Genomic DNA, 231,411 nt, shown 5'->3' with positions numbered 1-231,411 from the left:
TCCAAGTTAATGACCTGAATATACTGCCTTCCCCTGTCATTCTGTGATACTGGCATCCCGGTCGGGTAAGGATTCCAAAGCAACTCTGGCTGGGATGTCAGTCCCAGCAAGCCGTCTCTCACAAAATGAAAAATCGCTGGAAAATGTGACATAGCCCCCTAGTGCCCACTTGCCTGCCCTGCTAGTGCTCTATGGGAGCCTTGCACCCTGGTGGTACCCTTTTCCCCTCTCACTGCCAAGATGATGCACAGGCCTCCTTTCTGGCCCTGCCACTGTAGTGTGCCACCCACTCCTACTTGTGATCCCCCCGTGACTCTTTTCCTGCACAGTGAGGCAGGGCAACTGTTTGTAAAGGAAGGTTTTCGGCAGCTTCATCCATGAATGGCACTGCCAAGGCCGTATTGCTAAGTATGGTACACGGACAGTTGGGGGTGCCTGTCTGAGTGCGGAACATAAGAGGGGATTGTAACTCCACTGAGGTGGCCTGCTGATTTATTTATATCCCGGTCAGCTGATCGCTGTGAGAAAATATTAACCACAGGCACATAAAATGGATAACCAAGTTAAAGAGGGCAGTGATCTGGTGAGCGGGTGCAGTCTGGGCTCTGTTGCGTTGGAGACTCTGCTATTTAAAGGAGGCTCCGCTGCTTTAGGAGAGCTTCCCGCCAGGGGGTCAGGGCTGCATTCCGAAGTGTGGTTTTTGTGGGCTGAAATCTCTCAATCCGCGGTGTGTGGGGAATGCCAGCTATGCTGCAAAGTGTGTGCCGAGCCGGGTAGCGCACCCCGGGCAGCCAAGGGTTAACTCAGCTGGTATTCACTGCTGGCAGAAGTTTGGCCGGTGCTGGCACAGGACTTCCCAAAGGCTCCACGATCAGCTGTTCGGCGCGGAATAACAAACTCCTGACAAACACAGGAGCCGGGAGACGGAGCAGGGAAGACAGACAGAGAGAGGCTGAAAGAAAGAAAAAAAGAAAGAAAGAAAGAAAGAAAGACAGGCATCAGAGTGAGAGTGAAGAAGACTTTGAGAGATAGAGAGAGAGAGAGAGAGAGAGAGAGAGAGAGAGAGAGAGAGTGAGGGGAGCTGTCCGGCTGGAGCGGGACACAAGAGTGACCACCAGGGTGACCAAAAGACACAAAAAGGAAGAAGAGCAACTGAGGTGACTGCTTTCTATACACAGCAGATGGTCACCGGAGGGAAGTTTCAAACTGGAACAGGAAGAACATAAAACCGGTTTGGAAAGGAAGAGAGAGAGAGAGACAGCGAGGTGGTGCCGCTGCCTGCACTCACACCCTCGGGGTCTTGGGAGACTGCGGCAGGAAGGGGCAGCCCGGACAGGCATGGGACATCCTGAGCCGTGAGCCCTTCAGCTGAGCACAGTGGACTGGACAGCAGAGGCAGGCGAGGTGGGCGGGAGGAGAGATGTCTGCAGGGTCCCGTATGAAGAGACTGGAGGAGGTGGTCCTGCGAGATGGCAGTCCAGTAAACCTGGAGACCCTGCTGGACCTGCTGGTGTGTGTCTTTGAGGAGATCCGCAACTTCCATCTCGGCCAGGAGAGGCATGCCAGCGCCTTCCTGCAGTGGGGTCAGTCTGTCTTGTTCATTTTGTCTCCCTTCAGATTGAAAAGGCATTTTGTCTGCGGTGTTGTGTGCTTTAACTCATCTGCTGCACAACTGTAGGTTCCTTTTTCGGTCGTGACGATCCCGTTGTAAATCCTCTAATTGTCTGATCTGGCTTTTGAACACATGGTTCATACCAGCTGGCAGGGAATGGAGCGCTCAGAGGGTTGGTATCCAGCTGTAGAGTGACAGTTATGCAGACCTGACAAATGGGTGCCTTAATAGATTGTGTAACGTGACAGCGTAGTGTGATGAGGCTAATAACGAATAAAAGACATGGTGACAGTAATGAGGGGGCCAGTGCTGAAGGGAGCAAAAGAGGGGCAACACCAAAGTAGGCTGCAGTAGGGGGTTTAAGTGTTTTAAGAAACAGTGGCAAAGATCAGAATAAGGAGTGACATTACAGACTATGTGACATACCTGAAGGGACAATAGAGGGGTGACATGGCTACTAATATATAAACGGGGTGCTAAATTGAATTAAGTGACAATGCTTAAAAACCTGCAAAAGAACAGCCTACTGTTTTAAATGGTAATGCGTGACATGAGTACAAATGTGTAAATGGGACAGACAGGCACTATATAATGGATGGATTTATGGATACAGGGTGGTCCAGACCTAATTATGCAGATTCAGATTGTCTGGATGACTTTGATTTATGTGGGGATGATTCCAGTTCGGCACGAAGACGATTCTTCATGTTTTCACTTTGGACACTTCTTGATGGTCTGGGACTTTTCAGATGATTTTCTATGTAGTAAACTTAATAAGTTATAGCGTAATGAAAATTGCATAATTAGATCTGCACCATCCTATAGATAGATAGATAGAGTGGACAGGCACTATATAATAGATAGACAGATAAGAAAGGCACTTTATAATAGATAGATAGATAGATAGGAAAGGCACTATATAATAGATAGATAGGAAGGGCACTATTATAATAGATAGATAGATAGGAAAGGCACCATATAATAGATAGATAGATAGGAAAGGCACTATATAATAGATAGATAGATATTACAGGCATTATATAATGGATGGATAGACAGAGTAGGAGGAAAAAGCAGTATATAACAGACAGATGGATGGATCAGGAGAAAAGGCACTATATAATAGATAGATAGATAGATATGAAAGGCATTACATGACAGATAAATAGATAGATAGATAGATAGACAGACAGGCGCTATATAATAGATGGTACCCAAAACCATGGTGTGGTCCCCTTAAGTGTCAAGTCTCTTGTGTCACATTCACCTTTGTAACATATTATTAAATCTTCACTTAATTCAGAGGAAGTAGAAAGTTTGTGAACTCCTTTGAATTTGCTCTAGTTTTATGTAAATATGACCTAAAACTAGAGAAAGAGAACCCAATTAAACAAATGATATAAAAATATTAATCCAGTTTATTTAGGGAAATGTCCCAGTGTTATATATATGAAATTGATCCCTTGGTGAATTTTAGCAGGTTACACTCCCTCTGGGCGGAATGGTGACTCTGAGTTAGGGGTCTGGGCTGTTAATCAGAAAGTTGCCGGTTCGAATCCCATAAATGTCAGAAGTGACTCCACTCCATTGGACCCCTGAGTAAGGCCCTTAACCTAACATTGCTCTATCCTGGGTATGATATTAATCTGAATCCAGTTCCTCAAGCAGGTCCTCCAACTTGCAGGGAAAACTTGGGGGTTGGTGGCACGATTGGCACTCCAGCCACCATAAAAAAAACCTCACACTGTTCAGTGTGGTGCTGAGGTGTGGTGTCACCCGCTGCACTCGGGTCCCAATCTAGGTGGTTCATCGCGTGGTGGGTGTGGCGACGTGCTGTAATCAGCGTATACTCCCTACCTCCTCACTCCTTCTGCCTCAAGACATCTCACTTCAGCGTGTTGCTCACCAATGGTGCAATCCCGCAGCGGAGCATCCGTGTTCATTTGACTTTGGCTCCAAGTAGACTAAAACCCTGTGTGTGCTTGAACTACCCATAAGCCATTGCGAACAAGTTGTATTGTTTGAGGCTCTATCTGTTGTGCTTACTGCTTCATTTTTAAATTGCATTTCTTTTTTGATTTAGCCTGATCTTCCATGTGTCTATAGTTCGTCATATGAAGAAAGACGTTCCAACGTTGGTGTGAAATTTACTGTTAACAGGTTGCCATCAGTGCTCTCATGTTCTTGTGGAGGAATTCATTTTTAAGTCACAGCAGGGATTTCATTTTAGAGTCACAGTAGATATTGGCTCAGACACAGGAAGCAGAGGGTGATGGTGTGAGGAACCTCATCAGAATTGGCTGATGTTCAGAGTGGTGTCCACAGGGGGCAGTGCTGGGGCCGCTGCTATTTTTAATATTTATAAATGATTTGGATAGGAATATAAGTAACAAGCTGGTTAAGTTTGCAGATGAAACCAAAATAAGTGGATTGGCAGATAATCTGAAGAGTCACCAGAGAGGAACAGCATACAGGCTTGGGCTGATGTGTGGCAGATGAAATTTAATGTCAATAAATGTAAAGTATTACACATAGGAAGTAAAAATGTGAGGTTTGAATACACAATGGATGGTCAGAATATCGAGAGTATACCTTATGAGAAGGATTTAGGAGTCGTAGTGGACTTGATGCTATTAACTGTCAGACAGCCATTAAGAAGGCTAACAGAATGTCAGGTTATATAGCGCCTTGACGTGTAGAGTACAAATCATAGGATGTTCTGCTCAACCTTCATAACACACTGGTGAGGCCTCATCTAGGGTCCTGGGTGTAGTTTTGGTCTCCAGGCTACTAAAAGCCCCAGTGCGACCGCGAAGAGCAGAGGAGGTGATGGTCGATGAGTTTAAATACTTGGGTTCAACAGTCCAAACTAACGGAGAGTGCAGAAGAGATGTGAAGAAGAGAGTGCAGGCAATGCAGACTGGATGGAGAAGAGTGGCAGGAGTGATGTGTGACAGAAGAGTATCTGCAAGAGTGAAAGGCAAGGTCTATAAAACGGTAGTGAGACCAGCTGTGTTGTATGGTTTGGAGACGGTGACTCCGACAAAAAGACAGGAGGCAGAGCTGGAAGTGGCCGAGTTGAAGGTGCTACGATATTCACTCAGAGAGATGAGGGTAGACAGGATTAGGAATGAGTAGATTAGAGGGGCAACACAGGTACGACAATCTGGTGACCAAGTGAGAGGGGCTCAATTGAGATGGTTGGAACATGTGAAGAGGAGAGATCTGGAAAAGATGGTTGAGGATGGAACCACCAGGCAAGAGGAAAAGAGGAAGGCCAAAGAGGAGGTTTATGGATGTGGTGAGAGGGGACATGAAGGCAGTCGGTGTGAGAGATGGGGATAGATGGAGTCGGATGAGCTGCTGTGGCGACCCCTAAATGTGGAGCAGCCGAAAGAAGAAGGAGATTTCAAGAAAATAACCTTGCCAACAATCAAGTCAAACTTTTACAACAAATGACTGTGATAAGACGTCTGTAGCAAAGTGTGATATTAATAAATAATCCTAAGTCCACGAGGCAAGTGAGTACTCACCACTCCGAGGCTGATCACGTCTTCACACGCAGATGCGAGTGGGTCACTCTTTGGAGCAGGTGGAGGAGGACAGCACTTGCAGCCAGTTGTTTCCATAAAGAGAGGCTGCATGGCGGAATTGGGAGAAAGAGGAGAAAAGGAATCGAAAGAAAAAAGATAAAGAGTCCGAATTGAGGAGGAGGAGAAGTAGGAGCCTGTACGATGGAACACAAGCAGGCAGTCAGGCACTTGAAGGGCTGCAGAGCGATTTAGGGAAGCAGACGTGACCCACCGCTCCAGCAGTAGGAGTGGCAGCGGGAATCAGAGGAGCAAGGCACAGCGTGGCACCCTACCGGGAGCCTGGCACAGGCAGGGGACCTGAGTTGTGTTATAATTGACTGCATCTGTTGGTCTCCTCTGGCTGCACAAATCTTGTCTGGGGTCAGCAGGGAAAGACGTCATTTTTTTAGAAAGAAGTCGCTTTTAGAAAGCTCTTCTCCACTTTGTACCAACCCCTTGCTAGACTGTATGTGTCCTCATTTGCACGGGTATGTAATAATCAACAGTTCAAGAAGCTCCTGGAAGTAACCAGGGATCGTGGTGCTAACCCGGACTACTGTCTTGATGTTATTCACAGTCAAACTAAAAAAAAAAAATCAGAAAGTTAAAAAAGTAGAAACCAAAAGTCAAAAAACATAAAACAGAATTCAAACCCCCACCAAAGAGAAAGAGAGGAGCTCCAACAAATAATTAGGAAAAAGAAAGGGAAAAACAGCCTTGATCTCAAAAGGAATACATCCATCCATCCATTATCCAACCCGCTATATCCCAGGGTCACAGGGGTCAATTGCTGGAGCCAATCCCAGCCAGCACAGGGCACAAGGCATGAAACAAACCCCCGGGCAGGGAGCCAGCCCACCGCAGCTCAATAGGAATGCTTACTCTAAAATTGTATTCATTAGATCTTGTTGTATTTTTAAAAAGTTTTGAACAGATCCTCGAAGTAAGAATGTAAGGTTTTTTTTTTTCCACTTTCAAATAGTTTATAGGGGTGGCCAACTCTGACCCCATAGTGGCTGCAGGTTTTTGTTCCAACCCGTCAGCTTAATTAGAAGCCAATCCTCGCTAATAGAAGATCTTATTGAATTTCAAAGTGTTTCAATTCTGCCATGTCAGTTCATTTTTCTTTGTTAATGATGCCGGTGTCATCTAAGTGATCTGAAGCCTAAAACAGATGAATAATTTCCAGGTCTTCACTTCCTCTTCAGTTTCCTTGTGAGTACTTAATTAAACCAAACAGTGACTGATGAATACACACGGGTGGAAATGGACAGAAGCCAGATGCAGAACTGCTGGCTTCTTTGTCATTTATTGCTAATAAGGAGCCATTAAAAACAGGGAATGATTCTGTTTAAGACTGAAATAAGAAATTAAGGGTTCAGGCTTGCCACCCTGCCCAGGATTGGTTCCTGCCTTGTGCCCTGTGTTGGCTGGGATTGGCTCCAGCGGACCCCCGTGACCCTGTGTTCGGATTCAACGGGTTGGAAAATGGATAAATGGATGGATAGAAAATTATAACAAGCGAGACCACTAAAATGAAGTAGAAAAATGTCACTTGAGAAAGAAGTGTGTCATCAGCAATGAATGAATTCTCAGGGAGCAATTGGGTGGGAACAAAAACCTGAAGCCATAGCAGGGAAGGGTAGGTTGGAGTCAGGTCGGGTGAGGTGGGGCGTGGCGGAGTGGGTCAGCCCTTCCCCGCCCCTCCACAGGACCAGCCCTGATATAAAGGGTCTGAGTCTTAAATAGCAAATGAATTAAATGAAGTTTATTAGTAGCAAAAACTAGTCACTAATTGAGAAAATAGAGTGAATGAAAACCACTGTGGCTCTCCAGGATTGGAGTTGACCACCCCTGCTATAGAACATCAGTTAGCCACTGACTTACAACAGGTGGGCTGGGATTCTTCCAGATAAGTCTACATCAGTGGTCCTCAATCACGGTCCTGGAGGGCCGCAGTGGCTACGGGTTTTCATTCCAGCCGGTGTCCTAATCAGAACTCAGTCCTTGCTGATAATGATAGTTGGTGTTTGACTCCATGCCTTGTTGGTGCTTTCATTCATCAAATGCAAATTTTAGTTACCTTGTAGACCAGAGGTCCTCAGTTAAGTCCTGGAGGTCTGCTCTGGTTGCAGGTTTTCACTTTAGCCAGTTTCTTAATTAGAACCTTTTTATTTACTACTAAACCAATACGTTTTTTGGGCTTCATTTTAGTTCTCTTGCCTGTGACCATTCAGAACCCTTAATTGCCTATTTTAGATCTTAGCAGCTGCCTTTAAGTTTTAATTGTTGCCTGTTTTCTTAATTAGACATGAGTTAATAAAGAGATGCAGATAACCAGTAAACCAGAAGCTCTCCAGCTCACGTGCTTACCATGAAGTATCTGTGATAAAAATGTTTAGAAATGAATGAGAGGGGAATCGGAAGGACCGTTAAGTTTAAATCTATTCTGGTCCACAAAACACTTGGATAATGTTCTCACAGAAGGAAACTCTACGGTGCAATTGAAAGTCAAAGTGAAAGTGAGCTTCAGATAGATAGATAGATAGATGTGAAAGACACTATATGATAGACAGACAGACAGATAGACACTTTATTAACCCCAAGGGGAAATTCACATACTCCAAAAGCAGCATACTGATAAAAAACAATATTAAATTAAAGAGTGATAAAAACGCAGGTAAAACAGACAATAACTTTATATAATGTTAACGTTTACCCCCCCGGGTGGAACTGAAGAGTCGCATAGCGTGGGGGAGGAACGATCACCTCAGTCTGTCAGTGGAGCAGGATGGTGTCAGCAGTCTGTCACTGAAGCTGCTCCTCTGTCTGGAGATGATCCTGTTTAGTGGATGCAGTGGATTCTCCATGACTGACAGGAGTCTGCTCAGCGCCCGTCGCTCTGCCACGGATGTCAAACTGTCCAGCTCCATTTCTACAATAGAGCCTGCCTTCCTCACCAGTTTGTCCAGGCATGAGGCATCCTTGTTCTTTATGCAGCCTCCCTAGCACACTACCATGTAGAAGAGGGCGATCGCCACAACCATCTGATAGAATATCTGCAGCATCTTATTACAGATGGTGAAGGACGCCAACCTTCTAAGGAAGTATAGTCGGCTTTGTCCTTTCTTACACAGAGCATTAGCATTGGCAGTCCAGTCCAATTTATCATCCAGATGCACTCCCAGGTATTTATAGGTCTGTACCCTCTGCACAGTCACCTCTGATGATCACGGGGTCCATGAGTGGCCTGGGCCTCCTAAAATCCACCACTAGTTCCTTGGTCTTGCTGGTGTTAAGGTTTAGGTGGTTTGAGTCGCACCATTTAACAAAGTCCTTGATCAGGTTCCCATACTCCTCCTCCTGCCCACTCCTGATGCAGCCCACGATAGCAGTGTCGTCAGCGAAATTTTGCACATGGCAGGACTCCGAGTTGTATTGGAAGTCCGATGTATGTTGGCTGAACAGGACTGGAGAAAGTACAGGCCCCTGCGGCGCTCCTGTGTTGCTGACCACAATGTCAGACCTGCAGTTACCGAGACACACATACTGAGGTCTGTCTGTAAGATAGTCCATGATCCATGCCACCAGGTGTGAATCTACTCCCATCTCTGTCAGCTTGTCCCTAAGGAGCAGAGGTTGGATGGTATTGAAGGTGCTAGAGAAGTCCAGAAACATAATTCTTACTGCACCACTGCTTCTGTCCAAGTGGTCATTTCAATCATATACAAGTATACAGATAGACGAAATTGCGAAGCTCAGGGTCCACATTGTAACAACATGACATGATAATAATAAATTAAAAATAAAATTTTAATTTAAAATTAAAACACAAACAAGACACTGTGCAAAGACAAGACAAAGAAGTAGTACCAATATTGACGTGTAGTTAGCAATATGAATATTGATGTAATGTATGGTATTTGCAATCTAGATACATAAATATAGTAAATAGATATGTAATATAATAAATAAATAATAAATAATAGATACAGACAATACAGAAATTATTAGTGTATGATAATAGTTGTTTAAGACGTGTGTAAACAATGACAGGTCAGAATGTTTTACAGCAGAAGGATATCAAGAGTGTCCAAATCCTTAAAGGTCAGTATGAGATTTTCAGTTATTTTCTACCTGTACACTTGCCTTTGCAGGACGGTGGCTGGCATGTATAAAAGTTCTGTTTTTAGAGGTGGTTGATGCAGTGTAGCAGATCCCAGGGGGCAGCCTGGTGTTAAGGTGTCTGACAGCTTTGGGGTAAAAACTCTCCTGCAGCCTGGCACATCTGGCTTTGATGCTACAGTATCTTCTCTTGGATGGCAGAAGTGTGAAAAGTCCATGTGAGGGGAGTAAGGGGTCCTGCACAATGCGGCAGGCCTTGTGGACACTGCGTTTATAAAATATGTCCTGTAGTGAAGGGAGAGGCACCCCAATAATGTTTTCTGCTGTCTTCACTATCCTTTACAGGCGCTTGCGGTCGGATATGTTGCAGTTGCCATACCAGACAGTGATGCAGCTGGTCAGAACACTCTCAATGGTGCCTCTGTAGAACATGATGAGGATGGAAGGGAGAAGACATGCTCGCTTCAGCTGCCTCAGGAAGTGTAGTCTCTGCTGGGCTTTCTTGATTAGTGATGAGGTATTATGTGTCCACGTAAGTTCCTAAGTTATGTGCACACCAAGGAACTTGGTACTCCTAACAGTCTCCACATCTACACCATTGATGCTGAGTGGGATGTGTGCAGGATGTGATTTTCTGAAGTCCACGATTATCTCTTTTATCTTGTCAACATTGTTGTCTTCACACCATGCTGACAGCTGTTACACCTCATCTCTGTATGCTGTTTCATTATCCCTGCTTATCAGACCCAGCACCGTCGTATCATCCACAAACTTGATGATGTGGTTGGTGTTGTGCGTGGCTGTGCAGTCATGAGTCAGCAGGGTGAACAGCAGTGGACTAAGCACACAGCCCCGCGGCGCTCCAGTGCTCAGTGTGATGTTCCTGGAAGTGTTGCAGCCCATCCGAACTGACTGGGGCCTCTCTGTCAAGAAGTCCAGGATCCAATTGCAGAGGGTGATGTTCAGGCCCAATCTGCTCAGTTTTACAACCAGATTTTGAGGGATGATTGCGTTGAAGGCAGAGCAAAAGTCTATGAATAGCATATGGCATTTTCAGTTGACCTGTTTGAGAGGTATGCAAACAGAAGAGGGTCAAGGGAGGCAGGGAGATTAGTCTTTATGTGTGACATGACTAGCCTTTCAAAGCATTTCATCATCATTGGCGAGAGTGCAACAGGTCGGTAGTCATTCAAGCATGTCACTGATGACTTCTTCGATACTGGTATGATGGTGGTCGACTTGAAGCATGCTGGGACTGACGATTGGCTCAGAGATGTGTTGATGATGTCTGTGAGGACAGCAGCCAGTTGACTGGCACATTCTTTGACCACAGGACCAGGTATGTTGTCAGGTCCTCAGCCTTGCGTGGATTGACTCTGGATAGAGTCTTCTTCATGTCAGTTATGGAGAAACAGAGTACCTAGTCAGTGGAGGGAGGTGTTGCTTTTCTCGCAGGCTCTTTGTTCTGTGCCTCAAACCGTGCAAAGAAGTTGTTCAGCTCATCCAGAAGGGAGGCATCACCATCGCTGTTGTGTGGGTTGAGCTTGTAGTTTGTAATTGTCTGAATGCCCTGCCACACTGTTGGATGAATGTAAGCATTAACAAGCCAAACAGTTCAATACCAAGTTTCATTATCAGCATGGACTGTCTTCTTATTAGGAAACTAGTTGGAATAAAAACGTGCAGTCACTGCAGCCCTCCAGGACTGTGATTGAGGACCCCTGGTCTACATGCTAGTAGTGGGGTGTCGGCCATTACCATCAATTTGTCCTTCTTCACTTTAAGCCCATCTGGGAGTCCATCAAATACAGCTGTGGGTTAGAAGTGATTGAGACCCCAATGCTGTCTGATCAGCATCCAAAGGTGGTCCAGGTGGTCCAGTCAGGGTGAAGCTAAACAGGCAGCAACCACAGGTTGGATCTTACTCTGAATACATTTTGAGCAATTTTAAACAAGAGAAGTGTGATCAATGAAAGATTTTAAGTTGAATTAATGAATGCTTTGCACACATAGAGCTAGAGTGTAAATTGCCCACCACGACCTAGTCATTCTAGACCCCTAGTCATCCTCTGTCTCTAAAGCCGCTTTTCCACTGCATAGTACGGCACGACACGGTTCAGTTCAGCTCACTTTTGCGGGGCTTTCCACTGGGAACAGTACCTGGTACCTGGTCCTTTTTTTAGTACCACCTCAGCCGAGGTTCCAAGCGTGCCGAACCGTTACCAAAATGTGACGTGTAAACTCTGCTGGTCACTGATTGGCCGGAGAAAATCGTCATTACTGCGTCACTGGCTATTCTTTTCTTTAAAGGTACACACACGCGGAAGTTTCGAAAGTTCTCCAGCCACTGAGTGTTTGTAAAACCGGGAGCAATCACATCCCACCACTTTGAAGCACGGTTAAATGTCCAAACAGATGGTCTGTTGCGGCGACTTTTTTGCAAAATGTGGAAGATCTGTAATATACAGAATCAGCATTTTAATGTTACACTGGCAGTTAAGTTCATTTTATGCTTTGCAACAGTGATAAAAGTTAGCTAGTGATGTGCTTTTTTTAGATGCTTAACCTTGCGCGTCGTCGAGCTAAAGTGTTGTCGTTGTCTGCGTGTTGTTGTAAAAGTTCCACGGTGTCACTGCAGTAGAGGCGGGGCAACTCTAACGACCCGTGAATAATCCGCCCACTCTAAAGCGGTACTAAACTGCAGTCGAAACGCAAACCGAGCCGAACTGAGCCGAACCAAGGTGAGCTGTACTGAACCGTGTCGTGCCGTATTATGCAGTGGAAAAGCGGCTTAATTGGCTCTTCTTTCATCACCTAATAGCTCATGTGCAATGAGTGTACTGGCTCAATCATAGCTACCGTCACATCATCCAGGTGGAGGCTGCACATTAGTGGTGATTGAAGTGGCTCTCCACTCATTAAAGTGCTTTAAATAGTAAGAAAAGTGTTATATAAATGTACAGAATTATTATTTTTTCTTTTACTATTAGAGTGTATTCTATGCGTGGTTGCCTTCCACTCCTTTTCTAAAATGTTAAGTGAAAGATCCTTTCCCCACCGTACCCTGGGATCTTTGACGAGGAGATTCTTTGAGATGTTTTTCTATATCGTTGGGATGTCGTCTGAGCCTTTCAGGACTGATCGGTATTTCTTCTGGGATGTGAGGAAAACTGGGCAGGGTCCTTTTAGCAAAGCTTTCTGATTTGCAAGTAGTGGAAAAACTGTTTTGATGGGAAGTTAAATTTGAAGCGTAATTGTTCATAAGATGCAAAAAGATAATTGATATACAAAGAGTTTTAATCCCAGACGTTTTCCAAACCTTAAGTACTGTGTTACTGAAAGAATATGCGTTTTATGGATTACAGTTTTTAATATCGTGTACACATTTGTATATCAATGATATAAAAAATTTGGATGGTTGTTAAAATGAAATACTACTTCTAGCTGAATAAGTTTTCTTAAATTTCATATCTCTTTGCTTTTTATCATTACAAATATCTATACAAAATTTGAATAATTTGTCTGTAAATATAACCATAGTTTACTTAAAATTTGCAAAATTATTCAATTAAAGTACCACTTGCGGTCGCCAGAAGAGGCCCCAAAAGTTGATAGGATTCTTTATTTTTGATATAAAGCAGGTGTACAAAGTCTCATTGAGCGAGGGCAAAGTGTTTTCGAGTTTTTGTGTTCACACACAGAGACACACACAGACATAATTTCAAAAATAGTATTTTCAAACTCAGGAAGATCTAAAACGTTGAGATTCATCAAAATCTCCAGGTCGAATTTTTTCACGATTCCTATACTATGCATACGAGAAAGTAAAAATGAAGCTGTCAAAGAAAAGAACACCACAGCTACTGTGAAACATGGAGGCGGCTCGGTGATGTTTTGGGGCTACTTGCTGTGTATGGCATGGGGTGCATTGAGTATGTGCAAGAAACAATGAAATCTCAAGACTATCAAGACATTCTGGAATAAAATGTACTGCCCGGTGTCAGAGAGCTCTGTCTCAGTCGCAGGTCATGGACCCTCCAACGGGATAAGGAGCCAAAACATACAGCGAAAAACACCAAGAATGGCTGACAACAAAACAGTGGACTATTCTGAAGTGGCCTTCTCTGAGCTCTGATTTGAATCCCATCAAACATCTATGAAAAGAACTGAGACATGCGGTGTGACGAAGACCCCCTTCAAACCTGACACAGCCGGAGCAGTTTGCTCAGAACGAGTGGGCCGCACGACCTGTGGACCGGTGCAGACGTCTCATGGAGAGCTCCAGAAATCACTTATTTGCAATGATTTACAAACTCTAAAGGTTGTACAACAAAATAGTAGGTGAAGGGTCCCATCATTTTTCTCCATGCCATTTTAATTTGTGTGATTATTTGAAATATTCGGTTAAATCAAAACTCTAAAGCACAGTCTGATTTTTGTTAAATACGGAATCAGCACTGATGGGTGGCAGTTATTTTTGTTATTTTCAGGTTATTTCAGAGACACTTGTGGGTTCTTCTTTTTTCGTGGAGGGGTTCCTGGAAGATGGTCCATACCGGTATCATTTAAGTATAACCTACATTGCCTTGTACTCCACTCATTAGGCTGCTGTATGACGTAACATCCCGTTAGCTTCTTGATCGCTTCTGTCCTCTTGCCTGGATGCTGATAGTGACAACTCCACTGTGAACTCCCAGGTCCTTCTCAAAAAGGGTACTTTGAAGTTTCAAACCTCCCGTTGTGTATTCAGATCTAGCATTTTTGCTTCCTGCATGTAATACTTTACATTTATTTATATTAAATTTCATCTTCTTCTAAATTCTGATCAGAATTATCTGTAGTGATTCTGCGTGACTTTAGATTATCGTCATAATTTGGTATAATCTGCAAACATAACCAGTATGATTTTTATATTATTATTCAGATTATTTATTTATATTAAAAAGATCATTTTTCTTTGTACATATTACACTTAGATGTATTCAGTTTCACCTGCCTCAAATCTGTCCCAGCCTGTATTTTGTCCAAGTTTCTCTGCAATAATTCGACTGATTCTACATTACCTGCCCATCCACCAAGCTCGGTACCATCTAGAAACGTAACCAGCTTGTAATTTATGTTCTTATTCTGGTCATTTATATGTAATAAAAAAAGCAATTGCAGCAGCACTGATCCCTGAGGTGCACCACTTTTAACAGCACCTGATTTTGGTGAGGTCGGTTCCACCACAACACGTTCTTTTAGATTGATGCCCAGTCCCTCATGTGGGACTTTATCAAAAGTGTTCAGTAAAGGAATAACATATCATGTACTTTTGTTACTTCCTCATAGAATTCCAACTATTATTGAAACACAATCTCCCGGTCCTAACGCCATGTTGACTGCTCACTAGCACACTACATGTCACTCAGTCTTTTCTATTCATTTCCCGGTGATGCAGGTGAAGCTTACTGGCTTATGGGTATTTGGATTGGCATGATGACCTCTTCTATACAATGGAACAGCATTTGCCAGCTTTCAGGCTTTGGGAATTTCCACAGTGCACAACATTTTCTTAACATTACGCATTTAGGTGTTGTAAATGTGATCACTGACTTCCTCAAACACTTTCAGGTATTCAGTCTTGGCAGTTAATTTGATGTTTGACATGTAAGCAGCCCTTCTCTCTTTGTTATCTCTGTGATCTTCTTCTGAGCTCTAAATTCTCGGTGTTCCAGTCTTGAGTTTCTGGCATTTTGACCGCCTGATGATGTCACCATTTGGATTCTTGGTGATGACCTCACATGCTGATTGTGACATATGCCAAATAGTTTCTGATAGAATAGAATAGAATAGAACTTTATTTCTCCCCAGTGGGAAATGTGGCTTTTTGCAGAATTATTTTAAACAGGTCTTAAGAACCTGACGACTAACTCCATCTGGTCCTGCAGCTTCCCCAGTTGCCTCCTTACTTGGTCTTCAGTTAAGGACACCCTACGAGGTGTGGCAGAAAAGTAATGAGACTGGCAACACTGCAAGCGATCTGGCAACGCTGCGCTGTTGTCCTTGATAGAGCTCGTGTATCAGTACCCTCCCGTAGCTCAGTGCGAGTTTCAACTCCTTCCGTTAACTACGTGATTTTTGTGACTGCTATTAGCGAAGTTGTGTTTTTGGTTGTGCGTCACGCAAAATGGAACAGCAGAATTTGGAGCAACGTTGTGCCATTAAATTTTGTGTTAAGCTTGGAGAATTTTTATAAAGACGTCCTTGAAAGGCTCAGAAAAAGGGTCATTCGTGTGAGACCAGACATTGCAGACAAATGGATGCTCCATCATGACAACGCCCCATGTCACACTGCCCTCTCCATAACAGAATTTTTGACCTCAAAAGGCATTCCTGTGGTTCCCTAGCCCCCTTATTCACCTGACCTCAGTCCGTGTGACTTTTTCCTTTTTCCTAAACTGAAAAATATCCTCAAAGGACGTCATTTCGTCACTTTAGAAAACATCCCAAAGAGTGTAACGGACATGCTGAAGACCATACCGGTTGAAGACTTCCAGCGCTGCTACCAACAGTGGGAACAACGTCTCCATTGGTGTGTAGCTGCCCAAGGGAACTACTTTGAAGGGGATAACATTGATGTTTGAAAAAAAATAAAAACTTTGGTAAATAAAAAATCAGTTTCATTACTTTTCTGCCACACCTCATACACTGATGGCCAGAGGTGGGCTTGTCACTGGCCATTCCAGTTAATTTGGTAGGAGTTGTTGATGTAGTAGGGATGGTTTGGTGGAACTGGTCATCGGAAGAAGGTGGTGGGGGGAAATTGATTAAAAAATGGATTCAGGTTCATCAGCTTTGTCTACATCCCTTTCTAGCACCTGAGCCCTGGATACCCAGTCCAATTCCAGATATCCTTCATTTTCTAGTTTTGCTTTGTAAGCTTCCTTTCCTTCATTCATCATCTTCTTTAGCACACGCTGTATGTCCTTCAGAGCCTCTTTGATCATAGTTCGGTTGGAAGAATCCTACAGAGAAGTGAGATCTTCAGTTTCAGCACTTGCTCTTTTTACCTTCCCAAGCCCTGCAGTACCCTCCAAGCTAGTCATCCATGCACTTCGTACCCCTGATGGTCGCTGGTGCCCTCGATTTATTATTACACCACGGGACACAAGACAGGAATCAGCCGAGGCTTGGCATTCCAGTCCATTGCAAGGTACCTTCATGACCCAACTGCTTACACTGGGCAGATTTAAAGATTTGGCCAGTTAACTTGACCAACAAATGTATGGGCAAAAAAAATATGAAGAAGAACTACAAGGCTCAGTGGCCAGACAGGCATGGCATGTAGTGGAAGTGGACATCCTGGGTAAATCAAAGACAAAGTGAACTTGTCATCTCAGCCATAACGAAGCCAATGCGAAACTCAGGATCCACAGTGTAACAACATGAAGTGCAAATAAAAAATTGAAATTAAATTAAAAACAGAATAAAACTCAAAATTTAAAATTAAAACACAAACAAGACAAGACATTGTGCAAAGACAAGACAAAGAAGTAGCAGCAATATTGATGTGTAGTAAGCAATATGAACATTGATGCAGTGTATGGTATTATGCAATCTAGATACCTGAATATAGTAAATAAATATGTAATATAATAAATAATCCATCCATCCATTATCCAACCCGCTATATCCAAACTACAGGGTCACGGGAGTCTGCTGGAGCCAATCCCAGCCATCACAGGGCGTAAGGCAGGAAACAAACCTCGGGCAGGGTGCCAGCCCACCGCATAAATAAATGATAGATATAGATAATACAGAAATTATCAGTGTATGTTAATAGTTGTTTAAGACGTGTAAACAATGACAGGTCAGAATTTTTCACAGCAGAAGGATATCAAAGAATGTCAAAGTGCAGTGTGCAAAATACTTAAAGGTCAGTAGGAATCAAAAAGTGAAAAGAATTGAAAATGATGCAAATTACCTACCACAGATAGAAACTGATGGCTCATGGGTAGTCTGAACACATAAAACAGCACTTTGCCGTTAGTCTAGACCAGGGGTGTCGAACTCCAGTCCTGGTGGGCCGCAGTGGCTGCAGGTTTTCATTCTAACCATCTTCTTAATTAGTGATCCGTTTTTGATGCCAATTAACTTCTTTAGCCTTAGATTTAATTAACTTGACTCAGGCCCCTTAATTAGCAGCCGGACAGCAATGAGAAATAAAACAAGCAGGACATGACCAGCTCACCTGTACCCATCAAACAAAATCTGAAAATAAAGATGAAGGTCTCAGTAAGGTTGATCCCTCAGGTTACCAAAACATTTTAGGAGTTCTTAGAAAAAACAGAATATCAACAGTTTTGGAAATGTCTGCTGTGGCAAAAAGAGAGCAGCAACAAGCCATGGGATTAAATAGTGGGTTTAATTAACAGCAAGAATCAGCTTCTCATTAAGGAACTGGTTGGAGTTTGAAGCCCCAATTTAATTGGTCATCTGTTGGCTCGTTTCATGTCTCATATCTGGCTGTCATTTAATGAAGAAAAGAATCAATTCAGAGGACTTAATCCTTAAAAAACAGGGCTATTAAAATAGAGGGAAAAGAAGTTAATTAGCAGTGAAAACTGGACACTGATTAGGAAAAGGGTTAGAAAGAAAACCTGCCTGGAGTTTGACACCCGTGGTCTAGACCAGGGGTCCTCAATCACGGTCCTGGAGGTCCGCAGTGGCTGCAGGTTTTTGCCCCAACCCAATTGCTTAATAAGAAACACTTATTGCTCAAGTAACAATTCTGCTTCACTTTACTTGTCTTGCTCGTTAAGATTTTGAACCCTTATTGCTTATTTTAATCTTAAATAGCTGTCTTTCAATTGTGCCTAATTACCAATAACATGCAAATGACAAAAGAGACCAGCATTTCTCCATTTAGCTTGTTACAATTTACAACTGTGTGTATTTATCATGCACTGTTGGGTTTAATTAAATACTTGGAAGGAAAGCAAAGAGAAAAAAGTAAAGGATTAGATTTCCTTATCCATTTTAGCCTTCAGATCATTCGGATGATATCCTTAGACCTTAGAAAGGGGAAGAAAATATAGGATATGAGAATTACCTGACATAGCAGAGTTAAAGCACTAATAAGCAATGAAATTAAATTATTGGCAAGAATTGCTTTCTAATTAAACAACCAGGTTAGAACAAAAACCTGCAGCCACTGTGGCCCTCCAGGACTGGGATTGAGGACTCCGGTCTAGACCAGGGGTCCTCAATCCCAGTCCTGGAGAGCCGCAGTGGCTGCAGATTTTTGTTCTGACCTGGTTGCTTAATTAGAAAGCAATTCTTGCCAATAACGCACTAACAAGCTATGCAATTAAATTAACTCTGCTATGTCAGGTCATTCTCATATCCTAGATTTTCTTTCCCTTTCTATCATGCAAATGATTTGAAGGCTAAAATGGACGAGTAATTCTCAGTCCTTCACTTTTTTCTCTTCATTTTTCTTCCAAGTATTTAATTAAACCCAATAGTGTAGATAAATACACACAGGTGTAAATGTAAATAAGCTAAATGGAGAAATGCTGCTCTCTCTTGTCATTTGCATGTTACTGATAATAAGGAGCAATTCAAATAGCTGTTTAAGACAAAATTAAGCAATAAGGGCTCAAAATCACTAAAGTGAAACAGAAGTGTTACTTTAGCAATAAGTGCTTTTTATTAAGCAACTGGGTTGGAATAAAAACCTGCAGCCACTGCGGCTCTCCAGGACCGCGATTGAGGACCCCTGGTCTAGGCCAGTAGTTCCCAAACTCGGTCTTGGGGACCCCCTGTGGCTAAAGGTTTTTATTCCAACCAGATTCACAATTGGAGATAATAATCGATAACAACTGGTCTCATTTAATTAGCTGCTCTTTTTTTATTCTTCTCTTATTCTACATTCAGAAAAACAACAGTATGGTTTTTGCCTTTATAAGACATTTACAAATATTTCAATTTTTTTCTAAAGCTATAATTGCTTAACTCTTTTCTCTTGTTTTACCGTTATTTTCCCCTTCTTCTGTGTAGTTTGCTTCCTTCATTTAACCCTTAATAGTGACCATTAACAACAAACATAGCAGACAACCAGAATAATGAAAGGAGCAACGACTTCAGTGTCAGACCCACTAATTAGTAAAATAATCAATTAAATAACCAGAACACCTGGAAAAGCAGAATGAAATTCTGGTTGACTTAAAAAAAAAAAAAAACATATTCCCATATAACTGCTTATTACATTTTAATAAAAATTTACCAGACTTAGTTTGTAATTTCTACATTGAGTCCAAAACAAAGAAACTGGGAAATAACGACTCACTTAATTAGGCTAAGAGGCCGCTGAAAAACAGAAGTTGGTTGGAACAAAAACCTGCAGCCACAGGGGGGTCCCCAGGATCGAGTTTGTCTAGACCAGGGGTGGGCAAAGTTCTTCCTAGAGGGCCACAGTGGCTGCAGGTTTTTAGTCCAACCCACAATTTCTTAATAAGAAGCCCTTATTGCTCAAGTAACACTTATGTTTCATTTTAGTGGTCTCGCTTGTTAACATTTTGAACCCTTATTGCTTATTTTAATCTTAAACAGCTGTATTCACAGGTTTTAATTGCTCCCTATTAGCAATAAGATGCAAATGACAAAAGAGACCAGCAGTTCACCATTTAGCTTGTTACCATTTACACCTGCGTGTATTTATCATGCACTGTGTGGTTTAAATAAATACTTGGAAAAAGAGAAAAAAGTGAAGGACTGAAAATTACTCATCCATTTTAGCCTTCAGATCATTATGATGATATCCTTAGAAAGAGGAAGAAAATTGGGGATATGGGAATGACCTGACATGGCAAAGTTAAAGCACTAACAAGCCATGGAATTAAATTATTGGTAAGGACTGTTTTCAAATGAAGCACCTGGGGCCTCATGCATAACGCCGTGCGTAGAATTCGCACTATAACATGACGTAAGCACAAAAGCCGAAATGTGCTTACGCACAGAAATATCCAGATGCAGGAATCTGTGCGTAATCCAACTTCCACGTTCTCCCGCACCATAAAAGTGAAAAGTAACACTCGTGCACGCTCCTTCTGTCCCACCCCAAACTCCTCCCAGAATTACACCTCTATGAATATGCAAATCAATATAAAACACCCTTAAGCTCAGCCTTCTGTGAAATGACAATGGAAAAAGCAAGAGGGAAAATGGAAGAATTTCAGCGAATACCAAGTGGAGGCAAAGAAAAACGTACTATTTGTTGGTTTAAACAGTGGAATAAACAGCAAAAGGAAGCTGATCGCCTGACATAGTCGCACAGTGCCCAAAATAGAAAAGAAGTTGTCACATATCAAAGTTGCTGTGAAAAGGCGAGTTGTAGCCCACCGTCTGAGTGTCCTATGAAAGCTTATTAGGGTACAGAGAAAAAAAAGGCACACAGTGGGGAAAAAGCACGAAATGTCAACTTCAATCTCGAAATTTCCACTTTAATTACGTAATTTATTTTGCCATTAAATTAGAACATCATAACCTTCATCTTAAAATAGTTTAATTAACCAGTTTCTCAAATCACATCGTAACTAAAGTAGCAGGTTAAATGCTTTGTTTCATGTACTCTGTGTGTGTGAATCACTACGTGCTTCCGCTTTCTTTTTCTCCGACAGGACACAGAATCAATTACATTCGTGATATTACAGCTCTCTGAATAACTAAAATACTGAGATGTATACGTGATATCTTTTTCATGATGATAGGAGTTAAAGCACGTTATTAAATAGGGGAATACGGTGCGTGATTGTGCGCGAAATTATAGTAGCAGTCCTGTCTCTTTCAGATGTACTAACCTCCAATTCCTGTCCTTACTTTTCTTTCTTCACATACCCAATCGCCACACAATCAGCTCTGTAATAGACGTTAAGCCATCTGTAAGCTTACAACGACGATTCTTGAAAACTTTTAAGGAACATTGAAATATCTTTGTAGTACAAGTTTAATTATTCTATCCATCTATCCTTCCAGTGTCGTGTCAGCCCCAGAAAGAATACAGCACAAGGTAGGATCAATCCCTGAACTAGCTAGCACTGTAGAACCGTGTCCCCACATGTTTAATTATTAACAATACAGATTATTTAAATAAAGTTTATCTATATAATATAATCAACAAATTTTGCTGCATTTCATCTTAAAAATAATATCGTCATTATATGTAAATACTCACTTTATAAAGTGGCGCAGGTTGTGCAATATTATAACTGTAGTGCAAGTTTACAGTGAGGTGATTGTACTTCTAAGTACAAATAGTTGTACAAGGAGCAATTGATTGAGTGCATTTAAAGTTCTTGGGATGAAACTGTTTCTGAACCCCGAGGTCCGTACAGGAAAGGCTTTGAAACGTTTTGCCGTGGCTGAGACAGCGTGTGCTTGATGCTGTATAACGATATTTCTCTTGGCGATCAGCTGCTGCTGTGATTCACACTCAGATACAGTGATATAAATACTCTGAGTGGTGCAGTGAGAGTAATATGGAAAAAGATGATCCGCTATGGCAACTCCTAACGGGAGCAGCTGAAAGAAGAAGAAGGTGCAATGAGAGTAACAACGCTAAAGCAGTTCTGGTATTTGGAATACTATGGCTATTCCCTGGACCATTTATTGTTACAAGTTAATTACAATCAGATGCTTCACACTAATAAACAATATGCGACTAATTTCAGTGTATTTATAAAGCCGCGTCAGGAAAATAAAGGATAACCACACAGGAACAGTAGCACTGCTTTGACGCTGGGTGCCGCCAGTCTGCAAAACCAAGTGGAGAACTTGCGTCCGACAAGGCATGAGGTACCGTGGAAAAGTGCGTGGCTTTACGCCAAGTGTAGGTTTTATACATCGCGATTTGAACGTGGAAAAGTTCTTACCCAACATTTCTGTGCGTAAGCACCGTTAATGCACGAGGCCCCTGGATTGGAACAAAAAACCTGCAGGCACTGCAGCCCTCCAGGACTGACTTTGCCCATCCCTGGTCTAGATGAAGCCAAAGTCAAATAAACATGGACGCTTTGCTGGGGGGGATACAACGACGTGCCATGGTGAGATTTCTTTGAGCAGAGAAAGTGAAACCTATAGAAATTCACAGAGGAGGATGTCAGCTTGTGTCATATCAGTATTCTGTTTGGGTAGCCATGTTGCCCAAATTCTATGGTACCCCAACTCATCCTGCACTATGACATGTGCAGATCCAAAGCTGATAGCCAAATGTGCTGTAACAGCTGACAATGTTATCTGTCGGCCTTCTCTGCCATGTCTACGTGGACTTGTGTGTGTGATGGGGATGTTCGACCACATTGAGCTTTATCAGTTACACTTCTTCTTTCTGCTTTAAGCCTTTCTACCTATTCATGATCTTTTTTTTGAGTCCTGCTATTCTCATTTCCATACTAAGCCGACATCCTCCTTCTACTCAAGCAATCTCACTGTGACAGCGCTTTGTTCCACAATGGTGCAATCATGCAGTGGGGCGTCCATGTTCATTTGACCTCAGCTAATGTAAGACTGCAGTGTGTATGTTTGAATTACCCATAAGCCATTGTGAATGCATTGTATTGTGTATGTTTCAATCTATTGACTTTACAGCATCATTTTCAAATTGCCTTTACTCATTCTTACAGATCTGAAGGACCTGACGCTATGCTACTTGAGGTGGTCCTCCAGCTGTATGGTGATACTAAGGGTTCATGACATATAACTAAACATAATAAGAGAAAATACAAAAGTAGTAAATTATAAAAACAACTAGTAATGACGTTCTGCATGATAACGTTCAGCCAATACACTTGACTTGAACATTCCTAGTTACTCTTCATCCTCTTTCTCTGTACGTTTACAATTCGTTTGCTCAGAGGTTGATGCGCTTGCTGTTTCCTGAGCAGCTCTTCATTTCTCCGCCCTAGCAGCCCGCTTCTTCTCGTCCTTCTTCCATCGGTATCTTTTCGCGTTAAAACTGATTAAGTCAGTGTTTGTGTTGCAGTTACTTAGTATGTTTTCCTTAAGCTGGCACTTAAGTCTTCGATCTGCCTCAAGAATGATTTAAGATATGAAAAGGTAGGAGAAGTGATGGTGAAGGTGGTAGGAATGAGAACGACGCCCGTACGCATGTGCCCACACGGCCACCCTGCTGGCCACTGCCGAGAGTTGATTCTACAATGAAATAAAAATAAAAAGAGGAATAACCTTGGAAGTCAATCATCACCCCGAAAGCAAATAGTAATGTAATGTAGTATTTGTGTACCAAATTTCAGGTCAATAGTTCAAACAGTTTGCGAGCTACAGGTGATTTAAAATCCTGGACAGACAAACGGGCAGCCACGGTAGCGTATTATATATACTGTAAAGATAGTCAGAAAAGGACAAAAAATACAAGTAGTAGCAATAAAGCCAAATAAACGCAGGTCCATTTAAGCCAGGAGGGTGTTATGTAACCCACAGTGTTGAAGGCCTTGGCAAAGTCAGCGTAAGCACTGAGCTCTTAACATCTGCGCCGTAACACACACCGTAAATACGTCAAAGTTGATCAACAGTACGTTCGTTGTAGGACGGCTCTGTTGACTTCCAAACTGAAAAGGCTCTAAATCAGCTTCAGTATTGCTCAAGTTTCAGTTTGCAGCAATGTCTGAATCATTGGAATGTGAATGAGATCAGCCTCAAATCCTCAATATTAGCATGGAAACTATAGGGCCAACTTTTCGTTGTCCAGGAACGCTTCCATTTTTTACATTAATTATTAATAATTGGACAAAAGCCCTTTTCGGACAGGGTTAGGTTTGTACAAGCAGGTGGCATTGTTGGATTTTACTTACATTTTTCATAGTCATTTCAAGTCCGCAAACAATTGGTATGGTGTCATATGTCATCAGTCGAGGGAAGGGCAGGAGTCAAAAAGAAATGTTAGGGTGCCAGCCGGGCCACCCTATTCATTTAGAAAATAAAGAAACTGAAAATAACAAGCACCTGATAGCACAATATCCTAACAAAGTAAATCTCTAGCCGTTGGCTTTGAATTTATAAGCTTTGTAGAGCGGTCCAGTCTCAGGGTTGGAGCGCCGTAATGCGGGTGACTTGTCTCCTGAATGATACGCCACACTTTTGTAGCTCCTGGACCAGAAGGGACAGAATCAGTGGTCCTCGATGGGGGTCTTCTCTGAGCTGTGGCTAATAAAAGATATACAGTGCATCCAGAAAGTATTCACAGCGCATCACTTTCTCCACATTTTGTTATGTTACAGCCTTATTCCAAAATGGATTAAATTCATTTTTTTCCTCAGAATTCTACATACAACACCCCATAATGACAACGTGAAAAAAGTTTACTTGAGGTTTTTGCAAATTTATTAAAAATAACAAAATTGAGAAATCACATGTACGTAAGTATTCACAGCCTTTGCCATGAAGCTCCAAATTGAGCTCAGGTGCATCCTGTTTCCCTGATCATCCTTGAGATGTTTCTGCAGCTTAATTGGAGTCCACCTGTGGTAAATTCACTTGATGTGACATGATTTGGAAAGGCACACACCTGTCTATAGAAGGTCCCACAGTTGACAGTTCATGTCAGAGCACAAACCAAGCATGAAGTCAAAGGAATTGTCTGTAGACCTCCAAGACAGGATTGTCTCGAGGCACAAATCTGGGGAAGGTTACAGAAAAATTTCTGCTGCTTTGAAGGTTCCAATGAGCACAGTGGCCTCCATCTTCCGTAAGTGGAAGAAGTTCGAAACCACCAGGACTCTTCCTAGAGCTGGCCGGCCATCTAAACTGAGCAATCAGGGGAGAAGGGCCTTAGTCAGGGTGGTGGCCAAAAACCTGATGGTCACTCTGTCAGAGCTCCAGAGGTCCTCTGTGAAGAGAGGAGAACCTTCCAGAAGGACAACCATCTCTGCAGCAATCCACCAATCAGGCCTGTATGGTAGAGTGGCCAGACGGAAGCCACTCCTTAGTAAAAGGCACATGGCAGCCCACCTGGAATTTGCCAAAAGGCACCTGAAGGACTCTCAGACCATAAGAAACAAAATTCTCTGGTCTGATGAGACAAAGATTGAACTCTTTGGTGTGAATGCCAGGCATCACGTTTGGAGGAAACCAGGCACCGCTCATCACCAGGCCAATACCATCCCTACAGTGAAGCATGGTGGTGGCAGCATCATGCTGTGGGCATGTTTTTTAGGAACTGGGAGACTAGTCAGGATAAAGGGAAAGATGACTGCAGCAATGTACAGAGACATCCTGGATGAAAACCTGCTCCAGAGCGCTCTTGACTTCAGACTGGGGCGACGGTTCATCTTTCAGCAGGACAACGACCCTAAGCACACAGCCAAGATATCAAAGGAGTGGCTTCAGGACAACTCTGTGAATGTCCTTGAGTGGCCCAGCCAGAGCCCAGACTTGAATTCGATTGAACATCTCTGGAGAGATCTTAAAATGGCTGTGCACTGACTCTTCCCATCCAACCTGATGGGGCTTGAGAGGTGCTGCAAAGAGGAATGGGCGAAACTGGCCAAGGATAGGTGTGCCAAGCTTGTGGCATCATATTCAAAAAGACTTGAGGCTGTAATTGCTGCCAAAGGTGCATCGACAAAGTATTGAGCAAAGGCCGTGAATACTTATGGACATGGGATTTCTCAGTTTTTTTATTTTTCATAAATTTACAAAAACCTCAAGTAAACTTTTTTCACATTGTCATTATGGGGTGTTGTGTGTAGAATTCTGAGGAAAAAAAAGAATTTAATCCATTTTGAAATAAGGCTGTAACATAACAAAATGTGGAAAAAGTGGATGCACTGTTTGCAACTCAGTGATTGTGCCCCCTGGTGTCCCGGGGTGGTAATGTTTACCACAGGCAAGCCCTAAAGGTGACCTTCAGACACCCCTATGTGACCCGTTCTAGAACAAGAACGTAGATTCAGTTTTCTTTTTCACAACTTACACAGATTTATCACTACTATGCTACTCTCTAGGGATTAAAATTTTCTGGTCCCTAATCCAAGCTGTGTAGGACATATTAGCTAGCCCTTCAAACCTCCAACTCTGGGGCAAGGCTGGTACACCTTCTGTCCACTCTGCACTGGGAAAGGGACACTCGAACATATCCTGAGCAACTGGCCAAAGGTCCTAGGGGAGGGTTGCTACTGGTGGCGTCATGACCAGGTGCTGAAGGTGGTTGCTAAGAGTGTCTCCTCGGCCACAATAATAATCAGGCCCCACTGTCTCTCCGAGGAAGAAGATAACATTTGTCAAGGCAGGAGAGCATATGGAAGAGCAGCCTAGTGCTACTGCGGGTCTACTTTCTACCGCACAGGACTGGCAGATGATGGTAGATCTGGGTAAATAATTTAAGTTTCCAGCACCTACCAGGTCAACTGCTTTGCAACCAGAAATTGTCATTCTGTCAGAGGCCTCAAAGCAGCTTGCCCTGATAAAACTGACTGTGCTCTGGGAAGATCGTATAGAGGAGGCTTTTGAGAGGAAGGTGGTCAAGTACCAGGGGTTTCTGGATTATTGCCGGAGACAGGGGTGGCAAGAACACTGTAGGCTGTAGAGGCTTTGCCCGCCGCTTTCTCTGCAGAGCCTACACCCTGCTGGGCTTGAGTGGGCCACTCAGAAGGACAGCCATCAGGACTACAATGGAGGGAGTAGAAAAGCCCTCCAGGTGGCTGTGGATTAGGAGGGGTGAGCCGTAGCCTAATGTTGCTGGGACGCAAATTGGGGCTTGATCAACCCCAGTTGGGTCACCTGGGTGAGGGTTTTTTGATGTTGTGAGACCATGAGAACCCTGAATACAATGAGGACTGATCATTTATGTTAGGTAGAATGCCTAGAGGGGGCTGGGTGGTCTTGTGGCCTCGGACCCCCTGCAGATTTTATTTTTTTTCTCCAGCCGTTGTTTTTTCTGTCCTCCCTGGCTATTGGACCTCACTTTTATTCTATGTTAATTAGTGTTCTCTTATTTTAATTCTTACTTTGTCTTTTGTTTTCTCTTTCTTCATCATGTAAAGCACTTTGAGCTCCATTATTTGTATGATAATGTGCTATATAAATAAATGTTGTTGTCTCAGTGTATTGTTCCCTTAAATCATCAATATTCATGAGTGGGGTGGAGCCGTCAACCTAAAACACAACACTGTATAAACAAAAAGCTGTGAGGCCAGTTTTAGAACAAACTAAGCATTAGCTGAATCAAGTCAGAGCGAAGACAAGGTGAATCGGTCATCACACATTGACACGGATAGTGGAGCTGATGCATACAGTGCGGTACGACTGGACCACCATGATATGCCCAAATGAATTCAGTCCCATGAAGGTTCAATGTTGTGGTAAAAAAGAACTTTGATCAATTAGAAAGACAAGGAAGACGTTAGCCCCTGAAAAACACTGATCAACTGAGTGCAGCAACTGTCTTTCGTGTTGGGGGAAATGTGAAAGTCACTTTGCGTTGTGCAATGGTAGCCTTCAGCAACATAAGGGGTACATTGATTATGAGGCATTGATATTCTACCCTCTCATGGACAAGCAATAGGAAAAAAATATTATATGAAAAATGCAAAAAGGAACATGCGAATACTGCACTGAAGGAGACGTCACACAAACCTGTGTCAGGACAGCAGTGGACACTTCATGTACCTCACCTACTGTATTTATGTTTTATTACTTACATACTTTTATCACACATAGTAACATTTTTTCTTGTTGAAAAAACTTCTACATTTTTTAATCATTACTGTGGCAGTGCACATAATGCTAACGAGGCTACCCCTTAAAGCAAGCCTTCATTTATCCAAAGTAAATAAAAGTAAGTAAAACAGTTTCTCTGGAAAATAAATACCAGTTGTGGCGGATGGCTGGCACCCTTACCCCGGCTGGGACACCTGGGGAGAAAGTGGGCTCAGGGCATTATCTCCCACCAGTTTGCTAGATGGAGTGCTGGGGTGCAACGGATTACTACAGGGCTTCATTCGAGTTGGAGGTGGGTGGCTCGGCCCTGTTGGCTTCTGGGATTTTTTTGTTCTCGGCGGGGGGAGGGGGGGGTTCTACTTCCTTGGGCTCCCACTTCAACCGGAAGTGCTTTTGGGCCACGTTTACAGGCCACCAGACGTTCTCCTGGGTGTAGCAGAAAAGGAGACAGCTGCCATTACTTCAGGAGCCAGAGTTGGGAGGGGGAGGACGATGCTTGCTGGAGGTGGACAGAAAAAGAGAGAGAGACAGAGGACAAAGACAGAAGGAGAAAGAAGACCAAGTGCTGTGGGTTTTGTTATTGTGCTTGTCTGTACTGTGCTTTGGGGGTGGGAAACAATAGGGAAGCATTTCCCACAACAGAATAAAGCTTGTGTGTTGTGCTGAACTTTTGTCTGCGTCTGTCTGTGTCGGGTTTGAGGAACTGGAGAGCCCCCTGCAGGCCACACAATTTAGGGTGAAATGGTATTAAAAAGGGTATTTGTTTTACTGTTGGTGGTGTACTGCTTGGACTGAAAAAAAAAAGATTAGAAAAGATGTTAAAGGCACCAGGAGAGGGACTAACCAAAAACGGTTTGTCTAAGAATCAGAGTCTGAAAACTTTATTAATCCTGAGGGAAACTGATTAATAGAACAGGATGATTTTGAATCCAAAAGACAAAAACTGTGTAAAGTTGTGTAAAAGGAATGTGTAAAAGGAATGCTGAGTAATAAAGCCAAAAGACACTACAATACCACTAAACAATGTGAAAAACTGTTTGCCGCTATCCTGAAAATCAGTCAGTGGGACTAATGGGACTAAACGTATTCAATGGGAGACGTGCGATGCTGACCTTTTCATTAAATATTTTGGAAGTGCTTAATGTCTGTTCTGCAGGACAGCCGCTGTGGTGATGACAGTTTAGGATACCCACGTGTGTGTCAATCAATCAATCAACATGTATTTATATAGCACATATTCATACAAAAAAAATGTAGCTCAAATGCTTTACAAAATGAATAGAAAAATAGAAGACACAATAAAAAATAAACATAAGTCAACATTGATTAACATAGAATAAGAGTAAGGTCCGATGGCCAGGGTGGACAGAAAAAACAAAAAAAAAAACTCCAAAAGCTGGAGAAAAAAAATAAAATCTGTAGGGGTTCCAGACCACGAGACCGTCCAGTCCCCTCTGGGCAATCTACCTAACATAAGTCAAACAGTCCTCTTTGTATTTAGGGTGTTCATGGAAGGACCTGATGATGATGGTCACGTAGACTCCTGGCTTTCAGTCCATCATTGTTGGAGCATCAGGATGCTTTGAGTAGGTGGAGGTGGCGCAGGCCGCCACCACAAAGAAACCGGAAAAAGAAACAGAAGAGAGAGTTGGGGTCTGTATGGATTTTAGAGCCACTGTGAATAATTATTATGAAGAATTGAACATACAGAGTATCAGGATTAAGTTAAAGTGAAGTTATAAAAAGGCCATGTTAAAGTAATGTGTTTTCAGCAGTGTCTGAGTCTACCTGCAGGTGTTGTTATGTAGCAGTATGAGGGCTGCATTTTTAGCTCAGTCTCAATTGCTTTTGATACTTGCACCCTCTAATCACATCTTGTGTATGTTATAACTTGCTTTGTAAGTTGCCTTGGATAAAGGTGTCTGCTAAAGTAATTAATTAATGAATCAATAATAATAATAATAATCTATTATAAAAGAAAATCCTGAGACGAGACAAGATGAGACTATTTCCAAGAGATTTTTTTTAAGTCCCGCTCTCCTCTCAACCATATTCAACCCCACACACGGCCCTCTCACCTCTCATTCGTGTGAATGCTTTTGACAGACAAAGTTCCTGCTCTCAGTTCTTATAAATTTTTACATTTTCCTCACTTTAAGTTCCCAATAAAAGAAGAGTTATTATGCCCAAATATAATTGAAGAATTTCATCACAAAGGGTTATCAACAGAAAAAATAAGCAGACGGGCAATCCTAGAACCGAAAAACGATGAAGTCAAACGAATCAACGCGAAATTTGTCAATCGGTTACACGGCAAATTGGTTAAATGTGTATCAATAGACTATGCTGAAATAGTAGGTGGTGATCATGAAGAAGATGAAAACATCAACTTACAATATCAAAAAGAATATCTGCAACCGTTAACACTGTCTAGTCTTCCATGGCACGAATTACTGTAGAAAGAAGGATGGTATCCAAGAAAGGTAATGTAGTACATCTTCAGGGGGTAACATTAGACAAAAGAGATCTTGATATGCCAATTATATTAAAACGTTAACAGTTTCCAGTTAGAATAACTTTTACAAAGACAATGAACAAATCACAGAGACAAACATTTTAGAAAGTCATTTTATTCATTAGAGAGAAAGAAACGATATTCACTTACGGGCAGTTATACGTTGCAACGTCACGATGTAAGTCCAAATACAGAATTAAATTTCAATGTGATATTGATGAAACTTTTATTAAAACAATTGATTTTACTGAAGTTTTACAGTAAATGTGTACATTTAAAAAGTGTTTGCGCGTTCATTTCAAAGCCAAACAGAATGAAATCGTATAACGCAAAGAATAACTCTAACACAACATGAAACATAATTTACTTTCAGATTATTACGTTTTACTATTTTTTACTATTGTTAATTTACTTGCTGTAATGTCAGTCAGTCATTATCCAACCCGCTCTATCCTAACACAGGGTCACTGGGGTCTGCTGGAGCTAATCCCAGCCAACATGGGGTGCAAGGCAGGAACAAACACTGGGCAGGGCGCCAGCCCACCGCAGGGCACACACACCAACACCAAGCACACTTGCTGTAATATAAAATAGTTAGTTCTATTATGCATATCTAACAATTCCCATGAAAATAACTATCTGTTTCAATTGTACATCCACACCCCCATACACGAGCTGTAGAACTTCAAAGTGGCTAGCACGTAGCGTTGGCCCGGCGGATGGCAAGCAAAGCGAGCAGGGGGCAAAGCCCCCTAGTGACAATAATAATAATCATAATCTTCATCTTCTTCTTCTTTCGTTTGCTACTATTAGGGGTTGTCACAGCAGATCATCTTGTTCCATGTCTTCCTGTCCTCGTCATCTTGCTCTGCCACACCCACCAACTGCATGCCCTCTCTCACCACATCCATAACCCTTCTCTTAGGCCTTCCTCTATAATAATACTAATAATAAAAGCTGTCATTTGAGCTCTTCTTGTGTTTTATGTTTCACTTGATAGCCTTTCAGATTTGCAATTTTTGTTACCCTGGTTTTGTCACTCAGTATTTGACCTCTGGCTGCTTTTCAATTTCTGCGTGCCCTTCCTTTGTGCTATTAGGATGCCTTCAGCTTAATAGTTTTCCTTATCATTTATGTAATTCTGGTTATTCTTATTGGCTGACAGATTTTGTCCCTGCAGCAATTTGTAATTTCGTTTTTTACCATGCCAGTTTTCAGGTCAACTCGTCCTGATCTGCATATCAACCAAGGTTCACTCTGGCAACGTTGCTTTACAAGGTGGCATGATGTGCAGCAGTCCCATAGCTTGGCTTTTTTTTGATTCTGTTGGTGCAACAGTCTGGCACAGCAGTGACTCCTTGTGACTAATGCTGTCAGGATTGGCTTCAGACCTTGTGACCCTGAACTGAATTACGGAGGCTTGATAAATCGCATTATGTGATATCATCTACTGTTGAATTCTGTACTTGTAATATTTTTATTTCACTATTATATTGTATTGAGGATTACTTGTATTGTGTTCTGTGTATTGTATTGTTATTACTTCTTTTTTTTGACACCCACTACACACCCACACTACCTGGAAAAGGGGGTCTCTCTTTGAACTGCCTTTTTCCAAGGTTTCTTCCATTATTTCCCTACAAGGTTTTATTTTGGGAGTTTTTCTTGTCTTCTTAGAGAGTCTGTTAAAGTGCATTGTGGCACTTCTTGTGCGATTTTGGGCTCCACAAAAATAAATTGTATTGTATAATGAATGGATGGATGGACATCCATATGCACACATCTTATTCGATAAGTGCATGTATTCTGAGCCACTGCCCCCCATATTCCTTTCAGCAAGTGAGGGTTACCCTAAATTTAGCCCTGCAAGCAGGTCCTCCATCTTGAAAGGGAAAATCTGAGTGTGGGTGGCAGGACAGGCACTCCAGCCTCTGTAAAAAAAAAAAAACTTCATGCTGTTCCAGTGTGGCTCTGAGGTGTCACCCACTGCATTCGGGTCCCAATCCGGGCGGTTCGTCGTGTAGTCAGTGCATGCTCCCAACCTCTTCCTCCTTCTAAATGAGGGTCCTCACTGATACCCAGAATGAAATTCTGACAAACTCTCAGTAACATAAGCAGCTGTGTGGAGATGACGGGCACAGCCAGTGCGGCACTGTGAAAAAGCTAAATGGCCTGGTGGAGAAGGATCAGTGATGCCATCGCCATTTTAGATCCTTTTAACGTCCTGTAAATATTTAGACAGCCCCAGAGCGCTAAGTGCATCTCAGCCTGTAGTGTTATTTATTTATTTTTTTTTTGGAAGGAGAAGAGGCCACCTATGGACCTCACGCCATATCTTTCAGGTAAACATCTGTTTCTCATTTCCCTGCTGGACAATGGCTGCTCTGAGCTCATGTGATGCTAAACACGCAGGACTGGGATTTAAAAGTGCTGGCAGTGGGCTTCAGGCCGACATGTGAAGAAACTGTTTGGCCCAGGACGCAAAGATCTAATATTAATACTCACCATCATGTCTTTAAAAAACACCACAGTGGGTACAGTTGGAACTTCTTCACCAATCTTTGCCTGAGGGAAAATTTGGACCTCACCTACCAAATGCTACCCATCAACGGGCCGTCTCTTGTCATAATCTGCTGTCACAGAGCCCTTCATAAGCCCTTCTGATAGCCTGTAATGGTGACTTTCTGTTCTTTCAATGAACACGCTGTCCATACTAATCAATGAATTGACCCTGACAAGGCAAACAGATGAGTTCCTCTCATCCACATGTTTGGCTGCCCATTGCACAGCTGTTTTGGTGGTCTTTTCTAGATGGTCCCATGGATCTGTCAAGGTGACTTTCCCTCATTCACTGTCCAGCTTTGAACTGCTATGGTGGCCTTGTCAGTTTCAGGAGACAGAGCGGTCATGTTGCAGGTTCAGCGCTCCATCACAAGGGGGATGTTGTGGTCACAGCTCCTCTTCACCCCCTACATAGGTGGGCAGCCCCCCAAGGTTGCCAACTCAAGTTATGGAGTGTGAAAAGCAGCGACCAGTGAAGCCAAAAGAGAACTCCATCAGCACCAGAGACTAATGTGACTTCCGACTAGGTGGGTGGTCTTGTGGTGGGTGCGGCAACACACTATCAGCGCATACTGCCAACCGCTCTCCTCTCACTCTAGGTGGGTGCTTCTTCTTCACAGTGTAGTTGTCATGGTTTGGCTCTCATTTTGTTATTTTTCTTAAGGGTTGCTGGGACAGTTTTTGGAGACCCAGGCAGGAATCCAATGGTTGTTTTTTGTTGCAGTTCATTTGTTAGTTACTTTTTTGCATTATCCCATGGCGCCATTTTCTCTTTTTTATGGGCAGTGCCATTTTAAGACATGAGGATTGATGGCTACTGTGGTTGTTGGGGCTGACATTGGGGTGGGTCACAGTTGGCATGGCATCACAGGTCAAGGGGTATAAAGATCGATCAGCTCCTTGGACTTGATGGGTTGTTCAAGTTGGGATTTACTAAAAGACTCAGCACTTTGTTTGTTTGTTTGTTCATTTGAATGAACAAGAGAGTCAAGACTTGGGGCTGTCAAAATGGTTAAAGCCCATTGTGGCACTTCTTGTGTGATTTTGGGCTATATAAAAATAAATTGTATTGTATTGTAATGTCCCTCTGCTTTCAGAAGTCATTCTCTCCCTGACTGTGATTTATGCCCCTTGTTTTAGCTCAGTCATTATGTAATACTCTGGCTTTTGATCTTCTCGTTCTTTCAGTGAGATGTTGTGTTTTACGCTCTGGTTTTAATTTATTCTCAGTGGCTCAGAGGCTATGGATCTGTGCTGCAGGTTGCTGCCCTCAAATCCTGGTACTGCTTGAGCAAGGCCATTCACCTGAAACTTGGGAGTGCTGTACAATGGCTGAGCCCCAAAGGTCACTTGAAAAGACAATTTGCCATTGGGGGCTTTGGCATATGGCCGGCCACTTATCCCGGCCAATACCCCCACACCGCCAGATGGAGCCCTCCCTGTGACGTGGAGAGGCCCCGGATTCCAGCAGGGCATCTTGGACCTTGGAGTTTTCCTTCACAGCCCTGCTGGATACCAAGGGGGCCACCAGAGGACTCTGCAGGGCGGATCAAGGACTCGTATGTTCGATATAGAAGTACTCTGTAGTCACGAGGACAGAAGAAATAAAATACTTCCGGGCTGAAGAAAAGAAGAGTTTAATCTGACCCGGAAGTGATAAGAATCACATGGACTGGGGGGATCGGAAGCACTTCCGGGTCAGGGAATATAAAAGGACTATGGGAGATCCCAGCAGTTGAGCTGAGTTGGGAGAAAGGGTGACTGAGCTGCTGGGTGGATTGGAGGAATTGTTATTTGTATTTAACGATTGTTTATTGAGTATTGTGGAGTGGAGGGTGCTTTGTGCACTGTATAATTATAATAAAGTCAATAGTTGGACTTTTATCTCGTGCCTGGCGTCTGATCCCCCTATCTGTCATGGGGCATAAACAAAAATGATCTGGTTATGACTTTAGCTTTTGTTTCCCCAACTTCTCTCCATCCCCTGATTCCATTATAAGAAACAACTGCTGCCATGAACAGTCGGAACAGTTGTGAAACACCACTGGGCTGACTTTGGGAACCGCTGGCTTTGCTGATGAAACCGTCATGTCAACATACAGAAGTTGCTTCCTGTAGCTCAGTGTCTTTCATCTTGTATTTACAATTGATGTTCCTTTTGCCCACGTGTAGCGCTTTGCACTTTTCCACATTGAACTTCATTTTTCAAGTGTTTGCCCAGGTCTGAAGCTTCTTGTCTTCTTGATGTTTCTTTTTCTCCATCTTCAGTGTTTGCCATTTATTCAGTTTTAATGTCATCTGTGAATTTCACGAGTTTACCAAGCATACCAGCATCAACATCATTAATATAAAGTAAGGGTCCAAGGACAGACCCCTGCGGGTCTGCTCCGCTGACGACCTCACTCCATTCTCCTCTTATCTGTACTCTTTGTCTCCTGCCGGTTAACCAACTTGAGATCCAGTTCTGTAAGTTACCTCTGATGCCTACAGCTTCTCGTTTCAGAATTCATCTTCCATGTCAGACAACTGAGTCAAAGGCTTTCTAAAAGTCCAAGTAAATTCTATGTTTTGTTTTTGCCAATTACTGCAGTTGCCAGTCCAAAATAATCTGAAGTTTGAGTTTGTAGGACTTTCCTCTTGTAAAGCCATGTTGCCTGTTACGCAATTTATTATTTTCATACGTGTATTTTTTCCAATTTATTTCTTATTACAGTTTCCGTAATTTTGCATGGTATAGAAGTAAGACTTATTGGTCTGTAATTGCCAGGATCCATTCTGTTTCCTTTCTTGATCACCGAAGTCACATTTGCAACTTTCCAGTCCTCAGGTACTTCTCCTTTGTCAAGTGATTACACAGATGACGTCTTTCATTTCCTTCAATACAATTGGTAAATTCCCCTCAGGTCTGGGGGTTTTCTTAGCCTTCAACATGTTGAGAGCTTGAAGCACATCTAACTCTTCTATTTTTAAAACCTTGAGCTTTTTTTTACTCCTACATGAGGCATGAGATTTGTTTCTTCCTTTACAGATACTTGGGTGAAGTATTCGTTTAATTCATTTGCTATTTCCTCATCATTTTCATTGATTTCTCCTTTTGCGTCTATGAGGTTTCTTAAATTCTATTTTATCTTCCTTTTACTGCAGTCGCATTCAAAAAAGTGCTTTCCTTTTTTAAATCATTTCTTATTATAGTTTCCATAATTTTGCATGGTACAGAAGTAAGACTTATTGGTCTGTAATGACTAGGATCCATTCTGTCTCCCTTCTTGAAGACTGAAGTCACGTTTGCAACTTTCTAGTCCTCAGGTACTTCTCCTTTCTCAGGTGACTGCTCAGATATGTCTAATCAGGGTTTATAGATGATGTCTTTCATTTCTTTCAATACAACTGGTAAAATCCCATCATGTCCAGTGGTTTTATTAGTCGTCAACGTGTTGAGGGCTTGAAACACATCTGACTCTTCTGTTTTTAAAACCTACAAGCTCAGAGCTCTTTATTTTTCTTTATTTCTACATCAGGCATTGCATTTGTTTCTTCCTTTACAGATACTTGGGTGAAATTTGTTTAGTTCGTTTGTTATTTCCTTTTCATTTTCAATGATTTCTCCTTTTGCGTCTCTGATGTTTCTTAAATGCTATTTTATCATCTTTTTACTTAATTATTTTGCATGGTACAAAAGTTAGACTTATTGGTCTGTAATAAACAGGATCCATTCTGTCTCCCTTCTTGAACGCTGAAGCCACCTTTGCAACTTTCCAGTCCTCAGGTATTTCTCCTTTCTGACGTGACTGCTCAGATATGCCTAATAACAGTTTAATGAGTGATGGCAAAGTGAGGATCCACCTCAGCTTTATTGCTGGTCACACTAAGAATGACCATTTAGTCCAACCTGTGCATTATTGGGATGTGGGAAGAAATCTGGCAACACCAGAATATGGAGAAAACATGCAAACTGCACACCGGCATTGACTGGGCTGGTTTATAAAGACCATGACATCCACATTTCAAGTTTATTTAAGTAAATATTTGTAAATTTTGGAACATTAGAAGTTTTGACATTTTTATATCTGCACCTGTAATCTGGAACTGGTTGACGATGGATGGATGGATTGGTGATGAAGTCAGGATCTGGTACTTTTTTATTTGAGCTCCTGATGGGTCTGCAATAAATGACCATGAGTCAGGCCTTTGCTCTACCCTGCTATGTGCATGCGGACCACTACTACAGGCCCTTCATATTCGAATTTTTTACTTTCAGAAGGAAGCCACACTTTTGTGTATTTGGAATGAGTCTGACTGTGGCTTTAATAACGTAACGTGCACATTAGAAAGCCCTTAAACCAGGGGTTCAGGGGATCCATGACGGTCAGATAAAAGCTAACATTTATGTTCACTATACAGCCTGATACTGTTAATTTAGAGTACATTTAGTAGTAGTAGTAGTAGAAATGGTAGTAGAAAACGTAGTAGTAGCAGATCTGTTTTAATTTGCACAAGAGGATTGTATTTCATAAATATAATGAGTGGCCATTACTTTTTGCATAAAAAAGAGTGTTTTTTTAGATTGTTTACCGTATATGCTCACTTGAAACCTGAAAAATCGATCATAAAATCAGACCCGACTTACACGCCCATTCAAAAATGCGACCCTTCTTCATCTTCTTGCCTCCTCCAATCTCACACCAGTTTCTCAGACACATCGAATTTTGCTGCAGCAGCGCAGTTGCCAATTTCTTTCGCCACTTCAATGATTTTTAATTCAAAACCAGCTTCATATTTTCTTCTGATCGAACGCACCATCATAGATAAGGGATGCTCTTATGATAAAGATGTGTGAGAGTGTGAGATACAAAAAAACACAAAACAGTGCAAACGTCACTTTAGAATAGTTTGGGTATTACCGTGTGGTCACGTAGGCACAATACATAGAAAACAAAAAGGCCCGCGTGCTCTGTGGTTACTCTCTCACGTGGGCGTTAGCATATCATACTCTCTTGGACCAATAGCGTGAGTTTTCTGCATTCGATGTATACAATCGACATTATAAAATACCAGAAATGATATGGTAAAATCAAGTCCTGACTTATCCGCAGTTGAACTTATCCGCGAGTATATACAGTGGTGTGAAAAACTATTTGCCCCCTTCCTGATTTCTTATTCTTTTGCATGTTAGTCACACAAAATGTTTCTGATCATCAAACACATTTAACCATTAGTCAAATATTACACAAGTAAACACAAAATGCAGTTTTTAAATGATGGTTTTTATTATTTAGGGAGAAAAAATCCAAACCTACATGGCCCTGTGTGAAAAAGTAATTGCCCCCTGAACCTAATAACTGGTTGGGCCACCCTTAGCAGCAATAACTGCAATCAAGCGTTTGCGATAACTTGCAATGAGTCTTTTACAGCGCTCTGGAGGAATTTTGGCCCACTCATCTTTGCAGAATTGTTGTAATTCAGCTTTATTTGAGGGTTTTCTAGCATGAACCGCCTTTTTAAGGTTATGCCATAGCATCTCAAGTGGATTCAGGTCAGGACTTTGACTAGGCCACTCCAAAGTCTTCATTTTGTTTTTCTTCAGCCATTCAGAGGTGGATTTGCTGGTGTGTTTTGGGTCATTGTCCTGTTGCAGCACCCAAGATCGCTTCAGCTTGAGTTGACGAACAGATGGCCGGACATTCTCCTTCAGGATTTTTTGGTAGACAGTAGAATTCATGGTTCCATCTATCACAGCAAGCCTTCCAGGTCCTGAAGCAGCAAAACAACCCCAGACCATCACACTACCACCACCATATTTTACTGTTGGTATGATGTTCTTTTTCTGAAATGCTGTGTTCCTTTTACGCCAGATGTAACGGGACATTTGCCTTCCAAAAAGTTCAACTTTTGTCTCATCAGTCCACAAGGTATTTTCCCAAAAGTCTTGGCAATCATTGAGATGTTTCTTAGCAAAATTGAGACGAGCCCTAATGTTCTTTTTGCTTAACAGTGGGTTGCGTCTTAGAAATCTGCCATGCAGGCCGTTTTGCCCAGTCTCTTTCTTATGGTGGAGTCGTGAACACTGACCTTAATTGAGGCAAGTGAGGCCTGCAGTTCTTTAGACGTTGTCCTGGGGTCTTTGTGACCTCTCGGATGAGTCGTCTCTGCGCTCTTGGGGTAATTTTGGTCGGCCGGCCACTCCTGGGAAGGTTCACCACTGTTCCATGTTTTTGCCATTTGTGGATAATGGCTCTCACTGTGGTTCACTGGAGTCCCAAAGCTTTAGAAATGGCTTTATAACCTTTACCAGACTGATCGATCTCAATTACTTCTGTTCTCATTTGTTCCTGAATTTCTTTGGATCTTGGCATGATGTCTAGCGTTTCAGGTGCTTTTGGTCTACTTCTCTGTGTCAGGCAGCTCCTATTTAAGTGATTTCTTGATTGAAACAGGTGTGGCAGTAATCAGGCCTGGGGGTGGCTACGGAAATTGAACTCAGGTGTGATACACCACAGTTAGGTGATTTTTAACAAGGGGCAATTACTTTTTCACACAGGGCCATGTAGGTTTGGATTTTTTTTCTCCCTAAATAATAAAAACCATCATTTAAAAACTGCATTTTGTGTTTACTTGTGTTATATTTGACTAATGGTTATATGTGTTTGATGATCAGAAACATTTTGTGTGACAAACATGCAAAAGAATAAGAAATCAGGAAGGGGGCAAATAGTTTTTCACACCACTGTATATAAATTTATACATGCCCCCTACACACCAAGACCAATATCTTCTTCTATAATACGCTACCATGGCTGTTCGTTTGTCAACACAAAAACTAACTTAATCAGTTTTAACATGAAAAGATGCTGACAAAAGAAGAGAAGCAGCGGGCCACTAGGGTGGAGAAAAAAAGAGCTGCTCAGGAAGTAGCAAGCGCATCAACCTCTGAGCAAACGAATGGTAAACGTATAGAGAAAGAGGAGGAAAACTAGGAATGCTCAAGTCAAGTGTATTCACTGCATGTTATCGTGCAGTACGCCATTACTGGTATCATATAAAAGTAGAGACATAAGTTAAAAACTTAAAAACATAAAGCAAGGATTTAATGGGTTATGAGGAAAACAAAAGAAAAATCATTTGAAAATTATTTAATACAAGCTAAAAAAATTCTGTAAAAGTGAAATCATTTGAAAATATTTATTTAATACAGACAACAGAGAAATATTATTATTATTTAATACAGGCAGTCAGAAAAAAAGTGGGCCATGGCAAGTAGTGAGAACACACTTTGCTGACAGTCACCGTCTGTGGCAATGCTGATCCAGAACTGCACAGCAGCGCGGCTGGAGAGCAAAACGCTAACAGTGTCGCCGTCCTCAGCCAACCAGAGCAACTGAACAAGCTGCAAACAGGCAGCAAACACTCGTTTTCTCATTACATTTGGGTTATTTTCATCAAGAGAATCTGAGAAAAGAAAGTAAAAATTACTTATAAAGTTACAACTAAGTTCCGTAAGAAGGTAGTAAAAATATATTTTTATTACGAAATTTGAAAATGAACTAAATATGGGACATTTGGGTGTCCCTGAAAGGTCAGTACGGGACAGGGGACAAAATGATCAAATATAGGACATGTCCCGTATATAAGGGACGTCTGGTAACCCTACCCTTAACCTAATATTTTGTTGCACCACCTTTACAGGCAATCACTAAAATCAAGCGATTCCTGGAGCTCTCCTTGTGGCCCACTCGTCCTGAGCAAACAGCCCCAGCTATGTCCGGTGTGAAGGGAGTCTTCTCCAGACTGCATGTCTCAGTTCTTTCCGTAGATGTTTGATGGGATTCAATTCAGGGCTCAGTCCCTCAGTCAGAATAGTCCACTGTTTTGTTCTCTGCCGTTCTTGGCTGCTTTTAGCTCTGTGTTGTGGCTCCTTATTCTGTAGGAGGGTCCATGACCTGTGATTGAGACAGAGTTTAGTGACGTTTCACTCCAAAATGTCTCGGTAGTCTTGAGATTTCATTGTTTCTTGCACAGACTCAATGCACCCTGTGACAGACGTAGTAAAGCAGCCCTAAAACTTCACCGAGCCTCCTCCATGTGTAACAGAAGCTATGGTGTTCTTTTCTTTAACAGCTTCATTTTTTCATCTGCAGACACAGAGCTGAGGCGACTTACCAGAAAGCTCCAGTCTTGTCTCCCAGAAGCACTGTGGTTTGTCAATATGAATTTTAGCAAATTCCAGTCTGGCTTTTTTTTATGTTTTTCTTTCAACAGTGGAGTCCTCCTGGATCTTCTTTCATTGAGCCCACTGTCACTAAACGGTTGGTGGGATCAGACACTGATGGACCTTGACCTTGGAGTTCAGCTTGTAGCTCTTTGGAGGTTGTCCTCGGCTTTTTGTCTACCATTCTCCCTGTTTATCTGCCCATTCTGGGGTTGCTTCTCTTGTTGTGGCCACAACCAAGGAGGTTGACTACAGTCCCGTGGATCTTAAACGTCTTTATAATACTTGCGACTGCTGTCACATGAACATCAAGCTGCTTGGAGATGGTCCTCTTTTAACATGCTTGGCTATTATTTTCTTTCTGATCTCCTCAGACAACTCTCTACTTTGTTTTCTCTGGTCCATGTTCGGTGTCGGTGATGACTTTTCTCCATTTAAATAGACTGAATGATTGATTGCACGATTAGAGACACGTGACATGAATTCAAGAAAACAGGTAGTTTGACTGAAATCCAAATATTTATGATCCTTTTTGGGGTTCCCACAGATATGCGCAGGCCATTTTAGAATATCTTTGTAGAATAAGTGACAATTGTTATCTTGTCACACTTGCTTTGCTTTACTCGATGACATATCAAAGGCACACAGGGGACAATCGCTTTTCATGTAATCACTTTTACGGAGGCAGACAGCACTTTTTCCTTGAGCTCTAAGGGGACCAACACATTTTTCCATGTTTATATAAAGTGGGATTTTCCCTCCTGAATTGTTTGAGGGTCCTTCTCTCACTAATACGAATCTTCCAGGTAGTTTATACTGTGTGCTGTTTCAGTTACAGGCCTCCCTTTATCTCCCCTCTTGATGACAATGAGGTGGTCTTCAGGCCCCATCTTTGATTCCTATCCTCTTTTACTTTGTCGGACATCTTTTCAAATCCTATTTGTGCCACAACTCGCTATTCTTCACAACACTTTCTGTCCTGACGCCCTTCCTCTCTGCCCTTGCAGCACATGTGTTTCTCATGACTAGCACATCAGAAGGCAGATTTAAGCGTGAGGTCTGGTGACTGAGACCCTAAGGGGCCTCTTAGTGAATTTGCTGAATGCCCACTGAAAGCTGTGAATCTATTCAGAGCCGTGTATTTATACCGGTGGCACCAAACACCGTGTTCCACATTCCCTGACAAAAAAAGACCTTCAGCTCTACAGTAGAGAAACTCGGGCGGCCAGGAACGCCATCAGTGACATTCTGGTTGTGTAACAGCTGGGGGCAACACAGCAGTCTCGAGGTTAAAAAAAAACATAATTCCAGCAAGGAGCCCCAAAATGAGTGATCTGGTGCTGAGTGAGGTTTTGTGTCATCTGCATGCCTACCTTGAGGTCAAGGAGAATACCGGGCCAGTCACGTTTGAGCTTGGCAGTGGTCAGCAAGTCAGTGATAAATGCAATGCCACCACGTGGTCCATTTCAAAACAGGCCTGGTGAACCTTCATAAAAAAAGCACTTTCTTCCTGTCTATTTGTCTACATGAGCCATCCAGGTTGCTGGTGCCAGCTTCGGTCTGTCTCTCTGTCCATGTGACACATACATGGTCTGTCTGTCTTTGTCTACCTCCATAACATAATGTAGCAGTATTAGCACTCTTTTTGACTGTAGCAAAGCTAACACTCTGTCTGTCTGTCTGTCCATGTGATATGTACATGGTCTGTCTTTCAGTCCACATATATAGCGTAATGTAGCAATAGTAAATTCTGTTCTTCATATTGACTACCACAAAGGCTGTGTGTCTGTCTGTCTGTCTGACCTGATCAGCAACTTAAAGCCACTGTCTTTCTGCCTGACTGCCTTCATGTTCTTCTGTTTCCTGTCTGACCACAGTGTCTGTCTGTCTGACTGATCTTGTCAGTTGTCAGTATCATCTGTGTATCTGTCTGTCTATCCAGATGTTTGTGTGACTGCAAGCATTGTCTGTCTGTCTGTCAGTCTGTCACACTTCAACAACAACATACAGTGCACCTGGAAAGTATTCACAGCGCATTACATTTTCCATATTTTGTTATGTTACCGCCTTATTCCAAAATGGACTAAATTCATTTTTTTCCGCAGAATTCTAAACACAACACCCCATAATGACATGAAAAAAGTTTACATGAGTTTTTGGCAAATTTATTAAAAATAAAAAAATTGAGAAATCACATGTACGTAAGTATTCACTGCCTTTGCCATGAAGCTCAAAATTGAGCTCAGGTCCATCCTGTTTCCCCTGATCATCCTTGAGATGTTTCTGCAGCTTAATTGGAGTCCACCTGTGGTAAATTCACTTGATGTGACATGATTTGGAAAGGCACACACCTGTCTATAGAAGGTCCCACAGTTGACAGTTCAGGTCAGAGCACAAACCAAGCATGAAGTCAAAGGAATTGTCTGTAGACCTCCAAGACAGGATTGTCTCGAGGCACAAATCTGGGGAAGGTTACAGAAACATTTCTGCTGCTTTGATGGTCCCAATGAGCACAGTGGCCTCCATTATCTGTAAGTTGGAGAAGTTCAAAACCACCAGGACTCTTCCTAGAGCTGGCCGGCCATCTAAACTGAGCAATTGGGGGAGAAGGGCCTTAGTCAGGGAGGTGACCAAGAACCCGATGGTCACTCTGTCAGAGCTCCAGAGGTCCTCTGTGGAGAGAGGAGAACCTTCCAGAAGGACAACCATCTCTGCAGCAATCCACCAATCAGCCCTGCATGGTAAAGTGGTCAGACGGAAGCCACTCCTTAGTAAAAGGCACATGGCAGCCCACCTGGAGTTTGCCAAAAGGCACCTGAAGGACTCTCAGACCATGAGAAACTAAATTCTCTGGTCTGATGAGACAAAGATTGAACTCTTTGGTGTGAATGCCAGGCGTCACGTTTGGAGGAAACCAGGCACTGCTCATCACCAGGCTAATACCATCCCTACAGTGAAGCATGGTGGTGGCAGCATCATGCTGTGGGGATGTTTTTCAGCGGCAGGAACTGAGAGACTAGTCAGGATAAAGGGAAAGATGACTGCAGCAATGTACAGAGACATCCTGGATGAAAACCTGCTCCAGAGCGCTCTTGACCTCAGACTGGGGCGACAGTTCATCTTTCAGCAGGACAACGACCCTAAGCACACAGCCAAGATATCAAAGGAGTGACTTCAGGACGACTCTGTGAATGTCCTCGAGTGGCCCAGCCAGAGCCCAGACTTGAATCCGATAGAACATCTCTGGAGAGATCTTAAAATGGCTGAGCACCGACGCTTCCCATCTAACCTGATGGAGCTTGAGAGGTGCTGCAAAGAGAAATGGGCGAAACTGGCCAAGGATAGGTGTGCCAAGCTTGTGGCATCATATTCAAAAAGACTTGAGGCTGTAATTGTTGCCAAAGGTGCATCAACAAAGTATTGAGCAAAGGCTGTGAGTACTTATGTACATGGGATTTCTCAGTTTTTTTATTTTGAATTTTGCAAAAACCTCAAGTAAACTTTTTTCATGTTGTCATTATGGGGTGTTGTGTGTAGAATTCTGAGGAAAAAAATGAATTTAATCCATTTTGGAATAAGGCTTTAACATAACATAATGTGGAAAAAGTGATACGCTGTGAGTACTTTCTGGATGCACTGTAAGTTTTCGATATCAGCATCTACAGATAGGTAGATAGATAGACCATATTGCCAAAAGTATTGGGACGTCTACCTTTACACACATGAACTTTAATGACTTTAGGCTTTATTATGGAGTTGGCGCACCCTGTGCAGCTCTAACAGCTTCATCTCTTCTGGTAAGGCTTTCCACAAGGTGTAGGAGTGAATGTGTTTATGGGGATTTGTGACCAGGAGAGCCTTTGTGAGTTCAGGCACTGATGTGGGACGAGAAGGCCTGGCTCGCTCGCAGTCTCCACTCTCATTCATCCCAAAGGTGTTCTATCAGGTTGAGGTCAGGGCTCTCTCTGTGCAGGTCAGTCAAGTTCCTCCACACCAAACTCGCTCCTCCTTTTCTTTATAGGCCTTGCTTTGTACACTGGTGTGCAGTCATGTTGCCATCCCCAAACTCTTCCCACAAAGTTGGGTCCGTCCTTTTCATTTTTCATCCCTCTTTTCTTTTTCTCGTTCTCTTTTTCTCCCAACCGACTCGCGCTTCTTTTAAACAGCGAGGGGCCATAGCAGCTGCAACACATTAGCCACGGGAGCAATCACGGATGTGGGCAGTTCCTCACCCTTGCACTCGATGAGAAACGCCCACACCGCAGATCGCCCCGTGGCTTGCTATGGTCCAACGCCCCCTCGCTAAGCCGCCGTGAAAGTGGTGATTGTTTAAAAAATGGCCTTTGCTCAGCGAGCTGTGGACTCATAACACCACAAGGAACCAGAGACTTTTTAGAAATTCAGAAACTTTTGTAGCATTCCCACTGCTGGAACAATTTGTAGTCCCAGGTACTTTTTGTAGCTCCTACTCCTACTTTTTGTTCATTAAGGAACTATGATGGCTTTGGCTCGGGCTAGTAATTCTGCTGATTGGTTGACCACAACCACCAGCAACATCTTAAAAATCTGTGAGTAGTTTGAAGTTAGGAGAGATGTATTTGGAAGATGGAGTGCCGTACTTCACACCGCATCACTCTTCATAGCTTCTTCCCTGGTGCGTCGCTCACTGCATCTCAACAGAGCAGTAACCTCCACGATAAAATCCAGAGCTGGCAAAGCAATAAATCCCCCCTGAACTCATGAGTGTGCCTTACTGTCTTGGTTCAGTCAGAATTTCCCCCCAGGCTGGTGTTCTCTTGTTTATTCTGTTTAATTTTATACCATTTATTTGTGTTAATGCTTATTTTATTTATTTTATTCATTTTTCTATGTGTGGGTTGTTAAAGGGGAGTGGCCTTTGCAATCTGCAGTCTGTGTTGTGACTTTCTTCACTGCCTTGCCTTTTCAGGCAGTTCTTTGTACTCTTCGGAGCGTTATGCTTGCACAGCCGTTGTGAAAATAAACCTTTTGATTTATAAAGATTTCTCTCAGCTCTTTGAGTCTCTAGCTGGGGTTTTTGACTGTGTTTCCCCCCCCCTCTACCGGGCAACTTTTGAGAAGTGCTTTTGGGACTCCTGTAGATCACAACACTTACTTTGCACTGCACCGCTCTTCTTCACGTGTCACATAATTTGCAAAGTAATGGTTCCTGTTGTGTGGTGGGAGCGCAACACACAAAAGTGTCCTATGGCTTCCATCATACAGGAACTAATTGGTTCCAGAAAACAAAATGCCTACGGCGGGGAGACACCTTATGAGGGCCCAGTTTCTGTCTGTTGCTTCGTGTGCCACTAACATAACTTGATCATGTTGACCACAAGTATAAGCAGAAGTGTCAATGGCGGCTTCTTTCAAACCATCTCACCAAGTCAATGCCTACTTCTCTATTTGAACAAATCAACACAGTAAGTTGTCTGCCCAACCATCGTCACTCAATAAGTGGATGTTTTAGGGTCTGGAGAAGCTGTGGAGAACATTATGCCGTCTGTACCATCGTTCATCACGACCAGTTTGGTGGTGGGTCAGTGATGGTCTGGGGAGGCATATTCATGGAGGGACACACAGACCTCTACAGGATAGACAACAGACCTTGACTGCCATTAGGTATCTGGATGAAGTCCTTGGACCCATTATCAGACCCTATGCTTCTGCTATGGCTCCTGGGTTCCTCCTAGTGCACGACAATGCCAGGCCTCATGTGGCGAGAGGATGAAAGAACTGATACCATTGACTGGCCCGCACACTCACTCTCCTGACCTCAATCTAGTAGAACACCTCTGGGTGGGACATTATGTTTCGGTCCATCCGATGCTGCCTGGTTGCACCTCAGACTGTCCAGGATCTTAGTGATGCCCTGGTCCAGATATGGGAGGATACCCCCAGGGCACCACCCGTTGTCTCATTAGGAGCATGACCCCCCCCGATGTTATCAGGCATGCAAACAAGCAATTGAATATACAAACTAGCGAGTACGATTTGGAGTTGCTGGAATGAAATTTCAGCACAATGGACTCATCTGCCTGCCACATCATTTTCCACTTTGATTTTCAGGTCTCTTTGAATTCAGCCCTCTGTAGGTTGATCAATTTCATTTCCTTCCTTTCGTTCTTAACACATCACCATATCAGTCCATATCAGTAGAGATAGCCAGCAGGATTTTTTTTCCCATTGAGATCTCATGTGTTTTCAAAGTGTTCCTTTAAATTTTTTAGAGCAGTTCCTAAATCCTGATGTCCTGTTACGTTCTGTTTTTCTACTGCCTGGATGAAGGTAATAACAAGCCCACGATGACTCCCAGGTCCTACTCATAAAGTTTCAAACCTCCCACTGGGTTTTCAAGTCTTACTTTTTTACTTTCTGTACTTTACATTTACTTACATTCAATTTTATTTAATAATCATAATAATTATTGTTTCCATTTATAAAGCACTTTTCTCACTACTCAATGTACTTTACATTTAACCACCACTAATGTGTAGCACCCACCTGGATGATGTGATGGCAGCCATCTTTGCATCAGTACGCTCACCGCATATTAGCTGGTGAAGGGGTGAGAGAGAGAGCCATTTAGAGACAGGAGACAATTAGGGGACCAGACTGGATGAGGATGAGGTGGGCAAATTAGCCAGGACATCAGGATACCCCCCTACTGTTTACAAAGGGCGCCCAGGGATCTTTAATGACCAGAGAGAGTCAGGACCTCAGTTTTACGTTTCATCGGAAGGACGGCACCATTTTTACAGCACATTGTCCTCGTCACTGCAGTGAGGTTTTGGGATCCACATGTTAAGGCTAAGCGCCCCCTGCTGGCCTCACCAACACCTTTTCCAGCAGCAACATAAGCTTTTCCTAGATCAGGGGTGGATTAATGTCAGTCCTGGAGGGCCGCAGTGGCTGCAGGTTTTCATTCCAACCCAATTGCTTAATTAGAAACCAATCCTTGCCAATGTCAGACCTCATTTAATTTTATGGCTTGTTAGTCTGCAATATTAGGTTCATATATCGCTTTAGATTTTTTACTCTCCAAGGGTATCATCTAAATGATTTGAAGCCTGAAATGGATCATTTTCAGTCTGTCACATTTTTCTCCTAAGTGTTTCATTATACCAAATAGTGTGTGAAGAATCCATAAAGGTGTAAATGGAAACAAGTTAGATGGAGAACTGCTGGCTGCTTTGTCATTTGCATCTTATTGTTAACTCTTTGAGGGCTGAATATTTTTTCCAAAACAATCAGTTTTCTGAAAAGCACACAAAGCAACGGTTTCACACATAAGTCAACATAAAACGTCTGTTGCTCTGTGCTGTGGCTGTTTGTTGGCGCATGTTTGGCATCTCTGGTGGTAGTGGCTGCGTGGGGGCACCTTGATGGTCAGCAGGAATGCATGGTGATCCAGCTGCCTGGCTGTCTTTGCACAGCAGGTGAGTGACGGTGGCAGTTGCAGTGTGACGCAATAGAGTTTGTACCTCTTGTCATCATAAGTGGTGGTCCTCCCAGGCAAATGCTGTTGTAGGCACATCAGTTACACGAAAGTGTTCAATAACCCGATCAGCCGGGGACCGATCAGATGATGTTGGTACCTCCATCTCCAGATCACTTGCATCAAACTCGGAGTCCGACAAGTCAGGGTCAAACGAAATTACACAAAACGTCCATGTAGTATTTTGTTTTGCACATTTGCTTTGGTCTTTATTGCCAGATGTCGGCGACATTTTAGAGGTTGTTTGCTCTCTGCTACTCATGCACACGTCGCGAATGAAGGTTCAATCAACAAAGCTATGTAACTTTCCTTCTAGCAAAGAGAGTCGACCTAAAACGTAAGGGTGAGTTTTGTTGCAGTTTACAGCTGATTTCCGTCCTTTACTCCTGGATTTTGACAAAAATCGATATCAGCCCTGAAAGAGTTAATAAAGAGCCATTAGAACAAACAGTGAATGCAGCTCTTTAAGACTGAAATAAGCAATTAAGGCTGGGAACCTTAAAAAGCAAGACCACTAAAATGAAGCATCAAAATGTCACTTAACCAATAAGTGCTTCATCTGCAATAACTGACTTCTTATTAAGAAACTGGGATGGAACAACAACCTGCAGCCTTCCAAGACCAACACTGCCCACCCCTGTCCAAGATGGTCTCCCACCCAAGTACTGGCCGGGCACAAACATGCTTAGTTTCAGGTGGATGACCTGTTCTGAAGTGGATGTGGAATGGCTGCCGTGTCCTCAGGAGCGTCTGTCTGTCTTTATGATCACACGAACGATCTCTAGTTCCTCATTCAGAGGGGACTGGGCGGTCTCATGGTCTGGAATCCCTACAGATTTTATTTTTTCTCCAGCCATCTGGAGTTTTTTAGTTTTTTTCTGTCCCCCCTGGCCATTTAACCTTACTCTTATTCGATGTTAATTAATGTTGATTTATTTTGTTTTATAATTGTGTCTTTCATTTTTCTATTCTTTAATATGTAAAGCACTTTGAGCTACTGTTTGTATGAAAATGTGCTATATAAATAAATGTTGTTGTTGTTGTTGTCTCATTCAGGCTTTCGCTCACTTCCTTCTTGGATTCTTTCCTTTCGTCCTTTTCCTGTTTTTCTTTACTCGACTTGCACCATAAAGCAGGAAATGAACTGAAAGTGATACGTGGAATGAGTACCGAGAGAGAGAGGAGGGCTGCATGTTTTTATAGTCTTTAAAGATGAAGGACCCCATATGAGCTGAGCTCTAGCGCTGCCTGCGCCCGACACTCACAGGGCCGACACAAGCGGTGAGAGGAACAGTGCAGAGAAATGAGGAAGGGCCAAAGAGGGGCCATAAATCTGAGCTGCCCCCACCATTTCACAAGATATCCACTGTATCAAAGTTTACAGGGCCTATAAAAAGCATTCGCTGCTTTGGATGTTTTCACATTTTATTGTTATACAACACTTAATGACATTGAACTTAATTTGCCTTTTCTCACACTGATCAACAGCAGAAGTTCCTTTCGTGTCAAAGTGAAAGCAGATCTCTGTAAAGTGTCATAAAATGCAATTACAAATATAACAAATGATTGCATAAGTTACTCAGTCCCTTCATGTCATTACTGAGTAGATGCACCTTTGGCAGCCATCGCAGCCTTCATTCTGTGTGCAAAGATCTCTCCCTGTCAGCTCAGCCATTTGTCTTCAGTCTGCTTTGTAAATCTGCTCAGCTCTGTCAGGTGTCACTCCACAAAGATCTGGACTCTGACTTGGCCACTCCAGAACATTCACCAAAGCTGCAAATCTTCTTCTTCTTCTTTTTCTTTTTCTTCTTCTTCTTCTTCTTCTTCCAGTCCCTAAATTAGGGGTTGCCACAGCAGATCATCTTCTTCCATATCTTTCTGTCCTCTGTATCTTGTTCTGTCACCCCCACCACCTGCATGTCCTCTCTCACCACATCCATAAACCTTCCTCTTTTCGTCTTCCCTGGCAGCTCTATCCTTAGCATCCTTCTCCCAATATACTCAGCATGTCTACTCTGCACATGTCCAAACCAACACAATCTCACCTCTCTGATTTTGTCTCCAAACCATCCAACCTGAGCTGACCCTCTAATGTCCTCATTTATAATCCTATCCATCCTCGTCACACCCAATGCAAACCTTAGCATCTTTAACTCTGTCACCTCCAGCTCCTGCTTTCTGCTCAGTGCCACTGTCTCAAAACATATAACATAGCTGGTCTCACTACCATCCTGTAGACCTTCCCTTTCACTCTTGCTGATACCCGTCTGTCACTCTCCTCCGCCCACTCCACCCTGCCTGCACTCTCTTCTTCACTTTTCTTCCACATTCCCCATTACTCTGTACTGTTGATCCCAAGTATTTAAACTCATCCACCTTTGCCAACTCTACTCCCTCATCCTCGCCATTCCTCTGACCTCCCTCTCATTCACACACGTATTCAGAGCTGATCCTTCATGTAATCTCACCTCCACCTTAAACGCATCCGTCACTCTTACTGCAGTCCTCACCTATTGTTGTTTTTTGTGTTTTGTTTTGACTTTTCGTTGACATTTTTTTTTTCATTTCTATTGCGCCTTTTCATTGTCATTTTTGTTTACTGACTGTTGCCGCCATTTGTTGACATGTTTCCATAGTAACTGCCCAAATTTGCATGGCGTGTGATGTCATCAACACAACAAGAGAGAAGGTCGCCACTTTGTTCTCAGCTTTATTGGAGTTTGCGCATGGCTCCACACATTCTTGTGATTGTAAATCCTGATTTTCTGGAGTGGAAACCAGGGACGCTTCAGCCACCCCAACCCTGACACAGACAGACACTGAGACAAGTCTTGCCACACAACACCCATTTATTTATTTAGAGTGGGGAAGCGCATTTCCCTCACTCCCCACAGCCCCTTTCTTCTTCTTGTCTCTCTCTTTCAGGTCACTTCCTCCTCCACGTTGTCCCTCTTCTTCCCGACTCTGTGAGGTGGCCCCTTTTATTAGGCACCCAGGTGTTCGCTGACCTTCTTCCAGCAGTATCTCTGGGTGTGAAGGAAACACTGCCATAAAAGGCTCCACAGTTTCTTCAGCACCCCCTGGTGGCACCCACCGAACCTTACAGGGCTTCTCCAAACTCCAAATCCCAGCATGCCCTGCGGGGATCTGTACTGCTGTAGCAACCCAGAGGGGGCTGCCCTCTACCATCCCGGGGAAGATAAGGTCTTTCCATCCAGCTGGCATTTAGGTAATGGCCCTGGTCATCCGTCACACAAGTTAACAGCTTTTTGGCCCGTCTATTTGATTTTGATTTTTCGTTCTCATTTAAAGGTTTTGATGTACACATATTTTTGAATTCCCTGCTACAATCTTGGCCTGATTCTCAAATGTGTATTTTCTTCTGAACCTTTTTACTTTCTCGTATACGAAGTATAGGGAAAGTATTATAATCGTCCAAAGATTAAACGGCAAGATTTTAATGAATCTCAATGTTTTAGACTTCCCTGACTTTCTTGTATATGAAGTATAGTGAAAGTACTAGAATCCTCCAAAAATTCAGTTTCGAGATTTTAATGAATCTCCACGTTTTAGACCTTCCTGAATCCAGAAATACAATTTTTGGAGTTGTGTCTGCGTGTATCTGTGTGTGTGTGTGTGTGTTTCACTTCGGTCAACCAAATTTTGCATACAAGTATTAGGTCCAAAGCGTAGATTTCTTTCAACTTTTGAGCTATTTCTGCCATACTGAAAGTGGTACTTTACCTCAGTGGTTCTCAAACCGTGGGGGATGCGAAATAACAAAAAGGCGGGCGCGAAGATGTGAAAAAAAGAAAACAAGAATAAAAAATATGAAAAAAAATCTGTTGAAACCAAAACAAATTAACTTAAACTACATTCTGATACTAGAACAATAAATCTAGAGTTAGATAAACGTCGCTAAAAGTTAAGTAGGTATAATAAAATATGCATCTACATTTCAAAAAAAATGTTAGGGGAGGCGCGATTAAAACTGTTGTGAAAACTCGGGTCGCAAATACTTAAAGGTTGAGAAACGCTGCTTTACCTTTTATTCATGCAGCTGCAGAGTCCAATTTATTCAGCTTTACTTTTATAATAACTGTTCAATATATTAGTAATTTCATTTGATTTGTTGTTGATAGTTCTTTATTGTACATAATATAATCATTGTCTTGCGGTTTACTCCTCAAATATCCATCCCCATATCTGACTATACGAGAAAGTCGAGGAGAGACCACTCCTGATTTTTTTTTTAAACTTACTTCTAGTTTCCTCTCCTAGCAGAACAATGGAGATTTGATCTTCCATTTTCCTCTGAAAGTCTCCTTCCTCTTTCCCAAATCCTCTTGAGGTTTATCGAAGGATGTGCTTCCCCTCCCTGCCACTCAAGCGTCTAACGCCGCCCAACCTGAAGCTCTGGCATCTTAATGTTTTTTTGTTTTTTACGGACGGTACCATTTTCTGAGAGGTTGCTACCGTGTTGCCAAGCTAATGCCCTGGAACTGCTCTACGGGTGACATCATCAACATGATGGTCTTGTAATAATTAGGAGTGTGACCAGTAGGGGGCGTTGCAACACCCCCAAACCCCAGACACAGCAGCAGGTGCAATTGCAAAGTTTATTAACCAAATATCTTACAAAGGGTTCCTTCTTAAAGTGGCACAATACAATTCTTTCTTTCTTTCTTTCTTTCTTTCTTTCTTTCTTTCTTTCTTTCTTTCTTTCTTCTCCTCTGCACCTCCCAGGTGAGCTTTGTCTGTCCTACACACCCGACTCCCCTGGGTCAGGTTGAGCAGATTCTTTTTTCTTTGACACGGGAATACTTCCAAGTGCTGGAGCATAGCACTTTTAGGTCAAACAGAAGTTTGACAAAATAGGAATTGCTAATCCATCAGCTTCCACTGACGGCCCCCACATAACTCAGTAGGTGTCAGCAACTCCCAGCATGTCCTGTAAGTGTCTGTGTGGGAATCCTAGCCCATTGATGGCCCCCTTTAGCATATTAGGGGAGATATTGATCCGAACAGATCATCTCCCCCTGTCCCTCCATTGCACTGGCTTGTCAACCAGGTAAGGGACTTCGCCCATCAATGCCAGAATAATCACTCAGAAGTTGCCACGTCCTGCCAACCTCCTGGTAAAAGCAGGGAATAACGTGCCTTTCTTCTCAGCTATTCAGTAGGGTAGCCACCCAGCCAGGTAATGAGGTAATCAACCCAGTCAGGACACCAACCCATGCCTGCCATCCATCACAGGAGTTACAAAGCGTTCTACATGAGGACAAGAACAGGAACAGGAGATGAAATGCAGTCAAAACCAGAATGAATCTTTGCAATTTAAAGGGTCGTATCAATGATGCAAGGTACAGTGACATCCAAAATATACCAACTTGGAAGCAGCGTGCCGGTAACGAGAATCATAACATAGTGGCGCCCAATTGCAAAAGGAGATAATCTGACAATACAACGAGTGAATGAATTATCATATTCAGGAAACACTATTACGCAAAGCCCTCACAAAGACAAGTTCTAGAGAAATACTGTAGCAATCCATATTTTCACGTTTTATTTTTTTGAAAAAAAGCATTTTTAGGAGAAATAAATTCTCAAAGTGAACAAATCCTTCTATATAAAAGCGTTTGGGATTGTCCTTCCGTCCCGTGAGTGCTACGCAGGCGCGGAGTTTCACACACGCCCCGTCCATTTTGCAATGCACAATGGGATTTGTAGTTTCGTTTTTCCAGGTAAAAGATGATTTTCTACTCCAGACTGTGCGATATCTTCTTCTTTCTTACTATATAAAAGCGGTCGGGATTGTCCTTCCGTCCCGTGAGTGGAAAGCGTAGCGGTATTCCGCTTATCACAGACTTACTACTTGCAGCTTGTGGTACGAAGCGACACGATGTGAGCAGAGTTCTGGTGCTCCCATCGTTCCCTTACTTTTGTGCGCGATGCGCTGGAAAAATAGACAAAATTATGTTTCTGGAAATAATTAATGTTGATGGAGTACAAATGCCTCACCGCGTAGTAAATATCAGGGGGGTTCAAAAGGGCGACCTCAATATAGAAAAAAAGTTTCAATTTCATCACAAAAATAACAGAAACTACGAGTATTAAAGTAATACCGCTCAAATGCAATATAACCAAATTAATGAGTTTGAATAAAATATCAAATTGATCTACATATTGAATTGCCTTAAGAAGTGGTCAACTTAAAAGGCAGTCATCTTAAAAGGCGGGTCAGCCTAGTTATAACACAAACTTGTGGGGTTGAGGCCACCAAAAAGACCACAAAGGCAGGCCAGGGCTTTCACTTGCCAGCCCGGGAGAGGCTCACCCAGTCCAGCTTAATCCAACTGCTAGAAGCAGGCTTTGGCCTGGCTATGTCATGATTAAGACTCTAAACTGGTGCTACGTAGCCTGTTTCATTAAGAGAAGCCATTTGTGTACCGTTGTCAGGGTCACATCCCTCATTTCTAGGGGCGGGGTCTCCAGGGTCGTGACCTTCACTTTTTCAACAACCAGCATAAAAGGTCAGCCTCTTGCTAGCCACCTTATCTGATCTGCAGATAGAATTCCTTACCTTCATTTTGATATTGTGTGCTTTCTTTTATTGTATTGCCTGCTTACGACTTATTGCCTGTTACAGTAAAACCTTGGATTGCAAGTAACTTAGTTTGCAAGCGTTTTGCAAGACGAGCTAAATCCATCCATCCATTTTCTAACCCGCTGAATCCGAACACAGGGTCACGGGGGTCTGCTGGAGCCAATCCCAGCCAACACAGGGCACAAGGCAGGAACCAATCCTTGGCAGGGTGCCAACCCACCGCAGGACACACACAAACACCAAGCACACACTAGGGCCAATGTAGAATCGCCAATCCACCTAACCTGCATGTCTTTGGATTGAGGGAGGAAACCAGAGCGCCTGGAGGAAACCCACACAGACACGGGGAGAACATGCAAACCCCACGCAGGGAGGACCCGGGAAGCAAATCCGGGTCTCCTAACTGCGAGGCAGCAGCACTACCACTGCGCCACCGTGCCGCCCAACGAGCTAAATTTTTAAATAAATTTTAACTTGATAAAAGAGCGAGGTCATGCAATACGAGAAGTCTGTATACGCTTTGTCTGCTGAGCATCACGTGATCACAACTGAGCCGATGGTTCTTCTCTCTCTCTTGCTGCCGGATTGTGGGTAATCGTCTCCCATGCTCGTTCTCAGTCGGCGTATCTCTCTCACATAGCGTATGATCGTATACTGTTTACTATAGCATGGTGACCACGTGTGTGTGCTGTAATATTTGAGTTCCTGTCATGCACCCCAAAACAAGAGGCTGAGTCTCGGTACTTTAGCAACACCAGCTTTATTCAGCTTGAAACAGGAACAGCACGGTTATTTATCGTACCGGGATCTACCGCTCTCCTATACACAGACACAGCAATCCGGCAGGGTCGGGGCCAGGTTAGTGGCCAAGTAATACTGTGCCCTTGCGTTTATAATGTTCCTGGTATCACCCATCGATGGCAGGCGCTTATAGAGCGGCCGCGAACTTTTCGGATTCACTTTTACAGTGAACTGGTACAGCTCTGGGAGCCTGCAGTTGCTTCGGGACGCTTTTCCGTGTGTCGTCCCATTGGGGGGGGTCCCAAAAGAGTTTAGAAACCTTACAGTGGGTAAAGCATTATTTTTAATTTTGTGTCCAAGTGCAGTGACTCTTCAGGCAAAAGCAACTGTCATTGGAGAGGATTCTTTATTAAAGTCCGTTAGTTAGGGTGAAAGTCGTCCTACACAATAACCCTCCTCCTCCTCCTCCTCCTCTCCTGTCTCTCGTCTCCCTCACACCAGCCACGATTCTTTTTAAAGGTAAAGTGCAGGTTAATTTGTCTTTATATTTTATATTAATCATTTTTATATAAATAATTTCGGGTTGTAGAACGAATCATCTGAGTTTCCATTATTTTTTATGGGGAAATTTGCTTTGATATACGAGTGTTTTGGATTACAAGCACATTTCTGGAACAAACTATGCTTGCAAACCAAGGCACACTGTATTTGACTTTGATTTTGCCTCTCGTCTGGGTTACGGTCGCCATGGTTTATTTTTATTTTCTTTTGTTTTGACCTTTTGCTGTTCCTCCTGGTTTGTTCACAAATTCAGCTCTCCTGTTTTCCTGCTCTGTCAGGCCCAAAAATAGAGAAATCAGGATTAAAGTTAAATAAATAAACAGTTATATCTCTGGCTGAGGTTCAAAGTTTTGCTTTATGTCTTTTTTTATTCAATTTTCAGTCATTGAGGTGTTTAATGCTACTTTTGTTTATTGTCTGCTTTGTTTTCTATGCCTGAGTTCTGTTCCATGTGCTTTGTGGGTGGTCCCCCAAGAGACCACCTGGGTCTGCCCTATAAACCCTGAAGGTCTCCCACAGTTCATGGTGGTTCACTTCGGACATGTTAAAGAGTGGCGAGTTTACTTATTTACTTATTGGGATTTTCTGGATCTTCAACTTTCTATTCTGTATTTTAATCTTTCTTTGGATTCTGTGTTTGCTTAGGATTTCCTTGCTGGCATCTCCTTTATGTCTTCTGTGCTCTTTGGAGCTTCAGAGCATTTTTTTTTTGTGGAAATGGACTCTTCATTTGACTAAGATCCTGTGTTTGCCCTCATTACTAGTTGAGGTTTGACAATATATCTGTCATGTCTCCGAAAGACTCCAGCTACGGACCTCCACTCCTTTGGAGATGTCAATGATAACACCTGGTTACACGGTGACTAAGATTAGGGATGGGGGAGGAGCTATCTGACTCAAGTCAAGTAAACCAGGTGACAAAAACTGACAATCCAATTGGCTGTCCAGCGGAGCTACCGAATCACAGAGCTATGGAGGTCTGCAGCTGGACACATCTCCATGTCTCAATCAGGGTTTCCTCCCTGTCTGGGGTTCAAATTCATGCTTTACATCTTGTGACAGATAGGGGGCGCTTGAACCCTCAGACCAAACGCCAGATAAAAGTCCAGATAATTATTTTATTTGTACAATAATGTGTACAAAGCACACTCCACTCCACAATACTCATAAACACTAATAATAAATCAATAATCACAATCCTCCACACCCAGACGCGTTGTCACCCTCCCTACCTCCCGACTCCCGACAATGCTCTGGTGTTTCTCTTAGTCTTTTATGGTCCGTGACCCGGAAGTGCTTCTGATACCTCAGTCCATGTGATTACCCCGCACTTCTGGGTCAAGTGAAAACTCTTCTTCTTCTTTAGCATGGAAGTACTTTATTTTTTCCGTCCTCATGACTGTGATGTACTTCTGGGCTATATGGAAAATACTCACTGCAGCATCCTCTAGCGGCCCCCATGATATCCAGCAGGGCTGTGGATAAAAACTCCATTGTCCAGGATTCCCTGCTGGCCTTCAGGGCACCTCCATACTGCAGGGAGGGCTCCATCTGGCAGCCTGGGGGTATTGGCCTGAATGAACGACCGGCCATATGCCACAATCTGTTTTTGATTCTTTTCCTTATTTGAATGCTGCTTTTGCTGGTTATGTGTAGTATTCCTTGTTTTTTGTTTATGTTCCATGTGTGTTGTGGGTGGTGCTCCAAGAGGCGGGGCCTCCTGCCAATCACCACCAGGAACTGCCCTCCGCCACAGAAATCAGGCGGGTCTCCCACAGTTCAAATTCAAACATAATAAGGAGTAAGGAGTTAACTTGGGTCTTTTTCTGTTGTTTTGTGAGTTACCGGGTCTTCAACCTTTTTGCTCTGTTTTTGATCGTGTTCTGGATTTCTTTATTGGGACTTTGTTTGTCTGGATTGCCTTTTAACGGTAAGCAGTTACATTCCATTAATGATCAAGTCATCGAAGATGTGACTGGCAAACATCACATCTCCGTGGCCTCAGTCAACGTGTGATTCATTTCATCTATACTAATAAAAGGCAAAGCCCTCACTGACTGACTGACTCACTCACTCATCACTAATTCTCCAACTTCCTGTGTAGGTAGAAGGCTGAAATTTGGCAGGCTCATTCCTTACAGCTTACTTACAAAAGTTGGGCAGGTTTCATTTCGAAATTCTATGCGTAACGGTCATAACTGAATCCTACTTACGTATGTACTTATTTCGGTGGTATGATGCCACTATTGGCCGCCAAATTGAACTTTTCAATAGTCTTTGTTACTTATGGGCACATCTTCAAGAAATTTGGTTGCGGGTTCCCAACGCTAACTGAATCCTACTTACGTACATATATACGTCGATAGCCTGCAGCTCGGTCACTGCGTGAGGCGGCGTTGGGTCCCCCATCCTAACTCCTCCCACGTTGTTGGCTGCCCGCCTATATAAGGCCGTCCGTCGCTCCAGTCTCTACATTCCCTTCCTTGCTTCGCCACGGGATTCATGTCTCCCTGCTGATAACTACAGCCTTTTTATTTGATCCACGGCTTCTCTGCTGTTTTATTGTTCGTTTATTACGATTATAGTTATTGTGTAGGTATTTTAGACTTACTTTACATTGTTCAGGTACCCATTTCCTTTATCATTCCAACCGTACCCCCATTAACATGTCTATCGAGGTGATCACCATCGATCAAAGAACTGTCACTTACCGAGTGGTTTCCATGCCCGGAGATGGCACCTACCTTTTCAATTCTCTGTGTTACATATTGCACGGCCATCTCAGGCTCACTCTTGATATCCGGAGGAACATTGTGTCTTATGTATTGAATGACTGGGACAGGTTCAAGGTGTGGACTGATGACGGTACAGGAGATAATTACACTACACAGGAGCACTAGAAGAGTGAAATGCTTAAGCCCTTCACCTGTGGTTCTGCATGTGAGTTGATGGCTGCCGCTGAATTGTTCGGTTGCCGCTTTCAAGTGTACCGAAATGGCCAAATATTTTACACCTTTCGACAACTGCCAGTGCCTCTTAAACATCTTAGACTCACAGGTAACGATTTCAGTAGTGGACACTTTGATGTTTATGAATGTTTCAACTCTCAAAGGCTGAATGTGATTTTATCGATGAAACCAGTTGTATGCTTACAACGCTTGACAGATGCCAAATGTCTCTTCAACACAACAAATCCTGCAAATACTGTCGTAATTGAAACAAACCATGAAACTCAAACCAATTATGACAGCAGCAATCCAAGCTGTGAGAAAACAGTAAAAAGGAGGCCTGTCAGACGTTGTGATACATTTTCTGATAGATGGAAACAACTTCGTGACGCTGCCGCCAAATACTCGCAGAAAAATCCACAAGCTAATAGACACGCTGTCACTAAATACTCGCTGGCAATTCCATAAGTTTATACCGGGAATGCCTGTTAAACATCTTAGATTCACGAGCACCGATTTGGGTAGTGAACACGTCGATGAATGAAACCTGTTATCTTTACAATGGTTGACAAACACGGAATGTAACTTGAACACAACACGTCCTCCAAATACGAACCTGAATGAAAGAAATAACGATAATCAAATCCTTGATGTCAGCAACACTCATAACACAAAACAATTACTGTATATTGGCAATCATGTTACATTATTTTTTAAATGTTTCCTTTTCTTCTTCATAACTTCTTTAACACACTACTTCTCCGCTGCGAAGCACAGGTATTTTGCTAGTTTGAGATAAAGTAGCTTTGGCAGACGTGACAGTGCTGTCTGGGATGGCTGGCTTGTTGGTGAGGTAACACCTCAGTGTTTCGTATGGCCTGTGCTCTTCATTGTAAGGACAATCACATCATTACGTGTGCCTCACTTGTATGGTGCCTTATACCACTCCCGGACCCTCAGTATGCAGAGGAGAGACGCTATACTGCCATGCATGACCCTGCACTCTCAGTTGTGGAGCACTGTGCCAGATACTCTTTATGTAACTCCATTGTGCGTTTTGTTGTCCACTGAGTTTGCTTTTGTTTCAGAGCATTTTTGTGGAATTAATCCTTTGCATTTTATAAAGTTACTAGCAGGAGTACCCGGCGTTGCCCAGGAATCTATAACTGGTGAATTTCCGAAATCAGAGAAACAGAATATAGAAATAGGACAAACAGTTTTCTGATTCACATTTTATTGTAATAGGTAATATAAGTGGTCATTCCAGAGCCTTTGGATACACTATATTTTTTGTTTTCCGTTGTGGTGAGAAAATGAACAAATGCCCACTCTAGAACATGCTATGTAGAGTTGTCTGTGTGAAAAGCATGGATTTTCTAAATTGATGCATGCAACTTGCAGTGATTGCCCTTGAGCCTTATTAATTGACATAGCAAAAGCCAAACGAACAGGAAATTGGAGTAGTTTGAAATCAAAGGGTAAATCATTCGGAATCAGCGGTATTCTTGGTATGAAAACATCTTTACGTCTTGTGCAACGTGTCATGATAGTTGCTTCAATAATATTTGGATAGAGAGTCTTGACACAAAGGCAAGTGGTATTACACAGTAAGGACCGTCTGTGTTGAACCGTGCTGCCATCTAACGGATGTTGGCGATGGCAACTACAGAGAGAAGTGACATACAACCGCTGCTGCATGTGTGGAAAATGGCAGGGGAAGGATGCTGTCTTTTTAAGGTAAGTCTCTGTTGAAATGTGCTGCCATATAATGGATGTTGGCGCATGAAATACAGCACTATCAGTGCGTGTGGGAGTGTGACCCACAGAAAAGTGGGTGTGTCAGCCGGTCACGCTTACTGGGTCGTTCACGTCTTATATCGATACAGCAGTCCTGCTTCACCCGATCAAAGCAGTCAGCCTTCTCATATTGGACACTTCCGCCATCTCTTGGCAATATAATGAAACATGGGTAAAGAGCGACGCAGAGGAACCAAAACTGCCGCTAGATGGCGCCACAGTGAAGTTCTGTTGCAACGTGCGGCCATCTTAATTACAATACAATACAATACAGTTTATTTTTGTATAGCCCAAAATCACACAGGAAGTGCCGCAATGGGCTTTAACAGGCCCTGCCTTTTGACAGCCCCCCAGCCTTGACTCTCTGAGAAGACAAGGAAAAACTCCCAATAAAACCTTGTAGGAAAATGGAAGAAACCTCGGAAAGGCAGTTCAAAGAGAGACCCCTTTCCAGGTAGGTTGGGCGTGCAGTGGGTGTCAAAAGTAGGGGGTCAATACAATACAATATACAGAACAGAACAATTCCTTAATACAGCATAATAATACAAATTTTAGAAGTACGGTTTAACAGTAGATGATATGACATAATTAGGTTTGGAAATTACAGGGACTTGTGCCAAAGGTTGTGTTAGTGAAAAGGTGTTCCATGACCATGACACACCCCATGACCTTCTCCTGGTCACAAAGGAGCCCCATGCCCAGTTTGGTGCCGAACAAACATACATACATTGACTCTGCTTTATATACTAGATGTGTTCGCCCCTTTTACTACTTGGGTTTGACGGTTTTCCTATCAGGTGGGCATTTTTGGAAGTGCATTTTTCGTGACTTACATGCTTTGGGGCACCTAAGTTACTCTAAAATCTCACCCTAGTGGGCATTCTTGGAAGTACTTTTTTGACATACACAGTCCTAGAATGTTCCAAGATGCTTCAAAAGATGGAAAACTGTGGCTGGTGTCCAAAAGGTAACAATAATTGTTTGCAAATAATTCTTTTCATTCATAAACAAAACAAAAAAAAATTAACAAAAGGGGCTTAAAAGAGCAGAAAGGAGTTGTTTAAAAACACAAACCAAAATGAACCAGTCTCAAAACACTAACCCTAAATCAGAATCCAGAGTCGAAAACTGAAAAAAAAACAAATAAATGGTAATACAAGTCGTAAACGTCTCCAAATTATTTCAATGAAACTGAGCGCCTTCCCTCGAGGTTTAAATAGGAGATGTGACATCTGGGAGTCACCCACAAAACACACGGAACGGAGGTATGTTTTAAATAGGCAGTACATAATTGCAAACATAACAGAACATACATAGATATATGAAAGATAATAATTTAAAAAGGATAAAAATAACTAAAGTTGATACCTACAGGTCACATGATGCACTTCTATATCATCCAAAGAGGTTGACGTGTTGTGTTGTGTTCTTGGCAAATGAAATCTTGACTGTGATTTAGAGTGCAGATTTTTGGATTGTCGATGGTTTGTTTAGCTTCCCACTTATGAATCTTTGCTTGTTTTCTGGTATGCGTCTTATCTTTCTTCCTCCTTCATTATATCCAAACACTTCCATCCTGCCTGTTAAGGGCTGTGCACCGACTGCTCCCCAGTATTTATAACATCTGTAAACACCATGGTGGAAGGACAGGTCCCCATTTGAGCTGTCGCCTGCACAATACAATATAATACAATTTATTTTTTTGTAGTCCAAAATCACACAAGAAGTGCCGGAATGGGCTTTAACAGGCCCTGCCTCTTGACAGCCCACCAGCCTTGAATCTCTAAGAAGACAAGGAAAACTCCCAAAACAAAACCCTTGTAGGGAAAAAAATGGAAGAAACCGTAGGAAAGGCAGTTCAAAGAGAGACAAAAAGATGGTCAATACAATACAATACAATACAGTAATCCCTCCTCGATCGCAGGGGGTTGTGTTCCAGAACCCCCCGTGATAGATGAAAATCCGCGAAGTAGAAACCACATGTTTGTATGGTTATTTTTATATATTTTAAGCCCTTATAAACTCTCCCACACTGTTAACATTATTAGAGCCCTCTAGACATGAAATAACACCCTTTAGTCAAAAGTTTAAACTGTGCTCCATGACAAGACAGAGATGACAAAACGTGCTTTTGGGCTTTTAAGTATGCTGAAGCACCGCGATAAAGCGGCGTTTTTTAGAGAAGCGTCCGTATCCTCTAGGCAAACAGCCCCTCTGCTCACATCTCCTCCATCAGGCGCAGAGAATGTCAGAGAGAGTGAGAGAGACAGAGAAAAGCAAACAATCAAGCACCGTGCGTGGAAGCATATCGCATATCATTGAGGAGTTTTAGTTAATATGTAATACATGCTCTGATTGGGTAGCTTCTAAGCCATCTGCCAATAGCGTCCCTTGTATGAAATCAACTGGGCAAACAAACTGAGGAAGCATGTACCATAAATTAAAAGACTCACTGTCTGCAGAAATCCGCGAACCAGCGAAAAATCCGTGATATATATTTAGATATGCTTACATTTAAAATCCACGATGGAGTGAAGCCGCAAAAGTCGAAGCGCGATATAGCGAGGGATCACTGTACACAGAACAGAACACAAGTAAAACCAATAGTGCAATAAAAATATTACAAGTATGGAGCAGAATTTAGCAGTAGATGATATCACATAATATGATTTGGATTTGTTCAGAGTCCTGGAGACCTCAGCTATCAAGCTGCCTCCCCCCATTTGGCCATTCCACAGCTGAGTCAGTGCTGGGCCAACCAATCCAGTGACAGGACCCCTCTACCTGAGAATTCCTGCGATCCTCCATCAGAGATGACTTTACCTAAGGAGGCAAAACAACTTGGCAGGTAGGCAGTGGCACCAAGTGCCACATTTGAGTACCGAGAAGAGAAACAGAATAGGTGAGGGTTAGTATCAAATTATAACTATCGTATTACTAATGTTTTAGTGCTAAAGACTAACAACAGAGATGCAGTCTGTACAGTAAATCAGCAGCTCTAGTCAGGGTGTGATAAACTGAAGTAGTGAGTCTTCAGCTGGGATTTAAAAGCTGAGACCGAAGGGCACCTCTTATAGTAGCAGGCAGACCAGTCCACAGTTTAAGAGCCCCCTTTAACTAAAAGCTCAACCTCCCACTGTTATTTTATTAATCCTTGGAGTCATAAGCAGATCGGCATCTTGAGATCTTAATGTACGTTCTGGTTTGTAAGTCTGTAAGTGGTGATCTGTTGCTGTTTGCTGCTCCTGTCAGGTCAGTAGGAAGCCACAGAAAGAAAAGACGACACAGAAGATGGTATGTGAGACATTTAAAATGTATTGTGTCCTTAAGATTGGGAATATGTGATGTTTGAATATAAAAGCACCATAATTGCATCTGTATGTCGGCATTTTGCTTCACCACATCGAACCATTCATCAAACATCGAAGTGCGCACATCGATCTCATAGGATCCACAAAGCGGCTTGCTGTCACATGTAGATAGTAACCAGAGACTCTGACATCACGTTCTGACTTTTAGCACACTGCGCCCATAACTTTTTGCTGGTACTGCAACTCACGCACGCGTCACGTTAATTTCTGAGGACCTTCTCAGAGGATGCGTCACATGAATGCTGGTGAACGCATGGCAGCCATGATGCGTTGCACGTACAAGTATAAATGAGCCCTAACGCATATTTACATGGTGATTGTGACTTCTAAATGGTAAATTGAGCAGAAAAGTGTACACTCTGCACTGCAAAAAATGAAATCTAAGCAAGTGCAAAGTACTTATATCAAGACAATAAATCTTGTTTTCCTTATTGTAAGATTTACTGACTTATCAAGAAATTTATATTTGCAATTAGGTAGCTTACTTCAAGAAATCTTGTCAGGAAAAATGTTGCTTATTCCTTATGGTAGATTTTTAGCTAATCAAAAGCAAAACAATGCCCATTTAAAATGTATTTTGTTTCGTTTTTATGTGGCATTATTTGCAGTGCAGGTTTTATAAATCAGATTTTTTTTGGTATACACATTTTCCTTTTTTTTTGGTGTGTGTATATTTGGTATTGTATGAAGAAGTCGGGAGTAGCAGAGAACTACGTAAGAGTGGTACAGGATATGTACGAGGGAAATGTGACTGGTGAGGTCTGCGGTGGGAGCGACAGATGCATTCAAGGTGGAGGTGGGATTACATCAGGGATCGGCTCTGAGCCCTTTCTTATTTGCAATGGTGATGGACAGGTTGACAGACGAGATCAGACAGGAGTCCCCATGGACTGTGATGTTTGCTGATGACATTGTGATCTGTAGCGATAGTAGGGAGCAGGTTGAGGAGACCCTGGAGAGGAGGAGATATGCACTAGAGAGGAGAGGAATGAAGGTCAGTAGGACCAAGACAGAATACATGTGTGTAAATGAGAGGGAGGTTAGTGGGATGGTGAGGATGAGGGAGTAGAGTTGGAGAAGGTGGATAAGTTTAAATACTTGGGATCAACATTACAGAGTAATGGGGAGTGTGGAAGAGAGGTGAAGAAGAGAGTGCAGGCAGGGTGGAGTGGGTGGAGAAGAGCGTCAGGAGTGATTTGTGACAGACGGATATCAGCAAGAGTGAAAGGGAAGGTCTTCAGGATGGCAGTGAGACCAGCTATGTTATATGGGCTGGAGACGGTGGCACAGATCAGAAAGCAGGAGACAGAGCTGGAGGTGGCAGAGTTAAAGATGTTAAGATTTGTGTGACGAGGGTGGACAGGATTAGAAGTGAGGACATTAGAGGGTCAGCTCAGGTTGGACGGTTGGAGACAAAGCCAGAGAGGTGAGAATGCGTTGGTTTGGACATGTGCAGAGGAGAGATGCTGAGTAAATTGGGAGAAGGATGTTAAACACAGAGCTGCCAGGCAAGAGGTAAAGAGGAAGGCCTAAGCAAAGGTTTATGGATGTGGTGAGAGAGGACATGCAGGTGATGGGTGTGACAGAACAAGATGACGAGGACAGGAAGATATGGAAGAAGATGATCCGCTGTGGCAACCCCTAACGGGAGCAGCCAAAAGAAGAAGAAGAAGAAGAAGGTGTGTGTATATTTTCACACTCAAATCCATGCAAAGTTTTATAAATGATGCTCCTGTAATGGTAGTGGAGGGAAGTAGCTGGCTGGTGGGGTCTGTAAGCTCAATTGTTGGTTTAGGATAAAAAGAAAAAAAAACTTTGGTAGCAACAGACGGTGCGTCTAAAGTACGGGGAAAAACAGTGAAGGGTGTAAAAATAGAAGGGAATGTTGTCAAGCAAACCGCGGAGTTTGATGTAAGTTGCCTGTAAGTGTTGTGAAAGCAGCGCGGGGAGCCACAGGATGAGAGCTGCAAATTTAAAAAACAGAAAAGTCTGCACAGAAATAATATTTCTTATTTTGCACCGTTCCACATTGACAATAAAAGAAATATATATGTTTTTATATTTGTAAGAAGAGAACAGTTGCATTTTTAGTATGTAAAATGTGGGCAACCTCATTATTTATTTATTTATTTATTTATATTCCTAGAAGAATAGCTAGAAGTGATTTTTATGTTAAAATATTTAGATAAATAGTAAATGAACCATAGGTTTTAAAAAAAAAAAAAGGCGTTTTATTTTAATGTCATGTCACCCAGCCCTATTTAAAAGCCAGTATAAGTAACACAGAGAACGGAGCTGTGACTGGCAGTGCCAAGACCACCATGGGTCCCACCTCAATTAAGGGCACACAAGGTGATGGTGACATGTGGCCATTAAAAGGAGGCCCAGGATGCACTTTTATTATATTTTGTTGCCTTCATTCTTTTTCTTTTCACTCCTGGTGGTCCCGTGTTGGTTTGCTGACTCATGTGGGGAGCCCCATTCCCAGAAATGCTTTCCTTTGAATGGAAATGTGCCTAGTCACCATGCGGGGGGGACGGGCACCCTGTCACCACATCCGCAGGCGCTCACGCTCTCACCCCGAAGCTGAATTTCCACTGGAAGCACTGCTGTCAGTTTAACGCCATCCAGATCTGTTTTCTTCTAAACAGCCAAACGACTGGCTTCCTGCCCGTCAAACCCCCACCCTACCCCCACCATACACCAGTCCCTCATCCTAATGTCCCTGTCCTTTTGTGGGCAAGCTGCTGCCGGTGGGTGCCTGCACCATTCTCTTCTGGCTGCTGGCCCACTTCAGGCTGAAGGGCAGCTATGAGGGGTAAACGGAGCAGGGGAGTCCTATCTGTCTGTCACCAACCTGAAGATGGGTACAGCAGAAAGAAAATAAGGAATGGGTGCCAGGTTTAGGAAAGCAAGAATCTACAGACCTGGAATCCAGCTGCCATTCTCAGTTACCCTAATAATACACATTGACAGCCATGCCATGTTCAGGAATAGAAAGCTTGTCTTGTATAACATAAAATAACTGAACTCAACTAGCAGCCCATGCTGGCACTCCATCAACACCCTTAATGCTTGTGTGGACCCTCACTAAGTTGCTAAAATACGATTTGTAGGTGCCAAGGTGGACAGACTGGCATCCTGACCAGGAAGGAGGATGGTTCCTTACCTGAAAGGGATGCCATAAGGGCAGGATACGGGTAGACAGGCATCCCGATGGGCATTGGCAGATACATGTCCTGGCCAGGAACATATAACAGAAGGACAGGGAAGAATTGTCTCTTGAGGCAACAAAGTCCCCCGATAAGTCATAAGGCAGCATCACTAGAGTAGAGCCTTCATCTGTCTATGCGCAGGGCACCTTGGGAACTGTAGTCCAGCCGGACAGCCCTGTCAGTGTACGTGACGTGGGTGGCAAAAAAAATTAAAAGCAAAAATCTCAATGTGTTTGTGAATGAACTGGGAGGACAACAACGCAGGGGCTTCTGAAAATGGTGGCTCAGAATAAGAGAAGAGTCCAGCTGTTAGACCTCTAGGGGAGAGCTCTGCTCAACAGCCAATCAGATTGCACGTTTATCTCTTATGGTGTACACAGTGGAAAATCTGATAAGCCCGCAGTACCACATGATAGTGTCTGCTACCTGAGAGACCCTCGTGCTGTGTGATATGGCCTCTGTAAGACATGCCAGACTGTCAGATGAAGCTCCCACTGCCATAATCTTAACCAAAGTGTAAGGATATTTCATGAGAACAAAGCACCAGGTACACCTTAAGGACCATTAAGGAAGGTGCAAACAACCGGGTGTATCGCATAACATCACTGACATTTGAGGGGCATTCAATAATTTATCTACCTCAGTAGGAAAGACAAGAGTTTTCCAAAAATTTTCGTTGTATTTTTTTCAATAGAGACCCCTGATAGCTCTGTACACATCATTTGCTTTCCCTGCAATGACTTTAACCCCTTTGGAAAAAAAAATATATTTTGTTCCACCTACAAACCAGGATGTCACAACTGCCTTGAAAAATTTCTTCAAAACTCGGAACAGGTAATAATCTGAGGGAGCCCGGTCAGGACTGTAGGATGGATTGTTCAGCTGCTGGAACCCACGTTCTTGGATGGCAGCCTGTGATTGACGTGACATGTGAACCGGTGGTCGTGAAGAAGCAGCACGCCTGCTGTGAGTTTTCCTCGTCTTTTCTCCTCGATTGACTCCTTCAAAGTGATCGTCGTGTTGGCATAACTCTCCCCGGTTAGGGTTGTCTTGTGTGGCATGAACTCCAGAAGCCTTTTATATCCAGAAAACAGTTGCCATGACTTTGTTTGCAGATTTTTTTGTCTTGAACTTTTTTGGGGTGAGGGAGGACTTCGACCATTGACCGCATTCTGGCACTGTGGGTTCTAATGGAGCGCAAATCAGAGTTTCTTTGCAGCCTTTGTCGATTTTCGATACGCGTTCGACTCAGTTGATCAAGCTGCCCTGTGGAACATCCTAAGGGTTCGCGGTTGCTGGATATCATGGCTCACCTGTACACCGGTACTGTGAGTGCTGTGCAGAGTGGAGGCAGGACCTTTGCATTTTTCCCAGTTGATTCTGGGGTTCGTCAGTGGTGTGTTCTGCTCCTACTCTGTTCAATGCTTGTATGGACTGGGTGTTGGGCATGGTCCTGGGGTCCAGCGGCTGTGGGGCATCTGTTGGTGAAGAAACATTCATGGATCTTGAGTTTGCTGACGATGTTATGATCTTCCCGGAGTCAATGGAGGCTCTGATCGGGGCACTCGAGAGACTGAGCAAGGAGTCTGAGTGTCTGGGCTTGCGAGTGTCCTGATAAAAATCAAAGATCCAGGCCTTTAATGACCTCTTGGGCACGGCCATCAGCAGTGTGTCTGTTTGCGGAGAGAGTGTTGACCTTGTTGAGAGGTTTACTTACCTTGGCAGTGACATTCATGTCTCTGGTGACTCTTCCTATGAAGTCATTAGACGGATTGGGAAAGCATGGAGGGTCATGAGGTCGCTGGTAAGGGGTGTGTGGCACTCCCGATATATCTATGCAAAAGGACGAAGGTCCAAGTGTTTAGAGTCCTGGTGCTTTCTGTCTTGCTATATGGTTGCGAGACATGAATGCTAACCAGTGACCTGAGATGAAGACTGGACTCCTTTGGTACTGTGTCTCTCTGGAAAATCCTTGGGTACCGTTGGTTTGACTTTGTGTTGCTCATGGAGTCCCGAATGAGGCACATTACCTACATTGTGAGCGAGCGTCAGTTACAGCACTACAGCCATGAGGCGTGTTTCCCTGAGGGTGATCCAGCTCGTAAGATCCTCATTGTTTGGGAGCCGAGTGGCTGGACCAGACCAAGGGGTCGCCCACGTAACACCTGGCTGCAGCAGAGAGAGGGTCATTTCCAGAGGGTGGGACAGGACCACGTGTCTGCCTGGGGGCTTGCCAACTGGGATCCCAAGTTGTTTCGCCGTGTAGTGGGTGCAGCAATGCACTGTACCAGTGTATGCTCCCCAACTTGACTTGGGATGACTTCAACTGCATTGACTGCGTTTTAAACTCAGGATCTCCATGATGGATCCATGTCGCATCTCCAGTCAGCATACGATGAAAGAAATTCACTTAGTCTTCATGGAGCATCACCTAACAGCACTGGAGCCTCGTGGCCTTCTAACATAGTATATGTCCTGTTTCAACATGAAAAATTTTGCTTGGTATACGACGCTACCCTTGTTTACCTCTCTCGAGACAAAGCCACAACTGCCCACGAGCATCAGTACACCAGTTGCTAGCATTCAGTGAACAACCCGCGTGCTACCTGCTGTATATGATTGCTCAATGATGCTTTATGTTCAGGTGTTGATTGCTATGGTCTGCGTCTTTTGAGACGTATGACTGCCGGAGGGAGGGGTGTGGTTTAGAAGGCACGCTGTATGGAGAGTTGGTTAAACAGGGCTCAAAATAAACAGCATTCGAAAGATTATTCTGAGTGTGTCGCTACTTCAGTCTAGAGAACACTACACTACCCTTGTTTACCTCTCTCGAGACAAAGCCACGACTGTCCACGAGCATCAGTACGCCAGTTGCTAGCATTCAGTGAACAACCTGCACTATAACTCTCTGTGAATTTTCACATGATTTTGTATTTTTTCACGTAAATTTTAATTGATTGTTGAAAAGTATGAAGGTGTCATGCGTATCTGTAATGTGGCTGCTGCATACCGTATGCCGAGAACGACGGTATCCACGATTGTGAAAAAAAAAGACACTATTAAAAAGTAAATTAAGGTTAAATTTTCATTTATTTCATCTAATTGCTTTTGTATTTATATATTTTAGTATTAAGCAGTGTTTAAATTATTTTATACGACCCCATCAATGTATAATATGCCAATAACAATAGGATTTTATTTCATGGGAATGGATTAATCATTTTCCCTTTATTTCTTATGGAAAAAATACGTCCTGTTTGGTATAAGTCCAAGGATCTGGAACAGATTAAGGACGTATACCAAGGTACCACTGTATATATATATATATATATATATATATATTGTGAGAACCAGCCTCGACGGGGACAGACACCAAGACAGCTTATGTCCAGAATACACGTTTTTATTTTCCAAGACAAGTAGAGTGCACCAATCACTCACAGTCCTTTGCTCTTTTAGTCATTTCTGTCCGCCTCCACTTCTCTCTCGTAAGCTTCGTCTCACTCCCTCCCAACTCCGGCTCCTTTTATGCAGTACCCGGATGTGCTCCAGATCTTCCTGCAGCACTTCCTGATGTGGCAGAACAGCTGCTATCCATATCTCAGGGAACGTCTGGGCGGACCCTGGTGGTGGTCACGTGCCCCAACCGGGTAGAACTTTCCAGCTCCGAACGTGTGGCCCACCTGCAAACCAGGGTGCTTGCCCTCTCATGTCCTTCCACGCTCCAGGCATCCCAGCTGCGCAGATGCCCCAGCCGTCTGTCACAATATATATATATATATATAATGTATGTATATATATATATATATATATATATATATATACAATATAAAAAACTGCTAAGGGTTATATCCATCTGTCAAGAGATTGCTCACAAACTAATAGGGCTGTTGGCTTGGTTTTAATCGAAAATTTAGGTCGTGATACCAGCTAATGAAGCAAACAAATGTGGCTAGCGGGAAAGTACACAGACTTATAAGGCTTTGTGTCTTCCCTTTGGCAAATTGCATTGGAAGACTGACTGAGAAGGTGACAAGGCAGAGACAAAGAGAAGAGCAGTGGCATCAGCTGAGCGTGAAACAAATTGCAGGTGAAGAAAAAAGAATGTGGTGTGGAACCTCCGCAAAATTATCAGGGTTCACATTTTCCTTTCGCTAAATTGCATAGGCAGAACAAATGATAGGAGGTGACATGGCAGAGAGAGAAAGAAAAGCAACAGCATCAGCTGAGCGTAAAGCAAGTGGCAGAGGATGATTGTGTGATAGGAAGAAGAAGAAAACTAACAGCTCTTGCTGGTACTCACAAACTACTGAGGCTTGAATCTCAATTTTGGGAGTTCTGGAGGTCCGTGTTTTTCTATTTTTTTTTTCTTTTTTATCTATTCTTCCATATAATCAGGCCAGGTGACACAATTCCATTCTGCTATGCCCTGCTGTGAATGGCTACGAATGACAAATCAAGTTGACCTTGAACCCTGAACAGGTCCGTCTGACCTGAAGCGCTTTGTTACGTGTTTCTCATATCCTCTCATTCTTTTTCATTCTGTTCATCTTGACTCATGACATCATTTTGCACTTTCCGTGACTGATGCACCTGCAATTCAGGCACCAGTTATTTGGACTTTTCTGGAAGTTGCCCACATGTTGCTTTGTGAACTGACATGGCTCGGCGGGCCTCTTTCAGAGCGGCCACAAATGACTTCTTGGCCATCGGCCTAGTAGGGCTGACCTTTAGAGCTGCATTTTGGAAATGGGATTTCATTACTTCAAAGCTCACTTTTCATGCACGGTTTCTGTTGTTCTCTCCACCCCGTGGTTGCTTTGAACGTGTCTGACGTTAGTAAAGTTAATTTTGTGACACGCCAGCTTGTGCCCCTCCACCTCCGGCCACCCATCCACACCCATGTGAACATTCCCATCTTGTGGTTGCCATGGCACCTGTAACTTTTTACTGCAATGGAAACAGCCCTGGTAATCAACAAAGGAGTCGTGATGAAGGAAGATCCCTGCCTTCTCCACCATCCACCCTCTGCCAGCCCTCCATGGCAGGGCCAATTCACAAAATTCCCTGGCCTGCTGTTTACCTTCAGCCTTATAGGATGTGAATGGAGGAAACGTTTGGAATTCATTCCAGCGCCCGGCTGTCGGCTCCGTTGCTCTGCTGTTTCTAAGCACTCTCCAAACATCGGCGAACATCATAAACACTTCCACAAAAGTAGAGCGTTGTAAACAGTCTTACATAAAGATAGGCATCTCAGGCTGGAAAATAAAATCTCACATCTGGAGCAGCTTGCGTTATGAAGAAATAAATTCTAAAGATAGAAACTCAGTGAAGCCAAGCAGGATCAAACTCTTCTGAGAGGAACGCCAAAGTGACTGGCTGCGGGTCACAGAGCAGCACCCGTTTAGTCAGCAGGCCACACCAAGGGGGACAGAGGCTGTGTCAACCGCTTAGGACACGTGGTGTCACCCTGAGGAGCTTTGGCATCTCTGCACTGCCAGAACTGGAATCAACCCAGACAGGTGCCATTTATGAACACATCCACACCTACTCATACCAGGGCTGATTTAAAGAGACCAGTCCACCCATTAAGTGTGGCACTAGGGTGATGGAAGAAAAGCATTAAAAAATGGCCAAGCTGGGAATTGAACCCACGGCTCTGGATCTGCAAGGCAGTAACTTTAAAAAGGTGTGCAGAGCTGGCCTGAAAACAGTGAGGCAAGATGGCACAGTGAATAGAGTTGCCACCTCAGTGCCCCTGGCTCTATTTTCACTATCAGTTGGGGTGACTTCTGCGTCAATGAGCAGGTCTCTCCATGTCCCTCTGAGGACTTTGGCTTCATTACATTGTGCAAAACATTCAGAATGTGACCTCAAAACTAGATAGATGGATAGATAGATAGATAGAGAAGGAGGAAAGGCACTATATGATAGATAGATAGATAGATAGATAGATAGATAGATAGATAGATAGATAGATAGATAGATAGATAGATAGATAGATAGATAGATAGATAGATAGATAGATAGATAGATAGATAGATAGAGAGGAGACTGTTGGGGGAGGACCTCCATACATTGTCTATGGCCAAGAAGTGCTTCCTAGAGGAGACAGAATGGCAACCGGAAACATTCCTGTATCTGGCATAAATAGAAGCCCGCTGCCACCTAGCACATGGAGGATGGAACTACTGCCAAGTTCCGTCTTCCACTGGTTCATCCATTATTTTATGCCAGCTGGGCACAGAGTTCTCTTTCCACCCAGCCGGCCAATCTGTCCAGCGTTCCTCTCAGGCCTGCCATCCAGATAGTAACCCATGCCCCACCCTGGCTGGGATGCCTGTACTTATCCAACATAGTGAATAATATAATATAAAAATGTATGGGCTGGGTTAATCCCTGCCACCCTTTTTAAAAGTCCACTATTTTTACCTGTCAAATTAGGACAGCCATCAGTTGTCACACCACCTAACTCTTCCAACTGCAGTCCTAACTTTTTTATACACGTATTAACTTCACTAAAGAAATCCTTACCGGCTGTTGTCCCTTTCACTGACTGCATAGAAATTTCAAAGTCTTTCGTTATTCCTTTCCCAAAAATCAGCAGCTGCACCGTGTCACGAACTTCACAGCTCTCATCCAAGGCTGAGGTAAAGAAGTCGACATTTTGCTCTGTGCATTTCAGCTGTAGGACCAGATTCTCTGTAATTTCCTCAATCCGTCTTGTAATGCAGCGGTGTGCTCTTTGCATACCCAACAGATTGCTTTACCGCTGCATGGAAAAATGCTTAGGAGTCTAGGATTTGTTGAATGATTCTCTTTTCCACATCAATGTTTTGTTTTTTTACTACTCATTTTGGTTGTGACTTTGCACAAAATACAGGATACAGCTTAACAGCAAGTATCTTCTTACTTTACTCAACAGTAGCTGTGTAAGCCCGTGCTGTAAAAAGCCCAGACTCCTAGAAACTATTGAAATTGTCAGGAAAAAAATTGAAATGCGGAGTCGTAGGTTTCGTTTTGCGGACCTGCTCAGAATCCAAACCCCCCGGTTAAGCCAGTTTCTCTCTTCTCAGAGGTTTCGTTTTGCCGATGTTCTCGGCTTGCTTGTCTAAGCAAGTTTGTCTTTCATCAGTGGCCTCACTTTGGCGATGGAGTCGCTTTCTTTCAGCTTCATGCTGTATCCTCGCACTTCTTTCTTCTTCCGACTTGTTAACTTGGGGCAACCTTGCCGACCCTTTGAGCTTCATGCCATAGCCTCGCACTTCCGGGCCGGACAGATAGACACACACGCTTCCTTGCATAGACATTTATATATAAGACTAGCCGTCCCCCGCAGCTTCACCCGCGTATTAGTGAAACAGGACAGTGAGGAGGGCCTCTCTCTTGACGTCACTTTTCCCCCTCCCCTCGGCCCGCAGTCTCTATCTCGGATTAGCACGAATATATCGCTCCTGCAAGCGAACTATAACTCTTAGCATAATGAGAGAAGTTGCAGCACGGTGGCGCAGTGGGCAGCGCTGCTCCCTCACAGTTAAGAGACTTGGGTTCACTTCCCGGGTCTTCACTGTGTGGAGTTTGCATGTTCTCCCTGTGTCTGCATGGGTTTCCTCCCACAGTCCAAAGACATGCAGGTTGGGTGCATTGGCGATTCTAAATTGTCCCTAGTGTGTGCTTGGTGTGTGTGTGTGTGCATGTGTGTGTGTGTTCCCTGTGGTGGGCTGGCGCCCTGCCCGGGGTTTGTTTCCTACCTTGCACCCTGTGTTGTCTGGGATTTACTCCAGCAGACTCCCGTGACCCTGTATTTAGGATACAGCGGGTTAGATAATGGGTGGATGGATGGATGAGAAAAGTCGCAAAATCAACCGGAATGTTCAACCAAATTATAGAAAAAAAATAAGACCTAAATCAGTTAAGCAGTTGTCTCATTCGCTAGGTAAGCGGTTGTTAACGTTACGTCCTGAGACAGACACGTGAGTGAGGAGGGCCCGGCCCCCTCCCCGCAACCCAATGAGTCTCTCTCGAATTTCGCTAATAAATCAGTACCGCAAGCCAACTTAGCGCGATGAGAAAGTTGAACAATCAACGGAATGTTCAAGCAAATTATAGAAAAAAACCCAATCTAAATCCGTTACGTAGTTCTCTCACGGAAAGCAGACAAACATATAAATGGGTCTAAAAAACTATAATAAATTTCGCACTTGGACCATGAAACTTTGAAAACCGTTTCTTATCGAGCACCTATGGGCCAAAGGGGTAACCTGCATTCCAAATTTAAAGTCCCAAGTCCTCATGGTTCGGGAGATTTCGTGATGAGTGAGTCAGTGGTATCTGGCTTTTATATACATAAACTAGCTGTGTAAGCTGTGTAAATCTGTGCTGTAAAAACCCCAGGGTCCTTGAAACTATTGAAATCGTCAGAAAAAAAGTTAAAATGTAGAGATGTCAGGTAATTGAAGGGAACTACTCTGGGTGTCTCTCTCCTAGGAGGTTTCATTTTGCTGATGCACTCACTTTGCTTCTGTATTAGTGGCTAAGTGAGTGACACTTTCTTCGGAGTTCATTTTGCAGACAAGCTTGCCAATCGCTTGTGTATCCTTGGAGGTGGAGCTCTTACCTCGACTCCGCCTCTCACTTCCAGGCCGGATAGACACACACACATATTTCCACGCGTAGACGTTTATATATAAGATAACATAAATACTTACCCCTTAAACTGTAATTTCCCATACATATCAAATGTGATCTGCGCTTGCATGCTGTGCACATCTAGTTGTGATGAAGACTGACAGACCCAGGCAAGAACTTACCGTCTGCACCTTCTACAGGCCTCTTTCAGACCACAGGCCTCAAAATACCCAGGGGCCTCATGTATAAACAGTGCGTATGCACAAAAATGTTACGTACAAACGTTTCCACGCTCAAATTGCGATGTATAAAACCTAAACTTGGCGTAAAGCGACGCACATTTTCACGGTAGCTCCAACCCTGGCGTACGCAAGTTTTCTGCTCGGTTTTGCAAACTGGCGGCACCCAGCGTCAGAGCAGTGCTACTGTTCCAGTGTGGTTTCCCTTTCTTTTTTAGATCCACATCCCTGACACGGCTTTATAAATACACTGAAATTAACCTCATATTGTTTATTAGTTTAATGCATCTTATTGTAATTAACGTGTAACAATATAATGGTCCACAGAATGGCCAAACTATTCTAAATACCATAACTGGTTTAACGTTATTACTCTCACTGCACCTTCTTCTTCTTCTTCTTTCAGCGGATCATCTTTTTCCATGTTACTCTCACTGCACCACTCAGAGTATTTATATCACTGTATCTGAGTGTTTATCACAGCTCTACAGCAGCTGATGAGAAAGTGAATTATCGGTATACAGCATCAAGCACACGCTGCCTCAGCCATGCTGTCTATTGAACTGCTCTCACACGACAAACGCCTCAGAGCCTTTCCTGTACAAACATCGTAGTTCAGAAAGAGTTTCATCCCAAGAGCTCTAAACGTACTCAATCAGTCCATCAAGTGCTCCTTGTAGAACTGTCTGTACTTAGAAGTACAATCACCACACTGTAAACCTGCACTACAGTTATAATATTACACAACCTGAGCCACTTTATAAAGCGCGTATTTACATATGATGATGATATCATTTTTAAGATGAAATGCAGCAAAATATGTTTATTATATTATATAGATAAAACTTCAACTTCATTTAAATAATCTATATTGTTAATAATTAAACATGTGAGGACACGGGGTCACTGTGCTAGCAAGGAGCTGGCGTTCTGTTCACGAATTGTTCCTGCCTCACGTTGTATTCTTGCTGGTGCTGGCGTGACACTAGAAGGATAGATGGATAGAATAATTAAACACGTACTACGCAGCTATTTCAATGTTCCTTAAAAGGTTTGAAGAATCGGCGTACTAAGCTTACAGATGGCTTAACGTCTATTACAGAGCTGATTGTGTGGCGATTGGTTATTTGGAGAACGAAAAGTAAGGACAGGAATTGGAGGTTAGTACGTTTGAAAGAGACAGGACTGGTAATTATTTCATCGAAGGTCGCGCACAGTGAAGCAAGCATGTTGCGTGAGACATGAACAATCACTGCACCACCGTGTTCCCGTGTTTAATAACCTGCTTTAACTCCTATCATCATGACAATGATATCACGTATACATCTCAGTATTTTAATTATTCAGAGAGCTGTAATATCACGAATGTAATGGATTCTCAGGAAGAGAAAGACCAGAAGCACGTAGTGATTCACACACATAGAGCACATTGAAGATCAAATACAAAACAAAGCATTTAACGTGCTAGTAAATTAAATGATTTAAAGATGAAGTTTATGATGTTCTACTTTAATGACAAAATAAACTACGTGATTAAAGTGGAAATTCTGAGATTAAAGTTGACATTTTGACCTTTTTTCCCACAGTGTCCCTATTTTTTTTTCTCTGTGTACCCTAATAAGCTTTCATATGACGCTCAGACGGTGGGCTACGACTCACCTTTTCATGCCGACTTTGATATCTGACTTCTTTTTTATTTCGGGCACTGTGCGACTTTGTGAACTTGAGCTTTCGACTTTCTCCGACACTCTATGTCACTCGATCAACTTCCTTTTCTTGTTTATACCACTGTCTAAACCCAAATAGTACGTTTTTATTTGCCTCCACTTGGTATTCGGTGAACTTCTTCTATTTTCCCTCTTGCTTTTGTCATTGTCTTTTCACAGAAGGCTGAGCTTAAGGACTATTTAGATTGAATTGAATGTTCAAAGGGGCGTAATTCTGGGAGGAGTTGGGGCAGGACAGCAGGCGCGTGCACGAGTGTTACTTTTCACGCTGACCAGGATTTATGTAGTGGAAGAACGTGGAAGTTGGCATTCGCACAGATTTATGCATCTGGATTTTTTTGTGCGTAAACACATTTCCACTTTTGTCCGTACGCCATGTTAGAGTGTGAATTCTATGCATGGCGTTATGCATGAGTCCCCAGGTCTGTGATAGATAGAGGAAATTGCAATGTTCCAGCAGTAGATACACAAAAAACACACAGAATACAATGATGATGCCACAGTAAGAAAAATATGTTCATCATGTACAGTAATTAAAATCAACATATTAAAATGACAGAAAAAATAAATTGAGAGATTGTATTACATTGCTTATAGCTCTCCAAGGAGCACAGCTGTTGCATTATTCTATAAATTTAGTATCGCCCTTCCTCAAATCTCCAGGATGTCCACTTCCACACTTCCTCAACATTCCAGTGGCAAACGGGACTACTAAGGAGGTACTGAGAGATTTGGAAATTGTGGAGGGAGAAGAGCTGTTCAGATTAAATAAGCTGAAATCAAACAAATCACCTGGACCAGATAATATTTATCCTCATGTTCTTAAGGAGGCTAGTGAGTACAGATATAAACCCTTGACACATATTTTTAGGAAGTCACTGTGCACTGGAAAGTTCCCAAAGGACTGGAAAATGGCAAATATCATCCCAGTATATAAAAAGGGTGACAGGGCAGATCCAAGCAACTAGAGGCCAGTAAGCTTATCGTGCATCACAGGAAAATTAATGGAAGGATTTATTAAGGATAAGATTGAGTAGCACCTGGCAAGGACAGGAGTTGTTAGGAACAGTCAGCATGGGTTCAGAAGAGGGAGGTCGTGTTTTACTAACATGCTGGAATTCTATGAGGAAACAACAAAAGGATACGATCAGAGTGGAGCTTATGATATTATTTATCTGGACTTTCAGAAAGCATTTGATAAGGTGCCACATGAGAGGTTGGGCATCAAATTAAAAGAAGTGGGAGTTCAGGGTGATGTTTTTAGATGGCTGCAGAATTGGCTCAGACACAGGAAGCAGAGGGTGATGGTGCGAGGAACCTCATCAGAACTGGCTGATGTTAAGAGTGGTGTCCACAGGGGTCAGTGCTAGGGCCGCTGCTATTTTTAACATATAGAAATGATTTGAATAGGAATATAAGTAACAAGCTGGTTAAGTTTGCAGATGATACCAAGATAGGTGGATTAGCACATAATTTGGAATCCGTTAAATCATTACAGAAGAACTTGGACAGCAGACAGGCTTGGGCAGATTTGTGGCAGATGAAATTTAATATCAGTAAATGTAAAGAATTACACGTAGGAAGTAAAAATGTAAGGTTTGAATACACAATGGGCGGTCGGAAAATCGAGAGTACACCTTATGAGAAGGATTTAGGAGTCGTAGTGGACTCTAAGCTATCAATGTCCAGACAGTGTTCAGAAGCAATTAATAAGGCAAACAGAATTTCAGGTTATATAGCGCCTTGATGTGTGGAGTACAAGTCACAGGAGGTTCTGCTCTACTTTATAACACACTGGTGAGGCCTCATCTGGAGTCCTGTGTGCAGTTTTGGTCTCCAGGCTACAAAAAGGACATAGCAGCGCTAGAAAAGGTCCAGAGAAGAGCGACTAGTCTGATTCAGGGCTACAGAGGTTGAACTATGAGAAAAGATTAAAAGAGCTGAGCCTTTACAGTTTAAACAAAAGAAGATTATGAGGTGACTTGACTGAAGCGTTTAAAATTATGAAGGGAATTAGTGCAGTGGATCGAGACGGTGACTTTAAGACGAGTTCATTAAGAACACGGGGGTACAACCTGAAACTTGTTAAGGGTAAATTTCACACAAACATTAGGACGTTTTTCTTCACACAGAGAACCATAGACACTTGGAATAAGTGACCAAGTCATGTGGTAGACAGTAGGACTTTAGGGACTTTCAAAACTCGACTTGAAAGTCTACAGGACTGGCGAGCTTTGTTGGGCTGAATGGCCTGTTCTCGTCCAGATTGTTCAAATGTTCTGATGTCCTTATGTACATGTCATGTCTGTCTGGCCACAGCTTCTTGTGGTTCTTCTTCATTTTTTTTGCCCATACATTTGCTGGTTAGGGTCGGTTTATATTTTATGTTCAGAACGCTTACACGCGCGCATCATAACTGCCACGCATTCCCAGCATTCTTTTGGGCTCATCGTCAGAAATTAACTCGTGCAAAAGTTACAGTACCAGCCAAAATATTGGTGGTGTGTACGTGACGTCAGCATCGTTGTTTACTATTAACATGTGACGTCAATTTGCATTGCAGCCCCAAAATGATCAATCTGCACGCTTCGATGTTTGATGAACAGTTCCATGCGATAAAGCAAATCATCAGACTTAAATCCTGACATACCAATGTCTTAATGGTGCTTTTCTTCTTCAATGTCTCAATACAAATATTGCATATTCCCCATCATAACATCTCAATACAATTAAAGATCACGCATTCCATCTTCTGTGTTGCTGCTGCAACTGCATCTGAATGTAAATCATTTTAATCTCTAACACCTCTATCACCGTGCTGATTTCTCGCACTGCCACCTGGTGGAATCCCCCAGATACGTGCGTAACTATAGACCATTAGCAGCAGCAGCAGCAGCGTCCTCAAGCGCACACATCGTGTAGTGTTAAGTATATGCGTCCTGCCTATGCGTCATTTGTAAATTCCCCAGTTGAGTCATAAGCGTGCCTTTCATTGGACTTGGAATCCCAGCCATGGCTGATTCCTGTCTTGTGCCTGGTGCTGTCGTGATAAATCCAGGAACTACCCCCACCCCATGATCGTGATTTAGATAACCAGGATACAAAAATGTGTGGCTGACTGGAGAAAGCGGAGGATAACTGCGGGCCTTGAGAAGGTCTGAACTTAAAGATCACACTTTTCTTTGTGATTCTTACAAGTGAAACATGATCAGGAAGTATGTCACAAGCAGCATGTGAGGTCGTCATCAGGAATCATCAACAGGCGGTGACAGATCAGAGGTCAAAATACCAGGAATTCAGAGCTCAGAAGATCACAGAGATAAATAACAAAGAGAGAAGAGCTGCTTACATGTCAAGCATCAACTAAACTGCCAAAACTGAATATCCAAAAGTGTTGAGGACGTTAGTGATCACATACTGTATTTAAGCCCTAAATGTGTACAGTGGAACCTCGGCTCACAACCGTAACTCGTTCCATAACTCTGGTCGCAACCTGATTTGGTCGTGATCCGAAGTCATTTCCCCCACAGGATTGTATGTAAATACAATTAATCCATTCCGGACTGTATGAACTATATGAAATTTTTTTTTTTAAAGATTTTTAAGCACAAAAATAGTTAATTATACCACAGAATGCAGGGTGTAATAGTAAGCTAAATGTAAACACATTGAATAACACTGAGAAAACCTTGAACAACAGAGAAAACTAACACTGCAAGAGTTCACGCTGCAGCCTTACGAACCGCTCGCTGTAAACACCATTTTTATGTGTTTTAAGCACAGGGAAAAACTTAAAGTTTAAAAAATCCTTAATTTATACAAAAACTAACCCTAAACAACCAAGAAAACTAACCTTGCATGAGTCGAGTTCTGGCGTGAAGGAAGTGAGCAGGAAGCTGGGTGGAGAGGAGGTTACAGTTTTGAGGTAAAGGCCCTCTGCGTGATGCACGTCTGACCAAGAACAATGTACTGTACAGGGAGAGACTGAACACGTGCGGAAATCACCGGCGCATACAAACCGGAAGGTAAACAAAACAGATCACAAAGAGTTCACAGCGAATGCACAGGGAGAGACTGAACACGTGCGGAAATCACAGGTGCATACCAACCGGAAGGGAAACTGGCTTGTTCGTCACCTGAGCGTGTGGTCGTGAACAGATGCAAAAGTTTGGAGAACTTTTTGGTCGTAACCCGATTTGTACGTGTTCAGAGACGTTCGTGACCCGAGGTTACACTGTAATTTATACAGTGCCTTTCCTATCTGTCAGTTTATCTCACCAAGAAATAGGAAGATAGGCAAAATATTAGACAGTGTGACCTGTAGGGGGCTTCCTGTTTGTTAATGGCTGATCTAACTGGATAGTTCCATTTACTTATTTGGTTTAGGCCTTTATCCAAGGCGACTTATGATGTAATTGGTTACAATTATTTTATCCCCAACTGGGGCACAGTGACTGGCTGAGGGTCACACGGTGTCACTAGCAGGATTTGAACCTTCAACCTCAGGGTTAGAAGTCCAAAGCCTTAACCACTACACCTGTGGCACATGGAGGGAAGAGCGCAGCCTTCACCGCTGAGATTCAAACTCAGGATCTCCTGTTTACAAGACAGGCACTTTAACCAGTGTGATGGGCGCCTGTGGCCATTACCTGACTGGAAGGACCAGGGTAGAGAGAGCATCTGCAAGGCACTACCTTCCCCGTGACACTAGAGGGCAGCCCTATCTGGGTGGCTGTGGCACCATGGATTCCCACAGGGCATGCACAGCCCTGTTGAGTTCCAAGGGGACCGCCAGGGGGAGCTGCAGAGCCCTACTTTGGGCTTTCACCACACCAGGTCTGATTAATGAGCCACCCGGAGCGCTCCCAGGGCCAACGTAAAAGGAGCCGCCTCATTCCATTCGAGGTGTCACCCATCGTATGGCTGCACTTGGGTCCTAATCTGGGATCCTTAGTTGGTTTGTCATGTTGTCATGAGTTGGTAGGTGAGGCAATGCGCTGTATCAGTGTGTGCTGCTGACCTCTCCCTATCTCTCTCACTCCATTCGGAGAGCCAGAGTCGGAAGGTGAAAGACAAAGTTGGCCAGTGAGGGAGCGGAGGCTGAAGGACTGAGACTGACCAACCAACTGAAGGAAGAAGAAAGGGAATGGAGTCCTGTATATTTTGGTGCTTGTATGGTGCTGTGCTCTGGGGAGCGAGGAGAAAGGCGAATATGCTGTGTTTGTAGCCGGCCTTGTCCACTGAAACTTTTAGTGGAAATTCAAAATGTGGTTGGCTTAGTTTTTCCCCGATGCCCCATAATTCTTTGCAAGAACAGCTTGATACCACAGAGCTGTAGCAGCCAATGCCGGGTGGGATACCCATGGGACAGCGCTCCTGAGTAATTAACGCTGATCCTATTAGTGGGCTAAAAATGAGCAGAAAACTTGTGAATCCATTTAAACACAAAACACGCGTACATAAGGAAACTGGGAATGTGACGGTGTGTCAATGTCTTTTTGTATGGACTTGTATGTCAAAATGGGCGCCTGCTCCTTTAATAGTATTACCCAGAGTGCTGTGCAGTTCATGCAGACAGGAAGGAGTGAAGGATCCTCGTGCTTTAGTGTTGCGCGTATTTAGTAGCAGCGGCAGTGAGCGAGTGAAAGCGCCAGGGGAAAAAAATCCAAGCTGTACCCTTCGGTTTGAGACGGGTGGGTACCTGCTATCGAATCTGTGGGGGCCAAACCTCAGTGATTTCATGCCACTGTCTGCATGACCTTTTACTGCTCTGATATTTCATGCTAGCAATTCTGTCTCAGGGTGGCATGGCGGTGCAGTGATTAGCACTTGCTGAGGTCACATTTCTGGCCACAATAATCAGCCCAGCATAGCTAGCAGATGCTCCCCCAGCAATCAAGGACACTTAAAAGACCACCGTACCATTAGAATCCACTGAAGACTGGCGCTGTTTCTCCTTTCCCATTTCCCACTAGGCTGATTCAAGGACTGCAGGGGATGAGTTATGAGGAAAGATTAAAAGAAGGAAAAGAAGACAAAAAGGAGACTACACTGAAGTGTTTAAAATTATGAAGGGAATTAGTCCAGTGGATCAAGACGGTGACTTTGAAATGAGTTCATCAAGAACACGGGGACACAGTTGGAAACTTAAGGGTAAATTTCACACAAACATTAAGAAGTTTTTCTTTACACAAAGAACGATAGACACTTGGAATAAGAAGTAGTGTGGTAGACAGTAAGACGTTAGAGCAGTGGTTCTCAACCTGTGTGGCGGGCCCCCCTAGGGGGGCGCGAAGATGTGAAAAAAAGAAAACAAGAATCAAAAATATATTAAAAAAAAAATCTGTGGAAACCAAAACAAATTAACTTAAACTACATTCTGATACTAGAATAGTAAATACAGAGTTAGATAAATGTCGATGAAAGTTATGTAGGTATAATAAAATATGCATCTACATTTCAAAAAAATGTTAGGGGGTGGTGCAATTAAAACTGTTATGAAAACTCGGGCCGCAAATACTTAAAAGTTGAGAAACGCTGCGTTAGGGACTTTCAAAACTTGACTTGATGTCTCTCTATGATATGAAAAAATCCTGGGACGAGACGTGACTTTTTCAGAGAGATAATTTCATGTCCCGCAAGACGAGACTTTGTACCAAGAGACTTAACCATGCCCGGGGCCGGAAATAAAAGACAAAGAGTAGATGACAAAGTAGAAAACGTCGTAAAGAATTCAAACACGTTGGCGCAATACACATGCAACGAAAGTCTCAAAAAAATAACAGTAAAGATCACATTAGCACAAACAATAGGAAATTATTACTCGCAGAAATAATGGAACAGCGAAAAGAGATTGAATATATGGATATAGGTGATATGATAGAAGTACAGTATGTAGATATTGTTTGGCTTTAAACTTTAATTCAGGGACTTGCAGATGTCTAATTCGTGTTGCCATCAGGGAAAAGTAGTAAAGAGGCGTATCCACGAGAATTAAAAGATTTGTTATTTGGTGAAAGTGAAATCCACATACACGAGCGGCAGAGACGTGAAGTGGCTGGCGTGTAGTGCATGATGGAGGGTTGGCAAGCAAAGTGAACAGGGGGTGAAGCCCCCTAGTCATTTTAGAAGAATTAGGTGAATAAGACTGGTGAAGACTTTGTGGGGCTGAACGGCCTGTTCTCCTCCAAAATTGTTCTAATGTTTCCAAAGGGCCTCTATGTCTGGTCACTGTTCAAGGAGTGGATATTTAGTTGCTGAACTCCTACGATTACTTGGGGGTCCACATTAATAACAGGTTGGCCTGGTCTCAGAACACAGGGGTGCAAGGGCAGAGCAGGCTCTTCATCCTTAGGAGACTGTGTTTCTTTAATGTGGGAAGTGATATCTTTGACATCTTCTATAACTCTGTGATGGCCAGGGTGATTTTTTGTGCTGTGGTGTGCTGGGCTGGTAACATCACTTTAGGAGAAGTCCACTGAATCAACAAGCTAATTAAGAGGGCAGACTCAGTCATGGGACACACTCTGGACCCCCTGGAGGCCGTAGCTAATACATAGAATTAAAACAAAACTGAGTGCCGTTATGAACAACGCTGCACATCCTCTGTCTAAAACACAAACACTGAGGACTTTCATCCATCCATCCATCCATTATTCAACCCACTATATCCTAACTACAGGGTCACGGGGGTCTGCTGGAGCCAATCCCAGTCAACACAGGGCGCAAGGCAGGAAACAAACCCTGGGCAGGGTGACAGCCCACCGCAGTGAGGACTTTCAGCCAATGAATAATTCAGCAGAAGTGTGTGACTGGGGGTCCTTTATGTCAACAGCAATACCTGACTGCCAAGAAAGAAGTTTTCTTACTTTTTCGCTTTTATGGTGTGTTTTCAGAGCACAGTGCATATATATCTATATATTTATTTATCTATTTTTATTTGTTTATTTAAAGAGCTTCTGTACAAAGCCAAATGTAGCCCTGGGGACAAATAAGGTTCTGTCTTTCCTGCCTACAGAAATGTGCCAGCAGGGCAGGATAGAGGAGTGCAAATAACAGGTAACAGTTTAGGGCCTCGCAGTCTGAAGGGGCCTCTCAAAGTTTAGGATTTGTTATATAAAATACTTTTGTGTAAGAAAGTCTCCCTAAATGAACGAAAGTCTGCCTGACAGGCCTGGATTAAGATAATGTGACGCAGATGCAGTGTCACTTGGCTAGGCCGCTGTACTTCTCATATTGTTCTGGTTATTTCCTTGGTGCAGGGTGAGAGTTTTTTCTCGTGTTTCATGTGAATCGTGCATTTCGCTCCCGTGTTTTTTCCATTACTGGACACAGAGTGTTCTTCCGAGCCTTCTGCATCCTGTCTGCGTCTCACTGATTTAGAATTCCTGTTGAAGGGGTGGCCGGAGAGAGGAGCTCCACTCTGGCTTGTTTCGACTGAAGTGCCGTTTGCCTGTTGCAATGCCCGATTCTTCCCATTTGGTTGCAATCTGCATTCACACCTTCTGTGCAAACAAATGAGTGTCATAGTACTCAGTTAGCGCTCGTGTTAATTGATAACAAGTCCTGTTTGGTGTCATGGCAGATAATCTCGTATCCCTTGAATCACTACAGAGGGACTTAGACAGCATGCAGACTGAAAGTTAATGTAAATAAGTGTAATACTAGGGTGTTGTACTGTGTTAGCCATTATGACTGTAACAAGGAGTCAAGCAAAAATGACACCTTTTATTAACATCTTGCCTGAAGAATGGGGCCTGAGTTGCCTCGAAAGCTTGCATATTGTAATTTTTTTAGTTAGCCAATAAAAGGGGTCATTTTGTTTGACTTTTCACTACATGTACATAAGTGTAAAGTATTGCATGTATTGGATAAAATATCCCGACCAGTGGATTTTTGCCATTATTAACGTATTTAAACTGTAATGTGCAATCAGTGACACCGCTCTGCTTCCAAACTGCTTCCCTGACACTGGGAGCCTTGCAATCATCAAATTGAAAGTTTCTGTTTCCAAATTAAACGGGCCGACCCGGCCCAGCACAGACCACTCCATAGAATGCTCAACAGGGGCCGTGTCTGACTTTGTGGTATATAGCTGACTGCAGAACCCCAACTCAGAGGTTTATTTTCTCCAGGGATGTTGCTGACTGGAGTTTTTAAGTTTTCCTCTCCTCTGCTGTATCTCAAGGATGCCATTCATGGACAGATATTATCAGGCCGGGTTTATACTTCACGTGACGCGACGCATGCTGCATCGGACGCTTCTGTTACACAAGCGTTGTAGTGTTTATACTTACGTGCGTACTTTACGTAAATCTGGAGGAATCCACCAGGTGGCAGTGTGAGATATTATCACGGTGAGAACATGTTCGGCTTCTCTGTATTGAACACCCATTAAATTCCGATGACACCTTACCACAATATCTCTGAAAATGTTGTTTATTGATTAAATCCATCAATCCAGGGATGTGTCCATTCCAGCAAGCGTTGGGCACGAGTGAGAAACAATCCCTGGACAAGGCATCAGCTCATCGCTAGGTGAATACAAGGACACACATACACTAGCGTCATTTTAGCAGCACCAAATTCCCAAATCTGCATATCTTTGGAAGGAAACCGGAGCACAGTGTGGAATACAAGCAGAAAATACCAGCGACGTGACTCCCTGCGAGACAGCAGTGCTACCGCTCCGCCACCGTGACACCCCCATGTGTGTAATTATTAACAGTATTCAAATTTAATATTTTCAAATTTTCAGTATTTAAATGAAATTAACGATTTATCTGTAAAATGTAACATACACACTTTAATGCATTTCATCATGAAAGTGATATCAAGTATAAATCTAAAGCTTCTAAATGTGCAGAGAGTTGGCATATCATACATTTAATGTGTTCTGTGTGGTGATCTATTGCTGCTTCCCGTAGCGATTAAAAACTGGGATGACGTTTACGACCGTCTGCTTTAATGATAAACCACGAGGTTAAAGTGGACATTTCGAGATTAAAGGCGAAATTTCCACTTTAATCACAAAATACACATTTTCACCGTGTCCTTAATCTTTTTTCTCAGTGGCTCAAATACAGCGCTGTACATTATGTCGCTGTTTTGAAATTGCAAAAAAAAAAAAAAAGACGGCACAGAAGACGGTATGTGAGACTTTTAAAATGTATCGTGTCATTACGATCGGGAATATGCAACGCGTGAATATTAAAGCACCACGAATACATCTGAATGTCGGCAATTTGCTTCACCACATCGAACCATTCATCAAACATCGAAGCGCGCACATCGATCTCGTAGGATCCGCAAAGCGGCTTTCTGTCACATGTAGATAGTACAGTAATCCCTCGCTATATCGCGCTTCGACTTTCACGGCTTCACTCTATCGCGGATTTTAAATGTAAGCACATCTAAATATATATCACGGATTTTTCGCTGGTTCGCCGCTTTCTGAGGACAATGGGTCTTTTAATTTAAAGTACGTGCTTCCTCAGTTTGATTGCCCAGTTGATTTCATACAAGGGACGCTATTGGCGGATGGCTTAGAAGCTACCCAATCAGAGCATGTATTACATATTAACTAAAACTCCTCAATGCTATAAGATATGCTTCCCGCGTGGCGCTTGTTTTGTTTGCTTCTCTCTATCTCTCTCTGCCTGACGGAGGGGGTGTGAGCAGAGGGGGCTGTTTGCCTAGAAGATAGGACGCTCCTCTACAAAATGCCGCTTTATCGCGGTGCTTCTGTATACTTAAAAGTACGTATTGATTTTTGATTGTTTGCTTTTCTTAGCGAGCGCTCTCTCTGACATTCTCTGCTCCTGACGGTGCTCCTTTGAAGATAAGATATATTTGCTTTCTTTTAATTGTGAGAAAGAACTGTCATCTCTGTCTTGTAATGGAGCACAGTTTAAACGTTTGACTAAAGGGTGTTATTTCATGTCTAGAGGGCTCTAATAATGTTAACAGGGTGGGAGAGTTTATAAGGGCTTAAAATATATAAAAATAACCATACAAACATATGGTTTCTACTTCGTGGATTTTCACCTATCGCGGGGGGGTCTGGAACGCAACCCCCGTGATCGAGGAGGATTACTGTATTTAGAAGGTCGTAAACAGGTTTTCTATGCTCTAACTGCGAAAATATTCGATTTATAAATAAAGAATCCTACTTCGCGGAAATTCATTTATCGCGGCAGAGTCTGGAACGGATTAACCGCGATAAACGAGGGTTGACTGTAAACAGAGACTCGGACGTCACATTCCAACTTTTATCACACTGCGGCCTCCGACTTTTTGCTGGTAATGCAACTCGCGCACGTGTCGCGTTAATTCCTGAGGACCTGCTTGGAGGACGCGCCAAGTGAATGCTGAGAATGCGTGGCAGCCATGATGTGGGTGCGTACGCCTTTTGAGTGTGAAGTATGCACGAGCCCTTAGTATCCTTTCATGTGATTCACTTAGTAATTATTTTCTTTTCCTGTGTAATGCGGTGGTCTCAAACTCCAGTCCTGGAGGGCCGCAGTGGCTGCAGGTTTTCATTCTAACCTTTTTCTTAATTAGTGGCCTGCTAATGCTGCTAATTAACTTATTTTGAATTCATTTGAATTGACTTGCTCTTGAAGACTCGGCCCCTTTAAGTGTTTCTTTTTCCCTTAATTAGTAGCCAAACAATAATGAGATACAAAATGAGCCAAAACAGGACTAGCAGACTGTGTCCATCATACAATATCTGAAAATAGAGAAAGATGAAGGACTCAGGAATGCTCATCTGCTCAGGTCCACAAAACATTCTACCAGAGCTTTTAGAAAAGAGAAAATCAATAATTTAGGAAATGTCTGCAATTGCACAATGAGAGCAGCGACAAGCCATGGAAATAAAGAACGAGTTTAATTAACGACAAGAATCAGAGCCTAATGAAGCAACTGGTTGGAGTTTGAGGCCCTGACCATGTGAGATTGGTCTTCTGTCAGCTCCCTCACTTCACATTTCATTTCTGTTTGGGTGCCATTTAAGGAAAGAAATGAAGCAAATCAGAGGAACGAATTTAAAAAACAAGTCAATTAAAATGAAAGGATAAGGAGTTAATTAGCAGCGAAAACTGGTCACCAATTAAGAAAAGGGTTAGAATGAAAACCTGCAGCCACTGCGGCCCTCCAGGACTGGAGTTGGGGACCCCAGTGTAATGTGTGTTATGTCATTAGCAGTTTGTAAAGTTTGTAAATGCCGTACAAGAGCGCTCTACAAGAACAAACGGAAGTGATTAATGTACAACAAGAATGCCATTTAAGAGTTTGCTCGTGATTATCGTATGTTCTACCTAGTCAATTTTATTGTGAACTAGCTGTCCCCTGCGGCTCCGCCTGTGTAGCAGTGAAACAGGACAAACTTTAAAAATCGATAAATAAAAAGGTATCACTAGCTAAGCAGAGGCGAGGTACAATGGCTCCCCACTCCTGACGTCATGCTTCTCCCTCCCCTCGGCCCACAGCCTCTGTCTCGGGTTAGCGCGAGTATATCCTGCAAGCGAAATATGATTCGTAGCGTGATGAGAGAAGTGGCAAAATCAACCGGAATGTTCTAGCAAAATCTAATCTAAATCCGCTAAGTAGTTCTCTTGTGAAAAGCAGACAGACAGACAGACAGACAGATGGACAAGCGTTGGATTTTAAATATATAGAGATGAAGCCACCTCCTGTATTCACCCAATGATTCGTTTGGGTGAATACAGGAAGTGCAAGTTTTCATTTTTGATTTTGAGGAACAGCTGCGTGAAGCAGTAGAATGAAAACTTAACTAAACGATACTGAAGTTAATCTCACTGGAGAACTAAAGAACTTCCATCAAGGGAACCATTCGGGAAGTGACTGTTGCTGCCAGCAAGATCTGCATCAGCTCATTTCACCAGATAAGATTAGTTTTGCTTTTCGTAACGTTAAACCAGAACGGTGGCTACTTTTAGGTCTAATGGTAGCAAATGGCTGAGGGAAAACATCAGAGCTCAGAGCAACAGGAACAGAAGACAGGCGGTCAGCACTCAGCATCATGTGATGGGAAAGCGAGGAGCTGCGTGACTTATCTAATTCAAGACACCGTGACTTATCATCTAGACAAAAAATAAATCAAAGAGGAAAGTTACTGAAAACAAAGTGATTTCTGGGCTTTATCTGTGTTAATCACATTACAATTTGCAAATTACACTTCAGTTTCTGGCCTTTACAAGTTTACGACAAGATTTTACTTCTAGGAATTAAACACATTCAGTTCCTGGGAAAGAACTTGTTGAATGATGCTCCTATTAATAAATTCCTCAAATTTATAATCAAAGGTGTATTTTTAAAGTTCAGCTCTCGTCTTCACCCTCATGCTGGTTTGTTATCCATTTTGGTGGCATTCTTGCCAAGTTCAGTCATTAGACGGCTTCATCCTGGGTTAACTCTTTCCAGAGGGCCTCGGCAGCCTCCCAGAGCTTTTAGGGCCTCACCATCTGTAAATCCAGACCTGGGTGCTACAGAAAAAAAGGAGACTTGTTGCTTAGTTAGTATGAAGTAGAGCACATGGCCTCCATCCTTTGTTTATTAGTAGAATCTCATATTTCGTGAAGAGCACATTCCATGGCACCAAGTGGAGCTGGAAATCATGTGTAGTGAAATGTCCCTAAATAATCCTTACTGTGAGCATGGTGTGTGTGTGTGCGTGTGTGTGTGTGTGTGTGTGTGTGTGTGTGTGTGCGTGTGTGTGTGTGTGTGTGTGTGTGTGTGCGTGTGTGCGTGTGTGTGTGTGTGTGTGTGTGTGTGTGTGTGTGTGTGTATACCACTCTGCATGTCCGACAGGCTTCAGATAGGTGGATGGCTAGGTGAGGAAAGGCACTATATACCAGATAGATAGATAGACAGACTATACCTATTTTTTCCAGGTGGTGAACATAAGCTGAGGACTAAAGATAATGGTGGCAGAAACTAGACGCTGTCTGTACATTGCTTGTAAACACTAATTGTTGATGTCTTCTGAATTTAGATGTCGTATTTCCAACTCTTTCTCCATGCCTTTACTCCATTAGAAGCCCACTATAATAAAAGTTTCAATAAATGCCATGACTTGCAATCTTAACTGGGAACTGTCAAGTAAGAACATGAGAAGTTTGACAAAGGAGAGAAGCCCACCATTGAGTCCATCAGCCTCATTTGGTTAACTGATGTTGTGGCTCAAAGAAGGCACTCAAAGACCTCAGGATGTGAGGTGTGATGTACACACGGTGTCAGTTCAGATCAGTTGAGCAATTAGCAACACAGCTACCTTTCATTTATGACAGTCCTTATCAAAAGTTTACCTCACACACAATCTGACTCCAACAACCCGTTGCCTTGGTCCTGCCTCTAATTAGTTCCACCAACATTTCCCAGCCTAACAAACATAGCACTCTATCTAATCCATCATGGCCACCTGACAGGCCCTCTTCCCACCTTGAGCCTGTCCAGTTCCTGCCACCATTATCTCTAGTCCTCAGCTCATGTTCATCACCTGGAAAAAATAGGTATTGGGGGGCTTTCTATCTATCTATCTATCTATCTATCTATCTATCTATCTATCTATCTATCTATCTATCTATCTATCTATCTATCTATCTATCTATCTATTATATAGTGCCTTTCACATTATCTATCTATCTATCTATCATATAGTGCCTTTCACATTATCTATCTATCTATCTATCTATCTATCTATCTATCATATAGTGCCTTTCACATTATCTATCTATCTATCTATCTATCTATCTATCTATCTATCTATCTATCTATCTATCTATCTATCTATCATAAAGTGCCTTTCTCATCAATCTATCTATCTATCTATCTATCTATCTATCTATCTATCTATCTATCTATCTATCATATAGTGCCTTTCACATTATCTATCTATCTATCTATCTATCTATCTATCTATCTATCTATCTATCTATCTATCTATCTATCTCTCTATCTATCTATCTCTCTGACCTTGACTCATGACATAGAAGTGGTTTCCAGCTTGCTAAGAAAAATAAAAAATCTACAGGCACAGGCCTCTTTGTGATTTAACCCTTACTATACTAACGTGCACTATGATATAATGCTTATTTTCATATATGCTCCTGATTCTCTTTGAACATATGCAAATCATCAACTTTAACAATATACTTTTCTTTACTAACAGCTCAGTTGTCTCACAGAGCAGTGAGCTCCGAATGGCAGCGTTGGCACAGCCAGCACGTCACACATCAGAAGCCAGTTCTTGTGGCCGATGCCATTCAGCTCAGCATTGTGCTTGTTGTTCCCTGTTTTCTTTGTTGCTCTTCATTTAAATACAAAAGGGCTGTGCGCTTGCTATGTGTGTGCACTTCAGTACGTATTCAGCCCCTTCACTTTTTCACATTTTATTTTGCCTCAGCACTGTGCTAAAATCATTTGTAAGAAAGTAGAAAGTAGAAAGTAATGCTGTAAGTTAAATTCAATTCATATTAGTGTTCGCTTAGTCAGTGGTATAGCCCTTAACCCCCTGTAAGTTCATAAGAGATAGAACTTTCTTGCTATAACTACAGTAAGACACAGTGTGTGATAATGGAGTCAGTTGATGGTCAGAATGGGTCCCAGTGCACAGCCTCTTAAAAGACCCATTTTCAGGTTAGGAATGTGATAGACAGACAGTTTTCTGACCGTTCTTAAATGGTTCAGAAACGTTTAGAAGTGATTTGTAAGGATTAGAAATGAAACACGATTTAAGCTTTGAACTTTTATTAACAAGAACTTCCTTTATTTGCTATATCAATTTTCTCTTTTTTTGTGTGAACTATTTTACTTTGAATTTTTACTAAAGCTTTTAAAAGTGAAGCTATTTCTTCTGTGGAATCATTTCAACACATCAAGCTTTTGCTGAATCCCATTTACAAGCTGGAGCTGCTGAACTTTGGTAATTTTTGATAAACGCAGCTACTGTTTGTCATTTCAGTTCATTTCAAGTGACACTCAATACCAATAGAATGACAAAGCGAGTTTAGGAATTTTTGCAAATTAATAAAACACGAAAAACTGAAATATCCCACTGACATGCGTACTTTGCTCAGCACTTCATTGAAGCCCCTTTGGCTGCAAGTCCAGCCTTTTGTCTTCTTTGCTTTGATGTGGCAGACCAGGATTTGGGGACTTTGTGCCATTCTTCTCTGCGGACCCTTTCAAGTTTTGTTAGGTTGGATGGAGACCATCAGTGGACGGCTGCTATCAGGTCTCTCCAGAGATGTTTGATTGGTTTAATGTCTCAACTCTGGCTGGGCTACTCAAGGACAATCCTGGTTGTCTTGCTTTGCACGTGGGGTCATCGTCCTCTTGCAAAGTAAACCTTCTTTCCAGTCTGAGGTCCAGAGCATTTTGAAGCAGGTTTTCATTAAGGGTACATCTCTGTATGTCACTCTGTTCAGGTTTTACCCACCTGTGTCAAGTCTCTTGATCCCCAACCCCACAGCCTGATGCTGCCACCACTGCGCTCCACTGTTGGATTGGCATTGCACAGGTGATGGGCAGTGACTGGTTTCCTCCAGACATAGTGCTTAAAATTCAGGCCAAAACAGTTCAGTCTTAATTTAATCTGAAACAATCTTGTTTCTCAATATCTGAGAGTCCTTCAGGAAGGCCTTCATGTGCTGTTCACTAAGATGAACGTTCCACCTGGCCACTCTGCCATAAACGCCATATTGACAGTGATGATTGTCCTTCTGGAAGTTTCTCCCCTCTCCACACAGGTTCTCAGGAGCTCAGCCAGAGTGACCGTTTGGTTGTTGGTCTCCTCTCTTACCAAGTCTCTTCTCCCCCTGACTGCTCGTTTGGCCAGTTTGGCAGCTTCTCTACCCTGAGTTGTGCTTGTTCGAAATATCTTCCATTAAAGAATTTTGGAGACCTCTGTACTCTTGGGACCCTTCGATGCTGCAGGAATTTTTTGTAACCTTCCTCAGATCAGTGCCTCAATTCAGTTTTGTCCTGTAGCTCTTCTGATAGAACCGGGGATGCCAGCGAGCCCCCAACCCCAACACGATCACACAAATACAGTCCCGGGTTCAAATAAAGGATAACCTCCCGATTAACCAAAGCACAAGTTATCTCTCTCTCCCAATCTCCTCACAATTCACCTGTCCTCCACCAGTTGAGTGTTGTCTTCCTTCCTCCCAGCTCCAACTCGCCTGGACAAGGGAGTGCGGCCCCTTTTATTGAAGACCCGGGAGTACTTCCAGTGCCTGAGCTGCTGCCCATCGGAAGCTCTTCCGGGACATATAGAAGTCCAATACAGTGAGGAGTGTATGTCCCTGCAGCACCCCCTTCCAGTACCAACGGACCCCACAACTCCCAGCATTCCCTGCTGGTTCTTGAATAAGCACAGATATGGAGGCTGCTGCCATCTAGTGCCTGGGGGGAATAAACACCACTTGGAGACAGTCCTTCCCTATCCTTCTCTTTTCTCCCATTTAGGGAAGGTACTGGAATCAAGTCCATTTGGGACACCTGTCCATTTGCCAAGGCCTCCTGTCTGGGTAGGAAATCTTCTCTGGCTGGGATATCCATTCATTCCTTAGGACAGCCTTGTCCAGGTGTGCCATCCTTCCCTCTCTTGGCCAGGATGCCTTTCTGTTCACCTGGGGCATCCCATCCGGGCAAAGGTTCTTCCTGACTCCTTGCTGGGATGCCTGTCCAACCCGTGTGCCACCTACACTCTGCAGGCAATTCTTCTGATCTCAAGGCTTGGTTTTTGCCCAACTGTTGAACCCACTATAGACAACTGAGTCAGGTCAGGTCAGGTGGAGGAGCATGCACTTGTACAGTGTGTTGCCATACCAACCACACAACAAAACGACTCAGGATCCCGGTTGGCAACCCCCCAGGCTGATGCGCGGTCCACTCCCACCCCCCCCACCCCTAGAAATGACCATCTATCTGCAAGAGCCAGGTGTTAAGTGGGCGTCCCCTTGGCCTGGTCCAGCCACTCGGGTCCTCAACAATGAGGATCCTGTGAGTCAGATCACCCTCGGGGAATTGCGTCACATGGCCATAGTGCCTTTTCCAAATCATGTCCAGTCAAATGAATTGACCACAGGCGAGTTACAAACACATTGTGGGAACATCTCTACAATGACAACAATGACATTACAAGAACAAGAAAATACGAACACCTAACTCCAGTTCTTAAATCTTTACACTGGCTCAAAATCTTCCTTTTAACATTTAAAGCCTTAAATGACCAAGGGCCATCTTACTTGTCTGAACTTATTATGACTTACAAACCAGAGCGCACATTAAGATCTCAAGATGCCGGTCTGCTTAGGATTCCAAGGATTAATAAAATAACAGTGGGAGGTCGAGCTTTTAGTTACAGGACCCCTAAACTGTGGAGTGGTCTGTCTGCTACTATAAAAGGTGCCCCTTCGGTCTCAGCTTTCAAATCCCGGCTGAAGACCCACTACTTCAGTTTAGCACACCCTGACTAGAGCTGCTGATTAACTGTACAGACTGCATCTCTGTTGTTAGTCAGTAGCACTAAAACATAAGTAACAGGATAATTATAATGTGTTACTAACCCTCACCTGCCAAGTTGTTTTGCCTGCCTAAGGTAAAGTCATCCCTGATGGAGAATCGCAGGAATCATCGGGTAGAGGGGTCCTGTCATCGGGTTGGCTGTCCCTGTGCTGACTCAGCAGTGGAGTGGCCAATAGTGGGAGGCAGTTTGATGGCCGAGATCTCCAGGACTTTAAACAAATTCAAATCCTATTCTGTGATATCATCTGCTGTTAAATTTTGCTCTGTACTTGTAATATTTCTATTGCACTGTTATGTTGTATTGAGGATTACTTGTGTTCTGTTCTATGTATTGTATTTTCACCCTCTTTTTGACACCCACTGCATGACCAACCTACCTGGAAAGGGGTCTCTTTTTGAACTGCCTTTCCTGAGGTTTCTTCCATTTTTTTCCCTACAAGGGTTTTTTTGGTAGTTTTTCCTTGTCTTCTTAGAGAGTCAAGGTTGGGGGGCTGTCAAGAGGCAGGGCTTGTTAAAGCCCATCGCGGCACTTCCTGTGTGATTTTGGGCTATACAAAAATAAATTGTATTGTATTGTATTGTAATGAGCTACAGAATGGGTTGCACCTGAGCCAAAAGTGTGATACAATGTAACTCTATGACGAAGTACTTGTACTTGTAATTGTAATTCCATTTCAATTGTTATAAATATGTATGTATATAAATTGTGGAATAATAATTACAGTTGTGTACTTGGTCATAGCATTACACTGTATTACACAGTAAGTACAAGGTAATAACACCTAGTTACTCCAGCATTTCTCAACCTTTACGTATTTGCGACCTGATTTTTCATAACAGTTTTAATCGTGCCCCCCTAACGTTTATTTGAAACCCTAGTAAAATGTATTCCTAGATTTTTTGCTGCCGATACATCTGTACAAGTTTTATTATACCTACTTAACCTTTATCAACATTTACCTAACTTTGTATTTATTTTTCTAGTATGTAGTTTAAGTTAATTTGTTTTGGTTTCAATAGATGTATTTTTCATATTTTCGATTCTTGTTTTCGTTTTTTCACATCTTCGCACCCCCTTTTTAGTTTCTTCGCGCCACACAGGTTGAGAACCGCCGAGTTACTCTGTAATTATACAGCTAATTACGTGGTAAGTATAGCGTATTTGGGACATATAATCTAAAGTGATACCGATCTTTCCACATGATATGTCACTAAACCTAAAATCCAAAATTTGTAGTAGGAAAACAAAACTCCAGATCATCAACAGATACTATAAATCAGAGAAACGGACACTAAGCTGCTAACTATGTGAGAGATGTTTGTTTACATTGTTGGACATGTGACACCAACTTTCACATTATCGTGCTAATGAGATCACAGCATGTGACTCCTGGTGGCCACGCCTCCCTGGTAACATTTAGCAAAGGCTCGGACAAAATGACAGAACCCACTAACCAAAAACAAAACAAGATCATCAGAACTTAAAACAAAAAATCCAATAACAAGAATATATTTAAATTCTCCATTAATAAAAACCATCCTGAAAAATTAGCAGATCATAATTAAAAAAATTTCTATTGTTGAAAAAAATGAAACAACATATTAGATTCATGACAGATCCAGCTTACTACGCTAGTTTCCGAATAACATTGAAGTGTTCTGTTAGGAGAGGAAAATAGCAGTGAGTAAAAAATAGGGATCAGCAGAAAGAAAATGCAGTCATGAGGTAAGCAAGGATCATAACCAGGACATCAAAAATTTTAGCATTTCTAAATCTTTAAACAAGTACCCAAAATTGAAGTCAACAGGACGTGCTAAAAAATGACTTTGCAAGAAGTTGTGGAGCTATCTGCAAACACAGATAAAGACGGCATCAAAGTGATGACTTCGTGTTAACGTGACGCATCACACAAATCCGGGTCGTTCCTAGGGAAACGTGGAAATAAATGGCGGTGAAGTCAGTAGGCATAAATGGCAGCAAAAGAGCACATTCTACTGTATGTAGAGAAAATCGTAAGCTGTTTGGATGTCTGTTTGTCTGTTAATCCCACAAAAACCACAGAATTTTGCAGGTTGCCTTGCCATTGGTCCAGTAGGCTGCTCATCAAAGTACCCAGCATTACCCAGGAATATTTTTAAAATGTGTTAAGGAAAGAAAGCAAAGGTCTATATGTTTTTGAAATGGTGACCCTGTTGTATCTGTCATCCACCCTCCCTCTCTGTCAGTGGCTCTGCTCTCGTGAGTCGTTCATTTGTTCTTTTTGGGTCCAGAATTGTGGTTACTCCATGTTGGGTTGTATCCATGAATTCTGTCGTGTCATGACGTTAATCTGCTCCCAGCCCTACAAGCAGGTCCTCCAACCTACAGGGTAAACTTTGGGGATGGTGGCAGGATTGGCACTCCAGCCATCGCAAAAAGCCTCACTCTGTTCCAGTGTGGTGCTGAAGTGTCACCCGCTGAACTCGGGTTCCAATCTAGGTGGTTCGATGTATGGTGGGTGCGACAATAAGCTAGCAGCACAAGCTCCTGACCTCTCTTTCTCCCTCTAATGTGTCCTCTTATTTCAAGGTGTACAATTTGTAATGTTTAAATTATGAAAAAGAAAAAAATGACAAAGTAGCAGTTAAAGAGTAACCCCTCTGAGACTCCTTTGTGTTGTGCTGCTCTGTCCCTCTCGATCAGGCCTCACCCAACACGCCCCTTCAGAAGCACACGATACTCTTATTTGTGTTACGGCAGATAGAAGCAGCACGTGGTGTTGGCCGGGTAAGTCATGTTCAGCTCTGGTCCATTTGTCTGCTTGTGTGGCTTCAGTCTGTTTGGATGTTTCACTTGCTTTCAGCCAGCAGGTGACGCTGGTGTGCAGGAAAAAAAAAAATCCACTGAGACCCACAGGGTCAACAGTTTGGGCTCCAAAGTAGCTTGTCTTGGCCGTATGATCCTACAGAACAACTATGGAAAATTTGGTCCCGGATGTTCATAGGATGTAGGTTGTGTTGGAAAAAACTGACAACCAGATGGACAGATATTTAACTTTAATATATAGTGTGAGGGAACCAAGGGCCGTCAGTGAGCCCCAAACATGAACACACAGTGAGTCCTGGGTTCAAATAATGGAAGGTTTATTAAAGTACTTCTTCCACAAAGACACCAGTTATCTCTCTCCACAATACCTTTCTCTCACTACCACCATACTGCCCACCTTTAGTTGAGTGTTGCCCTCCTTCCTCCCACCTCAGACTCATCTGGGTAAGGGAGTGCGGCCCCTTTTATTAAGGACCCGGGAGTTGTTCCGGTGCAAGGGCCACTGCCTGATGGAAGCACTTCCGGGTCATGTGAAAGTCCATTATAACAGGGAGCTTGTCTCTTTGCAGTGTCCTCTTGTGGCACCCATTGACCCCAGCAGGGCTGCTCTACAGACAGGCTGGCTTCCCACTGGGCACTGATATCCAGGGCCGTTGCCATCTAGCATGCTGGAGGAGTAAAAATCCACCAGCGACATCTTCTCTTTTCAGTGGGTTGTCCATCCATCCTTTCTGGTCCTTCCTTCCTTCCCTTTCTCCCCCTCGGCTGGGAATCCTATCTGTCTGTTATTAGCCTCCCGTCCTAGTATGGAACCGTCCCCTCTTCTGGCTGGGATGCCCTTCCAGCCCATGTGGCATCCACAATAGATATAGTGTATTGGGAAGAGAGGTTGAAATGTGAAGGAGGAAACTAAGAAAAAATGATGATGTGAGGACCACAATTCCCATCAAGCATCAGGAGTGCATTGGGGCTGATGTAAGGATATCGTCCTTAGTAGGCACAAAATTTTGAAGGAATCAAAGTGGAATCTCATCTAAGACCAAAGGTCCAGTGTTTTCTTTCCAATTAATTAGGATAATTATTTGTTTGTCTTGTAGGATTACAGCTTTCCTCTAATAGTTTTGTGTCATGGTGGGGTGCATTTAGCCATATTGAATTTCTAACAGACAGCATTTTCGCCCTTTTTACTTCTACCCAGGCAACATCGGGTACTTTGGCTAGTATAAATATTAGAAAAAGCCAAAGAGGAGTTAGTACCTCATCCTAGTTCATCACAGGGCCAAATTGGAATATGCATTATGGTTGTTCGAGAGAATAACAGGCTTGCAACTGAAGAATTTTTGGGGTGCCAACCCGGCCATTCATGTTTAATTTAAATCTCAACAGAAAACAAACCTACAGGTGTGTAAAAAAAATCGTCGCCTTGCAAAGTAAGTGTCTGCCATTAATCAGGCTCTCTAGTCAGCATTAGCGAATTTGTGGAGCTCTCTAGAAGAAGTGACGCCTCCTTCTGGCCGTAGAACTGGAATAGGCGGAGTCAGTTGCTCTCACTGGGCAGTTCCTGGGCACTGTGGAGGAAAAAAAAGACAAGACGAACAAGACAGTCCCCCCTCTAAGCACAGGGTGGTATCACATGGCTGGGAAGAGCTTGGAGGGTTATCCTCAGACACACATGCATGACAGCGGTTTAAACACACATATGCATCTTTGAGGATGTGGTAGAAGACCCTCACAGACACAGGAAGAACTAGCAGACTCCACACAGGATTCAAGCCCATGGAGCTGGACATGGACCTGGAAGGCTTCAGCGCTCTTTTTACAAAGGCCTTGCGATAATCGGACTATTTGTACTCGTCCAGCACTGGACACACATATGCTTCTGGATTATAACTTCTTGATTTCCATTGTGGTAAATCAATCCAGCAATCCTTTTTCTGAACCTCCCCATTCCTCTACAAGAGCTGCATGGGTCTGCATGTTTCCTGGCATGAAGGATTTAAGGAAACAGCCACCTTTGGAGAGGATTGCACTGAATTCATGAGTCATGCAGCTTTCAATGAAATCTGTCTTATGGTCTTAATCACAGAACGTAATCCATACATTGGTTTGGCTCAGGTCTTTAGCTGTTACTGGTGAAGGTGGGCACAATCCAGTAAAATGTTTTCCTGGGAAGCAGTAGTGTGGCATAACACAATGCCCAAGCCATACTCTGTCCAAATTAAACAAAGGTGATGACATTGTAAAGCCATTTCCAAGAAAATGGAAGCCATGTGTTGTTAAAGGGCACTTGGCCTTCTTAACTTGAAAGGTTGCGCATGCTGGGATGGCAGGATCTCCTCAATCGTATTGGAAACTCAAAAGTCAATGTCATCCCCCCTTACCATTATCTGAGTCATCTCATCAATGATAATGCAGTGGTCATCAGCAGCGTGAGTGAGGTGAGACCCGTCAGTGAAGACAAAAGATGACCGTGTAGAAGTCCAGCATCTTATCTCCAGTCACTTACAGTATGTACAGAATAGAATGGGGCCCCTTCAAAATAATCACATTGGGTTGTTTTGCTGCCTGAAATGAAGACACGCACAGTGAAAAATCTTTCAATGTGTATTTACTCAATGCAACTTATAACAGCCAAGTGAAAGATACCATAGCAGAAAAAAAAATATAAATTCAAAAATCAGAAGTGGTCTCCCCTCAACTTTCTCGTATACTCAGATATGGGGATGGATATTTGAGAAGTAAACCGCATGACAATAATTATATGTTTATATTATGTACATTAAAGAACCATCAACAACAAATCAAATCACATTAACAATATATTGAACAATTATTATAAAAGTATAGTTGAATAAATCGGATGGTTAACGGAAATAGCTCAGAAGTTGATAGAAATCTATATTTTGTACCTAATACTTGTATGCAAAATTTGGTTGACCGAAGTGAAGGCGTACTCAGGTTATTGTGTTTACATACACACACAAACAGAGACATAATTCCACAAATGGTATTTTCGGATTCAGGGAGGTCTAAAACATCGAGATTCATCAGAATCTCGACATCGAATCTTTGGACGATTACAATACTTTCCCTATACTTTGTATGCGAAAAAGTAAAAAGGTTCAGAAGAAAATACACGATCGAGAATCATGCAGAGATTATAGCTTGGAATTCAAAAATATGTGTACATCAAAACCTTTAAATGAGAACAAAAATTAAAATCAAATAGACTGGCCAAAAATTTATTAACTGGTGTCCTGGGCCATTACCTGAATGCCAGTAGGGTGGAAGGACTGAGGGAGAGAGCTCGTTTGGGGCCTTATCTTCTCCAGGATGGTAGAGGAAAGCCTTCTCTGGGTTGCTACAGCAGTATGGATCCCCGCAGGGCATGCTGGGAGTTGGAGTTTGGTAGAGCAAAATTTGGTTGATCTAAGTGAAAGTGTATTCAAGTAATCATGTTAATCACACACACACACACACAGACACACACAGACATACAGATATAATTCCAAAAATGCTATTTTGGACTCAGGGAGGTCTAAAACATTGAGATTCTGATCCAATTTCTGGAGGATTGCAATACTTTCTCTACAAGAAAGTAAAAACAGAATCACTGAGATGGTTAAAGGATCACCCACTAAACTCAGTCAAGTGTTACTAATCACCTTCTCCATTGCACACCAAGCTCATTGGCTTCGTCCTGTGCTCAGTTGTAATCCTTCTGATCTCTTCAGCTATATTTGCAGCATTCCAGCACTCAAAGGTGCAACTGAAAGCAAACAATCAACGATAGTTGACGAGGCACTGTCAGAAGATCTCTCTCAGGGATAAGCTGTGGTCGGGCACAAGTCAGGAGATGGAGATAAAATATCTCAAAGGCTTCATCAGTCCCTTAGGAGTACACAGTGAAGTCCATAATCAAAGAAATGGAGAGTGTTTGGTACCACTAGGACCCTCAATGGATCACACTGAATGAAAGAGCGAGGAGGAAACTGGTGAGAGAGGCAACCAAGAGGCCTACGGCAACTTTGAAGTAGTTACAGGAACTATTGTCAAATAGTGGTCACAAAATGCTCCTCAAATATGGCTATAATGGGTGGGCTGCAAGAAAAAAGCCGCTCGTCAAGAAACACCACATTAAGGCTCGACTGAGCTTTGCCAAAACACATCTTGAAGATTCTGAGGCCCAAAGGAATGAGGTGTTATGATCAGATGAGACCACAATCAAACTACTTGACCTCAACGCCAAACAGTATATCTAGCAGAAAGCTTACAGTAAAGCATGGAGGGGGTAGCATCCTGTTGTGGCACGTTACTCTGCATTTATCAAGGGAGAGGAGGTTAGGAGCACATGGTGATACAGTGCATTGCTGCACCCACCACATGACTCCAGATTAGGACCCGAGTGCAGCCATGCAACAGGTGACACCTCAGTACCACAGCAGTTCAGATGGAATGGAACAGTGTGAGGTTTTTTATGGTGGCTGGAGTGCCAATTCTGCCACCAACCTCCATGTTTTCCCTGAGGTTGGAGGGCCTACATGCAGATTAACGTCATAACCAAGATGGAGCAATTGCAGGATAAAGGCCATGCTCAGGGGCCCAACGGAGTAGAGTCACTTTTGGCGTTTACGGGATTTGAACCTTCCAATTGCCAGTGCAGACCCCTAGCCTTAGAGCCACCACTCCACCTGCTTATCAAGACAGAAGGAAAAGTGGATGGAGCAAAGCACCTTCAGATTCTAGAGGTAAACCTGCTGCCCTTTGAAAGTTGTTAAACGCAAGAAGGTTCATCTTCCAACATGTCAATGTCCTGAAGCACACAGCAAAGGTGACCACACAGTAGCTGAAGGAGAGAAAGGTGAACGTCGTTGCCTGGCCAAGTAACAGCCCAGATGTAAACCCCACTGAAAATCTGTGGAATGACGTGAAGATTGTAGTCCACCAGCGGTCACCATCCAGTTTTCCTGAGCTTGAACAGTTCTGTAAAGACGAGACGATTATTCATGGGGGTCCTAAAACTTTATTGTATTCCTGTGGTTGGTGGAATTTCAAAGGACGGAGAGGAATTCATGTGGGCTGCCAAAGCAAACCAGTCTGAAGCTTTCAATGTCCTACTGGCTTTGCCCACCACCCCAGAAACGGTGGTCAGCGTGAGGCTGATTCATGCGTGAGCCGCAGCTTCATGAGTCTTCTGAGATGTTGACTCTCACTCTCTTCACTTCTGATTTCTGACAGACTCCAGGGGTGCGGCGATGGTGGGCCAGAGGGCTTTGACTTTGTGGAGTCTGACTGACTGAGGAGGAGGTGCAGGTGGCGCTGTATAGAGGAGTTTGATCAAACACATCAACCCCACATGGAAGTGGGAAAGGATGAAGAGGAGGAAGAAGAAAAATAAGCTACATAAGATGTTAGTAGTTGTGAAAAAGATTAAGGGGGTTGAAAGAATGATGACACCATTTACCTTCAAGTAGCGAAGCATGTTAACAAGAAAGCCTCGTGAGTCATGTTGTTCACCCACCACCTTATGGGCCCCAGTGCAGCTGACTAACGTTGTGCCACTCTCTTAGTTTAATTTACCCACCCATGTACCAGTCCATCCATTCATCCATTCATCAGTCATTAAACCTGAGATTAATATATTACTAGGGGGCTTCACCACCTGTCAAAAGGCAGGGCCTGTTAAAGCCCATTGCGGCACTACCTGTGTGATTTTGGGCTATACAAAAATAAAATAAACTGTACCTGCTCGCTTCGCTCGCCAACCCCCCGGCCTGCACTACACTTCTCACGTATGTGGATTTCACTTTCACCAAACAACAAATCTTTTAATTCTCACAGATACGCCTCACAGATAGTGATACAGCATTGAGTGTCCATCATAGGGACCAGAATGGACCACTTAATCTAACAGGAACAACTTTGGGATACAAAAGGAATAAACAAAACAGACAGGGTGGGTGGAGCATTAACCTTTAAGTACTGTCATCCCCCCTTGTAATTTATCGTGTAGTGAATGATCTGGTATTTTATTTTTGCCTGCTTATGAAAGTGCCTTGAGATGATGCATTCTGGGAAGTATTGTTATATAAAATAAAGATAAAGATATTGATTGGCTGATTGACTAACCTGAATTATTGGTTAGATAGATAGATAGATAGATAGATAGATAGATAGATAGATAGATAGATAGATAGATAGACTGACTTTATACAACAGAGAGTGTCATTGAAAACACAGGTTGGCTGTTAGTGGTACCTTACCTGGTCAGGAGGCCATTATGAGATAAGGACCTAGGGAGCTATGTGTTCCCCCCATTCACTGGGTGGCAGTATCAATCTCGTACAGCTGCTGTTTGGACACCCACAGGGCTGCACAGGACTTGTGCTTTTGCTCTGTTGAGGTTTTCAGGTGCCATTAGGGGGAGCTGCTGGGAGCAGGCTTCCCTGTTATAGAGAGGTTTCACCGGATTCAGAAGTGCCAGTCATGCTGCACTGGAAGCATTCCAGGGTTTAGGGTCGGGATTAAGGGGCTCAGAGTCGGGAGGCTTGCTTGCAGGAGATTTGAGGTGAAAAAGGAAAAAAAGGAAATGTCACTGATTTCTCAGGTGATAAAAATCTATTAAAGGTATTTTATAAAATCAAAAATATCTTTCTTTGAATCTGAGACTGTGTATTGTGGTTGTGTCTGGGTATTTTGGGGTGCTGGTGTGCCCCCGACACGGCACAATTAATTTATATTGCAGCTTCCTGCTGCACAGATGGCCAACTATGCCAGTCGTGACTATAAGGGTTAGGCTCCAAACACAAATGCACCTACATAGCCAGGGATACAAATAAAGTCACTTGTATTACACAACAGTTCCTTCCTTCGATTCTTTCTTCAAAGTACATAATGATCTCTCAATAAACACCCTCCACACTCCTCCAGGAAACCCAACTCCAGCTTCCCTGGATGAGATCAAGCGGCCTGTGTAATATTGGACCCGTGAGTACTTCAGGTGCCATAGCATGCAGAAACCCCACAAAACAAGGAGTTCTTCTCGTTACAGTGCCCTCTCGCCGCACTCAAGGACCACGATGGGGTTGTCCTTCAGGTCTGCAGATCTCATGAATCCCTACGGGTGTCCTGTCATCTGTAGCACTGGGGAAGAAATTTCCCTTAACAGAGAATCTCCCCCGGTCCATCCGTTAATCTTACACCCATCTGGGATACCAATCAAGCAAGATCCCAGCCAGGCTATGCCTCCAAATATAGTGTCCATCCATTATGGCCTCCTGTTTTAGTCATGAATCTCCCCTCATCCTAGTCAGGGTGCTTATCCATCCCTTAGGGCACTTACAAGAGATACATTATTTGTCCAAAGAGATATTTTAAACTTTTACAAAACTTCAAGAAATTAAGAAATATTGTAAGAAACTACTGTACAACAACACACATAAGAATTACTATAAAGAGAAAAAACATCTGGCTTGGGTAACGATAAGAATCATAGTGAAGCATTATAATGGCATATTGCCATACCTCTGAAGGAGCCCTTGTAGCGTTTCTTGACACACTTAAACTCCTAAATACCAGAGTGCCACAGAGAGGATGTGCAGCATTGTTATTAATGGCTGTCAGTCCATTACTACCTCCAGCGGGTCCAGAAGGTGTCCCATAACTGAGCCTATGTCCTTAATCAGGTTGTCGAGTTTACAAGCCCAGCACACCAAAGTAGAAGAAATCGCACTAATTTCTTAAAGATTGATTGCTTGATTGATATTGTCCCACTGTTGTCTTGAACGCTTTAATCAACATCTGCCTGTGTGTCGTTCCAGCTGAACCCCTGGTGCGTCAGGTGAAGGAGACGAGACTCCAAAGAGACGACTTTGACATTCTCAAGGTCATCGGACGTGGGACCTTCAGTGAGGTGAGGGCACTGAAGGGGCTGAAAAAGTGGGGTATTCTTTATGAAGCTCTTGACTTGTATAGCAGGACTAGGCTGGCATGATTTTACATGACAGGGAGCAGGATGGAGTGTTCAACATCTCATCCCATAAAATTTCAAAATAAGTCCAGTTTGTCATGTGATTTATTCTTCTAGGTGGCAGTGGCAAAGATGAGGAGGACTGATCAGGTGTATGCCATGAAGATCATGAACAAGTGGGACATGGTCAAGAGGGGAGAGGTACGTTCAATTCACCTTCTTCAGAGGAAGAATTCAATACATCCTGAATTGTAGCACCTTTCTTGGTCCATGAAGGGATATGCCGCACCCAGACATAACAGGTTGTGGTGGGCAGTCAACCATGAGTCAGTTGTTTTTTGGAACATTGTCACCCTTGAAAACTGTGAGGTTCAGTCCACACAGACAGAAAATGGGCTTTGATTTATTTGTATTAGTATTATAACATATTTTGCTGACATTTTTACCCAAAGTGATTTATAAGAACAGTAACAACATACTGTGACTTGTTTATAGTCACACCTGAGATAAAGGCATGTGGCTTAAAGTCCAGGGCCACCGTGCTGCCACTCGGGATTAGTGAGTCACTTGTGGTCACCACCATGCCTTTTGGCTCATCTGCTACATTTCTTAATTAGTGGCCTGCTGGCATGAAGCCACCCCACAATGTCACTGCTCTTTTCCAATTATTGTCACATGGTGAGTCACCACTGTCCCAATAAAAGCTGCACTTGCCACACACACAGTGTCACATACCACCACCCATAAGCTTCCAGTGCGCACAGAAGGGATGCTTACAGCCTAATCCATGCAAATCTGAACCCCAAGGTTGGCAGTGTGGACCGCTGCCACTCCATCCATCCATCCATCCATCCATTATCCAACCCACTATATCCTAACTACAGGGTCATGGGGGTCTGCTGGAGCCAATCCCAGCCAACACAGGGTGCAAGGCAGGAAACAAACCCATGCAGAGACAGGGAGAACATGCAAACTCCACGCACGGAGGATCCGGGAAGCGAACCCAGGTCTCCTTACTGTGAGGCAGCAGCGTTACCACTGCACCACCGTGCTGCCCTGTCACTATAATAATGTACTAAAATGCATTGCATTTGTCTTTCCAACAGATGGCACACATTAACATTCTGTTATTTTGACTTCCCTACCAAATGGCATATATAACGCATGACACAGAGACATCTGCATTGCATTTGTCTCTGGAGAAGCATTGGACCTTTGTGAAGGCCCGCACTAATCCAGTCTCGTCACATCCACAGGTTGCCTGCTTTCGAGAGGAGCGAGACGTGCTCGTCCGTGGAGACAGACGCTGGATCACCAAGCTTCACTTTGCTTTCCAGGATGACAACTATTTGGTAAGTCGTCGTCACCACCAATGCCATGCACCCCACCCCAAATATTCCTGCCAAAGGGGTGCACTGTTCACTTTAGAATTGAAGCCTGACCCCTTGGGTGTCTGAATATCAAGTGATGTTTTCTTAACATGGACATTAGGGGAAAAAATATATGAAAGAAACCAAAGGTAGGTGGCAGTACTGACCCGAAGTTAACATGCAGGGGGCAAGAAGTCAGCATACATCAAAGTCAACAGAACAAGGACAGGAAGGAAAGAGGGGACATGATAGAAAGTGTGCAGGGTGTTTCACCAGTTAATCGTTATTTTATATAGCGCCCTTCAAAGATCAAAATGTGCAATAGAGAGTAATTGCAATTAACAAAATAAAGTGGCCGTGATAATACAAAAATATTTCCAATACAGCATGAAGTCAAAGTGATGTACAAGCAAGCATAAGCAAAGTAAGGCCATTATTGAGAGTCTTTTATAGGCCTCTCAGGTAGCTACACACAAAACTGGACTCGGACCCCCCAGATGCTTTTTTACATTTTAGATTATTTTTGTAAAGCGCTCTTCATTGAGAGCGGGCACAGACTGCTGTGGCATGTTACCAAGTAAATGAAAATGCGAATTTACAAATGACTAATTACATAATGAGTACACATAACAATATACAGATAGATAGATAGATAGATAGGTGAAAGGCACTATATAATAGATAGACAGATAGATAGATAGATAACAGTCCCTGTCCCACTGATGTGCTTGCTATTCAGATTGGTATAAAGAAGCTCCCAGTCATGTTTCTTGACACACTTCTGCTGAATAATTCTTTGTCTGAAAGTCCTCAGTGTGTCAGACAGAGGATGTGCAGCATTGTTTTATTTTAATTCTCTCTTTCGCTACGACCTCCAGTGGGTTCAGAGTGCATCCTATAACTGAGCCTGTCCTTTTAATTAGCTTGTTGATTCATATGGCCTCTCTTGATTTGATGTTACCAGCCCAGCACACCACCCTGGCCATCACAGCATTATAGAAGATGTCAAGGATGTCACTTCCCACCTTAGAAGAACACTTTCTCCGAAGTAAGAAGAGCCTGCTCTGCCTTTTCTTGAATAGTTCATCTGTGTTTTGAGATCAGTCCATCCTGTCATTAATGTGAACCCCCAAGTACTTGTAGGAGTGGACCACCCAAATAGTGACCAGACATAGAGGGTCTTTGGTGCAGTGAAAGTCAATAAGCCATTCCTTGATTTTGCTGATGTTACGTTGCAGACAATTCTTTCTGCACCAAGAAACAAAGTTCTCCCCTGACTCCTCTCTGCTGTCTCGCCTCCTTTATCAATACACCTCACAAGTGCAGAATCATCTGAGAATTTCTATAGATGACCTGACCTGCTGTTATATTTGTAGTCTGAGGTTTACAGAGTGAAGAGAACAGCAGACAGGCCTGTACCCTTGTGGTGCTCCAGTGTTGCTCATGCAGTCAGTCCTCGAGTCTCACAAACTGCAGGTCTGTCTGACAGATAGTCCATTATCAGGACACCACAGGCTCACCCACCTGCACATCTCAGGGATGGCGAGATGGTATTGAAGGCACTTGAGAAATCAAAACACACAATCCTGATGGTGTGGCAGCTTTGTCACGGTGAGAACAAGCCTGGAGGTGGAGAAAGTTCAATAGGCAAACTTCGGTGGGTCCAGGTGGTCTACCACAAGAGGACTCATATAGGCCAGGACCGACCTCTCAAAAGGTCTTCATGATGTGAGACTTAAGAGCCACTGGTGTATAGTCATTAGGTGAAGAAGTGCTTGACTTCTTTAGAACTGGAACAATGCAGGATGTTTTTCACTGTAGTGACACTTTTGGAGCATTAGGTACAAACTGAACAGGTGACAGAGGACACCACAAAGTTGGTCAGCACAGGCCTTAAGGACTCGAGGACTGACTTTATCTGGTCCCGCAGCTTTTCCTGTGTGTTGCTTCCTTAGTCGTCTTCTTACTTGGTCTTCAATTATGGACAGTTCTCGGTGATGGCCAAAGGTGGGATTGTCACTAGCCATTCCAGCTGACATGGTAGGAGTCCTTGATGAATAAGAGATGGTGTGGGTGAGACTGGTAATTGGAAGAAGGAGGCAGTGGGAAGGAAAATCAATTAAAAAATTGGTTCAGGGCGTTAGCTTTGTCCATAGCCCCTTTGAGCTAATGAGCCCTGGATTGCTTGAGTCTAGTAATGATGCCGCAATCCTTTCCAGACGTCCTTCATGTTATTGTGAGTGAGTTTGTTGTCTTTTTTAGCTTTGGAAGCTTCCTTCCTGTCAACCAGCTTTTTGTTTAGAATTCAATGGGCACCCTTCTTCAGATTTGAATGCTCTCTCCTTCTCATTCAGGAGACATTTTAGTAATCCAGGATTTGTTTGGAATGCCATGTAGTATCTTTAAGGGTTCTCAGATATACATGACAGCACACATAATGACAACTAGTGGGAACCCTAGCACTTTGTATTGAATGTTTCAAACTAGGGTGGATGTTAGAAATTTACAACAGTCCAGACGAGAACAGGCCATTCAGCCCATCAAAGCTCGCCAGACCTGTCCGCTTAATTCCTCCAAAATAACATCAAGTCGTGTCTTGAAGTTTCCCTAAAGTCCTACTGTCTACCACACGACCTGGTCTCTTATTCCAGTTGTCTAAGGTCCTCTGTCTTTATTGTATTCTAAGCCAGTCTAGCCAGCAAGAGACCCCCTTAAACTCTGTTTCTAGACCATAGACAGGTGTGTGTGGACAATCCCAAACTGACCCAATGTGATGGGCTTGTCCACAGCTGATTTCTGCCTTGAGCTTGATGCTTCTTCAAGGTTGGCTTCACTTGGCTAAACTGGGAGTGGGTGTGCATGTGATGTTCTCTGCAACAGGCTGGCATCATCTCAGGGATTGGTCCCTGTGTTGCACACCATGATGCCAGGATAGACTTCATCTTCACACAAACTTTAACTGAAATCTCTGGGTTTAGAATATGGATGGATAACTGGCCTCTTCCCAACAAGCTTCATGAGAACGCAGGAAAAAGCATTTGTGGAAAGCAAGGGGGGCTCCAGCCGCCGCCGCCCCAACCCCGACACAGACAGGCAGAGACACGAGTTACAGCATAGCCCACGTGTATATACACTTAAAAAAAAAATGTGATGATTCACACTTAATATTTTCAATCTGAACCAATATAATTCTTTTTAGCTTATTGATCCCACAATTTTTAAGTTGAGGCAAATCATTTAGAGTTATTGGGTGCAATTCACTTGTTTTGTTTACTGAAGTAAATCTATTTTTTTAGTTGTTCTTCTTTTTTGGCAGTTGGAAAGCCATCAAACTGGAAAGTTCGACCGAAAGAATATACAAACGGCCCCCAAATAGGGAATCCAATCTGGATTCCCGGACATTTTTCATTCCCGCACTCCCAGCCAAGTTCGCATACAGTATAGCGTGTAAAAGTGTAAAAATCAATCAAGAAATAACAGTTATAGTTGAAAACTGAAGACTTCATTGACGTCTGTCAGACATCAGCTTTGAACAGCAACTTGAAATTGCAATGCGTCAGTCTGTTGCATCCGCATTATCTGTGCCAAGAAACTTGCCATCACAGAATGATGACAAGAAACTGGATGCATCAGTAAAACCTGAAATGGCAGAGCAACGGCAAGCGCGGGCGTTGTTTAGAACAAGTGTATCAGTATCTGATGACTGTGCTGCCTACTTCAGTGTAGGCACAGCGTGCTTTCTCAGCGGCTGCTGTACTCTGCACGAAGTACTCTCTCGCCTGGACGACCGCATGCTGGACAAGTTATGCTTTCTATGCTCTTATTACCGCAACTAACTAGATCAGGAGTGCCCACAGTTTTTTGGCTTGCGAGCAACTTTTATAATAACCGGGTCGAAATGATCTACCTACATTAAAAAGTATATATATTCACCTCCAGCGCTGACGTCCAAGGTTCGATTGCCGAGAGGGGGTGCAGTGAGTGTGTAAGCCTGATGAGCCCAGAATTAGGGCAAAACACGTGTCATGTACTCTTTGCATTATTTGACAGTAAAACTATTTCAACCATATATATATATATATATATATATATATATATATATATATACTGTCAGGGATGCCAGGGGCAACGACTCGTCCAGGTCGCCGTGAGGGACCGGAAGAGGATCAAAGCCCACCCTGGATCACGTGGGGGCTGCCTTCCTGGTTGCTCTGGGGGCCACGGGTACAGGGCATGGAAGCTCCACCCTGTAGGGGCCCGTGGTCACCGCCAGGAGGTGCCCCAATGCCTTGACCTGAAGATTTAGGACGACACCTGCAGAGCTGCCGGGAGGACAGCCGGCACTTCCGCCACACTGGGGCGTGGCCAAGGGAGGAATGCCGGGAACACCTGGGGCTCATCTGGGGACTGCATAAAAGGGGCCGTCTCCATTCATTCAGGTCTGGAGTCGGGAGGAGGAAGGACAAAGCACAGGAGAGGTGTGGAGGCGGCCCGAAGAGAGGCATTGTGGCCAGGACTGAGAGTATTGGGGTGTATTGTGCACTAACTTGGGTCTTAGTGAGCATTATTTGGGTCTGTGTGACCGTGTAAACAATTGTAAATAAACGTGTGGTGGTTGAGAAACAACATGTCCGCCTGTCTGTGTCCGGGTTGGCTCCACAATATATATATATATATATATATATATATATATATATATATATATATATATATATATATATATATATATATATGAGTATACTTTATACATACAATATATGTTGTCGTACATTGCATAACTGGATAACCTTTATGGCACAATAACAATTCAATACATTTATGGTCACTACAGTATTTGGATTTAATAACCTTCATGTGGGAAAAGGCTGACTCTCATAAATAAGTAGAGCCGAATGATGCAGTCAAGGAGCTTTTGAATTCAGCTGAGTGAAAAATGTCGGCTGTCCGATTAACGGCGATTTTAGTTCCCTGTCTTTTCTCTTTCTCTGATTGCTTTTCGGAAGGAAGTCAGTTTTGTAGTTTTTATGAACAGTTCGAAAGTGCCTTTCCACATTTTCCTTTTTTGGAATAGCAATGATAGATTGACAGATCAGACAAACGTACTTCGATTGTGACATTGTGAGAGAAAAAAATCCTCTTCTAATTACACATACAATCCATACCCTCCCTAAACAATTTTTTAAAAATCCCTTCTTTAGTCGATATAAATTGGAAGGCTAACGAGATCACAGCCGGAGTTTTGCAGTATCTCGTGCGTTTGATCGTGCGTGCAGGATGACCAGTGTGTTAGAAGAAAAGAGACCTCAGACTGGCCTGTATGTCAATCAAGTGGCAAATGCCATCGGGAGGATATATGATAGACTAACATTTAAAAAAAAATTTTTTTTGAATGTAACGTGATCTACCTGCACTACCTTTGCGATCTACCAGTCGATCGTGATTGACGCATTGGGCATCCCTGAACTAGATACATGTACTTATATGACAGCCTGAACTGCTTGTAGATAAGGTTAGTCTTTTATTGGTGTCAACATACTGCAGTAGTTTTATTAAAAATAAGTGTTGGTTGTTCTAAAACCGTTCACACGTGAGATGCCCGTGCACTGTGTCATCCCGGGAAGCCCGGGATACCCGGGAATGACATGCGGCATTCCCGAATTCCCGGGAATGGATTCCCTACCCCCAAACACAGCACATGAACAACCTAAAATATTAAGTTAAATGAAATAGGATTTTTACTTTTATTCCCACCACCATAACTTAATTTGGTACAAACAATTTTTTTTACTTTAATTGAAATCTGAAACCAAATATTTCAAGCTGCAACACTAAATGACTAATCTTAAGTTGCTTGAAAGAGAAAATTTACGTTGAATGAACAACATCAATGTTTTTCAGTATACCAGTGGGGAAGCACTTTTCCCTCGCACCCCGCAACTGCTCAGTAGAGTAGAGCACCACATACACAGTCCCTTCAGTGCACTTCTCCACTCCAAACTTCATCCCTCTTCCTCCCTCCCAACTCTGGCTCATCAAATGGAGTGAGGCAGCTCCTTTTAACATGATAGTTCTAATGTGTTTCTCTTCTCGGTACTCAAATGTGGCACTTGGTGCCACAGCCCACCTGCCAAGTTGTTTTGCCAGCCTAAGGTAAAGTCATCCCTGATGGGGGATCGCAGGAGTCATGGGGTAGAGGGGTCCTGTCATTGGATTGACTGGCCCAGCGCTGTTTCAGCTGTGGCATGGCCAAATGGGGAAGGCAGCTTGATGGCCGAGGTCTCCAGGACTCTGAACAAATCCAAATCCTCTTATGTGATATCATCTACTGTTGAATTTTGCTCTGTACTTGTAATATTTTGATTTTACTATTATATTGTATTGAGGATTACTTGTGTTCTGTTCTGTATATTGTATTGTATTGCATTGTATTGTCCCCCTTCTTTTTGACACCCACTGCACACCCAACCTACCTGGAAAGGGGTCTCTCTTTGAACTGCATTTCCCAAGGTTTCTTCCATTTTTTCCCTACAAGGTTTTATTTGGGAGTTTTTTCTTGTCTTCTGAGAGAGTCAAGGCTGGGGGGCTGTCAAGAGCAGGGCCTGTTAAAGTCCATCACGGCACTTCTTGTGTGATATTGGGCTATACAAAACTTGTATTGTCAGTCATTCATTCTCCAACCCACTATATCCTAACACAGGGTCACGGGAGTTTGCTGGCGCCAATCCCAGCCAACATAGGGCACAAGGCAGGAACAAACCCCGGGCAGGACACCAGCCCACCGCAGGGCACCCACACACACACATACCCACACACCAGGCACACACTAGGGACAATTCAGGATCGCCAATGCACCTAACCTGCATGTCTTTGGACTGTGGGAGGAAACCCACGCAGGTAGGACCCGGGAAGTGAACCCAGGTCTCCTTACTGCGAGGCAGCAGCGCTACCACCGCATCACCATGCTATCCCAGCTGGTATGATGCTGGACTGATTTTTATTTCATCTTGAACTTGTGTGCGGTGGAGTTATGTCTGGTGTTTGAGCTCTGGATGCCCCCTAGTGGTCACACTGTTCAATTATGTCCTGTCAGAGAGGGCAGAGAAGTGACATCTCAATCATCAGCTGCTAATGCAGCATTATCTGCGAGGCAGCAAGCGCTTTCACTGCGCCACCGTGCCACCCACTAAATTGTACTGTATTGTATTATATTTTACACCTGGGGGTGCTCACTCATCAGAATTAACTGGAATGACTCCCAGGAGTGATGGAAAACCAAAGTAGGGTTTCCACAGCTCCCCCTGGTGGCTCCCACAGAATCCAACAGGGCTGTGCCAAACTCCAACTCCCAGCATGCCCTGCAAGAATCCGACATGCCACAGCCACCTAGGAGGGCTGCCCTCTAGCATCTCGGGAAAGGCAGTGCCTTGTGGATGCCAGGTCCTTCCATCCATCTGACATCCCAGCCGGGTAATGGCCGTGGCCGCCCGTCACACATTTAATAAATGTCTCAACTGGAAGGGCGCTATATGGAAACAAACTGAATTCCATTTCAGTCGGTTCACAGCAGGCCAGAACTTCTCATGAATTCACTCTCCTTGTCTTTAACCATTAATTGTTGTAAACACTCATTTCCTACCTTAGCTCTTAGAGACTTTACTTCATTCCTCTGCAGCTCTCCCACCACGGCCATTTCAAAGCTTTTCTATTTTTTTTTTTTTATAGACTGTTGAAAATATGTACGGTTGCATACTTTCTATATTTGGCATCTGAACTCTCAGCCAGAGAACAAAAGCCAAAAAAAGCCTTGCTGACATTCAAAGCACATTGCCTTTCCTAGCAAACACTGGAGCTGCTCCAAGGCGTCTCCTTCAGATGCGGTGCGCTCTGATCGGTGTTTCAGGGACACTTCCATGCTGTCTCAGTGGACTGCGTCCTCTGAGAGCCTCTGCAGAGGACAGAGGAGCTCCCGCTTGAGATGGACTCGATGTGACCTCCTCCCTAAGCACCAAAGGTAAAACCTAAAGTCGGCCAGGACTCAGCACAGAGATACTGAGAGAGAAATGGACTGCTGCTCAAAACTGTGCCCTCTGCCTTTCTTGTTTTAGCGCACAGATTTGTGTTTTGTCTCTTCATTCCTCCTGCTGTGGCAGCTGTGGGCAAGTGCCCGACTGGATAGACGGGCATCCCACCTACACTTCAGAGCAGGTCATCCATCTGCAGCTAAGCCTGTTCAGGGCCAGCCAGTGATTGGATGGGAGACCATCTAGGAAAAGCTTGTGTTGTTGCTGGAAGAGGTGTTGGTGAGGCCAGCAGGGGGCGCCTTTACTTGGTGGTCTGTGTGTGGATCCCAATGCCGCAGTGCAATGACGCAGACACCGAGCTATAAAAATGGTGCCTTCCTTCGGATGAGATGTAAAACCGAGGTCCTGACTCTCTTGGTCATTAAAGATCCCCGGGCATTTGTCATAAAGAGTAGGGGGGTATCCCGATGTCCTGGCTAAATTGCCCATCATGGCCACTATCCATTCTGGCCCCCTAATCATCCCCTATCCCTGACTGGCTGTCTCTCTCTTCACCTTCACTACCTAATAGCTAATGTGTGGTGAGCGTACTGGAGCAGTAATGGCTGCTGTCACATCATCAAGATGGATGCTGCACATTAATGGTGGTAAAAGAAGCTCCACACTCACTGAAGTGCTTTGAGTAGTGAGAGAAGAGTTATCCATCCATCCATTATCCAACCTGCTATATCCTAACACAGGGTCATGGGGAGCCAATCCCAGCCAACACAGGGCGCAAGGCAGGAATCAAACCCCAGACAGGATGCCAGCCCACCGCAGGGCACACACACACCCACACACCAAGCACACACTAGGAACAATTTAAGATCGCCAATACACCTAACCTGCATGTCTTTGGACTGTGGGAGGAAACCCACGCAGACACGGGGAGAACATGCAAACTCCACGCAGGTAGGACCTGGGAAGCGAACCTGGGTTGAGAAGAGCTATATAAAATGTAAAGAATTATTATTATTATTATTAGAAATAAGGAACTCCTACCAGGCCGGGAGACCATATAGGATAAACACAAGAATGGAGGTGCAAGCCGGCCGGGGTGGTTATTCTGTTTCTGAGCCCAACAAAGCTCGCCAGTCCTGAACACTTAATTCTTCCAAAATAACATCAAGTCGAGTCTTGAAGGTCCCTAAAGTCCTACTGTAATGGATAGTTGAGGGATGAACACATATTTTGAACGGATCGTCCCCAAGCACAAGAGGTGACAGTGCTCCCTCAGCTGGAGCCCAGTCTGGACACCCACAGGGAATTCTAGTAGTTCTGTCCTCCCTGGCCATCGGACCTTACTTTTATTCTGTGTTAATTAGTGTTCCCTAATTTTATTTCTTATTGATTTTGTCTTTTTTCTCTTTCTTCATCATGTAAAAGCACTTTGAACTCCATCATTTGTATGAAAATGTGCTATCAAAATAAATGTTGTTGCAGTATGGTAGGGCCGGTCAGGGTCCTTGGGATGTGGCGGGTGGTGGTGGTGGGGTTTAGGGCACTGTAAACAACAGACCTTCTCTATGACCCAGAAATACGTCCAGCATGCAATGCGGTGGACTAGAAGTGCTCCGGAGTCCACCCTAAAAGGTGGCATGTGGCCTCATGCATCACAAAGGGTGATGGAGGTGCTTTATTGGTGGCTGGTATGGTGCTGGACTGATTTTTATTTCATCTTGAACTTGCGTGCTGCGGAGTTGTGTCTGGTGTTTGAGCTCTGGATGCCCCCTAGTGGCTACACTGTTCAATTATGTCCTGTCAGAGAGGGCAGTGAAGTGACATCTCAGTCATCAGCTGCTAATGTAAACAGAATGACTGACATTCCAAAATTATTTCTGGGAAATGTAGGAGGTCATCATCACAGAACATCAAATCTAATTCACAGGAGCATCATAAAAGGCATGCATTTATGTAATTCAGTAGAAACGCACAATTAGTATTACTGTTCACCATAACATATGCAGAAACAGGAGAACAAAGGGCCGAACTATGACGTGAAATTCTGGAAATAAGAAGCTAGTAGTGAGCAACGTAGTGGTTGGTCCAGAATACCTGACGAAAGTCTGCTTCCAGTCTGGATTTAGGGAAACTGTTTTACGGTGAAATGGACGACTGCTGTTCTGACAAGGATGAACGCCATTGCCTACCCTAAACAAGAGGCTGTCATAATGTGCCAGCACGAATGAACTGGCATCCCTAGGAGGATGGATGGAAGTTCCGAGTTGCCACAATATTGGAAGGTCTAGGGGAGATAACCTTTCCAAAGTACATACTCCCCTGGTATATTGGATGGCAGCACTCCTGTAGTACTGCTCTTCCCTTATATCCACCTGCAGGACATGCTGGGAATCTCTGTCTCATGGGACAGCCCTGCTGGGTTCCATTGGTGCCACCAGAGGGAGTTGCAGGGATGGACTGTCCCTACTATGGGAACCTTCTGTCTGGCCTGGAAGTGCTTCCTTCAGGAATTGTCCTGACACCGGAAGAATTCCCAGGTCCGGCTTATAAGGCATCCACTGCCTCTCCTCACTGAGTCAAGAGGATAAGGACAAGGAAGAGTTTACATTAATTTAGTCTGCTTTACTGTATTGTGCAAACATATTAAGATGGCCTCTAAAGGGACTTTAGCATAATAAAATACACAGCAGTAAAATAATCAATTATCAGAGCAGACATGTAATGCAAACAGGTTAGAAAGAAAGCCACCATCTTCTTTTCTTTACATTGCCATCTGGATGCATATTTAGGTTTCCAGCTGATTTAAGACCCTTCTATTCCTAGAACTGTAAGCATTTTAACTTCTGTTACTTGTAGGGATGCTGCTAAATGTTAAACTCTATTATTATTTTGTGTACAGCTGACAGTAATTCTTCTTTGTATTGATCTTGAGTGTGTGTTTATGCAATGACATCGGTTGTCACATTCGGTTTCTTCTGTTTTTGTCCTTTCCTGCTGCAAAAAGATTTCCCTCTGGGATAATAAAGTCCACCAAGCCTAACCTAACTAAGCCTTCATGTTGTCTCCCGAACGTACGTGTGTGACAACTGCTAAACTTGAGGAAGACTGCTGCTTGATACCTGAAGGGATCCACACCCTGATTTACGCCAATATGGCACACTGGCCTGAGTCTCTCACATGAGGTTTACACTAACCTGGCACATGTCAGTAACATGGGGTGCGTAATGGCAGTTAGGTCATCCTTTTGGTGAGTCAGCTCTCAGTCCTTTATTTATACTGTAGTTAAACATTAGGACGTACATGGAGTGCCATAGACACTTGGAATTAGTAATTAAGTAGTGTGGTAGATGGTAGAACTTTAGGGACCTTCACACCTCGACTTGATGTTGTTGTTAAGTGGACAGGACTGGCGAGTTCTGTTGGGCTGAGCGGCCTGTTCTCGTCCAGATTCTTCAATTTCCTAATGAGCTCATCGGCGGGCCTGACGTTGACGCAATTGCAGCCTTTCGGTGTCATCTTCTGGGTGTCTGATCTGCTCTTTGTAAATTGTCATTATTAGGATACAATTAAGGGGGCAAACTCTTCAGATTAAAGGCAAATTATTAGGAGAACAACAAAAGAGAGGCAAACATTTAAAGCTACAGCAAAAATACCAATACTTCAAAGAGTCCTGTAAATGTAAGAGTCACACTGCTCTGGTTTTCTGAAAACAGAAAAAGAAAAGAGAAAAACAACGAGCTGCTACTGAAACGATTACCAGTTAGAGCTAAAACGAGTCACTGGTTATGAAACTGCTGGGTCTCCCCAGGACTGAGTTGGTGAAGCTTTTTACAGTGACTCGTTTGAGCTCTAACTGGTAATGTTATCTATCTATCTATCTTATTATATAGTGCCTTTCACCTATCTACTGTATATATATCTTATTATATAGTGCCTTTCACCTATCTATCTATCTATCTATCTATCTATCTATCTATCTATCTATTATATAGTGCCTTTTATGTCTATCTATCTATCTATCTTACTATATAGTGCCTTTCACCTATCTATCTATCTATCTATCTATCTACCTAATTTCATAGTGCTTTTCACCTATCTATCTATCTATCTATCTATTATATAGTGCCTTTTATGTCTATCTATCTATCTTACTATATAGTGCTTTTCACCTATCTATCTATCTATCTATCTATCTATCTATCTATCTACCTAATTTCATAGTGCTTTTCACCTATCTATCTATCTATTTTATAGTGCTTTTTACGTCTATCTATCTATCTATCTATCTATCTATCTATCTATCTATCTATCTATCGTATATAGTGCCTTTCACCTATCTATCTATCTATCTATCTATCTATCTTACTATCTAGTGCTTTTCACCTATCTATCTATCTATCTATCTATCTATCTATCTATTATATAGTGCCTTTCACGTCTATCTATCAATCTATCTATCTATCTATCTATCTATCTATCTATCTATCTATCTATCTATTATATAGTGCCTTTTATGTCTATCTATCTATCTATCTTACTATATAGTGCCTTTCACCTATCTATCTATCTATCTATCTATCTATCTATCTATCTATCTATCTATCTATCTATCTATCTATCTATCTATCTAATATTCTGCTAGGCTTCCTAATGTCTGGTGTTAGTGTCGAGTCCACTACGACCCCTAAATCCTCCTCATAAGACGTATTTTTGATTTTAAAACCTCCCATTTTGTATTCGATTGAAGGATTAAATAGCCAGAAACTGGGATTAGCAGACTGAAAATCATCATGACAATTAAAACAGTACATTACTTTCATGTAACATCCATACTTTAAATGCCAGGTACATTCTAATAAAATATTAACCAAACTAGTTTGTTATATCTATTTGAGCATCACTCTTTAACTAATCGTATGCAATCAAAATACAGAAACTGGGAATTAACAACATGCTTATCTAATTAAAAACAGAAGTGGCTTTGGAACAAAGATTTGCAGACTGAAGGGGGTCTGTGAGCCACGGGTTTATCCAAAGCTGCGAATGAGATCAGGCCTGCCATAGTGGGCAGGAGTGGGTGGCACATGCTGTCCTCTCTGCCCTTGGTCTTTATGGCAGGGTGAAGCAAACAATCCTGGTGCTAACAGGTGTCATTCCATTGTGAACACGCTGTTCACTGAAGGTCACCCTGCCTCAGTGTGGACTGTTAATGCTCTCCAGATTCCAGGGGTCTTAGTAGGGCTATGGGGAGAGAGGCTGTGTTCCCTCTGCGGTTCATTCTAACTCCAATCTCGTTTTCCTCTCTTTCTCTCTCTCTCTCTCTCCTGTCAGTATTTGGTGATGGATTACTACAGCGGCGGAGACCTTCTTACCCTCCTCAGTAAGTTTGGCGACCGCATTCCCGAAGAGATGTGCCAGTTCTACTTGGCAGAGATGGTGATGGCCATCCATTCTGTCCACCAGTTGGGATACGTGCACAGGTCAGGTCTTCCAGCGGCCATAGTGTTTAAATGTGTGTGTGTGTGTGTTTGTATACAGCCATGTGAGCAGCTCACCATGCAGAAATCTTGCAGAATTGTATATAATGCAGTAGTGTTTACATATACAACTCCATGAAATTTGTTCTTAGCTTAAGCATAAGAAGTTAAAATGTCTTATAGAAGAGTCAGGGTGGAGGCTGAACCTGTGACTACAACACATCCAAAAAGACCACTTAATCTGAGTAGAATGAAGAAACTTAACTAGGGTAACACAGAGAGTCAGCGGCGTGTTTAAGTCACCTACCTTACTGTCATTTATAGTGCACTGTCATAGACAGCAACATTAACTCTTGTCTCTAAACTGGCACAGGGCGTGTAAGTGGCAGTGCTCTGAAATTGAACAGGCCCTGGCTCCCCTAGATTGGGTTATGGTTAGGGTTGTGGACAAATGGCTGTTCTTTAGAGCTCTGCTCTTGGATACGTCTTTAGGATTCTGATTATTTAACTTTGGAAAAGGGGGACATTACCTCCCACGGGGTGTAACCGTTCCCCCCTGGACCTGCCCGAAGGCTGGGTGATTGCACTCTTCTCCCAACATGTTAGTCTCTCTTCTGCTTACCTCTGTCTCTCACCATCCATTATGTATCGGACTGTAATTGGTATACTGGGCAGACTGGTGGCTTTGTGGCTATCAGTCTATGCTGGTATCTGCCAGTTCAAGCCCTGTTATATAGTGCCTTTCACATCTATCTGTCTTCATAAATGAAGGCTCATCTCCTTCGTCACAATCAACAGTTCACACCACGTCTATTGGATGCGCAGTACATGTTGAGGTGTCACCCGCTGCATTTGGGTCCCAGTCCAGATGGTTTGTCATGTGGTGGCTGCAGCAACGTGCTAATAGTGCATGATCCCAACCTCCTGATCCTTCTCCTCCTTTTGTCATCTTAATAAATCGAAGTATCGATGATGCACACCTGTGTGTGGTGATGTTCGTGAATGTGAATTCTGCTTTTGAAGTGACGTTTCTTTGCTCTCAGGTGTGCACTGCTGTGCTTGTCTCTGCTGACTCTCCATCTTTGTATGTGCTCACTCAGTTCTACCACAGCAGTTTTAGCATAAGGCACTATGTGACCATCCATGTGTGTGTCTTTGTGGTTGCTGCTCTGCCACCACTTTTAAATGTTCCACATGTGCCTTTATGTGTCTCTCCTCAACATAACCCTGAGTCAGGTCTTGTCGGCTCTTTACTCTTCCTCAGCCCTGTGCCTGCCATTTCACAGCCTGTCATTGCTCTTGCAGAGACATCAAACCAGACAACATTCTACTGGACGTCCACGGACATGTGCGTCTGGGGGACTTTGGCTCTTGCCTCAAACTCAGGGAGGACGGAATGGTAAGTTGATAAGAAGGGGTTCTTTTTTTATTTTTAATTTTATTTGTAGAAAATAACATTCTGTGGTATTGAATGAGGATGTCAGGAATGGCAAAGAAGTATGTAAGAGTGGTACAGGATATGTACGAGGGAAGTGTGACTGTGGTGAGGTCTGCAGTAGAAGTGGCAGATACATTCAAGGTGGAGGTGGGATTACATCAGGGATCGGCTCTGAGCCCTTTCTTATTTGCAATGGTGATGGACAGGTTGACAGACGAGATCAGACAGGAGTCCCCGTGGACTGTGATGTTTGCTGATGACATTGTGATCTGTAGTGAGAGTAGGGAGCAGGTTGAGGAGACCCTGGAGAGGTGAAGATATGCTCTAGAGAGGAGAGGAATGAAGGTCAGTAGGACCACCAAGACATAATACATGTGTGTAAATGAGAGGGCGGTCAGAGGAATGGTGAGGATGCAGGGAGTAGAGTTGGCGAAGATGGAGGAGTTTAAATACTTGGGATCAACAGTACAGAGTAATGGGGATTGTGGAAGAGAGGTGAAGAAGAGTGCAGGCAGGGTGGAATGGGTGGAGAAGAGTGTCAGGGGTGATCTGTGACAGATGGATATCAGCAAGAGTGAAAGGGAAGGTCTACAGGACAGTAGTGAGACCAGCTATGTTATATGGGTTGGAGACGGTGGCACTGACCAGAAAGCAGGAGACAGAGCTGGAGGTGGCAGAGTTAAAGATATTAAGATTTGCATTGGGTGTGACAAGGATGGACAAGATTAGAAATGAGGACATTAGAGGGTCAGTTATCACTTTTGCCTTATGGCCCGGTGCTCCATCATGCTGAAAAGGGCATTGTGGGTCACCTAACTGTTCTTGGATGGTTGGGAGAAGTTGCTGTCAGAGGATGTTTTGGTCCCGTGTAATGTGCTCCTCAGTATATGGAGCTTCGAACAAGCCATGATGCCCCTGCATCGGAGCGATGAGGTAGGCGCCAGACATCTGTTGCAACGTTTAACCTCCATTTGCAACTTCTGGGTACTGTGACGATGTGGGTTCCGGCTCCACGCTCCCATTGCTGTTTGGGAACCTTTGAACCCAACACCGTCGATAATGAAACCGAGTGAGCTAGTCAGTGAAGGCAATAATTGAGCATCTGAGCAAGGGGATGGTTAAAAGTGAAACAGTGCTTTTATTAAAAACAGTCCATCAAAACAAAAGTGTCCACAAATAAATAGTACAGTGCTTTCAAGTTCAAATAAATAAATAATCCTTAAAATGAAAATGTGGAGGTTAAAACACTAGAAAAAAAAAAACACAATCCTTTAAAACCAGAGGTAAAATCTTCTTTAGGAAGTAGCCTTTAAAAAAACCAACAAATCCGGTGCTCTTCTATGTTAGTGTCTCACCTGCTTCCCCCAATTGGGCTTTGCAGCAGGCGAGACGCTCTCTGCAGCTGCCCTCCTGTAACACTCACGAGACTGGAGACCTCCTGATCTCTGGCTTCAGTTGGCACTCATCCCAGTCTCGGAGAACTTGGTTTCCCACAACGGCCAGGTCGCCCACGTTGGGGATTCCAGCACCAAGTCTCCCGACTTCACTTGCCTTTCCCTGGCCTCTCTGCGGCCAGTCGCCTTCCCTTGGTCACTCCCGCTACCTGATCGCTCAGCGGGAGCGACATCCAACTCAACCGCCTGGGTGCAGGCCCAACACCCCAGGCCCTCGCAGCTGCCCATGAGCGCTCGTTCGCTCACTCGCCCTTCGCGGCTCTCTCTCTCTCCGACCTGCTCCCTCGATCGCTCCCTGTAACCTCCGTCCTCTTTCCTTTCGTTCTTTTCTTTTGATCTTCCCAAAACCGACTCGCGCTTCTTTTTTTATAACGCGAGGGGCCATCGCAGCTGCAGCATTAGCCACGGATATGGGCAGTTCCTCACCTGTGCACTCAGTGAGAAACGCCCACATCGCCAACTGACCTGTGGCTTGCTACAACAACGTCCCCCTCACGAAGCCACCTCGGGTGCGTTGATTATTTATTTAAAATGGCCTTTGCTCAACGAGCTGTGGACCCATAAGACCACAGGTACCCCTTCACTCAGTCACTTGACTTCTCATCAGGATGGTGGTGCACAGTATTGAGCAGCACGTCTTCATGGTGCAAACCTATTGGGTCACCAATTCGTTTAAGTGATGTCAGAATCAACTGGATGATTGTGAGTTAACGCAAGGATACTTCCAGCAAGATGGAGCAACGTGTCACACATTGGCAAGGAGCATGGCAAAAATGGAGCCTTATTCAGCAACCGGGTCATTTCAAAGAGGCTTTGGCCACCACGGTCACTGGATCTGACACCACCAGACTTCTTCCTTTGGGGTCTGCTCAAAGGGAAAGTCTATCGGAACAAGCCTCGCACTGTGGAAGATTTGAAGGAAACCATCCAAAGTGAAATTGCTGCTCTTCTCCCTGAGGCACTTGTCGATATGTTCAGGAACATGGAGCGCCGTGTCAAAATGTGTCTGGCAGAAAACAAAAACCACTTCCAGCATCGCATGTCATGCAATCGATTACACGTACGTCAAGGTGTAGAGCGTATTTATTTGGTTAAGATTGCTTCATCCTAACGGGGGTTACAACAGAATATTTGGGCCTCTGTTGAGTGAATCTCACTATGGAAGCTTTCAAAATGTGATGCTATGTCGTGAAAAGAACATCGCACTAACAGATGGGTTCTCAAGCAGCTGAATGAAACCTAAGAAGTACTTCATAAATAAAGTAAGGAAGTTAAAACTTGACTACCTTGGGCACATTACAAGTAAAGCTCACTGTATGGAGGAAGACAATGTTCAGGGATGCACAGCAGAGGACAAGATGGACCGAGGATATCTCCGACTGGACCAGAGTGGGAATCAATGAAGCAGTCCAAGCGACAGAAGCCCATTGAGGCTTGAAGACAGTCTCCACTCGCCGCCAACTCTTCCACAGAAGGACAGCATTGAACAACAACAACAACATTGAAAAAAATGGAAAGGATCTTGGAAAAGGGAGTTCAGAGAGACACCCCTTTCCAGGTAGGATGGGCGTGCAATGGGTTTTAACAAATGGGTGTGACACTAGAGGGCGTTGTCACTCCTCTAAACCGATAGATAAACATCCAGGACACCAGGTAAAATCACTAAAAAGGTATTTTAATTCTTTTTCTATCTTATCAATAGTGCCTCTAAGCACCCCAGTCACCATATACAGGCAAGTAATAATAGTAAACTACAATAATAATACACACCTCCCAGCAAGCTCTCTGTCATCTACCTCCTAACTCCGGCTCACTTTCTGGGTTCCCAGCAATACTTTATGTAGTCCATGACCTGGAAAAGCTTCCGTTCATTCTCCCACAATGACTTACCAGTACTTCTGGGTCAGATGGAGGGCTTGAGTTTTCTTCAGCCCGGAAGTACTTCAGGGCTTCTATCCCTTTGACTTGGGAGTACTTCCAGGCTATACGTAAAGTAAAAATGCCCCGGTCTCCCTGCTGCATCTCCTGGCAACACTCTCGGTGCCCAGCAGGTGAAGCCGAACTCCAGATCCCATGGTGCCCTACAGTTTTCCGGGGCACCACTATGCTGCAGGGAAATCGCTATCTAGTGTCCTGGGGGAGGCAGTGTTCCAAAGTAGCTGCCTTCCCCATCCTTTCCTTCTTTGGCCGTCCCGGCCAGGTTGGGCTGTCACATAGGGTAAATACAATATATATGTACAAGTATATACTATATTGTCAAAAGTATTGGGACATCTACCTTTACACACACATGAACTTTAATGACATCCCATTCTTAATACATCGGCTTTATTATGGAGTTGGCGCACCCTGTGCAGCTCTAACAGCTTCATCTCTTCTGGTAAGGCTTTCCACAAGGTGTAGGAGTGAATGTGTTTATGGGGATTTGTGACCAGGAGAGCCTTTGTGAGGTCAGGCACTGATGTGGGACGAGAAGGCCTGGCTCGCTCGCAGTCTCCACTCTCATTCATCCCAAAGGTGTTCTATCAGGTTGAGGTCAGGGCTATCTCTGTGCAGGCCAGTCAAGAAGTTTTCTCCACACCAAACTTGCTCCTCCTTTTCTTTATAGGCCTTGCTTTGTACACTGGTGTGTAGTCATGTTGTCATCCCCAAACAGTTCCCACAAAGCTGGGAGCATGAAATTGTCCAAAATGGCTTCATATGCTGAAGCATTAAGAGCTCCTTTCACTGGAACTAAGTTTGGTAAAAGTTTGTTTTTAATGATGGAAAATGTCAAAGTGAGTGATAAATGAAAAGTGATATATTATTGTGTTATTTCCCTCTACTTACCCTTTACCTAGGGGTAACTGTACTCATCAGATTCGTTACCAGGTTGGTCTACTGTTGCACCTTAAGATGAACACACACATACATAGCTATACGCATACACACAGACCCTAACCACAACAATGCCCTATGAATGACACACACAGCTGTTTAATCTCTGAGACTATAAACCACACAAGTGACTTAGGAATAACACAGCCTGTCACTCTCTCAGCACTTTAAGGGACTTACTTATTATCAGCACAAACAACATACGATGTTTTAATGATATCTCAGACCTAAATATTACTTTTGGTCTTCAAGAATACATTTAAACATACAATGGCTCAGCATCCTTGACTATAGGCTATTTATCAGCCAAGAATGCCTTACTTTGCATACTATTCCCTACTATTGGGTGGAGCTCTCACCCTCAGCCTTAATAAACCTCACAGCACAGAACGTATGGCAAACCTCCGGATGCACCAGGTGCTCAGAGAAATTTACCTTATTACTTCAATCATTCTAGACATGAAGACAAAGCATAGAAAGTTTAAAGCAGCATGGACAAGTGAAATAATAATACCAGTGGAACAAAGAATAATAGAAAATAGGACTGATAGTAAAGTCAGGATATAGTCTTTAGAAAGAGCTTACGAAAAATAAAAATGACAAGGATGAATGTAGAAGGCGGCTTGTGATCTAGCACTCACAGTTTTCTGACGATCAGATGGAAATGGCCACACATGGCCAACGCCCTCTTCTAACGTCGCTCTGTTCCCTTCTCCTGATGTCTTCGTCCCTTCTTCTTCCTCCCCCTATGTCACTCTTCAGACGAGGCATATTTATTATAAAATTTTACCAGTGCAGGTTTTGCAAGATGTGATGTCGTCATGTCTCCTCTTTTTGTCTGAACAGCTGTTTTAAAAGTGAGGTCCAACTGGGAAGAAGATATGCTTTGATGTGTCCTGAATTTAGTTCATCTGTTGTACTGTAAAATATAATGAAAATACAGAACAAAATTTACAGATTTTGTACCCCACAACAGTGATAAATGGTCCATGAGAGGAGAAATGAAGAACGATGACGCCGGTCACTCATGTGCGTCTGTGACTCATCATCCTCTGGACTATTCTGAGTTCTGTACTTCCACCTCTGGTTGGGAGGAGGCACTGGCGCTGACCTCATCTTCTGTTTTTCCACCAAGGGCAACTGACTCCACCCCTTCCAGTTTCCCAGCTACATTTTACCACAGTTTGTGGAAAGAAGCATCACTCAATATGAGAATGCAGCACAAGATGGAGTTCCTTCCCACTGTGACTATCCCAGGCTTACCTGCCAAGTGAAAATGTTCCTCACGAGGGCTGTGCTTTTTGTATGTTTAGCACCGCTAAACACTTGGTTTTGTTGGACTTGCACCTTATTAAAAGGGGACAACAGGGTTGGTGCCCAAATATTTTCTCTTTGTGGACTTGCAGTTCCTTCCAATGACCACCTGCCCTAATATGAACAACTTATGTGTACAGTGTACATCATTCAATTATGAGACCAGCGGATGTATTTCTGTGTTTCAGGATACAATGTATATATATATAGTTAAGAATTAACAGCACCCAGTACAATAATTGACAATAAATAATCCAATACTAGTAAACAGCTCCACATACAATGATTAACAATAAATAATTCAATAAAAGTAGAAGTAGGCCTCAACTAACACTGTCAACAGCCAAATCTGACACTGCCAAGTTGGACGTCTGTAAGGCGCCAACTGTCTGAAAGTATTTATAGCAGAGTGTGCTAAAAGGGAAGTAGCGTTTATCAAAATCTGAAACAAAACTACAAATCTTTTCATGGTGAACAGAAGGATAAGTCATGTTTTTTAAAAACAAAAATTGTTCAATCTTTCTACAGTGAGGCTAAAAATTCAAATATGGCATTTACCACATTCAGCAATAAGACTCTTCAGCCATTTTTGTTTTGTAGTTCACTCCGTTAGGAAATTCAGTTCTCTTGTTTAATGATTTTTTATATGTTTATGTTTTTGGTACTGGTTAAGTCGTTTTTACCTAAAAAATTAAATAATGAAATGATTAGCATTGCTGCTAATTGAGAACATTTAAGTGCTGATTTTTGCTGAAGGTTTGGGTGTTTTCTTCTTCTTATCTCAACGGATGTCCATTAAGTGGCACTGCTGACTCCAATTACATGATGAGTGCCCAATGCCCAGTGTGCAAAACATAAAAAAGTGAAAATGGACAAATAGACATTAAAACATCCGCAGGATGTGCACAGTAATGTGTTCACATGCGCAGGCATTACGAGGATGTCCACCAGGGAGGACACTTAGATATGTAGAGTGGACAAATAAAGGCCAAAATATGCTAATACTAGCAAAATACCCGTGCTTTGCAGCGGCGAATTACTGCCTTAAAATTTTTATTAGGAAGAAAATTAAACCTTTTTAAACTGAGGGAAAATATACCAATGATTATTTGTTATGGATCTCTTTGTATACCACATTGTGAGTTCGGCCCTCCGGTTGTAATATGACCAAGCTGTGCGCTGAGCTTACTCTTGAGCATGCAACGTACAGTTGTCCACGTGAACAGTAATCTTGTTTCAAATCTCACAGCTTGGATGGCTGCTGTCATAATCGGTTTGAGTTTCATGGTTTGTTTCAATTACGTTAGTATTTGCAGGACTTGTGACATTCGGCATCTGTCAAGCGTTGTGAGCACACAACCGGTTTCATCGATAATTTCACATCCAGCTTTTGAGAGTTTAAACATTCATAAACATCAAAGTGTCCACTACTGAAATTGTCACCTGTGAATCTATGATGTTTAAGAGGCATTGGTGGTTGTCAAAAGGTGTAAAATATTTGGCCATTTCGGTACACTTGAAAGCGACATCCGAACAATTCAGCGGCAGCCATCAACTCACATGCCCGACCATAGGTGAAGGGCTTAAGCATTATACTCTTCTAGTGCTCCTGTGTGTTCTAATTATCTCCTGTACCGTCATCAGTCCACACCTTGAACCTGTCCCAGTCATTCAATACATAAGACACAATGTTCCTCCGGATATCAAGAGTGAGCCTGATATGCAATATGTAACAAAGAGAATGGAAAAGGTAGGTGCCATCTCCGGGCATGGAAACCACTCGGTAAGTGACGGTTCTTTGATCGATAGTGATCACCTCGATAGACATGTTAATGGGGGTACGGTTGGAATGATAAAGGAAATGGGTACCTGAACAATGTAAAGTAAGTCTAAAATACCTACACAATAACTATAATCGTAATAAATGAACAATAAAACAGCGGAAAAGCCGTGGATTAAATAAAAAGGCTGTAGTTATCAGCAGGGAGACGTGAATCCCGTGGCGAAGCACGGAAGGGAATGTAGAGACTGGAGCGACGGACGGCCTTATATAGGCAGGCAGCCAACAACGTGGGAGGCGTTGGGATGGGGGACCCAACGCCACCTCACACGGTGACTGAGCTGCAGGCTATCGACGTATATATGTACATAAGTAGGATTCAGTTAGCGTTGGGAACCCGCAACCAAATTTCTTGAAGATGGGCCCATAAGTAACAAAGACCATTGAAAAGTTCAATTTGGCGGCCAATAGTGGCATCATACCACCGAAATAAGTACATACATTGGTTTCGGTTAGCGCAGGGAAGCCGCCTACCAAATTTCGTGAAGATGGGGCCATAAATAAGAAAGTTCAACATGGCGTACGTTGTCGACCGTTATGCGTAGATTTCGGAATGAAACCTGCTTAACTTTTGTAAGTAAGCTGTAAGGAATGAGCCTGCCAAATTTCAGCCTTCTACTTACATGGGAAGTTGGAGAATTAGTGATGTTGGAAAGTTCAATATGGCGGCCGACAGTGGCATCATACCATTGAAATAAGTACGTACATCGGTTTCGGTTAGCACAGGGAAGCCGCCTACCAAATTTCGTGAAGATGGGGCCATAAATAAGAAAGTTCAACATGGCGGACGTTGCCGACCGTTATCGACCATTATGACCATTACGTGTAGAATTTCGAAAAGAAACCTGCTTAACTTTTGTAAATATGCTGTAAGGAATGAGCCTGCCAAATTTCAGCCTTCTACCTACACAGGAAGTTGGAGAATTAGTGATGAGTGAGTGAGTCAGTGAGTGAGTGAGGGCTTTGCCTTTTATTAGTATAGATTTTATTTTTACTGTTTTTTATTTAAAATAGGTAGGCTGATAACTCACCCATTGTGATGCCATGTCCACCAATAGCAATGCACCCACCCACAAGAAATTTTGCTATTTCCTATTGTGACAGGTAGGGGGCTCTGTCATCCCCTTGAACCCTCGGACCAGTCGCCAGACACCAGATAAAAGTCCAAAAAATGGTTTTATTATAATAATAATGTGCACAAAGCACCCTCCACTCCACAATACTCATAAACAATACAATAATTCTCCATTACTACAAATCCTCCATTTCCAGACGCGTTGTTCCATTCCTCCCAACTCAGCTCACCCTTCTGGGATCTCTCTCAGTCTTTTATAGTCCTTGACCCAGAAGTGTTTCTCTCTCTCTGTTCATGTGACTGGTAACACTTCCAGATCAGATAAAAATCCTTTTCTTCAACCCAGAAGTACGTAATTTCTTCTGTCCACGTGAATGAGACGTACTTCCGAGCTGTAGGGTAAATATTCCTTGATCCTCCCTGCAGTGTCCTCTAGTGGCCCCCATGGTATCCAGCAGGGCTGTGAATAAACACTCCATTGTTCATGATTCCCTGCTGGCTGTCGGGGCACCTCCATGCTGTAAGGAGGGCTCCATCTGGCGGCCTGGGAGTATTGGCCAGGATGAATGGCCGGTCATATACCACACTATAAAAAGAAAGTTCAGGCAGTAAGAGGATGATTTTATAAGCGCTAAATACAAAATAGGCACCTTGACATTGAAGACTAAGAAAGTAGTGAACTGAAAAATGGGTGGGAGATGACCAGGAGACGAAATCCGTTGTAACAATCAACTATGCCCAAGTTGAGTTACTAACACACCAAGGCTGAATTAAAACTATACCCCTTTAATTTATGGTGTGAAACAACCAAAACATATTTAGAATTCAAGAATGAAAGCATCAATAAGTACAAACACTGGAACATACATAACTATGGATACAGAAGAACAACATTAAAATAAACTCAAGCAAAATGAGTCTTATTTTCTAGGGAATAGTCTCCATTTTCATTACAACATAGGACTGATCTCACCAGTTCCTTGTGGACCTTCTTGACTCCGTCCAGTGCTGGTTGTTATTTTTTTCCTTTGTCTAGAGTCAGGGAACATCCAGTAAGTGTAATCCGTGATATTAATTATCTGGAAGCTTCTCCATTCCACCTAGAATGCCACAACCACTTTGTAATACTTTTTAGTCCTCAGCAGTCCACACTCCAGGCCTGTTTTTCCAAGATGGAAGATTTTCTTTTTTTTTTCTTAAATAATAATAATAATAATTATAATAATAATAATAATACATTTTATTTATACAAGGTGCCTTTCTGAGAACTCAAGGACACTGAACAAACAATCCTTATATATAATTTGATACTATCCGTATGTATGGTGTTCGCGTCAATACCTCAACTCAATACAAGTTTGAACCATGCAATGGGACTCTTCCTCTGTAGTTAGAACACAACGTGGCAAACGCGGACGCAGTATTGAATGATTGGCTAAGAATGTTCAAATGCTACAGTGACGTCGCTGGACGGCCGAGTATAGAAAGTCGGTGTTGGTTCGAGCAGATAACAGTAAGTTCAGTTGGTTTTTGGAATGTTGGTTTGGTGGGGTGTACTTTCCAGGACTAACATCGTCGACTGACTTAAACCCTTCGTCAGCTCCAGAACTGTAAGTAATTTAGAACGTATCGCCATTTGCTTGGTACGTCGAAATCTATCTTTGGGCAGTTCAGTTTTGGCATCCGTCCTTCTGACATCTATTGTCAAACTGAGTAATGATGGCTGGGTATTAACAACGGCCATTGTTTAAATTTTAGCCGATCTCAGATCTAAAATGACCACGCCAACATAATTATTACTCCGACTCTGATTAGAGTCGTAAAATACGGTTTGTTTTGAAAATTTGTTAGCTGGAAAAAATCAAATGAGGTGCGCCGAAGAGCTGAGTTCACGTCTCGCAGTTTAAACAGGAAGCTCTTCATTACATCGGCCGAAAAGGTCAAATCAGTGCCATGATAACAAAATCATTTCAAGGACTTAACAAAACAAATAATTCTTTGCAGAGAAAGTATGGATTTTACAAATGTAGAATTTGTAGCCCGATTCGATCAGGCTCCCAGTCGCTAGTATTGTAAATAAATAAATAAAAAGACACATTATAAACAACTTAAAGAAGATATAAAAATTTAAACCAAACAAAGCCACTGTAATCGTAAAGAAAAAGCCATTTTAAACAGATGCGTTTTAAGTTTACATTTAAAGGTTGAAAATGATTCGATATTTCTGAGCTCAGCAGGTAATGAATTCCAGAGCTTGGGAGCAGAACGGCTGAATGCTCCGCTCCCCATGGAGGTTAGATGGGTGAGAGGGACGGTCAGGTGGATGGAGGAAGAGGATCTAAGGTTACGGGAGGGAATGGCAACATGAAGAAGGTCAGACAGATATGGAGGGGCGAGGTTATGAATGGCCTTAAATGTTAATAGCAGAATTTTAAAATCAATTCAAAACTTAATCGGGAGCCAATGAAGCTGCTGCGAGACCAGAGTAATATGGTGAACAGATGAGGGTTAGGGTTAGGGTTAATGATGTGAGCAGCAGAATACTGGACCAGCTGAAACTTATGAAGAGAGACCAAAGAGGAGTCCAGACGAGAAGTAACAAGACTATGTGTGTATGTATGTGCAGTGTATGGGGGTGAGGGGGGGCGGATGTGATTAATATTACGTAGGTGGAAATACGCAGACCGGGTGATGTTATTAATATGAGATTGGAAATATAGGATGACACCCAGACTCTTAACCTGAGGTGATGGGGAAACAACAGAGTTTTCAATAATAAGAGAAAGATTATCAGCTTTGGATAATGATGATTTTGAGCCAATGAGGAGAACCTCAGTTTTGTCGTCACTGTTTAATTTAAGAAAATTCAAAGAAAACCAGGATTTAATTTCAGCAATACAGACACTAAGCGAAGATGGTGGAAAGGAAGAGGTGGGTTTATTAGCAAGGTAGAGCAGGGTGTCATCAGCATAACAGTGACAATTAATGCTATGTTTATGAAAGATATTGCCAAGGGGAAGAAGGTAAATAATAAAAAGATGGATAACGAGCTGCCGGTTATACTTTCCATCAACATAAAAGTATTTCCTGTGTTCACCTTACCTCTGGCAGTCTTTTCAAAATAAAAGCTTAGAATGGCACTGAAGTTTCAGCAACACCCATGCTGCACAATCCGTTCCAAATGTAAAATTTTGGCTCACTGTGCCTTTGTCACACGTTCACCCCTTTGAGACTTTTAGGAAGCCCCACCATCTGCCAGGGCGTACCTTGGTATTTCTGTCAGTAAAGCAGTAATGTCTGACTCTGTCATCAAGTGTTTTATGTCCTCTGATTCTTCGCAAATTCAGCTTTCTATTCATGGCAGTTATGAACAGTGCTATAGAAAATAACGCTGGAAAATAGTGAGAAAAAAAGGGGAAAAAATGTACTTCTCTGTATTTTTATTTAGAAACAGAATCAGAAAATACTGAGGAAAACAAAAGTCAAATAAAAGTCTAAACAAGTCTCTGCCAAATTTTTGGCAACGGTAAAATATAAATATGAAATTGCTTAGCTTTAATAATGAAAAGCACTGATGAATAAACTCAAGCCAAACAGAGTTTCTTTGTAGCTCCAAGTCACAAATGATGAACATCTGAAGTATATCTTCTTCTTCTTTCCACTGCTTCCATTTAGGGGTCGTCGCAGCGAGTCGTCCGTCTCCATCTATCCCCGTCTATCACACCGACTGCCTTCATGTCCTCCCTCACCACATCCATAAACCTCCTCTTTGCCCTTCTTCTTTTCCTCTTGCCTGGTGGTTCCACGTCCAGCATTCTTTTCCTGATGTACCCTTCATCTCCCTTCTGCACGTATCCAAACCATCTCAATCGAGCCTCTCAAATGCGGTCACCAAACTGTTGTACCTGTCTTTTCCCTCTAATATACTCATTCCTAATCCTATTTACCGTCATTACTCCAAGCGAAAATCATCACATCTTCAACTCGGCCACTTCCAGCTCTGCTCCCTGTCTTTTCATCAGGGTCACCATCTCCAAACCATACAACACAGCTGGTCTCACCACCGTTTTATAGACCTTGCTGTTCACTCTTGCAGAATCTCTTCAATCACAAATCACCCATGGCCACTCTTCTCCACCCAGTCCACCCTCCCTGCACTCTCTTCTTCACCTCTCTGTCTCTTTGGACTGTTGAACCCAACTATTTAAATTTGTCTACCTTCACCACCTCTGCTCCTTGCAGTCGTACCCTTCCACCACCTTCCCTCTCATTCACACACATGTATTCTGCCTTACGTCTACTGACTCTCATTCCCCTTCTCTCCAGTATGTACCTCCAGCTTCGTCTAAACCTGCTGTCTACTCTCGGTACAGATCACAATGTCATCCATGATCATCATAGTTCACAGAGACTCCTGTCTGACCTCATACAATACAATACAATACAATACAATACAGTTTATTTTTGTATAGCCCAAAATCACACAGGAAGTGCCGCAATGGGCTTTAACAGGCCCTGCCTTTTGACAGCCCCCCAGCCTTGACTCTCTGAGAAGACAAGGAAAAACTCCCAAAAAACCTTGTAGGGAAAATGGAAGAAACCTGGGAAAGGCAGTTCAAAGAGAGACCCCTTTCCAGGTAGGTTGGGCGTGCAGTGGGTGTCAAAAGTAGGGGGTCAATACAATACAATACACAGAACAGAACAATTCCTTAATACAGCATAATAAAAATTTTAGAAGTACGGTTTAACAGTAGATGATATGACATAATTAGGTTTGGATATTTTTAGAGTCCTGGAGACCTCATCCATCTAGCTGCCTCCCCATTTGGCCATGCCACGGCTGAAACGTTGCTCCGATGAAAGGACCCCTCTTTCCCATGATTCCTGTGATCCTCCATCAGGGATGACTTTACCATAGGCAGGCAAACAACTTGGCAGGTGGGCGTGGCACCAATGCCACATTTGGGTACCGAGAAAAGAAACAGAATAGGTGAGGGTTAGTATTCAAATATAATTATCATGTTACTTATGTTATAGTGCTAATGACTAACAACAGAGATGCAGTATGTACAGTTAATCAGCAGCTCTAGTCAGGATATGCTAAACTGAAGTAGTGAGTCTTCAGCCGGGATTTAAAGGCTGAGACTGAAGGGGCATCTCTTATGGAAGCAGGAAGACCATTCCACAGTTTAGGGGCCCTGTAACTAAAAGCTCGACCTCCCACTGTTATTTTATTAATCCTTGGAATCCTAAGCAGACCGGCATCTTGAGATCTTAATGTGCTCAGGTTTGTAAGTCATGATAAGTTCAGACAAGTAAGCGGACCTTGGCCATTTAATGCTTTATATGTTAAAAGGAGGATTTTGAAATCTGCCCTAAACTTAACTGGGAGCCAGTGTAAAGATTTAAGAACTGGGGTTATGTGTTCATATTTTCTTGTTCTTGTAATAATTCTTGCAGCGCATTTTGGATTAACTGGAGGCTGTATAGAGAACAGTTTGAACAGCCAGTGAACACCGCATTGCAGTAGTCAATCCTACTAGAGATAAATGCATGAATTAATTTCTCACAATCCTGTTTATTTAGAAAGCGCCTTAATTTCCTAACATTTTTAAGATGGAAAAACATGTTTTGGACGACTTTGTAATATGCTTTAAATGACATGCTAGAGTCAAAGATAACTCCTAGATTGCGGGCTGATTCAGTAAAATTAATTGGGATTCCAACTGAGTTAAATGACGACAAAATATTGCTGTGATCAGCGTCATTCCCTCCAACAATTAACATCTCTGTTTTATCTGTATTTAAAGACAAGTAGTTCTCATTCATCCATTCCTTTAATTCACTAACACAACTAATTAAAGACAACATCGGAGAAACTTCATTTGATTTAAATGAAAGGTATAACTGGGTGTCATCTGCATACGAGTGAAAATTAACATTATGTTTCCTAATGAGAGATCCCAGTGGAAGCATGTAAAGTGAAAACAGTAAAGGTCCCAGTACTGAGCCCTGGGACACCATATTGAACTTCTGTGTATAATGATGGAGTACTGTCTGCACATTTCTGTACATACTGGAATCGATTTGATAAATAAGAACTGAACCAAGCGAGCACGGGCCTGTAAGCCCAACATCTTTTCTAGCCTGTGCAGTAAAATAGAATGGTCAATGGTGTCAAATGCTGCACTTAAGTCCAACAACATAATTACAGTGGAATTTCCTTCATCAGAGGATATCAGAATGTCATTTACAACCCGTGTTAGTGCGTTTCTGTACTATGACCAGTGAAAGCCAGACTGGAATTTCTCAAATAAATTGTAATGCGTAAGGTGTGACTGAAGCTGACTGGCGACTACTTTTCTAGTATTTTAGAGAGAAATGGTAAATTTGAAATAGGCCTATAGTTATTTAGTATGTGTGGGTCTAGGTCTGACTTTTTAAGTAAAGGTTTAATGACTGACACTTTTAGTGCATCAGGTACGGTGCCATGCAGTAATGAACTATTGATAATGGTTAAAATAGGCGCTGCAAGAACATCCATTGCACTTTTTACTAGTTTTGTTGGCACTGGATCTAGGGAACAAGTAGTGGGCTTCATTTTAGTAATTAAAGTTAAGACTTCCTGGTGAGTTACAGGATTAAAATTATTAAAGTGCTGAATGCAATGTGAGGAAGGGTCTGCTAAGCTAGTATTTGGTTTGTACTGTGATGCTGAGATCTGGGATCTTATATTTTTAATTTTCTCATTGAAGAAGTTCATAAAGTCTGTACTGCTAATATCTGTTGGTATTTTGCACTGTTGATCTGAATTCCCATTTGTTAATTTAGCCACTGCTCTAAAAAGTACCCTAGGATTTTTATTATTGCTATCTATTAATGTAGAATAGTATTCTGAGCGAGCTTTAAAGAGGGCTTTTTATATTTTTTACACTCTCTGTCCATGCAATTTGAAAGACATGTAGCTTTGTTGTTCTCCATCTGCGCTCCAGTTTTCGACACTCTAATTTAAGAGCTCGAGTGTTTTCATTAAACCAGGGAGAGTTTCTATGTGCTTTGATCACTTTTGTTTTAGGGGAGCCACTGTGTCCAGAGCATCTCTCAAGGTCACATTATAATGTGATATTAGCTGATCTAAATTGTTTTCCACGTTTACATTTGATGTTAACTGATCTAAATGGTTTTCCACAATTACACTCGACTTACTCAAGGTATCTATAAATTTTGAAGCAGAATTACAATCTAGATGTCGCACTGTCTTTGTTTTAATCTGCGAGTGCTGGCATGGGCAGAACTAAATCAAACGTAATTAAGAAGTGATCGGAAATAACTACATTTAATGGAGTAATATTTAAATTTTGAATTTCAACTTTGTAAGTTATAATTAAATCTAATGTATGGTTATGATTATGAGTTGGACCTTTGACAATGTGACAAAATCCTACTGAATTTAACAAATAAGTAAAACATTAGCTAAAAGTGTCAGTTTCCACATCAATGTGTACATTAAAATCCCCCATCAGAACTACGTGATCATAATTTATAGCCAAATCAGACAGAAGGTTGCTAAATTCAGTCATGAACAATGAATATGGCCCTGGTGGTCTGTAGACTAGCACTATAATTGTGTTGGAATCTGTTTTAATATTTAAAATTAATGCCTCAAAGGATGTAAAGTTGCCTAAATTTTTAGGAGTGATTTGCAATTTGTTACAATTTGTTACATTTGTTCTCATCTGTCCATCACCACTGCAAAAAGGAAAGGGCTCAGAGCCCATCCTTGATGTAATCCCACTCTCACCTGTGGGCTGTCATTCCTACCACACACCTCACCGCAGTCACACTGTCCTCACACATATCCTGCACCACCCTCACATACTTTTCTGCTACTCCCGACTTCCTCACACAGTACCGTAACTCCTCTCTTGATATCCTGTCATACGCTTTCTCTAAGTGAACAAACACACAATGCAATTTCCCCTGACCTTCTCTGTAGTTCTCCATCAACACTCCTAAAGTATGTTCATCTCTATTATTAAGAAATGTAATACCGGTTTGTTGATACCAGGATGGCACAGTAGCACAATGATTCGCACTACTGTTTCATGGATCCAGTGTTCAGGTTTTGGATTCTGCATCTGCTCTGTGGAGTCGGCATGTTTTTCCCCAGTGATGGTCTGATTTCATGCACATGTTGCTCCTCAGTCAGTTCATTAAGTGCAATTGATAACTCCAGAGAGTGGCAGCATGTTGCGTGATGAGCAGCACATGCAAGTAAAAATTTCACTGAACTCTGTACACTTGACAGTAAAGACCCACAGCTATAAACCCGTTAACCCGGTCTTTAGAAAGCAACACTTCATTGCTTTGACGTGAAAGCTACAGAACCTTCAGATCTTAATTCAGTCTTACAAGAATAGCATTTAAAAAAGGAGTATTGCGACGGTATCAGTGCCGATGCACTCACGCTCAACGGATTAAAGAGCAAGTAACTGAGGGGGCAGGCCAAGGCCAGAATGTGTGGAAATCAAAAGCCGAGCTAATCATCTGAACCCAAAAACATTCAAACAAAAAATGTCCTAGAGCCTAACTAGATATCACGTCCCTAACCAAATCACCACACAGCAAAGACTTGTTTAATTAGAAATTATCGATAAACTCTGAGAGAATGAATGTTATGTTGCCATCTTAACACTTTGAACATTAAGCAGTGGCGTAGCTGGGAGGCGGAGGGGGCGGTCCGCCCCGGGCGGCACATTTTTGGTGGCGGCATTATTAGCCACAAGGCTCAGTACAATTCGTGTGTAAGCCGCAGGGATCGGAAAAATATCACTCATGTATGAAAAAAGTCAAATTCTCTGATTTTTAACCACAAATGCTTGAAAAATAATGTTCAGACTGTCCTGCATCATACACATCAGTTGAAATGTATGAGGCAATGACAAAAATAAACATAAACGTTACACGATAATAATTTCTAGGAAGATAAACAACTAATTTACAATTTATAATTTTGTTTCGTTATTAATCCAAATGCATTCTTGCTCTGCACAGAAAACATCCCCACCTATTACTTTGGTTCTGGTTTTCGTAGAGTAATTATATTAAACTAATAATCAGAACACGGCTTATCAGTGCGTCTATACTATATTCTTGTCTAGTTGATGCTTATAAATGTATATAAAAAATTATTGCTGTTTCTTTATATATGAATAAATCGATGCAAAATGTATCTTAATTTTTCTCTATACGTCATTTTAATTTTCTCTTTAAATAGTTTAACATATTCAGATATGTTGGAGGGCAGCAAATTGAAGCCCCGCCCCACTCCGCCCCGAGCAGCACGAACTCGAGCTATGCCACTGGCGTTAAGGACGCGTTAAGTCGTGTTTCATTGAGTCTGTCATGGCAGAAAAGTGCCATCTAGTGGATAGACATGGAATTCTTTTTTTATATGCAACAGCTTGGGGAAAACAGTGCTATAAATCTGTAGTTAAGTCGTCATGAAAAAGCGGCTGATATTATGAAACAATTAGATTGCTGCAAGATGAATGTTTTGATGATAATGACAGTGACCAAGACTGTGGCAATCAATTGGATGATGTGAAACCTGTAGGCGCTGGGACTAATGCAGATGGCTGCCCTTCATCATGAGACGTCCGACTTGTCACGACTGTCAGGACAGAACTACATGGACATCCTGCCGCCAACTAGCAGATGTGTTGTGTGCAACAAGCATGGACAGCGCAAAGAAACGCATTATACAGGGTGCCCACAAAAACACTCTTCGATTTTAAATGGTTACAAAATCAAAACTTATTGGAATATTCTTTCACCTTTGAGGCTACAGTTCCTTCAACTCATCAAGTTTCAGATGGTATCTGTTGATTACATACACTCGATGTGCAGCCCACCTGTTACTCGGCAAACATCGATGCGATAATTGAGCTCAGACCAGACTCTCCGAAGCATATCCAGCGTGATCGTTTTTATAGCTTCAGTGATAACAACAACAACAACATTTATTTCTATAGCACATCTCTATATATAATCTTCATTTGGATCTTGATCTTTGTTTGTCCGCGAATGAATTAGAAGAAGAAGCACTAGATGGCAGTAGAGAGACAGCTAAAACATAGGCATTGCATTAAGAATCTCCTCCAGGCTTATACTACTGAAGACTGTAGTACGCCAGTCACACCTCAAAACACAGACATTCAAACTAAAGAAATTGTTGTGCTTTAAATTAACTAAAGAGATCTTCATTTAGATCTTGATCTTTGTTTGTCTGCGAATTCCACGCATGCGTAGACCACCTCCCAGTTTAGTACGTCGTTGTTACTCACGGATGTCAACAATGTGCCGGAATAACGAAAGGGGTGGTGGACAGTGTTACGCTGGTTAGCTCCTGAGGCCAGGTTAGAGAATGAGATAAAAGGTACGTGCCTACGTAACATATGAATGAAAGAAAGACAGTGGGTAAAATGAATGACAACGTAACAGCACGTTCTGGAAATTATTATTGTTACGTTGTAGCCGGCGAGTGCTGCGCGTCTCACAGTTGTACCGTGGCTTGCTCACATGTCAGTGAAGTGATCTCTATTTATGCTTTAAAGAGCCTGGATACCTATGTGTCCCCCTTTTATAACCATTGCTCCGTGTATATTGACTTACTCTTTGGATTGCCACAAAGCAACCTGCGAGATTGGAGAAAGGTTGAGAAGACATCGTGAGAGGAAACAACAGCATCGTGAAAACGAGACGGACTGTGAACGGACAGAAGCTGAAATGCTCCTACACCACCACATAATTACTATTCGGACAGTGATTCCGAGTGGGCCGTTCCTATCGAATCAATGTCCAAGGGTTTTCTTTTGTAATTTTGTTTCCCTTATAAAAAATCATAATGCTGTGCGACGAAGGGCCCAGTTCACGACTGGCATCCGTGTTTAAACAGGGAGCCCTTCACAGACAACTTTAACACGTGCAACGTAGTTGGGCGCACATGGCTAGTTTTCATATAAATGATGAGCTCAGAGTGCTTTACATGATGAAGAAAGAGAAAAAAATACAAAATAAATAAAAATTAGAATGAGGGAACACTAATTAACATAGAATAAAAGTAAGGTCCGATGGCCTGGGAGGACAGAAAAAACAAAAAAAAAACTCCAGACGGCTGGAGAAAAAAAAAAATCTGCAAGGGGTCCGAGGCCACGAGACCACCCAGCCCCCTCTAGGCATTCTACCTCACATCAATGACCTCAATCAGTCTTCATTGTATTTAGGGCTCACATAGAAGGACTTGATGATGACGGTCATGTGGACTTCTGGCCTTTAATCCATCATTGAAGGGACATCACGGTGCTTTGATCAGGTGGTGGTGGCGCAGACCACCATCTCAGAAAACCAGAAAAAGAACAGAAGAGAGAGTAGGGGTTAATATGGATTATGAAGCCACCATGAATTATAATGGTAATTAATTAAATATACAGAGCATTAGGATTAAACTAAAATGAAGTTATTAGAAGGCCATGTTCAAGTAATGTGTTTTCAGCAGTTTTTTAAAGTGCTCCACCGTATCAGCCTGGCGAATTCCTATCGGTCAGCTATTCCAGATTTTAGGTGCATAAGAGCAGAAGACCACCTGCCTCACCACTTCTTTTAAGTTTAGCTCTTGGAATTCTAAGCAGACACTCATCTAAAGATCTAAAGTTACGATTTGGAGTGTAAGGTGTCAGACATTCAGATTATTTAAGGCTTTGTAAACCATAAACAGCATTTTAAAGTCAATTCTAAATGACAGAGGTAACCAGTGTAGTGACATCAAAACTGGAGAAATGTGCTGGGATTTTCTTTTCCTACTTAAGATTCTAGCGGCTCCATTCTGCACTCGTTTCAATCGATTGATGTCTTTTTTGGGTGGTCCTGAGAGCAGAGCGTTACAGTAATCTAGTCAACTGAAAACAAAATCGTGGGTTAATTTCTCAGCATCTCGCAATGTTATAAGAGGTCTAACTTTTGCTATATTTCTTAAGTGGAAAAATGCTGTCCTAGTAATCTGATTAATATGTGATTTAAAATTAAATTCAGATCGGAGTCAATAGTTACCCATAAATTCCTTACCTCCGTTTTGAAGTGATACGTTCCTGCAGATCATCCATAGTTGCGGGTAGTGGAGGTGCGTACACTCTGTCTTTCACGTACCCCCTGTGAACCCGGCCCGGACACAGACAGGCGGACATGTTGTTATCAAACCACCACACGTTTATTTACACTATATACAATAATATGGTCACTAAGACCCCAGTCTATTGGTCACTCAGACCTCAGTCACGTGCACAAATACCCCAATCACACACAGTCCTGGCCACAATGCCTTTCTTCGGGCCGCCTCCACTCTCTTCTGCCTCGTCCTTCTTCCACCCGACTCTAGCCTCGAATGAATGGAGACGACCCCTTTTATATGGTTCCCGGATGAGCACCAGGTGTTCCCGGCATTCCTCCTCTGGCCATGCCCCAGAGTGGCGGAAGTGCCAGCTGTCCTCCGGGCGCTGTCCTAAATCTTCCCCCCAGCACTTCCGCCACACCAGGTCCCCAAGGCATTGGGGCACCTCCTGGCGGTGACCACGGGCCCCTACAGGGTGGAGCTTCCATGCCCTGTACCGGTGGCCCCCAGAGCAAACCGGAAGGCAACCCCCACGTGATCCAGGGTGGGCACAGACCCACATCCGGCCCCTCATGACGTCCCGGCCGGGTCATGGCCCCTGGCATCCCTGACACCCCCCAAAGGAAAAAGTCACAAACAGTAATGTCCGGTGATCTCGGGGCCACCTGAGGAACACCTTGTCCAGCGTGGCCAATTCATCTGTTTGGCAGGCGCTCATTGAGAAAATTACAGACAGCAAGATGCCAGTGCAGTGGTGCCCCATTTTTGTTGAACAGGTAGTCATCTACCTCAGTAAGTTGTGGAAAAGAAGAAATGTTTTGAGTTAAGGTATTTGCTGTCATCTTAATTATAAACTTATTCCAATAAGTTTTGATTTTGTAACCATTTAAAATCAAGGAGTGTTTTTGTGGGCACCCTGTATATCTGTGGCACATGTTCATCAAAGCCAGCACTTTGTGAGGTGCCATCATTCTAGGACTCTCATTAAAATGGCGACTTTTAATTATATTGATGGTCAAAATAAGGCAGTTAACAGTTGCTTTACATTTTTGACAGTCACTGTTGATAATAAAATTGCTTCTTTCTAAAACGTTTCTTTACATTTTTCACCAGTTTTGATTGAGTTCGTTATTGATCATAACATGCTGTCGCAGACCACCGGGGCCCTTACCCGGACCGACAGAGGGCAGTCCCCTTGGCTTCCAGCAAAAACCAGCGACTGTGTGCTGACGGACTGTTTAGGAGCCACAAAATGCAATAGTGGAGGCTGTAAGAGATGTGGCCAATGAACTAAGAAATATAAGGGCTGTACTGTGTGATATGGAACACAAATTAAATGAATAAATGCTGCATCGGATTACCTGTTTTTACATTCTGCTAATTACATTCAGACAAAGTTGCAACGCTGTCCAGTTTGGCTGATCATTTGGTGGGTCAGGGTCATCATAGTGCATCTCTTCAGGTCACGATTGTGTGCCACATCATGAATTACGCTACATGCCTGCACAATGCGACACACTTTCAGTGCACTACAGAGCAAGCAGCACATTGATGGGGTGGCAATGCTTTCTATTCAAATAATGTGGCAGACAACCGGGATGTCCCGACCATAGAAGGACCGGGGAGAGAGTATTTGAGTATTTTCAAGACCATTTCTCCCCCGGACTGGCAGAAGGCATCCCCCCTTTGGCTTCCAACGGGTCCGTGGGTCATGAGCATGGAAGCTCAACCCTGTTAGGGTCTGTGGCCACTGGACGCTTGCAGGGCCCAGTTTGGCAGCACCCGGAAGTGTGGCTGGATGAAGCTCATTGGGCACCTGGACTCCTAAAGGGAGCCAGTCACCGCCACACAATGGCCTGAATTGGGAGGAAGTGGATGAAGCTTGTGAAGGAGGAGTGGAGGCGGATGGACTGGTGACAAAGAAAGGACTGTGTTGGACTCGGTGAGCCTTCTGTCTTGGTGATTTGTGCACTGAACTGCAAATAAACTGTGTGTTGTGTGTGATAAAACGTGGGTCCTGCCAGTCTGTGTCGGGGTTCGCTTCACAATGCATAGACCTTTACTGCAGTGTTCTGGTAATTAAAGGTCCAGCGGTCAATGTGTTAAGCAGGCGTAACATATCACATGACTTCTAAGTCACATGACTAGCAATGGGTGGGCCACTAGCATGAAATGAAGGCCTCGTAATGTCAATGAAGTCAAAAAGAAATAAACCAGGGTGTGCAGAATACAGCTGCTAGCCTTCCTCTTAAACTCAGATGTTTTGAATGCCATCTTAAGTACACAATGGCACCGGTCCCACACATCCTGCAATGAACATGGCAGCAAACAGATAACATGGACACAGCCATTAACTGTCCCCTCAAGACAGAGCAGAATAGCTGAATAAGCAACAGAAGCAAACCAAAATATTTTAGAATTAATCCATAGATATGAAAAAAAAGAAACGGATCAGAAACAGTGGCCAACACCAAAGGGGAAAAGTAGGATTGATGAAGTCTTAACAGTGAAAACCTGAATAGCAAAACAAAACGTCCTAAGAAACTCGGCTTCTTGTGCCTGTGAGCGAAGACCAAGACAATGATTGTGGATTTCTGCAGGTCTAAGCCTATGAACATCTGAGGGGAGGACATTGACATGGTGCAGACTTATAAATGTCTAGGTGTCCACCTTGATGACAGACTGGGCTGGTGTGTGGACACAGATGCCATCTACAGGATGGGGCAGAGCAGGCTCTTCTACCTCAGAGGACTCAGATCATTCAATGTATGTAGCAGAATGTTGCCTTTATTCTATCAGACAGTCGTTGCAAGTCTCCTCTTATTTGTTGTCGTGTGTTGGGGAGACAGTAGGACAGATAAGAACATTAAGAGGCTGGACAAGCTGTTGAAGATGGCTGGCTCAGTGCTGGGCAGGACTGTGGACTCACTGGGAATTGTGGTGGAAAGTGTATGGGGAAGAAGGTACAGGCCATCCTTGACAATGGCAGTCACCATCTCCTCAGCATTTGGGTGGGTCAGAGAAGTAAAGGCAGCAGACACAATCTCTCACCGCACTGCAGAGCAGAACACTTTTGAGGTCATTCGTTCTGATTGTTGTGAGATTTTATAACACTGCTGTCACCACAAGTGATTCAGGACCTGCTCACCACCGTACCTTACAACACTGTAACAACTGACCCATCTGTACATTTTACTATTTATTTATTATATTTGTTCTTCTTGCTTTTATAATAATTTGCAATAGTTTTTACTGATGTGCTTGAGCTACTGGACAACTGAATTTCCCTGAGGGGATGAAAAAAGTATCTATCTATCTATCTATCTATCATATAGTGCCTTTCATATCTATCTATCTATCTATCATATAGTGCCTTTCATATCTATCAATCTATCTATCTGTCTATCATATAGTGCCTTTCGTATCTATCTATCTATCATATAGTGCCTTTCGTATCTATCAATCTATCATATAGTGCCTTTCGTATCTATCTATCTATCAATCTATCATATATTGTCTTTCCTATCTATCTATCTACCCTATCATATAGTGCCTTTCGTATCTATCTATCTATTTATCATATAATGCCTTTCGTATCTATCTATCATATAGTGCCTTTCATATCTATCAATCTATCATATAGTGTCTTTCCTATCTATCTATCTATCTACCCTATCATATAGTGCCTTTCATATCTATCAATCTATCATATAGTGTCTTTCCTATCTATCTATCTATCTACCCTATCATATAGTGCCTTTCACATCTATCAATCTATCATATAGTGCCTTTCATGTCTATCTATCATATAGTGCCCTTCCTATCTATCTATCTCTGAGGTGGGCTGTCTAAGCATGCAGTGACATGGCAGCTACCCCTGTTGGCGTTAATTCACCAGTGTTTTTCACAGTGTGTATGTGGTGTTTTCCGGAGACTTTGTTCACTGAATATTTTCCTGGACGTTCAACATGCAATTGTCTTAGACAAACATTTTTTTTTCCCTCAGCACCCCTTTACGCTTTCTGATGCCAGCGTGATATCACAAAGGTGTAGCCGCCATGCGCAGAACTTTAACATGTGCCTTCTGTTAAGCGCACTCCACCATGATCTGTTTCACACCTGTGTGATGTTACTGTCCAATCTGAACTCATTTGGCACCCTCTATGCATTAAACAAAAAAACCCACTTGCCGTATTTTCATTTAAGGGTTACATTAGCTGACTACAATGAGAATGTTAGGAGTACAGCCACCAAATCTATAGCTCTGATGCTCCGAGCTCACTCACTCACTCACTCAAATGCATGCATAACTGGCCAGACGCCTCAGCTATGTACGAGTCAAAACAAACCTTTTTTGCTGTTGTTGTAATGGTTATTTTTGAATATTTGTTAATCAAATCTCTAAATAAACGGTAACACTGATTTTGCTGTTTGCTCCAAGAGTTCTTTGAGCCTTTTCCTCTTCCCTAGAACACTTTTTTTTTTTAATACGATAAGCCTACCTGTTATTGTTGGACGTATGAAGTTTGGAAGCCTGCTTCTAGATTTTGGGGACAGGCTGCCCTTCACAGTAGGCCTCTGTGGACCTTTGAGGCCTACATCTGGAGGTAAAGCCTCAACTTTGAGTTTTGAAAGCCCAGCAGATCATGACGGTGTGGCGCTGCATGGTGGCCCAACAGTTATTGTTATTGTCTCATGGATCTCATTGTTATGTTTCAGCCAAGGTCTCTCCCCTTTTTTTGTTTATTGTATTCTTTTGTTTATGTTGATATTGTTACTTATGTTAATTATTTGCATCATGTGATTTTATTACTGTTGTGTATTATTTTTGCTCAGACTGTTATATTCCTTGTGTTTTATTGATGGTTCCTCAAGAGGTGGGGCCACCTTTAGTCCTATAAAGAATTAGGAAAACCCACAGTCCCTTGCGGTTCATTGTATTCACTGGGGTTATTGAGATTATTTATTCTACTCTTTGCTCTGTATTTTTATTTATGGATATTTTTATTGGACTTGTTTTCCACTGGATTTAGAAGGTCAGCTCCTTCTGTGTATTTTGTGCTCCATGGAGCTTTTGATAAGATCATTTTTGTGTAATACATATTATTTATAGAGAATCTGGATCTGCCCTTTATCTTTTTACGAGCTGATGTGTTACTGTTTTTGGGACTCTGTGCTGAAGTACTCTCATGTTCATGACATACTGGGTTTCTTCTTTTAGAGTTTCTCACATTTCCCTTCTGTCCATGTGAGGTTCCTGATGTATTCCCAAAGACCTGTGGGTTGGGTTAACTTGTCGATTTTAAATTAGCCCAGTGACAGCGTGTCCTGCAGTGATGTTAGATCCTGGGCTGATTCCCAGCTTGCACCCAATGCTTTAGCCCCTCAACAACAAATTAAAATAAGCAGACTGAAGAATGTCTCCTCATGTTACATTACCTGAAATGATTTGTTCCCGTTTTCATTTTAAAGTCCTCACAAAGCAGACGCAAACAGCTCTTCATCATTTTAATCTTATAATGAGCAGCACCTTAACCTTGTATTGTCTCTGGCAGGTGTGCTCTTCGATTGCAGTGGGAACCCCAGACTACCTTTCCCCAGAAATCCTACAGGCCGTGGAGGACAGTAGCCAGTGCTACGGCCCCGAGTGTGACTGGTGGTCAATGGGCATCTGCTCCTTCGAGATGTTCTTTGGTCAGGCACCCTTTTATGCCGACTCCATCACGGAAACATATGCCAAGATCATCAGCTTCCGGGTAAGTCTATGATCATTCAGACAGCATCAGCCTGTAAGCAGCTTCAGCAACATTCCAGTATTCTAGCATGCACAGGAACATTCAATTCAACAAGCCCCTCTTTCTGTTTTCCCACAGGAGCACTTTGAGTTTCCTAGGGGCTTCCCCGAAGTCTCAGAAGAGGCCCGAGACCTGATCTCAGGGCTGATCAGTGAACGTGAGCAGAGGATGGGGAGGAATGGGATTGAAGACTTCCAGAACCATTCCTTCTTCACTGGCATCGACTGGGAAAATCTGCATCACTGCCAGCCACCATTTCAGCCAGAGGTGGCCAACTCCACGGACACATCCAACTTTGACGTTGTGGAGGACAGCCTCAGCGAACAGGTGAGAAAGGTCTAAGCAGGACTTAACTGGTCAAGTGGGTGACATCACGGGGGAGTGTAGTGTGATATCATAGTGCCGCACCTATTTAAGATGGTGGTCTATGCTGCTGGTAGTGTACAACATCAATGTCTGCCGGTCTGCATTAGATATTGATATGGAGACAAATCCGTCTGTCTTTTTATCATATAATGAGTTAGCTATGTGTGCATGTACAGTATTTGTGTGTATGTTTCCATCACTCCTTACTCTATCTATCTATTATAAGGTGCCTTTCATCTATCTATCTATCTATCTATTATGAGGTACCTTTCATCCATCTATCTATTATATAGTGCCTTTCATCAATCTATCTATCTATCATGAGGTACCTTTCATCCATCTATCTATAATATAGTGTCTTTCATCTATCTATCTATCTATCTATCTATCTATCTATCTATCTATCTATCTATCTATCTATTATAAGGTGTCTTTCATCCATCTATCTATCTGTCTATCTATCTATTATAAGGTGCCTTTCATCTACCTATCTTTCAGTCTATCTATTATAAGCTGCCTTTCACCTACCTATCTATCTATTATATAGTGCCTTTCATCAATCTATCTATCTATCTTTTTATATAGTGCCTTTCCTCCCTGTCTGTTTATCTATTTATTTTTGTACCTTTCTTTTTTATCTACCATATAACATTTACAAAAAGATGATTTTTTTTCCTGAAAATCAGCGGAATACTCTTCTAAATCTTTGTTAGAAAGAAAAGCAGAAGAAGGTATGTAGTTGTTCTTAATGATTCCAGTATTTTTATGTCAGTTATAAATTTTCAAGAACCAGATTCTTGGCTAAGCATTCCCATTTAATTGTGCTGTAAATTACGAGTCCTTAAACGTCCTTCTTGGTTTGTCTCCAATGATGTTTGCTTCGGTGCTGTAACAGTTTAACAGAAAGTCCTTGGAGGACAGCATTTCAGGGCAGGAGTGAGCCATTTGTCCTCTCATTGTCCCGGTGTGGTGAGTTCACAGTGGACATCTGATAAATTAAACTGCACAGGATCAGGTTCTCTGGCCCAGGGGTGACAGCACTGACACTCTGGAGTCGCACCCGTGTCTACATTGTGACGCTCAGTGTGTGTATCTGATCTGTTGGTCCTTATGTCCTGTTTCTTCCATCAGTCTGATGACTTCAAAGTTTGCCTGCGATTATAAAACGCAGAGGAGATCAAACAATGAGCTGGCAGAATGCAGTGTTACTTGAATTTAGATGTCAGACAGAGAAACATGATGAGAAGAAAAAATTCTTGAATTCAGTTCACATTTCTTACTGCAGGGTCAGTGAAGGTGCCTTGTAAATTTACGGACCAAACGTAATGGATGTGAAGCAGAAAGTCGAAGTGAGCTTTGACTCTGAGGTACCAAATGTGAGGACTTTCCACAAAATGGACCTGCAGAAACTAAAGTGCCCAACACAAAGAGGCCCAACTTCTCATAATGGACCACCTCAGGCCCACTGTCATCACCAGCGTGTCTCATGTTCTGAAGACCGAGAGTGCTGACCTCGATCTCGCCACATTGTTCATTTTAACTTTATGACAGGACAGGAAATCATAACTTGCATTTCTAAGATGAAGTCCCCTCCAAACCACCGAGAAGCTCGACTGCAGCACCCACTCTTGACTCTGCCGAGACGTCTTTACTGACTGAGAGAGCCCCTCATGCACCAAAGTTGTCACTCATCAGACCGTCATTGAAAAAAAACAAAACAGATATGCATAACAAACACGGACTTGCTGTATTTCACATGGAACTTTTCTTTGTACAAAAATTTGAAAAAGTATCTGCCATGAAGCTTCAGTCTCATTTTATTCTCTCGAATAAACATTCTGGTTGATTTTGCGACTTCTCTCATCACGCTAAGTATCAGAGTTCACTTGTGGTATCGATTTATTGGAGCAGATCTGAGAGGGGAATTGTGGGCCGAGGGGAGGGTGGAGGCGGGGCCACAGGAGTAGGGAGGGGGCGGGACCCTCCTCACTCACACGCCAGCCTCCGTTTGAGTCACTGTACCTCTCGCCACGTGTTGGAGCGCACCTTGCCTCTGCATAGCTAGCAATACCTGTTTGTTTAGCAGACATTATCATCTGGAGACTGCTGAGGAGTAACGTTTGATGTTTTTGAGAGGGAGATCAGAGCTACGTGTGTTTCACAGGGTAGCTACTGATTGGCAGAGATATCACGCCCATCAGTGCTGAACACGATCAGACGCAGTGCCCACATTTGATGTTCGAGTGTACCAACCACCCGCTTGGCCAGAATGACATTTGTTTTATTGATTTTTAAGTTTGTCTCGTTTCACTTCTACATGGGTGGAGCCGCTGGGGACGGCTACTTTAGTATATTTAGGAATACAACTGGAATGGAGCTACGAGAAAACCAAATTAAAATAACGGGTTTTTAGCAGTTTCAGCCTGGCGTATTACAGATTTTGGCCGCCATGTCTTAAAGCTTATTCTGCATTAACACACAGGCATTGCTTCAAAGCAGACAACGTTCTAAATGTACGAATTATCTAAGAATTATTTTCGGAGAATATCACTTGCTTTTTGTGGTGGGGTATTTCATATCAGAGATCAGTTTTGGTTGTGAGTTTTCACTTTTGATAACTTTTAAATTGAACTACCTGTTTATTATCGAGTGACCCCCTCCCCCCCCACGTTTCTGTTATTGGACGCCACTGTGTTGATGGTCCCGTTGTCACAACGTGGCTCAGAGTTGCTAGGGGGTGTGGTCCTGTGAGTCACACCGTATGACATTTACTTTGCTGAGAAAGAAGACGAAAGAAGTGACTTCTGATTATGTTGCAGATAGTGAAAGGAGTTAGGGTTAGGGTTAGGGTTGAAGTTAACAGAGAGGGGACATCGAAGTATTGTAGGCCTTCTTAGCGGGATATTCATGTATGCATTGTGAAGAAACAACAAGAAAACCACAGCAAAAGCTGGGGAATCCACTACATATACTCTGAGAAACACACACAATGAGAGAGAGCAGTCACATAACTACTAATACACTAACAAAATGAAACCTTGGGCTTATATGGGAGGGAAACAGGAAGAGGTGAGATCTCAGGCGGAAGTGAGCTCTTCAGGAGGGCGTGGGAAAGAGGCAGAAGTAGGTGGAGTCTTAACTGGCCTTTCCTTCCGGGGGTCTGTGTTAATGCCGTTCATCCCCCCAGCTCTCTGTACGTTACTTCCCGTTAAGCCATTAGACTGCCTACCCAGCACACATGGGTGACAGCATTTATTAAGTATGTGTTTATGGTTATTATTGAAATAATTTTTTTCTTCAGCTTTAAAGTATAGGTTGACCATGCATATTTCTTAATCCGACAATTTATTCTGAATATTTCAAGATTACTTTTACTGTAAGTTATTTGTGCTTCCTGGATAATAGTTCACACGCCACCTCAGAGGCTAAGCGCTGTCCCTTAGTGTGTGTCTCAGAATGAAACCTCAGAGGCTCGGCAGCTTAACTTAACATGTGTCACGTGAAATTCGAAATGCAATTGTGAAGAGAATGCCCACCATTTGTGAATATTCAGACTGACAACCTCAGTCGCTGTGCGCCTACATGGAAAAAGTGCTTCACTTTGTGAAGAGAAAACCAGTAAGAATAGTTGGGGCGCCAGCCAGGCTACCCCATTATAATTGTAGCCTTTACCAGAAACAATGAATGAAACAAAAGTGTTGAAAACGATGAGCCGCTCTTGGGTTCTTACTGAGCGGGATCTGCTTCTTCTCCTGTGTCCTCTGAGTTGGGCGCCTCATCTGGGGCTTGTGCCAGCCTGGCACCCAATGCTGCCTGGGTAAGAAACTGAGACCATGAACTGAATGAATCATTTTAGGATGGATGAATGGATGCTCGTTATCTACCAGTTTCATTTTTTATTAGCCTTTTGATTTTTAAAATGTATATTTTATCATTTGATACCAAGTCCCGCTCTGATTTGAATTATTCTCTTTTATTTGTATATTTATTCTCTTTTTATTGTTGTTTGCACAGGAGATCTTCTCTGAGATGCTAGAAGACACACCTCTGGGGATTCATCTGGCGTTTGTGGGCTACTCCTACACGGCTACCAGGTAATAGTAATAGGACGTGTTACTTTATAGCGCCTTTCCTGTACTCAAAGTGTTTCATAAATACTGAAAGGGAAAATAGGAACCCGCCAGCCCACCTGATCTGTTTAGAGATGATACCCGTGGGCCCGGCCTATTTTCTTTTATTCTTTCCCCATTATTTAAAGATTTGCACAACGGTCAACAGCAACACAGCTACCTCACAGTCAGTCCTAGGGACTTGGGTTCAAATCTTGGCCTGGTGACTATGTGGAGTTTTCACGTTCTCCTTGTTTTCTGCTCCGATTTCCTTCCACATTCCAAAAAAAACCATGCAGGTTGGGTCAAATGGCAGCTGTAAGCTGGCCCAGTCTATGCACTGGTGGGCCCTGCAATAGAGTGGCACACCATCCAGGGTTGGCCCCTGCCTTCCTTTTGATGACTACAGTTGGGTTTCCTTTACCAATGCATTGAAAAACAAAAACAGAAAATAGATAGGTGGCTTAAAGATTAGCAGTTCATAGGACTTGGGGTCACATCTCAGGGTGATCTCCTTCTTCATTATGTGAATTTCCCCTTGGGATTAATAAAGTATCTATCTATCTATCTATCATTGCACTTTGTCCAGATATTTAGGGGGTGTGCACGAGTGTCAGCTGTAGCCCCCTAATGAAACTCTTATGTCATACAGTAGAATGCAGGATTGGTGTTTTACCCTTTGATCCGCACTATGCAGGTACAATGGAACCTCGGGTCACGAACGTCTCTGACCACATACAGATCGGGTTACGACCAAAAACTTCGACAAACTTTTGCATCTGTTCACGACCACACACTCGGGTGATGAACAAGCCAGTTTCCCTTCCGGTTTGTACGCGTCGATGATTTCCGCACGTGTTCAGTCTCTCCCTGTGCATTCCCTGTGAAGCAAGCGAGCGAGCGAGAGAAAGAGAAAGAGTGCGAGTGTGCGCAGGTGAGAAGGCAGTTAAAGAATGCACAGGGCTTGTTTTTAAAGAGACTGCTTCGAGCATTGTTTTAATCTCGTTGTATTTAATGAAGACTTTTTTTTTTATTGAATTTTAACCTCTACTTCACTTCTGTTTTTATGGGATCATTTATTTATTGAAGGATTCTGAAAGCACTGCACTTTAATTTGGACTTTGTATTTGATTGTTGTTTTGTTGATTTTAATAAAAGCACTTTTTGCACCATCTGATTGCTCCATTGTAGTGTAGTCCACAGTGAGTGTCGAGCTCATCGGTAACATTAGCGACAGTGACGGGCTAAGGGGCTCCCGGAAGCGAGATGGGAGTATGCAGCGAACCCACATCTTCACAGACGTTACCTCAAAACTGTAATCTCCTGTCCACCCAGTTCCTCCTCACTTCCTTCACGCCAGAACTCGACTCATTCAAGGTTAGTTTTCTTGGTTGTTTATGGTTAGTTTTTGTATAAATTACAGATTTCTCAAATGTTCATTTTTTTCCCTGTGCTTAAAATTCATTAAAAAAAAAGTGTTTACAGCGAGCAGTTCATAAGGTTTTTTAAGGTTCTGTTTAAGGTTTTCTTAGTGTTATTCAATGTTTTTACATTTAGTTTACTATTACACTGTGTATTCTATGATATACTTAACTATATTTGTGCTTAAAAACTTAACATATATTTACATACAGTTCATACGGTCTGGAACGGATTAATTATATTTACATACAATCTTATGGGGGAAATTACTTAGGGTCACGACCAAATCGGGTTACTAGAGCTTTGGAATGAATTACGGTTCTGACCCGAGGTTCGAGTTTTTAAGCACAAATATAGTTAATTAAACCATAGAATGCACTGCATAATAGTAAACTAAATGTAAAAACATTGAATAACACTGAGAAAACCTTGAACAACAGAGAAAACTAACACTGCAATAGTTTGCGCTATAGCGCTACCAACCGCCGGCTAAAAGCACTTTTTAAATGAGTTTTAAGCACGGGAAAAAAATGAACATTTGAAAAAATCCGTAATTTAATAAACCACCAAGAAAAATAATGTTGCAACAATGCACGCTACGAACAGATCGCTGGAAACAGAAGTGAAAACAAAATCAAGCCCAGTGCGTTCTTTAACTGCCTTCCTACCTTAATGCGTCCATCTCTCTCTCGGCTGCCTCTGTGTGTCTGCATCTCGGGCTGCCTCTGTGTGTGTGTGTGTGTGTGTGTGCGCGCGCGTCTCTCTCGCACTGCCTGTGTGTGCGCGCCTCTCTGCACTGCCTGTGTGTGTGTGTGTGTGTCACAATCTCTTGCGCGCTGCTCTCTCTGGCGCTACCTCTGCCTGTGTGTGTGTGCGCGCCTCTCTCTCTCTCTCTTGCTCGCTCGCTCGCTGCACAGGAAATGCACAGGGAGAGACTGAACGTGTACAAACCGAAAGGGAAACTGGCTTGTTGGTATACCGAGTGTGTGGTCGTGAACCGAGGGAAAAGTTTGGCGAACGTTTTGGTCGCAAACCAAGTTATGCGTGTACCGAGACGCTCGTGAACCGAGGTTCCACTGTACTGAGATTTTTAAGACTCGGGTAAAAACCCACTTGTTTCTCCTCCCCCTTTAATGGTGGGTGATTCCGTTCGGGGGGAGTGGATAGATTTTCAATAGTTTTTACTAACTGTTTTATTATTTTATTTTATTAATGGTTTTATTATTATTATTTAGAGTAGCTTTGGTTGTTTTTAAATATGCTTTATAAATTAATTTGATTGATTGATTAATTGACCACCACTGATTTATCAAACTCCCAGATCCCAGTAAACCCTCGGTATGCACTCTGGTGCCCCCTACCTGTCATCTTCTTGCAGTGTCTGCTAGTCACCTGTCCTTGTCTCTACTGCATTCTAAAGCTGATATAAGAGTATCTACAGTGATCCCCCACCTATCGCGGAAGTTACGTTCCAGACCCATCAGCGATAGGTGAAAATCCGCGATATAGAAAGACCTCATAAACTTTAAACACATGTAAACTTATTAAAACACACTTTGTAAACACATATGATATGTGGATGTCAGGCTAAGGATATGAGTAACATCTCTCTATTATAAAAAAAAAATCTTGGAAGAGAGATCAGGGAGACAAGGCGTGATCTTCTCAGAAAACAATTTGACATCCCGCGAGGGACATAAGGAAAATAAGGAAAGTAATAATCAGCCCAGACGTCCCGCGAGAGACACCTTAACGTCCCACAAAATAAGGCAGTGAGACAGAAGGACAGCTGCTGTACAGGCTTTTAAAACAACACGCAGCTTGGCAGAAGCAGCACAACGCCAGTCGTTGATCTGTCCGCTTCCCCTTAGCGTGCGTTCAGCTCACCACCATCACAATGTGAGCAGGAGAGACACGAAGTGGCAGGAGTGCAGCACACCTCTAGGGGCCGGTTAAGTGAAGCGATCGAGACCAGATCATCTCAGAGAGACACTTTGATGACATGCAAGACTAGACATTACAACCTTAGGAAGCAAAACCTGTGAGATAGTTACCCCAGAATGCTAGCAGCAAAGACGCACAGTGGCAGAAGGACAGCTGCTGTACAGGCTTTTAAGTGATTGACGCAAAGCGCGACAAGCACAACACACAGCTGGCCAGCAGCAGCAGAAAGACAGCAGCTGAACCGATCGCATCTCTTTAGCGTGCGTTCAGACCCCCCATTCACAATGCGAGTAGCGTTATAAGTCCCGCGAGAAAGAGATGTAACCATGCTCAGGGCAGGAAATAAAGGACAAATATTGTTTTTACAAAAGTTTTAAAGTAAAAATGAAAATAATGCATATGTAACAAGTCCCATGAAAATAACAATCTCTATAAATTGTTTATCCGGTAAAGCAAACCCGGGGGTGGGCGAGCAAAGCAAGCAGTGGGCAGATCCCCCCAAGTGATAATAATAATAATAATAATAATAATAAAAAAATCTGCGATGTAGCGGGGACACGATAGCTGAACCGCGATATAGTGGGGGATCACTATATTTATACCCTCACCTAAAGGATTATTAGGACCACCATACTAATATGGTGTTTGACCCCCTTTCGCCTTCAGAACTGCCTTAATTCTACGTGGCATTGATTCAACAAGGTGCTGAAAGCATTCTTTAGAAATGTTGGCCCATATTGATAGGATAGCATCTTGCAGTTGATGGAGATTTGTGGGATGCACATCCAGGGAACAAGCTCCGTTCCACCACATCCCAAAGATGCTCTATTGGGTTGAGATCTGGTGACTGTGGGGCCATTTTAGTACAGTGAACTCATTGTCATGTTCAAGAAACCAATTTGAAATGATTCGAGCTTTGTGACATGGTGCATTATCCTGCTGGAAGTAGCCATCAGAGGATGGGTACATGGTGGTCATGAAGGGATGGACATGGTCAGAAACAATTCTCAGGTAGCCCGTGGCATTTAAACAATGCCCAATTGGCACTAAGGGGCCTAAAGTGTGCCAAGAAAACATCCCCCACACCATTACACCACCACCACCAGCCTGCACAGTGGTAACAAGGCATGATGGATCCATGTTCTCATTCTGTTTACACCAAATTCTGACACTACCATTTGAATGTCTCAACAGAAATCGAGACTCATCAGACCAGGCAACATTTTTCCAGTCTTCAACTGTCCAATTTTGGTGAGCTCGTGCAAATTGTAGCCTCTTTTTCCTATTTGTAGTGGAGATGAGTGGTACCCGGTGGGGTCTTCTGCTGTTGTAGCCCATCCGCCTCAAGGTTGTGCGTGTTGTGGCTTCACAAATGCTTTGCTGCATACCTCGGTTGTAACGAGTGGTTATTTCAGTCAAAGTTGCTCTTCTATCAGCTTGAATCAGTCGGCCCATTCATTCTCCTCTGACCTCTAGCATCAACAAGGCATTTTCGCCCCCACAGGACTGCCGCATACTGGATGTTTTTCCCTTTTCACACCATTCGTTGTAAACCCTAGAAATGGTTGTGCATGAAAATCCCAGTAACTGAGCAGATTGTGAAATACTCAGAGCGGCCCGTCTGGCACCAACAACCATGCCACGCTCCAAATTGCTTAAATCCCCTTTCTTTCCCATTCTGACATTCAGTTTGGAGTTCAGGAGATTGTCTTGACCAGGACCACACCGCTAAATGCATTGAAGCAACTGCCATGTGATTGGTTGATTAGATAATTGCATTAATGAGCAATTCAACAGGTGTTCCTAATAATCCTTTAGGTGAGTGTATATATATGACATATACAGGGTGGTCCAGATCTAATTATGCAAATTCAGATCGTCTGGATGATTTTGATTTATGCGGGGACAATTCCAGTTCGGCACAAAGACGATTCTTCATGTTGTCAGTTTTCGGGTGATTTTCAATGTAATAAACTTAATAAGTTATAACATAATGAAAATTGCATAATTAGATCTGGACCACCCTATAGATAGAGTGAAGAAAACACAGACACACAGATTAAGGGTTGGGGATTCCATCCCTGTATACTGTAAACCACAGTAAAAGGTTGAGAGAATTCCCAATAACGGTCAGGAGTGTAAAGAATGGTGGTGACACGGATGAATTTATGAGATGGGGAATGAAAGTAGGAATGCTGGGAGGATGACATGGAGGATCTTGGGACAGTGGTGACGTCGTCTGTAAGTGACCGGAGGGGAATTAATAATATGACAAATTCAAGGTGCCGTGGGTTTTTGTTGTTCAGCTTTCCTGTTAAATTAAAGAGGGAGGTGTTAACACATTGTCTTAGTCCCCCGTCTTGTGGTTTCACGTCACTCGTCGGGTTCTTTAGCTGCCCCCTAATCACTTGTGTGTGAGAATATATATGACAGCATGGGATCCTCAAAGCAACTTTCAAAAGATCTGAAAACAAAGATTGTTCAGTCTCATGGTTTAGGGGAAGGCTACAAAAAGTCATCTCAGAGGTTTAAACTGTCAGTTTCAACTGTGAGGAATGTAATCGGGAAATGGAAGGCCACAGGCACAGTTGCTGTTAAACCCAGCAGGTCTGGCAGGCCAAGAAAAATACAGGAGCGGCATATGAGCAGGATTGTGAGAATGGTTACAGACAACCCACAGATCACCTCCAAAGACCTGCAAGAACATCTGTGGATGGTGTATCTGTACATCGTTCTACAATTCAGCACAATTTGCACAAAGAATATCAGTATGGCAGGGTGATGAGAAAGTAGTCCTTTCTGCACTCACGCCACAAACAGAGTCGCTTGTTGTGTACAAATGCTCATTTAGACAAGCCAGATTCATGTTGGAACAAAGTGCTTTGGACTGATGAGACACAAATGGAGTTATTTGGTCATAACAAAAAGCGCTTTGCATGGCAGAAGAAGAACACCGCATTCCAAGAAAAACACCTGCTACCTGCTGTCAAATTTGATGGAGGTTCCATCATGCTGTGGGGCTGTGTGGCCAGTGCAGCGACTATGGCCCTCGAGGGTCAGATGAATTCAACCCAATATCAACAAGTTCTTCAGGATAACGTTCAAGCATCAGTCACAAAGTTGAAGTTACGCAGGGGTTGGATATTCCAACAAGACAATGACCCAAAACACAGTTGGAAATCTACAAAGGCATTCATGCAGAGGGAGAAGTACAATGTTCTGGAATGGCCGTCACAGTCCCCTGACTTGAATATCATCGAAAATCTATGGGATGATTTGAAGCAGGCTGTCCATTAAATTGAAGTGAACTGGAGAGACTTTGTATGAAGAATAGTCAGAAATACCTCCATCCAGAATCCAGACACTCCTCAAAGGCTATAGGAGGCGTCTAGACGCTGTTAGATTTTCAAAAGGAGGCTCAACTAAGTATTGATGTCATATCTCTGTTTTGGTGCCCAAATTAATGCACCTGTCTAATTTTGTTATGATGCATATTGCGTATTTTCTGTAAATCCAATAAATTTAATGTCACTGCCGAAATCCTACTGTTTCCATAAGGCATGTCGTATATTAAAAGGAAGTTGCTACTTTGGATTTTTGTTTATCATTGGCTGAGTTTTCAAAGAATTAAGAGGGGTTCCCAAACTTTTTCATATGACTTTTTCATATACAGTATTTCTGCTATAATAAAAAATATCTTGGGAGACGAGACTTTTTATCCTGCAACGAGATTTTTCTCAGACAGATTTAACCACGGAAATAAAAGACAAAGAGTAGATGACAAAGTAGAATGTCATAAAGAATACAAAAACGTTGGCACAATACACATGCAGAGTAGGTTGGACATAATGTAAGTACAAAAATTCAAAAGTCTCAAAAAAAGGATGGTAAAGATCGCTATAGCGCAAACAAATGGAAATTAATTCTCGGTGAAATAACGGAACAGTGAAAAGAGATCAAATATATGGACATGATATGACAGAAGTACAGTATGTAGTGTGAACGGAACCCGGGCACAGACAGGCAGACATGTTTTCCACCACCACAAAGTTCAAAGTGCACCACAAACCCCCAAAGTCCTGGCCACACAATGCCTTCTTCAGACCGCCTCCACACTCTCTTCTCCTGATTAGTCCTTCTTCCACCCGACTCCAGCCTCGAATGAAGGGAGGCGGCCCCTTTTATTATCACCCGGATGTGCTCCAGGAGGGTTCCAGCAATCTTCAACGGACACACCCCCGTGTGGCGGAAGTGCCGGCTGCATCCCTGGAAGCACTCTGGGTGTCCCTGCTCCTCTTCCCTCCAGCCCTTCCTGGTGTGGCGGAAGTGCTGAGGTCCAGGGCTCCAAAAGCATGGGGGCGCCCCCTGGCGGTGACCATGGGCCCCTACTGGGTGGAGCTTCAAAGCTCTGTACCTGTGGCCCCCAAAGGAACCAGGGCAGTCGCCCCCAGATGGTCTGGGGAAGGCGCAAGCCCTCCTCCGGTCCTCCTGGGCGTCCCGGCCGGGTCGCCACCCCAGCCACCTCTGACAGTAGATATTGTTTGGCTTTAAACTTTAAGTCGGAGACTTGTAGATCGTCTACTTCGTGTTGCCATCAGGGAAAAGTAGTGTTTCTTCCCAATGAAGAGGCGTATCTGTGAGAATTAAAGGATTGGTTGTTTGGTGAAAGTGAAATCCTGCGAGAGAAAATTTCAAGCCCCACAAGACAAGACTTTATGCAAAGAGATTTGGAAAAGTCCCGATCACATCTAAAACATTTACAACCACACACACGGTTCAATCAGTTCTCATCTGTGTGAATGCCATTGTCAGACACATTTCGTGTAGAGAGGAAGAAACGATATTCACTCACGGGCAGTTATACGTTGCGTTGTCACGATGTAATTCAAAACACGGAATCAAAATTCAATGCGATATTCACGAAAAGGTAAAAGCGAAAAGAGATCGAATATATGGACATAAGTGATATGACAGACGTATGTAGATATTGTTTGGCTTTAAACTTTAAGTCGGAGACTTGTAGATCGTCTAATTCACGTTGCCATCGGGGAAAAGTAATGTTGCCACCCAATGAAGAGGCGTATCTGCGAGAATTAAAAGTTTTGTTGTTTGCGAGCAGCAGAGACGTGAAGGCAGGGGGGTTGGCGAGCAAAGCCATAAACACACACACATTTAGGGCGGAGTGGTGGCTCTGAGGCTAAGGATCTGCGCTGGTATCCTGAAGGTTGCTGGTTCGAATCTCCATCACTACCAAAAGAGATCCTACTCTGCTGGGCCCTTCAGCAAAACCTTCAATTGCTCCAGGGGCGCTGTACAATGGCTGACCCTGCGCTCTGACCTCAAGGGGTATGCGAAAACGAACAAATTCCTAATACAAGAAATTGTATACGGCAAAATAAAGAACAAAACAAAAACCCATACAATATATATATTATCCTGCCTTTGTATGCGTCTACATTTATTCTGCTCCTTATTTTTAGGGACACGGACAGCATGGACTGCGGACAGAGCCTCGTGATTGAGATCGACAAAGAGCTGTCCAAGGAGAAGGACCTGCTGCTGCAGGAGGCACTGGTAATGACTCCTGCCTTCTCCTGTGTAACTAGCATGCCCCCTGGTGGCTAAGATGTGAGACTGGCATTCAGGCCTCAGGCTCTGCCAAGGCTCCGAAGAAAAAAAAAAAAAAGAAATATTTGATACCAATGTGGTTTGTCGGCCATTTTGGATGAAAGCCCCAGCCAAATATTTAACATTCAAAGAGCTATCCACCTCAGCGTAGATTTTGGGAGACGTCTTCATCTGCATTAAAGTATCTGATTCTTTCAGATCCAGACATGGCCGGTTTCAGGAAGTCAGCCAGCTGGGGACTCGGAAATGCTGGAGAGCCCCCTGCCTTTGGAGGAGAAAACTGCAGAGCCAGCCTGCTGCCCGACGCTAGTGGAGAGAAGCGAGTTGGAGCGGTAAGGACGTGCTGATGCCATTAGGGGGTCCTTACGTCACAGACATGGTGGAATGGCATGAAAACGTTTGTGACGCCCCTTCCAGGAGCTCCATTTGTGTGGTTTGTTATTTTATAATCAAAATCTGATTACATTCAAATCACTATGCAGCTGTGTCTGGGCACCCCCTGGCGGTGGCCACGGGCCTCAACAGGGATGAGCTGCCAAGCTCTGTCAGGGTGACTGCCCTCTCGTGGCCCAGGGGAGGTATTCTTCTTATCCTGGTCCTTCCATGTGCCCTTAGTTGTCCACCACAGCTTCTATATCTTGTTTCTTTCTTTACATTTGCTCACACTGTTGAACCGTTTGTCTATCCCACTGACAAACTGCAGAAGTGTCCTTCAGTCCAGGCTTGCTGCCATGAGCCTAATCCAAAACGAACACACTGACGTCAGTAACACACTGCATTATGGGTATAGCCTCATATTAACTACAGGGAGTGACAGGCTCCACCCTCATCTATAGCTAGGAAAGGAAATGATATTCAATTCAAATGAAGCAAACACTAATATGAGTTTAACTTAAGGCATTAACTTTCTAAGATCGGCGCTTACACACGTTAAGAGAAAAAGGTGACACCAGCAGAAAAAGTCTAACTTTCAAAGAAAATCTTTTGACGTTTAAATTATAAAAAAGAGAATTCAATAATAAATCCTCAGTCAGCGGGTGGCTGCCATCTTAATAGCCTGCTTACCCAGGGCTGGGCCGCTCTGCAGTTAGAGCCCATGCCGCCAATCTCAGGGCACAACACAGGACATGGCAGCAGTCCATTGCTGGGTGAACACAAACACACACATCAAGGGGCCGATTTAACGACACCAGTTCACCTAACCTGCATGTCTGTGGGCAGTGGGAGGAAACTGGAGCTCCTGGAGGAGACCCACGGGAAGAACATGCAAACTCCACACATTGAACACCCGGAGGAACAAACCTCAGTGTCCTTACTGCCAAGCAGCAGCTCTCCCACGACGCCACCATGATCAAGACTGAAGAGTTTTATTCGTCAAATGGCGCATTGTCCTGCTGTTAGAGGCCATCGGGAGATGGGCACACTGCGGTCATAAACAGCAACAACATTTATTTCTATAGCAGGTTTTCATATAAATGATGAGCTCAAAGTGCTTTACATGATGAAGAAGGAGAAAAAGACAAAATTAATAAGAAAATAGAATTAGGGAACACTAATTAACACAGAATAAAAGTAAGGGCCGATGGCCAGGGAGGACAGAAAAAACAAAAAAAAACTCCAGACGGCTGGAGAAAAAAATAAAATCTGCAGGGGGTCCGAGGCCATGAGACCACCCAGCCCCCTCTGGACATCCTACTTCACATCAATGACCTCAATCAGTCCTCATGGTATTCAGGGTTCACATAGAAGAACTTGATGATGACGGTCATGTGGACCTCTGACCTTCAATCTATCAATGTAGGGACATCACAGTGCTTTGATCAGGTGGTGGTGGCGCAGATCAACACCACAGAAAACCAGAAAAAGAGCAGAAGAGAGAGTAGGGGTTATTAGGGACTGTGGAGCCACCATGAATAGTAATGATAATCCAATGCATATACAGAGTATCAGGGTTACACTAAAATGAAGCTATGAGAAAGCCATGTTACAATAACGGGTTGTCAGCAGTTTTTTAAAGTGCTCCACCATATCAGCCTGGTGAATTCCTATCAGTCTGCTATTCCAGATTTTAGGTGCATAACAGCAGAAGGCCACCCGCCTCACCACTCTTGGAATTCTAAGCAGACATTCATTTGAAGATCTAAGGTTAGGGTTTGGAGTTTAATGTGAAAGACGTTCTGAAATATAAGATGGAGCAGATTATTTAAGGCTTTGTAAACCATAAGCAGGATTTTAAAGTCAATTCTAAATGACAGAGGTAACCAGTGTAGTGACATCAGAACTGGGGTGATGTGCTGGGATTTTCTTTTCCTAGTTAGGATTCTGGCAAATCCATTCTGCACTCATTGCAGTCGATTAATGTCTTTTTTTTGGGTGGTCCTGAGAGGAGTGCGTTACAGTAATCTAGCCGACTGAAAACAAAAGCGTGGATTAATTTCTCAGCATCTTTCAATGTTATAAGAGGTCTATCCATCCATCCATTTTCCAACCTGTTGAATCCGAACACAGGGTCACGGGGGGTCTGCTGGAGCCAAACTTTTTCTATATTTCTTAAGTGAAAAAATGCTGTCCTAGTAATCTGATTAATATGTGATTTAAAATTCAGGTCAGAGTCAATAATTACCCCTAAATTCTTTACCTCCATCCTAATACATCAAGTTTATTTCTAATAACCTCATTATATCCATTTTTGCCAATCACTAAGATTTCAGTTTTCTCTTTATTTAGTTTGAGAAAATGACTACTCATCCACTCAGAAACACAAGTAAGACATTGGGGTCAGTGAATCAAGAGAGTCGGGGTCATCAGGCGCTACTGATAAATACAGTTGTGTGTCATCAGCGTAGCTATGGTAGCTCACATGCCTGAGATAATCTGACCTAACGGAAGCATGTAAATCGAAAAGAGCAGGGGACCCAGGATAGAGCCTTGTGGAACACCATACAGAATATCAGGGGTCTCCAAAGTATAATTACCACAACTAACAAAGAGTTGTCTACCTGCCAGGTAGGACTCAAACCAATTTAAGACCCTGCCAGAGAGGCCCACCCACTGATTAAGGCGTTTTCTAAGAATATCATGATCGATGGTATTAAATGTGTCACTCAGATCTAAAAGGATGAGAACAGATAAACGGCCTCTGTCTGCATTTACCTGCAAGTCATTGACTACTTTGAGTGCAGTTAAATTTGTTCTGAAACCCGACTGAAACTTATCAAGAATAGGGATGGACATGGTCAGCAACAATACTCGGGTAGGCTGTGGCATTTAAACGATGCTCAGTTTGTACTAAGGAGCTCAAAGTGTGCAAAGAAAATACCACCGCACCATTACAGCACCACCACCAGCAGCCTGAACCGTTGACACAAGGCAGGTTGGATCCCTGCTTTCATGTTGCTGTGGCCAAACCATCTGAATGTCGCAGCAGAAATCGAGACTCGAGACCAGGCGACATTTTTCCAGTCTTCAATTGTCCGATCGTGGTGAGCCCATGTGAACTGTGCATCATGTGTTAAATCACAAACCACCAGACTCGGACCAGTTGGCAGGGCTGAAATCGGAGAAATGTATCAAATGATTTTCACTCCTACAGACCCCCAACACTACCAGATGCCCTCTGCTGCACCCACGAGCCCACCCCATAATTAAAAGAGCCCACTCCATTGAACAGGCAGCAGAGTGCCACCCATTGGACTGATGGCACCTTGAGCATGGAGGTCACCGTCACCCACACTGGCACCCGCACCTTCTTTTCCCCCCTTTAGAAATTCTTCTCTCTTGTGCCATCTTAGTGCCCCTTCTGCCCTTGCCAATCTCTCCCACATCACACAGGCCATTTCACATTCTGTTTATTTGAGCTGTGACTTTAACAAGCTGGGACCGTTAAATGAGATCTTTAAGGAAGGAGCGGGCACGATGATGCGAAGCAGCGCCACAAACGCCAGCCAAGAAATGATGAAAAGCCCTCCAAATTTAGGCACTGTGCGCTCAAATATGTGCCGACCTGCTGACTTGATAGCCTGCCTGGCAGGGGCTTACAAGCTTGTAAAGTTGACAAAAGGCATCTCGAGACCGCCGGCACAATGGGCTCTGTAAACATGGCATAGTCGTACTGAGGGGCACATAATGTTTGGACGTGGGTCTCTCACATGTCAAGTAACTTAGCAAATAGTTGCAACAAATAGCAGCGTGATGCACTTCCTTAAGTATGTCGCAGCGGTGTAACTCGAGACCCCTGTAGTGAAAGAATGAGGTGGGGGTTTGTTTCAGCCGCTGGAGTCTTGCGATTTACTGCTAAAAATCCACCACACTAGCCGAGATGATGATGATGATGATGATGATGATGATGATGATATGGTCAGTGAAGAAAACCCAACTTGGGGGCTAAGCTCTCTAGCGCCTCCCTCTGGCAACAGTCGTAGACGGGGAGCCCCCCAGCATCACAGAAATTATCTCTATAGCTCAAAATGAATGTCTGCACACGCATGGAAATGACACAAAGTTGCCCACAAAGCTTCAAAAAAATGTTAACAGATAAACAAAAGACATAAAGATGACAGTGGCACAGCGGGTGCAGATGCCACCTTACAGCTCCAGACACCTGCCTTCAGATCCCAGCACAGGTAACGTTGTAGGCTTTCATCCATGACTTGAAATGCCCCATTATTAGTGAACATGGGTATATATGGACTGGCATGCCATCCCATGTTGGTCTCTGCCATGCACCTAATACTGGCAGCATAATGTTTCGTTCTCATTGATCATATAATATATGGACAGAAAAACACAGTAAAATAGCAATCAAATGCCAACAGAGGCTGGCACCACAACCATCGATACCTGGTCAGTCTTACCAGGAAAGGTGGCATAAAAGAAAAAAAAAATGAATTGACATGGAGGTCTCGCTTACCAGCAAGCAATGGGTGGGGTTGACACTTAAATCTCTACTTTTCTCTTAAAAGTCGGCTGCAGGAAGCAGAAAGGCACAACAGGCAGCTGGCTGGGGAGATCGAGCAGCTCAAGACGGAGATGGCGCACTTGAAATCATCGCAGGACAAAGGTAAGGTCCTCCATCAGCCTCCTCTACTCTCGTCCTGCACTCTTCTGTAATCAAAAAAATCAGTGTGGCCCCCTAGTGGCTGGCTGCTGAAATGCACATTCAGTTACTGAACGGGGTGGGACCCTAACCCCCCAGTTAATAGTTGTTGAGCTGCACATTGAATTCTGACTACTGAAGGCTATGTGGCCCCCTACAGTCTAGCTGTGGAGGTGCACATTCAGGTCCAAGTATTGAAGGTACTGGGACCACCCCCCATAAAACCCCAATTAATAATTAATAAACGTTGAGCTGCACATTTAATTCTTACTACTGAAGGCTGTTTGGCCCCCTAGGGTCTAGCTGTGGAGCTGCATATTCAATTCCATCTACTGAAAGTAGAGGGGCCTCCTATTCCCCCACCCCCATTAACCCCCCAGTTAATAGATGTTGAGTATATACTTTTTACTACTGAAGGCTGTTTGGCCCCCTAGGGTCTAGCTGTGGAACTGCACATTCAGGTCCAATTGTGAAGGTAGTGAGACCAAACCAACCCAATAAACCCCCCAGTTAATAAATGTTGAGCTACACATTGAATTCTGACTACTGAAGGCTGCGTGGCCCCCTAGAGTCTAGCTGTGGAGCTGCACATTCTTTTCTGACCAATGCAGGCAATGCAGTGGCCCTCTAGCAGCTATAAGATACCCCCTGGTGGTTAGGTATTGAACTGCAAGTACAAATTCAGCTACTGAAAACAGTGTGGTCACTCCTAACAAATGAAGGCAGTGGTCCCTTAGAAAAAAAGTTAGAATAGAACTTGCAGTTCACCACTTAACTCATGTAGGCAGCAACGGCCTCTTGTGGCCTCCCGCTGAACTGCAAGTTCACATCTAACAGGGTAAGGCAGTGTGGCCCCCTCTGGCTAGTTGTGGAACTGCAGAGTTGGTCTAACAAGTGAAGGGAGTGGAGCTCCTCATTGGTTAGGTGTTGAGCCACAAGTTCAGTCCTAATAAATCAAGACAATGTCAGACAAAGACAGGGGTCCCCAACTCCAGTCCTGGAGAGCAGCAGTGGCTGCAGGTTTTCATTTGAACCCTTTTCTTAATTAGTGACCCATTTTTCCTGCTAATTAACTTCTTTTGAATTAATCGTTATTTGACTTGCTCTTAAAGACTCAGACCCCTTGTCTCTTTTTTCCTTAATTAGCAGACAAACAATAATGAGATACATAATGAGCCAAAACACGACCAGCAAACTGTGTCCATCATATAATATCTGAAAATAAAGAAAGATGAAGGTCTCAGATATGTTGATCTGCTCAGGTCCACTAAACATTTTACCAGAGCTATTAGAAAAGAGAAAATCCACAATTTTGGAAATGTCTGCTATTGCACAATGAGAGCAGCGACAAGCCATGGAATTAAAGAACGAGTTTAATTAACAACAAGAATCCGAGCCTAATAAAGCAACTGGTTGGAGTTTGAGGCCCTGACTTAGCTGGTCTTCTCTTGGCTCCCTCACTTCACATTTCATTTCTGTTTGGGTGCCATTTAAAGAAAGAAATGAAGCAAATAAGAGGAATGATGAAAAAATTCAGGGGAACAAATCTTAAAAAACAAGGCAATTAAAATTCATTCAAAAGAAATTAATTAGCAGTAAAAACAGGTCACTAATTAAGAAAAGGGTTAGAATGAAAACCTGCAGCCACTGCGGCCCTCCAGGACCAGAGTTGGGGACCCCTGCCCTAGCAGCTAAGTGCTGAATTGCACATTCGTTTCCAGTAACTGAAGGCAGTGTGGGCTGCTAGTGGCCAAGTGGTGAACTGCAAGTTAACATCTAACCAAATATGGCTGTGTGCCCCAGTGGCTTGATGTTGAACTGCAAGTTTGGTTCAACAAGGGAGGGCACAATACACAGCCACAACGAATCCCCCCAACACCATGGATTTCAGTTCTAATTTCTGAAGGTTGTGTGGTCCCCTGGTGGCTAAATATTGAACTGCAAGTTCAGCGCTAAGAAATGAAAACAGTGTGGCCCCCTAGTGGCTTACTACTGAACTACAGCTTCAGTTCTAACAGCTGGAGGCAATGTGGCTCCTAGTGGCTGTGCTGAACTGCAAATTCAACTCTAAACAATAAGGACATTGTGGACCCCTTGTGGCTAGGTGTTGAACTGCAAGTGTGGCCCCTCATTGGTTTAATGTTGAACTGCAAGTATAAATCCAAAGAAGTGTGGCACCCTGTAGGTATTAAAACCTGAATCACCCTTTTGGTTTATTTGGACTCCAAGCTGCCGGTGCTTACATTCTAGAAGTACAGAAATGATCATATGGTGCAATTTACTTTGGATAACCATGCAGCCCACCCATCCTGTGGGGTGGCTCATCCACTTACCTCTTGTATGGTCACACTTTCCCTGCTCAATGCCCCCATTCCAGTCACACACACACACACACAATATGGCCTTCCTTCCAGTTGAACCCTTGTCCAGCTCTACCACCCAATGGCTGCAAGGCCAGTATGACCTTTTAAAGCCCAGCACGACTTACAGAGTGCTGGATAACAAAGTCATCCTCGGATGGCAAAACTTAAGGCTCCCCCTAGTGGTCTCAGGTGGTCCTGCATTGCCCCGACCCCATAGAGGTACGCTGACGACCAGATAGGCCATCTGGCTCTGTGCCATTGTGACACGTCACGGTGCTCTCCAGCGGTTTGGAAGACCCCATATCTAATAATATAAGTCACCGGTCATCTGTCCTTATTTAACTGAGGGTCTGTTAGCACCCCCGAGTGGACAGGAGTGGTGCTGCTCCTTTATAGCACTCAATAGATTCTCCCCAAACCCAGCGCCTGGTCTAAATATAAAGGAGCACATGTTTGTCACGCCGGGGTACAAACCTACTTTGTGAAGTCACCTACTGGCTCTGGTGGCCCCCGTGACCTGAAATGGCAGAGCGCAGGAAGTGTTGAGTGAAGCTGCCACTGATCTCCCACTGATGTTCATCTCTTATAATGATCGATTTTCATCGCCCATCTTGATGGCACTAATGTGGGCACTTCTCCCAGATTCTTCATTCCAGTGTGATTAGCCAGGAGCCTTCAAGAGACGCACGGCCCCCAAAATACCCCTAATGGCCCCCCATTGAACGGCTGCTTTCAGACGGAGTGACAGACCCGACAGCCTCTCCAATGGCTTGGTTGTTGATTTCTTGAAAGTTGTTGCTTCTTTCAAACCGATCAGGTCGCCGTCCAAAGCGGCCAGCCCACTAACCGTCCTGCTCCACGCTGCAGTGGCATTGGCTTCGCTGCCTGGGCGCATCGCCGAGAGCCACGGGACTTGACCCCCTAGGACACTAAAACGCACTTCTCTCTCCCCGCAGTCACAGAGCTGAGGGTCCTGCACTCTGGCCGTTCTCTGCCTGCCTGCGGCCCGGACCTCGCCTCACATGTAAGACACTTGCTTGCTTTCTCTGTGGGGCGCCTGGCGCTCACTGCTCCTCTTTTACTAAATGTGTGGTGTGCTGTGGAGTGCTGTGCCCCCATTAATCAAACAGGTAAAGCATCTCAGACCATTGGCAGACCTCGGGCATCGAGCAGGACGATCTTCACAAGCCAATCTTTAGTTTCTATAGGTGCCTTTCAACACCGAGCTCTCTAGTGCCCTCACCAGGCTGTATTAGACTAAGCGGGTCCCGCCAAATGATCTGCACGAGTGGACGGAGTACGGGGTTGGGCGTTAGGATTGGTAAGGTATAGCTGAACAATTATGTGGATATTATAAGGGTGGGCTGCCAGGGGAGGGAATGTGTTGTGCCCTGGCACCTCTGTGGCACCCATTTTGCTGGCCTACACACTTGTTTAGGATTATGGTGCCCAAATCAAGATTATTATAAACTGAGAGTCCAAAAACATAAGTGAGTCCAAAAAAAGGATCACATTTATCCACAATCGAACCCCAGCCTGATATTAGGGTCTTGATAAAATAAAACAAACTGACCCTGGTGTTTGTGTGCGTGTGTGTGTGTGTGTGTGTGTGTGTGTGTGTGTGTGTGTGTGTTTGGTGTGTTGGACCAGGGGTTTGTTCCTGCCTAACGTCGTATGCTAGCTGGGATAGACTCCAGCAGACCCCCGGCAATTCAGCTCAGGACAAAGTGGGCTAGAAAATTAATTCTTCACAAATGCTCTTCAACAACAATGACGCTCCGTGGAGCAGTAAGAGACAATCCAATGCAGTAACCCAGACAGTGGTCCCAAAACAGAGCAGAGGGTCCAAAAAAAATCCAGGGATGCCACAAAAAGCTTAAGCACAGAAAAACAAAAACCGCAAGTAAACTCACCAACAATAATAATAATAAATAATAATTCTTTGCATTTATATAGCACTTTTCTCACTACTCAAAGCGCTCAACAATTGCAGGTGAAGGGCCCAACAGAGCGGAGTCCCTTTTGGCTTTTATGGGATTTGAACCTTCCGATTGCCAGTGCAGATCCCTATCCTCAGAGCCACCCCTCCACCAACACCCTAGCGCATTTGAATGACCCACCAGGAATTGTGGGAAACCTACACCTTTAAACAGGCTGAGGGCGGTCCCTGACAGTGATGGGCGGGTGGCCCCGCCTCTTGGGGAACCACCCATAAAGTACATAAGAAAGCCTTAGAGACCAAATCAAAAGAAGAAATAATGCGACTAATAAACAAAATGACATTAACATAAATAAATAAGTGAACAAAATAGAAAACACAAAACACGGTGTGGACATTAGAGGTCAAACCCAACAGACAGACATGCAGAACACGGGGTAAAAGCAATGAGAAGTAATTTTAATGCTTCTTCTTCGTAAACAGTGTCTCCAAGCTCCACAACCACCATGAATACAAGTAAATCGTAATCCTCAATAATAACTCTATTCTCTTTCCTCCACACCTCCCAGCAAACGTTTTCCACCTCCTCCCGACTCCGGCTCAATTGCTGGGTTCCCATCAGCCCCTTTATGTAGTCCTTGACCCGGAAGTACTTCCGTTCTTCCTCCCACGTGACTTGTCAGTACTTCCGGGTCAGATGGAGGGCTTGAGTTTTCTTCAGCCCGGAAGTACTTTGGGGCTTCCGTCCCCTTGACTTGGGAGTACTTCCGGGCTTTACGGAAAGTAAAAATCCCCCGGTCTCCGTGCAGCATCTCCTAAAAGCACCCATGGTACCCTGCAGGGTACTCCAGATCTCATGGTGCCCTGCAGGAATCCGGGGCACCACTGTGCTGCAGGGAAATCACCATCTAGTGTCCTGGGGGACGCAGTGACCCAATGTAGCTGCCTTACCCCATCCTTCCACTCTTTGGACATCCCAGCCAGGTTGAGCTGCCGGCCATCCATCACAATGGATTTGAACTTGAAATACAATAAAGACGGCTACAGGTAACAGTGACAGACCCCGTCCCGCCAAAGAAACAAAGCTGCTCTGTTGGAATCATGAAGGTTCAAATACAGCAATGCTGCCATCTGCTGGCCAACAACAATAAGTAAGAAGGCAGACTTGCTGGGTCCATTAAGAGTCAACTAATGTGATGTGAGAGAAACGTCCAACTGCAGACCTGCAGAGCCATTTGTCACCAGAGTTAGATATGTCACCGCAGTCTCTTGGTGGAATTCACTAAAAATAACGAGCAGCAGCTTCACAGCAGAAGTGACGTCACCTGCTACACGCCAACTACACAAACTCCAAACCTTAAATTGCACCTACTCTTACTTCTGTCAGTTAAAAACTGCAGTTGGATATTATTGGATGCTACTGACAGTAACAGTAAATAAGAAATAAAGCTGCCTGACTCGGTCCATTAATTCAGTTATGGCAATGCTGCCACCAGTTGGCCAATTATAATAAGTAAGACGGCAGACCTGCTGGGTCAATTAAAAGTCAACTAACATGATGCTGAAGACATCAAGAATAAAGAAGAAATAAAGCTGCCCTGCTCAGACTATCAATTCAGTTACGGCAATGCTGCCATCTGCTGGTAGGTTCATAAACCTGCAGCAGTAAATAAGAAAGAAACCCAATCTGGCAAGTAACCCTCGCTGCAGCCTGTGGAATGGGGCGGAGCCGGACCTTTTAGGAGGAGCTGGATGTGCGGGATGGTGCACGATGTTAGAGTCAGTGGACATCCGCACATGAAGACACCCCCACACACACACACTCACGCACCACTATGACACACCAGGGTCAATTTAGGATCGCCAGTCCACCAAACTGGCACGTCTTTGGGCCACACAGACGCAGAGAGATCATGCAGACTCCACGCAGGGCCGCCCCTGGTCTCCTTTCACCACTGATCCGATTGGCATTACAATTATTTTTGAAGTGTATGTTTTATATTTTGGGTGGCACGGTGGCACAGTGGGTAGCTCTGCTGCCTCACAGTAAGGAGACCGGAGTTCGCTTCCCGGGTCCTCCCTGCGTGGAGTTTGCATGTTCTCCCCGTGTCTGCGTGGGTTTCCTCCCACAGTCCAAAGATATGCAGGTTAGGTGCATTGGCGATTCTAAATTGTCCCTAGTGTGTGTGTGTGTGTGTGTGCCCTGAGGTGGGCTGGCACCCTGCCCAGAATTTGTTCCCTGCCTTGCCCCCTCTGTAGGCTGGGATTGGCTCCAGCAGACCCCCGTGACCCTGTAGTTAGGATATAGCGGGTTGGATAATGGATGGATGGATGGTATGATAACCCTCACACTCAAAGTGAGACCTTCATGTCCCTCAGCTGAGAAGACCGTTAACTTCTTATAAGAATACAAATGTCGAGCGAGCGCTGGTCTCGATATCAAGGAGCCTTTGGTAAGAGCTGGATGGAGGATAAGAAAGACAGAATCAGAGTGCATCTGAAATTTGAGCCGCATGACACCTCTGTAATTCTATTACTCTAAGCGTAACACGTTTAAAATGTTTTACACGGTGGATGTCAGGAAGGAACAATAAAAACAATCCCTTTGGACAATTATTTTTCTTGCCTGCCTGACACCTACAGGGTTTCGTAGTACATGAAAATCAGCAAAATGCATTTTTTGGTTTAATGGCTAACCGTTGTGGAAGGTCGTGGACCCGGTCCTCCATGTTTAATTATGACAGGAGTCGAAAGAAAACGAGCACTCGATGGCGTTAAAGAAACAGAAGTCAGGGTCCTGGTGTGAGAAACGCTGGTGAAGCCTATGAGGGTCACGGTGGGAGGAGCTCCGTCCTGCAGTGGGTTCTCGATGAGAGTCACACCTCCTACTGGGACCCACAGGATATGGAGTGGGCGTGTCCAGAGGGGGCGGAGTCAATCACCCTAACTGGGCGTCTTGTCGGCACTGCGGAGGGAAAGACGGAGGATAAGGTTAGCGCCAGCGCCCCCTCTCGTCCCAGGGTCGAAATACATCCAACTCACCTCAGAAACGCATGCATGACGCCGGACATTTCAGATCAAGACACACCATGACATACATTTAGCTAGTTAATGGTGACAGACTGCCAGTGGCATTTACATATTTAAGCAGTAACTTGATATTAATTTGAAAGTTTTCCAGAATTAATGTTTGAATCAGTGAAGCTGCATGTGGGTCAGTGGCTGTGTAAGGGAAAGGGTGAATGCGATACGAAACCCTTTTTTCAACAGCATTATAAATTACAAAAACTGCACGTTAAACATTCCCTACAGGAAAGCAATGACCAATGAAAACAGTTAGAGAGGGTGCGTCATCAACGTCCGGCTCTTCTCCAGCGAGGACCCTGCTGGGGTCATTAAGAGTCACGTGCTGCAGTGCTGCCATCTGCTGGCAGTACAGTAAACCTGCAACAGTAAATAACAAATAGAGCTGCCATGCGAGGTTAATACAGAGTCGGTTACTAAAACGCTGCCATCTGCTGGCAGTACAGTAAACCTGCAACAGTAAATAAGAAAAGCTGACCTGCTGGGTCCATTAAGAGTCAGCTAATGCAATGCTGCTGTTTACAATGACAGACGGCAGTAAATCAGAAAGACAGCCACCCCGCTCAGCCCCTGAAGTCAGCAAGAGCAGCAATTCTGCCATCAGCTGGCATTTCAATAAACGTACCACAGTAAATAAGACCTCCTGTATAGCTGCCCTGATGGGTGCATTAAGGCTCAGTAGACGATCAAGACCAGACTGCGTAGAACGGACTAAGAGGAGAAGATCCTCAGGTCCAAGTGCTGTTTCAGAGGACTGCAGAACAAGATGAATACCAAGCTGAAGTGACCCACAACTACTCTTATTTTGGGCCTTGTGTTTTTCCTCTGTCCGCTCAGCTGGCCGTCTGATTGCCCACTAACAGATGTGCGCTGGCACTTACTAAACTCCACTTGCTGGCAGTTCAATAAACCTACAGGAGTAAACAAGAAAGCTGTCCTGCTGGGCTCATTAAGAGTCACCTCATGTAAGTCTGCCATGTCTAACAACAGACAGACAGCAGTAAATATGAAGCAGAGCTGCCCTGCTCGGTCCATTAAGTCAGTTGATGCATTGCTGCCATCTGCTGGCAAATTGATAAACAGTAAATAAGATCAACATGTCATTGCTGGGTCCATCAAGAGTCAAATAATGCAATGCTGCCATCTGCTGGCATTTTGATAAACTTGCAACAGTAAATAAAAATGACTTCCTCACTAGGTTAATTAAGAGTCAATTATTGCAATGTTGCCAGTTCAGTGACCCTACAACAGTAAATAAGATAATCTGACCTGCTTGGTTCATTAACAATCACTTAATACAATGATGTTATCTACAATAACAGAGAGCCATAAATAAGGAATACTATACAGCTGCCCTGCTCGGTCCATTAAGTCAGTTAATGCAGTGCTGCCATCTGCTGGCAGTTTGATAAACTTAGAAACAGTAAATATGATCAATGTTTCCTTGTTGAGTCCATTAAGAGCCAATTAATGCAATGCTGCCATCTGCTGGCATTTTAGTAAACTTGCCGCAGTAAATAAAAATGGTTTCCCCACTACATTAAATAAGAGTCAGTCAGTGCAATGCTGCCAGGTGCTGCCAGTTCAGTAAATTTATAAAACTAAATAACAAAAACTGACCTGATTGGTCCATTAAGAATCAACTAATGCAATGCTGACATCTACAATAGCTGAGAGCCATAAATATGGAAATACAGCTGGGTGTCACTTTAGATTAGGTGTCACTAATTTAAGGGCGGAGTGGTGGCTCTGAGGCTAAGGATCTACGCTGGTACCCCGAAGTTTGCCGGTTTGAATCCCCGTCACTTTCAAAAGAGATCCTACTCTGCTGGGCCCTTGAGCAAGGCCCTTAACCTTCAATTGTTCCAGGGGCGCTGTACAATGGCTGACCCTGTGCTCTGACCCCAAGGGGTATGCGAAAAAATTATGTTGCACCTTACTATATAATTACCTGTATTATTACACTTTAACTAGGTGTTACTACCTTGTACTTATTGTAATGGTATAATTAAGCACTCAGTTGTAACTGTTATTCCACAATTTATATATGCGCATATGTAATTATACAGGTAATTACTCTGTAAGCACAGCGTATTTAGGACACCTAATCTAAAGTGACACCTACAGCTGCCCTGCTCGGTCCATTGAGGTAATCAGTGCAGTGCTGCCATCTCCTGGCAGTTTGATAAACCTACAAAAGAAAAGAAGAAAATGTCCTTGTTGGGTTCAGTAAGAATCAAGCACTGCAGTGCTGCCATCTGCTGGCAGTTCAGTAGTATATTTGATTACAGACACCCATTGTAAAAGAAATCTCACCAAAATCTTTGGTTGGACATTTATCAGAAGATCTTCATCATGCGTTGTTGTCCTGTCTTGCTAAATTAATCGTATGTTGTCACACTTAAGGGCTTTATGATCGCGTTTTTTTCATATTGTGTATATAAGTGCAGGTAACTCCACTTTATCTATTCCACCTTAACTGAAGAAAGGGGTCTGACGTGCCTCAAAATCTTGTATCTTGTAATCTTACTCGGCCAATCAAAGGGGCCATTTTACTAGTAAACCAGAAAAGCTGACCTGCTGGGTCCATTAAGAGCCAACTAATGCAATGCTGGATTAAGCGCCATTCCCAAAGTTCATCTAACTGCAAGTCAACGGTGTGCCCTATGAAAGGCACTATATAAAATCAAGAGTGACTGATGCTTTGCTTTTTTGATTTTTGGGATATACACATTTTATTCGGAGGGGGACAAAATGACCGTACAAGTACTCAGGAAGAATCATTATAAATGCAGTCCTTCTCCTTGCATGTTACTATACTTCACTGCTCTGGGTCTTTTTCTAACCTGCTAAGCTCACAAAGCATTATGGAAATGGTGTCTTCTTAGAATCAAAATACAAAGCTGGAATAATGAAGGCTCAGGGTAGGTGGACTGGCCTTGCTAAACTGGCCCACGTGTGTGTGTGTTTGTTCAACCTACGGTGGATTTTTCCTGCCCTGCACCTTATTCTTACCGGATGGCCTCCAGTTTCCCTGTGACCCTCCTCAGGATAAAGCAGGTTTAGAAGATGGATGGTTGATTAAAGGATGTGAGGATTGGCTCCAGGTATGCTGTGACACTGCCCCACATAAGCAAGTTAGAAAAATAGATGGATGGATGGCAGAATAGTAAACAGAAGACAAGACAGGTGGACCAGTTCTCAAATTTTCCACCTCCAAAGTGGACACTAATGACTTCTGGTAGGCCTCTCTGGTAGACCTCTTTCCCATCACGTTATGGACCCAGCAGTGAGTGACCACCCTGTTTAAACTCACAACAAAGCCTAAATCACTTCTGGGTATGCCATTTGGGATTCTTCACCATTGTTGGATGGTCATCTTGGAGGATGCAATTTTCCTTCCTGCCAGTTCCATTTCCTTTAAAAGAATTGGGTACCCATGGTACCTTTTGGAACCAGTTGCCCAGAAGTTACCTCAAACATCACACAAGGAATGCCTCGGTGAGTTTTAACCACCCTCCACCTTCCAGCCCTGACTCTCTAAGAAGACAAGAAAAAGCTCCAAAAATACATAAATAAATAAATAAATAAATAAGTAAAAACCTTGTAGGGAGAAACATGCAAGAAATCTTGGGAAAGGCAATTCAGAGAGAGACCCCCATCCAGGGAGGTTGGGCATGCAGTGAGAGTCAAAAAATGGGGTAAAAACAACACACGTACCACCCTACAATGAGCTGGCACCCATGTCCAGGCTTTGTTCCTGCCCTGCTCCTCATACTGGCTGGGAGAGGCTCCAGCTTCCCCACAACTCTGCCCCGGATAAGCAGGTTAAGAAAAGAGATGGACGGATAGATGAAAGGAACTCCCCAGTAACCCAAAACGCAATCAGTCCTGTGGAGGAGTCGCTTCTGGAGCGTGACGTGGTTAACAAGCACTGGGCGGCACCTCAAACCACAATGGCCATAGTGAAGGGCATTTCAGTTCACTTTACTGATTCGATTCTTTGAAACAAGAGAGATTCTTAAGAGAGTCAACTCATTTGATTTATTTGGTTCATCCATAACAAAAAGGAAAACCTTTAAAGTTCCCCTTGAATGATTTGCAAATTATTTATATTTATTAAATGATATATATTAGAGCATCTTTGAAAGCAGAAGCATTACAATAGTCAGTCAGTCAATTATTATTCAACCCGCTGTATCCTAACACAGGGTCATGGGGGTCTGTGAACATGCATAATTAAAATAAGACACTAAGTTCGAGAATTTTAATGATGAACAAGAATGATTCAGTGATTCACTTCGCCAGTCAAAATGAACAAGTGTGGCTCATTCTCGGGTAATGATTCCATTCACAAACCAAATGAAAGAGGATTGTGCGATTCATTCTCAAATCAAAGGAACGAGAGTCGTGTGGCTCGTTTTCGATTCACTTCGTAAATGAATTACGTGACTCAATCTCGAATCAAGGGAACAAGAGTCATGTGACTCACTTTCGGGTAATGTTTTAGTGATTCGCAAATTAAAAGAACATGAATAGTGAGACTCCTTCTCTGGTATTGATTCGGTTCATGGATCAAATGAATGAGAATCATTTGGCTTGTTCTCAAATCAAAAGGGAGAAGAATTGTGTGACTTGTTCGCGGGTAATGATTTAGTTCTTCAAAGACGAATGATGTCTGCTTGGTGCATTCAATGAGCCGAAAAAAGTGTGTGCTAAAGTCAAAAGTAAATACTTGGTAGAAATTGGAATAATATTTTTATATGGTTCAGTTCTATGTGACTACGGTACTATTTTAAAATTTTGTTTATAGTCCATATTCTAATAAGGAATTGTACAAAAACAATTAAAACATTCAAATGTAAATGTCTTATTGCTGCATTGTGCTTGCATGATGAACAAGAGAGTAGTCAATGACAGAACTAAATCATTATCGGCGAATGAGAACTCGAACTAGAAAGAATCAGAAGTGAAGTGAAAGAGAATCCTGAATCGGACGGGCACTTTAAACATCTAAACGACATCCCGCATGCGTTTTAGCACACCCGTTGAGCTCTAAACGAATCGATTCATTTGTGCTTGAGAATCAGTTTCCCATGATCCACTGAAAGAGAGTCAGTCGCTCAAAAAGAACAAACTATTTGTGAGTTGCCCAGTGTGAATTTGTCATTCTCTTAATGCCCATTACCCTTACTGTGTGCCATGGTGAGAATCCATTACAGGGGACTCACATCCACACAGGGAGAGAACGGCCTCAAACCTGGGACCTCCATCTCCAGTGCTGGCCATCTGCTTGCTAGGGGTGCATCCTCAACAACAGCAGTCACCCATAAGCCTTGTGAAGTTCACTCCCAAGTGAATCCAGGGCATGGCACCTTTTGTGCTCAGGGTGACTACAACACTCTCCATACAATTGACTCACTCATCCTCCCTGAGATGCCAGGTCTTTGGATGACAGGGCAGCCTTCTTTGCCAACTCCCAACCAAATGGGCTCTGATTAAGTTCATCTGGGTAAGCTGCCACTTGCTGACTCTCAGTCAGCCTCAAGAGATTTTGTTTCAGTGCCAGCTGGACTACTGTAGTGCTGTGAATCCCAGTATGTATACACATACATAACGTTAGCAGCGTTACGGAAGATGACAGAATGTCTGCCTGCTGGAGTCATGTCACTTTCGTCTATAACATTGTTTAGCAAAAAATCGTTACCAATTTCCAGACAGGCCTTTTCTCTAATAGTTTTTTCCTTTCTGTTATTGGCATGGCCATGGCACCTTAACACAGTAGTGCTTTGCTTCTTGCTTGATCTAATCTGCTGGTTTTCTCTGCAAAAAGTTGTTCAAGTACGAGTGTCGTAATTATTTGATGAACCGGTGATCTCAGATTTGGGGGGTGTTGTTTGCCATTTCTCTCTTAACTTCATTTCATTTTTGCTCTGCCCTTCCAGACTTTAGTGGCACCCTTACTTTGCGACTACCCACTTGTGGTTCCCATCCACCGGCATCTGCTGCTCTTCTCCAGGGTAGGTGTTTTAGAGAAAATGAAAAAGTGATGACAATTCAGGTTTCCTTACAATTACGGGCTTAATATTCCTGTTTAAAAACACCATTGTGGAGGAAGCGTCTTCGGATTTTTCACAGTCTTCCAAATTAGGAATGTTGGTGTTTTTCTTAGAAGTTGCCTCAGAGCTCCAGAGTCCTGGGTTCAAATATGGACTTGGTCTCCATCTGTATGTGCATCACCTCCACCTCTTACACCCCTAAGGTATCTCTCACTCACAAGTGTACCCTGTGCCCATATTTATCAAGAATTACACTAAAAGTCTTACTAGGATAAGAAATCCCCGACTCCAAGAGTAGGACATGAGAAGGAGTTATGAAGCTTCCCACACCCAACCCAGTTAGGAGTAGTGGAGTCACGTCTGAGAATGAGTGACATCACCTTTTTATGCCACCCCAAGCAGCAAAACGGCTCTCGTGAAGATGTGTTGTAGTGTCCTTGGAAATCCTGATGATGCTTATAGATTTCAAATACTAAAGGTAAGACTCACAAAGATAATAATAATAAAGATGATGATATTCAAAGAGATGTGATTACGTTCAAATAAAAGGTTTATGCCCTTCTTGTGAAGTAATGTAAGCGCTGAACTGGGCCACACTTAGCAACAACATCAAGAAGAATACATGATGAGCTCCAAGGTGGAAGGACCAAGACACACACACACACACACACACTGAATGAGAGGAAAGCTCGATAATGAGGCACGTTTATTTAACGATGAATCATCCACAGCCGTACTTACAGAAGAATCGTTTGCCACGGTTATGGCCATGGAATACGCCTCATAAAGTAACAGATTTTCTTTTGTTTTTTTTACTTAAGACACAACACTTTACACCGTTGGTCTCTTTTCCCTTTGTTGAATGTTCATCTTTACAGTGGTCTTGTTAGTTATGGACTATTCTCCATAGTACACCTACCACCCCTCCTTCACCGTGCTTCCATCAGCTTTCCCTTCATATTTGTACTTATAAACGCTGTGATAATAATCAGCTTCAACATAAAAAAAAAGGTTTGGGGCAGCCACCCATATATTGCCCCTGGCTGCAATGGATAAATGGGTGCACTGGTCCAAAACTGAACGGCCCTATTGTTGGAAACATGGCGTCTTCAACACTAGAATTACCAGAGCCTACGAGAAAGCTTGCAAATCTGTCCCACCTTAAAAAGCTTTGCACCTCTCCGTCAGCGTCTTTTGTCCTTTAAATGTGTTGATAAGCAGCAAACAGCAAGCAGCCTACCATCACATCCCCCCACCCCGTACAGTTTTCTCAGCTCAAGTCTGTTTACCTGCGTGTCAGTGGCCTAGAGTTGTATAGACTGAGGTCAAGCAAAATGACACCTTTTATAAATACTATATCGTTATTTGGAACACTTGCATTTCATGTGTGTTCCGTGTCTACACCGATCTATGTAAACACATCGTTAAAACAGAAACATGTTTCATGTTTTAGTAATAATTGACAAAATGTAGACATGAAGTGTATAATGTGTGAAGCCTGAAGTCCAAATATCAAAGAAACACTTTCACAAAAGGTACAAATATAACAGAACAAGTGTGCTTCTATTCAAGAATATAACTGCAGAAAAACAACCCGCGTAAGGGTGCGACATTGACACACATTTGCTATGACCGCTTCAGTAGCGCAACGGTATCAGCTGACGACTGGTTATCAAAACTTCACGGGTTCAATCTCGGACAAGTCCGTTTTGAGAAAGTGAGCTGCTCTTATTCTTACTATTTTAGAATAAAAACATAAAAACATACATTTGATTTCAGTCTATAACAGCCGGTGTAAATTTATAATACTTGTAAAGCTTAGCTTTGTTTGTTTTTTTTATTCAGTTTTATTCTCTCAGTCACGTTCACGATCCTAAACCCGCCCCCACCGCATTTGACACTGCTGTTTTCACATAAAGACGCACTATAACAGAGGTGAACTCAGATGATGACGACGGTTCTACATCGGAGCAAGAATGCACGTCGCACTTTTGCAATCGCTGTACTTTGTATATGTACATGGGAAGCTCTGCACTCTACTTGTGACTTTACGCTGTAGGAAGTAAGTAAATAAATAAAGGTATATAGGTAAATAACATTCGATCTGGCTCTTACATACAAAGTATAGCAATGGCAGGTTCCTCCTGCAGCTATAGACTCTTCAGTAGGCGAGCGACTCTCCACGCTAGTGTTTAGATCTGGACGGTGTATACTAAGTACTGCGATGGCAAAAGTGCGACGTGCATTCTTGCTCTGATGTAGAATCGTTGTCATCATCTGAGTTCACCTCTGTTATAGCGCATCTTTATGTGAAAACAGCAGTGTCAAATGTGAGGAGGGGTGGAATCGTGAACGCGACTGAGAGAATAAAACTGAATAAAAAAAAAACAAAGCTAACCTTTACAAGTATCATAAATTTACACCGGCTGTTACAGACTGGAATCAAATGTATATGTTTTTATTCTAAAATAGTAAGAATAAGAGCAGCTCACTTCTCAAAACAGACTCATCCGGGGTCGAACCCGTGAAGTTTTGATTACCAGTTGATACCATTGCGCCACTAAAGCAATCATATCAAAGGGGTGTCAATGTCCCACACTTATGCGGGTTCTTTTTCTGCAGTTATATTCTTGAATAGAAGCACACTTGTTCTATTTGTACTTTCTGTGAAAGTCTTTATTTGATATTTGGACTTCAGGCTTCACACATAATTCACTTCATGTCTACATTTTGTCAATTATTACTAAAACATGAAAAACATTTCTGTTTTAACGATATGTTTACATAGATTGTTCTAGACACTGAACACACATGAAACGCATGTGTTCCAAATAACGACATAGTATTTATACTGTAAAACGTGTCATTTTGCCTGATGTCTCACTCTATACAACTCTAAGCAACTGACACGCAGGTAAACAGATTTGAGCTGAGAAAACTGTGCAGCGGTGGGGGGATGTGATTGGAGGCTGCTTACTGCTTATCGACACATTCACAGGACAAAAGAAGCTAATGGAGAGGTGCGAAGCGATTTAAGGTGGGACGGATCTACGAGTTTTTTTGTAGGCTCTGGTAATTCTAGCGTTAAAGGCCAGGACCGGAAGTGACATCTTCAAATTTGAATCAGGCAGGTTTTCCTGTGTTTGGTCTGCAGAGACTACAGAAGAAGGTTTAGCGCACCCCGCCACCCCTTGGCCTGCCATGGAATTACCATCACTTGGTCCATACAGCTCCCTTCTACCTGCATGTCTGTGACAACGCCCAATTCCTCTGTCACCTTTTTTTACCCACCCATCTATTATGTTTGCATTAATATTTTTCATTTCTTTCCATGTTTGCCAGCTCTCCCTATCCTTTCTCATCAGGCGTTGTAGTATTCCTTGAGTTGTCACTCTGTTTTTGTTCTTTTTTCTTGCCCACCATAATGCCTTTTTTCCTATATTTAATATCACCCGTGTCCTAGTTTTTAACTGGGTGACTCCCTTTGTGTTTTCCAGGCCGTACACCCCCATGTCTCTAGTTATTCGTTTAACCCTAAACAGATGATTCCACCTGGTGTCTATTGTATGCCATAACTGTTTGTAACGCCTCATAAAGTAACAGATCCTGTAACCAGCCACAGTGATTTTTGCACTATTTCTGAAGTCACCGTCACTTTTTCGATGTTCCCCGATCATCTCCCAGAGTCGCATGATGTGTCCATCTCTCTCTCTCTCTCTCTCTCCGTGATCTCCTCTTATCTTCTGCAAGGCTCTATTTATCCAGTGCCTCAGCACTGAGGAGTCTCCACCTACCTTCTTGAACCTTCCTAGACTTAGAAAGAGTAAGACGAATATCCCAGGGGGTCTGTAGGAATGCAGAGCGAAGTGTAGCTCTGTGACATTTTGCTGTCAGTCACCCACCCAGCTCTTGCTGGTCTTCAGGTTACTATGATGGCTACTACAGTACAGTTTGGATCTGAGACCACCTGTGTGCAGACAACAACAACATTTATTTCTATAGCACATTTTCATTCAAATGATGGAGCTCAAAGTGCTTTACATGATGAAGAAAGAGAAAAAAAGACAAAGTAAGAATTAAAATAAGACAACACTAATTAACATATAATGAGTAAGGTCCGATGGCCAGGGAGGACAGAAAAAAAAAAAAAACTCCAGACGGCTGGAGAAAAAAAATAAAACCTGCAGAGGGTCCGAGGCCACGAGACCACCCAGCACCCTCTAGGCATTCTACCTCACATCAATGACCTCAATCAGTCCTCATGGTATCTAATGTTCACATGGAAGAACTTGATGACGGTCATGTGGACTTCTGGCCTTTAATCCATCAACGTAGGGACATCACGGTGCTTTGATCAAGTGGTGGTGGCGCAGATCGGCACCATAGAAAACCAGAAAAAGAACAGAAGAGAGAGTAGGGGTTAGTACGGATTGTGGAGCCACCATGAATAGTAATAAGAATTAATTAAATATACAGAGAATCAGGATTAAACTAAGATGAAGCTATGAGGAAAGCCATGTTACACTAATGTGTTTTCAGCAGTTTTGTAAACTGCTCCACCGTATTAGCCTGGCAAATTTTCTATCGGTCAGCTATTCTAGATTTTAGGTGCATAACAGCAGAAGGCTGCCTCACCACTTCTTTTAAGTTTAGTTCTTGGAATAATAAGCAGACACCGTGATGTTGCTTGCGATTCACATATGGGTGCTCATCCACACTTGGGGCAATGGTCATAATGTGAGCGTCATCTAGTCACGCCAACAACAATCGTTGAATGGACATTACTTTAACATTTCCCCACTACTGATTTTGCGTATTACCTCACACGTCGTAAAGGTGTTCAAAGTTTGGTGTGAAATTTGAGAAATGGTTGGTTGTGGGATACCCAGATTCCATGCTATTGCAAAGCTGTAGTCCCCCACGGCCAAAAAACAGAACGACTAACACCTCATTTCTACTGATGGTGCATGGCTTTACCACGTTAGACAGAGCAATCGCGTGATGTACAACATTTGTAACGAATGTTATTCCATCTCAGTCAAATCGATTATGACTTTGCCGATGGCCAGCATTTCCAAAACATTCCGTCATTCCCGGGATGTGCCTGCTGATTTCTGCTTGAACGCCATCTTGCGGCAGCTCATGAGTGCTCCTCAATCCTATTGAAGTTAGGAGAAGTTTCCTAAACTATTGAAAATTTATAAAAAGCTTTTTGTTTCTAAGAGAGGGATGACATTTGGAACCATCTTCTACTATGAGAGACTTGATAAATATGGGCACTGATCCAGGGTTCAACAAGTCCAAGAAACACTCGAAGGATACGTTTGGTATTTTTCAAGTCAAAAGTTATTTCTTCATAGTTGTGGTCTTTATCAATTTGACACATGAAATTGTGTTGTAAAGTGAAGTATTTAAAATTTTAAAAGGTATCTAGCCTGTCTGAGATGGTTTGAGGTGATGGGGCTGGGATCCAAATGTGAAAAAAAAGCCTTAAAACTTACCAAGTAAAAGTGTTGGGGTCTTCTCGGGGAACCCATTCAATAGAGCGTAAGAAATGTGACAAAGAAGAGAAAGAAGCCCATTTGCATGATGGCAGTGATGTTAATAAATGATGAAAATTAAAAACAGTAAACCAAAGTGACAAGCACCAAGATCCCTTAGTAAAACAAAAGGCTTCCACAGAGGTGGGTCCAAAGTGAATACAGACTTCAAGCTGGAAAAGGAGGAACATCTGAAGCCCCCCAGAAGTGAGGTCATTTGTCTAGCACTGGATTGGCTGGCACTATAGTGTAGAAGGAGGAAGTCATGGTAGCAAGCTGTCTGGTCTAAAAACCGTCCACCATGTTGCCTCCTGTGCTATGCCCATAATGTGCTATGAAACAGCGAATGATTTCCATTAAAGAAAATGTGTCTTCCATGTTTCTGAGGTGTTCTTGTAAAAACAACATTACAACTGGAGGTCATAACTACTATGAGATTCTCTGGATTATTTTCTTGTGGTAAAGATGTTGTCTCCTGTTGGCTTGTCTGTTTGCAGTGGCTGCCACAGTTGGAGTTTTGACATTTACCTCGGGTGAAACCCCAGTTTGTCAAAGTTCTGTAGCTTCAGGCCGCGTATTAACCTACACTTGTCTCTGCAGTTCTGTTATTTCAAGGCTTCAGAACTTATAACAGAGGATGCTCTGCACAAAAGTGTGCCAAGTGTCGCCTACAGTGGCAGAGCAGTCAGTATGCCCTGAAATTGTCTGTTGCCATTGGCACTGTGAGCCAGCACTGGCTGCACAGGAGCGTTTGAATCGTTTTCTTATGTTATGTGTGCTCAAATTATATATTGTTCTAATTTTTTTTATAGACAATGCTGTGTGATGAGGCAGAGAGGTGGCTCTGAGGCTAGGGGTCTGAAGTCTTAGGGGCTAACTCAGGTACAAAGCAGACACCTGCATGTGGGGAGGCCTTGTCTTTATAGGCCTCTGACTAGGAGGGGGCGGAGTCAGTTGTCCTCATTGGGCGTCTTCTCCATGCTATGGATGAGTAAAGACATACCATTAGTTGACTGCACCCTCTCTTGTCCCAGACTGGCATTACTAATGCCTCTGTTGAGGTGATCCTCTGACATGTGTGTGCACGTGACGTCAATAAATTTATCTTTTGGGCACGAATGCAGCATTCAGACTGTAAAACAAAAACAAAAAATTAAAATGTAATTTAGATTCATTCAGGTAAGCAACACAACAAAGGCCGTGGAGAGTAAACTCTTGTTTGTCCGCCTGGTTGGAATAGGTTTTTCTGCCATAATGGGTGACCAATCAGGGAATGAGACGTAATGAGCAGGATCCAATCAGGAAAGGGCTCACAGAATTACAGAAACGCCAACCAATCAGATCTGTTTTCTCCCGTCCACACTGCAATGCCAAGCCAGCTTTTTCAGAAATATTCAGCATTAGAGGCGTCTCAACTCTTTGTTTCCTGGGGATTAAAACACCGGGATAGCGTGGATGAAAGGTGGAAATGGAGACTGCAGTCTGCATTTTTAAATGAAAGTGTAGCAGTGTGGACACAGGCCGAGAGGACTCCACAGGTGGAAGAGGCCCGATTTCTCTAATCTGGACCCTGTGATGCACTAAGAAATCTTTGAGAATACAGTTTAGATAATACATGACAGGGAAGCCAAAAAGTGAAGTACTGGAAAGCTTAAATCAAAAGGAGAAAAAAGGTTTCATTTCGTTATACTGTGCTCACGTGCCATGGGAATTTCCAACATTACCATTTGTGGTGCCACTTTGTTTGAGAAAAGACAAATTCACCGTTCATTTGCTGCTCAGTCTGCACAAATCACAATTACAGGCTTGCTTTACTCTTATGTGAAGATTTTAAAAAGCCAAAGGAAATGAATGAGGCAGGTGTCATATTGCTGTAAATGCAACATGACTGCCAAAGGACATTGCTGGCGTTGTGAATTTCTGTATCCCTTCAGTTCCGTGGCAGTTTGTAACTGCAGTAGCACCGCTGACACCAGTAATTCTGAGATTCTCACGTTGGTCACAAGGTACCGACATTCAGTTCTGGGTTCAAAAATGGAGAAAATGAAGTAGCTGTGACAAGAAACACGGCCGTCAATTGTTTTATTACATAATCAAAGTTATTCCGTGTGACAAGAAACTGAAGAGTCCATCCAAAGGTTGTCCATTACTGTCCTTAGAGATTAGGACAAACTGAATGTGACCGGGATAGAAAAAGAAGAGGAAGGCCCAGATGGACAACTGCAAAAAAACAACATGGACATCAGTGAGTGTGCAGACAGGGCAGGTCAGAAAGGTACCGTAAACGCCAGAAGTGACTCTACTCCTTTGGTCCTTGAGCAAAGCCCTTAACCTACAATTGCTTTGTCCTGGCTTTGACATTAATCTGCATCCAGCCCTGCAGGTAGGCCCTCCAAACCTGGGGGTTGGTGACAGAATCGACACTCCAGCCACCATAAAAAAAACCTCACACTGGCCCATTCCATCTGCACCAGTGTGGTGCTGAGGTTTCACCCGTTGTATGGCTGCACTCGAGTCCCAATCTGGGATCCTGAGTTGGTTTGTCATGTCCTGGGTGCAGCAATGCGCTGTATCAGTGTGTGCTCCTAACTTCTGTGTGATGGAAACCAGGGTGCAAGTGAGCTACAAACCCCAAACACGATGACACAGTACAGTCCCAGGTTCAAATAAATGGATGATTTATTATACACAGTACCTCGATGTACAGCACAAAGCACAACTAATCTCTCCTCCAATCCACCTCTCCTCTCTTCACCACACTGCCCTCCTCCAGTCAAGTGTCGCTCATCTTGCTCTCAGCTCCGACTCTTCTAGATAATGGCAGTACTTTTGGTACAGGGCTGTTGCCCTGAAAGCTTCCATATTGTCATCTGTTCAGTTAGCCAATAAAAGGTGTCATTTTGCTTGACTTCTCATCACATCCATAATGGCTAACACGGTACAACACCCTAGTAGTATCACACATAGTGAAAGACTGAGAGCAATCATGCGACTCTTTTCAGTGTTTATTGTCTAGTTGTCTTCAGGGCAGAGACAGCGATTGATATTCTGGGCTTCATAATTCAATAATGTCCATAAGTGCTCTTGGAGACAACTTTGAGGTGAAACCACAGATTTGGGGTTGCAAAGTGGGTTTAAAAGTCTACTTTTAAAATGGCTGAATCCCATAAGGTTGGTTTACTTTTTGCGTGTTTTTCGTTCTTAAAACAACATGTGTACACCATTTTGCAATATATGTGTAATCTCAAGACACCGAACGATCCTTGGACATATTTGGTAAGCGTAAAGGCTTTAGTTTTCACATTTGGACCCTTGATCCATGAATTCTAATTTAAAATGCAAGGGCAGGTTTAGTGTTTTTTTAATTCACAAAAAAATAGAATGTAATTTTATGTGGCAAATTAATATGTACCACGATTGCGAAGAAATAACGTACCCAAAGTTCTCTCACTTTAGAGTAGCATCTCTGATCCAAGGCTGGTTCCAACAGTGAGCCCAAAGCTATCAAGACAGGCCACAGCCCTCCATAACAGTTAATTCAATTGGGGAGGATGGCTAAAAGATGGCTGTTTTACTCCAGCTTACTGTGTTTTCTCCACTTCCCACCAACTGTGCAGGTGCCTCGCCCAACTGCGAAGAATGAGGGCTACCTGCTCCTCTCGGCGGCCAGGTGGGGCTTGACTGTGAACGTGCTCAGCTGTCTGTCAGAGCTCTCCTGAGGCCCAGGACCAAATGAACACACACCGATGTTCAAATCACTACGCCTGAGGTTCACGAGAGAGACAGAGACGTGTACTCCCCTCCAGGTCGACTAGGAGCTGGCGGTCAAGGGGGGGTGCAGTGATGTTCTGAACCCAGGATGGCGACTAAAGACAAAGAGAGAGAGAGAGAGAGACCACGGTCCACTTCAAGCTACTGATGCGCACGATCTGAAGAACAATATTTATTTTTCAACGTATTTATGCTACGCAAAGCTCACATAAAATGCAAGCTGTGCATTTTGTTTTCGAGAATACACAGCACACGGATTGTCAGGTAAAGAGGCGATAGCGGACAACGATCTCTGGAACACAGAGACACAAAGAATGGACACTGGACAGCTGCAAATACAGCCTACAGCTCTGAGCTCCGAATTGAGGAACGGTCAAATTTTTATAGAATCTGCTGACAGCAGAGCGAATACGGATTTCTGTTTGAAAGAATTGTATTGGTTTGGGCATGACTTGGACTTTTCTGTCTTTTTTTAAACTAACGTCCAATGGACTCGATGGCTTGTCGCCACACTATTTAACCTGCGACGCCGCACTGTTCACAACAGGAATTTTTCCTACATTTACATTTTCCCCCCAGTAACACCCTCAGTTGAAGGTTTGTATTCCTTACTTTAAAATTTGAGTGTTCACTGTTTGTCGTATTATTATAAACAGGGTTGTCAATTCTCAAATGGTGAAGAACTGTGGCTGCTAAAGTGAAGGCCGGATGGGGGACCGATTGGGACAGGAATGCTTAAAACTCCATAAAACTGAAACGAGAGGATGACCGGCCAGCCGATCCACGGGTTTGACACCAACTTTGTTACCTCAGCAGGTTACCTCGCTCCCCTATGATGTGCTTCAAATACAAGATGGTAATTGAGTCCAGGAAGAAGGAGAAGCAAAAACTAATCATATACACACTAGCCCACACAACAAACGCCATATTATTACTTCACAGACTAACACTACTACGTTTACATTTTAAAATAGCTTTAATAAATAAAAAAGATCTCCGCCCATGCTAGCATTTTCATATTTATCAAAATATGTCCACCAAACAACAGTGACCAGAAATGTATATGACATCGCTGTTTGCCTACACTGGAACACAAGGAGGAAATGTCCTCCTTGAAGGGATGGCTAAGCCTAAAGCCACACAACAAACACGATATTACAACTTCACAGATTAAAGCCACGTCCACACTGCTACGTTTACACTTAAAAATGGCTTTTAGAAATAAAAAATGATGTCCACCCATGCTAGCATTTTCATAGTATTTATCAAAAGTATGGCCACCACACAACATTGACCAGAAACGTACTGTATATGACATTGTAGCAGCGCTAATGGGAAGTGAAAACTTCAATTCCCAGCAGTCCCTGCAGTGGCTCCGATTGGTCTTCTGCTGAGGGGAACAGAAGGAGGAAATGTCCTCCTGGAAGGGATGGTTAAGTCTCTGAACACAAAACTGTAGCGACCGCAATGTACAAGGGAAGACACCAGAGGAGTCCAAAGAATTGTTGGGGTGCTAACTGGTTGTCCAATTTAATCTGATACCATAAAAAAATAACCACAATGGCAGCATAAACAAAAATGCTCACTTTGTCTTAATTAGGCTCCTCAAAATAACACCGCGGGCCAGTCTTAGAGGATAACTCAGGTCCAAAGCAGACACCTGCATGTGGGGAGGCCTCGTCTTTATAGGCCTCTGACTAGGAGGGGGCGGAGTCAGTTGTCCTCATTGGGCGTCTTCTCCATGCTATGGATGAGTAAAGACATACCATTAGTTGACTGCACCCTCTCTTGTCCCAGACTGGCATTACTAATGCCTCTGTTGAGGTGATCCTCTGACATGTGTGTGCACGTGACATCAATAAATGTATCTTTTGGGCACGAATGCAGTATTCAGACTGTAAAACAAAAAATGAAAATGTAATTTAGATTCATTCAGGTAAGCAACACAACAAAGGCCGTGGAGAGCAAACTCTTGTTTGTCTGCCTGGTTGGAATAGATGTTTCTGCCATAATGGGTGACCAATCAGGGAATGAGACGTAATGAGCAGGATCCAATCAGGAAAGGGCTCACAGAATTACAGAAACGCCAACCAATCAGATCTGTTTTCTCCCGTCCACACTGCAATGCCAAGCCAGCATTTTCAGAAATATTCAGCATTGGAGGCGTCTCAACTCTTTGTTTCCTGGGGATTAAAACACCGGGATAGCGTGGATGAAAGGTGGAAATGGAGACTGCAGCCTGCATTTTTAAATGAAAGTGTAGCAGTGTGGACACAGGCCGAGAGGACTCCACAGGTGGAAGAGGCCCGATTTCTCTAATCTGGACCCTGTGATGCACTAAGAAATCTTTGAGAATACAGTTTAGATAATACATGACAGGGAAGCCAAAAAGTGAAGTACTGGAAAGCTTAAAACAAAAGGAGAAAAAAGGTTTCATTTCGTTATACTGTGCTCACGTGCCATGGGAATTTCCAACATTACCATTTGTGGTGCCACTTTGTTTGAGAAAAGACAAATTCACCGTTCATTTGCTGCTCAGTCTGCACAAATCACAATTACAGGCTTGCTCTACTCTTATGTGAAGATTTTAAAAAGCCAAAGGAAATGAATGAGGCAGGTGTCATATTGCTGTAAATGCAACATGACTGCCAAAGGACATTGCTGGCGTTGTGAATTTCTGTATCCCTTCAGTTCTGTGGCAGTTTGTAACTGCAGTAGCACCGCTGACACCAGTAATTCTGAGATTCACGTTGGTCGCAAGGTACCGACATTCAGTCCTGGGGTCAAAAATGGAGAAAATGAAGTAGCTGTGACAAGAAACATGGTCGTCAGTTGTTTTATTACATAATCAAAGTTATTCCATGTGACAAGAAACTGAAGAGTCCATCCAAAGGTTGTCCATTACTGTCCTGAGAGATGAGGACAAACTGAATGTGACCAGGATCGAAAAAGAAGAGGAAGGCCCAGATGGACAACTGCAAAAAAACAACATGGACATCAGTGAGTGTGCAGACAGGGCAGGTCAAGTCAGGGGGCCCTGAATTGGTACAGCACGTTGCCACACAAACCACATGATGAAACAGCTTAGGATCCTGGCTGGCAACCCTCCATGCAGACATGCAGTCTAGGCCCACTACATGGAGGTGACCATCTGTCTGTCAAGTGTTACATGGGCATCCAGCCACTTGGGTCCTCAACAACAAAGATCCCATGAGCTGGAATTGTGCCACATGGCCGTAGTGCCGTAACTGACGCTCCCTCAAATGCAGGTAATGTGCCTCATTCGGGACTCCACGAGTAACCACTCATTCAACACACAGTCAAACCAGCGGTACCCAAGGATTCTCCGAAGAGACACAATAGGGATGGAGTCCAAACCTGTACAGAGTGTGCAGTGTGAGAAACAAATGCCTTAGTTGCTGTTTTCTTTAAATACATACTAAATACCAGTGTCGTCTACAACAGAGAAAATACAATTCTGGGATGCTGGCCTTAGAGGCAGGGTTTCAAATTAAAAGCCATACATGAAACTGGAAAATAAAAAGAAAAGTTTAAACTGGGCAAAAGAACACAGACACTGGACAGAAGAGCACTGGAAAGGCATATTATGCTCAGCATCCCAGATGGTGTGTGTTTAAAGAAGCCGACTGAGACCCCGTAAGAGGTTTGTTTCTCACACTGCATGCTCTGATGTGCTCCTCTTGTTACCCAGTTGTCCATCTGGACCCTCTCCTTCCTTTGCTGCCCTGGTTGGATTCAGTTTGCCCTCGACTCTGAATAATAATAACTTTATTTATATAGCACCTTATCATGCATTTACATGCAACTCAAGGTGCTTTCCACAGATGAATCAACAAAAACAAAGATGCACCACATTTACTTGGATTGTTATCATTAATTAATACTGTGATCATTTCTAATAAATGTAAGTATACAAAATAAAAAAATCAACCAGGTTCTGTTAAGACAAATTTAACCACTAAAGTGCAAAACGAACGTTCACTCTTTTCAGAAAAATGTTTCCTAATTAAAATATTTATACATTAAGCCAGACAATGGAGCAACCAGATCTACAGTGTATATCAATATATATATATATATATATATATATATATATATATATATATATATATATATATATATATATATATCTATATATCTATATATCTATATATATATATCTCTATATAGTGGTGTGAAAAACTATTTGCCCCTTCCTGATTTCTTATTCTTTTGCATGTTTGTCACACAAAATGTTTCTGATCATCAAACACATTTAACCTTTAGTCAAATATAACACAAGTAAACACAAAATGCAGTTTTTAAATGATGGTTTTATTATTTAGGAAGAAAAAATCCAAACCTACATGGCCCTGTGTGAAAAAGTAATTGCCCCTTGTTAAAAATAACCTAACTGTGGTGTATCACACCTGAGTTCAATTTCCGTAGCCACCCCCAGGCCTGATTACTGCCACACCTGTTTCAATCAAGAAATCACTTAAATAGGAGCTGCCTGACACAGAGAAGTAGACCAAAAGCACCTCAAAAGCTAGACATCATGCCAAGATCCAAAGAAATTCAGGAACAAATGAGAACAGAAGTAATTGAGATCTATCAGTCTGGTAAAGGTTATAAAGCCATTTCTAAAGCTTTGGGACTCCAGCGAACCACAGTGAGAGCCATTATCCACAAATGGCAAAAACATGGAACAGTGGTGAACGTTCCCAGGAGTGGCCGCCGACCAAAATTACCCCAAGAGCACAGAGACGACTCATCCGAGAGGTCACAAAGACCCCAGGACAACATCTAAAGAACTGCAGGCCTCACTTGCCTCAATTAAGGTCAGTGTTCACGACTCCACCATAAGAAAGAGACTGGGCAAAACGTCCTGCATGGCAGATTTCCAAGGCAAAACCACTGTTAAGCAAAAAGAACATTAGGGCTCGTCTCAATTTTGCTAAGAAACATCTCAATGATTGCCAAGACTTTTGGGAAAATACCTTGTGGACTGATGAGACAAAAGTTGAACTTTTTGGAAGGCAAATGTCCCGTTACATCAGGCGTAAAAGGAACACAGCATTTGAGAAAAAGAACATCATACCAACAGTAAAATATGGTGGTGGTGGTGGTGTGATGGTCTGGGGTTGTTTTGCTGCTTCAGGACCTGGAAGGCTTGCTGTGATAGATGGAACCATGAATTCTACTGTCTACCAAAAAATCCTGAAGGAGAATGTCCGGCCATCTGTTCGTCAACTCAAACTGAAGCGATCTTGGGTGCTGCAACAGGACAATGACCCAAAACACACCAGCAAATCCACCTCTGAATGGCTGAAGAAAAACAAAATGAAGACTTTGGAGTGGCCTAGTCAAAGTCCTGACCTGAATCCAATTGAGATGCTATGGCATGACCTTAAAAAAGCGGCTCATGCTAGAAAACCCTCAAATAAAGCTGAATTACAACAATTCTGCAAAGATGAGTGGGCCAAAATTCGTCCAGAGCGCTGTAAAAGACTCATTGCAAGTTATCGCAAACGCTTGATTGCAGTTATTGCTGCTAAGGGTGGCCCAACCAGTTATTAGGTTCAGGGGGCAAGTACTTTTTCACACAGGGCCATGTAGGTTTGGGATTTTTTTTCTCCCTAAATAATAAAAACCATCATTTAAAAACTGCATTTTGTGTTTACTTGTATTATATTTGACTAATGGTTAAATGTGTTTGATGATCAGAAACATTTTGTGTGACAAACATGCAAAAGAATAAGAAATCAGGAAGGGGGCAAATAGTTTTTCACACCACTGTATATATATATATTATATAGTAGACCCCTGCAAAGTTGCGGTTTAGGGTTCACAGAATCAGTCGTTCGAATTTTTCCTTAGAACCTAACTATTAATTGTTAGTGGAAAGCACAAATATCCTCCACAATTTTTTATGGCTTTTTTCGTGGCAGTACTGTGCTGTAGAGAGAACAGGAAGCAACCGCCGAGGGAAACGCAGTTTGGGATGGTGAAAGTAGTCCGAAAGCGTTATTCATTTCTCCTTGCTGCTGATTGACTGCAGCCTTGTCACGTGTCCTTGTGTTTTCTATTTTGTTATTGTATTCATTTTGTTATTCTTAAACGCACAAGATGTTGCCGAATCGCCCTGCACCTTGTAAGGCATCTGGCACTGAGCCTAAGCAGCAGAAGAAGTTTAAAACACTTCAGGAGAAGGTTGAACTACTGGATTTGCTCTGGGAACTAAAAAGTTATGCTGCAGTAGCACGCCACTACAAGGCATTATTGAAAGCGCCATACGCTAAATAAAGAAGAACGAAGCAGCGATCTGGAGTACCGTACCTGTAAGTTTCTGTGATAGTGCCAAAAAGGTAATGACTATAAGGAATAAAAATGTCGTCAGAATGGAATCTGCCTTGGCATTGTGGATCACCGACTGCACGAAGAACATCCCCTTGCATGGTTATATCATCCGTGAGAAAGCACAGAAATTGTACCAGCAGTTCACTACAGGAGACAATGTAGCAACTTCCCATGACAATGCTCCTGAAACCAATAAAGAAAAGCCAGCACGAAACCCCACCAGAAGAAGACCCGTCCAAAGATACAACTCCTCCTGAAGCGACTGAAGGAGAGGCGCCACCCGAGGAGTTTTAAATCCTCTGCATCGTACTGTACAGCTACTTCATCATCATCATCATCATCAATATCACTCATCATTGGTGAGTACCCATAAATTTTACTGTGTACTGTGTGTGTATATATTATATATATATATATATATATATATTCAAGGCATTCATAGTCTGAATCACAATCTGACTGTATAGGTGGTTATCTACCAGGTAACGCTTGTGGTTGGTCAGCATTATTTGACAGTAAAACTATTTCAACCATATCTATACTAATAAAAGGCAAAGCCCTCACTCACTGTCTCACTCATCACTAATTCTCCAACTTCCCGTGTAGGTAGAAGGCTGAAATTTGGCAGGCTCATTCCTTACAGCTTACTTACAAAAATTGGGCAGGTTTCATTTGGAAATTCTAAGGGTAATGGTCATAACTGGAACCTATTTTTCTCCATATACTGTAATGGACGTTAGCTCGATGGCCGTGGGGGGCAGAGCTGCATGTGACATCATCACGCCTCCCACGTAATCACGTGAACTGACTGTGACCGCAGTACGCAGAAAAGAAGGAAGAGCTCCCAACAATAAAACAGCGGAGAACCCGTGGATTAAATAAAAAGGTTGCTTAGTTGGTGAACCAAGGAAAAAACGACGGCCTTATATGGCATTTGTTTATAAAACAGCGGTGAAGCTGTGTGAAGGCAGCTACACAAAAACAGCGGAGCGCCTTATATGGGCAGGCAGTCAGCCAAAGAAGGGAATCAATAAATAACTATAATCGTAATAAAGGAACAAAAAAATAGCGGAGAACCCGCGAAATAAATAAAGGAAATGGGTACTTGAACAGTAAACGAAGTCTAAAATAGCTACACAATAACTATAACAATCGTAATAAACGAACAATAAAACAGTAGAGAACCGCGAAACAAGGAGAATAAAACAGCAGAGAAGCTGTGTAAAGGCTGCCTCACAAAAAAACAGCGGAGCGCCTTATACAGGCAGGCAGTCAGCCAAAGAAGGGAATCAATAAATAACTATAATCATAATAAAGGGACAAAAAAATAGCAGAGAGCCCACGGATTAAATAAAGGAAATGGGTACCTGAACAGTAAACTAAGTCTAAAATAGCTACGCAATAACTATAACAATCATAATAAACGAACAATAAAACAGTAGAGAACCGCAAAGCAAGGAGAAAGGACGGACTTATATGGCGTTCGTTTATAAAGAGGCTGTGAGAAGGCTGCTTCCTTGGCGAAGCAAGGAAAGGAATGAACACACCGTAGCGAAGAATGGCCTTATATGGGCAGGCAGTCAATTACATGGGAGGCGTGCTGAGTAGCGCAGCAGCCTTACTTATGAATATGCTAAGCACAGTCCTTCACCCGTGAATATATTTTACACCTTTGGAGAACCGCCAATGCCTCTTAAACACATTAGATTCACAGGTGACGATTTGAGTAGTGGACACTTGATGTTTATGAATATTTAAACTCTCAAAAGCTGGATGTGAAGTTATCGATGAAACTGGTTGTATGCTCACAACGCTTGACAGATGCCGAATGTCACAAGTCCTGCAAATACTAACGTCATTGAAACAAACCATGAAACTCAAACCGATTATGACAGCAGCAATCCAAGCTGCACAAGAGATTTGTGACAATATTGCTTTTCACATGGCCAACTGTACGTTCCATGCTCAAGATTAAGCTCAGTGCACAACTTGGTCATATTACAACCGGAGGGCTGACCTGACAACGTGGCATACAAAGAGATTCTTAACAAATAATTATTGGTATATTTTCCCTCAGTTTAAAAAGGTTTAATTTTCTTCTTAATAAAAATTTTAAGGCAGTACTTCGCCGCTGCGAAGCGCGGGTATTTTGCTAGTATATATATATTTATACAGTAATCCCTCGCTATATCGCGATTCGACTTTCGCGGCTTCACTCCATCGCGGATTTTAAATGTAAGCATATCTAAATATATATCACGGATTTTTGCTGGTTCGCGGATTTCTGCGGACAATGGCCCTTTAATTTTATGGTACATGCTTCCTCAGTTTGTTTGCCCAGTTGATTTCATACAAGGGACGCTATTTGCGGATGGCTTAGAAGCTACCCAATCAGAGCACGTATTACGTATTAAATAAAACTCCTCAATTATATACAATGTGCTTCCCGAGCGGTGCTTGATTGTTTGCTTTTCTCGGTCTCTCTCACTCACTCTGACATGCTCTGCACCTGACGGGGTGGGTGTGAGCAGAGGGGCTGTTTGCACAGAGGCTGTTTGCTTAGAAGATACCGACGCTCCTCTAAAAAATGCCGCTTTATCGCGGTGCTTTTGCATACTTAAAAGCACAAAAGCACGTATTGATTTTTTGATTGTTTGCTTTTCTTAGCGAACGCTCTCTCTCTCTGAAATTCTCTGCTCCTGATGCGTGCACTCCTTTGAAGAGAAGATATATTTGCATTCTTTTAATTGTGAGAAAGACCTGTCATCTCTGTCTAGTCATGGAGCACAGTTTAAACGTTTGACTAAAGGGTGTTATTTCATGTCTAGAGGGCTCTAATAATGTTAACAGTGTGGGAGAGTTGATAAGGGCTTAAAATATATAAAAATAACCATACAAACATATGGTTTCTACTTCGCAGATTTTCACCTATCGTGGGGGGTTCTGGAACGCATAACCCCCGTGATCGAGGAGGGATTACTGTGTGTATATATATATATATATATATATATATATATATATATATATATATACACATATCTACATACACATATCTATTATATAAAAAAATTTTGGGTTGAGACGTGATCATCTCGGAGAGATACTTTGACGATACGCAAGACTAGACATTATAACCTTAGGAAGTAAGACCCGTGAGATGGTGACTTTTGCACATCACGTCCTACTTACAAACAATTTAAAACAAGTTCACAGACATCTAACCTAGCAGTTGTCGTATGCTTTTGGCAGACACACTTCATGTGCTCCCAGCTCTTAAAAATGTTATACGTTCTAGATGGCACGTGAACGACTAAGCAGAGAGAACAGCAGAAAGAAAAGAAGGCAAAAAAGGATAATAATCTATGTGCAAATTCAGAAAATAAGGAAAGTAATAATCAGCCCAGATGTCCTGCGAGAGACACTTTAACATCCCGCAAGACAAAGCAGTGAGACCAAAGGACAGCTGCTGTGAAGGGTTAAAAATTATTGACGCGCAGCACAACAAGCAGAACACGCAATTCAGCAACAGAAAGACAGCAGCTGATCCATCCGCATCTCCTTAGCTTGCATTCAGCCCATTCTCCCCCCTTTCACAACGCGAGCAGCAGAGACGCAAAGTGGCACAGGGCGCTGTAAGCGAGCGAAGTGGCACTCCCCGGGGTGGTCTGGCTGACCGAGTAGAGGCAAAGCCTTCTAGTATATACCTATATCTATAGGGTGGTCCAGATCTAATTATTATTATTAATATCTATCTAATTAATCTCTTATCTAATTATTAATTTTCATTATGCTATAACTTATTATGTTTATTACATAGGGAATTCACAAAAAATACTTTTTGTTGCTGATAGATGGCAAATTCCAAAATGGTGGGGAGACGGTTGTCAGTCAAAAAGCGGGTGTGATGTGTTTGCCTTTTCTCGATAACAAGCAATGTTTCTGAGGTGCATTGCATTAAAGGTTGCATAATTGGATCAGGACCACCCTATATATATATATATATATATATATATATATATATATATATATATATATATATATTATATTATATACACTGTGTGCACAATTATTAGGCAAGTGAGTATTTTGACCATATCATCATTTTTATGCGTATATTCCAACTCCAAGCTGTATTAACTTGAATGCTTATTGGATTTAAGCACGTCAGGTGATGTGTATTTGTGTAATGAGGGAGGGTGTGGCCTAAGGAGATCAACACCCTATATCAAGGTGTGCAGAATTATTAGGCAGCTAGTTTTCCTCAGGCAAAATGGGCCAAAAAAGAGATTTAACTGACTCTGAAAAGTCAAAAATTGTAAAAAGTCTTTCAGAGGGATGCAGCACTTTTGGAATTGCTAAGATATTGGTGTGTGATCACAGAACCATCAAACATTTTGTTGCAAATAGTCAACAGGGTCGCAAGAAACGTGTTGAGAACAAAAGACACAAATTAGCTGCCAAAGATTTGAGAAGAATCAAACGTGAAGCCACCAGGAACCCATTATCCTCCAGTACTTTCATATTCCAGAGCTGCAACCTACCTGGAGTGCCCAGAAGTACAAGGTGTTCAGTGCTCAAAGACATGGCCAAGGTAAGGAGGGCTGAAACCCAACCACCACTGAACAAGAAACATAAGTTGAAACGTCAAAACTGGGCCAAGAAATATCTGAAGACAGATTTTTTCAAAGGTTTTATGGACCGATGAGATGAGAGTGACTCTTGATGGACCAGATGGATGGACCTGTGGATCAGTAATGGGCACAGAGCTCCACTCCAATGTGGAGGTGGGGTACTGGTATGAGCTGGTATTTTTAAAGATGAGCTAGTTGGACCTTTTGCATTGAAGATGAACTCAAAATCAACTCCCAAACCTACTGCCAGTTTTTTGAAGACACTTTCTTCAAACAGTGATACAGGAAAAAGACCATGATTTTTATGCAGGCCAATGCTCCATCACTTGCATCGAAGTTCTCCACTGCGTGGCCAGCCAGTAAAGGCCTTAAAGATGAAGGAATAATGACATGGCCCCCCTTCCTCATCTGACCTAAACCCTATCGAGAACTTGTGGGCACTTCTTAAACGCTAGATGCACCTCTCTGAAGAGTGTCACTGCTCCACAAAAAGCTGATCGTCAACAGATCAAGAAACTGACAGACTCCATGAATGGAAAGGCTTATGACTGTTATTGGAAAGAAGGGTGGCTATATTGGTCATTGATTGATTGATTGATTTTTTGAAATGTCAGAGATGTTTATTTGTAAATTTTGAGGTGTTTGTTTATTATTCTCACTATAACAGATGAAAATAAACAAGTGAGATGGGAAAATTTTCATTTTCCTTTAGTTGCATAATAAATCTGCACACTAATAGTTGCCTAATAATTGTGCGCACATATGTATTCCCCTGATGATGTTCACACTCACATTTCCGTTGTGAAACATTCAGGTTTCAGGTTTATTAACATTTTGGATTGACTGATAGCACTGTGTTTGTTCCATATTAAAATTAATCCTCAAAAATACAACTTGCCTAATAATTGTGCACACAGTGTAATATATATATATATATATATATATATATACACACACACACACACACATATACACATATATATATATATATACACACACACACAGGGGGTCCTCTGGTTACGACACAGTTCCGTTCCTACAACAGTGATGTAACCCGAATTTTGGTGTAAGTCGAAACACACTCTAGCCTTAAGTCACTTACCTATCTTAACACATCTGCAAAATCATAATTTAGAACATAAAAACACAAAATCTAAGCTTGAGAAAAAAGAAAAGGACATAAATATACTGTACTGTACACTGTACTGTAGTAACAGAAAAAATGAGTGTAAAAAAAGGAATACCATTATTCCTTCTCGTCTCAATTTTTTTTAAATTTTTATGGGAGTGAGTGTTGTAAACTCGAAATGTTGTATCCCGAGGTCCCCCGAGTGTGTGTATATATATATCTCATATCTATTTTCTAGGCATATGTACATGGAAACCAAGTCTGTCACTGCAGACAGTAATGGATACCTAGGGATGAAATCGTAAGTGTCTTGTCACATGGGATAACCTTTAATCTGCAATTAAACAACTGACTGCCATGTTTCATGAGAAAGCTGCTTCATTTTGGCCATTTTTAAACCCAGAACTGAACTTTAGGAATGAAAGTAACTTATGATGAGCAAGGCTTTGGACTTCAAACCATGAAGTTGTGGGTTCAAATCCAGCTACTGACACTGTGTGACCATGAACAAGTCACTTGACCTGCCTGTGCCCCAATTGGAAAACCAAAAGAAAGGCAACCAATTGTATCATAAATGTTATAAGTCGCCTTGAATAAAGGCACCAGTCAAATAAGCAAATAGCATGGAAAGGCAGTATATAAACAAAATGTATTATTATTACTACTACTACAATCCAACTGAACAGAACAATAGGTGTCAGCAGTGCCAATACAATTAGAAAGATTTCTCTAATAACCAATTACCACCTGTTTAATTAATGATAAGCTGAGATAGGTGACCACTGAAGGAATGGCTGCTGAACGTGGGGTTTTGCAGTCAATTTGCCAATAATAATGCCTTGGCTATATCTTTAAATCAATTTAATGGAATTTCGATAATAACAGATATCAGTTTCTGGGTGACCCCAAATGTTTGAAGGGTTGTATAGTTACTGCAGTTTGGATTAAATCAAGAATACTGTATACAAGGAAGCAATCTATTTGCATGTTTTTTTTTGTCTGGTGACTTACAACATTTGAGACACAATTAGTTGAGTTTGTTTTTTTTTTTGGCTTTTCCACTTGGAGCACAGACAGGTGAAGTGACTTCCTTATGAGCTAATGGTGTCACTAGTGGGATTAGAACTCACATTCTGAGGGTCTGAAGTCCAAACCTCTGCCCTGCACTGCACTGCCTGTTTTGCAGCATATACAGTACTTGTGTACAGAGCACAATAATAATAAAGTAATAATTGTATAATTAATACAGTACATTTTGGACATATATAAAATTAATAATTAGTTTAACTTCCTGGCAATGCCCAGTATCTCAGCTGGTTACTTACTTTATAGGTGGTGTGGAATTTGTCAGCTCGGTATTATGTCTTAATTTGTCAAATTCAAGTAATAAACGTCTCTCCAAATGATCCCCCTACAATATTCACATGAAACTCCCCACTGGAAAGCAGGTTTGCGGAGTCAGAAGTACTTATTGGGTTACTAGAGTCAGTAAAACTGTATATTATAATGTGGTCTAGTTTCTAATTTCACATATACCAGTTCAATTAAACTTTTTTTTTCTTGCCAAGACACATTTTAATGTACATTGAAAAGTGACTTTTTGGAAAATTTCAAGACCCGATATATTATTGGGAATTTAAACCGCCCCACACACAAATGCACAATTTCAAACAGAGTCTGAACAAAGTCAGCCGTTTCTGGACACTCAGTCACAGCAGTGTGTTGAAGAAGATGAAGATGAAAAAGTGTGGTATGCAAAAATTCAGTAGTTTTACTGCTTCCAGAAACAACTCACCCCTACAAGGTTATCAAAATGACAAGGACACTTGCAGCATTTTCATCCAAAAGTGTTAGACGGTGTGCGTTTTTAAATCGACAGAGTAAATATATTAGTCAAACTACAAATGGAGGAGTTGAAAGTTTTGTGTGCCGACTCCACAGCCCTGCCAGGAAGGCCACTTTTCCCATAATGTGTGAACACAACACATCACTGAAAAACGTCCAGAGAAGGGGACGAGTTATGAGGAAAGATTAAAAGAGTGGAGTCTTTACAGTTTAAGCAAAAGAAGATTAAGAGGAGACCTGACTGAAGTGTAAAAATTTTGAAAGGAATTAGTCCAGTGGATCGAGACTGTGACTTTAAAATGAGTTCATCAAGAACATGGGGACACAGTTGGAAACTTGTTAAACTTCCTAAAGTTTGTGTGAAATGTACCCTTCCCTTCACACAGAGAACCACAGACACGTGAAATAACTGATCGAGTAGCATGGTAACAATTGTGCTCACGTTTGGATGGCGACACGTTACACACTCCGGCTCAGCTGGAGCAAAGTGCACACTCGGCCCGTACTTACCCTTCGGTTCTTTACTAGCCCTCCACTTAAGATCCCCACTCAATGGACAAAACTGAATAAATTGCTCAAAAGAGAAAAGATTCGGCAGGTGTAAAATTAATATATTAGAAGAGGATGAAATATAACGCACATATCCGGTTTTCCCCGATCCCAATGCAGATGTAAACATTGACAGTGAAACATTACATTACAAAACGAAAAACAAGTGTTCAGATGCACGCGTAGTCCAATGTAAAACCACAGTAACTGCGGTGATCGAGAAATGGATGAAGTCCCAAATGATGAAATGACAGCATTTTCAAATCGGGGCTGTGAACCAAAACGACCTCAACGGAGTGTCCAGACAGCAGTCCAACAGCTAAGGGCATAGGATGATGAAAGGTCCAAAACACCAACTGTGTTGTGGAACTGGAAGAAAACTGATGATCTGCTGTTCCTTTCGATGAAATAATAGCAGCGTCTGATAAGACAGATCTCATTTTTTTTATTTCCCAATACTTCTTTTTCTTCCCTCCTCCTTCAAATGCGTAGTCCTGTCTTTTAATATACGCAACCCGGAATGAACAGGAAACCCCACACCTTCAAACGGGTCAAGGGATGTGACTGGTGACGTCTTTGCAGATGCCGAGGTGAAACTCTTCTTCAGGTATATACGTGCACTGGCTAGTTTGTTAGGTACACCTTTCTAGTACCAGGTTTGGACGCCCTTTTGCTTTCAGAACTGCTGTAATTCTTCACAGCATCAATTCAACAAGGTGCTGAAAACATTCATCAGGGATTTTGATCCATATTGACATGATAGCATTGTGCAGTTGCTGCAGATTTGTCAGCTGCACAGCCATGATGCGAGTCTCCCAGTTCACCACATCCCAAAGGTGCTCTATTGGATTGAGATCTGGTAACTGTGGTGACCATTTGAGTACAGTGTACTCATTGTCATGTTCAAGAAACCAGTTTGAGATGATGTGAGCTTTGTGACACAGCGTGTTATTCTGTTGGAAGTACACATCAGAAGATAGGTACACTGTGGTCATAAAAAGATGAACATGGTCAGCAACAATACTTTAAACAATGCTCAGTTGCTGAAGTGTACCAAGAAAATACCCCCCACACCACCAGCCTGAACAGCTGAGACAAGGTAGGATGGATCCATGCTTTCATGTTGCCGTTGCCAAATTCTGATCCTAACACCTGAATTTTGCAGCAGAAATCGAGACTTATCAGACCAAGCAATGTATTTCCAATCTTCTGTTGACCAATTTTGGTGAGCCTCTGCAAATTGTAGCCTCAGTTGCCTGTTCTTAGCTGACAGGAGTGGCACCCAGTGTAGTCACCTTCTGCGGTAGTCCCCCAAACCCCCCCCAAGTGCTTCAATGTACGACGTGTTGGCTCAGAGATGCTCTTCTGCATACTTCAGTTGTAACGAGTGCTTATTTGAGTTACTGTTGCCTTTCTATCAGTTCAAATCCAAAAACTTTTCAGAACATTCTCTGTACACCCTAGAGTTGGTTCTGTGTGAAAATCTCTGCAGATCAGCAGTTTCTGAACTACTCGGACCAACAGCCATGTCATGTTCAAAGTCACTTCAAAATCACCTTTCTTCCCCATTGTGATGCTTGGTTTGAACTTCAGCAGGTCATCTCGACAATGTCTGCAGGCCAAAATGCATTGCGCTGCTGTCACTTGATTGGATGATTGGATATTTACTCTAATAAGCAACTGAACAGGTGTACCTAATAAAGTGGCCAGTGAGTGTATAGTTTATACAAGAAAAAGGGCAGTCAAACACAACACTTATTATTAACACTGAAGAAACTCAATTGACATTTCATGTAGCCCCGCTACAGCGTGATAGACAGTAGGGCTTTAGGGACTTTCAAAACTCAACTTGATGTTATTTTAGAAGAAGTATGTGGAATGGACTGGCAAGCTTTGTGGGGCTGATGGCCCGTTTTCATCCAGATGGTTCTATAGGATCAGAAGTCACACCACTTTGGGCACACTGCTGCACCAGATTCATCACTCTGTCAGCTCTGATTTCCTCTCGGCAGTGCAGACTCAGATTCAGGAGATCAAAAGGTTTTTGAGATCAATTTTATCAATGCAGGTGAAGAACTGCTTCCCTGGAACGAGCTGAACACAGCATTTTGTTTTGGATATCATGGACAGAACTTGGAAACTCCTAAAAGGACTACTTTATTACTTTTGAACTGTCCACTGAAGCATCTGAAGGTCTGGTGACAGAGAGCTTGATTTATATCTGTTTGGTGATCACACGGCACATCTATGACAATCACTGTAAACATTTTTTTTCCATCACATTAAATGACAGAAGAACATTTATCAAAAGATGTTTGCATGTGGTGTCTTCTTTAGGGGTGACAGCAACAAAAGCAAAGAAACAAGAAGCTTCACAACAGAGAGGGGACAATGAAATCAGCTACTCAAAGTAACATTCAGGTAAATCCAACTAGATATCAGTGCTTTAGTTTTATCGTAAGGAATAAAACATACAGCAGTGGCCAAAAGATTTGAGAATGACAAGTATTGGTTTTCACTAAAAGTTTACTGCTTCAGTGTTTTTAGATCTTTTTGTCAGACGTTTCTATGGTATACAGAAGTATAATTACAAGCATTTCATAACTTTCAAAGGCTTTTATTGACAATTACATTAAGTTTATGCAAAGAGTCCATATTTGCAGTATTGGCCCTTGTTTTTTTCCAGACCTCTGCAATTCGCCTTGGCATGTGTCAATCAACTTCTGAGACAAATCCTAACTGATGGCAGCCAATTCTTGGATAATCAATGGTTGGAGTTAGTCAGAATTTGGGGTTTTGTTTGTCCACCCGCCTCTTAAAAATTGACCACAAGTTCTCAATGGGATTAAGGTCTGGGGAGTTTTCTGGCCATGGATCCAAAATTTCAATGTTTTGTTCCCCAAGCCACTTAGTTATCACTTTTGCCTTATGGCCCAGTGCTCCATCATGCTGGAAAAGGCATTGTTGGTCACCAAACAGTTCTTGGATGGTTGGGAGAAGTTGCTCTTGGTGGATGTTTTGGTCCCATTCTTTATTCATGGCTGTGTTCTTAGACAAAATCGTGAGTAAGCCCACTCCCTTAGCTAAGAAGCAAGAATATGAATACATTGATATGAATACGTTGGCTGAGAAGCATATGAATGGTCTCGGGATGCTTTACTGTTGGCATGACACAGGACTGATGGTACTACTCACCTTTTCTTTTTTCCGGATGCCCCAAACAATCAGAAAGGGGATTCATCAGAGTAAATGACTTGACCCCAGCAGTCCAATCCCTGTACCTTTTGCAGAATATCATTCTGTCCCTGATGTTTTTCTTGGAGAGAAGTGGTTTCTTTTCTGCCCTTCTTGACCCCAGGCCATCCTCCAAAAGTCTTCGCTTTACTGAGCATGCAGATATACTCAAACCTGCCTGCTGCCATTCCTGAGAAAGCTCTGCACTGATGGTGCCTAAGAACACAGCAAAAGTGATAACTAAGTGGCTCAGGGAACAAAAGAAAAAATCTAATTTTGGGTCCATGGTCAGGAAACTCCCCAGACCTTAATGCCATTGAGAACTTGGTCAATCCTCAAGAGGCGGGTGGACAAACAAATGCAAGAATAGGCTACCATCAATCAGGATTTGGTCCAGAAGCTGACGGACAGCATACCAGGGAGAATCGCAGAGGTCTTGAAAAAGAAAGAAGCAAATATTGACTCTTTACATAAACTTAATGTAATTGTCAATAACAGCTGTTGAAACTTATGAAATGCTTGTACAGTTGTGCTTGAAAGTTTGTGAACCCTTTAGAATTTTCTATATTTCTGCATAAATATGACCTAAAACATCACCAGATTTTCACTCAAGTCCTAATAGTAGATGCTGAGAAACCAGTTTAACATTTGAGATATAAGTATTATACTTGGTCATTTAATTATTAAGGAAAATGATCAAATATTACATATTTGTGAGTGGCAAAAGTATGTGAACCTCACAGATTAGTAGTTAGTTTGAAGGTGACATAAGAGTCAGGTGTTTTCAATCAATTGGATGACAATCAGGTGCGAGTGGGCACCCTGTGATATTTAAAGAACAGGATCTATCAAAGTCTGCTCTTCACAACACACGTTTGTGGAAGTGTATCATGGCACAAACAAAGGAGATTTCTGAGGACCTCAGAAAAAGAGTTGTTAATGCTCATCAGGCTGGAAAAGGTTACCAAACCATCTCTAAAGAGTTTGGACTCCACCAATCCACAGTCAGACAGATTGTGTACAAATGGAGGAAGTTCAAGACCATTGTTACCCTCCCCAGGAGTCGTCGACCAACAAAGATCACTCCAAGAGCAAGGCGTGTTATAGTCGGCGAGGTCACAAAGAACCCAAGGGTAACTTCTAAGTAACTGAATGCCTCTGTCCCATTGGCTAATGTTCATGTTCATGAGTCCACCATCAGGAGAACACTGAACAACAATGGTGTGCATGGCAGGGTTGCAAGGAGAAAGCCACTTATCCCATCTGTGAAACATGGTGGTGGTGGTGGTGGTGGTAGTATCATGGTTTGGGCCCGTTTTGCTGCATCTGAGCCAGGATGACTTGCCTTCATTGATGGAACAATGAATTCTGAATTATATCAGAGAACTGCTAAAGAAAATGTCAGGACATCTGTCCATGAACTGAATCTCAAGAGAAGGTGGGTCATGCAGCAAGACAACAACCCTAAGCACGCAAGTCATTCTACTAAAGAATGGTTAAAGAAGAATAAAGTTAATGTTTGGGAATGGCCAAGTCAAAGTCCTGACCTTAATCCAATCGAAATGTTGTGGAAGGACCTGAAGCGAGCAGTTAATGTGAGGAAACCCACCAACATCCCAGAGTTGAAGCTGTTCTGTACGGAGGAATGGGCTCAAATTCCTTCAAGCCGGTGTGCAGGAATGATCAAAAGTTACTGAAAACATTTAGTTGCAGTTATTGCTGCAAAGTGGGGTCACACCAGATACTGAAATCAAAGGTTCACATACTTTTGCCACTCACAAATATGTAATATTTGATCATTTTCCTTAATAAATAAATGACCAAGTATAATATTTGTGTCTCATTTGTTTAACTGATTTCTCTTAATCTACTTTTAGGACTTGAGTGAAAATCTGATGATGTTTTAGGTCAAATTTATGCAGAAATATAGAAAATTCTAAAGGATTCACAAACTTTCAAGCACAACTGTACCTCTATTTCAGTATACCATAGAAACGTCTGACAAAAAGATCTAAAAACACAGAAACAGCAAACTTTGTGAAAACCAATACTTGGATCATTCTCAAAACTTTTGGCCATGACTGTAGTGCTCCTTTATCCTAGGTGACTCAATAACACTAACGATACCAACCATCAGAGCCAAGGATGGACTTACTCTTTCCACAGGAAGGAAATAGCATATATATTCACTTTTTTTTTTTTTTTTTTATAAAGTAAATTGCAAAATTTAAATTTTACTACCAATATCACCTGTCTTAAGATACTGTTTACATACAAAATCTTGCCATGTCCACATATATTAAAAAAAGAAATAAAAACATTTCATGAGGTGTACTTACTTTTTCACATATCTCTACCTGCACTTCCTGTAGACGCCATCCATCCATGTATTTCTTTTCTGAGCCTACCTTTATGCATCACTGGGTTGTAGGACTGTGGCACCCATCATGACACTGTTAGGTGCAAAGCAGAATCTGGCACAGAGTAAAATACTTATTCATTGTTAATCTGTAAACCTCAAACATCACATTGAAAGGATGATCTCATACAAACTTTTCATGTTTAATTGTGAAAATTCTTAAATTCATATTTTCAAGGAGATACACATATGTGCACACTGAGTTAATCCTTTAGCTTGAGGAAAATATTTAATTTTAAGTGCATCACAATCCAAGTCTTTGCATTTTGTTAGAGTTGCTAGGATACAGTGCTCTGTTGCTAAGTAATGCCTACCAAGAGGCACTACGGGTCACAGCTTGATGGCCCCCGTATAAAAACAGTGCAGTGTTGCAGATCTCTGTCCAAGATTAAAGATTTACACCTTGAACAGCGTTGGTCTTGAATTCATAGTGTAGAGTTGGTAGCACATTACATGACTTGTTAAAGGGGATGTCAAATTTGAAGACTGCCAGATTAAACCGACTAGATATTGGACCAGGGCGGCACGGTGGCGCAGTGGTAGCGCTGTTGCCTCGCAGTTAGGAGACCCGGGTTCGCTTCCCGGGTCCTCCCTGCGTGGAGTTTGCATGTTCTCCCGTGTCTGCGTGGGTTTCCTCCGGGCGCTCCGGTTTCCTCCCACAATCCAAAGACATGCAGGTTAGGTGGATTGGAGATTCTAAATTGGCCCTAATGTGTGCTTGGTGTTTGTGTGTGTCCTGCGGTGGGTTGGCACCCTGCCCAGGATTGGTTCCTGCCTTGTGCCCTGTGTTGGCTGGGATTGGCTCCAGCAGACCCCCGTGACCCTGTATTCGGATTCAGCGGGTTAGAAAATGGATGGATGGATGGATATTGGACCAATTATGGAACTAAATGGAGACTTTCTAGCATAGTTTCACATTTCTAAAGTATTGTAAGGGCACCACTTTTTCCAACAGACGGTACAAATCCTTTACAGGTATGGCAAGTTCAGCTGCAGACTTTGCCCATCTTTCCCCTATTCTTTCATGGCACATAAAACACAAGACATCAGCCAGAAGACTCTCTTCTGTTTGGGAGGTCCAAAACACCTGCAGTGGTCCTTATTCCACACACTCATTTGTTGTCAGGCCTCACTTAAAATACCAACTTGAGATGAGGGTCACAAAGTGGTTGAATAAAGTCGCTGAAGATGTCAAGACTGCACAGCTAAATGTCATGGGAGTGCACTGCAACTGTTCTCATCTCACTAAGATTAAGTAAATGAACTCTGACTGTAAATAGATGGAAAAGTCATGTAATGTGACAGGGCCCTTTAGGTCCTCACAACTTCCAAAATTTTTGATTCAGTACAATCTTCACATTTTGCTTCCGTCAATATTCTTGTTTTGACTTTGCTTACAGTTTAGGCCACTGGATTTTATTTTTGACAGTAATACTTCAAGTGTTTTAGAAAACAATTTTTGTTCCATCATCCAGAAAATGCACACATCTACTGGTCCATTTGAGTTTGCTCATAATCCACTTTACCAGCAAATAAGAGGGCAATGGCAGAAATTAAAAAGCAGATGGACCAAGTCAAAACTTTACTCCAGCTAAGCTGCCTTGACCATTCATGAATGGCCTACTACTCATCACAGGATACACTCCTATCTTAACATTTGTGTCACATTCACACTGCTTTAGCAGAATTTTAGAATAAATGAACTTACACCTATAAAATCACTAGGACCAGATAACATTTACCATTTTGCTCTTCGTTAGTGAGTGAGTGAATGAATATACAGGGTGGCACACGAAAAACCAAACCGTCTCTGACCGGCTGGCTCAAGTTATTATACAGGCAGGTGCTGTAAGCAAAGAGCAGTATTCATGTGAAAAAATTGGCGTCTGGTGTGCAGTATCTGCTACACAGATTGTGGGTCCCATATTTTTTGAGACAACAGTCAACACTGCTGTGCATATGGGAATCTTCGAGGAATTTTGCACAAAATTGACCCCCGAAGAACAATAGTACACCATCTTTCAACAGGATAGAGTGACATGTCACATTTCTTGTGAGTCACTTTCTCAAATTCACAATGTCTTCACAGAGGAACAGACTGTCAGCAAAGGTTTGTGGCCACTAAGATCACCGGACCTATCCACTTGTGACTTTTACCTGTGGAGCAATCTGAAGGGAAAAGTGTATGTCAATAATCCAAAGACATTAAGTTAGAGGAACTTAAGAACAATATTCAGAGTGAAATTGAAAAAATTGAAGTGGCTGAGCTGTGTCGCATCTATGACAATACGGTGCGGCGTGCAGAAAAGTGTATTGACACACAAGGAAATCATTTCCAGAACCTCCTCTAACCAGTTAAGTACAGATTATTGTATTGCATATCTTTCATTTAGTGTATGGGCTAAGAAACGTACGTCAATGCTGGAGTTTCAGAGACGATTTGGTTTTTTGTGTGCCACCCTGTAGCAGTCCTTGACACAAATACCAGAAACTAGCAAATACTGTATTATCCCATTGTACAAAATGAGCAATCGGGTTGATCTGAGTAACTACAGGCCAGTACTCAATGTGCATCATTGGTAAACTAAGGGTTCGGAGAGAGGAGGTTGTGTTACACTAATATGCTGGAATTTCTTACAGGAGCAACAAAAGCAGTGTATAGGTTATCTATCTCGATTTTCAGAAGGCTTTTGATCAGTTAACTGATCTTATGAAAAAGTGGGAATTCAAGGTGTAATGTGTAGGTGGATACAAAATTGGGCCAGAAACAGAAAGCAGAGGGTTATGGTGCGAGAAGATTTTCAGAATTAGGTGATGTGAAAAGTGGTGATCCTCAGGGGTCAGTGCTCTTCTATTAACAAACTGGTAAACTGCATTACATGATACCAAACTAGGAGAAAAAGGAACCTGGATATCACATAGGCTTTGGCAGATTTGTGGCACATGAAATTTAATCAGAGCTGATATAATGTATTATAGGAAGTAGAAGTGTTACCTTTGAATACACGATGGTAGGTCTGAAACTTGAAGTTACAAAAAAGGTGAAGGACTTATTGGGACAGTGAATTCTTCTTTATCTGCATCAAGGTAGTGTACAGAAGTGATCAAGAATGCTAATAGAATGTAATTGTATGTATAACCATGTGTGGAGTACAAGTCAAGTGGGTTATGCTCAAGTTATTAAATAAAACCCACTAGTGGGGCTTCCAATTGAGTACCGAGTGTAGTTTTGGTCCCTATATTACTAAAAAAACAAAAGCAGAGAAAGTCGATAGGAGAGACCAACAAGATCTATCAGGAGAGTCTGAAGGAATTGAAATGTTTTAGCAGAGGCAGACAGAAATTAAGAGGTGATGCAATCAAAGAGCTTGAAATCGTGAAAGGAATAGGTACAGCGGATCTAAGCCATTATTTGAAAGTAAATTCTTCTAAAAGAACACAGGAATACAGCTGGAAACTTATGGGCAGATTTTGCACACATTAGAAAAGCGTTTCTTCACACAAAGAACCAATGAGACAAATGAAATTACTAAGAAGTGTGGTGGAGAGTTAGGCTTCAGGGGCCTTTAAATCTCAACTTGTTATTTTAGTCAATGTATGTGATTAGAATGGAGAATTTCTCTGATGTCTCTGGGAATTGGGAGCAAAGGAAGAGGGCATGGCATGCAAATATCACAAGGGAGATTTGGAAGACAAGCATCTGAAGCTAAGCAACTGCACTGTATGTCACCTTCTGGTGGAAATCTTGGATATTCAATTTACTTAAGCAAATCAAGTTGGGGAGCGTGCACTGGTACAGTGCGTTGCCGCAACCACTACGCGGAAAAATAACTTGGGATCCTGGTTGGCAACCCCAGGGCAGACACGCGGTCCAGCCCTACCCTCCGGAAATTACCCTCTATCTGCCACAGCCAGGTGTTACGTGGGTGACCCCTTGGCCTGGTCCAGCCACTCGGGTCCCCAACAATGAGGATCTTATGAGCTGGATCACCCTTGGGGAAACGCGCCTCATGGCCGTACTGCTGTAACTGACGGTCCCACACAATGCAGTTAATGTGCCTCATTCAGGACTTAATTGAGCAACCGTTCATTCGACACAAAGTCAAACCAACAGTACCCAAGGATTTTCCAGAGAGACACAGTACCAAAGGAGTCCAATCTTCGTCTCAGGTCACTGGATAGTGTCCATATCTCACAGCCATATAGCAAGACAGGAAACACCAGGCCTCTAAAGACTTGGACCTTCATCCATTTGCATAGATATCAGGAGTGCCACACACCCCTTACCAGTGACCTCCTGACACCCTGCCATGCTCTTCCAATCCGTCTACTGACTTCACAGGAAGAGTCAGAGACATGAATGTCACCGTCAAGGTAAGTAAACCTCTCAACAAGGTCAACACTCTCACCACAGACAGACACACTGCTGATGGCCGTGTCCAAGAGGTTATTAAAGGCCTGGATCTTGGTTTTTATCAGGACACTCGCAGGACCAGACACTCGGACTTCTCAGTCTCTCGAGAGCACTGATCAGAACCTCCATTGACTCCACGAAGACCACAGCATTGTCAACAAAGTCAAGATCCGTGAATCTTTCTTCACCAACAGATGCCCCACAGCCTTGCCCAACACCCAGTCCATACAAGCATTGAACAGAGTAGGAGCAGAACACACCCCTGACGAACCCCAGAATCAACTGGGAAAAACACAGAGGTCCTGCCTCCACTCTGCACAGTACTCACAGTACCAGTGTGCAGGCCAGCCATGATATCCAGTAACCTTGAGGGGATCCTGTGAACCCTCAGGATGTCCCACAGGGCAGCTCGATCAACTGAGTCAAACGCTTTGTGAAAATCGACAAAGGCTGCAAAGAAACTATCGATATTTGCGTTTTTGCTCTGTTTGAACCCTCAGTGCCAGGATGCAGTTGATGGTAGACTTCTTAGGCGTAAAACCAGACTATTCCGGTCGCTGGTAGGTGAGCAAGTGATCGTGGATCCTATTGAGGACGACCTTAGCAAGGACCTTACCCGGAACCGAGAGCAGTGTTATCCCCCTGCATTTGCTGAAATCCAGGCCATCACCCTTCCCTTTCCAGACATGGACGACAAGTCCCATTTTCCAGTCAGTTGGGATGATGCCAGTCTCCCAAATGGAAGCAAAGATTGCTTGCAATGCCAGGAGGAAAGTTCACCCCGGATACCACAGATCCCTGCAACCTTTCACCCCCATCAGCTGGTTCACCACCTGTGCAACCTTAGTGAGACTGGGTGGTTCATAGCTAACTGGAGGATCAGCCTCAAGAACCGTGGACCCAGAGATATCCAACGGTCTAGCTGGAGGATCAGCTTTGAACAACTGCTCAAAGTAGCCAGCCCAGTGGGTCACAACTGCAGTATCATCCCGTAAGGACCGCTCCCATCAGCTACTTGGACTGCAACTCTCCGAGGAACAGATTCAGATGTGCGTAATGCTTCGATTCCTCTGTAAGCAGGACGTGGGTCACTAGACCACAGATGGTGTGTCACTTGCTCAGATTCCTCTGACAAACGCCTCTTAAGCAATCTTTTCTTAAAAGTCAAAAATCAGGAAATGGTTCACAGAAGGCAACAAAAGGAAACTTTTTTATTGTAAAAATAACAAATACATATATGTGGTTGTTTGCTTTTTTTTCCTCCCACCTCCATTAAACACTTTAAATAAACTTGTTCATTCTACTGTATACAACCACAACTCAAGAACAGGCTTGTTAAGAGGAAAGTAGGACTCAACGTATCAACAGACCCACCCCGATCCTCTCCAACCCACAACACACACATCACTGACAAGTTTCTGTGATGGGCTGCACCATTTCTACATTATCATTTGATCATTCACATGCACAACAGCCACAATTCAATCAAGTCAAATAAAGTTATTTCACATTATTATATGCATAACAAAACAAAACAAATCCTCTGGAAGGAAAAGGATGACGCTAGAAGAAAAAGACAAAAGTAAAAACACACAAAAGACTAATCCGGCTCCTTGGTTTAAAGTCGAATCCTCAAAAGGGTAGCAAAATGACTAATTAAAAAACTAATCCAAAAAGGAAAATCCAAACATTTCTAAGACAGAGTTTGCAAATTGTGACTAGTCAAAGGCCAGCTTCCTATAAAGCTGAAGAAAACCTTCCTCGGCGATTTGCTACACAAATGTCAACTTCAACCTGGGAGACAGGGAAAAGGATAAGAAAGAACAGAAATAAAGTGTAGGAGAAAATGTCTCTGCTTACCAGCCAATGAAAAAAATGGGGCATTTAAAGCAGTAAAAAATAGTTTTTCAGTGGCACAAAGCATCCCAAAAGGTTTAGCTGCCTGTGAAAAGCCAAGCAAATAAGGACAGACTGGCTTGTCAAGATGTACAATATGGGATTTACTGCGGCAGTGCCCGATCCATCTGTGCCTAATTCACAGGCTGTACAATAACATCACACACTGGGCAAGAGGGGGGAAGAGTGTCGACGGTACACAGATAACAGTGATTGTAACTTACAAGTATAAATGACAAAAAAATAAAAGACAGTGCTGCTTGTTAGCAGAGTCAATCAGCATTAAAGTATCCCAGAGAAGTGACTCTCTATGGTCATTCTATTTAGTGCAAAATTGTGAGGTGCTGAATTCCCTGCCTGCCCCTGTCACAAGCATTTGGAGGCAAGCAAGTATAATATATATATATTTTTTTTTTACAATTTTTATAGAAAAACAAAAAAAAAAAATGGTGAATTTGAATGATCTGGAAAAAAAGCATGTTGACAAAAAACTTGTCATTTGAAATTCACTGATCAATGACTTGGGACTTTTTGACTGACCAGATGGACAAGGCACCCGCTGAATGAACCACTTCACATTTTGGAAATTTGCAAGCCTGTAGCCGGCAGTTTATTTTTATTTATTTTTGTTCCAGCCTGTTTCACAAAGCCACACAGTTAAAACAAAAAGAAAAAAAAAAAAAAAACAAGAATCAAACTTGGGTCACAAGTGACCAAGTGACAAGACTGTGAAGCAAAGCCCAAAAAGCAAAGCTGCCACAATCCACCAATTTCTAAAATGAATCTGGCACAAGGAGCATTGGCTCCCTGTCTAGTAGATAATATGATATGATTAAAAGAATACATATAAATAAATAAAATTTGTAATTGAAGAACATAAATGAACATGCCTAGTGGCTGGAACAAAAAGCAGAAAAAGTTAAAGAGGTTCAATTTTGTTTTTTTCTGTCCAACTCATTTTTCAAATGACATGCTGCTTAGCATGGCAGTAGGGGATGTAAGACCAGGTGAGGCACAGGGTTTAAGAATTAAGCAAAAACCAGTGTTAGGAAAAGAAACAAAAAACCCACCACAACAATGTACACTTGCACACTCTGACACACACACACACACACACGCACGCACGCACGCACACAAACCCCTCCGCCATAAAGTTAACATTCAATGAATGGCTTCATTACAGCAAGGGTTGTCCCACTCCATCCCATAAACAGCCTGCGCCCACCAATTGCCAGTTTCACCTCCCATCCTCTCTCCTGGCACGCGTCTGGACAAGCTCACAGGGCTGCACCCAGTTGTTGTCATGAAGCCCCACCCGGCAGCCCGGCGTGTCCTTATCAGTACGCCGACAGCACATCCAATAAGAGCGTCCATAAGGCAAATCGTGGTGGTAAGGTTTTGGGTGCCAGCGGCAGAGTGACACATCCCCTTTCTCGTAATGCTTTTTGCATTGCTTGCAGGGATCATCCCGGTATAAGGGGTCCTGGTTCCAGAGGGAGTCAGTGGCATGAATGCCATAAGTTTCGATAAGCACCTTGAAGTAATGGCAGGTGCACTTAAGGGCTGCAAGTGAGCGAGTGGGTAAATAACTGAAAATGTTCACCATGATGTGGTCAGGGAGCAGCAACATATATTGTCTGGGTTCCAGTAAGCGCTGAATCTTGAAACGAATTTCAAGAAAGTCATGGGAGACATGGCGGTAGAGTCGGCACAAGGAGGTATCCGAGGGGTCACCTTCGGGACCAGTACAGGGAGAGTCGCAAGATTCCAGGTGCTCCCTGCCACTGTTAACGCTGGTGCATTCAAGGGAACCATGCATCTGGCCAACCCTTCCATCTTCCTCCTCAGTGTGAGTGGGCGGTGTGTGGAGGAAGAAGAGCTGTCCAGGGGGAGGTGGGTTCTCTTCACAACCTGAGAAGGAGGAGGAGTCGGGAGCTGGTGATGTGACAGTAAAACAGACAGTCTCTTCCTTAACATTCTCTGTGCTGTCCTTCCCATAAAAGACACACTGGTCCACTGCACCAGTCACAACCACCTCAACATGAAAGCCAGATACACACTCTCTCATACGGTCACTGGTACTCTTCTTCTCTGCAGAGGCTACATCACCTGTGGACTCTTTGCTAGCAGGGGCAGTTGGTCGCTCCGTGGTTATATCCGCTCGTGTTTCTGCCCCACCAAGTAAGAACTCCATGTTACTGGAGGGTAGAGTCTCCCTAGAAGAAGGGCTAACCAGCTGGTAGAGGTCACAGGTGATTTTCTCCTTGGCTCTGGCTCCCCCATTAGGGCTGCTCCCACCACAGCTGAGAAACATACAGTTGGGACGACCGGCAGTACCAGGCTCAGCCTGGGAGCGAAGATCCATACTGGAGACTCGAAAGGCTATCCGAACCTCCCCACTAGGGCCACTGCTGCCATTGCCTCCAGTTTCTCCCCCAGATGTCTTCTCGGGTGAAACCCCTGCACGTCTCAAGAGGGCACTTTCCAACTGCTGCTGCTGAGACTCAAAGTGTGCAATGGCCTCTGCAACTCGTCGAGAATCCGGAGGTTTTCGTTCTGCTGGAAGAAAGGAGGATATGGTGGAAACCGGAGGTTCCTCCTTAGATAAAAACACCACTGGGCCATGAGTGGTGGCAGAATGGGATGAAGCTGAATTACGGATTCCACTGTGGTTGTGTGAAGACCCCAGTCCACTAACACTCTGTAGGGCTAGAGCAGTCCTTTGTTCCACTAGTGCTACCATCTCTGCCACAGACAACAGATCTGTCTCGCTCGGCTCAGAGTCCAGGCCCTCCGTCTCACCCACCTCTGCCTCTTTCTCCTTGCTTGCTGGTGAATTAGCCCCCCTAGCTTTGCTGGGGTCATAAGATGAGCAGCGGCGGCGCTTAGCTTTAGAGCCATCTGTACTCCAGTTTCCTTTGACTTTCATTGTGTTTGGACGGGCTAGGGCAACTCCGCTGCACTGATGGGCAACAAAAAAGGCAATTTTTTCCTTTGTATTTCCAGGCTTGATAACATACCAAGTATCCAGCAGCACCCGGCCCTCCTCCATCTGATTTCCTCCAGAAGATGTGATGGAGGAGGGAGGAGGTGGCGGCATGTTTTCAGAAGCAGTGTCTTCCTCACTCTGCCCGTTGTGCGGGCCTCTGCGAACAAGATCATTTGGACTCTTTAGGAGGGTAGGAGTGCTGCCACCAACTCCACCACTACTGCCACCAACTCCACCACCAGTGCCACTGCTGCTGCCTCCCACTGTCCCACCTGCACAAGCCTTGTTTTGGGAATAAGTCCCAAAGGGCCGAGGGCACCACAGGCGAATGTGAGAAAACGTTTCTGGGTCCATCACTGGGTCCTGGAGGACATGGTGTGGCTCAGGAATCCTTCTGCTTTCACACACTTGAGTGACTGGCTCCCAAACTGCTCATATTCACACATCTGGATCCTCTCAGGACAGATGGATGAGAAAATCTGCAATGTGAAAAGGGGAAAAAGATTTTCAGTAACTTTATTGAGTCTTTGAAGGAGACTGAACACACAGCAGGTGGAATCTACATGTTAGACAAGTTTCTAAAACCAACCATCAACATCAGAGAATCATAGTGGGCAGCAAATTCAAAATGTCACATGTTAGCTCCCTTAAAGAGGTACCGCTAATCAAAACTTAGTCTGAGATTGCTGAATTATGGGAAAAGAAGAGACCGCTGCCACAGGATCAGTAAAACGTACAAATCAGTGGTTTTCTAGTTTTAAGGCATTTTATAGCTTTAGTTTTTATATCATTTTAGATTTTTAATTTTTTTTTTTAATCTTTCTCCATTTTCTGATTTTTGTTTTTTTTTGGATTTTCACTCATTTTATTTTTTCTAGTAATTAACTTTTATTGTCATATTTTATTATTAATTTTGCATTAGTTAACCCTTGAGATTCACAGGGGTTAGGGGCACAGGACCACTGCAAATGCGAAAATCCTCAAATATATGTTTTTGGCCCCCACTTCACCTCCTAATACTGTACTGTTGACTACAAGCGATACCATATAATAAGGTCGAATTTACAAATTATAGACAAAGTACAGATATAAAAACAAAACAAAAAATAAAATTACTATATCAAATACTGTACTGCCAACAGTAAGAGTTTCTAAGCTCACTGGTGCAGCTGCAGCAATGCAATGGTGTCATGGATATCATGTTCTTTGTCTGCTTGTACCCGACTGCAGACTCGTTAAAGGAATACATTTTTTTTCTAAAGTTACTTAACCCATGTAGTTTGCAGTGGTGGCTGAGAAAAAAAAATCTAATTTAATGGTATCAGGCAGTGACTAATTCTGGACAACGATAAACTGTGAAAAACGTCCAAGAGTTGTTGTGGGGGGGCGTGGGGATGGATTCTCACGCAACTTGCTTAATCCAAAAGCCAGATATCCATTTGAAAGGTCAAAACATACCAAACATGTGCATACTTTGTTAAAACGTCATTAACAGTTAATTCCGGGAAAGACAGCATTCACAATAAGGGGAAAACGACAATGTAAGCATATGACTAAATTGATTGAACAATATTATCTGCATTATTCTAAATAACAGTTGTTATTAACCTGCTGCTAAATCATGTTTGAAGTAATTCGTACCACAGGAATGGTGGAGCTCCCCTAACCGATATAAAAATAGGACAGGTTAAAAAATAAGACAGTAGGGTTTGGAGCATGGAGGGAAGTTCAGTGGCATCAATCTCTAATCTTTTAGCAAGCCCTTGATCTTCTTCCCCATCATGTACCAATCATACTCCCACTGTACATTAAATCAGTTGCTTTCCAAGTTCTTAGTAATTTGTTAAAATTATATAAATGTTTTAACTTATATTATTAGTTAGACAGGGTACTTATTCACTTCCTTTTTTCCTTTCATAGGGTAATATTGATATTGATTTTGCACTAATATTGGTTGTTTTGATTTAATAGATTTTTTCTATGGGAAATTATTGGATACTTCTCTATTGGGCATACTTTCAAAAAAAGCTGTTTAATAAAATGTATCAATTAGTTACATACCCTCCACCATTAAAACACACATAAATCAATGCTATTTTCCAAATCACTTGAACTGGACTCTACTGTGCATGGAGGCCATTGAGTCACAAGCTTCGTGATCGTTTTCTTCTTCTTTTTTTTTTTTTTTACTCCAATGTAAAGTGCTGTTTAAAAACACATATTTAATGTAGTCTATGAACATATGTAAATGCAATCTGTTATCGTTATTACTTTTGAGTATAACTAATTATTACAAAACTATTTAACAGTCAAAAATGTAATAAGAGACTCTTGGATGAAGTAAATAAAATGTAAAATGCTACGGCTTTAATTTCAGTTAAGTTAGATGCCAAACACGCCTGACTATTGCACCATGTGTACATCTAACTTCTTTATTTTTGAGATTCTCTTTCCAAGTAGTAAGGTTACTGCACACATATACTCATATTGTTCCATATCTTCTGATGTTAACTACATGCCATTTACCCATTTTAAAACTTATTCCCCCCAAAAGGGACTCTTACTTTGCTTCTTGTTTGACAAAATTGATAAAGTCACGTTTTGTACTGCGTTAATAAGAGCCATAGAAATAGAGATGAGTTTTTTTTTCTTCTCCCCATGTATATGCTGCATTTCTATAAGTATGCTATTTACATTAAATACTGAACATCTGTTATAGTAAAACCTTATTCAGTTAGTTAGCAACATGCAAAACCTGAGTAGCTCCCTGTGAGCTTTAACTGAGAGGATGTAATTTTTCAACTCATGTAAGAATAAACTCATTTTGACACTTGAGCCAAAACACTAATAACACACTAATATCTAGCTATAAAACAATATCTGATCACACACAGTCCACATAAAATTCCATACAGATACTGACCAAGCTTATAAATCTGAACTGAACTCATGGAACTGTGTATATATAACTTATTACAACCGCACCACCTCAAAGAGCTTCATAAAACAGAGACAGGAATACAAGAGTTTACAACCAAACACTGGAAGGACATTAACCATTCAATGGCAATTTCTTTGTGTGTTTGAAATCAGTAAAAGCACTCTTTATTTCAACTGTTCAGGATAAATCAATGTGACTTTTCACATTTATCCCAAATTAAGTAAACAAAAAAAATTAATAAATAAGTTAATTTGAACAGCAATAACAAATAAACACAAGTTACCTTGCAAAGTTGTCAAGTTTGACCTACCATTGACTTTAGTCTGTTCACCACCCAATTGTCTTTGTTTTAGCTCAGAGATGTTAAGACTTAAGTGTCCCAACTTTACAAAACGCAAAAATGTTTCCAAACACTGCCATATATCCTACAGGTCGACTTTGGTATGCCATAGTTTTTGTAATCACGGAGCTTCTGTAAAAGCTATACTTCCCCTTGGAACAAAGTACTTTCTACTTTAGTGAATGTTACTCTCCATTTAGGGTACTGTTTGTTTACATTCCCAAAAAAAAAAAAAATACATCATCTGTTCTTTAACTTGGTTATTATTGCTACAGGTTAAAATGTTCAATCATTATAAAATGGGGATCAAAAACAAACAAAAAAAAATACCTGGAGGGCACAGAATTTAGCCAGCACTTGAAAACATTGCAAGGGTTAAAAATATGTGCCCCTAGCACTTTAATAAAAAAAAAAAACACAGCCACCCGTCAAACAAAAACAAATCCAAGGCTACATGCAGACAGGTCTGTCCATTTTATCACTGCAGCTTACTCTAACAAAATTCTTACAAGAGCTACAGCACTATTCTTCTTTCTGACTTTGCACTAATTGCTTTTCTTGTGCTGCTCAGCAAGCATTTGGGCTGAAGCTGATATTTAACTGTCCAGGATGTTTTCTAATGAGGTTTCACTTCTATCAGATTTATCCTACACTGTGGTTCCTGCGCATTTTTTTTTTTTTTTAACACTTCTCTGGTGCAATTTTATCTTTAACCATTTCAATGCTTCCTCTTCAATGTCAAGGGCAAGCTGACTCAAGATTTTCTTTACCCTACACTGAGCATGTAAGAATACAAGCAATGTACCCATCAGCAGTGTGTTTTTGTAAAAGCATACAAGCTGAATAATTATGGCCTTTATTGTGGGAATAATGGGTGCAACCCTTCCAGAAACAACAAGCCCAGGGGTTATTTTGAAGGTGGTTATGCTTTTTACACCAAATGACACAAAGAAATTTCAAGCAAATCCATTACTTAATTAGGCATCCTTCTTCTCATTTGAATTTCAGCAGAATATAGCTCAACTGAAAGCACACTTCCATGTACAGGCTGCGTGTGACATACACAATTTTAGCACCAGTACTGTTTATTATATAACATGCAAGAAAATGTTAACACACAAAAATGCCATGTGATATGTGCAGTACTTTATATTAATGCACCTCTGAAGTGTAATTATGAAATACTAAACAACTGTCTAGAAGTGTCAAAGTCCATGGCTTATTAGAGATGCGTCATTTACATTAAAATTAGAATTTGTCAGTTCAATGTGCTCATTAAAGTTAGGGATTGCTCATTTCTTTCCACATACTGTACAGTATCTCACAAAACTGAGTACACCCCTAAGTGAAAAATGTCCAAATTTTGCCCAATTAGCCATTTTCCCTCCCCAGTGTCATGTGACTTGTTAGTTAGTTACTGGTCACTGGTAGTTCAACATGGCACCTCATGGCAAATAACTCTGAGGATCTGAAAAAAAAAGAATTGTTGCTCTAATTAATTTAGACATTAATGGCTGTGTGTCGAGTTATTTTGAAGGGACAGCAAATTTACACTGTTATACAAGCTGTACATGGACTACTTTAGATTGTATCGAAGTCTCATATCTTCAGTATTGTCCCTTGAAAAGAGATATAATAAAATATTTACAAAAATGTGAGGGGTGTACTCACTTTTGTGAGATAATGCAATTCCTCATAAAAGCAACCATGTCTTTCTTCTTCAGGGACACAATATATACTATAATTATCTTTTGTGAACAGGCTAGCATCTACTGAAACATGGTTGTAAGATTCAAAAGTTGTTTTTTTTTTTGGGAGGGGGGGCTATTGAGTATTCAAAGTGAAATAGTGACAGGGAGATATTAATGTACTTCCCTTGGGTATAGGTAAGAGGATGGCAGCCAAGTTTCTTATTTGAAAAGAACGGAGATTTTATTAATCGAAGAGGGCATGGTGGTTGATGCTGTTCTACTACAGCAGGCATACAGAAAGTATTTAAAATGTAGATATGCAATCAGCTTTAAATTTGACCATTTTTGTATATGTACATATTACATATACCTGTAGATATAAATATTTCATGCAATGGACTGGGCCTTACCCAGTATTGCTTCAGGATATCAAACAAGTTGTAGGTACTGTTTCAGATACGCAGTGTCATTACTGGTTGCAAGGGAAAGAAAAATAAAGTGCTAGATCAATACATCACAGCACTTAGGTTGTAAAGTGCCTTGGAGCTCCAAATGTGGAATGAGTAGATGAATTAGTATTTTTAATTAGAAGTGTCTATTCATACTACATTAAAAACAGCTTTAAGTGCATACAAAAGTGCTCAAAGGCCTTTTAGTTAGAAGGTGGAAAAAAATTACTAATTTCACAAAAGATGCACATTTCCTTTTAGAAAGCAACTGCATATAATTTTGGGAATACCACCAAAGTTTACAAAATATGTATGAGTGTTCAAAATGTAAAGCTGTTTTGAAACTAAAGCTAAGTTCATATAAATAGCTTTAGGATTCGGCATGACGGCTCTCTAAAAAACAGCTGAATACTATATGGTTGATTTGTCCGATTTCAAAGTTACAAAGATGTAATCTGGCACACTGGCTCTAAAATGGTTTTTCCTAGATTTTGAGTTAGTTTTGCTATATAGCCATAAACATTTTACATTAGTTACTGAATCGTTTTAATTAAAAAAAGTACAGGTGATGCATTTTAAGAACTGTTAATTTTATATGTACAGTGGAACCTCGGTTCACGAACATCCCGGTTCACGCCCAAAAAGCTTGCCAAACTTTTGCCTCGGTTCACAACCACACACTCGGTATACGAACAAGCCAGTTTCCCTTGCCTGTCTGAGCTGACAGAGAGAGAGCGAACCATCCCCCCCACCACAGGCAGCCTGAGAGAGAAAGAGAGCTGCCATGCTTTTTCATTTAAGCAAAGCCGCTCCTTGTTCATTGTTTTCAATAAGACGTGCACTCTCTTTGTGCTCTACAGTATTTCGTGTGCTTTTGCAGTTAACTATGGCTTCTAAGCAAGTGAAGAGTGGTCAGGAGAAAGTTTTGAAGAAAATTGAAATCGAAGTAAAGAAAGAAATTACAAGAGGTGGAAAAACTGTTTACCAGTTTACTCATTTACCAATCTGAGAACCCTCGTGCTTTCAAGCAGCATAATGTAAACAAAGCCAGACTGCCAGTAATGTGGAGGGTCACAAGAACTTTCTTTTTGGAATGGCTGCATGAGGCTTTCACTCCCACCAGCTAAACCGCTAAAAGCACCAGAAACCCAAGAAACCACCTGAAGGAAAACACTTCATGCCAGAACTCGTCTCATGCAAGGTTAGTTTTCTTGGTGGTTTTTGTATTACGGATTTTTAAAAGTTAAATTTTTAGTTCATAATGCGATTTGTTGCAATGTCATTTTTCTCTTTTTCAAATGTTCGCTTTTTTCCTTGTGCTTAAAACTCATGAAAGTGTTTACAGATGGAGTTTTTCATAGCGTGATTAGGTGCGATGTTACATTTTTTTTTTTCAAATGTTCGCTTTTTTCCTTGCGCTTAAAACTCATTAAAAAAATTGTTTACATGGAGGACTTCATCGTGTGATTTGTTGCAATGTTACTTTTTTGTGTGTGTGTGTGTGCGCGCGCACGCGCGCTACAGAGAGAGAGAGAGAGAGAGAGAGAGATCGCGCATGAGCCAGGCTGCTCCTGTAACTGAGGGAGGGAGGGAGGGAGGGAGGGAGGGGCTTTGGTGGGGTGTGTGCTACAGAGAGAGAGAGAGAGAGAGAGAGCGCGAGCGAGCCAGTTCGTGTAGCTGATCAGGGAGCCTGGGTGTTTTGTGTCAGTGTTATTCAATGTTTTTACATTAGTTTACTATTACACTGTGCATTCTATGGTGTAATTAACTATATTTGTGCTTAATCTTTAAATATTTTTACATATTTACATACAGTTTGTACGGTCTGGAACAGATTAATTGTATTTACATACAATCCTATGGGGGAAACTGCTTCGGTTCACGACCGAAGTTCTGGAACGAATTATGGTCGTGAACCGAGGTTCCACTGTATTCATTTTTTTGAGGTACTGTTGCTGCAAGGAAATTGTTTTCGATTGCTTTTCACAGGGTGTGCTTGACCTAAACTCAAAAATTTTCTTTTGTAGTCTGAGTCAGTGCACAATTTCATTGTTTAATGGACTGGAATGCTTCTGATGGGATTGGTTACTATGTGAAGAGATATTAAAACACTGGTTTTAGCAGAAAATATCACTCACAGCATGTTTAGTTCATCTTATATGTTCATATTTAATTCAAGAAATGTGTCTCATAAGGGATGCCAATTAATTCCAAAGTCCTAAGTAAAAAATAAACATACAATATCTAATATGTGGGGACACTATTTAGTTTGTCTCATTATTAAAAGAACACCATCCTGTGGAATTTTCTATTGCAATGACAGTACAACATTATAGGAGTGTGTAGTGGTTAACACTTTGAACTGTAGACCCTGAACCTTTCGGTTCAAATCTCACAACAGACACTATGTGACCATGAGCAGGTCACTTTATCTGCTTGTGCCAAAAAAAATGACAAAAGAAAAGTAATCAATTCTACATGCATCTCAAAATGTTCTAATCTGCCTTTGGTAAAGGCATGAGCCAAATAAAAAGTAATAAAAAGATTGTGGAACCAAAATATAGGGAAACCTCAATTTGCACAAATTCAACTTAACACGAGACTGGAGGCAGATAAAAAAAATGGAAGAGTGCACAAATTTTAACCAGTTACCCCACTTTTTCTTATACTATACAAGAAAGGCTACTTGTACAATCTGTGTCAGTCACTGCAGCACAGAAATATTTTATACACTTGCAATTATCATGGTTCTTTAGCTCCCTGCGGTCCACTATAATGTGATATTCCAAAATAAGTCAAGTTTACCATTCAATGGCATGAGAATCACTATATGAAACCCTTCTGCAGTCTGTGAAAGAAAGTGCTTGGTTAATGATCACACATTCACAGTTGGACAAGCAGTACTACTTTTATGCAGTCTCATTTACCTTGGTGTTGCATTTACCCTGGTGAAAGAATGAGGAAGCCGTGACCATGTATTTGCTTAATTCTCACACCCTTTCACTCTGTAGCAAATGGTAATGGGAGGAAAAGGGAGACAAAATTCCTCTTGTATTCTCACTAGTCTTACAGCATAGAGAAATTATTATATTTACCCTATCTCATTAGCAACACGTATCTGCTGTATTTCTGTAAACTAGCTAAGTGGAGAAATGCTCTGTTCAAACTGGCTGTATTGAACTAAAACAAGGTGCGTTATTCATCACAGCTAGAACTTAATAAATGGAGTCCTGGTGAGCATACAAAACATTACTCAACATGAGTATGTTGCATTTAAAGTTACTGATCCCCATTAATGGTGTTTATGCATACCATACATATTAAAATGCAACAGATAAAAAAGATGTTTGCAGTTATTTTGCAATCAATACAAGTGGCTTTCAAAGTATATTTTACTATAGGTGAATTTCCATTATATGCAATACTTAAAACATGTATAATTCTCAGCTGGCTGATTACTCTATTACTAAAAGTAATAATTGAATTGTTAAGAACATCTTTAGTAACTTGCCATTTATCTATTCTTATATTTATATAAGGATACGGATACACACACACACAACCAGGAAAAGCTTGGGTTGCTGCTGGAAGAGAAGTTGGAGAGGCCAGCAGGGAGCACTTACCCTACCATTCTTCAGATGAGATGTTATTAAAAATAAATAAATAGAAAAAAAAAATCAGGATGTGGACTCTCTCTGGTCATGAAAGATCCCTACGAGTCCATATTATCATCCTTGCACCCAGTTCTGGGTTGAAGGGAGCAGATGCCTATCCTGGTAAAATAAATACATTACTGTAAAAAATAAGAAAAAAGCCTACAGCATGACATACTTTGAATTGCCAATTAATTTAATGAGGGAAGAAAACTGTACTCATTACAAAATACCCATCAAGAAAAAGACCTGTGGAGAACGTGAAACTACCACGCAAGAATTGACTGAGCCAGCATTCCAACCCAGGCCCTTTAAATAGGGACGAAGCAGCTGCACACTGTGGAAGTTTGAATATATTACTCATACTTTCTGACTACTCAATACAATGGAGAAGCACTTTACACTGCTTGCGCATAGTTCCAGACACCAGAGTACAAATCCATGCCTAATTCTGCAAGCCTCAAAAATGTTCATGTGTAATGTCAGCTTTCCTACTTAAATATATCAAATGACAAATAGAACATTTTTCTTTAAAGTACTTCCTCTTAAGTATGGGAGTTTGTAATAAAAAGAAAGATTGGAAGAAAATGTGTAAGTATAAACTGAAATCTAGAAACATGTGATGTCTTTTAAAAGGACCTAAATAGTTGCTAGGCACTTTATAAATGTGTGTGTAATAAACATGCACTATATGGTGGCATAAAGAGGGCTAAAGCAAGTGTTGCTGAAAAA

The 231,411-nt window shown here is 42.7% G+C and overlaps 2 protein-coding genes across 3 annotated transcripts in view; one reads left to right on the top strand and one right to left on the bottom strand.

The window, feature by feature from the left end:
- Window positions 1-570: 570 nt before the first annotated feature.
- On the top strand, window positions 571-192,770 carry LOC120538716 (myotonin-protein kinase). 2 transcript variants are annotated; one of them, XM_039768126.1, is made up of 15 exons: window positions 573-1,583; window positions 107,844-107,935; window positions 108,110-108,193; window positions 109,249-109,344; window positions 122,715-122,863; window positions 124,166-124,259; window positions 150,580-150,780; window positions 150,898-151,146; window positions 155,200-155,279; window positions 164,141-164,234; window positions 164,487-164,620; window positions 169,250-169,347; window positions 172,703-172,770; window positions 182,715-182,789; window positions 191,986-192,770. In XM_039768126.1, exons 1-15 carry the CDS (start codon window positions 1,421-1,423, stop codon window positions 192,085-192,087), a joined length of 1,779 nt encoding a protein of 592 aa, XP_039624060.1. In that variant the 5' UTR covers window positions 573-1,420; the 3' UTR covers window positions 192,088-192,770. The 2 variants fall into 2 exon arrangements, with proteins under 2 accessions (XP_039624061.1, XP_039624060.1); XM_039768127.1 differs by lacking the exons at window positions 164,141-164,234; window positions 164,487-164,620 and having other exon boundaries at window positions 571-1,583.
- A 26,059-nt stretch (window positions 192,771-218,829) lies between these two features.
- Window positions 218,830-231,411, bottom strand: part of fbxo46 (F-box protein 46) — a 26,752-nt gene continuing 14,170 nt past the window's right edge. The window contains exon 2 of the mRNA XM_039768125.1: window positions 218,830-222,084. Coding sequence (XP_039624059.1) covers window positions 219,854-221,959 — 2,106 coding nt within the window. The 5' untranslated portion in view covers window positions 221,960-222,084 and the 3' untranslated portion in view covers window positions 218,830-219,853. The remainder of the gene's footprint in view (window positions 222,085-231,411) is intronic.

This window comes from Polypterus senegalus, chromosome 11, assembly GCF_016835505.1.
Source record: "Polypterus senegalus isolate Bchr_013 chromosome 11, ASM1683550v1, whole genome shotgun sequence".
NCBI lineage: Eukaryota > Metazoa > Chordata > Cladistia > Polypteriformes > Polypteridae > Polypterus > Polypterus senegalus.
This window is presented reverse-complemented; position numbering and strand designations above follow the sequence as displayed.

Coding starts and splice junctions, on each gene's coding strand:
- LOC120538716 (XM_039768126.1), top strand. CDS start 1,421: ATGTCTGCAGGGTCCCGTATGAAGAGACTGGAGGAGGTGGTCCTGCGA. Junction 108,194..109,248: donor ACATGGTCAAGAGGGGAGAG/GTACGTTCAATT, acceptor TCACATCCACAG/GTTGCCTGCTTTCGAGAGGA. Junction 164,235..164,486: donor TGCTGCTGCAGGAGGCACTG/GTAATGACTCCT, acceptor TGATTCTTTCAG/ATCCAGACATGGCCGGTTTC.